At 39.1% G+C, this 288358-nt stretch overlaps 1 protein-coding gene across 8 annotated transcripts; it reads left to right on the top strand.

Moving 5' to 3' along the window:
- Nucleotides 1-144022: 144022 nt before the first annotated feature.
- On the top strand, nt 144023-260227 carry Hivep1 (HIVEP zinc finger 1). Of its 8 annotated transcripts, none has more exons than XM_048348478.1 (9): nt 144023-144076; nt 151110-151262; nt 217185-217238; nt 232359-238327; nt 240461-240594; nt 241262-241437; nt 246060-246161; nt 256744-257240; nt 258537-260226. In XM_048348478.1, exons 2-9 carry the CDS (start codon nt 151223-151225, stop codon nt 259701-259703), a joined length of 8139 nt encoding a protein of 2712 aa, XP_048204435.1. In that variant the 5' UTR covers nt 144023-144076; nt 151110-151222; the 3' UTR covers nt 259704-260226. The 8 variants fall into 8 exon arrangements, with proteins under 8 accessions (XP_048204435.1, XP_048204429.1, XP_048204431.1 ...); XM_048348472.1 differs by lacking the exon at nt 144023-144076 and adding an exon at nt 144336-144447; XM_048348474.1 differs by lacking the exon at nt 144023-144076 and adding an exon at nt 147433-147540.
- The last annotated feature ends 28131 nt before the right edge of the window (nt 260228-288358 follow it).

Raw genomic sequence — 288358 nt, 5'->3', positions numbered from 1 at the left:
TCTCCTGAGGCAGGCCTCTGTGGTGGGCTTGCATATGGCTCTCTTTTCCTTGGACCTGCACATGGTCTTCCCTCTCTGTGGTCTGTGTTCTAATCTCCTCCTCCTGAAAGGGCAGCAGGCCTACTGGATGAGTGTCCATTCTTAGTATTTTCATTACTTTATTACTATGATGCCCATCGCCAAAGTTAGTGATTCAATATTTGAATTTTGGAGGAAATTATTCAAATCATATTGTGCTATATAATTGCTTCTTTTGCTAATTTTACTTGACTCTACATGATAATTCAAGAGACTTGTCTGTGCTTACCTTCCTGAAACTCTCTCTCTTCTCTAGGTTTCTACAACTCTCACATGCTCCAGCTTTGTTTCCTGTTCCTCTGACTTCTTCCTGGAGTTCCTTTGCAAGCGTACTTTCTAAAGAATATTGGCAGTCCTCCAGACTGGGGATCCCTCTGTCCCAATCTCATCCATCAATGTGGCTTCAGCCCTTGGATGCAAACAAAACCCAGGGTGTTTGTCTTCTTTCTTGTAGACCAGAACTATTGACTTGACCTCTCTGAGCATCTGCCCCTACCATGACAAAAACAGAGTGATTTTTTTCCCCTGCTCAGAATGGTTGTTCTACTGAAATATATTTACCCTACAAAATCACCTCTCATTCTGTTGTACCAACACACTCATAGGAGGGAATTTCCAGCGTAATCTCAGATGAACTCTTGGGGCCCTATATAAAGCTGACCCACTTGTGTGGCAGCTCTTGAGATCAAGGTGGCAGGAGAAGAAGGGAAATTCCAACCTTCAGAGTGCATAAAAATAATTTTGAAAAGTAGACTGATAAGTATCTTACCTTGAAAGCATTCTGTGACTGGTGTGGTGACTAAGGACTCAGTGGCTACGGACACACACTGCCAGTGGGAAAGTGGGCGACTTTTTAGTTTGAGCTGAGATGTTTCATTTGCTAGGATTTTATAGTGCTTCAAATTTCACAGGTAATTATACAGTTCCTATTGTCTCAGGCAACAGATGATGGACAGGTCTCAGGACATGTTATTTTTCCTCACTAATGTAAAGACTGTAGTGGAGGCAGCCCTACTCGGTGCAGTCAGAACCACTGTGTGCATCCTCAACATAAGCATTAGCTTGCCAGCTTTAGAAGAGTCCCTACCCTAACCAATTTGCCTTGAAGCAGCCTAACTTCCTCTTTAATTGAACGCTACAGTTCTGGTTGTTGAAGCTGCCTTTCCCAGGCTCCATTGAATGACATGCTTTCCATGTTTGTCTTGAAGTCAACTCGCCTAAGTGATCCTTACCTGAAAGCTTCCAACTGAATTTTGCTCAGGGGCATTTAACTTTCTAATTGTCCTATAATATCCACATGGATGTACAGCTATTCTTTCCTAGACTAACTCAAAATACGGTTGGCTGATCTTTTTTTGTTTCTTTCTTTATTCCTAGCAGCTTTAATTTTACGTAAAAGCAAAACCAAAAAAGTTCCACAACACTTCAGAATCTCCCTTTCCATAGGAAAGAAAGTCAGCTCCAGCCACTCCCTGTGAGGCAGCCCTTCCCACCTTGTCTAAAGACTTAGATAAAGTCCGAGTGTCTGTATGCACATCAGGATTCCTAACCACAAGGTGTAATGGTTACCTTCCAGACACTTTGTACAACTTTTCCCTAAAGACAAAAAAAAAAATCTAACAGAAGAAACAGTTTTACTCTATTTCCTATGAAGTAAAAGAGGAGGTTAATGGTGTTGGACTGAAGTTAACTTACCCCTTGGTCTGTGGCCACTTGGCTGTTTTTCCTGTATAAGGAAGGGGCTCTCAGTGAAGGCAGAAAGTACTTTTAGGGTGGAAGTGAAGACTTCCAGAGAAGAAGAAATGAGAGGGAGATGAAAATTGAGCTCCACTGGTACTAATTTCAGCTGAATTTACCCAAATGGTGGAAACAAAGTTGTGGTGGTGGCAATTCTGACCTTAGAAGGCAGAATCATAATTTAAAAGAAAAGCCATTACCACGTGCTCAACTCCAATTTCCTCTTGGATGGCTAAAAAATGTTAAGTTCCTTTGTAAATATTTCTCAGTGATCAGGGCTGGAATGGAATGGTAAAGAAAGGAAAAAGAGGGTAACTGCTCTTTATATACAGCCAGCCTGTCAACAACTAGCTAGTTTTTATAAACTCCTTGAAGAGCTGGGTGAGGGACAGTTTATGATGTTACCATGGCAGAACTGCCTTTTTTTTTTTTTGACAAAATATTGTGACACTGAAGCAGTTTCACTGTGCTGAATGAGGCGCAGCAGCTGGGATGAGCATGAAGGAATTTAAGACCCTCACTAAATATTTCAGGGAAGAATGCCTCAGCCAAAAGTCCCTGGATTTAATTAGCTGTAACTTGAAAGGGAAGAGTTAATCCAAGGTCATCATGGGGGAAACTGAAGCTTGTGACACATGCAGCCATACAAGAGTTGATTCGAACAATAGAGTGGCTCTGCTTGGTGAAAAAAAAATAGGCACGTAGTTTCTTTAAATCAGTTTGATGGGACATCATTCAATTACTTGATTTCTGTATGTACTTTCTAAGATTCTCTCAATTCAGGCTTTTCTTCTGAAGCATTGAAAGTGATCACCAAATGAGTAAGAAGCAGTCTCCAGTGTTCACACAAAGAAACAATTTGATTAAACTCAATTAAACACAATTGAACTTTGTGTGGTAATGTTTGGTGCCTGTATTTGCCTGTTTACATTACTTCCTGCATTTTGTTGGTTTTTTTCCCCACACATGAGGAAAAAAGAGCGCGTGTGTATGTGTGTGTGTGTGTGAGAGAGAGAGAGAGAGAGAGAGAGAGAGAAAGAGAGAGAAAGAGAGAGAGAGAGAAAGCTTTTTCTTCCCAAAGAATCTGGAACAGGCCTGTTTGTTTGGATAGAGTAAGCCTGAGTTTCTGTCTGGAAGAAGGGACTATGTGGCAGGCACATCGACCCAGCTCTATGACTCATTTATCTGCTCAACAAATATGCTTCTAGCAGCTGCTGTAGGTCAAACATGTTCAATACAAGGTGTTCTCCATAATCAGGAGGACAGAGAGGCCTGCTCTACCCACACAGTCAGCTACCTTAGTATAAACAGTCAGGCGGGACAATTCTTTCTATTCTCGACCTTACCACTAGTCAGAGTCTCTATAGTGCTTTGCAAAGAAATTTCACCCTAGGCACTTTTAATATTTTATGTTTAATAACTACTGATAGTATTAATACCTAACATTAAGTAACACTTTGGGCATAGTTTGACTTTTCTCATTTTCTAGGATTTGAACTAATAGTAAAGCTTCATGCTGACACTTAGAAAGTGAGTATTTATCCATCCTGAGAGACACAAAGGAGAAAATACCTCCTATTCAGCACTAATAGGATAGAGGAAAGAAAAATTACCTAATTTTAGAGAAGTCATACAATAGTTACTCACCAGAGGATCCTAACTAAAGATCAGATGCAAGGGCTCCACAGAAGAATAATGTAGTGTCGTGTGTGTGTGTGTGTGTGTGTGTGTGTGTGTGGTGTTGCAGTACTGGGGCTTGAACTCAGAGCCTCATGGCTCTTGCTTAGCTTTTCCTGCTCAAAAATGGCATTCTACCATTTGAGCCACACATTTACTTTCATCTTTTTTCTTTCTTCTTTTTTTTCTGGTTAATTGAAAATAAGAGTCCCTCAGATTTGTCTCCCTGGGCTGGTTTTGAACCATGATCTTCATATTTCAGCCTCCTGGATCATTAGAATCACAAGCATGAGCCACCAGTGTCTAGCTCTTAAGATGGTTCTTCCTACCCTCAACTTACTGCCCATCAGGTCATCCATGTTTATGCCACCAACTATAGAACTGCCTTCTTTTAAGGCTGAAGAAAATATTATCCCATTGTGTATATATGATATGTTTTTATCCATCATCCACCAATGTATTAATCTATTGTTAAATAGCTGATGTTGCAATTAGAACAGAAGGAAGGAGAGATGAAGAAAAACTGATCAACAGATACAAAGCTACACCTAGACAGGAGGAATGAGTTCTTGTGCTAGTTCTTGTGTAGAGTGATTGCAATGAGGAATATTTAGTTGTACGTTTCAAAATAGCTACAGAAAGGAATTTTAATACTTGTACCAAAAAGAAATGATTCATATTCAAGGTGATAGGTGTGCTATTTTGATTTGATCATTACACTATGTATATATGCTTCAAAGTATCATGGTGTACTCCATAAAGATGTTATAATTATTATGTAAATTCAAAATGAAACTTAAATAACAGTGAAATGAAAATGTAAGCTGTCCTGCAACAATGTTCCCATTTTAGGCATAGACCATGACTACAAGCCAAACCACTCGGAGCCAAGAAATGGTGTCTTTAACAATTTTAATTGTCCTAGGCAATTCTAACCACACTTTTATCTATGGACAGTTTTCACTCCGCTGCAGGCTTATAAGGAATGGTATAAGATTACACCTAAGGCTGAGTGACTATTACAGCCTTCACCAGCTGCCTTTCCAGGGCTGACCATGAGGATTATGGGCCAAACAGCTGAGAAGGAACATCAGCAGATGAAGAAACAAGACTGCAGTTTCTTGACTCTCACTTCAACAGCTCATGCAATTCATCTAGTGACAATCTGCTTGCTGAATGCATTTTTACAGTTGACATTGTACTGAGTGCTAAGGATGCAGTCCTAGAGCGGAAAGGCCTCATCTCGTATAGTTTGGTGATCTAGAATTTCACCAAATTGCCTTTTTACCTACATGGAATTGAGTGAAACTCTCCCTGGTTCCACAGTAGACCTTTTCCATTGTAACGGATGAAAGGACAAAGATATCTACTTTATAGAGGTCAGACATGACTGACAGAAAGAGCAAAGGTGTGCTGGGAACTGGCAGCTCACACCTGTAATTCTAGCTACTCAGGAGGCTGAGATCTGAGGATTGTGGTTCAAAGCCAGCCTGGGCAGAAAAGTATGTGAGACTTTTTATCTCCAATGAACCACCAGCAAACCAGAAGTGAGGCTGTGGTTCAAGTGGTAGAGTACTAGCCTTGAGCTGAAGAGCTCAGGGACAACACCCAGGCCCAGAGTTCAAGCCCCATGAGGGGAAAAGAAAAAAAAAAAGCAAAGATGCCTCCAAGGCAGCAGATCCAGCGTTCTGAATGGGGCAGAAAGCCACAGAGTGTGTGGGAGAAGTTCCCGGGTCTTCTTTTTACTTGGAAGGCCCATGCCACTCCCAGTAGCCATTCAGAGCAGCTCCAGGAGGGAAGCTGATGTGGCAATTATATTTACATTCTAAATCCTTCAGTCAGTAAAAGCCAAACACTACTCAAGAACCAACCCCAGATACTGTGAGTGACTAGTAAGAAACCCTGGTAATGCATATCTGGGTCAGGAAGAAACTTTGGAAGAAGAAGACCAGATGATATGATGTCTTCGTGGTTTAGTGACATATATTTTTCGTGGAAGTTTGGTTGCCTGCCTCCGAAATGGACACATCTCACTGATATTAATTACTCTCATTGACTCGCAAGTACATCTTCCTGGGTATAGGCACTGACCTCAGGTTTAAGGGAGAAAACTGGGATGGGGATGAGAAAGATATGCATAACTAAAATAGTCTTGAACCACCGATATGGCTTCATTGGCCATTAGTTGTGTGTGTGTGTGTGTGTGTGTGTGTGTGTGTGTGTGTTTCTCTTTATCCATTTATTGCTCTGTTGATGGATATCTGGGAGAACAACTTTAAGTCTCTTAGGGTCCTTCATGTGTCTAGCTGAATGTGAAGACCGAGGATAGATGGTCTACAATGTGGTCCTTGCGCTTCCCTCCATATCCAGCATCCTAAGAAGCTTCACACCCATGCATGTGTGACACAAATCCACATGTCAAATTCTTTATTTGTCTCCAATCAGCAAAATGTGCAAATTATCACTTGTCTTCAACCACATAGGGTCTCACTAATGCTTCTCACTAGCTATCAATATTTCCTTTGATTCTGCAACATTGGCTACATTCCCCAGGCTAGCAAGTAGAAATATTTCATCTTCTTGGAGTAATCATTTGATTCAAATATGACCAACCTAAGCCATCCTCCAGAATCTATATGATGTTGGAAGAATGAAAACAATGTTCTTCCCTTCTCCCAAGGAGTAAGAGCTCAGCTACCATGGATTTAACTTTCATTGCCAATATCCAATTTCCACCCTTCATCACAGGAGCACTTGCTTATGATGCTCACACATTCCACTGAATTTATGGTTGCTACGGTAATCCACCATTTCACATGTCTTATTTTTTTTCCTGAGTTGAAGTCTTTCAGAGCAGAAATGAATTATTCCTCTTCCAGGAACAACAGAACCATGGCTGCTAGAGCCTCCATTACTCAGTGAACATTCTTCCCAGAGGTCCCCTGCACTGAACCCATGAGGACAATCCCTTTTCCCATAGCAGAGAAGTTCTGGCTGCAGCAAAATAAAGAATCCTTAGCACAAGGCTTCTTGAGTGGTCCGCACAAGAAACTGTCTCCATAGTTATCTTTATAATGTCTAAATGTCTAAATGTCTTTATAATGTATAAATTGACTATCACGATGAGAATAATGGAGAGTAGAATCTGAGGGAAAAGGTGACAAAGATGATACAAATCTTAATGACTTGATGTACAATGATCAAACCTTATTCTCAGAAGGAGAGTAGTAGTGGTGTGCTCACATTCAAGGCATTTCTGTCTGAGGTTTAGTCCTTTCATCTACAACTACCCATATTGGCAGAAACAGTGCCAGTCAAAAACAATTGAATGGGATACTGACACATTTTTTAAGCCAGCCACAGAATGTCCACTCCTAATCAAGTGATGAAAGAAGAGAGACGTTTCAGTCAATTTTAAAAGGACTGTTTAACTAACTTTTTTTTTTTTTTTGGCCAGTCCTGGGCCTTGGACTCAGGGCCTGAGCACTGTCCCTGGCTTCTTCTCGCTCAAGGCTAGCACTCTGCCACGTGAGCCACAGCGCCGCTTCTGGCCGTTTTTTCTATATATGTGGTGCTGGGGAATCGAACCTAGGGCCTTGTGTATCCGAGGCAGGCACTCTTGCCACTAGGCTATATCCCCAACCCCTGTTTAACTAACTTTTGAAAAATCTATTAAAGCAACAGCTGGAGTTCCCACTTGAATATGAATATTTGTTTGTCACGGTTGTTTTTAATGCCAGTCTCAAGGCTGAATTCATTTATACCACAGTTTTGAATGACTTGAATTTTCTCTAGCTCTGTGTAAGAGAGCCTCTTTACATATGGCTGTGGTATCAGAAATCTGAGCATATGCATATGTGTTTTCCATATGAGTATCCAATGCTTTTCCCAGATCAAATTTCCTCTAGCTTGAAATGATGGATGTTGATCTCTTCTAGGGAAGAGAAAAGTCACTGATTGAAGGACAGAAAAAATGAGACAGACAGGAGAGAGCCATAGCCCCCTACACTGGATAAGAGAGTCATGGTGTGGATGTTGGAGGAATTTTGACTATGAAGCTTGGGAGACTGAAGGTAAAAATGGTCATGGGTACTTCTGGAATATTTCATGTATGCATAGGTTTATTATTCCACTGATGCAAATAGCCTGAAGTGGTAACGAAGATTATTTGCATGCTATTTTATTTTTTTGCATTTTTCCTCCCTTCCAACCAAGGAAAGTTCTTTGAGGTCAGAAACAGCTTAGCAAATGAAGAGGGCTCATGAGAAATAAAATGAACCTGAGCCCAAGAATACCTATGACATTTCTGTGGCTCTAGAGAGAATGGTTGCTAAGAGACATTTCCAAAATCAAGGTCACATTTGAAAGTATAACAAGTTAGGGTCCATATTAGGGCTTTGATGTACAGGTTATTTACAGAAGCCCCAGCTGTTGTTTCAAGAATCTTCTTAATATAACCAACAGGTGGATAACCTGGCTTTGTATCATATCACATCAGAGTTTGTATGAGCTATGCTACTGCCCCTTTCTTTTCTTGCTTAGATAGTGCCACATTTTCCTCTTTGTGAGACCACTTAACTTTTGGAATTCAGATAACTTCATAAAAAAACTAATAGAACAATGCTTTGTACATAGATCTTTAAGAAATGTCTGCTTGTTGATTGGATCAGAAGCCCTCAAAATGTGTGTGTGTGTATGCGTGTGCACATGCGCACACATATATAAAATGGTTCTTGAAGATTATGGTTTTGAAACTTTGTTTTATGTAGATAAATATGAACATCTATTTATCTTTTTCTTTTTATTATTTGTTGACCTTTACTGCAATGTATGTAATCAAAGTACTTGCTGATGTTGTTTCTTAAAAGAACGCAAAACACAACCACACTTTTTTTCTCTCTGAGAGAATGAAGAAGATGAGGATTCCTTTTCTGAAAATCAGTTTTGGTTAAAAATCTGTGTGTCCTGCACATGATTTTTTAAAAGGAGTGGGGCAAAATTAATCTTTTTTTCCCACATTTGGACTGTTCACTGGTTAAGAGGATGGAGCTGGAACTCAATGTTGCTGGTCAGACCATCTTGCACTCCTGTCTGCCATGCTCTCTCTAGAGCAGGAAAACATTGAAAGCAGTTGGCCCAGGCCCCAATCCTACTAAAGGCATTATCAGCTTGGCACAGAGGCTTGTCTCTGGCTTCAACAGCTCTGCTGATGGTTCTAGCATTTGTTTCACAATGATAATATTCAAATCTCAAGAAACACATGAGAACACAAAAACAATGTATGGTGAATAAGCAAGTCCCCTAGCTGATCTTAAGCAGTTTTTGCTGTCTGTCAATTGGTAAACAACAGAAACATGAAAAACTCAGACCTAAAAAAACGAGGATTCCCAACCATGCGCCGGTGGCTCACACCTGTAATCCTAGCTACTCAGGAGGCTGAGATCTGAGGATCATGATTCAAACCCAGTCCAGGCAGAAAAGTCTGTGGGATTCTTATCTCCAATTAACCATCAGATAACTGGAAGTGGCACTGTGGCTCAAGTGATAGAACTCTAGGCTTGAGCTGAGAAGCTCAAGGACAGTGCCCCAGGCCCAGAGTTCAAGCCCATGACCAACAAAGAGAGAGAGAGAGAGAGAGAGAGAGAGAGAGAGAGAGAGAGAGGAAGGAAGGAAGGAAGGAAGGAAGGAAGGAAGGAAGGAAGGAAGGAAGGAAGGAAGGAAGAAAGGAAGGAAGGAAGGAAGGAAGGGATTCCCAGAGGCTAAGGGCAGCAATCTTCCAGCAAAAGACCCCTCATGAAGCAAATGTGATTGATCCGAAGCTATGGTGGTCAAGAGAAACAAGTGTCTTTGAAATATTTACAGCCTAAAAGAAAAGACAAAATCTGGGGTAGACAGCAAGGTAAAGAGGAGGAAGCCTCAGAGGCTGCAGACCAAAAAATCAGAATTCCAATCTTGGCCTGCCTTTTACCAGCCCTTGTTCTTGGCAAACTAATTTATCTGACATGAGTCTCAATTACCTTGTCTGTGAAGTATAGGGTTTGAATCAAATGACTTCTAATGTGCCTTTTAATTTTTGTAGTTTTGTACCTGAGGAAGTTGTCTGTTGGGGTCTTGATAATAAGAAATATTTGCATGCCAAACTGTGTTCATCTGATTTAATATTACCCAACTCTACATCATCCTCTAATACACACGTGCAAACCCCTATAAAGAAATGATCATTTATTTAATAAGAGGTTTGACTCATTACATCATGCTAAAATTGAAGACCCAGAGAAAGGACATTCTTTTATCCTTTGGTCCAGCTAACTATAGTCCCCTCTTTCCACTTCTATAACTATCCATTGCTAACATTCTTATCTTTGTTACAAAAGAAGAATTACAGGCTTCATTTGCAGAACTGTGAATCACCCAATGGTCTATCAGATGTCCACTACACCAACAAGTCTAATATCTTGATTTGGTCAAAACCTATCAAACTACTACAGCCTCCGTAGACTTTTCCTTCAGTGCCCTTCCCACTATACAGCTCTTAATCGTAGGGACTGGGATAAGGGCATACTGGTAGATAAATCACTGTCTCCTTCCCTCAAGTGGGAATCTTCTCCATTTGACTTTGTTTATTCCAAGCACAGACATTTAGTGATTAGCTATTGTCCATCCAGTACAACATTTTGTTCTGTGGTTGGGAATATTACCTAGATTCATAAAATTGGCAAGTGCAGTGGACTTAGAGAATCTGACCCCAATTTGATAAGAATTATAATGATGGCCTGGTTGGTTGAGCACCCAGATTGGTTTTTAGCTCATTCTTCCTTGCCAGTAGTTTGCCAATTGAGGATAGATACTTTCATTCATCTGACCAAAGCCTTTGCAACAGATTCCCAAGAAAGTTATTGGTGCTGCCATGACCAATGGCAATGAAATAGATGCACTGAAAAATCAGATATGCAGAAAAAGTTAACCTATTAGAAATACCCAAGAATTACATTTTTGGAGCTTAGACACATATTTACTCAGTTAGACAGGATTGATTTAAGCATTACATAAAACATTGTGATATAAAAGTTTAAAATTTATAGAGACCATGAACATGATATGATCTCTCTTTTTCTTTCTTTGCCCACAAGAAGAAGCTGAGTCTCAAAAGAGTTGAAATTTTTTCCTGTGAATCATAGTGACCGAATTGAGCCCCGATATAGGACATGGGACTGGAATCCAAGACTGTCTCTTCTTGTGCAACCAAACCTGATACTATAGGTAAAGAAGAAAACTCTCCTGTGTTGTGGTAGCTAAACCTTCACAGGTGCTCACAAGTGGATACTAGGAAATCCCAAGACCTTCCCACAGAATTTCTGGCCATGCTGTCAAAGCCTTTATTAGGTTGATAGTTCTTTGTGTGTATACCAAGGCAGTTTAGACGCTTGTTTGTTTTTGTTGACAATTGCATTTCTAGTTAGGGTACATTGCCTAGGAGATTCAAGGCTCAATATGTATTTGTTGATTTAGTGATCAAAAGATTGAAGAAATTAGGAATGAATGAATGAACAGGAGCCTCAAATTCTTCCCCTGAAGTCAGTGGAATGGGTTAAAATATCATTCCATGCATAAATGCAAAAGGAGGCAGAAGGACCATCAACACAATATTCCAAATTGCTTTGTGCAGAGTAGTGAGGGAAGAAAGCCTTAAAGGGAGATAGAGTGGGGAAGAAGCAGTGGACACCATCATTTAGTGGAAACAAGTGGTTCTCAGTATGAAGCCGGCAGGAGTGGTAACCAAAATAACACCTCATTACTTCTTGCTGTGTCCAAGATGGCCATATTAGCAGTCATCTCCACCTACAAAGGGTTTCTTCATTCCTGACTATAATCATACAGATACAAAAACCCTATGACTAGGCATCCTTTCCAAATATGTATCAAACAGAGCTTTGCGTCACATAGCTTATTATAAGTTTTTATATCTTTGAGGGACTTGGGGCTGATGCTATCTCATTACCATTAAGAAAACTGAAGTAGAGAGCTAGACTGCAGTTGTTCATCCTTATGCTATGACCATAGGGCATTTTTTTCACTTGTTAAGACTAATGCTTCCACTCATGTTTTTCTTCCATTTGTTAAGACTAATACTGAAATTATTTTTTTAAGTTTACTCAAAATGGAGAGACAAAGGATAAAAGGTGAACCAATGCAACAGCAACACTTACAAAACGATATGCTGTAAACCAAATGTACAACTGAGGGGGAAAGGAATTGGGGAGGGGAGAAGGTGGGAACAAAATGAAGGAGGAGGTAAATTTGATAAGAAGTGTAATCACTGCCTTACGTATAAAACTGTAACCCCTCTGCACATCACTTTGACAATAAATTAATCAATCAAAACTTTTATTCAAGGCAAATTTATTAAAATTACTCCAAGTTTATTAACCAGTTATGAATCATAACAATGCCACATATCTATCTTGTTCTTCAATGTTGCTGCACTGTATATAAATACCAATTTCTCTGAGACCGCCCTCTATGAATTCCCCTAGAGGCTGAAAAGAAGAGAAAAAGGAAGAATCACATATGAATTCTTAAAGAATCCCTTGGTGACAATAGCCTCTATTAAGAATGACCTCTATTAAGAAGAACCTTATCACAAAGCAAATTGTTAAGTTTGTGGCTGTTGTCTTGAGATACTTCAAGTTACTCTATTCTGCCTTGACTCGCTTTACTTGCGACAGATGTGTACAGTTGCCATCACTTTATCTAAACAAGCTGTTAGTTTTCATGTGAAGTCCTGTGATGAATTCATCACCATCAATTCCTTTCATCCCTGTCCCCCAAACCATGCAATAGATGAAAGGCATTATAAAAGGTTAAAAGATGGACAGAGTTGGGAACAGCTTTTCCTCGAAGATATTTTTTTTTCCAAGATCAAAATCAAAACCCAACCTTTTAAGGAACAGCTCTGAATTTAATTTCCTTTCCTTTGTTCTCAGTTTTAATTTTCCCCCAAACTCTACTTGAGCTTCCAATGTTCTTCTTTCCCATTTAATGCCAATGATTTGCACTTCTGTCATGCCTTTCATCCAAGGACCCACAAGAGCATCTGAAGTTTCTCTGATGAACTTCAGAGCGGTGCTCTAACAGGTGAATCCTTTGATTACCTTCCTTTCAGAACATATGGCAGGCGTGGACTTTGCAATGATAGCAGTTCCTTCTAGCTTATGTGATTTTACTTCGTGGCTGAACTTGGGAGGATGAACATGTTCTCTGAAAGGACAGGATGGGGTCGCCCTGCTAGAAGAGGTCATGAAGTCTTATGTGCCTACAATGAGACAATCCCTTTCTATGGAAAAATGCATTTGAATTTTGTTCTTGTGCAATAATTCACATGGGACACCTGTTTGGGGAGGTTCAGAATTGCTTAAAACTGGATGAGAATTCGTATCCTTGGTATCTTTGCCAATGTCACTAGGGTTAAAGGAGCTCTGTCACTTTAGAGACAGGGAGTGTCATCAAGGAGTCGATGAATGATTCTTTGATAACACAATCTGATTATTTATTTTGCAAATTTTAAAATAAGATGAAAATGGAGGGAGGGGGGTATGAGGGACAAGGTAACAAACAGTACAAGAAATGTATCCAATGCCTAACGTATGAAACTGTAACCTCTCTGTACATCAGTTTGATAATAAAAACTTGAAAAAAAATAAGATGAAAATAACACTTAAAGTCTATTCAGTAAAGTTCACTTACAGAGAAATTCATGAGACATTTTCTTCCTTTGTTTGTTTGTTTATTTACCTAAAAGACTCTAGTACCAGAAGTTCTAAAATCTAGGTTGATGGTGAGATGGAGAATTGTTCTTTTACCTCATATTTTCATAAATTCATAGAACCATTTTTTGGTGCTGGTCCTGTGGCTTCAACTTAAGGCCTAAGTGCTGTCTTTGAGCTTTTTTACTCAAGGCTAGTGCTCTACCACTTTGAGCTCTATCTCCATTTCTGGCTTTTTGTTGGTTAATTGCAGATAAGAGTCTCAAGGCCTTTCCTGCCATGGCTGGCTTTGAACCTTGATCCTCAGATCTCAGTTTCCTGATTACGTAGGATTTCAGGTGCAAGCAACCAGAGCTTAGGAAGAATTTTTTTTGTTGTTGTTTTTGTTTTTTTTTTGGCCAGTCCTAGGCCGTGAACTCAGGGCCTGAGCACTGTCCCTGGCTTCTTTTTTTGGCTCAAGGCTAGCACTCTGCCACTTGAGCCACAGCGCCACTTCTGGCCATTTTCTGTATATGTGATGCTGAGGAATCGAACCCAGGGCCTCATGTATATGAGGCAAGCACTCTTGCCACTAGGCCATATTCCCAGCCCCAAGAACTTTTTTTTTTTAATTTTTATTTTTTTTTGTCAGTTGTGGGGTTGAATGCAGGGCCTGGGCACTGTCCCTGAGCTCTTCTGCTCAAGGCTAATGCTCTACCACTTTGAGCCACAGCTCCACTTCCAGTTTTTGAGCAATTAATTGGAGACAACAGTCTCATAGGGACTTTTCATCTGGGGCTGACTTTGAACCGGTCCTCAGAACTCAGCCTCCCGAGTAGATAAGATTACAGGCATGAGCCACTGGTGTCGGGCAAGAACCAATTTTTTTGTGACACTCCATAGGAGCATGGTCCCCACCACCTGGTAAGACCTTTGTATTGATAAAGCATTTACGTGTGACTTTTGCTGTTCAGATTAGTGAACATTGACCTGGGGCAGCTACTGAAGGTTTCCATTGCTCTTCCAAGATTAAGATAACTCTGAAGATATTACATGCCAATATGGATGTTGTCAGATGATGTCTCTTATTTTCATTTTTTTGGCAGGTAGGTGTTCTCCTCCCACTTGAGTCATAACCTCAGCTCTTTTGGCTTTATTTTTCACATAGGGTCTCATGCTTTTGCCTGGGCTGGTATTGGACTGAGATCCCCTACCTCCATTTCCCAAGTAGCTGGGATTACAATTGTGTACCACCAGGTCCCAATATATTATGTCTTTTGATAAAAACTAAAATGCTATTATGAGGCAGAGGATGAGTAGTATACATATTTTTGTTCAAAAGGGGAAAATGTACATATTCACATATTTTAGGGAAAAAAAAACATATGTGTGGCAACTCTATCACTTCTGACATCTGTCCCCAAGTATATGGCTATTCCAGAAGGCCAGGGATCATCAGATGAATAGGAAACACGATTTGGGCTCCCTAACTTCCGTCTTCTCTACTACCAAATCATGTGTAACAAGAACATTCTTCGTTAACAATTGGGATGAGAGTGGAGAAGCATAATAGAGATTGTACATTCTTCTGAAATGAACAGCTCTTCATGTGAGAGAAGCAAGCTTGCTTTTCTTCAGTTGTCCTAAGAAGAAAACAAGAAGTGAAAATGCAGTGGCTGAGGTCTGTTCTGCTGAAGCACATAGAAATGATAAGTTCATAGTGTTGATTGGTCCCACAAGAATATACCAGTGACTCAGAGAGAAATATATAGGACCACCCATGTCTTAGTCAGCTTCATATTACTGTAATGAAGTACAGCATACAGAGAGAACACACTTACTGAGCTCATTTTTGAGGCCCAAATCTCTTTAATATGGCTTTGGCAAGGATGGCAGATGTCAGTGGCTGGAGCACATGTGAAACAAATAGTCACATCTCAAACTAGGAAGAGAGAAAGAGATCAATACACTGGGGTCATATAATGACAAAAGGACATTCCACTAGATGACATCTCTCAAATGTCCTTAGCTCCCCATAATACCACCACTCTGAGGACTAAAAGACTTTACATCTGGATCATTGAGAGCACTCAAGTTATATCCAAATCATACCTATTGGAAGATCCCTGGCAACATCCTCTCAGACTCTGTCCTCATGGAACCCTGATGGCAGATTTCCTCCCTTGGTATCCCCAATGCACAACTTTGCCCTAGAATCAATTACTAGACTCCCTTCACAAAGAAGCTTGGCATCTTATCCAAGGGGGCTCGATCTGGTGGGGAATGGGTCCTGGAAGCTATCCTAGTTAGCAGTGTTAGAGCTCTTGTGACAGCACTTGGACTACAAGTGGGCAAAGACCAGAGTCATCTTATGACTCCCCCCAGCTGTTTTTAGCTCAGTGGCTACTGGGAAGAGCCTTGTTAGGCCCAGAGGCTGTGTGCCCTTCTCAGAGCAAAACACTCCTCCCTGTGTTGGAGATGTTATTCTTCTATTTTATTTTGTTGTTCTGTCTTTTTGGATACATTCAGAATTCTTTACATGGAGCAGTTGTGAAGAGAATTGTCTGGAATTTTACAGATCAGAAAGAAGTGACTCAAGATCAGAGATGAGCTAGAAAAACAAATTGGGCATGGTTAGATGACATTTTTAAAAATTAATTAATTATAGATTTACTGGGGGGACTCAGTAAGACGCTACGAAAGTACATATTCATGTTAAGTTATGCAGCATATGGACAAAGCCCCCTGGTGTCATCATGAGGTTTTCCAGAACTCTTGCCAGTCATTGCTTCAACCCTTGAGGAATAAGGAGCTGTAAGATTAAAGGCTCCAAGACTTACAGGTTCTGTAGGCTGAAAGACAAAGTCAAAGCTGTATTAGGACTCAAGGGTCTATCTATTACTGTAGAAGGCCATCTTTAAATGGCACCATAGTTGTACACATCCATGTTATATGTTCAGTGCACCATTGGCTCCTGCAGCTCAAAGTAGAATACTCTAAATTCCTTACTTTATTCCTCGTATCTGCCTTCCTACCTAAGGTAAAACACAATGGAACTTTTGGTTAAAATCCAAAAACATGTTCTAGCTGTGGGCTCTATTCCTAACCAAGGTGTGGCCATCTTAATCCATCTTACCCAAGTCACATCATCCCCTAGGTTATTGATTTTCTTTCCTGTAAATTGAGCAGCAGATATACCCCCAAAGTTTCTTCTAGGTCCATCATTCTGTAGGCCAGTCATTCTACAAAAATGATTCTGTTCCCTCCGCCCCCCCCCCCAAGATATGTAACTGATTAGGTTCTAACTCCTAAATCTCTTGTCCAGATGTAGAAAAAGGATGATGTATATTTGAAATAAGCCATAAAGCTGGAACACAAGCCAGGGACATAAATACATAAGTGATGGCGACACCAGTTTAAATCTCACTCAGCAAAACAGCAGAGCACCTGAGAAATTCTAGACCAATTGCCAATTGATTGCTTTGGGCCCTAAATGATAAAAGTCTTTTGTAAGTTTAAGAATTCTTTACTAGTGATGTGAACTCTATGAAAACTTAAGAAGTAAATAAATTCTTCCATATTCAGTGAGGAAGGTAACATAGGTCAAGTGTCAGAGAGACTTTACAAATCCGAAGGAAAAATACTAAGGTGTCTCAACTGAATGGAATACAAGAGGGGCAAAGAGTTGTCCTTGAATTGAACTTCTTCTTCCTATCCTAACCAATCAATCTTTCCATGGTTAATTGAGCTCATGCTCATCTCTGTGGTCTTTGCCTTGAGTTCTTTATTATGTGTCTCTTAGTTCACTCTTAGACGAAGTGCCTAACTTTCTCTCTTGCATCTTCCAAACTCTTTTTAGAAGATTTCTTTAATCAACTTGATCATGCCATTTTTCTACTTGAAACTAGTCATCATAGCCCACTGTGCAGAGAATTCAGACTCCCAAGAATGGCTTAAAATGGATTTTTTTTGTCCTTATTTCTAGGAACATTCATGTACACGTGGCCCTCCTCTAGCTAGCTAAAACCATTTTAGAAATTTCCACAGGCGCCATCTAAATATCCTGACCTTATGGCTTGACTTCCACTTCTTCCTTTAGGCATTGACTAATTTCTGAAAACTTCCTACATATCCACTCTGAGCTAGGTGTCTCTCTTAGTTCCCACAGAACCCTGGCCACATCACTAAAGAATCGTTTTGCTGCAAATGTAAATTGGATCAAAGTTAGGCCACCTGTAAATAAGTGGAGCGACGCACATATTAATAAGTCATCTTAACCATCTGAAAGGCTGCGGCATGAACATGAGATCTTGCTTAATCTATAGAACTTGGTCCACAGGTAAAATCAGTAAGTGGAAATCACATTTTATTATAAGGAAAGCATTTATAGTGATCACAGCAATGATTAAAGAACCAGTTAATGATAGGTTATTGATTAAATCTTTTGATAAGTGCTATGCCTACATGAACTTATAGTTTTCCACTAGTCATAAATAGATTACAATTAGCCCACGACTTCTCTTACATTTCCCTTTATGTATACTGCTTTGCTATGTAATTTTGAAGAATCTTCCATCTGTTTATTTTTCAACTTTTAGATCTGACCTTGACCATGTGCTTTCCCTATAGTGGGACATCAACAAATGTCACCCAGGGCTTTTTGTACTGAGGTCTTGGGAATCCTGAAACTACCATGAGTTAAGACCAGCTGACTGGAGACTGTTGACCTGTCAGCTTTCCTAGGTCAGCTGACAAGCAGCTAAATACCTATGTAAGGCCATCCTAGACAAGCAAACTTAACCAACTTGTCCACTGACTACAGGCAGATGAGTATGCCCAGGAAAGACCAGGAGAAGTTCTGTTAGACCCAGTCTAAACGGTAAGTTACTAGCTCATCAGTGATTGCTATTTTATTCTACTAAGGTTTGGGACGGTTTCTAACACAGTAAAATGTATTATCTGTAATGTTCTATAGCATAATAGGGTAACTATGGTCAACAACAATTAATCAGGTATATCAATATAGCTTGCAGAAAAGATTTCAAATGTTCCCAACACAAAGGATAAATGTTTGAGATGTTGGATATAACAGTGTGCTGATCATTATATATTATATATATGTATTGAAATACCACAATGTATCCCATAAATATGAACAATTATTTTGCCTGAATTAAAAACTTAAAATATTTTAAACTGCCTGACTAAAGTATATAGGAGGTAAAAAAAATCTTACAGGGGGCTGGGAATATGGCCTAGTGGCAAGAGTGCTTGCCTCCTATACATGAAGCCCTGGGTTTAATTCCCCAGCACCACATATACAGAAAATGGCCAGAAGTGGCGCTGTGGCTCAAGTGGCAGAGTGCTAGCCTTGAGCAAAAAAGAAGCCAGGGACAGTGCTCAGGCCCTGAGTCCAAGCCCCAGGACTGGCAAAAAAAAAAAAAATCTTACAGGTTCTATGTGATGTATTATCATGTCCCCAAATATGTCCCATTTGTTTCCTAGGTGGTGCTTTTTAGTTATCATTGTTGGTGTTATTTCCACTCTTTTCAAGATCAAATCTGCATATTTCTCTTTTCTGACTTAGGATGGAATTTGTGGTAAATCAACATAATGGGTTCAGAAGGGCTGGAAGTCATAGAAAACATGTCAGGATCAGAGAGAATCCTGTTGACCTAAAGAATTTTTAAACAATTTGCAAACATGGATACTGATTATATACTTAACTATCCAAATGCCTACACGAATGTAAGTGATTGCCAAAGACATGAAGAAACAGCATATGCCTTCCCTTGGGTTCCTTTGAGAAATGTTCCCCAGTCACAGCAGAGACCCAGTGAAACTTTTGATTCCCAGGTCTTTGCGTGTGTTATTTTTTTCCCTGATATTAATAACTCCACTTGGCTTCTCACATTTTGGTTTTAAAACATTTTAGCATCCGTTCTTTCAGGTATTTATAGTTAGGATTTCACACTCAGAATATTGGAGGTATGTATAACAGATGCCTTTTAACTGCGGTGGGGGGAGAGGGTGCAGAGTCCATCTTCTATTGGCTGCAGCAGGGCAGGTGGGGGATTGGAGTAGGGGGGGTGGTAGGCGGCAACAGACCCTACAGCAACACCTCCTATTGGAAACCCCACTGGCTCCCTGGTTAATTGTTTGCACAGGCAGCTTCCAGAGAGAGGCTCACACCCAACACTTTATTGCTTCCTTCTGTGCAAGAGCAAGTTTAGGACATATTATTTATTTACTTACTGATTTCTAGAGACACTCTGAGCCTGATTTGAAGATACTGTAAGTATTATGAAAGAAGCCATGTAACCTTTGCTGGGGCTTCTCTTCAAGCTTTCCTTTCAGCTTTCTACTTTCCGAGCAAGGAGAAAGGAAAAGGTCATCCTTTCTCTTTGTAACAGGTTAGACCAGGCAGGGGCCTGGAAATGCTTTCCTTGGATTTTTATTAAACTTTGCACTCCGGCAGCCACACTTTTTAATTTTTTTTAATGTTGGCTTTCTTCTTTTTGTTGCTTCTCATCTGGTTTTCCCCCTCTATTATTATAAAGATGCTTCTTTTGTATCTTCTCCATTTGGTGGGGAAATAAATAAGTATCTTGTCTGTTCCTCTATTTAGAAATGCAGGTCAAACGAGATTTGAAGTTACAGTTGCTAGGTGGATAGGACTAAAAGAGCTCTTGGACTGTGTTCTTTCAGAGAGCTTGGAGTCCTTTCCTGCTTCAGATGTGCACCCCATTGCATGCCAACTGGCAAAGTGATTAATGGATGCCTGGCGCACTTGGCGAGGGTCAGGATGCCAGTGTTACTGCAATACTGAAAAACACTGAGGACAATTTTACCTACCACCTGGTCACACCACAAACCAAATAGGATTTGTTTACCATGGGGTTCCATAATGCTGGTTTCCCAGACAATGTTGTTAAAGAGATAAAGTACATGTACACATGTATGTATGCTAATATATATTTGTATGTGTATAAATAAATATATATTTATTTGTACACTCACACACACACACATACTTCAACCTTCTGTGTCCATGGGTTCTGAATCCATATATTCAACCAACTATAGATTTACTCTTTATGAATAAAACAAAATAATAATTGTGTTTTATTGCTATTCATGAACAATGAAGTGTAGCAGCTACTTACATGGCATTGCAATCTGTATAATGAATAATCCTGAGAGGATCTAAAGTATACAGGAGGATGTGCATAGATTATATACAAATATATGTTGTTTTTCATATAGACTATATATTTGAGCACCTTAGGGTGATGGAACCAACCCAATCCTCTTCTAGATATCATGAGGTAACTGTACATATAGATTTATCTATGTGTGTTTGAGGATCTAACTACCATAAAAAGCTTAGCATAAAATAACACTTTAAACCTACTAACCAGCCATTTTCACACAAAGATTATCTTTCATCTAAAATAATTTTACATTTGGTGATTTCCCCCAACCTCCTCCATCACCACCCTTACCTCAACCTGCCTGTGAAGGAAAGATAGATCAGGGGCAGTGTCCGAGTAATGGGAAATTCCTTTTAAAAGCAACTTAGGCCACATTCCATTACCAATATAGTAACCAGAAGTCAGAAATGTCAGTATTAGGCAACACTCAAAAAGTTCAAATACTTTTTGGAAATGGATGTATTTCAGCCTCCTAGGCAGACTGAGTAATTCCTTCATTCGCCTTCCAAATGCTTGACCCAAGATCAGGGCACAAGTTATGATCATTAAGCAAATTTCTCCAAGCAAAAATGTGCAATAAAATAGGTTTAACATCATCCAAGGCTCAGTGTCTCCTTTTTACAGGCAGAAGTTACTCTCAGCAAAACTCAGACCCAGAGAGAGCCATGAGAGCATCCTGCTGATGGAACCATTTTTACAAACAATTGTTCTATTTTCAAAGTAAGAATATATATTTTTCCAGTCATGTTTAGACATCATATAGCTTAAAGGCATGCACAGGGCAATTAATTGTCATGTTTTTGACCATTAGAAGTAAAGGCCCATCATAAATAATTTGTTAGAGAATATTTCTCGAGCCACACAGAGAATTTTATCTTCTGTATTGCTTTCTGATAGTCTCAAGGGTTCACTGTATTTATATAAAAATTCCTTTCCTCTTTCCAGTGCCTGGAATGTTTATGTTTTAACACTTCATCTTTAAATATCCAATGTGAAAAGTAGAATACATTTCAGAAAACCTGATATATATGTATATGAATATATACACATATGAACAGTTATTCCATTAAAAAAAATACTCTCTCTATTTGTCAAAGTCTGAAGAGATATGTGGTTGTCATGACTAGTATCCAGTGAGCAGAGGCTAGGGACACTTCAAGACACTTCCAAAGTAGAGATAGCCCCACCGCAAAGCCCAAAGCTGGACCAAATAGAACCAAAGCTGAGAGCATCCAGTAAAGAGTGTGTTGGTTATGTATCAAAACATTACAACTGTTGTACATCCACTATTGCTCTTCTGAACAATATACCGGAACTTGTAATCCTTTCACTCTGAGTGTGCACATCCTCCACTTCTGATTAGTCATTGCTGAGCATAAAGTTGGGAGTGAGGCTCTAGCTTAGGGTATTTATGGATGAAGTAGCTCAATATGTTACAGAAAGGTAGTGTTTTCCTTGTTAATGATGACAACTTTCCTGACTGCCTGTGGAGAAAAGAGGCAGGAAACTATGGTCTCAGCCCACACCATGGGAAAAGAATTTGAAGTCTTTTCTTTTAAAAAAAAAAAAAAGTTCAATATTTACTCTAGCACTGATTTGTAACATGACCTTAGGGAACTCCCTGGCTTAAAAACATTATGACTCATAAATTCTTGATGATCTGTGACATATTGAGAGCACATGGGCTCACTTCTATTAGCTTCTTATTCCAATTTGTTCAAGAAAATCTATGATATTATGTGTGTGTCTATACATAGTTTAGTCTACCTTTTTGCCCTTCTCCATTTGAGAGAACTCAATTCAAATTTGATGGACCAAAACCTCCTATTGCTAACTCCAATTGATCATCTCTGCAGTCCTATTGTATCTTCTCACATTTAGGGGACTTGAAAAGAAATGACTTTCCTGGGGCACAGTCAAGGAAAGGGTCATGGGATTGTAACTAGTCAAGCATTTCTTCATTTTTTTGCAGTCCATAGAACTGACAAATACAAATGTATTGACCTATTATTAATCACTACTGTCATAAACACCCCACTTTCAAGCCAGTAACTATTCAAATTTTAAAACAAACTGAAGTGATTGATACACAGCACCAAGCATAATCTTGGGTTGTTGTTGTTTGTTTATTTGTTTGTTTGAAAGAACTGGTGATTGAATTCAAGACTTCCAACTAACTAGATAATCGCTTTACCACGGGAGCCATGCCCCAGTCCTATGGCTTTTAGTTGTTTTTTCAGGTAGGGTCTTACATTATTACCCAGGCTGGTCATGAACCATGATCTTCCTACCTATGCCTCCCAAATAACTGGGACCACAAGCATGCAGTGTCATAACTGGCTGATTTTTGAGAGAACAGGGTCTCACTCACATTTTTCTTTAGGGTAGGCCTGAAGCCATGATCTTTTCATTCCCATCCCTCAAGTAGCTGCAACTATGCAGTCTACCACCATACCTGTCCCTCCAAACATAGACTTAGTTATGGCCTTCTGGTGTATTTTTGTCACAACTACCTTAGCACAATGGAGACAGTAGATAGTGTTTTACATTTGTACCTTACCTGTAATTGGGAATAGTCATTATACTTGACAGAGGTGCTTTGAGTTGAAATGAAGTCTTCATGTGAAAAGTATTAGGGTTAAGCAAGAGCATAGGGGGGAAATGTGTGAAGTGATTAGACATCAGAATTCAAACAAATAAATAGGAAACCTCTTGCCTTGCCAAAAGCAGGGTAATTGTCTTCTGACCAGGATGAAAATCAACATGGTATCAAACTTTCTACGAGCAGCAGTTGATGACAGAAGGAAAGCCCGCAAAGCCTTCAAATTTCTAAGGGAAAATGAATTTAACCCTTGAATTCTGAACCTAGCCAAATAATCTGTGATGCCCTGGGGTGAGAAAGCAACGCCTTGATATGCAATCATTCACAGGTATGCCTATATCCCACCTGCAAGTTATGGCCTGAGGGACTTACTATGGCAATAAAGAGACTAACACAGTACATAAGAAAATCTCCCAACAAAGTAGGATCCAAAGAAGAGATGAACAAGACTGGAAACTAATTGTGAAAGAATCAAACAGATGTTAATTGGATCTTCCCCTTGGAGCAGCAATGACCAGCATAAGAGGACAGATTACACTTTTATGGATGCTTTTATGAATAAGGTTTATATAAGTACAACAGTCACACCCTGTTTTAGAATAACATCTAAGGACAAAGCATGGAAGACTTAATTAATGAGAGGCTGCTAATTAAATTTAAATGCTTCAAACTTTACCAATAAAACATAACATGACTAAACCAAACTGGGAAACAGAGAAAGGGAGGGTGTAGAACTAGTGTATTTAAATGAAAGTCTTAACTTTCCACTCTGGAAGGCAAGTGATCATGTCTAAAATAGATAATTTAAGAGTATAGAACCTAGGACAGATGCTCTTTATAAATAACTTAACATTTCCTGGAGGTATTAGACAATGAGATTTGATAAGACAAATAAATTGGAAGCATAAAATTGGAAAGGAATGGAATAGAATGAGTACTGTTTGTAGATAACACATTTATGCAATTGTAAAACTACAGAGAATCCTCTTAAAAATGATTGCAGGGAGTAAATTAGCTCTACAAATTAGTGGACCATATCAAAAATTGATAGCCTTCATAAAGTATAAAAAATGATACCATTGGCAACAATAGCAAGAGACAAATTACTGAGAAGCTTGCTAATATGTATAACCTTTCTGAGGAATATGAATGAATGAATCATTGCTGGTAAACCAGAGTAAAAACAATAGACTCGACATCAAGAAGATGTCAAGTTCACCTATTACTTTACAAATGTACCATATTTCAAATCAAAATATCTGGTCATCATAAACACTCTTGTAAAGAGGAATAGTTATTCATAATGGAAATTAACATGCACTACAAAAGCACAATAAGTAACGCATTATGGTCAGATGGCATAAACACACATGGAAAAGGAAGACAACTGAGCCCTTAGGCCTTTAGATACATAGGTAGTCTACACCATATCCTGTAGTGGGAAGATGGCAAAGATGCAAATGGACTGACACAGGGTGTGTGTGTGTGTGTGTGTGTGTGTGTGTGTGTGTGTGTGTGTGTGTGTGTGTTTAAGACATGGGGCTTAAACTCAGAGACTGAGCAATGTCCCTGAGCTTTTGTGCTCAAGGCTAGCACTTTACCACTTGAGCCACACAATTTCTGGTGAGGGGGGGGCAGTTCATTGTAGATAAGTCTCCATGAGGCTTTCCCTTCTATATGTAGTATTACAGGTATGAGCCACTGGTGCCCAGCAAAGAGGGATTTTTTTAACTTTTATTTTTCATCATTATTTCAGTCTGACTTTTAAAAAACTTACCACATGCATGTATCATAAGAGCATATAGTCAAGCCAGGTGTCCAAATGTAATTATTAAATATGTAATTTTTTACAGGATCACATCTGTAATCCTAGCTATTTAGGAGGTTGAGATCTGAAGATTGCCGCTCAAAGCCTGCCCAGGTAGTATATATTTAAGTGACTCTGTGTCATGTTTCCATTATTATTTGGGGGGGGGGGGGGCGGGGGAGGATAGTCATGTGGCTTGAACTCAGCGCCTGGGTGCTGTCCTTGAGCATTTTTATTCAAGGCTAGTGCTCTAATACTTTGAACCACAGCACCACTTCTGCTTTTCCAGTGGTTAATTCAAGATGAATCTCACAGGCTTTCCTGTCCAGGCTGGATTTGTACTGCAATCCTCAGATGTCAGCCTCCTAAGTAGCTAGGGTTACAGATTTGAGGCACAGGGGCCTGGCTTTTTTCCATTCTTTATATGCAATCTGTCATGAACAAGTGAAGTTTTTTCGCACTTATTGCCTTGCACTTTTATCTTTTCTCTGAGATGAATTCATTCAGAATCTTCAATTCTGACTATTTTGAGTAGTGCCATGAATGTACTGTGTTGGGGACAAGCAAGTCACCATTAGAAATGAGATCAAAGAGGATCTCCCTGTCCTTCATACAAGCTTCAGAAAGTATTGAGGAAAGTTTTGTTTTGTTTTTTACTTTAAGCTTGGCACCAGTGACCTACATCTGTAATTCTAGCTACTCAGGAGGCTGACATTTGAAGATCGTGCTTTCAAGTCAGCACGGGCAGGAAAGTCAGTGAGATTTTTTTTTATCATCAATTAACTTCAAAAGGCCAGAAGTGGCTCAAAGGGTAGAGCTCCAATCTTGAAAGGAGAAGAGCTAAAGGACAGCACACAGGCCCTGAGTTCAAGCCCAGTATTTGTAACACACACACACACACACACACACACACACACACACACACACTCCACTGAGTAGTAATGAAACTCTATCATGGTATCTTTTATAGGAACTCAGATGCCTTGTCTAACTATGACTCAAAATCTGGATGGCAAAAAAAGAAAGAAAGAAAGATGGATCATTTCTGCCATGTGAAATCAGAAGATTTTTTTCTGGGCATGACATTGTGAGCAAAGTCATAAGACAGATGACAAAGTGGGGAAAGTATTTCTAACTCATTTAACAGAAAAACATCTCATCTCCCAAATGAATAAAGTTCCTAGAGGGTAGTCAGAAAATGGTCAGTGATTTGTAGAGAATTGAGCAAGTGACATTAACAGAAAGTTCCAGAAGAGTGAGACAATATGGGAACATGAAAAGTTGCTGTGCCTTGCTCATCATCAGAGCAATGCAGTTTAAATGATTCTGTAATATCAGGTGTCAATCAAGCCTATTAGCCAAAGTGCTCATGATAAATTGATGAGATGAGAGAGACCCCTGAATTGGGAGTCAGGAAACATTTCACACACCTGTGGATGACACTTAACAACACCTTTCAGAATCAAAATACATTTACTTTATGAGCTACTGGTCCAGTTTTAGTATTTCCCATGTACATAAGCATGTATTTTTTTTTTTTTTTTTTTGGCCGTCCTGGGCTTTGGACTCAGGGCCTGAGCACTGTCCCTGGCTCCTTCCCGCTCAAGGCTAGCACTCTGACACCTGAGCCACAGCGCCCCTTCTGGCCGTTTTCCATATATGTGGTGCTAGGGAATCGAACCAAGAGCCTCATGTGTAGGAGGCAAGCACTCTTGCCACTAGGCCATATTCCCAGCCCATAGCATGTATTTTTGTTACGGAAAAAAATAAAACAATACCAATCAAAACAAAACCTGCTAGGTAAGATACAGCACAGTCACTCAATGGAATACTATACAACTACCAAAAGAAAGAAGAAAACAGAGGAGACACTCTATGACAGAAACATTTCCAGAAAATGTTTTCTCTGTCACACCAATATGCTTACCTTCATATAAAGAAAGACAAAACATTACAAACAAAAAAAGACAAACCGGGCTGGGAATATGGCCTAGTGGCAAGAGCGCTTGCTTCGTATACTTGAAGCCCTGGGCTCAATTCCTCAGCACCACATATATGGGAAACGGCCAGAAGTGGCGCTGTGGCTCAAGTGGCAGATTGCTAGCCTTGAGCAAAAGAAAGCCAGGGACAGTGCTCAGGCCCTGAGTCAAAGCACCAGGACTGGCAAAAAAAAAAAAAAGAAAAAAAAGAAAAGACAAACCAAAGTGACTGTCTATGTACAAGAACCTATGTACAAGAAACTAACATGGACACATATACTTTAAAAAGAGTTGTAACCATAGAATTAGCATGAAATCCAATTCTACTTATTGGTTATACACACAAAAGTACTGAAGTGTCTCAAACAAATGCTTGTATACCAATGTTCACACTCTTCACAGAAGTCAAAAGGTAGACTCAGCACAAATGTTCACCAATGGGTGAATAGATACAAAAACATGGCATATATATATATGGCATATATATATGAAAGCCTATTATTCAGCTGTGTAGAGGAAGAAGATTATGATATATTCTAGAACATAGATCAATCCTACAGACATTATGCTGAATGAAATAAACCACACACAAATGGCTCTACTCATATAGGGATTCTGCAATAGCCAAATTTATGTAGGAGGAAAGTATGAGAGGACTGGTAGCTAAAAGGCATGGGAAAATAGAATGTTATTCTTTCAAGATTTTCAGCCTGGAAAATGAAATGGTTCTGGGGATAGAAAGGGATGCTCCTGAACTGTGTAACTAAAATAGTGAAAATTGTATATACCTCATGTGCTTTTGTTTGTTTGTTTTTATTTCTGTTTTGTTTTGTTTTGAGACAAGTACTCACTGTGTAGCCTGGCTGGTCTGAAACTCATAATCCTCCTGCTCCCCCCTCCTACGTGCAGGGATTACAGACATGCACCACCATGCCTGGCTGTTAAGAATATTTATCACAATAAAGAAGATTGAAGCCAGGTACTAGTGGCTCATGCATGTAATCCCAGCTACTCAGGAGGCTGCGATCTGGGGATTGTGGTTCGAAGCCAGCCCAGGCAGAAAAGTCCATAAGACTTTTATCTCCAACAAATTACTCAGAAAAAGCTGGAACACTTCCTGTTTTCTGATAATTATGACACAATATCTCTTTGGAGTTTTGATTCTGCATTTTTGTAATGAGTGTTGATGTTGAGCATCTTTTATGTGCTTTTAGCACTTGAGTGATAGAGCACTACCCTGGAGCAAAAGAAAATCAGGGACAACACTCAGGCCCTGAGTTCAAGCCCCAGAAACAGCACCAATTAAAAAAAGGGGAGAGTGGCTAAGAATAGGGTAAGGAGTGTAAGTTAGAAATTATCAGACTGAAAGTGACACTCATCAACATATGCCTCTTGAACTACGTAAATCTGTTGCCTAATTTCCAAACAAATGAATAAATCAATAGGAAGCATTTCCTAGCCCACAGAAAGTGAGGAGCCTCTAAATCTGTGAGCAATCTTATACCCAGTAATAGACAATTAACACTTGCCAGGGATGAGGCTAAATAGAAAAAGAAATGGGACCATGACCCACCTGGGTGGTGTGGTTCCTCAGCACAGCCAGTCAGAACACTGAAGATTTACTTCCTGCCCTGTTCCTTCTCCATAGGTAGCAAGGAGGGTTTCTTAGTGCTCTCATTTGGATTGTAGTTTACAGGAACATAGAAATCAGCTTCATGACATTTAATACACACAACCACAACAACACTTTCTGTTTTGCATGTAGTTAGGAAGCCATGTGTAACCCTTCTTTGGAGAAATATCTATTCAGACCATTTGCCCACTTGTGGTGCTGAGCTACAGGCAATCGCTACATATTTCTTTAAAAGGCATATAAGTTGCAAATATGTTCTCTAATCTAAAAGCTCCCTTTTCTGCATATTGATTTGTATGTGTGTGTACATGTGCATGTGGGTGTACAAGTTTGTGTGTGTGTTTGCATATGTATGTTCCTTGGACATAACACCAAAACAATAGACAACAAAATAAAAACTCAAATGGGACTCAAGATAGTGTTTATTTCTGAAGTAGCATTTGTTCAGTTATCAATCTGTCCACATTACCTCTTGAAAAATCTCTCTCACTAAGCTGGACTCTGGTGGCTGATGCCTGCAATCCTAGCTAATCAAGAGTCCAAGAGTTGAGGACCATGGTTTGAAGCCAGCCTTGGCAGAAAAGTCCTGTGTGACTCTTATGTCCAATTAACAGCTCAAAAACTGGAAGTGGTGCTGTAGCTCAAGTGATAGAATTGCTAGGTAGCCTTGAGCACAAAGAGACTCAGAGACAGTTCCAAGTCCCTGAGTTCAAGCCCCACAAACTGACTGAAAAATAAAAGAAAAAGAAAGGAAATCTCTTAATCCTATTCCCTTTTCCCCTCCCCTCTTCTTCTCCCTCTCTTTCCATGTCTCTCAGACTGCCTCTGTCTCTCCATGTCTCTCTCCATCTCTCTCTCTCATACACAAATACCATAAATGCATGCATTCACTCCATTGATGACCATCATCATATCATCTACTACCTTTTCAACAGCTATCCGAGTTACAGCTCCTTTTTTTTCCATTGCTATCCTATGTGAACTTGAGTTCTCTGGATCAGATTTGAAGGTAGGTCCCAAAACATTGCCTTGTCCAGGTGATCCTGGCCTAACCCTTGTGTCCCTTCCAAGCACCCAGAATCACCTTCTCTCATCCAGTGACGCCACACACTCACATTGTCTGAAATGCAACAACTTACATGCATCTCCTCACTTGCAGTACAAAACATTTGCTTATTTTGCTGATATGAACAGACACATTCATTTAATATTGAAATTTATGATGCACTTAGGAGACAACACAGTGAATTTTTGGATCATTTTAAGCTTTTCCTCTTCGAACATTGGCGTCAGCATGTCTTTGTTAGCATTTAAATTAATGTTCAACATTCTATTCAAAAATGAGTTATCTCTTCTGACATTTTCTTAAATTTATCAAACATACCAAAATATGTAACTTCAGCAACAACAAATGTTGCATTCTAGTTCCTGGATCACTGTATTCCTTAGGGATCATAACTGTGATAAAAGTAATAAAGGCTGTACCCCCACTCCTAACTGCTGTAGAAGAAACACAGGATGTACCCCCATTCCACTGGACATAGAAGGAATATAGAATGTCCTCCATACCTATATGCTTGGGAGATTATATAGAAGGAATACAGATGTTGTCAACTCCTAACTCCTATCTGCTAGAGAGGTAGTACAAAATCACCCACAGTTCTATCTGCTAGAAAGATGACACAAGCTGTGCCCCCATTCCCATCTTCTATAGAGGTACTACAAGGTGTACCCCCCTCCTATTTTCTGTAGTTGTAATGCAGAAAGCACCCTCACACCCCTGCCCACACTCCGAGCCCTTTCTCTCAACCCCCCTCTCTTTTTAGTGACTAACTCATATAAGAATTTTCTGGCACCTTCAGTTCCCATTCTCATATTTGTGGAGCCTAGTCATACAAAACAGAAGTTCACATACCAGATGACCAAATATTTAAAATTTAAAACTAAGCTAACAAAAAACTATTAAATATGTACTGACACCTTATGTGTATAATCTGCAATTGCTGATTTATATACTATGTATAATGTATCTGTAAAAAAAAAAAGTCAGGTCTATTTTGGTTGTTTGTTTTTGACAATACTGGAGCTTGAATTGAGAGCTTTCATGATTGCTCAGCTCGTGAGTCATGTCTCTAGTCCTGCTTTTTGCTGGCTAGTTTGGAGATGGAGTCTTGGGGACTTTTCTGCTGAGACTGGCTTCAAAACACAATTGTCCGGGTCTCAAGCTCCTAAGTAGCTAGGATTACAGGCATGAGCCATCATGTCCTGGCTCCAAAATCTGCTAAGCATTTCAAGGACAGTCACATGTACACAGAGAGAAAGTTTGTGTCCAATGCCTACCTTCTCAGCCAAGAATAAGCAAGTTTCGGCTCCCATGAGTCAAATAGCTGATTCATTTAGTGCCAAGGTTTTTATATTTACATTTTTATGTTAACAATTTCATTGTTGAGAATGGCCCCAAGATGAGTGGTAGGGGGTTCTTTAGGATTTCTAGATACAGGAAGACTGTGATGTGCTTAGTGAAGACATAGCACTGTCCAATAAGCTTCATTCAGACATGAGAGCTTCATTGAGACATGAATTATAGTGTGGCTGGCTATAAGTACAATGTCAAAGAATCAATACTATATGTGTTATTTCCATCTTATAGAAATTATGTTCCAGAATCCCCAGTGGGATACAGAACTCCAAATACTACTGGACCTTACACACATTGGTGGGTTTTTTTTTCTATACTAAATGCCAATAATAAGCTTAACTCTTTTCACTTAACGGAAGTACTTTGGGGTTCTCTGTGTCATATGTGTATTACCAGTACCACCAGTTAGTGACTTTAGACCATTGTTAAATAAAATGACTTGAACACAAACACTGCAATATACAGACAGTGGATCTGATGACCAATATAGCTACTAAGTATGTAACAAGTATTATATAAAACACTAGTATACTGGCTAGGAAGATGCGGTGCATTGGATTTTATGACTGCATTCTCCCTCTTCCTTTTACCATTTGTCTATCTCCCTCCCCTTAATCCTACTTCTTCCCTTTCAAGTATCCAATTCCTGGTATTTGTTTTGTTGGACTGTGAGTTAGCCTTTCTAAGGAATTACACAATTTGAATTCTTCCCTGAATCTACCATATTTTGCTTAATGCATTTACATACACTTGAACACTACCTTGAAGTGCTTACTTACATGTTTATAAATTAATGTTAGGTTCCACATATAAGAGAAAACATACATTCTTTGTTTCTCACTTAACAGAATTTTTTTCCAAGTATTGTTATTTCTTTGCAAATGATAAAATGTTATTCTTTCTAATGCAGGAGTTAAATTCTTGCTCCATTCATCCATGGAGGGGCATCTGGGCTGATTTCATACTTAACTATGATTAATAGTTCTGCAATGGACATGGTTGTACAGGTGGCTTTACTGTACCCTAGTTTGTAATCTTTTGGATAAAAGCCCAAGTGCTGGGGCTGGGGATATGGCCTAGTGGCAAGAGAGCTTGCCTCATATACATGAGGCCCTGGGTTCGATTCCCCAGCACCACATATACAGAAAGCAGCCAGAAGTGGTGCTGTGGCTCAAGTGGCAGAGTACTAGCCTTGAGCAAAAAGGAAGCCAGGGACAGTGCTCAGGCCCTGAGTCCAAAGCCCAGGACTGGCCAAAAAAAAAAAAAAAGAAAAGCCCAAGTGCTGGATTGTAAAGTAGTTCAATGTTTAGTTTTTAAAGGAACCTCCTTACTGCTTTCCAGACTGGTTGAACAAGATTGTTTCCTTGACAATGGCCATTGTAAGGGAGGTGAGATGGAATCTCAAGTGTTATTTTGGTGTACACTTATTTCCTTTATGGACATAGATATTGAATGTTTCTTCATTTGTCTGTTGGCCATTTTTACTTGTCTCTATTTAGCTAATTTTCTCATTTATTAATTAAGATGTTATTTAAAGGGTTAGTTTCTTAAGTTGTCTATATTCGAGATAATAAGCCTTTGTCTGATGTATCACTGACAAAGATCTCTCATTATGTAAGCTGTCTTTTTAGTTTGTTAACTGTGTCCTTTGCCATGCAGAACCTTATTAGTTTGTTGCAATTCTGTTTATCATTTTTCCTTTGATTAGTACTGCTTCTGGATTAAGTATTTGCGACAATTGAAAAAGTTTTGTGATTTCCTAAGTACCTCCAGAAACACAAGCTGAAATAATGAGAAAAACAAGAAATTGATGCCAGACAGCACTGAGAAGCAATACTGTATTGTACAAAGTGGGACTGACAAGTTAGTTTAATTTCTCTTTCCTTTCTTCTAAATCATTTTACCACCTCAGTGTTTCCCACACTCAGAGCACTGTTTACCTCTTTTGACAGCATTGATACAGCCCCAAGTCTTCAGAACATTCAAATGCACTGTCTCAAGGCACTGTTTCAAGTTGGCTGTGTTAAGGACCTTGGGTAAAGATGTCAAAAAGCTTTTGCTAGGGGCTTTGGCAGCCCTGAGCACTCACTCAAAGCCTGTGTCTTGTTCTAAGGAAGCACAAGAGCAACACCATTGAGCAGAGAGGCCTACAACCATCTGCTGGCCTGGAGCACATTTAGCTATTGGCTCAATGCAGCTTCTGAGAAGTGTGGTGGCCCTGGGCACCGTACACTGCAGCTAAAGTAACCACCTCATTTAACATAGCCCTGATCCAAATGAAATCTTTTCTCCTGGTCAAAGCTGCATTTCCTGCTTTTACCTTAGTAGGAGACACGTGCTGCTGGGGGTATAAAATTAAGTACGATTGTGAAATGTTTAATATTGTCCATATATTTCCTGGAGGGCATCTCTACACAGATTCCTGCTAAGATAGATACTGGCTAGGATCTTTGCCTTCTTCCAACTTTCCTCTTAATGAAAGCAACACTTCTGTATTATACAAACACCTTTCTTATGCAATCTACTTTGAACCTCCAGTTCACTTATTTTCTAAATGTATCATCTTTTTATGGATGATCTGATTAATAGTAATAAAAACAACAGCAATAAGAAAAGGCACTTCTTTTTTTATTGGCAAAGAGTTTTCTAAAGAGGAGACTGAGGGAAAGAGAAATTAAGGAATCCACTGAAGTATGCTAACAGAAGCAATCTCACTCTAGTCCAAATTCTCACCCTGCTCACTATCTGATACAATCAAAGATTAAGATTTAATGCTTTTTTGTGCCAATATACCTGAGTAGTTTATTTTATAGGAAGAATATAGCTCTTCTTGTAAGTTGGATGGAAATGATATATACAAAGAAAGTGTGTTTCTTATGGGGGAAGGATGCTATCATCCAACATTAAAATGTACTTGTTTTACAGAGGGCCGAAGGAACTTATGCAGGTAAGTGGATCCAGGGTGTTGGGGTCAGCTGCACCTTTAAGGGGCCACAGTTGACCTCAGCCTGTCCCTCCCCTTCCTGTCTTTAACAGGAAGAGAAGGAAGTCTGACATCACTTGAGGGACAGCCCCTTGGGACCAATCAGGGGCCCCTCTCTTGTGCCCGCTTTTGGGGTATATCTGGGAGGCTCCTCATTTGAATAAACAGAAGCCCTAGAGGTTTTTCTCCAGGGGCCCGCACATCCGGGTTGTTCTTGGCGGTTTTGGGGCACCCTGCGACCACATGCCACCGAGGCTACCTGTGGCCATCGCTCCCACGTGAGCGATAATGGACCACCCAGGAAGGGGCGCACAAGCCCCTTCCCCCCCCCCCCAGCGAGGGGAAGTAGAGAGAGAGAGAGGAGGCTACCTGTGGCCATCGCTCCCACGAGAGAGCGATAGAGGACCCAGGAAGGGGCGGAGAAGCCCCTCCCCCCCCCCAAGCAAGGGGAAGTCGAGAGAGAGAGCGAGCCCACACCAGGGAAGCACAGAGAACTGTTAGCAACATGTCATCACTTGTCAAAAATACATAAGGACCCTCAAAATCTCAAGGAATTGCTTGCAATGTCCCCAATGGAGAAGAATCAGTTAAATCACTTTCCCCAAGGTCATCTTGAATGTCAGTGGAAGACCCGGGGCATGGAGCCTGAGCCTGTGGCTCCTCTCCCTGAGTTTCAGGAAGCTAACCACATTGTGACATTTAATTGGTGAGATGTTTTGTTTGTGTTAAGCATTCCCTCTCATGGGGTCAATACCTAAGAAAATCTGATCTGAGGCCAAAGTAAGTACCAGAGTCCCAGATGCAGAAAAAAAAAATAGAGAAATGCAGAGTGTTCCATGAAAGCTGACATCATCTTCCAAAAGTCTTTCTGCCTGGCTCTGCCTACACCCCCAGTGAGAGCTCAGGTTCAATTACATTACCATAGACATTCTTATCATAGCAAGATTCCTAATCTTCAGCCTATTGCCCTCTCATTTGTTGTAATCAAATTCTAGGATACTCTTGAAATTTCCTCAGTGGATTTGTTCATTCCTTATGGAGGTATTATTACACATCTTACACGGCCGAAGGAGTACAATAAACTGATCATCTACGAATAACAAGGAAACTGTCTTTCCCAGAACTCCAAGGGTTAGACCAAGTGCAAAGCAAGAGAATTGTTTTCCTGAAGAATTAAGGTTTGGGGAAGTGTCAGGCATGGTGATGAATTCCTGTGGTTCCAGCTACTTAACAGGAAGTAGAGGGAGGACCATCATGCCTCAATGCCACTTCAGGCAAAGTTAGTCCAAGACTATCTGAAGACACTGAATTTCCCCCTGGTTTCTGTTGCTTTCCTTGCCTGCACCTTGAAGATGATCCTACCAATCCAATTTCTCAAGACTGCTCGTCTCTTCTCCATTCTGGCCAGGGCCTCTCTACCTCTGCAGAGAGAGTCCATCTGGACCATAGAGACCATAGGGAGAAATAGAGACACCAGAAAATGCCAGTCAGGCTCAAGTTAGACTCTGACTTTACTTCTCTTTGTTTTCATACAGGTCATCTGCCAGGTTCCAGACTCCACACGTCCCAGGGACTCGGCCTCTATCCTTTATCATATCCCAAGTAGCCTTTGGGGACCAGACTGTGCCTCCTTTAGTGTGTGAAAACAACCTTTTCCTTGCCTAATTCTGAAAGATCCCCTGAGTCTTATCACCCATCTGATTCCAAATGGACACATGTCACGTGTATGAAGCCCCAGCCTGGGTCACCCCTGACATATCTTGTTTAATTTTATTATAGTAATATTAAGGAAGAACTAGTCTTGCTGGAACATAACTGCAAATTCTCTGGTGGATGCATGGCCATGCCATCCTATCAGCAGCCTGGTGCACAGTGGCCACCTGTCTGTCATCCATTGTGGAGGACCGGCACTAGGTTGTTCCTCCAGAATTCTTCCACAGTCCTTGTAGAGACAGTAATCAATTCACATAATTCAATTTTCTTTGCATTCTTTGCTGGATGCTGAGGTCAGTCTGTAAGTCTCCAGAAAGTAGATGATTCTTTCACTTGACTTGTCAACTAACAATACAATCCTGACAATTTGCTGCTCTAAAGTGATGGAATTAGGTAACAGCTTTATGTTTTCTATCAGCCATGCAACTTGCTTCTCATATTAAACAAGATTCCCAAATTGTTCATTCAGGAATGTTTTCTCCCTCCCTCTCTCCCTCCCCTCATCCCTCCCTCCCTCCCTTCCTTCCTCCCTCCCTCCCTCCCTCCCTCCCTCCCTTCCTTCCTTCCTTCTTTCCTATCTCTCCACAATTTGACTGATATTCATGAGTCAAGAACTAAAAGAAGAGTTCATTATAATACCAGGAAACTGATGTTTGGCTAGGAATAAGTTGACCTCATTCTACTTATTCTAAGGCCAAAAAAATGCTAATTTTACTCTAAAATATAACACAGTTATCTTTTCAAATCATCATAAATAATTGACCTTATATACCTTACATTTTCTGTTATATTCACCTGTTAATTTTATTCACAGACCAACTGAATTTAAAGTTGTATGGCATTTTAATAGATTGCTAGGTACGCACTAAAAGTAACACAATCATGTACATGTATTTATATAGACACGCGTATCCAAATATTTTTACAATCATGTCCACATATCTACACACACGTGAACATGATTGCCTTAATAGTTAGAAAGTAATCAAATGATATCAGTTTATACATATAGAGATGATGATGCATATGTAAATATCTAGTGTTCTTTTGAAGGTCAATACCATGGCCTCAGTAATTAAAGTGAGTCACTTAACAGTAATATGCTATTTGTAAAATGGCTCTGGATTCTGAGAGCACAGCCAAAGTGCACTCATCAGTAATCAGAATTTGGGAGGTGACTTTCTCAAGGTCTTTGCATTGAACTCAGATATATTCTGTGTAACAGAATTTGAGCTTTAGCTTTCCATTCTCAAATTAATTAAGAAGACAAAGAATATAGAAATACATACATGTCATTATTTACATTTATATTTATACATAAAAGTATATGTGTCCAGTGAATTCCAATTTGCTGTTATTACCATTTGTTTTAAAGTTCATTTGTGAGCTAGAGAGCTATATCCAAAATGAGTTTATTGATTCATATAAATGGCACTGCAACTTTCAGCCTAAAGACAATCCTTACATTTTCTCAACTAATTTCTATTCTTTTTTCCTTCAAGGTATGTTTCTATTTCCTGATGTTAATGATATCAAATTGATATGTTTCTCCAAAATCACCTTATTAAGAATCTAAACACCTAGAAAACCTTGGAAATAGACATTCTCTATTAATAGTACTTAGAACAAGCAATTATTTTTAATAATCTAGTAATTGCAATGCTCCTTTATATCAAGTTTTATATTTCATAGAATAAATAAGTACCTGAAAACACTCTTCAAGAAGAAAAGTTAAAAAATAATTTTAGAGAAATATTATATTTTCTGGCAAGCATGCTTATGGGAAATGTCTCTTTTCTTTAATGATTTTTTTGTTTTTTTTATCAAGGTTAAGTGTAATATATTGTATAATGAAAAACACTAGGCCTTATCTCCAGTCTTTCTCACACTCTTAAAGACAATATTTTCATTTCCTGATACTTTTATTCATATTAACTTTTCCCTTTCTACTTTCTTTGTTTGTGAGGCTGAGTGAACCCAGATTCTGGCACATGCTAAGCAAGCATCGTACGCCCGAGTCCCACCCTAGGGCTTTATATTCCTATTTCTAAATAGCAACTCTCTCTGTGACCACTTGAGTTATCAATCTTAGATATTATCTATTGACTTTATGTTACAGTAGATCAGGATTGAGTTCTTGTGCATCACCACTACCTTTCAGTCTTTTTACTTCTAAATAATAAAACAAATGTATGCGTAACCAATATTCAACACTTCATTATTTTGATTCTAGAAATATTGTTTGTTCTGGAGAGAAGATTGTGCTCCCTTTCTCTGTCAATGTATTGGGTTTTTACTGAAGGTGATAATTGCCACACATGCTTTTGTTGAATTTTCTGTGTACCTAAGACAATATAATAACTAGCCTATACTGCAAGTGGGCAAAGACCTAACATTCCATATGATGACACACTGGAGGTCATAAACTCAGAGGGATGGAAATGGTGGAATCATTTAGCTTCATGGGCAGTAATTGTTGGTCCCAGTTATCACATTCCTCGGGTACCCAGGCTCCAAACTGATGTAAATATCCAATAGATCCTTTCCCTTGTCTTTCTACAGGAAGCAATCCCAGGCATACAGAGTTATTTTCTCCTCAGCACAGACTATTAAGTTTTCTCTTTTTAATGGAAGGTAGCACTCTACCATCAGAATCAAATCAGATATTTTAATATGCACACATATGAACTATATGTCAGACTCTATCCTCCATGACAAACAAAATCTGTCTCTTGGTCGGGTATAGTCTCTCTAGTGCCTTCTATTTAATTAGCATTACTACCTATATTAAAAGCTGCTTGTGTAAGACATAATCTTTGTCAAGTGAATAAAGTAGTACCATCAGAGAAATAGCCTTCTGGCTTTTTTACATTTCTGTTAATACAAGGAATCTTTGCAGGTTATTTCCAGAAAAAGATGACAAGTTTATATTACTGGGTGCTGTGGCTCACACCTATAATCTTAGAGATTTGGGAGGCCGGAATGGAGAGTTCATGATTTGAAGTTAGTGTAAGCAAAAGGTTCACAATACCCTCATCTCAATTAACAAAAGCTGGACATTGTGTTATTTTCTTGTCATCCTCACTAAACAGGAAGCCTAAGTAAAAAGATCACAGTCTAGACCCAACATAAATGTAAGACTTCCATTCGAAAAATATGTAAAGTTCAAAGCATAAGGGTAGTGAAACACCTGCCTGGCAAGGAAGGAAGGAAGGAAGGAAGGAAGGAAGGAAGGAAGGAAGGAAGGAAGGAAGGAAGGAAGGAAGGAAGGAAGGAAGGAAGGAAGGAAAGAAGGAGGGAAGGAAGGAAGGAAGGAAGGAAGGAAGGAAGGAAGGAAGGAAGGAAGGAAGGAAGGAAGGACCAAAATTGTATAAAATACTACTTGCAGCCTTGTCATCGCAGCTCACTCCTGTAATTCTGTGGCTGCTCAGATCTGAAGACCATTTCTTCCAGCTTTCAGCATAGGCAGGTTTTGCAGAAGTGGGCACATGACAAGGTAGGGTGGAAGCTACTGGCAACATCTAGCCCAGGCCTTACTCTGTTAAGAAGTAAAGAAGAGCTGTCCCAGCTAGACTGGTTTTCACACTCTGAACAGATACCAAAATCCATGGATACACAATTTTTTTAATATAACATAGTATTTTTATGTAACCTGTGCATACCCTCCTACACACTTTAAATATCTAGACTGGTTATAAATGGTAACTAGATGGCTGCTGTACTATATTGTTGAAAACTATTGACAAGGGGGAATGTCAATACATGTTCAATGCATATGCAATTGTTTATTTTCTTTTTATAGTGTCCACATCTAAATATATAATTTGTAGAGAGATGAATTAAAGCACACTACACATAAACACATTAACCTGGGAAGACAGATCAACGTCTGTAGGCTTTTCCCCTAAATCCTTTCTTGCTCCTTCAAACTCTCACACCCTACCATATTCTTCTCCATACAACTTTCATGGAGTACTATTTCTTCTTCCAACTGATTTTCATTCTCCTGTAGTTTGTTTTGATCAGGTATCCTAGATAATAATTCTTTCCAGAGAAATTGGTTTTCTTTCTCCAGATGTAGATACTGGAGATGTGCAGTTTCCAGTCTCGCAATCATGCCATCAGCCTCATAACTCATTTTCTCTTGTGCCATTTCTATCTCCTTTTGTTTGCACAGACACATTGCATGCATCCCATCTTGTAATATTCTGACACTCTGGTCTTGTGAATGTTGCCTCTGAGAATCATTTTATTTCTCTCAAACCTCATCCAAGTGATTTCTTATAGCCTTCAACTTTACATCACCTGTCCTAACAAGGATTTCATGGTGCTTTCCTATGATTTGTTTATTATACAGTTTTCTTTCTTTAGCTTTTCCTTAATTCTTTTTAGTAAAACAAACCAGTATTTCTTTTTGTCTAGTTTTAAACCACATCTCAAATTCCTCTTTCATTTCTGATTTTTTGTTCTCCATGATTTCCCTTTTTCTGTTTCTGAGAACAACTCCTGTAGACCACTAACCTTATCTCCTCTATTTCTGCTTATTGTGGGCTCTGTGTGTGTGTGTGTGTGTGTGTGTGTGTGTGTGTGTGTGTGTGTGTGTGTGTGTGTGTGTGTAGTTCGAAGGGATCGTTTTAATGTTCTATTAATCCTTCACAGGAATAAACTGTACCCCAGACCTTCAATGGGTTATGGAATCTTTACAATCTGTTTTCAGTTGTTCGGTTAGCAGTAGGAGATTCTCATAACATACATTCACAGTCCTCTGAGGCTGATTCAGTTGACTGAGTCCAGCCGTTGAGGTTATCCACCGCATTTTGATTCTGGCTTTGTTCTTTCCAATAGATATTTTCTTTGTGAGCCTCTAAGGAGCCCTTTCCCTTAAATTCTTTCAGATGCAGGAAGACTTTAAATATTTTAAAGTATATGCACCAAAATAAATTCTCAGTTCTAAGGAACATTTGAAAATTACTTGTTTTTTTCTCTCAGTGTGCATAGGCATCAGTGTGACATCCATTCCTGTATTTGGTGGTCAAAGTCATAAGTGCTCTTAGAAGATTCTAGAAAGGTTATTTCTCAGAAATAATTATCTCGTGGGAGAGAAATCTCACATTAAATCTCTGTAATGCTCTGTACTTCCCTTGGTACAGGTTCATCTCCCTAATGATGGAAGAAACTAGTCACCACAGAAACATGATTTTTGTCAGCATTCATACTATTCCTAGCTGCTCAGTAGATCATGGAAGAACCTCCACTCCCAGTGAAATGACCAACCATTGTCAAGTTTGAGCTGAAACACAAATCGGTTTATCTTTGGGTAATATTAGGAGGTGGCTCTGTTTCTTTGTTTCATTTTTTTTCCTCCTGATCTGAAGTGAAAGGAAAAAGTCAGCCCAGTGCTGGAGAGAGAGCAAATGTAGGTATCTAGCCCTGTCCCCACCTGGGATTTTGTTGTGGTTGTTGTTGATCATGGGGCTTAAACTCTGGTCCTGGAAACTGCCCCTAAGCTCTTTTTGCTCAAGGCTAGATAGAGATCACCTACTTTGAGCCACACCTCACTTCCGGTTTTTGAGTGGTTAACTGGAGAGAAGAGTCTCATTGGGAATTTTTGGACTGGGATGGCTTTGAACCATGATCCTCAGCTTTCAACCTCCTGAGTAGCTAGGATTACAGGTGTGACTACATCGCCCAGCTCATATCAGAGATGTTCAGATTAGCTTTTGTGACAGAAGGTAACAGCTTCTGCAAAATGCATTTGTTTCAACTCACACCACTGAAATCACGGGGCAAGGAATTTCTCTGTTGTCTTGGGTAGTTTTCTGTTTCTTAATGGTAACAGTATTTTTCTTCAAACTCAAGTCTAGGTCACTGAGAAATGTCTTTACTTGGTTGTCTGGATCATTCTGGTTTGCCAGAAAGTTCATTTCTTATCTCATGTCATTTCCAGGCGTCATGATAGAGCAGATGAAGGTTCTCCTCTTTCAACTGGTTGCTGGTTCCTATGGATGGATGGCTTTGTCTGCCCCATGGGCTTTTCCCCCTTTTTCTCTATGGTTTTCTTTTCTTTTTGCTCCCTTTTCCCCTCATTTTTAAACTTTGTCCTCTCCTTTCACCTTTTCTTTTTTTCTTGTGCACCTGTGCTTCTGTTTTCCCTTATCTCCTCTCTCTTTCTTTCTTCCCATTCTTTTGTCCTTCCTTCCTTCCTTCCATTCTTCTTTTTCCATACTTACAAACATATGCCCCAATCATTTGCCCTGGATAGTGTGTGTGTGTGTGTGTGTGTGTGCCAGTACCAGTGTTTGAACTCAGGGTCTTGCACTCTTGCTTGGCTCTTTCACTCACAGCTGGCATTCTACCACTTGAGCTATACCTCCACTTTCAGCTGGTTAAATGGAGATGAGAATCTCATGGACTTTTCTACTCAGGCTGACTTCAAACCCAGCTCTTCAGATCTCAGACTCTTGAATAAGTACAGATAAGAAATACATTCTATGAATTCCTGAGAAAGAGGTTATTTGTAAGAATATATTTGAAAGGAAATATTTGAAAACTGGAGCAAGCTGAAAATTAATATCCAAGAGGGTATCCCCAATCCTGCTTTGCACAACACAGAAATTAACCTAAAGCAGGCATGTCTTGGCGCCTATGCATAGGACTTGTTGTTACCAACTCTGGAAAATACTCTGCTATAATAAATTTATCATACAGAAGAGACCCCACTCTCAAGTGTGAACTTGTTTCCTTAAGATTCTTCTACAAGGGCGAACCAATGCAACAGCAATACTTACTAAACAATATGTTATAAACTAACTATATAACTTAGATGAGGAGGATTGGGGAGGAGGGAAGGTGGGAGGAAAATGAGGAAGGAGGTAACAAGTTTGACAAGAAATGTGCTCATTACCTTATGTATGTAACTGTAGCCCCTCTGTACATCACCTTGACAACTTAAAACAAAAACAAAAACAGAGGAATCGAGTTTAGGGAGATTTGCAAATCCTGAAAGGTCTCAAAAAAAGGAGTAAGCCCTGCAAAAGATTTTGCAGTCCCTGCAGTTTAGAATTAATGTGATTCACAAAGGCAGCCCATAATAGAAACCACTGAACAGAGCTGTCCAGTTCCCCGGGGCTTAGCCTGATTGGGCAAAGCAATTTAACTCTGAAATCCCACCTTGCTATTCAGCAGAAAAATAGAGACACATGCCCTAAGAAATGAGGGGGAACCTAGAGGAAGGACTCTGGTTTTCCTCTGTCTTTCCTAAATGGTTCAGATATTTGGGGGGTTTTAGTACAACCTAATTTCATAAATAGCTGGAAGCTTTGCCCAACCATTACAGAAAGCTGTTCAACTTCCATGTCTCTCTGATTTCAGCAAGATAGACATGGATGTTAGAAGGGATTACTAATGCTAAAAACCTTCCACTCCTGAATCACCCAGAGCTTTCATTTCCTATCTGGAGCCCTGAAACACATCATGATTAGCTCTGAATGGAGTCTCAGACTGCGTCAGAGAATTTTGAGGACATTTCTCTCTGAGCACAGGCAGCTCCGAAAGCAGAGCACCTGCAAATAGGTTAATGAGCCTTGGAATTGTCAGAGTTGTCAAGACCAACTGTTGAGAGTTCCTGTAGAGTTAAGTGGGATGTGAATCCGGCTCTGAGTAAATATTATTACCCATGCACTCCGGTGTTGCAGGGCGCTGGTTTTCCTTTTTATTATTATTACTATTACTACCGTTGTTTTTAACCTTTCAGCTCAACTCTTTGGTGGCAGTGGGGTTGGAAGAGGCTTAGAATGTTATTTAAAGTATCTTTTTTTGTTTTTTACTGGAAAGAGTTCCTCATTTTTATTCCTGGAGTTCTTAGCCTCAGAGTACACTTTGAGAAATTCATTACCTTGGATTCATGTTTATGCACTAGGAAAGCAAGGAAACAAGCAATCAGCTTCTGTTCTCAGAAAAAGACCTGCACCTGAGTAGTTAAGAGTAGTCTCATTTTGGTATTTAGTAACCAGGATACATTGTAAAGGAGAAAAACAGCAGTAACATTCCGTGCTCTAAATGCAGGTCATCGAACACCCAAGCTCTCAACTATGTACTGTTATGATGACCTACGTGGAGAAGATTTTTGGTATATTTTATTATATTTGCTAGCTTTTGACAGAGTGGGTCGTACAGACAGAATGTACAATGTTTCAACTGTATTTCATAGCCATCTTCAAGAACATAACCCCAAGTAAGATCTTGAAACAACACTGTCAGCATCCAGGGACTCCTCTTATTCATTCCTTCTTCCCGTCAGTCCCTTGCATTGGTAAGGGTGGACCACTTTCCTGACTTCTACCACATGGGATTCCTGTGTTTGTTTTAAATACTGTAGAAGTGGAATCACACATTACATTCTCCTTTTGCATCTGGCCTTTTTCAAGTATACAGAGGCTTTAAAAAAATTCACATGTTCTTATTCTAAACTTTCTACATCACTGTCCTGTAGAAAAGGAAATCATTCTTCTCCAACAGCTTGCACTTTCCAAAATGTGTCAAGTAAAGACATCTCCTTTTGAAGGAAATGTATACATGGCTGTTTCGTATGCTTCAGCCTGCCAATAAGCACATCCGGTTTCTAACAGAAGGGGCAAGGAATGTCAAAAGGAGGAAGATGAAATCAGCTTTGCAGTCATAACAAAGAGATAAAGGGAAGCAAGTTGGGATATTTTGCTCTCTGAGCTGAAGCATAAAACTAGTGACAGGCAGAAGGAAGTGAGATCTATTGTTTGGATGCTTATGTCCCAGAATGGAAAATGGGAGCTTACTGTATACTCACAGTGAAGCACTTTCTTTCCACCTTCTATCAGTGTGTTCCCGATAAACAGGCTACTGCAGGTGATCACTTAGCTCCTGTGGTCTATAACTGGTCCCAACCAAAAAAAAAAAAAAGAAAAATGACTTCCTTAGCTGCCTGACAAGTATAATAACCATCACAAACTACTTTTCATGCCTGAACTAAATTAAAACAGTACAACTTCATCACTAATGGTAAAGCAGGGCAAAGGATTTTGAACAGTCAGAGTCATAATTGCAAGGTGCAAACTAATGAAATGTTATTTCTATGTGAAAAAATATTCAGGAGCCAACTTTTCAGCAAATAAATTCTAGGATTGCCCAACCACATGCACATGAACAACACATACAATTGCAGGGTTATTTGAACATGCATCAAGCCTAACAATTGGGTTTCAACTGAATCAGGCATTTGTTAAAAAGAAAGAAAATTACAATCAAATACAGATTATTGCAGTCACAGCCAAAGAAGTTTTCTTCCTCAGTTCCCTGTCAACACAGAGAAGGGGATTTATGCCATTCATTTTTAAAGCAAAGTACATTTTCTTTAATATGGTGAATCCCTCCTAGTCTAAACATTTTTCTTTGCAAAAGGAAAACCCTGCAATTAAATCTTCCTCCTTGGAAAAGAGAGAAGTTCATTGAGCTGAAGAAGCAAGCGCATCCCCCATGGAGAAGACAGCCATGGGAGAGAGGAAATTTGCCTAGTACAAGGACCCACTAATGCATTAAAAACAGGAGGGTGATGGAAGGGAGAAGGGAAAACACAGGTGCTCATCTGAAGTGATCTCATGTGTACTCACATACATTTCAGGTATGTGTGTGCATGTATACACGTGTACACACATACATATATGCTTGTCCCTGAGAAATAGAAAAAGATTGCTGATAGCCAGAATGATTTTTGTTTTAATGGCAAGGAGCAAACTTAATAAGCGTTGCTATTGACAATACTCCTTTTCGTCATGCTTTGCTTTACAAAGAAAAAGACTTTACTGAGAAAAATAATGGATTTATTTAAGAAACAATGAAATGAGCCACTGGATTGAAAAATGGTGTCTGATGTCTCAGAAATGTGATTTTTTTGCCCTGAGAATCTCATTTCCTTAGCATTTAGCAATGGTAGCTATTACACAGTGTCACATTGGACGAAGTCCAGAAGTATGTTTTTCCTGTTGACTGCTGCATTGGTAATAATAATGAGGGGATGCTACATAATAGAATCAGCTCATCAGAATGCAATCAACCTTATAAAAATGCATGTGTGTGCCACCTGCCCCAAATACCCCTCATTATCTTACACCCCCCCCAGCCCCAAATTAGGGAATCATAAGATACTACCAGAATGCTACACTTTTAAAGTATGTTCACATTTTTCCCAATGGACTTTTTTATGGTTATAAGCCACTAGATAAGTATGGTAGCTACTCTACTATAAGGGAGATGGGAGATAATGCAATAATTGAATGTGTCACAGACTTCTAAGATGTCAGTTTAACTGATTTTTGTTGTTGTTGTTGTTTAGGAAAATCATCCCAGTGGCAACTTTAGAGGCCAAATGAGCATTGGGAGGAACAAAACATGAAGAAGATTTAGAGCTATTGCAATGATTCAGGCATGCAAGAATGATAGTCTACCTCTTCAGGCAGCAGTCATGCGGATTGAACTTAAGGTAAGAATTTGCAATGTACTATGGACTATACTAAGTTTCTAATTTAATTAATTAAAATAAAATTGCACTTAACTTTTAAGCAACTAATTTCACCATTGGTGAAACTAATTTTCACCATTGCTGGTGGCTCATGTCTATAATTTACTCAGGTGAAGATCATAGATTGAAGCCAGCACAGACAGAAAACTCTGTGATTCTTATCTCCAATTAATAAGCAAAAAGCTGGACCAGAGGTATGTCTCAAGTGGTAGGATGGCTAGTGAGAATACTAGGCCCTGAATTCAAGTCCTGAGTTCAGTGATAGAACACATTTCCCACAAAATCAGTCACACTGATTCACCAGTCATACCAGTGACAAACCAACTGAACTGTACAGAGTACATTTCTGCATTTGCAGAATCTCCAGTTTGCAACGCCATGTAGGCCTTTGTTCTCTTAAAAATTGATGACTAACTGAAAGTTGAGGACATAAGAAGTTACAGTAATGGAAGTATATGGACTTGAACCATACTGTAAAATGATTAATTTGTGAAAAATGTCTACTGAGCTGTTGGTGAGCCTCATTATCCCCACTTCATATTGGTGTCACTCTGTGATTCTAGTTACATATTATATACTATGAAGTATTTGACATCTACAGATCCAATAATAGCTATGTATAGTTGGAATGGCAAGATTAAGGTTGAAGTACCAGATAATTATGCTATCTCAGTTTCTCTACAAAAGTAGATGTCAAGATGAGATTAGATGTGCATGAGGGCTGGAGGTGCAACTTAGTTGGTAAAGTACTTGTCTACCAAGGGCAAAGTTAAGCTAACACTCCAGTACCCCCCCCCCACACACACACATACTGAGAGTATTATCATAAGAAAAATCTCATTCTCAAGAGCTAAATACAACCGCAATAAAAAAACCTACAAGGATCCAAGTACCAGTGGCGCATACCTGTAATCCTAGCTACTCAGGAGGCTCAGATCTGAAGATTATGGTCAAAGCCAGTCCAAGCATGAAAGTCTGTGAGGTTCATATCTTCAATTAACCACCTGAATACTGAAAATGGAATTGTCAGTCCAAATGGTAGAGTATTAGCCTTTGGCAGAAAAAATCAGGGATAGTGCCCAAGCCCCAAGTTCAAGTCACCCCCCCAAAAAAAAAACAACTACAGATAAAGCAAACACAAAAGTGATGCAAAATATTAATTGAAATAGAAGAGGACATCAAAAACTGGAAAGAAATCCCATATTCAGATATTGGAAAACTAACATTTCTTAAATGATCATTCTCTATGACCCACAGTGATCTGCAGATTCGATGCAATTCCCATCAAACACAGTCCTAAAATGTCCATACAGCCACAAGAAGAGCCAAATAGTCAAAGCAACCATAGATTTCAGATACACAGGCAAGGAAAGCAAAAATTGACAAATGAGATTACATCAAACTAAAAAGTTGTACAGTAGATGAGATGTTCAGCAGAGTGAATAAGCAACTTCACAGATGGTAAAATACATGCAAACCATTCATTTCACATTGGATTTCTTTCACAGTTATATAAGGAATTCAAATAACTCAACAGAACAAAAAATTATCTGATTAAACAATGGCAATGGCCTACATGTAAATTTCTCAAGGGTATAGACAAATTTCCAACAAGCATACAAAAAAATGGTTAACATCACTAATCATCAGAGAACTCCAAATTTAAAACCATAGTGATATTTCATCTTACTAAGTTAGAATTTTTAAGAGCAAAAACTCAAAAGTGACCATTGTTTGCTAGAATGTGAATTAAGGGGAATTTTAATATGCTATAGTGGGTATGTAAACTAGTGTAGCCATTATGGAAAACAATATGGGACTCACACCCAACAAGGAATGGAATTTTCATATGCTCCAGCACTCCCATTACAGAGTATAGATAAAAGCAAGTAAAATCCGTATGCTAAACAGATACCCAAGAGATCCTCATGCTTGCTACAGCAATATTCACAATACTCAACACATGAAATCAACAAGGGGCTCATCACATTACATGAAATCAACAAGAGGCTCATCAATATAAGGATGGATAAGGAAAATGTGGTATATATACAATAGAATGCTATTTGACCATTAAATAAATAATAAAATGAAAGCAGCAGGTATAGAGGATATTACCTTACATTAAAAAAATTCAGGCATAAAACTCCAAGTTCTCACTTATATTCTACAGCTAAAAATGTAATGTTAAAGAAGAAAAGATCAGGCTGGGAATATGGCCTAGTGGCAAGAGTGCTTGCCTCCTACACATGAAGCTCTCGGTTCGATTCCCCAGCACCACATATATGGAAAACGGCCAGAAGGGGCTCTGTGGCTCAGGTGGCAGAGTGCTAGCCTTGAGCAGGAAGAAGCCAGGGACAGTGCTCAGGCCCTGAGTCCAAGGCCCAGGACTGGCCAAAAAAAAAAAAAAGAAGAAGAAGAAGAAGAAGAAAAGATCAGCTATTTTGTTACCAGAGCCTGGGAAAAGTAGGATAGTGAGGGTTTTCAGGCGAAAAACATAAGAAAAAGGATAGTTAACAGGTGCAGATGTGCAGTTGGATAGGAAGATGTCTAATATCCATATCAGAGTAGAGAAACTCTGGTTGACAATGAAGTATTTCAAAATATCCACTACAGGGGACTTTAAATATTCATAACACAGGAACTGGTACAGGTTTCAGGTGATACATGTGCTAATTAATTTGACTCCATCATTTTACATTATATAAATGTAGGACTAGGATGTGGTCCATACAAGCAGCATACTGTGTTCAATAGATGTGTCAATCACTTTCTGATGGCAGATGTTGTTGCAAAATTTCCTGTCTGGTAATTCTACTGATGCTTGATATAGGGATGTTGAGGTTTCTCCTATAATTGTAGATTTGTCTCTGAATTCAACTCTAGGAGTTTTTGTTTTTATATATTTTATAGCTCTGTTATTGGAGGCCTACACATTTGAGGTAATTATCTTTTATTTGGTTAATTTAAACTTTTATTGATAGAAATGTCCTTTTCTTTTTCTGATAATTTTCTTTGATTTACAGTTTGTACTGTAAAACACAATTACAGCCACCCTTCTTTCTTTCGATTAATGTTTGCTTGATAACTATTTTTTCCATCCTTCTCATGTTAACATAATCCTGTCCTTACCTTTGAAATTTCTCTTTTAATTATGTCTTCACTTTTAATGGACACATAGTGACTGTGTATGTTTACAGGATACAGTGTGACATTTCAATACATAAATTACATAAATGAAATACACAAATTATATAAAATAAATTTGTTGGGCCACAAAGCCCCAACAGTTTTTATTGCCTTGACATCTGGTGTACCAGGTCTAACTACCATTTCCCCTTCCCACTCTGCTACTGTGGGTAAGGGTCACAGGCCCATCTTCAGTCCTCCTGATCTAAGACAGCAGCAAGGCCTGCGTATCCCTAAGCATCAAACTTCCCAACTACCTCTGGAGTTATTCAAGCAAGTTAATCAATCACACCCTCACAATGACATATGATTGACTTGATACATTGTATTATTGAGCCAATCCTCCATCACCTTTTAAAACTATTTTTCTTTTTCTTTTGGTACTTTTCATGGGTTTTCATCTCTTACATTCTCTTACATATGTAAAATGTTACATTGATTATGTTCACCTCCACTTCTTTTTTTAAATTTGTTTATTAATTGAACATAAATTTTTTTACAAGGTGTTGTGCAAAAAGGGTACAGTTACATAGTAGGGCAGTGTGTACATTTCTTGTGATATCTTATGTCCTGTTTTTCTATCCCTTGTCTAGGTCAGGTAGACATATATACAATATACAATGTATCAAGAACATATACAATATTCACAGACTTGGTCTCTACTGTCTCTCCCTCTCCCTTTGTTAACAGTCATATATCAGGGGGATCATGCCCCTTTGTTTTCTGTGTTCTAGGCTTGTCTCGCTCAACATTATTTGTTCGAATTCTGACCATTTCCCTGCGAACAACAATATTTCACCATTCCTAATCGCTATGTAGTATTCCATTGTGTATAAGTACCATATTTTTTGGATCCATTCGTCTGTGGAGGGGCATCTAGGTTGTTTCCATATTTTGGCTATTGTGAATTGTGCCACTATAAACATGGAAGTACAAATGTCTTTTTGATATCTTGGGTTTTGCTGCTTAGGATAGATGCCTAGGAGTGGTATGGCTGGGTCATAGGGTAGGTCTATATTGAGCTTTTTGAGAAACCTCCATATTGTTCTCCAAAGTGGTTGTACTAATTTGCACTCCCACCAACAATGAAGAAGGGTTCCTCTTTCCCCATAGCCCCTCCAGCATTTGTTGTTTCCTGAGTTCAGAGTATAGGCCATTCTAACTGGGGTGAGTCCACTTCTTATCAAATATCAGACCATACATTTCCCTGCCCACAGTTGAAGCCAAGCTTGTTTCTACATCCTAGGTTTCTGCAAGTCAGTTTATTCTCTGATGGGGTATGAATGACAACTTTAAAAAACAACAACCCAACAATGTAGTGTAGTTGAAACAGCATGTATTGCTTGTGGTAAATATAAATGTGTATATAAATGTGTATATAATTATGTGTATCACTATCTGTATTTAAATGATACCCAGCTATGTGCATAGGTTAGCATGTTTATGACATTTATGTGATTATAACTGGAAGGGTAATGATAGAATGTTGTTAGATTACAGCCTACATGTGAATATGTGGATACTAAGGAAAAGACCCAAGTCACCAATTAGCACACACATTATTCAAATCAGTTATGAAGAGACTCTCATAGGAATGCCCACACATACACACACACACACACACACACACACACACACACGTACTCACAGAATGTAGAACTCGTTTTAAGCTATCTTTTTTAGCAAGTTTATCAACAACCACATCTACAAAACATGAAAAAAATTATGGTATGCTAAAAAAAAAGATGTCATTTTTTTTTCTTTTCATGTCTCCTTTCTTTAAGATTTTCTTTCTTTTCTTTTCTTTTCTTTTTTTTTTTTTCTTGAGGAGAGGGGATAGGCTCTCCATATGTAGTCCAGATTGGCCTCAAGCTCATGATCCTTTTGTCTCAGTTTCCCAAGTACTGGAATTCTAGCCATGTACCACCACACTTGGCTCACAATGTTCTGTATCCAACAACATGCAGCATGATTGGATTATGATCAATGATCAATGATCATGAATGAGCATGATTGCGTTAATGGGGAAAGACTCATAATCTGGTAGAGATTATCCTATGACCAACCTTTATACTCATATGCCACTGCAGAAGAGGTGACATAAACTCCTCACTCCCTCTACTGCGACTTTTGTAATATCCAAGTGTGGCAAAGAGCATCAGAAATTGTTACCGAAAAATATCACTTTTCATTAATGCTCTTTTTGTTTTTCTTTTTCACATTTTACATTTTATATTTCCCTTTACAACACACACAGAGAAATTTAGCACAAAACACAACCTGTAACTTTTTTTTTTTTTTGGCCAGTCCTGGGGCTTGGACTCAGGGCCTGAGCACTGTCCCTGGCTTCTTTTTGCTCAAGGCTAGCACTCTGCCACTTGAGCCACAGCACCACTTCTGGCCATTTCCTGTATACATGTGGTGCTGGGGAATTGAACCCAGGGCCTCATTGTATAGGAGGCAAGCACTCTTGCCACTAGGCCATATCCCCAGCCCACAACCTGTAACATTTAAGCTAACAACAGGAGAATGGGCTAGGTATAGTCAATAGGTGTATTCATTAATTTGTATAAACATACTATCTCTAGTCTGCATATTTTCCTTTTAGCGTTCTGAAGACAACAGTTATTTTCAACTACTACAATAATGTTTTGATAGCTTAAAAGAAGGAACTGAGAGTGAAAGAATGCATGGCTTATAAAAACATGCTGTATAAAATTGCTGATGGTACAATTAATTGAAGAAGTAGGATAGTGACATCACAGGCGAATGTAAGCCAATCACACCAAAACCACTTGAAGGAACTATATCAAAATATTTTCTTGACATAAACACTAGGGAATTTTCTTCTTTTTCTACTTTTTCTTTAGTTTTATAATTTTTTCAGTGATGAGCTCATTATTATCTAAGTAAATAAAGTTTGTCTTTGAAAAAAATGAAATAAAATTCCCCTTAATTTTTTAAGCTAAAAAGTTACTTTTTTGTTTAAATTTTACTTGAAATAGTTTCTTCTAGGAGAAATGTTGAAACTTGGGGAGAAAAATCAAATTTCTGTCTAAGCCAATATTTTTATACTCTAAGTTCTGTAACTAAAGCAATTTTATATTTAATCCTTTGGTAGAATTGGTTGCCAAGGCACTGAATTACCAGTTTACATAAGACCCAGTTATGACATGATAGAATTAAAAGTGCTGTTTTCTTAAAAGGAAAAGAAAAAAATCCTAATAGAAAAGGCTTATAATTATTGAGAGATAAATGTGGTCATGATGAAGAGCTGTGTTTATACCAAATAAAGCCATGACAATGCACAAAGGAATAATATAAGAGATAAACAGCTCAATCTCGGCAGGCAGATAAACCAGAATTCAAATCCCTCTGCTCTTGACTGTGATGTTTTTTGCTAATGCCTTTATCCAGACATTCCTGCCTCACTTGCAAAGGGCAGCAACTCATGGCTGCCTTGTAAAGATTAAGCAAAGACATATATGGAAATTCTTGAAAGAAAGCAAATATTAACTACTGAGGAAATGCTACTGTGTTCCTTATATAATCAATGCCATTTCCCTCCAAAAAATGGTCAACTTTTTCTTGTCTTATCAGTTAGGAATGCATTTGTCTTTAACTAAGAGAAAACCAGCCTAAAAACGTGTGCCATACACGATGAGTGTTGGAAGTGGTTGATAGCCTTGGCTTATTGTTCATTAGGGCTAAGGATCATGATGTTCTTGCCATTTTTCCTTCCTTATAGCTGGCTTTCATTGTCATTTTTCTTTGACTTATTTAGTCTTTTTGTTCTGTGCCAGTATTGGAGCTTGAACTCAGGACCTAAATGTTTTCTCTTGGCTTTTTTGCAAAAGGCTGACATTTCTCTTGTGCAATTCTGTCAAAGTGAATTTGTGTAGAATGTTGTGTGGTCTGTCAGACCTAGGTTGTATATAGTGTTATTCAAGTCTTCTGTTTCCTTTGAGCTTATGTTTAGTTGTATCCACTATTGAAGGTAGGGTATTACCACATTACCAAAACAAGATACAAATGCAATGCAATCCCCAATCAAATTCCAATGATATCCTTCAGAGAAAAAAATTCTCCTAAAATTCCTATAGAAACAAAGAGTGAATAGCCAAAGCATTCCTTAGTAAAAAGAACAATGCTTGAGGTAGCATAATACCTCACTTCAGAGGATACTGTTGACCCCACAGTAGCCAGCATGTTACTGGCACAGAAACATAAACATAGACAAATGGAATAGGAGATTTAGAAGTAAGCCCATGCAAGCACTGCCATCTTAGTCTTGACAATGAGCCAAAAACATGCACTGTAATACAGCCTATTTAATATGTAGTGCAGGGAAAACTGGATGTCTACATGTAGAAGGCTGAAACTAGAGCCTTACTTCTCACCTATACAAAAATCATCTCAAAAATGGATGTAGGTAAAGCTGAAAATGTGAAAATACTAGAGAAAAACAGAGGGGAAATACCTAAAGGTACAGACTTAGAGATGAATTTCTGAACAAAACTTCAATAGCTCAGGAACTAAAAGCAAGAATTGATAAATGGAATTGTATCAGACTTAACCCTTTCTGCATAGCAAAAGAAACAATCAACAGAGTGATGAGACAGATGACCAAATGGGTGGAAAATCTTTACCAGACGCTCATCTGACAGGAAATTAATAGGTAGCATATATAAAGAACTAAAAAATTGAGCAGCACATCAGTAAATAATCCAGTCAATAACTAGACAATGAATAGATATTATTTCAAAGGAAAAAAATACAACTAGACAATACATACATGAAAATGTTTGACATCAGTAGCCATCAGGGAACCACAAATCAAAACTACCCTGAGATCCCACTTCAACCTAATCTAAATGGTGTAGCCATCAAGAAAACAAACTGAAATAAGGATACTGGATCTAATGGGGGCCATCTTAGTCACGTGGTGGATGATAGGGAATTGTGTAGTTGAACTAGCGCCATGGTGTCTTCATAGTAGAGGCAGGGAAGTTCCACCCCCAGGTAATGAGTGTGCCTGAATTCATAGAGGCAGAGGTGGGTACTTGAACATGTTACTGGACCTATCAGTCCTGTGCTTTGAACTCGTGAGGACTCATAAGTTGCCTGTGACACTGCCCCCTGACGCTGACCCTATTTAGGCCAAGATCAGCTCAAGGACCATTAGGCCATGCCTTGGGCATGTCTCCTGGCTCTCTTCTGGTCATGATGGCATCCCACTTTAGCACTCCATTGGAGTTGATCTGCTTTGTTGATAGTTTTCTGCTCTTTCTTTCCTCTGCTCTTTCAGTTTTCTAACAATATTAAGTGTATTTGAGGGGTTGAGGTCTCTGTGACAAGAGTCCACCTGCAATCACTTCCATTCCAATAAAGATTCCCCATTCAACCTCTCAAAATGGGGGTTCTCTGTTTCTCATGATTGAGTTCAGGTACAATAAAACAACAAATGCTGGTCAGGATGGGGCAAGGCGAGAATCTCTTATCCGCTGTTGATGAAAATGCAATTTAGTCCAGCTACAATAGAAAAAAGAAACATTTAAAAAGGAATTGCCATATGATGCAGTTATACCATTTTGGGACCTATCACCACAAAGAAGAAAATTCGGCTTACTATAGAGATACCTATATACGATGTTTATTATAGAACTATTCACAATACCCAAAATGCGGACTCATGCTAGGTGCCCATTTATGGGTGAATATATAAAGAGAATGTGATAGATAGGTTACCTCCTTACTTCGCTGTTTAGAAGAAGGAAATTATTTTGTTTGCTTAGAAATGGATAGAATGGAAAACCACCATTTTAAATGAAATAAACCAGTCCCACAAAAACAATGGTGTATTTTCTCTCATTAAAAAAAATTATTTTATTGTCAAATTGATGTACAGAGAGGTTACAGTTTCATACGTTTGGCCTTGGGTACATTTCTTGTACTGTTTGTTACCTCCTCCCTCATTTCTCCCTCCCCCTCCCTCTTTCCCTCTCCCCCCATGAGTTGTTCAGTTGGTTTACACCAAATGGTTTTGCAAGTATTGCTTTTGGAGTCGTTTGTCTTTTTATCCTTTGTCTCTCGATTTTGATATTCCCTTTCACTTCCATAGTTCTAATATCAGTATATACAGTATCCAGTGTATTCAGATAAGATACAGTGATAGTGCGAGTACAACCACAGGAAGGGATACAAGAAGCTACAGTTTCACATGGAATGTTGAAAGTAATTACAACAGCGATATAACACTCGTTTCCATAACATTTTCTCTCATTTTTTTTAGGCATAAAAAGGAAAAGGAAACATCTGGATATAAGAAAAACTGGGAAGTATTATTTTTATTCTGTGTGGCTCAGGTTCCACTAAGACAGGAGAGAAAAGCATAGATATGACACATCGGTCTTTAACACAAAAATCTTCTACCCTCAAGTGAAAATAAATTGTATTTTACATTTCTCAACTTTAGAATATTTCTTTTTCCAGTCATCTATTTATTCCCCTTGATAGCTTATTGGATATGACTCTAACTCAGATAAAGTCAATGAATTCCAATGTTGAATTTAAATTCATTTGAATATTCCCATGAATAGTATTGCTTAAGAATCTGAAAGAATTCAAGACTCCATTGTGTCAAACACAAACCACATTAGTTATATTGATATTCTATCATCAAAAAGCTCTAGCATTAAGAGGAAACTACATCAACATATTACAAGAGCCAAAGAAATGCAAAACTAGCCAAACAAAGCAGGAGCTGTACATTTCTGGGAGTTGACAAATATCTATGTAATATAAGCTTAGGGAACCCTATGCTTTTAAGCTTTGCATCCCATGGCATAGCAAGTGTTAAAAGGGACCAGTCATCAACATGATAATTTTTACTAATGTTCAACTATGCTGTTTTTCATACTCAAAATTGGGAAATGGTCTAAGATTCATTCACAAGCAAATATTCACACTTTGATGTAAGCACAATGTACATGTAGGTGCAACAAGAAGGAAAACAAGCTACTGATACTTCCTATGTTGGGAATTCATCACAAAGATATGATTCCAAGGGAAAGAAGCCATCTACAAAATTCTTTGTTTCTTGATTCTATTAACATGTCAAGTTCTAGAAAAGACAAAATTGGTTGATGGTAGGAAAAGGGCAAAATGGGGGTGTGTCTGTGGGTGGGGACAGAGTGTTGCCTAAGAATGGCATGAGAAAACATTCATGAGAGGTGGCCATGTTCTTCTTAACAAACCTTTAAACTAAAAAGAATGATATTATTCTAAAATGGGAACTGTTTGGGGTGGAAGGCAGTGGAATGGGGAAGTCAGAGGAGAGGGTGAAGAGGGATGAATATGTCTAAAGTATTTTTTACACATATGAAAATAGAATAACAAAGGCCACTAAAATTATTTATAGAGGGAGGAGAGGAATTTGAAAGAGTAATACAGAGAGTGAATTTGTTTGCATGTATGGATATGTCATGATGGAATCCCTTTGTGAGATTAATATCCACTAATAAAAAGGAGAGGAAATTAGTTGCCATTATACAGATGTGATTATTTGTTAAAAGTTCAGTGATTGTAAACTGTATGTGTTCAATTGATTATGTTATATTTTACTTTTTGCCAGTACTGGGGCCTGAACTTGGGAACCTGTCCCTGAGCTTCTTTTGCTCAAAGCTAGTGCTCTACCACTTCCAGCTTTTTTCATAGTTAATTGGAGATAAGAGTCTCAAGGACTTTCCTGCCCTCTCTGACTTCCAACCACAATCCTCAAATAGCAGCCTCCTAAGTAGCTAGAATTGTAGGTATGAGCCACTGGCCCCCAACGCTGATTAGAAAGTTATAGCAAAAAATAAACTGTATTCATGAAATCTAGTGAACACTGTGGCTGCTATGGTACTTAGGTAGAGCACATCAATGCCTACTATTTCCTCCTAAATGTTTAAAATGCTGGATGGATCAGAGAACAGAGGATTAGCTGGTAGGTCAATATATGATAAAAAAAAAAAACACCAATTTTAATAGAAGTGTTAACCAAATCTTGGTGATATCTCGATCTATCTATCTACCTATCTATATGTCTTTATAAATCCTTTAATTTTACAATGCATTTGGAAACTTTAGAATATGTTTTCAGAATATGTTGAGTGGCACAGGAATGTAGAGGTAGATTTCAGGAAATAGACAAAATTTTAGCAAAAGTTGTTCTAATTAACCAGGATACTATACATATCTGTATACATATGTTTTAGCTTGAGAAAATTAAAGAAAGGATTCCATAATCAAAACAAAGCATTATGTTACCCGACTGCAGTTCTGGGTGTATTCAATGTTTCACCCTGATGTGATACTTAAGATGATTTGACCTAATAGAATGACAGACTTGTGACTATGATTAAAATTTTTTGTAAATAAGTAGCTTCAGATACTAAGTTCAAATATTACTAAGTTTAATTTAGCATTGGAAAATTTAAAAAGTTGAAAAAAATCTATCCGAAGAACAAGGTTTTTTTTTTATGTTGAAGGAATTGAAATTCATATCCAATGAAACAAAATTCAGTATGTCAATTTCTAAAAGAAATATAAACCATTTATAGCATTAAATAGCTTAACTACACATAAATATAACTATTCCAAACTTTATTTTTATTAAAGTCTTTAAGAATAACTAATAAAACTTACTAGATTTCAGAAGGGAGTAAGATTTGTAAGTTGAATTTAAAGCCAATGGCATGCATTTTTTTAAAGTGCCTCCAAGTTTTTTTTAAAGCTTATTAATAGAAAGAAGATTGTCTGCAAAAATATTTTCCAAGGACAATTTTGGCTCATAGAGATAGGCTGAAGGTAGAGTGCTTGCTTTCCAACAGATTTCTTAGTGTTCATAGATGATAGCCATTCAACTCTCTGTTAGGCCGTCTGTATTTAATAACAAAAATGTTCTAGAACTTTTATGGGCATTTGAACTTTATTCATTTTCCCCCAAGCCTGGAAATGTTCCAAGATCCACTCACAACTGAATGATAAAACTGGAATATGCCAACAATGGTATGTGTATACTTCAATTTTTTAAAAAATCACTGAGGCATACAGTATTATGGTTTAATCTGAAAGGCATTGTGACACATGAAAGAGTCCTCATACAAATTAGTATAAACTAGATTACTTCTGAATACTTAAGTTCTAGAAAAGGTAACCAATATATCACTGCTACTCGATATTATCAAAAGTACTATTTACCCTGGGGGTTACTTAAAAGGTATGTTGTCCATCATACCTCTAACCTCAACTTACTCCAGGATTAAGGTACAATACCTGAACACTGAACTCCTTTTTTCTATACCTTCCCACTTAATTGTGAAATGTAGGTGTCCACATGCAATAACATGCATTGTGAGAAACAAATCTATGATTTTTAGTACTAGATATTCTTTGTTAATCTAACTGAGGACCTTAGCCATTCTTTTAGGACATCATAAAGGCTGAACTGGCCACATCCAAAATACATAGGACAGTACACAAATGCATTCATGCTATTCAATGTACATATGTGAAAATGGAAGCAGTTAAGTTGAGGAGGTGGACGGGGTTTGAAGAAATGAAGGAAAATGGTGAAAAGAGTGACATTTTATCTATGATATTCTTAACAGGGGATCTCAAAAACCCAATTGCTTAATACATAGGACCATACAAAATGAAATGTATCAACCTGAACTCCAAGATATGGAAGCAAAAGGTTCTCATATTCTGTACATAGTTTATTTCTTTTCTTTCACTTCTCTTAGTTTTCTGTACCTTGTGTCCTGTATATAAGATTATTCTATCAGGGGAAGGGAAAAGGACTCACAGAAACAGGTCAAAGGAAAAACAAATGCAACAATGACACACTCACTTGACACTAGGTTGGATATGAACCTTAAAACTCGGGGGTGGGGGGAGGAGTAGGGAGAGGTAAATGGGAGTAAATGAAGGATGGGGTAACTATTTAAAAACAAACGTATTTATTACCTTACTTATGTAACTGTAACCCCTGTTCATCACCTTTTCAATAAAGATAAAAAATAAATAAAACAATTGTCAAGTAGAAAAAAAGAAAGGAAGGAAAGAAAGAAGGAGAGACATTGATCAAGATCTGTTGTAATTATGAATTGGCATGTTGAACTGAAACCCCTTTGGAGAAGTACTTAAAATAATATTATTATTATACTTGGGACAAGAAATGCTTCATCTTCCAGATTTAGAGAGAGGTTGGAAGATTTTTATAGGTAGAATGAAACTCAAAACAATTCATTTGTGGTTCCTAGGCTTTATACACATTACCCAAAGGTCACTTTCTCCAGTAATCGTTAGTGCATCTGCAATTTCACTATGACATGTCACATGGGATCAAGTGGACAATTTTCCACTTAGGGCATCATATTGGGCTCAAGAAAATTTATATTTTGGGATATTTCTAATTTTGTATTTTTGGATTATATTCTATCTATACCAGAAAGTGTTATGTCTTGACCTGAATTATTTTATAAATTAGATAACTAGTGATGCTAGCTTCTTTGTGTTGGCTGCTCAGAGTCCAGAGCCTCAACCATGGTCAGCTAAAAGCTGTGGAGATCTTTTCTGACCATCTTTTATAGCCCTCTCTTTTGACTTGAGTTCCGCAATACATATTTTTGTTTCACACAGTTACTTTTCTTATTTTTATCTTCCAGCATTTTAATGAATTAGTAGGTACATACTGCTACAGGCTCTGTAAGTGTCTCTAAATTCTTCTTGAGAGGATTCCTAGTACTCAATAAGTACCTAATATGTGGAAGTTTCATCAGCTGAACAAAAATTGTAAAACCAAAGAGAAGCAATGCAGAGACAAAAGACAGAGGTCCTGATGGATACTTGAAAACAGGTGCAGAAACCCAATTTTACAAACATATTTTTTACAGACTGAACTATTTGAATTGTCTTCTGGACATAATCTGGAAGATAGGAGAGTAAGAGAGCAGAGAACTTGTGAAAATCCTTCTAATTTCTTTTCCTCAACACAGTAGACATGTCTCATCATCCTGTGCTCATTCCATACTTTAAAATGTATGCAGAGGGCTGGGGATATAGCCTAGTGGCAAGAGTGCCTGCCTCGGATACACGAGGCCCTAGGTTCGATTCCCCAGCACCACATATACAGAAAACGGCCAGAAGCGGCGCTGTGGCTCAAGTGGCAGAGTGCTAGCCTTGAGCGGGAAGAAGCCAGGGACAGTGCTCAGGCCCTGAGTCCAAGGCCCAGGACTGGCAAAAAAAAATAAAAAAAATTGTATGCAGAAATGCCAAGGGGGGCTGGGGTACAGGGATTCTTAGTTGTTGGAACTTTAGTTATTGTAATTCTTGCTAAATTTGAATTCATCCTGTACTTGTTCTAGGAGGTCAAAGCCAAGTTACAGGTCATCAGTCTACAATGCCTTGCTCCAGTTTTCATCCCTGTTGTGCAGGAAACCAATTCTTATGTTAGCGTATGTGTCGTAGTTTCTCTAAGATGCTTCAATATGCTGCAAAATGGAAAAAGTGAATTTTAGCCCACATTACTTCTTGTGGACAGTCAATGCTCTTTCTTGGTCCTACATAGTCTTTGGAAAGTGGATTCCTCTTTGGGAAATCACTGCCTTCCCCACCAGCCCTTGTACTTCTACATGGAGATGAGTCCTCCGCCAGTGCCCTTGATGGAATCTTTCCAGTTGTTATGCCATGTTAGGCCATGTCCCTGGCCGTGTTGGTTGGCCAACACTCAGAGTCAGTAACACACATTTACAATCCCAGTGGGAAAGATAGAAAGCCAACATTCTATCTTTCATTATATTTAACAATATGAGGGTTTAACACAGTTGTTTTTACCATCTGGCGAAAACCTGGCTGTACCAGAGCCTCACACACAGCCTAGCTTAGTGTTAACCTGAAGCAGAAAGAGTTGGGGGGAAAGGGAGGACGAGAGAGGGGAGGGAAGTAGGGAAGTGCTGTGCTCAAACCTGAAGCAAGTAGAGCCTTTCTATCCATAGTTGACACACTTAGTTTTGCTTAGACCAATTTTGAGTTGGTGTTTCTGTTAATTGTGTATTAACTAAAAAGATACAATTACTGTTGTAGTTGTTTTCCACGAACCCACTGACTCATGCCTGATGAGCAAATACCCTACCATTGAGCTACATCCCCAGCCCCTGGAGTTACATTTAATTTTTAATTCCTGCCTGTCATTGATAAACAGAAATAAAGTTTGTATTCTGTTTTTCTAATTGAGTTACATACGATCATACTTATTTGCATTATTTCCTTTGTTTTTGTTTCCTACCTGCTCAGAAATTTGTACTGCTAGTGGCTTTTCTTTCTTTCCTTTTGTTCCCCCTCTATGTACAATTCTTCCCAACAGTGAACTATATTTGAAATCTTCCTGAATGCCTAGGCCCCAGTTTCCAAGATGAGATTTGGAGTCTAGAAGCCATGATTCAGTGTTAGCAATCTGTGGGCCAGCATCACTGTGATCAGATTTGCTTGGGTTGCAAGTTACAAAAGATACCTCCTTCCCCTTGAAAACCAGCCAGTAGGAGCATGGCCTGCTAATGTCATTTTTAATGAACTCCCGAGGAGATTGTGTAGCGTTAAGTTTGAGAACTCTATCCTACATTTATACTGTCAGTGTTAGCATTTCCCTAGCCTCAGGCCCTCAGCTCCCCTCACTAGCCCCCAGATCCACCCATACCTAATGAGCCACTCCTATTCACTACCTACCTACTTCCCCTTTACCCCAAGAGAGAGAAGCTGCGACCTGGATAAGGTGCAGATGCCATGTAGCTCCCTCTCCCATAGGAACTATGGCCCCACTAATAAACCTCCTTATGAACCTTCTTCTCTTGTCTGTGATTATCTCTGCATGGTCCTCTGGGATGCCTGGAACATATCCTTCCAGTTAGCAGTGGCAACATCCCAATAACCTATGTAATAGTTTTGTATCACTGTAAAGAAAGCTATGCTTCCCCTGGTTTCTGGGTAATGTAGAAGCTTTCCAATGTAAAAGTTATATGAGTAATTACACTAATGGGAGTATTTTCACTTGTTGGAGTTGAATGAGATACTGAAGGAATTTCAAAAATACTTTGTGCTTAGTCATTCATCTTGAATGGCTTTCTTTAAATCAAGTTTTCTTAATCTTGGCTTCACATTAACTTCTTAAAACGTTGCTGCCTAGAGCACATTCCAGAAGGATCCATTCAGAATCTCCCTGGATGTGACACTGGCATTAGCACTAGTACTAGTCCAATGGCACTATCTCAACAAAGGCCATCAAGATTATTTTCAAGATTCTAGAGGCACAATTTCTTATGAAGATACAGATCTGAAAATAAGTAACACAACAAGAAAAAGAACCCATCAAACGGAGATTCTAGTCTGTCTCCTTTAAGGAAATTTTCACCACTGTTGCCAAAATATCTCTTTACTCATAGACATTTTCCCAGATATCCTTTTTTGAGACTCTTAAGGCATAATTAATAACTAATTAGCACACTGATTTCCCAAGGCTATCCCAACATCAGAAACAGATGTATATTTTTCATGATTTACTACATTCTCCTTCAGTTACATTCACATAATGGAAATAAGACACATATTTTTAAATTCATCCATTTTAACAGACAAGGCATAGGAAAAGAGCCAGTCAATCCCATATGCAATGCAGAAGGCTGCAGGCATCAGATGGATAAGATTGCTGTCAAGGACCTAATGTCTTTAATGAGCTCAGCAATGTAAAACTACTTGGGCAAAGACATTGCACAGAATGTGCAAGCCGTTCCTTTTCCTTGGTGGCAGAATGTCACAGCATTATAGTTGAGCTGGGGTTTGGTTAATCAATTCAGAATGATTCCTGTTGAACAATTGTCTTCTCTAAGGGAATGCCAGCAAAGCTGTCACTTCCTATCACGTATGAATTATGCTGTATAATGGGTTCGGGTGCTCATATAAATTGACTGTCATAAAATCCTCCTGTGTGATATTTTAGTGAAATCATCTCATTTCAGTGATGAAAACACAAGAGCAGAATGGAGGCAAAATATAAAGGTGACAGCCTCCTCGCTACTAAGGAGAAAAATCAGTGTATGGAGGCTGCTATTGATTTATTGTGCACCCAGCTGGGCAATTAGCAGTCCCTCACCCCCAAATAGTTTGGACAAGAGAATCCATGAGACATTAGAAAAAGACAAGATAGGAAACTGTCACTTGCCCTTTTTGTGAACTGATTACAACCAATTGTGTGTGTGTGTGTGTGTGTGTGTGTGTGTGTGTGTGTGTAATAGCATTGTCATTAAGGCATGATGCTATATGTGTCCTTTCACCCAGTAATTTCCATTTCTGGGAAACTTACTCCAAAGGGAATAATACTACAGGTGTGGAAAAGTTACACGCACACATCTTAATCATAGCAGTGCTTAGATCCACACAAGTTAAAGAGACAAATAGTTAGAGCCAAGTGCTTTGTATACATTTAAGATAAGTACATATTGATATTGTGAAAACATTAAAAAGTGATGATGAATATCTATAAATGTATGGACTTGAAAAAATATCCAACATATTTAATTGACTACAGAGAGTTTACTGAACAGTTATGTCTTTACCCTACATATGTGTAAAATTATATACATGTAGATGCATATACATGTATATATACAGAGAGAGACAGCGAGAGAGAGAGAGAGAGAGAGAAAGTCTCACTGTGTAGCCCAGTCTGTCCTTGAACTTGCAATACTTTTGCCTCCTCTTCTTGCCCAGCTTTTTTCTTTTTGTTTTTGCACTTTTTCCTGTTAATTGAATACTTCTGGGGAACATTTGTCAATTTTACAAAAACAAGAAAGCTATTTATAAAGAAATGAATGTGATAAGAGTATGCATATGCTAATGTGAATGAGGAATTGGAAGGATTTTAGGATTATGCCTCCATTAAGAGATCATAATAATGATGATGATGAACGAATTGCATAATAATCATGTGTGATAGCAAAAACATTAATTTGCAATTTTGAGGGAGTAGAAGTAAGCACTCAACACTGTAGAAACAATAGTAATAAATGAATGTGAAACAGAATTTAAATAAACAAGAACACAGGTATTTGCAAGTAATTGGGAAGAAATTGGGAAAATAACTGGACATCTGAGAGATGCAATGTTAAGGAAACTAGCAGGGCTTCACATCATTATTCAGGGAAATTTATGTTAGCTTAGGAAGACCTTTCTGGGGGAAATGAATGTGAGAGGTGAATTTCAAAGTGTGAGGTAGGCAGCTTCTTGAGGAGGAAGTCAAAGAGAAAATTTCATAGCTCCCAAAGGAAGGAAGAAGAATATATATATTTGCCTCAGGATTTCCCAAGAAGAAATGTGAACTGCTTCTCTGTTCTGTGGTTCCTGCCATAATCTACAGCCTGGCTCTGTCAGACAGTCATACCTGCTTCAAATGATTTGGCAGGTACATTGTGTGGAGATTGCTGTGGAGATCATCCTCAAAAACAATCACATAAGCAGATGCATATGGAAACCTTGCTATGTCTTTCTGAGCAGAAAGAGGTTAGCAGATGCACAACTGAAGCAGGGAAGCAAGGTAGCTGACATGTGTCTGTGGTGTGGAGGCTATTTTAATGACATCACTAGTTCTTGCATGTCCCACCAGTAGAAAGCTGGTGGTGGGTGTGTGTGTGTGTGTGTGTGTGTGTGTGTGTGTGTGTGTGTGTGTGTGTGTGATGTTCATTACAACTCTGGACAAGGGTCAAGGAAACACCTTTTTATCAATATGACTAATGATCCAGGATAAAGATCTGACAACGATCCTCATTGTCAGAGAAGGACTGAGGCAAATAAAGATATTTTGAAATCCAATGATAAGTGTCAGGCAAGGTCTGCCTATAGAACTACAGGGGGAGGTAAATGCAGTCAAGACTGTTTCATAAAAAGAGGTGATGTTTTAACATGTGAAGTAGACCTAATATGTTGATGTCATTTTGTTCAAATGTCAAAAGTTGACGAATCAGTGTAACAACTCAACCCAAGCACAATGTTCGTGTTGGTTTGTATCTGTCTATTTTTATATTGTTATAGTTATGATTATGTGATCTCTGGCATCCCTCATGGTAAAAATAGAAACAGAAAAACAAAACAGTCCCCCCATGAGAGTTGAATCATATCCATTTCATTAACTTCTGCATCTGAATGTGCACACAGAGCAAGGAATGAGTGATAGCAGAGTGAATTGGACCCCAGGCCACTCAGACATGCAAAAAGTGGGAGGAATTAAACAAAAAATGTTTGATAGAAAAAGGACACAAAAGAGGATTCATGTATTTCAGATTATCTGTATGTCTCTCTCTGTCTCACTATCTCTGTCTCTCTGCCTCTGTTTCTGTCTGTCTGTCTCTTTCTTTCTCTCTCTCTCTCTCTCACGCACACACACGCACACACACATTAGCCATTCATACTTGTAGGTTCTAACCTCATGAATTAATCAAATACAGATGGAAATATTTAGAATATTCAGTACAAAAACTGGATCTGTACCAAACATGGATTCATTGTTTTCTTATCATTATTCCCTAAGCAAAATCATTATTCTGTAAGTAACATGATTCTATATTGGTGTTTATGCTGTACTGGATATTATAAGTAATATAGAGATCAATGAATTAGAAAGGACAATTGAACACAACTTTTTATAAGGGACTTGAGCAGGTCCTGGAGAAAATCCCCTGCCCCTATCCCCAATGTTAAGAGATGACTATATAACACCACTCCAAACTTGTTCTTTCTATATTGTTTGCAGGGTTTTTTTTTAATAATAGTTATAGTTTCCCTACAAAAAGCCCTGCAAATTCAGTTAATTAACTTACAGAGTAGAATTCCAAAAGGTTAGAGTGAAAGAGAATATGAAGCCATCAAAAAATTATGTCCTAACTCTTTTGAGTTGTGTGTTTATTATGCATAAGTTTTTTTAAAAAAAAAAAAACAACAACTCCTCTTCCTTTCTCTTGTCTTATTTTTACCCAGGTTTCTATAGAAGTCAATATCTAACAGTTTATATCCTAAATATCAATGATGTAGCTATCCACTTTTTTTCTAAGCTTTACTCCAATAGTTCCAGAAAGTAATGATTCCCATTTTCCTATAGTATAGCTTTATTCCCTGTAAAAGTGTGTGTGTGGCAGAGACAGCTACAGTGGCATTAGCCTGATCATTAGTAACCCTTTCCTTTGTTTTACAGATATTTTTTAAGTGTCTACTCTGTACTGAGTTCTGGCTGTAAGTAGTTGGAGACAAAATTAATTCCCGATAAGGACCAACTCAATCCATTCTAAGCTAGCTTGCTCTCAGGACCAAGATTCACATTTTTGTAAAGAAATTTGCTAAAATATGAAAAACACCACAATTGCTTCAATACAATAAGTGGGTTGTTTTTCTACATTCCCATTACAGAGATTAAAACAATAAAACAAGCAGCTGTCACTAGCATCACATGCATAAATCAGTCATCAGGCTCTGGATGGGAGCCACATCCTTTAACAAAAAGATGGAGCAGAGTAAGCAAACCATCAGGGCACCTTAGTGAAGGGCTGCTAACAGCAGTTGCCAAGGAGAGCTTTGTGGAGGATGTGCCCAGTGAACTGTCTAGTCCCCAGAAGACTATGCAGGAGAGGAAAGGAGAGCAGACATCCCCTGAAATTCCTCACCACAAGCAATGGAGTACCTGAGGGCTGTATGATTTGGAAAAGGGTGAATCATACTAAATTTCTCTCATCTGTCCAGTTTTCACTCACAGCTTCCAAATGATTGAGAATATCATCTCTCAGTGGGGGAGCCTGATTCCAGCCTCCCTGTCCCATGGCACCCAAATCTACTGCTAAAATGCCTCAGCCTCTACCTAGAGCTTTTAAATATACTCTCTCCAATACTTTCAATCATTCGCTTCTAGATGACTTACAACACCTAACACAATGTCCATAGGTGTTGTACTGTATGGTTTGAGGTACAATGATAAGAAAACCAAATGTGTGCATGTTCAACACAGATACAACTGTTTTCCCAAATATTTTCTATCTGTGGTTGGTTGACTCTGCTTATGGGAGTTGTACAAATGCTGAGGGAAGATCATAGAAAGAATATTCATGGTGCAAGTACTCCTGATTAGTGCTGTCTTGGTCTGAGCTTACAAAGAAGTAGACCCTGAGATAAGGCATGGAGGCCAAGAGTTACATTTGGAAAATGATCCCCAGAAACAGGACTAAGGGCGGGGGAAGGGAGGGAGAGAGACAGAAATGATGCAAATCAGCAATTCCCACTCATCCTGTTGCAAGTCAGAGAAGAACACATCCCACACAGCATCCTGCCTCCCCACTGAGGAAGCCAGATGTTTACACCCTGGGGAAAACAGTCTCTACATGTGATGGCCACAAGTACTCCTATCTACAGGCACTCCCATCTATAGTGCTCAGGCCGCCATTGCTCACCAGGACAAGTAGAGCGTACTTCCCTTTGTTCAGACCAAGATTGCTCTATCTACCACGTGTTCTTAAGAATAGAAGGAAAAAGGAAATGATGCTTGGCCCGGCTCAGGGGTCCCCTAGAAGCTTCCACATTGGTACTGTGTGGGCAGAGAGCCTTGCCAGAATTTCTCACTCATCTAGTAATGAGATACCAATTGCAATGGTAAATTTCAATTTGTAAAGAATCTAGATAGACTCATCCATCTTAAAAAAAAAAAAAAAAGAGGTGTGGGAAGTGAGAAGGAGAGAGAGGGGGGAGAGGGAAAAGGAGAGGGAGAGGGAGGTCATGCAGAAAGAATGATGCCACTAAAAAGGAACACTCAAATATTAGATAGCTTTCTTTGACCTTCTAGACCTCTAGCTGCCATCTGAAAGCAACTGAGAGTGGGATCCAAGGGCACACAGCACTGTAGGACCCCAGCTAAGGCCTGCTAGAATTTCTGACCCACAGAATCACAAGAGATAATCAACCCTTGTTGGTTTGCAAAGCTGTTGTACTTTTTTGTTTAGGCAACATTAACATCTAACAGTGTCCAGTCGTAGGTTGAGAATTGCTCCCAAAGGTATTAATTTCCTAGCACTGATGAGCAAAACCAGCTTCACTATTCAGAGAAAGATTCCAACAAAGAAATGAAGGTTCCTTGGCCCTTTGGAGGCCAAACTACTGTTCACAGAAGGGCAAAGACTCTGGGATACAGGTGGCATCCAAAGACCCCAAGCTTTAGCTGCTTTTGCTATCTGAAGCCTTCTAATTATCCAACTGTGATTTGTGTTCCAAGGCAAATTCTTGTTTCCCTAGAGATCAAATGTGGCTTTTCTCAGCACACCTAATCCTTGGAAGCTTTACAAAATCACCCATTTCTTTCCAGAAACAGTGACCGTTTCTTTGCCATCAAAGAAACAATAATTGCTAATTCAGTATAACAGAGTATGTGGTAATGTGCTGCTGCTGCTGCTGCTGCTGCTGCTGCTGCTGGTGGTGGTGTGTGCACATGTGTGCATTGAAAGGACAAGTAGTTGCAAAGAACAGTCTCCTTTTCCCAAGGAGTGGAAAGTCTACAAAGCAGCAGGAGCCAACATCGAAGCAGATCCCATCCAGCAATGTTGAGATAAAATTGCTCAATAGTTTGCTCTCTTCATGGGTAAAAGTAATACTCTGCCTAAGACAGCAAGCTTGCTATTTTCCTTGTTTTTATGTTCGTGGTGATGAGGTCACCCAGAGGACCCAGTCTCTCCCCTTGTTGCCCTGGTAATCAACAGCACATAATTAAAAGCTGGCTGGCAGAGCAATGAATGCAATTCTGTAACCCAAGACCAGTTTGGGTTTTTTTTCCCCCCCTAAGCAAGGCTCATTAGACCACATTAAATTCACAATAGGTTTAAATTCACAAAGTGTACACTGGAATGATCATAAGTACAGGGTTTAATCAGAGAATTCCCTACACACAGAAGAGGCCTGGATTCTGATTTTTTTTTTCAAGATAAGAAGCTCAAGTAGAGATTGGGTCTTAAAGCAAAGGCAAGAAGGGGGGGTGGGGTGTAGATCCTGACAGAGAAGCCTGTATTCTGGGGTCAGTGGCTATGAAGAGGGAAGGTGGGAGGGAGGAGAAAAAAGAGGAGGGGGGAGAGAAGGGAGAAGGCAAAGGAGGACAGAGAAGACACAGCAGGAGGACAAAGCAGGGGGGGAGGGAGGAACAACAGAAGGAAAAAGGAGGGAGGTGGGAAAAGGAAGGAAGAAAGGAGAAAGAAGAAGGGCATGCTAGCTAAAAGAAAAAGGAGGAAGGAAGGGAGAACAAGCAGAGAGAAAGTAGAAGGAATGTGGAAGAAGCAGAGGAAGAAGAGCAGAAGGAGAGGAGAGAAAGAGAGAGAAGGAAAGTAGGGGAGATTAGATAAAAGAGAAAATAAAGGACAATGATAGGGAGAAAAGCTAGGGGAAAGAAGTTGTATAAATTCCCTGTGCCTCAGAACACTGAGTCCCAGGTGGAAGCACCTGGGCAGAAAAGTCTGTGAGACTCTCATCTCCAATTAACCACAAAAGGCTGGGAAGTGGAGCTGTGGCTCATGTAGTAGACCGCTAGCCTTGAGCACAAAAGCTCAGGGACAATGCATAGGCCCAGAATTCAAGCCCCAAAACCAGGAAGGAAAAGAAAGGTACCAGGAATTTACTGAGCTTCTTTCTTCTTTCTCCCTAGCATTTTCTTACAACAACGAGGATAACAGCAAAAGATATGTCTTGGTAACAGAAGCAAATGAACAAATTGTGGTATTTCAGAACTATTCTTTTCTTTTTTTAAACTCACACATATCTCTTGATTTTGGCTGGTTCAGTTAGGTGACAGAAAATAGAAAGCTGACTTAACTTGATCAATACACATGAAGGCCTTCTACCAGTCACCACTGCCGACTGAGTCTCACTGTGTCATTCATTGGCCAATGTCCCTCCACTGAAGATCCTTTTGAAAAAAATGTTTCTGTTTCCTCCCTCTCCTTTCTCTCTCCTTCCCTCAGTCCTCCCTTCTCTTGATTAAACTCACCTCTTTCCTTCCCTTCCTCCTTTTTCCTTCTCTTGTTTCTTCCCCCCTTTTTGTCCTCCCTCTTGTGTCTTCTCTATCCTCCCTTGCCTTTTCCCCCCCTCCTCTCAAAGCTAAGGGTACCATTCATCCTCATGTTGCCTGCTCCACTAATAATAACAACAAACTGTTAATAATAATAAGAGCTAGTATTCAGGGAACCCCACTGTATAGCAGGCAAGGAGCAAAGTACTTGGACAATACCTCCGTGAGGTAGACACCATTATCAACCTCTCCATCCAGGTAAACACATAAATTGTGTAACTAGATCTATGCTAGGGAGATTTGAACCTAGGACTTTATGAAGCCACCTTATTCTCTGCAAACTTGTAGGACAAGCGATCATTGTCTCTTTGAAGGATCACTGGTTGCTGTCTATGTTTGGACCTAGCAGGCCGTAGCATCTGCTCCGGCCATAGGCATCTTCTTTCTCTACTTTGGACAAACACCTTGTGAAGGTTGCCTGAGGGTATTGGGTCTCAGGGCTTCAGAGTATGCTGACAGGCCCCCAAAATCTGAATATAACAGAAGAACTCAGATCCATGTCTTTAAAAGTACAGGGACTTGGTGGGTGTTAGTGGTTCATGCCTATAATCCTAGCTACTCAGTAAACTGAGATCTGAGGATCTCCCTGGTATAGAGCTAGTTACATAAAATATGTTTTTACCTGGATGGAGAGGTTGATAATGGTGTCCTACCTCACGGAGGTGGTGTCCTACCTCACGGAGGTATTGTCCAAGTACTTTGCTCCTTGCCTGCTATACAGTGGGGTTCCCTGAATACTAGCTCGTATTATTATTAACAATTTGTTATTATTATTATTATTAATTAGTGGAGCAGGCAACGAGGATGAATGGTACCTTAGCTTTGAGAGGAGTCGGGAAATTTTCCATGAGCATATCCCTGATGCCTGAAGTCTTATGTGAGAGACCTTCTTTTTATTTCCTGTATGTTGTTCCTTATTTAAAATGCAACGTAGACCATGAACTGGTGACTCATACCTGTAATCCTAGCTACTTAGGAGACTGAGATCTGAGGATTACAGTTTGAAGCCAGGCCAGGCAGGAAAGTCCATGAGACTTTTATCTCCAATAAACTCACAAAAAGCCTGAAGTGGTGATGAGGCTCTAGAGGTAGAGCGTTAGCCCTGAGCAAAGTAAGCTCAGGGACAGCACCCAGGCCCAGAGTTTAATATGTAGAACAGGCCAAAAGAAAAAGAAAAAGAAAAAAAAGCAACCTGGCTCCTCCAGAAGTTTCCTGTACTGCTGAGACACCTCTGGCAATACGTGTGTGATATAAAGACATTCTACCTGGAGCAGAATGGCCCTGTTATGTCAGTGTGAGCATGTGAACTTTTACCCCAATTGACACACACACACACACACACACACACACACACACACACACACACAATCAGTGCATCAGCTTGGTATAATACAGATGTGCTTAACCTGGAAATCCAAAAAGATGAGCTGTCAAGAGCTCTGAGAGGGTTCCTGAAATTAAATACAAAGTTGTTCTGGTATGTTTACATGCTTTAGGGACCAGAAAGCCATCGCTTATGTTTTGGATTATTAAAGAGCACTGTGACCAAAGAGCCTCTACAATGGAGACAGCTACTGTAGTGGGAACCGCTCTCCACGGTGATTTTATTTTATTTTTTTTTAAAGGAGAATGGGTTTGATGAGGGAGGGCCTGGAGAGAGCTCCCAGTGTAATCAGGAGGGGGTCACGTGATGGCACCCTAGGCAGTCATGTAAGTCAACAATGGCCAGAGGTACTGCAGTGACAGTAGGAGACAGCTCAGGCCCCAGAGAGCCAAACCAAGCTGGTGATTCAACACCCCTCTGCACTTTCCTGAAGAGAGCATGCACATGGAAGATTCCAGCAGCCACAGTGAGGCCAGAAAGGTTGTCAGCAGTCAAGGAGCAAGCATGGGGAGGAAAGAAAGTCTCAGTCATGCTGGGATCGCCAGCCTCCAGAGCACTGAGATCCAGGCCCCACTGTCTTTCTGACCTTACACCAGTCCATCTCAGATTGAAGAGAGGACACTAGGGCTCCAATCTTCCAGTTCTAGAAGGAACCTAAGGATTCCTCCGAGTTGTTCAATGAGTTCTTCTCCTTACCTAGAAATTCTTCTTACCTAAAACCTGAAGCCTGTCATTTATCCACTGGGAAATCCCTGGTTCTCAGTTAAATTAAATTCCAAGTGAAGAATAAATAAATGCTTAATATAAATATGTATCAAATATGGCACACTTATCCAGTCCTTCGCTTGCCATTCTTTGACTCAAAGATTTTTTTGACTAGAAACCTGTACCTCAAATTTTGAATCTGGAATCTTTTCCTGGAACAATATGTGGTTCAATCTACTTTTGCAGGGCTGATAGCTCCCAGCTAATCCCACATCCCCAATGGGAGACAACCTATACTCTGTCTTGTGGTGTGTTGCTGAGTTAGAATGTGTGGGAGGCAAAGTGGATTAAGTAAATTTTCAGTTTACAATGTTTCTCATTTACAATGGATTTATCCAGATAAAAACCCCATCATAAGTTAAAGAACACCTGAAATGAAAAACAGTTTCCTGTTTACTTGAAATTCACATTTAACTGTGACTGGTATTTTTTATGCAGAATCTGGCAGCTACATTTGTATACATTAAGTGAGAGAATATAAAATTAGGAGTACCAAATTCCGTATGAATTTAAGATTTGTTAGAATGTTAAAGGACATCACAGTAAGTTATGGGGATTTGGAAAACTTGGAATTGTTTAGGCAATTTGAACAGTCTTCAAGGATGGGAAGTCCGGCAAATGAGGTGTCGACAAGCCTGCCCTTATTAGCATCCCAGCCCATTCAAATCTGCTGGGATTGTGACATCCTGTGTGCAGGCGCCTCTGTTTATTTCCCTGCTTTCACAGAAATCTCTCAAATTACACAGCTGGGTATTTTTTTTTAACTCCATCTCTTTCTTGCTTTTTTCTTGTTAGTGTCTTTTCTCTCCTCTGGGAGTTGGATTCTAAACACTACAATTTCATCTAGAAATAGATCTTATGTCATATTTATAAAATAGTATAAACTTCAGATTAGACTATTTTAGAAATATAATAATACTATATATCTGTATGAGTAATATTGGTCACTTACTTTATTCTTTTCATAAAGTTGGACAAGGGAAACAGTAATAATAATTTTTTCCACATCTTTTCCATCATTTTGGAGTCTCCAAATCTACTTTTCCTTTTGAAAGTGATTAAATGCTGAGATATTGCTTATCCTATGGTTTTCCCTTTTTTGTTGTTTTGCTTTAAATTAGTTGATTTCTTGTGCATTCAATTATTTAAGTGCCTTCTTCTTGTGTTCATTTAGTGTTTGTAAGGTTTTTGTCTTGCAGTTAAATATACAACCACTGATAAAAATGGTTGTCCATAAGTAGGAGGAATAAAGAATGAACATTGCTTCACCAAAGGGCCTTTTCCTGTTGTCTGGAAAAAAAAATAATAATTTTTTCTTTAATGCAAACAATTTTCACTGAAGCCTGCAGATGTACAGAATCATATGCACCTATAAAAATATATACAATGTATTTATGTATTTAATATCCTAGATGCTGCACAGAATTGTCCTAAAAATATCACTAATACCAGAAAAACTACTGGCTGGTAGGAAATCAGTTAAATCACACAAAAAATGGTCTGTCATAATGAAGTGTAAAGTTTTGTGAATAAAATGTATGTATATTTTAAATGTCTCACATGACACATCTGCCAGAGACATTTGTTGATTTTCATTTTGAATTGAAAAGAGTAGAGTCCTCCGGAACTTCCTTAACAAAGACCCAGAAAGGATACAAATCAAAGAAAGGTTGGACAAATGGGACCGCATCAAACTTCAGAGCTTCTGCACGGCAAAGGACATAGCTTGCAAGATAAACAGAAAGCCCATAGACTGGGAGAAGATCTTTACCAGCCATCCAACGGACAAAGGCCTCATCTCTAAAATATATGCAGAATGAAAAGAATTTCCTTCTTCCAAAACAAAACCGCAAAGAACCAATAGCCCCCTCATCAAGTGGGCTAAAGACTTACAAAGAGACTTCTCTGATGAGGAAATGAGAATGGCCAAGAGACATATGAAAAAATGCTCTACATCACTGACCATAAAAGAAATGCAAATCAAAACAACATTGAGATTCCATCTCACCCCAGTAAGAATGTCATATATCAAGAAAACTAACAATAACAATTGTTGGAGGGGATGTGGCCAAAAGGGAACCCTACTTCACTGTTGGTGGGAATGTAAACTGGTTCAGCCACTCTGGCAAGCAGTATGGAGATTCCTCAGAAGGCTAAATATAGAACTCCCCTATGACCCAGCAGCCCACTTTTGGGTATCTATCCAAAAGACCACAAACAAAATCACAGTAATGCCACCAGCACAACAATGTTCATCGCAGCACAATTTGTCATAGCAAGAATCTGGAACCAACCCAGATGCCCCTCAGTAGAAGAATGGATCAGGAAAATGTGGCACATATACACAATGGAATTTTATGCCTCTATCAGAAAGAATGACATTGTCCCATTTGTAAGGAAATGGAAAGACTTGGAAAAAATTATGCTAAGTGAAGTGAGCCAGACCCAAAGAAACATGGACTCTATGGTCTCCCTTATTGGGAATAATTAGTACAGGTTTAGGCAAGTCATAGCAGAGCACCACAAGGCCCAATAGCTATACCCTTATGAACACATACAATGATGCTAAGTGAAATGAGCTCCATGTTATGGAGACAATTGTTATATCACAGTTGTAACTGCTTTCAACATCCCATGTGTATCTGTAGCTTCTATCATTGATGATGTTCTTGTATCACCTTCCTGTGGTTGTACCTACACTATCTCTGTAATCTTATCTGAGTATACTGGAAACCATGTATACTGGTATTGGAACTAGGAAATTGAAAGAGAATACCAAAATTGAGAGACACAGGGTAAAAAAAGACAAAAAACTTCAAAAGCAATATACTTGCAAAACTGTTTGGTGTAAGTGAACTGAACAACACAGGGGGGGAAAGGGAAAGGGGGGAAGGGGGTTATGAGGGACCAGGTAACAAACAGTACAAGTAATGTATCCAATGCCTAACGTATGAAACTGTAACCTCTCTGTACATCAGTTTGATAATAAAATTTGAAAAAAAAAAAAAAAGAGTAGAGTCCTCACTCACAGTCCTAAGATCTCATATATCCCAGGCTGGTCTCCTATGATCTCTTATACCCCAGGTTGGTCTCTGATTCATCATCATCCTACATAAGTCACCCGAGTGCCCATTTATTATTGAATGAAAGTATTTTTGAGCATCGTTACATATGCTTCACATTCTTATGGCATATAATGTTTTTGCCTTTGAAAATCTCTTCCTAATAGAACAGAAATTGACTTAAAATGGAATAGGATTGAAAATAAAAGGATTATAGAAAGGAACATGATTTAAGATAGATAATGCAAGCCACAGGGACTGAAGCAGGATGCTGAACGTGATTAGCCCAAAGTAGGGATGAAATATTAAGACACAAATGAAATCTACTTAGCAATTTCTGAGAAATGGTTTGAAATAATGTGTAACGGATTAATGGATTCACGATAGTAATTGAATAAGCCAGTTCACCATTCTCAATAGACCCGTCTCATAATGATGTAATACTGAACAGCTATTACTTGCTTTGTTCCTCTACACTATTTGAGATGTCATATTAATGTGTGTGTGCATGTGTGCATGCATGTATGTGTGTGTGTGTGCACATGTATATCTGCGTGGTCATGATGGCAGGATTGTTAGTAAATACCACCTTATTATTAAAAATACTTTGGAATATTCATCTTGATTTTTATTGTCTAAAAAAAGTTTTTCCCCAAAATATTTAATAAGAAATAGTAATATAATACTGCTTCACCCTTACATCTGCATTGCTTTCATAAAATCATTTTGGAGTCTCCAAATCTACTTTTCCTTTTGAAAGTGATTAAATGCTGAGACATTGCTTACTATGGCTTTCCCTTTTTTGTTGTTTTGCTTTAAATTAGTTGATTTCTTGTGCATTCAATTATTTAAGTGCCTTCTTCTTGTGTTCATTTAGTGTTTGTAAGGTTTTTGTCTTGCAGTTAAATATACAACTACTGATAAAAATGGTTGTCCATAAGTAGGAGGAATAAAGAATGAACATTGCTTCATCAAAGGGCCTTTTCCTGTTGTCTGACATAGAACTTGGTCAATACTGCCTAGAGTTACTAAAATAAAATAGCTCTCTTCTTTTAGAAATAGTATCTCTTGACTTGCTATGCTGCTAAGAGGTTCTTTTCTTTCTCTGAGAGCATCTGCTCCAAGTTTGTTGTGGTTTAATGTCACTGTATTTTCAAAACTCCTATTAATTACAGTTATTCAACTTTCCATGTAATAGATGCCTGGATGCTCTATTATTCTACAAATTCTACAAGTGTGTACAACAATACATTCTGGAATAATTTAGTGGCAGCAAATACTCTTTCACAGAAAGGCTCAGATGTATATTTAGCTGAAGGCAGAAATTGCAGGAGACATTTTCACAGCTTTTGAAAATATGCAAAGTTTCATTGGAAAGTAACTAGCCAAGCCCACAAAGATGTGTGGCATCTGTAACTATCACAAGAAGGATGTGACATGCAGTATTTGCACACCAAAACTGAACATTACCCTCAACCATAAGATGTACAGTATACATCAGTTTTGACAAAAAGCAATCCTGTTGCTAACTGTTGGGATTGTTTGGTTTTTGAGGGTTTTTTGCTTTGGTTTTTCCAGATTCAATTAAATAAATAAATAGTTTGAGTAATTAATAAATATTTGAACAAATAAAAGCTGTCTAAAGTAGCAGAAATAAGTAACTGAAGAATTTGACAGATTTTGAGGCCATCAGCTTGATCAAATATTCAACCATATTGAAGAAGAGTAACATGGCTGAGCCTTAGATGTGAGCATTTTTAATATGACTTAGTACTGTCAAATTATTCCTAAAGTCATTGTTCTAGTCATACCCAAGTTACTGGGGTCCTCTTCAATATGGTTGAATATTTTGGACAGAATGCATGATTTTATTAGAAAGATAACTACAGCATAACACACACACATATATACATAAATAATAGAGAAGAGGCAATGTCTCTCTTTAGAAAAAGCAAACTAAATAGGTGTGCAACTAACACTTTGCTAAGACTGGAGTTACATCATAGAATGTACACATTGCAATCATGTGATACATTACAATCGTTATCATCATCCATAGTGCCTGTACACTCTAATTTGCTATGTTAGTCATATGGTCAAAGAGACACTTCTGCGATCATTTTGTTCTTAATTTTCAGTGGGTCTTATATAAGGAAATCTCACCCACATCATACATTTATTTGATAAGTAAAATCCATTTTTGGGATACCCCATGCTAGCATTCATCAAAATTTCCCCATTTTCAAAGTGAACCATGTTCTCAGGTAACAGAGTACAGCTCTTATGCCAACTCCTATCCTCCTTATTTTATTCCCATCAAGGGAAGTCTTTTTGAAATAAAATACTGTTATTTAAATTCAGCTCCTGAAGATTATTCAGCACAGAAACATATGCAAAAGAAAACTATTTTCAGGTAGCATCAGTGCACTTCTTATAGAATAGTCATAATAATAGCAGCAAGAACTCTATTGGTAAATTGTGTTCACAAAGAAATATCTTCCAATGAATTTGTTTACAATTTTATTTTTGTTTGTCTTGGTGTGTGTGTGTGTGTGTGTGTGTGTGTGTGTGTGTGTGTGTGTGTGTGTTTTCCAATCCTGGGTCTTGAACCAGGGCCTAGATACTGTACATGAACTCTTTTGCTCAAGGCTAGAGCTCTATCACTTGAGCCACAACTCCATTTCCAGATTTTGGTGGTTAATTGGAGATAAGAATCTATTGGACTTTCCTGTCTGAGCTGGCTTTGAACTATGACCCTCAGATCTCAGCCTCCTGAGTAGCTAGGACAACAAGCATGAACCATTGGTACCCTGGTGCTCATCTTTTTTTTTTTTTTTTTTTTTTTGCCAGTCCTGGGGCTTGGACTCCGGTCCTGAGCACTGTCCCTGGCTTCTTTTTGCTCAAGGCTAGCACTCCACTTCTTGAGCCACAGTGCCAACCCAGGGCTACATGTATGCGAGGCAAGCACTTTACCACTAGGCCATATTCCCAGCCCTCATCTTTTTTAAGAATATATTTTCTGGGATCAAAAGGTTTCAAGACTGGGTTATGAAAATGGTTTAATAGTTCTGTCAGCTTGGAAACATTATTCCTAAAACAAAATGCAGTGTAGTGTTTGTTTGATTTCTTGCTTTTCTTTCTCCCTCTTTCCTGTCTTTCAAAACACTGCAGCAAAAAGGTGTGCTACATGACTCAGAGGGGAGTTTTCTACCTGGAAGCCTCTCCATTGGCTATCCACTGGCTGCACCTGGGCTACCTTCCACTCCACCTTATCTTTAACCCGTCCTTGAGCTCCCTCCCTTCAGGCAAACAGCAGAAGAGGGTAGTGAGGCCTAATCACTTTTGACTCCTGGAAAAGATTTGCTGTGTCCCAACTCTTCACTAAGCTTCCATCAAAGCCTTCCCACCTTCTCTATCAGCTTATCTAAAATTCATTGTACTTGAGTTGTCATTGGAGTAGAAGTAGTCATTCCAAAAGCTGTATCTGATTTCTGATTGCATAAGACTTACCTGTGATGCTTTTTAAGTATTGAAGTTCCCAGTCCCCACCCCTGACCAAAGAAATCCATCCCAGAGGGCTGCAAGGAGCATGAAAGGAGGTAGAAAGGAATTTCTCTAAGAGAAGTTTCCCCACTCCTGCCTCCCCTGCCAAACAGGATCCTTAATGAACTCATCTCCAGGAGGCCACATTCTCCCTGGAGACACCAGGAAGCCAATGTGGAGACAGCACCGGGCACCTATAGCAAGTCAGGCCTGAAGGGAACCCAAGCAAATGGGATGCTGGGAGGTGGGCCAGGTCCTAGAAGGGCTTGCCTAGAGACATAGTGACTGGGGAAAGGAAAGAAGAGGAAAGGGAGGGGAAAGGAGGGACGGGAAGGGGAGGGAAAGGGGAGGAGAGAGGAGGGAGAAGGGAGGGAAGGGGAGGGATGGGGAAGGGCAGGGAAGGGAAGGGCTGAAAAACAAAACAAATACACAAAAGGAAACTTCTAGAACTGTGGGACCTAGAGTTGTGGACTAACAACATTGCCCACCCACGATTTGACCATGTGGCATGGAGATATCCCTAAGCCTTCATTGTGAACACCCAGCGCAGACTGGGCTCAAACCCCAAAGTTCAGACTTAGTGACGTTTGAAGACAAGGGAAACAGAACCAGGGAAAAATGAAACGCCATTAATTAGACAGGACCCAGCAACATTGAGCACGGAAACATGGAGGAGAGTAAGAAGAAAATTATATAAAGTCAAAAGTGAACTACATTCCTACTACAGAGGGTTTAGAGGCAGAACCCTGCATGTTGCACCGGCCTGGAAGAACTGGAAACCAGGAACTAGGGGGGGAAGGCTCTATATCTTTCTTCCATCATTGGGTTGCCATGGAAACTAAAAGGGGACGACATGGCTGTCAGTAAAATGGAAACAGCGATTCAGGGTCTTCAGAAAGAGGAGTGCTCGCTCCAGGAAGACCCTGGGAATCAGAGACAATCCAGTAGTGATAACACCCCCTTCCTCTTCCTCAAGACCCTGGAAAACCAAGACAAGCACCCATGGAAGCAATGCCTGTGATCACCCTGGAGGGGCAGACCCACACAAAGGACATGTGACTGGACAAGATGCCACAGCAGCTGAAATTTTCTACCAAGGGCTATGAAAGAGGGGCCACAGGAGCCAGCACTGGGCTCTGGATTCCCCATCTACCCTTGGCTTGCTCTCAGTCTCCTAGCTCTCTCCCTCACCCCTCTCCTCCTTGCCTGGGAAGCCGGTAGGCAAGACTTCATGTGGTATAAGGCATCTCTCCAATGCTAGTTGGGGATTTGTACCTAAGAGACTTTCCTCAGTTTCCCTGGTGCCTTACTTGTACCTCCAAATAAACCTTGCCTCTGCTCTCGCTTTGCTGCCTCGTAATTCTTTATTTGGTGGAGAGAAAGAACTCAAGACCCCTAGACAATATCAGGGTACTATACAAACACTCAGCCAGAAGTAATCCTAAAGTTTATGGCTTTCATGAATCTTTTCTTTCTTGGCTGTAATATGTGCCAGGCAGTAATGTTTAATGAAAAATGGTTTAAAGCTAGTTGCTTCCGCAGGAGTTGGAGCTGTGAGCATGCACATATGGATGGTTTTAGAGCTTACACTCTTGCATTTCATCAAAGGTCTGAGGGATGTTAGGGAAGATAGTAAACAAAGTAGAATTCAATGTATTAGGATAACTTTTAGTCACCAGAATACTTTCAAATTTCACTTTTTTTAAGTCGCACAAACAAGATTGGACCACTCACGCAGCTCCTACCTAGGTTTTGGAATACATTTATAAGTACTAATCTGTGTGGCAATGAGCATTTTCTATACAATGGACAGCCTGATAACAAGGAGAGGAAAGAGCTCAGTTTAGCTGAATCTTAGCTATTTGCCTTAACCTTCCATTCTCAGTAGTTAGGGCCCATGATATAAGCACATCTAAGCAGAGCTATACAGTCTCTTTCTCACTGGTCTAATGCAGAGAAAGGCACTAATGCTCACTTTTGGAAGCTACAAGATGTTTCCACTACATAAGATCTATTTAATAACTAATTTTCCAAGGCTTTTAGCAGTAGATATTCTGAAAGCCTTATGGCACATCTTCAATACACATTTTTTTCCTCTGCAAATCAATACTTAATGTGCTTGAAATCTTTTTAAGGCATTAGTAGTTTTATTAAAAAAATATATGTGACACTTGTGACCTAATTGGTTAGAACCATTAGTATCTTACTTTATTCCTCTGTTTCCTTTTTAGCCTCAGCTCAAAGACTCTTTCCCATCGCAGATGCTCTCCTCACTGAAGAAAGGCATGTGAGCCACCATCAAGAATGAAGCCTAGGCTGGGAATATAGCCTAGTGGTAGAGTGTTTGCCTAGCAGGCATGAGGCCCTGGGTTCGATTCCTCAGCACCACATATACAGAAAAAAAGCCAAAAGTGGTGCTATGGCTCATGTGGTAGAGTGCTAGCCTTGAGCAAAAAGAAGCCAGGAATAGTGCTTGGGCCCTGAGTTCAAGCTCCATAACTGGCAAAAAAAGAAAAAAGAAAAGAAAAAAAGAATGAAGCCTTTCTAGTTGGTCACAGAGATCCTCTAAGTGATAAACAAAATGTTTGTGAGACACATACCCCCCTTTCACTGACTAAAGCTGGCATGGATCCTGTCATCCCCATAATGTGGGAAGCAAAAATAGAAGGATCACGATCCAGCTTGCCCCTGGCAAAAATGCAAGATCTGATTTGAACAATAATGAAAGCTAGAAGGGTGAGGGTATGACTCAAGTGGTAGAACATCTGCCTTACAAGCCCAAGGCCTTGAGTTCAAACCCCAGTCCTATAAGAAAGAAAGAGAAAAAGAAAGGAGAAAGAAAGAGGAAGAGAAGGAAGAGGAGGGGGAGGAGGAGGGGGAAGAAGAGGAGGAGGAAAAGGAGGCCAAATGTTCCTTTCTGAAGTTACTGGTCCCCGGCAGCTTGAACTAATCAACATGCCAATTTAACATAGTTTGATATGACATGTTCTTAGCTGTTTCAAATGAATTTGCTTATTCACTCAACAAATACCCATCGAATATCTACCCTGATATAAGATGTGTATGTCAGTTTCTTCACAACTAAAAGACATCTTTAGTGTATGTGGCACTCTAGACTTATGATTGCATATGTGCATACACCGTTAGTGTGCAGTTTTCATTTTGTTATTTACTTGCCTTTTTTCAAGTCTATAATTGTCCTCAGCATAAGGGTATTGATTTACTTATCTTTATATTCCTAGATCTCATAGAGAGTAAGTGCACAGTAAATGCTGGAAGAGGGTAGAGTAGATCATACCAATTCCACAATGGAAATGAAACACATTTTAATTAATATGTATATTCTATCAATATAAAATTCAAAATATCAGGAAGGTGTTTCAGATTTAATACTGCACTGTAATATTGATGCAAATTGTGTTGAAATTTTAACTCTGAGATTTTGAAAGCCAAGCTATATGGAAAAGTTGCCAAGATACATGGATACAAGGATTGTGGATTCAGAGATATCAGTCCTGTAGTTTAATATATCTTGGCTACTAATAGCTATTTCATTGTTATTTTAGGCCAATCAAGGAATTTTTCTACAGCAGTTACACATTTTTCTTGGGATAATTAATATTAATTCCATAGACAAAGTACTTTTCAATTTCATCTATGCTATTTATATACAATAAAATGGAAATGCATGAAATAATCATATAAAAATAATTTATCTAATTCAAAATGAACTTTTCTTGGCCTATTTCACTAAAAAAGTGATCAGATTACATATTTCATTGTGTGAAGTTATAGCTTAACATATAAAATCTATCTAAAGTGAGCTAGGTATGGTAGTTCATGTATGTAATCCCAGCCATGGGGAGGTGAAAATAAAGAATACAAATTGGAAGCTATCTAGGCCAAAAGATAGTAAAACCCTGTCTGATAAAATAGGCCACTCATGGTGATGTGTGCCTGTATTCCCAGCTAGGATATAGGCAGAGGTATGAGGATAGGAGATCAAGGTTGGCACTGGACACACACACACACACACACACACACACACACACACACACACACACACCAGTGCATAAGATTCAATCTAAAAAATTTAAATCAAAGAGAAAGAGCTGGAAGTGTGGCTTCAGTGCTAGAGCTCTAGCCTACCAAGCACAAGGCTCTGTACCACCAAAGGAAAGAAATTTCCTTAAGCTACAAATCAAAGAAAGGTTGGACAAATGGGACTGCATCAAACTGCACAGCCTCTGCATGGCAAACGATATAGCTCGCAAGATAAACAGAAAGCCCACAGACTGGGAGAAGATCTTTACCGGCCATTAAACGGACAAAGGCCTCATATCTAAAATATATGCAGAACTAAAAAAATTTCCTTCTTCCAAAACAAAACCGCAAAGAACCAATAGCCCCCTCATCAAGTGGGCTAAAGACTTACAAAGAGACTTCTCTGATGAGGAAATGAGAATGGCCAAGAGACATAGGAAAAAATGCTCTACATCACTGGCCATAAAAGAAATGCAAATCAAAACAACATTGAGATTCCATCTCACCCCAGTAAGAATGTCATATATCAAGAAAACTAACAATAACAATTGTTGGAGGGGATGTGGCCAAAAGGGAACCCTACTTCATTGTTGGTGGGAATGTAAACTGGTTCAGCCACTCTGGCAAGCAGTATGGAGATTCCTCAGAAGGCTAAATATAGAACTCCCCTATGACCCAGCAGCCCTACTTTTGGGTATCAATCCAAAAGACCACAAACAAAATCACAGTAATGCCACCAGCACAACAATGTTCATCGCAGCACAATTTGTCATAGCGAGAATCTGGAACCAACCCAGATACCCCTCAGTAGAAGAATGGATCAGGAAAATGTGGTACATATACACAATGGAATTTTATGCCTCTATCAGAAAGAATGACATTGTCCCATTTGTAAGGAAATGGAAGGACTTGGAAAAAATTATCCTAAGTGAAGTGAGCCAGACCCAAAGAAACATGGACTCTATGGTCTCCCTTATTGGGAATAATTAGTACAGGTTTAGGCAAGTCATAGCAGAGCATCACAAGGCCCAATAGCTATACCCTTATGAACACATAAGATGATGCTAAGTGAAATGAACTCCATGTTATGGAAACAATTGTTATATCACAGTTGTAACTGCCTTCAACGTCCCATCTGTATCTGTAGCTTCTATTATTGATGATGTTCTTGTATCACCTTCCTGTGGTTGTACCTACACTATCTCTGTAATCTTATCTGAGTATATTGGAAACCATGCATACTGGTATTGGAACTAGGAAATTGAAAGGGAATACCAAAATTGAGAGACACAGGGTAAAAAAAGACAAACAACTTCAAAAGCAATATACTTGCAAAAACTGTTTGGTGTAAGTGAACTGAACACCTGGGGGGGGGAGGAAGGGAAAAGGGGAGGAGGGGGGGGGTATGAGGGACAAGGTAACAAAGAGTAGAAGAAATGTATCCAATGCCTAACGTATGAAACTGTAACCTCTCTGTACATCAGTTTGATAATAAAAATTTGAAAAAAGAAGACATTTCCTTAAACTAATACCTAACTTCACCCTTTAAAATTCAAATATACCTAAGAACAAGGTCAAATCACCTGGAATGGCTGAATACGTTGCTCTATAGAGTAAATGTGGGCTTTCCGTAGGAGAAATTCCCTCAGGTGCTGATGTCAAGTAATTGCTAAGTAAGTAGAACCTTTCATGAACATGTAGAGAAGGAAACTACCTAAACATTCCAATGAGCTAAGCACTCTTAATTCTACCCAAGAACAAACAGTAGAGTAGCTTTTCTGATTTCTTTGAATCTCTGTAATCCTTGGTTCCAAAATCATTCCATTTCTGGCTGGTACTACAGACATGACTCCTTGCAAACTTCTGTTTTTGTTTCGTTGTTGTTGTTGTTTTTTAACAAGCAAAAATAAATCTCTTATCCTTACTTAAGAAATGAATGTAAATCCTGCAATTCCAAATGCAATTGACCAATGGTATCATGTGGGCCCATAAATTCCAGCACTGAAAGTGGTGAAAGCTGAATTTGAAAGGAGTTGTTTTGTAATCATGTTTCTGTGTTTGGTCAATGTCAGACAAGCAAAGAAATGTCATCAGCTATTGAGATCCACTTTATTTCTTATTGTCCTCTAATGATATACAGTCTAAAAACTCCATTGTAGTGGCTCAAATAGATCCATATAAGCAAATTGATTTTATCTTTTAAAAGCTTTCTTTCGGTTAAAGCCATGAATTCAGGGGAACTTATGTAAATTTCACATTTAAGTCAGTGTTAGCAATGCACAAGGTAGTAATGTCATGAAGTTCTATTCCTTTTTTCCAGAATATTCTTTTCTTACCTTTATTTGCGCCTTACCCAATGAAGCAAGATAGCTTAATGGTTCAAGTGATTACACCATGCTTTTGAGGTTTTTATGGGGAAAATTGGCGTACATAATTACACTTTGAAGCAAACTGGTTTGACCGTTCTCAAAACAAAACAAAAATCCAAACTCTCACTATTTTTTTTCTAAATGGCTGCACCAGCATGTTTAGAAACAATCAATCAGCAGCCATCACATTTCAGATAAACCTTGGGGCCAAGACGCCAGTGGAGTTGATTGGGAGAAAATAATTGGCTTGTACACAGAGGCAAAAGCAAACCTTTTAAGTGCAGGCAAAGATCACAGAGCCGCCCACCCATTCCTTTGGGCTACACGGTGAAAAGAGGAAGGTGAGATGGGAGAAATAATGTGAGAAAAACCAGATTCAGCCTTCCTGGTCTGTCTCACTGGTATACAGAGAACAAGGGAGCAGAGACGAAAAGAGACAGTCATAAAGGGAAGGTTGCGTCTCAAGGACTGAGAGTTTCCCATGGCAGGGGGGCAGAGAAATGAGAAATCACCTTATCATGACAACCTGTGAAAAGCTTTAGCCCCCTCAGGAATGAGTCATGGTCCCTGGAGAGCATGTGCTGTCTACCCTGGCCAAAGCTTTTTTCCATTGGAGTACTTCTGGTCTCTCTCTTTTTTTGGCTATATTTTCTACAAAGTTAAGGGATCAAGGCTCCACTGAACCCACATTTCATCCAGCTAACAACTAATTAGCTAGGAATAATAGCTAGAATTGTAAAGGACTTTTAAAATTAATTATTAGTTTCTATTTTTACATTTTGGTTCTTTCATTTTCCTTCTACAATGCTTAGATCCAGCAAAGAACCTTACAGACAGATAGATCTCTCTCTGCTTGTTCAATTGAAGTGTGGGTTTAGAAGCTAATTCCTTTACATGTAGAAAGGAGAGATTAATACTAGTGTTTGCAGCCTGGTGCCAAGGTGTGTGCGCTCAGATTTATATTTCTTAACTGGGGTTATTAATCTTTTAAGGCACTAGAAGCCACACAAGGTATTTCCTTGGCAATTGCAAAGGGAACAAAACATCATTTATGATGTTTCACAAAGTCTTGTCCCTGCCATTTATAAATATCATAAGTTTATGAATGCCTGATATGCCTAAGAAATAGTCTTATTATAAGTAATACTCATCTATAAGCCTCCAACCTACTGACTAGGAGAGTATATATATTTTGCTCCAGAAGTAACTGAAATGTTATTCACATAGGATCATTGACAAGCTATCAATATGGTAGAGAGAGGAATAGGAACACTCATAAATATTCTATTTATTTTTTGTTTTTAGTCTCCTTGCAGTAAAACAGAATCATATAACAATGGCAAATTGATGTTAGAGAAAATGAAGTGAGTCACTTGCAGGCAGAGGCATGCAAAGACCTCAAGCAATTCTCTACATGGTTGGCAGAAATGAATGAGAAGATAGGTAATTCAGATTGAACTAGATTTTATTGCGAACAACAGTATCTAATAGAATCTCCAGGAACATAGTAAACATTATGAGAGCAAGAATTAACCTCTACTCTTCCAAAATGATGAGACATGGCAGATATTTGTTATTGCAGCATAACCTAGCCTGTCCTGACTAATAGAGGCAGTAGTAGGAATGGACGTCCATCTTGAGAGCTAAACAAAAATCTGGTTAGACTCTTATACATTCCAACTTTAGTTAATTAAAGATGTAGCATAATTTATCCAAGATTAGCAAAAGTTTTCTGTGAAGTTCAGGTAATGAATATTTTAGGCTTTGTGGGCCTGATAGTCTCTGCCACACATACTCTGCCATTAGAGCTTAAAATATCCCCGGTAATTTATGAGTCAATAATATTCTACTGTGTTTTTATATTCCAGTAATATTATTTATGGAAACAGGTATTGGGCAAAAGTTGATGCATAATTCAATGAATGGCTCACTGACCACTGTAATATAATAACCAGTGTTAGTGTTTAAATACTATTCATAATATTTAAAGCTTGGTTTATTATTTTTTCAGGGCTCTGGTAATAAAGTGTCATTAGCTTAAACCTACAATTTTTTTTTTTTTTTGCCCATTGTGGGGTTTGAACTCAGGGCCTTGGCACTGTCCCTGAGCTTGCTTTCCTCAACTAGTGCTCTACCACTTTGAGCCACAGTTGGTAATTAATTGGAGATAAAAGTCTCATAGACTTTTTTGCCTGGGCTGGCTTCAAACTGCAGTCCTCGGATCTCATATTCCTGAGTAGCTAGGATTACACATAGGAGCCACCAATGTCAGCCTACACTTTAAAAAAAAATTCTCTTACAGTTCTGGAAGCCAGGAGTCCAAACTCATTATTGGTAATTTGTTTCTGAAGGACGCTCAGTTTTCTGCCCTGCCTGGTTTCTCACTATGGTCAGAAGTCCTTGGCATTCTTTGGGTTTCTCAGGTCTCTGTCACCTCTTCACACTACAGTCTTCTCCCTCAATGTCTCCCTTCCCTTTTTACAAAAGGAGCACTTTACCACTAGGGCATAGTCCCAGCCCTCCCTTCCCTTTTTAAAAGGAGGCTAGAAATGCTAGATTCAGGGCCCATATTACTCTAGTAACCACATTGTTACTAAATATACCTGCAATTACCTTATTTCCAAATATCCCATTCTGAAGTGCTGAGGGGGTGGGACTTCAAAACATTTTGGGGGATACACAATTCAACCTGTAACCCTTGGTTCTTTGTTTCCTTTCCCTTCCTTTCTGTTCTGTATTTTTCAGTAATGGGGATTGATCCCAGAGATTCATGCATACTAGGAAAGTGTTTGACATCCCCAGTCCAACCCTTCACTTCTTGAAGAATGCATTTTCCTTGGTAAATTGACAGCAACATGAATTTAATATGAATGCACAGGCCTTGGCTTTACTCAGAGAAGTCACTTCATCAACTCCCTTGACAAGATTGAAAATTTAAGTATTTAATAGATCAGTTAAAAGAAAAACTGCACTCATAATTAAAATAATACAGACAACTTTGTAATGTACATTTACAGTTCGGTACTATTGTTCAGGCTCCCACTTTTTCCTCATCATTGATTGAGGCTTTAGATGAGAAAATTAGATTTGATTAACATACGTTATTTCTTGAGACTGTTACTAAAGCACAGAATTGATGGAAATGATTGTTCCTTAGAGTCTAAATGCAGACATCCATAAGCATTTTTATTGAAGGAAAAGCCATGATTTCCTTGGCAGGTTTTTAGAATCTTAAAGTGTGAAAAAGCAAATGAACAATCAAATAAGGAGTTTAGCTAATACATGCAGAGTTCAGAGGAGGAAATACTAAGGGTGAGTAATGGCCTCCTCGTCTCCCCTAAAAGGAAAAGACACCTGAGCTGGGCCCAAGGATGGGGGTAGATTGGATAACACAATCAGGAAGCATCTGACATGACTAGAGGCAGGAAACTACATATTTGCATGGGAAAGATCCACCTGATTTGAGGCAAGACTAGGGTCACCATTGCAAAGTACATGAAACTGATGAGAGACCTTGAAAGCCAATCTAAGAAGAATTTAGATTACATTCATCAATATCAAGTTTCTGAAAAAAAATAGTATGATTAAAGCTGTTCAGAGTAATAAATAAATCAAATAATTCACTAATCAATGAGGAAGTATCAGAATCAAGAGAAAGGTCAAGGCCCTGAGTTCCAGACCCAGTACCATAGACACATATAACTACATAAGCTAAATATACAGCATATGTATGTATTTGTTATAGACAAGAAGTCTGTAAATTCTCATGGAACAGTGTACCTATTTTAATAGAATTGGAAATATTTTCCAAATGATTTAGCTAGGAACCTAAGGGGACATATGCTTGGTAATTCCTACTAAAATTCTACAGTTGAAGATAAGTTCATGATTGCCCACAGCTCCTCTAAGCAGTAAATATTTAATGAAACCCTCTTGCATCAGGCATTGCGGCATGCAAAACATTACTATTCATATCCATAAAGATTCTTAAATGCATAGCACAAAACCCTTATACTACCTGCATAATACATAATAAATATAACCACATATTCTTGAATTTCAACTAGCATCCTATCAGTCACAATAAAGTAGCTGCTTTATGTAAATAATATTCTTATTGATCAGCTACTTAAGTGGCTCCAATTAATGTAACTTCACCCTTCTTCACTGTACTCACTTCGAGGAGTTGATCACTCTTTAGCTTGTTAGACTTGTGTTGTAGACTCTGTTCTCCTCTGTATACTGAATAATGCACAGGCTAGGTAGGTGCACACTTCCATAAATAACCACATTTACTGAAAAACAATTTAAGGTCCTACATCATTCTAGAAAGAATTCTGGGAGCTCCCACTTACAGTGTTATTTGTACACTCATCTTTATTCAGTTTATTTTCATCTGTCCAATTTTGATCTCAATTTTAAGGGCTCTTGGGTATTTATCATCTAGTCATTTGCTACCAGTGAACTTTTATTCATTCATTGGTTAACTACACAGTCAACAAATATGTCCTATGAGCTATTTATTTATCACAAAACCAGACTGAGTTGAATAAAGCTTAATCTTCTTATTAACAACATCATGGTTTGAATGTGTGTTCCTCTCAACAAACTTAAGCTAGAACCTTACTCCCCAGATGATACTGGAAGCTTTGGGAGGTTTTCAGGTATGAAATAGCTCCCCCTGCCCCATGTATGGGATTAGTGGCCTTATAAAAGAGGCAGGTGGCAAACATCTGTAATCCCAGCATCCCACAGGCTGTGGAAAAAGGTTGATAGCAAATCTGAGACACGCCTGAACTATGCAGACTCTCTCTCAAAAACAAACAAGCAGGCACACAGTCCAAGCTCCCGAGTCTGGGCTGTGGCCCTGGCCGGTCAAGTACTTTTTACTTCCCCAATAAATCCATCTTCTTACTTGGAAAACAAAAGCCAAAAACAAATAAGAAGGAAGCTTCTTATTTTCTCCTTCAGACATATGAAGACATTAAGGATATATAAGAGAGATACACAGTGAGCCATCTATGAGCAGTGGCCTGCCTCAGACACTGAATCTGCCAACACCCACCTTGGTCTTGGACTTTCAGACTCTAGAACTGTGAGTACTACATTTCTACTGTTTATAAACCAACCACCCAATTTAAGCTATCATGTTGTAGCCACCCAAATGGACTAAGACATTAGATAGCAATGACTTTGAGACCATAGGTAGTCGAATCTCTGAAATATTACCTGTGACCTCCACAGTAACAACTCCATGATATGCAAAGAGACAGGAGACAAAATAATGGGTGTTTGGCTGTTGAGTCTTAGCAGAGAGAGGTAAAGGTAGAAAGGAGGTATCTGGTTTAGTTCTTGGTAATGATAGGGATCTAGAAGAAGATCCCCACAGGAAAAGGTGCTAAGTCTTGGGGCTGGAATGAGAAAATAAACAAAGAAATGTTAAGTAATACCTCAAAAACTGTCATCATTCCTGTTAATAGGATAATAATACATCCAGCTGGACCAGCCCCAGGGAGCAAGAGAGAAGGTAGAGCTGCACATGGAAATAAGCTCATTTATTCTGAGTCTCCATATCACTCTAAAAACATCTCAGAGATGAAGTTGTGTCTTTCCTGTAAGCAGGAATTGTGTGATTTCCCACCTAACAAATGGTAAAGCAAATCAACTTTATAAGAAAAAAACATGCAATAGACATATATTATTATCAGCAGGCAAGTCTTTTGTTATAAATTTGTAGGTGAAATATCTGAAACAAACCATGCATGGTGGGGCATGTCTGTAGTTCCAGACCCCAGAGAGACTGAAACAGAAGAGTAAAGCATTTCAAGGTAGCCTGGGCTATACAGCAAGACTCTATCTTAAAAAAAATAGGTCCCGCACACCCCTAGGGAAGCATGATAGAGAAAGAACAAAGTTAGGCTACTTACATTCAGATGAAAATGTTTGATAGCAGACCCTTATTCGTTTTTTGTGAGACCTGGGAATAAAGTACAAGGAAAAGAAATGTTGAAAGAATTTGGAGCTTCATGGTTCCAAAAGCCAACTGGGAGTGGGCCCTGCTGTGAGCTCTCAATTGCCAATGGACAAGTAGTAGCTGGTTCCTAAATATTATAAGCCACACCCAAGACTGAATGCTTATAGAAAGCATTGCTAAGAGAGATGTGTTGGTCATCACAGTATTTCCGTAACAAGAATACCATAGACTGGTGAGCATAGAGGCCATTTGTTTCTTACCATTTTAGAAGCTCAAGATCAAGCATTCTGGCTGAGTGAATTTTGGTGAGGGCTATTTGTCAACTACAAATTGAGTTCTCACATAGCAGAAAAAGAGAAAGCTACCCCTTTTCTTTACTCTTTTTAAAAATCGCCTGTCCTATCATAACAAGGCCCCATATTTAGATCATCATTTAACCTAAACTACCTTAACACAATTGCACTAGCTTTACAACTCCAACATATACCTTGCATTGGAACACAGTTGAGCCTACAAACAGGTGACCTAAGTTTTGTTTCCATACCTAAAGTTGTCATGGTTTTAAAAAAATAGTTCAAGTGTTCAACAGAGTGAATACATGGAAATTTAAATAGTACAAAGACCTAGGTAATTTGAAGGGATGGGTGGAATTGAGATGGGAGAGAATGTTGCAAGGGTTGATGCTGACCAAGATGCGTTGTACTTATAAATTAATATGTTAAACTGAAACTCTTTTGTACAACTACTTAAAAATAAATAAATGTTTCTAAAAAGTTGAAAATAGCGACCAGTATATGAAGGTCTCAGAGATAAATTTTCAGATCAGTGTCCCATTTACCCTAATCCATGTACATCTCAGATCTAAAAATCAAGTTCATATTTGATTCATTGCCTGATGCTGTCTTCTGATTAGATTTTACAGATATTTTTGCTCCAACAATGTTCTTTGATGAACTTTCTATTAGCCCAATTTGTGGATTTGAAGGTAGAACACTGTGACTATGATTGCTCCATACTGTGATATACCCAGCCAAGTCACAGGCACACCAAGGTTTGTCACAGGCATACAGGTATACCATAGCACAAGAATACCCTGCAGTATGAAATAGCTAGATCCCTAGCCGTCTACTGACCCTGCTATAAATACTTGGGTGCAAATATAGCATGCCTAATATGCCAAGACTTTTCAATATGTTTAGGGAATGTATGCACACGTGCCATCTCTTGTTCAGAGTCAAACATTGTTTGACATTTCATTAACCAAGATAGTCTATGGAAAGTCAGTGCTCCTGAGCTATCAAAAAAGCTCCAATTGTCTCACACTTGTGTTGTCTCTTGTGATCAACAGACTAGCATTCCATCACAGAGACTAAGCACCTTCACAGGTCACTAACTTCATAAGGAATTGTGCTATGTCCTGTGGCTCACTCTGCTTGGGAATTAGTAAATGTGCTATTACATATGTGATATAAACTAGGAGCTTACACAATTGCTTTTCCTCAATTATGAAAACCATGATGCTTTATAATTACTCATTCACAAATCATTTCATTGTATTAGGTATAATTAAAAAATTGCACTAAGTAACATTTTAGATAAATTAAACACATTTATATTTTATCATATAAGCTGTTATTGTTATAAACTTACATAGACTAATTATAATTGTAACAATGTTTTATGATTGACTTCTTTAAAAATTATGAAATACAAAGTTCATGAAGCCAATTAAAATTGTGCAAACATTTACTATCTAAAGGGGTATCCCATTACTAAACTGTGTTTCCTTTCTTTTTGTTCTTTGTGCTAGTACTAGGGCTTGAACTCAGGACCTAGGTGCTATTCCTTAGCTTTTTCACTCAACGCTAGTACTCTATCACCTGACCAGCTGAGCCACAGTTCCACTTTTGTGTGTTTGCTGGCTAATGGAAGGTAAGAGTCTCACAAACTTTCCTGCCTGGGCTGGCTTCAAATCATGATCCTCAGATATCTCAGCCTCCTGAAGAGCTGGGATTACAGGCACGATCCACTGGTACCTGGCTTTATTTTGTAATAAACAGTTGTGGTGAAAAAGAATGGGAGCAACAGGTGGATCCACATGTGAACTTCTGCATTATGCCCCGTGCACTCAGCTGTCCAGGTTTTCCCAGACAACTATGGCATTTCCTGACACACTGGACTTGCAGCCTTAACACCAGGGACAGTCCAAGCAAACAGAGACATCTGATCCACAGACTTTCATCCTTCCTCTGCCTACATCTGTGTATTCTAACTGGTAGCCTCTCATGCTGTCCACAATTATCAACATTCCGCACCCATTTTCCAAAACTCCTATATTCTCCTTCTTGCTTAATTTAATGGCCAAGACATAGATGTTTGTAATATCTAAATTCCATTATCAGTCATTTTCTTGGCTCTCAGGAAAAAGCTGGCAAACAGGTTGTGGTCTATCCATCATCCTGAGCTGGAGATGCCTTTTCATTTCCATGCTTGCCCTCCTGTCATGAGAGATGATTGAGTCTCCCAATTCCACCTCTCAGAACCTTTCCTGTGTATAGACATACATGGCAGACCTCACTAAGCCTGTACACTTTGATAACTACTGCTGCTCCAATTCAAGAAGAACTCTGTAGCTTGAATACAATCCCAAATCAAACCAAAACACTGGATTTACATACAGTATTTAAAGATTTAAAAATTCATCTAAATGATAGCGAGTAGTCACTTTTTAGAATACTATTGAAAGAAAGTACTATAGGCAGGGACCATAGGCCTATAAGCTCCTATCTATAGTCCCAGTACTTAGTCCCAGTACTTAGAAGGCTAAAATAAGAGGATTGTGGTTTAGAACCAGCCTGGGGTAGGTAGTGAGGTTCTGACTCAAAAAAAAAAAAAAAGTATACATAAAATTTAACACTATTTAAGATAAATAAACTGAGTCACAAAGAATATATCAGCAAAGTCTCATAGATCTTTGCATTGTTGTTGTTGTTTGTTTGTATCAGTACTAGGCACTTATCATTAAGCTTTTTGTTCTAGGCTGGTATTCTACCACTCGAGCCACAGCTCGATTTCCAAGCTTTTTGCTGGTTAACTAGAGATAAGAGCACCTCAGATTTGTCTTTCCTGGGCCAGCTTGAAATTACAGTCTTCAGGTACCAGACTCCTGAGCAACTAAGATTACAGGCGTTAGCCACTGGTGTCCAGTACTCATATACTTTTTAACCCTATGTGTGTATTCATATTTTGAGAATATTATTTTAAAATATGAAAAATGTTCATAAGTTAGATTTTTCTTGAAATATACTACAATCTTAGTAAAGAAGTAGAACACTCACTTGCCTATGCATCCCTAGAAAGTCACATTCTAGGTCAGTCTTTTTCCTTTTAGGATTGCAAGTGTCATCCCCATTCTCTTGAATATTTTTGGTTGTGTCCCATCAGCTCTTGTTTTTTTGTGAAGGCATATGTTTACCATCAACAAGCAGACTGTTTTTACAAGAGATTTTTTTTGGCCATAACTATTTCTTGTTTCGAATGTTTTAAAAATGAGATAATTAGTACAGTAGTAAAATGCACAAAACCCATTCAAAACAGCATTCTGACATACTCTGAGGACTAGACTCCTCTCACCATGAGGCCCATGGGTGTTAATGTGAATGATGGGAGCAATTTAAACATTCTGAATCCCCGTGAATTTAAAGAGACATTTACTCATCTTAATAGACTTAGAAAGAGAGAGATACATAAAATAAAAATCTATTTGCAAGATTTTTTGTTTGTTCTATTATAAATATATGACTTTGAATTGGTTCTTCCCAAATCCCCACAGTTCTTTTTGGTTGATTTCTCAAAATAAGACTATCTGATTATTTTGGACTCAAGTTCATTTCTTTTATTATAAACATTTTTACTTTCCTAGATTGAAAGAAGGAAAACAAGTCTTCTTGGAAATAATTTTGTCCTTGCTAAGTAAGAAAAAATGGCTCATTAAAATACCAACCATAGAAAATTAGTACTTTTTATAAAAAAATATGTATTGCAGTGGCTTCTGAAATATGAAGATGAAATTTAATGGCTAGGAGTTTCACTTTGTGATTATTAAACAATAATGTTTTGTGAGATGGAAATTTTAATACATAGATCACTTTTTAATCAAATAACTCAGAAGTTATTTTCAGTTCCTTACATCACATAAAACAATGACCTAGTACCCAGATCTCTGATTTTAATGTCCATAAATACGTCAAATCAGGATAAGTATTTGTGACTAACTCATCTCTAGACTGTGGTCTTGATTGTAATCATTCCTGATATTCATCTCCACTTAAACATTTGATTATAGATGACAGGAAGTTAAAATACATCAAGTGTAAATAAATGGAAGGGAAAATTCAGAAGGGCAGATATACAAGTCTGAAACGGAATACAAGTCATTTTTTGAAAAGATTGAGGATACATGAGACCACTGAGGACCTTCTAAGTAAGTCTAACTTCCTCTAGGGTTGGTGAGGCTCTTTTCTCTTGTGAAATAATCAAACCCAACTGGCCAACCTTGCAGAGCTCCTGAAAACCCAAAGCAAAGGCCCAGTTCTCCATTTGCTAGGGACTTTTCATGCCAAGGGAAAGATGAAATCAAATCTGTTAAGATTCTAGGTTAAGCTTTCAAAACTAACAAATTACAATCATAGTACGATAAATACAGCAGTATAGAATAGCTAAACTGTCACTGAAACATGAACTCAACAAGTTGTCATGAATAAGTTAAGTTATTCCTTGAAGTCTAGAAACTTCCCACAGACGTAACAATGACCTGTGGAGTTTAGGTTTTAACTATAGCACTTATCTAATGTGTTCCTGACAAATATTACACCTTGACCAGTACATGTAACATTATTTTGCAAACAAACCAGCTCCATGTTTCAATAATTCCCAGATGTGGAGGCAACTCCATCTCTACCTTGACAATGAAAATGAACTCCCCTCTTCTGCAAGCTACCACTGAGTTACTCAAAGAAAAGAGGATCCTAAGGTATCATGAAGATCCTAAGTCTTCACAGTGGAGAGGAGAGAAAACACAGGAGGAATTTTACAATCAGTTTCAGTATGTAGCATATAACTGTAAATTTTCAGGCTTAAAAGTAAAAGAACTGGGTACTGATGGCTCACACCGGTAATTTTAGCCACTCAGGAGGCCGAGATCTGAGGATGGCATTTCATAGTAGATACATCGAAGGGGCCCTCCAATTACACAGCAAAAAGCTGAAGTAGAGCTGTGGTTCAAGTTGGAGCGTGTCAGCCATGAGTGGAAAAACTAAGCAAGAGCTTGAGGCCCTTAGTTCAAGCTCCAATGCGCGCGCGCGCACACACACACACACACACACACACACACACACACACACACACAAATGGTTTCCCAGAAGGCTTCCTATTGTGTTGTTCTCAATTTAAGAAGTTGCTTTCTCTGTAACTCAACAGGTGTGAAGGATGTTGATATTTATGGTGATAAATGGATGGTATCCATCCTTTGTGCCTGTCTCTTATTATAAATTCTATAAACCTTATTGGCTTCTGAGAAGTTGGTAGCACCCATGGTGGAAGTTAACTTAGGTAACAGAATACCAGAGACTATGTTAATTTCAAGAGGCTATGCTAACATGTCATGAATAGTGTATCTAATTTTTCTGGACTTTAGCCATGCTATATACACAAGTCATGCTGACCAAATGTTTTCCTTTTTTTTTTTCTAGCTATGATGGCTTCACATACATAGAAATAATACAGGAAAAAAAGATGAATTAGTGCTTCTTCTCAGTGGGGACCTATGGTCCATTTTCTGTCCTCTTTAATCCCTCCTGCAAAACACATACTATATTAAAATTTAAAACCCTGAGAGCTGTATTGTTCATCCTCTAGCAATTTGCTTTCTTCCCTTTGTCCCTGTGGTTGTAGAACTGTTTATAAAATGTAAAATAAAGAAGTTATACAAAGAATATTCAAGAGTATTTCTACCTAAAAACCCCCAAGTATTGCTTACAATAGTATTAAGATTGAACAAATAAGCAAATATATTAAAGATAAAAGAATTGAGTAGGCTGGGTGCTGGTGGCTCAAACCTGTAATCCAAGCTACTTAGGAGGCTAAGATCTGAGGATTGAGGTTCAAAGTCAGCCTGCACAGAAAAGTCTGAGAGATTCTTACCTCGAATTAACCACCAGAAAACCAGAAGTGGTGCTGTGGCTCAAAGCAGTAGAGCACTAGAGCTGAAGAGCTCAGGGACAGCACCCAGAACCAGAGTTCAAGCCCCATGATTGACCAAAAAAAAAAAAGATTTGATTTTGTCACTTTTTAGGAAAACAAGGCACAAATAAGGCAAAGAAGGGAAATAGAATGAACTCTGTAGTGTTAGATTGACTCAAGGCATTAACATGAATTAATACTTTTAATATATTACAGGCAGATAGATAAAGTCCTAGAGATATGTGCATGCAAACATCTTTCCTAGCTCTATCTGCCAAGAAGGCCTAAAAAAATTACAACCTAGTAGCAATTAGCAAATCTATAGTCTAGATATTGGATATTGGTTCAAAAATTTAGTGTTCCCTGCTGTGGGAGGAAACATTCAAGATAATCTTACAAAGTCATGTGATGCCAAAAAGAAACACACACACACACACACACACACACACACACACACACACACACACACGATTGTCCAAAATACACAATCCAGGATGTCAGTGGCTCACACCTACAATCCTAGCTAGCTGCTCAGAAGGCTGAAGGCTGAGATCTGAAGAACTCAGTTGAAAGTATAATCAGGCAGGAAATCCTGTGTGACTCTTATTTACAGTTGAACACCAAAGGGCAGAAGTAGAGATGTGGCTCAAGTGGTTGAGTGCTAGCCTTGGGTGAAAAAGCTAAGGGATAGTGCCTAGGATGTGGAGTTATGCCCCACTACTGGCACAAACAAAACAAGAGAAGAAAGGAGGAAGAAAAAAAAAGGAAGGAAGGAAGGGAGGGAGGGAGGGAGGGAGGAAGGAAGGAAGGAAGGAAGAGGAGCCAGTATGGAGGAGGTCCCACCCCATTTTAGCCAAAGCTGGAAAAATTTAGGTGAAAAATGATAGCACTGAATTGTATCCCATTACATGAAATGGGCATCCATACACCCACATTTAGTAAATAAATAAATGGGAAGAAAAATTGCTCTTCTTTGAATCTTCAATTAATAAATGTGAGAGAAGTGACGGATATATAAAGAGACCTTAAGGCAACTGAAAAACAATTTAAGAATTTACCTAAATTAGTGACTAAACCATGATGAGAAACTAAGATGTATGTATGCATAGATTTAAAGTATCTCTGCATCCCAGTTTTATAATGGAGATCTTGAGGGACACCAATTGAATTAAATCATCAAAGGGAACATCAACCTGAGACACCAGTTTCTGACACAGTGTACTGGGAAGGATACAACATCCCTTTGTTCATTCCACAACTGGATGCTGAGCAATTATCAGATGACTCTAAATAAGGAGTAGGCTACAGGGTCCACAGAGTCAAGTTGTGGCTGAAGATGTGGGGTACAGTTTAGAGACAGGAGATCTGTCAAATGTGTACGATTTCCAAAGTTGCATCCCCAGTACTGCACTTACACAGAAAGCATCAAGCACATCAACCATCACAAATTGAAAAAGATTAAGAAGGCATGATAATTAAATCTGCTATGGTTCCAGGTTTGGAGCCTAGTGAAATAAACTGGTGACATTTGGATAAGGTTCATGAAGCAATCAATTATACCATACCATTGTTGATTTATTCTGACCAATAATTATACTATGGTTACATAAGACCCTTATATAAAGAGATGCTGGGTAAAGGAGTATACTGAAGTATTTTTACAGCCCTTTTCTAAAAGCATATAGTTGTAATAATTTACATATTTCATTTATGTATTTATATAAATATGTAAGTGTATAAGAATATATGTATTTAGATGTGTTATACAGCCTGGGCTATATAACAGCCTCCCAAGTTCAGAGATTAAATGTTTGCACCACCACTCCAAATTTATAGATTTTAAATGGTACTTACATTCATTAAGAAATTGTTATTACTAGTTACTGGTGTTGGGAAGATAGTGGTAGTTTTGGTGTGGGAAGGTGGTGTTAGTGTTGCCAAGCACCATGCTAAAAGATATTTAAGGCTGGAATACACATTTCTAGTTTGTTTTTAAAGTAAATCTTAATCACAAATATTAAGACAAGAAATCATATTTTTTAAGAAATAGAGGTCAAATATTGCTATTTATAATGATGGAATGACACTAAAAGTAATAATGAATTAACATATTTCAAATTGTCTATAAATACCATGTCTTTTCAATATAACAAATATCCCACAGAATTGTTTGGGGATTCATAAGTTAGCTCTGAAGTCTACATGGAAAATAACATGTGCACAAGAAACTTAAGAAATTTTAATAATGTATCTTCACAAGCATAATAATGTACTTTAAATCTGTAGTGATTAAAATGGTGTTAGAAAAGTATAAGAAGAGATCAATGGGACATGACAAAGCACCCATATACATTCATACATCTATGAGATTGAACAATATGAAGAACCGATGATATTTTAATCAGGTGCAAACAACCTAAAATAAACCCCATCTCCAGCCTTTGGGTCTCTGATAGCAATTACCAAAGTATTCAATTGCACATTCCTATGAGTGTATTTTTCTTTTTTTTTTTTTTTTTTTTTTTTTCTCAAATTTTTATTTTCAAACTGACGTACAGAGAGGTTACAGTATCATACGTTGGGCGTTGGATACATTTCTTGTACTGTTTGTTGCCTTGTCCCTCATGCCCCCCTCCCTCCCCCCTTCCCTCCCCCCCGCCCAGTTGTTCAGTTCACTTACACCAAACAGTTTTGCAAGTATTGCTTTTGTAGTTATTTCTCTTTTTTTACCCCGTGTCTCTCGAATTTGGTATTCCCTTTGAATTTCCTACTTCCATACCAGTAAACACGGTTTCCAATATACTCAGATAAGATTACAGAGATAGTGTAGGTACAAACATAGGAAGGTGATACAAAACATCATCAATAATAGAAACTACACATACACATAGGACGTTGAAAGTAGTTATAACTGTGATATATCACTTGTTTCCATATCATGGAGTTCATTTCACTTAGCATCATCTTATGTGTTCCTAAGGGTATAGCTATTGGGCCTTGTGATGCTCTGCTATGGCTTGCCTAAACCTGTACTAATTATTCCCAATAAGGGAGGCCATAGAGTCCATGTTTCTTTGGGTCTGGCTCACTTCACTTAGTATAACTTTTTCCAAGTCCTTCCATTTCCTTACAAATGGAACAATGTCGTTCTTTCTGATAGAGGCATAAAATTCCATTGTGTAAATGTACCACATTTTCCTGATCCATTCATCTATGGAGGGGCATCTGGGTTGGTTCCAGCTTCTCGCTATGACAAATTGTGCTGCGATGAACATTGTTGTGCTGGTGGCATTACTGTGATTTTGTTTGTGGTCTTTTGGATAGATACCCAACAGTGGGGCTGCTGGGTCATAGGGGAGTTCTATATTGAGCATTTTCTTTAATAATGACTGCTTCTAACATACAGATTCCAAGAAGGTACAAAGTATGTCTGTCTTGTTCAATAGTATAGTCTCAATGGACAGCCTTCTACCTGGCATGAAATAGACGTTTAATAAGTAACTAGTAAGAAAATCAGTATACTGGGGCCAGAAATATTTTGTGAGAATGGGAAATGTTTTGTAAAATAAAGATTAGTATGCATAATTTATTTGTATGATTAAAGATAGGAATGATGACAGGGCTAGATGCTAAGGCCTTTCGGAAGACTGGCTTCCCAGACAAACAAAATAGTAAGAGTGTGATGCATCTGTCCACAGGCCTGCTCTTTACTCACTGGCTTTAACAACTATTTGTAAATGCACTCATTGGTGTAGCGATGGATCCATAATCAGTAAACTTAGGACAGATTTATTTGTACACTAAAATGTCAACTTAATTTACAATATAAATGTACTAATCAAGTCTGCCTGATTTTAAATCCTTATTCAGCTCAATTGCTCCCTACAAAAGAGGTATAAATAGCTAAGTTATGTCCAACTGGACTTAGACAAATTACTTATATGGCTGAGATATCATTACGTTAAGCCACTGTGGTCTTGTGTCTGGATTTTTAACTACCTCCAGACTGTCCTTGCCTCCTCCCCTTCACAAACCCTTAAAGGACACAGTAGAAAAACTGTTCCCTTAAAACATCTCAACATACCTCTCCTCTCATTCAAGGTCTTCAATAGCTCCGGCTTACACTACAAATAAGTCTAGCCCACAACTTGAGGACCACAAGTTTCTGCATGATAAAGCTGTCCAACCTCTCCAACTTTATCAGGAATCCCCTCATCCTAACACTTTGAATTCCCCAAAGACATTGACACAGTAATCTGTTTTAAGACCAAGAGACCAAATTCAGAAAGAGACAATAGCAAGACCATACTAAAAATAAAAACTCTTCCCTACTGCCTGCAGTAATTGCCTTAGGAAATAAATCCATGTCTGGAGTTAATGACGTAGGAAACCATGTGACTATCTACAAGTCAGACTTAAGAAAGTCGGCTCACTCTCTCTAGCAACTGATCTGATCCAGGAGCCAAATGAGACCTTTCAACAATAGGACAAAAACTTTCTAGGACTTGATTAATAATTGATAGTGGCTCTAATTTTTGTCCCAACTTCCAACTGAGGACAAGCCATTGGAAGCAAAATACAAATGCTAGCCAATCAAAGAGGATGATTTTTCTCCTAGTTGAGATTATCAATCAAGTTAAGAAAAAGTAGACAGTAGTCTGGCTTTGTAGTTAGTATTAGGAATTCATTTAGGTACATTTTGGTTTTAGCATCAAAGGGGTGAAATCAAGCAGAAATTTGTTATAATTTGTCTCTGAATCAGTAAAAACAATAAGCCTGAAGAAAAAGCCATGCAATTGTGTGAGATCAACAGAGGAGTGAGTGCTAATAAAAGAGGGAGACAGTTGAGATTTGAGCCTTGGCTAGTTCAGTAGCAAGAGTTTGGAAGAAGAGTAAGAGCCATCAAATAAGGAGGGGACAGTCAAGAGGGTAGAAAGGCAGGACATTCAAGAGACTGAGATCTGAGGATCACAGTTCCAAGCCAGCCAGGACAGAATAATCTGTGACTCTTATCTCCAATTAACCACCAAAGAGCCAGAAGCAGAGGTGTCACTTGAGTGGTAGAGTACAAAAATAGCCAAATAAGAGTGCAAGGGCCTGAGTTCAAGCCACAGTATACACACACAACAAAAAGAGGGGGGGAAGGAAAAAAATAAGATTGTAGAGCTCTAAGGTCATGCAGTGATGTTTAACTGTTATTTCAGCTACTTGGGTAGGAAAATCACATCATCTGAAAGCAAACTAAAAGTAAAAATGCCAGTGATAGAGCACTTGCCAAGCAAGTGCAAGGATGTGAGTTCAGTCACCAGTACCACCAACAAGAATGTGTAATTTTGTATTGCAAGAGAGGAAAGTTATTGGATGGAGTGGTCCATTGAATATATGCTGGAATATCAAGGCAAACAAGTTCTGAGAAGTTTTCAATGTATTTAGTTAATATAAAGACCTTTGGTGAACTCAATAAAGGAAGTTTGAGTATGGCAGCCTGGATAAGTAGGTTAATATAAAACAACTGGAGGAGTAGACTGGAAAACGGAGAATAGCAATAACTCTTCCAAAGAAATGGAGTAATCAGTGAGAGGAATGGTCAAGGAAAGGCTCTTGTTCAGCAAGAGGAATTGCCTAGATGAGAAAGGAGTGAGGGAGAATTGCTGGAGCTCATCACAACAGACAGTGTAGGAGAGAAGGGTCATTGTACACGAAACCTGAGCAGAGGGCAGCAAGATCTGGAGCACTAAGTGCCACTGAGAGACTGAGGAAGGGCTGGCTAGTTTTATGGGCCAGGACAATCAGAACATGGTGCTGTGTAGCTTCTTAATGTGGCCAAAAATCTGTTCAGTATGTGGTCTTTCCCTTCATGAGGCAAAAAAACCATGTACCTAGGCTTCCCAAACAGACATCCCAATGGCACGTAAAGGACCCAGGACTTCTCTGTGCTTAGCTTCTTACCTGCTCTTCTGTTTTCATGATGCCCAGCTCCTGCACTCTCACATCTTCTCAATTGCTGGGTTTTGTCTTCTGAACCCTTGGAATGTGTGTTTTGATTGTAGTTTTAAGTTGAATTTCAGTCCTCCCCCGCCCTCTGCCTAGGTGTCCCTTCCTGAGATCTTGGCTGTCCTGAGCTGAATGTCTTTTTCTAATTCTAGCTCTTTGGGGCTCAGTCCTTGACACTGGCTTGCATCTGAGGCTAAAATCTAGATGCCAACCAGAGTTCATACCTGAAGACTTTGTATTAACAAAATCTGCTTCCCCGAATAATGTCATGATTGTCTGAGTTCACTTTCTGGTGATTGTAGATGACCAAGGTCCCACTTCCTTGTTGGCTGTTACCTAGGGTCAAACGCAACAACTTGTGGCTGCCTAGATTCCTGAGAATGGCCCCCATGTGCAAGCCAGAGACAGCATATCTATGGAATCTTTGTGTGTATGCTCTCTACTTATGCCAATTTCCTAGCTCTTATTACTCTGGGAGAAAGCCTGTTGCAATTTCAAGAGTGGTCTTATATGATCCAATGATTATTAAGTAAGCTGTCTTAAGGCTGTGTTCTCATCTAGAGTGAAAGTAGACCAATTGGCCCAGATGGGATCAGCAGAAACCAGCCAAGAAATTTCCAGTAAATACATGGCTGGAGAATTTGGGCAAGATCCTATTCCAAAAAGCCTGTCTCAAAGTCATCTGAAGAAAATACAAAATAACATGATTTTTAACTAGAAGAGCTGAGCCTAGTCAATGTACCCTGTCTGGAAACATGTGTTTGTTAGAAAAGTAGATGATCATATACAGATCAAGAACTAATTAGTGTTAATCTAATAACTTTTAACTTAAGTCTGAAAGGTCACCAAACCCAGATACTGGAAGACAAGGGTAAGTTTTCCTGGTTTATATGAATTTCTCTTAAAATTGCCTCACTCTCTTTCTTTCTATACATAAGTTGTTTTCCAGTTCATATCTTGACTTTGGCAGTAGGACTCAGGATCTACATCCCAGAAAAGATATTACATTGGAAATCTCATATATGCCTCAATCAATATGTCTGATAAATGTTTGCTCAGAGAAGTTGATTGATCATCTAGGAAGGACATTACACAATGCACATACATGGTCTTGGTCATATCTTCAAGTCTGGTCCTTCGATTTGCAAGAACTGAAGAGTATAGAAACTAGATTGAGAGGCTCAGGACTAGACCTGGGGAATGGGGACCACACCCATGTACTGCCAGCTCAAAGGACATTTGAAGAACATGTTCTGCCCTTTTCTTTGTCATATTGCTAACTGCAAGCATCCCACACAGAGTACAGGAGGAAGAGCATAAGGGGAGGACAAGAATGGGAAGAACAAAGAAGGAAGGGTAGACCTGGTTAAAAGCACAATATAGTCAAGAAATATCACAGTGAAACATACTGGTTTGTGTTTATAATTATAACAAAAATCCTTAAGAAACAAAAGGTCTAAGAGTGGGACTATTAGCAAATAATGAGCCATGATCCTGTAATTATTTTTTCTAGCCACTCCCGGGTTCTGAAGGATCTTGAAGCTTCTTGTCCCCAAATTGATAGGTAGAATAAACTCCTGAGGCTTCACAGCCCTGCACTATTTTGGTAGTACTGAAATTTATTCTGGTTAATTTCATATAAGCAAGTGCTCCACTATCATACAAGTCATAATGCTAAAGCCAGTGTTCATGTACAATCAAACCATTGAGCCCACTAGATGTTAACCCCTACATTCCACTACTTCTTACCAATGTCTACGACTTGTCTGGGCCATGATGGATAGACATATTCCAAGTTGGGTAGACATTTCTTAGATGTGAACCATGGTGAAAGTAACTTCCAGTTTTGCAATATCTTCAAAGCATTCATCCTAAGAACTTCTCAAAGCACACCCAGGTCTCTGCTTAATGTAACTGAAGTTCTAATCTACACTGTACCAGATTCACCTGCATTCACATTGAACAGTGACCTCATGCTGTCTCTCTGCTGCTTTGCTTGAGTCTTTCTCAAATGCCCAAACAATGTCATCTGGCCCAGCCAGCATACCATGCAGCTGGGACATGCTGAGAATATGACATCCCTGGGGTTATAGAAAGGTGAATAAGGGCCTTAGCTACTCAGGCCCTTTCTTCTTCCTTTGCATTCCTTCCGTACTGCCATCTTCTCTTTTCCCATCTCCTCATTTGTCTGTTCTGAGATGACCCAGGAAAGTGCTTTCCCAAGTCATTCTCTCCAGTCCACCAAGGAACCTAAACTAAGACAGTCAACAAACAGCAAAGTGGAATTCCAACAGCAGCTATTTCTCAGTTTGTTCTTAATAGATTTGTATCCTCAGACCAGATGGCTGTTGAGGAACCAAGGAATACACCAATTTACTAGTGCAGCATTGGATAAGGATGACTGAGCTAATTCACGAAGCACAAAAATACAGGAATTCAAAGGAAACTTGCTAGCCTTATTCCAAGTTTCTTGGTTAAAAGGGAATGGATACTGAATCATTTTACACAACAAACAGCATAAATTCAATTGGAACAGCATTGTACATGCTATTGTGGGCTGCTTAAAGAATAAATGCAAGCTGAGCAGATGTAAAAAGCAAGTCATTTCCTCTGTTTCTGAGGACGCCACCTGTGGGTCTCTGTTTACTCGTGCTAAGCTTTGCCCTCGAGCATGGTAAGTAGTTGTACAATGGGTCTCCATGCATTTCCCATTCATACCACTATTGAGATAAATGAAGCATTCAAGGGAAAATAAAACAGTAAATGCATGTTACACATTGATTTTATGAAAGAAACATTGCACTTCATCCAAAGAGCAATAACCACGTTGAACTCATTATAAAATGATGAAAACACCATTTTGTCACAGTCCTAAGCAGCTGGTTCTAGTCTGAGTGATTAAGTGGAAGTTAATCAATCATAAACAATCAAGCAAAGGCCCGGTTGGACATTTCATCTTAATGAGCAGTAGCCTGCAGTGTACCTATAGAAACATGGCAGACTGACTTCACATAGCCTAAGAGGGAAGCAGCTTTTATATTTTAGAAGGCCTGCCTAGAAACCATGCCAGGCACAGGAAGTTTGGCTCAAGGAACTCTCAAGTGAAAAGCAAGAACACAAACTGAATACCAAACAATAAAGTAATTCCAAAATGAAAATTAGTGCTTTCAATTTCTCAAACAAGTTTGTTTCAAGGGGGAAATGTGAACAAAAGAAGGAAGACAAACACAATTAAAACAGAGGGTAATTCTAAGTGATAAACAAGGTTTTTGAAAAGTCAAAATTGGTTGGAAAATTACCGCCCTATCCTTTGTACCAAGAAATTTTGCTGAATCTCATCTTGTCAGAACAACAATGGAAGAAAAATAGAGATGGGGGAAATGGGAGAAATCAAAGTTGAGATCAAAAAGTCAGATTCTCTTCTCTCCCAAAGAAAGCTTTGAAAAAGGAAAGAGCTAGGAGTTTCTTAAGTTAGTTTGGAATGCTTCTATTGGAGCAAAATCAGAACTACTCATTCTGTTTGTCTACATTCTTATCTGTCTCTAGGTGTGTCCATCTTATCTATTTTTAGAATAAGACATCCTGGAGGATACATCTTATAATTTATTTATGTGTCATACAATAAAATGTGAGGGGAAGAAACGAGAAACAACTCTATGTGTTGCTGTGAGAGCTTACAGGTAATTTGTACCACCTTAAATATAGTGTTCTGTATGGATGGGGATGAGCCTGCTTGAGGACGTGGTTTCTGAAGAGCTATGCAGCTAAAGAACTCTGCAGACTTGGACAGCATCTTGAGGTCTTGAAGACATCAGACCTTCCAGTACAGCCGGAAAGTCCAGCAGAACTTCAGTTGGCACAGTCATTAGGGAAGAAACAAATACACAGACAGAGGATAGACCAATAGACAGATAAATAGGTATAGATCATGTATGTAAGGGTGTGTATATAGATGAATGAATGGATGGATAGATAGATGAATGGATTATACTAGGATAATGGATAAATACTAGGATTATATTGTTTCAGTATTAACTCTTTAATATTGTATCTGTTACTTCAAAGCAACATGAAAATGTTCAGTGCTTACATAGATTGTGCAATTATTATAATTAAACCTTTTTAAGATATAAAAGTATTATTTCAGCTCACAAAACACTTGCTCTGTATTTAGAGTAGTGCATGAAGCCCTGGACATATAAAAATAAGAAGGCTTTTTCACAGAAAGCTTATGCCCTGGTAATATAGAACATTTTTTTTTGTTGCAGAAACCAGTAAAGATAAAAAGATCACTAATAAATCAAGATAAGTGTATCTCTATAGACAGCTATATTATAGAAAAGTTGTAAAAGTATAAGTATCTATATTTTTATTTCAAACACAAACATGCTGGTCTCAAGTTACTCTACATGTACAAGGGGAAAATTAGTCAACTACAAGAGAATATACATGTATATCTCAATTACTTACTTTCTGCTAAAGAGAGGATATTTCTGACCCATCAGAGAATACATTAACTGAATGAAAACCTTAGTCTCATTTTGGAGAATTTTTAATGGCTTATTAGCTTGGAGAATAAAGAGCATTAAAGACATGCCAAAAAAGTCAAGCAGTAGTAGCTCAAACCTGTAATTCTAGCTACTCAGGAGTCTGAGTATATAATAAAATGTATTAGTAAGCTTTTGTGGCTATAACAATTATGTGACATAATCAAACTTTTTTTTAAGACAAGGTTTATTTTTGGCTCAGAGTTTGGAGATTTGGGTGGGTGGTTGAGGGATTTCTTCACTTCTGGGCCTCTGATGATACAACACACTGTGATGTGAGTTCTTGGCCAAGGAAACTGCTTGCTTCATGGCAGTTGGGAGCCAAGGACACAGGAAGGAACCAGGTCTCAAACCTCCTTCAAACTCACCCTCCCAAATGACCTCATTTCTTACCACTAGGCTGCACTTCTTAAAGGTTCTGTCACCTGCCAATAGTGCCCAGTTGAAGACCAAGCGTTGACCCCCACCCCCACCCCTGGGCCTTCGGGAGATAGTGAAGATCCAAACTATTGCCCACAATATGACCTGGAGATTAAAGAAGACACAAGAGGGAAATAATATCTAGAATAAATCCTGGGTTTCTAGTCCAAGGTCCTGTGTGATTGTGGAACCCTTTGCTAAAGTAGGGATCCAAATGGTTTGCAAGGGGAAAGATCTAAGGAAGACAACAGGGAACTCACCATAAGTTGTGATAGATAATGATGAAGGTGACATTGGATATATGGCCCCGGAGTGAGCCTAAACCTGATTTCCAATGTAAGTCATTAGAATGGCATCTGGGTTATTGTTATCTATAGTTCTGTGCAGGTGGTAGTTTACACATTCGGAGTACACAGCAGCTGCTCTAGCTTCTGTGTGTTTGTCAAAGCTTGTCTTCTCCTCTGTGATCAGAGCACCGCCTATTTAGTCTTCTTCCAACCACAGTTGATTTGCTGCCAGAGCTGAAGTAGACACTTACTACTGGATCTGTTTGTGGAGTTGCTTTGAACTTGGTTCTTGATAAATCTTTAATGCTCCTTGACCTCCAAGCTACCAAAACAATAAAATTTGGATCCCTCAACATCAGCATCTACCCCAGTATTTCTCCTCTTAGAGGCCCAGGGACCAGTCCCAGCCACTGGAGGCATGTGTGTTCAACAGACTGAGAGTCATGAGTCACGAGGCTCAGCCATCTTGCCTCCAGAAAGAGTAGAGTAGTTGATTTTGCCAGGCCTTTCTCAACTTCAGTTATTTCACAAGGCCAAAATGTCCAAGGGGCCTCGTTTTGAAAACCATGTTTTTCTTACATGTTAATCCTGAGTTTAGTGTTCTCACAGAAGACAAACACATTCAAATATAAAAGTTAGTTTTTACCTTCATTTCTGCCAAGAAGTTCTTCAAATGATGATTCTCATGCCAAAAATAAATCTGGAAAGAAATTGCAAATAAATTCTATGCTAGCTTCATATTATAAAGAGCTTTGTATGCTTCTATGTGGTATTCAGGAGGCTAGGCTAAGTTTAGAAAGTAAGGATAAACCCTGAAAGATTTCGAAGGAACAGCAATGGGAGTCTTCCTCATTCCCTTGCTCTCTTTCTCGTCTCAACATGAATGAAACTGATTTCGGACACTGCAGCTGGGAATGAGACATCTACAATAATTTACTGAAAGTAGCTCAAGGGAGCCTCTGGTTTCTGCAGAAAAGTCCAGAGAATGAACACTGCAGGTGCCAGTGAGATTAGCCGGAATTCCTTTGCTTTCCCCACATCAGATCATTCCCTGGCTGAACAGTGATTATCCTCTATCTCTGTGTTTCCTGCTGTTGTAGCTACTTGCCCTAAGCCCACCTCCTTCCTAGCTGATAGGTGATTTCTTGTTTCCACTCAGCGCAACTATAGACCATTCGGAAAAATCACCACTTCTCTCCTCTGCATTGAATATCATTTACCAGCCAACTCCAATACAATTTTACCAAACAATATTGTGGTCATCATCTGTGGTTATCATCTCTTCAGGGACACTTGCTCTGTCTATTCCTTGAAACCACCTGAAAGCCTAACCTTTCTTAGATTCAATATGTTTTTGTTGACTAGAATGTAACTGATGGAACTGAAGAAGGATAACTTGATCTGCACTATTTTTTCTTGGACCATTTCAACATCCTGTAGAATGAACTGACAGTTCTCAGCATCTTCAGACCAGAAAGGATGGAAGACAATGAAACAGAACAGAAACATGGCCCTATGTTCTAAACTTCCATATTTGTGCTCCCAGTCTTGTTTTGAAAAATTTGTACTATACTTTTTACCAAATGGTATAGAGCAGAAAAAAAAAATTAAGAAAAGGATCAGGAAAAGGGATGACTCGCATATTACTCAAACACTAAAGCTTATCTGCTCACTACCCAGCTGCGGCCCAGCTTTTCCACCAAAATGTGCCTTTAGTATTTTTGCATGAGTCTCTTTTCACAAAGTTTCTCACACAACTATTGGTGTGGTCTGCCCCTCCCTCTGATGACAGAATGTCATCTCTGTTGTTCAAGCCTCTGGCTTGAGCTGACATAGGGATGCGTGTAGTTAGTGCACATCTCTTTTCCTTTGGTTCCACTTCTATGATGATCTTTTCCTCATGTCCTGAAATGTGTTGCCTAAACCTCCTTTTTGTAACTTTGCCAAGATCAGTTTTCTACTGAGATGTTGGTGAGTGAGTGTGTGTATGTGTGTGTATGTGTGTGTGTATAATTGACTATATTTCAAGCCAAATAGTTGGAAAACAGCATTTCTTATACAAGCTTTATCTTTTTTTTTAATTTTGTGCCTGTACTAGGGCTTGAACTCAGAGCTCAGGCATCCTCCTCTAGATTCGTACTTCAAGGCTGATGTTATACCATTTGAGCTACAGCTCCACTTCTGACTTGTTATTATAAAGGTGATGTACAAAGGGATTGCCATGTCATAAGTCAAGTAATGAGTACATTTCTTTTTTGGACAATGTCAACCCTTCCTTCATTCTTTCCCAGTTTTTCCCTCCCACCAGCTGCCCACAAGTTGTAGCGTTCATTTTCAACATAGTTTCTACTGAATACCACTGCTACATCTGTTTACCCTATGTCCTTCCATTTCTGTGCCCCCACCCCTGCAAAGATGGATAAACAAACAAGACAAAAAAAGAAAATAAAAAAGAAACACCTCTAGTTTCCATTTCCTGGAGTTCATTTTGATAAATATTATTTTATATGATCAGAGGTGCAGCGGCATGGTACATGTGTGTTTGTCCCTTACAAGTATTCTCCTTTGGTCTCACTGTGCTGAGAGTCCTGTACTTCTGACTTGCTGCATGTTAATCAGAGATCTAAATGTCACAGAATGTGTTGACTAGTCTGGCTTCAAAAGGCAATCCTCATATCCCAGCCTCCTGAGTAGCTAGGATGACACACATAAGCCACTAGCACCAGCTCTATGTGTCATTTTCAAACACTGGCTTCAAACACAAGTACAGCAGGATTTCACTTTATATATGCTGCTTGAGACAGAATGCAAATTAGGCATTTTTCAAGTTATTTTAAATTTCAAAGAAAAGTATCTTAGCACTTTTTTTGGTTTTGTCAGTTATGGGATTTGAACTAAGGGCTTGGGCACTGTCCCTGAGCTCTTTGCTTAAGGCTAGCACTCTACCACTTTGAGCCACAATGTCACTTCTAGTTTTCTGGTGGTTCATTAGAAATTCAAGTCTCACAGACTTTCCTGCCCGGGCTGGTTTCAAACCGCGATTCTCAGATATCAGCTTCCTGAGTAGCTAGGATTATAGGAGCGAGCCACCAGCACCCAGGTATCTTGGCATTAAAAAAAAAACCCTCAAGTAATTGTAAATAATTTTCATCCTTTTTGGTACCAAGGGTCTTTGAAAATTCCAAAACATTTCCCACAGACATATGGTGGTGGCCTTCTGTATCTATTGATGAACCAATTAAAGCTTATTTTTTAAATGCATCTGTACTTAAAATATTTGATTTTCTTGCCATTATTCCCTGACTAGTATAGTATAACAACTATTTACACCGTGTTTAGGGAGGTTTAGGTAGTCCAAGTCATGTAGAAATGATATAAGGCCTCAGAGAAGATGTAGGTAGTTCATGTGCAAATATTATGCCATTTACACAAGGGACTTGACAAGCCAAGCATTTTGGTGTCTGTCACCAAGGGACAGTAGTGATCAAACTGGGGAAAGCAACTGTCTATATATGTTTTATTGCTATGTTATCTTCTGAATTATATTATCCATGTTCAATATTACAATGTTGACATGAGTTATTTTTTAATCTATCTGGCAAGATATTTCCCCATGAGTCATTCATTTAACTCGAAAGACACACTAAGAGTTGTAATTGTTCATCATACTTATGCTATTTTACCACATTTTTCTTTACTGTGTTGCTTTATGTTTAAGGAAAAGATTTACCCAGAAGCTTTCAAGCCCCAGACTCCTGACTTACATGAGGTGTTTTCAGTGTTTTGGGAGGAACCTTGGTAATGTGTTACTCTGGTTATGAAAGTTTGAGGCATCACATATATGAATTATACTCCATATATTTCCATTCTCACTTTCTCTCCATTGTACTCAACTTCATGTTAAGTAATATAAAAATTATGGATAAGGAACTAAGGAAAGTTGAGTTCAAGGTACAGTGTGTTTATTTGGATGCATGTATTCAAGTAATTTCCTCTCCTTTCTGAGTATAGCTCAAGTCTGGCTAATCTCTCTCTCTAGATATGCCTTCTGGAATAGTACAATACACAGAGTAAGGAACTTGGCTACAAAAGTAGAAGTAGACGATCTAGTTCTTATCAATGCAGTCCTAACAGAATTCTTCAGATAATGCATTTGTATGAGTCAGCTTTCCACTGTGACAATAAATAACAGAGAAACAAACTGAAAAAGAAGAAAGATCAGGTTGGAGGTTGGAATCAGGGTGTAGCATACCAGCCAGTGAGAAAAAGCAAGCATCAGATAGAGAGGTCAAATCTTGCTCTCAGGAAATAAAAATAAATAAATAAATGAAGAAAGTTTGCTGGAGATAGAGGTCCATAGTACATTGGTGGTTAGAATGTCCAATAATAAAAGTATTTGTAATGTATTTTTATATAATACCAGACATTAAGAAGTAAAATCTAAGAAAAACTTAATGCTACAAGTAGAATTCATTAAAAGAAAGAGATAAACTTTAAGTAAAAGTAGGGAATAAGTACTAGGACCATTCAATTTTCCAGTTAGTGAGGAGGAAGGTGTCATGTTGTCTAATGGGAAGAGAAAATGGCTTTATTCCTTGCTAATTTTTCAGGAAATGCAAACATCAAGGAAGAAAACAATATTTCTGTATTATTAAGCACAGTTTGTTAAAAGAGTCGAGCAAATGCCCAGGGTGTTTTAAGAGTAGATTTTACAGAAGAGAACTTGAAATGCTCCAAGGTCTCCAACTGATACATGAATGGAACTTATTAGAGGCTTCCTCAATTCAACAATGCTAAAAATCTGCGTGCTAGGTTCCATTATTAGCTGTGCAGCAATAGGAAATTTTTTAATCTGTCAATTTTTTATCAAGGATGCATTAGCTTTACAAAAAAAAGTTTCATTATACTATTTGTACACAGACAATGGACCTAGACCAATCTCTCTCCATCTCTCAATCTCTCCCATCCTACTCTCCCTTCTTAAAATAACTCCAACATGTTTCAGTGTTCCAGATCACACGTTCAAATAAGCCATGACCACCACGTTCATCCTTATTCATCCTCACTCATCCTCTCCTTAGCCCTCCAGCTGGTACCCACAGACACCCCAGCCTGTTTCTTAGTCTATCAACTTAGAGAAAGTTCTATAAGCAACCTTGACAGAAAGGATGCTTTGTCTTTTTATTTTTCTCTTTAGGAGAAGGCAACCACATAAACCATGTAGGAAATGTAGAATGTGTTCATAAAAATCTTTATTTGGGGGAGATTTTGTGATGTCTATGGTGTTATAACTGGCTTCATTTTCTATTACAAACAGATACAGTTGTGTCTAAGTTTGCATTCATGTTTTACATTGTATTTAATAACATTTATAAAGTTGATTAAGATTCCACAAAATGTGTGTCCAGTCTCTCCTTCTTAAAGTCTTCTTGACTACAAACATGATTCATTTTTCATATTTGAAACATTTAATTGTATTTATGGTATGAGGTGAAGAAGTGCCTTCTTAGAAGTAGCCTGATTTTTTCATTCTTGTTATTATTTTAAGTAATATAATGAATGTTGTAAATAATTAATATTAGTAATATTATAAATATTATTAACATATATTAAATAATTATATATAATGTGCATAATACTTTATTAAATTATATAGATACTATTTCCCACTGCTGACAAAAATCAAGTGAGAATATATGAAACTCTGGGTTTTTTTCCTATCCTTCTAGGAGTTTTAAATTCTGTTTCACTGGTCTGTTTTTCCCAGTACTACTGTTTTAATTATTGTACTTTAACACCATTAGAGCATATCTCTTCTCACTTTTAGTTTTAAAAATGTTCTAGATCATTACAGTTTATTTTAGTTGAACTTTTTTTTCTTTTTCTTTTTTCTTATTTATTGTCAAAGTGATGTACAGAGAGGTTACAGTTTCATACGTTAGGCCTCAGGTACATTTCTTATGCTGTTTGTTACCTCCTCCCTCATTCCCCCTCCCCCCTCCCCCTTTCCCGCTCCCCCCATGAGTTGTTCAGTTGGTTTACACCAAATGGTTTTGCAAGTATTGCTTTTGGAGTCGTTTGTCTTTTTATCCTTTGTCTCTTGAACTTGATATTCCCTTTCACTTCCCTAGTTCTAATACCAGTATATACAGTGATGCTAAGTGAAATGAACTCCATGTTATGGAAACGACTGTTATATCACTGTTGTAATTACTTTCAACATGCCATGTGAAACCATAGCTTCTATTGATGATGCTCTTGTATCTCCTTCCTGTGGTTGTACCCGCACTATCACTGTATCTTATCTGAGTAGTTGAACTTTCAAGTTACTCTGTTTTCTAGAATTCTGGTTGGTAATTTACAATTAATTTAGAAAGAACTGATATTTTAATACTGGGTTATTTTATCTATAGCATTATTTTTCTGTAATGGTCTGTGACCCTTAAAAAATATTTTTGTATGAGTTTTCTGCATTTCTAATTAAGCATATGGATAGGTAGTTGGTTGTTGGAAAACTACCTTATAATATGTGCATGTGTTTTGTAAATGACCATTAAAGAAAAATTTGATATTCTGTTTTCCTTGAAATATTTTAAACCAATTTAGCTCTTTCCATATATAACTATTAACACCATTTATGATTTTTTGTTTGTTTTTGGTTGTATTTCAGTTTGAACCAGGGTACTGTACATGATCTTCTTGCATGCTTAGCTGGTACTCTATCACTTGAGTCATGCCTTCAGCCCTGTTTTCTGCTGGTTAACCAGAAATGCAATCTCACAGATTTTTCTGTTCTGGCTTTGAACTGGAATCCTCTGTCTCCTGAGCAGCTAAGATTACTAGCTATTGTGAGCTAATGGCAATTCCATGAATGTCAAACTAAACTGTATAACTAATTGATATAATCATGCTTTTAGAATAATTTAGATCTATTACATTGATGAATTTATTTGTACTGAGTCATACTTAATTCCAGAATAAATCCTTCAATGGTAGTAATTCATCGATCCAATAATACTTCTTCGTTGATGATTTTATTTAGAGGTTGTTTTTTTTTTCATCTCCTGTAATCATAAGTGAAATTTAGCTGAAGTTTTCTTTCATTGTGATAATTTTATCAGGTTTTGGTATGGGATTAAAATAAACTGGGAAGATTTCCATGTTTCTTTATATTCTGGGATATTTTAAATTGCAAAAGAAATCTATAATTTCAGAGTCCAAATTACATCCATAAAATCATCTGGCTTTGGCAAATTTTGAGGGGAGATAATTATCATCCTTTCAATTTTATTCAGGGTGAATCTTCTACATATTGAGCCAATTTGGGTTATTTATATATTCCATGCAGACCATATATTTCATCAAATTTCTGTAACTCAGTTGCATGAAGCTATGTAGAGAAATGGCTTTGTTCTTGTATCCCACCAGCTAGGAGTTGCTTGTGTAAGCGTGTGTGTGTGTGTGTGTGTGTGTGTGTGTGTGTGTGTGTTGTGTGCCAGTATTGGGACTTAAACTAATGTCCTGGGCACTGTCTCAGCTTTTTCACTCAATGCTGATGCTCTACCACTTCATACATACCTCTACTTCCAGATTTTTTCTGGTTAATTGGATATTAGAGTCTCACAGTCATTTTTGCCTTGGCTGGCTTCAAATCATGTTCCTTAGATCTCAGCCTAATTACGGTTCTGAGCCACTAGTGTCCCACAAATGTTCATATGTTTTCAATTAGTTTATAAACCACTGGGATTGTATACTGCAAGTTACAATGCAGATGAGTTTATTTTGTGCCCATGTGTTCATAGAAACATAAATTCTACAAGTGACAAATATGTTTTTTCAGCAACAAAATTGTGTAATGGTGGAAACATTGCCAGATACTGATTCTCAAAATTGTATCTCCATAACAGAAGGTTCTTTCAAATACAGTTTCCTATTTCCTTATAAAATGTATAATTTTTATTTCCTAATACAGATTGTACTGATACTATTTTCATTTACTACTGCATTGGAATATTGACAGTTACTCACAAAAAATGGTCAGTAACTGTAGATATTTGTCTCTAAAGGAAATGTCCCTATTCACCGATAGCTTAAATATGTAAGCTCAAATTAGAAGAATTGAAAGCATACCTCAGATTTAAAACTTGGGTGTTCTCTAAGAGGAAATAAAATCTCATATACTTCCTTCTTGTTGTTTTATTTTTCAAGTTATGCTTTGTTTTTATTTGCCACATATATGCGCACAGTGTGATATCTCCGTACAAGCATGTATTGTGTAATGACCCGGTCTGGGTAATTAGCATATACATCACCTCACACATTCATCATTTCTTTGTAGAGAGAACATTCAAAATCCTCTCTTGTAGTAACTCTGAAATGTACAACTCATGGCTAACTACAGTCACCCTGCTGTGTAACAGCACACCAGAACTAATTCCTCCTAAGTGACTGCAGAGGTGTGCCCTTTCCCATGGTCTCCCCATCCTCTTCCCCTCCTTGCCTTTCACTAACTCTTCCTAGCCTGTCCGAATGTCTAAACTATTCACTTCTTCTGTGGTGTCGTGCTTCAGAGACTCCACAAGTGTAAGAATAAAACTATGCAGTATTTCTCTTTCTATGCCCAACTCATTTCACTTAGCACAAAGTCCTCTATGTTCATCCATGTTGCCATAAATGACAAGTATTTTTCTCTTCTAAATGAACAAATAGTATTTTATTGTGTGTGTACATATCTAAAAAGAAAAATATATCTATTCACTCATTTGTTTATGAGCACACAGGTTGATTCTACATTTTGGCTACTTTGAATAGTACTGACGAGCATGAAGTGCAGATAGTTCTTAGGCACTGGATTTTTGTTGTTGTTGTTGTTCTTGAGACATATGCAGGAGTAGCAGTCTTTGAGTTATGCAGTAGTGGAATTTGTAGGATTTTTTTTTTTTTAGGAATTTCCATTCTGGCTGTAGTAATTTATCCTAAACAACACTGCATGTGTGGATATTCCTCCTTGTCTGCATGAGCATTTGAACCCCATAATTTTCACCAAGTTTGTAAATTTTAAGGATTTAATTTACCAAAGTTGGTAAATACATAGTTGATATTTAAAAAAATTAACTTTTATTCTCTATTTGGCAATTTGATTCTACCCATTATTCATTCTTAAAACTATGAATCTTTTATTGATCACTGAGAAATTGTCTCTTTTTCTCCTCAGACTTTAATTTCCATTCCAATTCAGGTCTTCCTCCCCTCAGAATTAATTCTAATATATATTTATTCATGGAACCCTATGTTAATTATCATTTTTCCTACAATAACATATGCATATAAGTTGAAAGTTTAATTTTTAATTACCTGTGAGCATAAGGCTCTTTGGTGTTAATTGCCTCTTGGCTACAACAATCATTGTAATTGTTAGTAGTTCATAATTAGTTACAACAGCATATAACTGTATTACACAATTTCAGAAATAATTATTAAACAAAACTTTTAAATTATTGGAAATAAAGCTCAAGAAAGTGGTCCTATTTTTAATGCTTTCATGGATAATAACTATGTTTGAATGAGATACAGCTCACATTAATTCTACTCATGTATTTCTTGTTCATGTAAATAGAAATAGAATGTTTTATATCCATATTTGTTCATCAGTATACCACTCCTAGATCATGTGCCAAGATGTTAGCCAATGAAAAAATTGGTTTAAATCATCCATCTTTTGACAGATCTCATTTATTTTTCAATTTTGTTTAAAGCGAAAGATTAGTGTGTTTCCTAGTTATTAGAATTCACTCATATTGAGACTTATGAGACTTATGACATTGTTATTTTCATAAACCTTTACTAAGTGTCCAACAAAATTTCATTGACACATAACACAAAGCAACTGTTGCAGAGATGTGATTGTGGTTTGATAATACCATAGCAAGTAATTTAATTCTTCACTCTTACTGGATTGGGAAATGTTTGGTCTCTGGTCTATATATACTTAGTTAAATGCCACTCAGACTAAATTATTTAAAATAATAAAATTTGGGGTCTGGTGGAATTTTCACCTAGCAAATGCAAGGCCCTCAGTTCAAAACTTATTACTTCCAAGTACTTGTGGCTTAAGCCTGTAGTCCCAGCAAGTCAGGAGGCTGAGATCTGAGGATCATGGTTTGAAGCCAGCCTGCATAGACAAAGCCAAGAGATTCTTATCTCTAATTAACCAACAAAAAGCTGGAAGTAAGTAGAGATGTGGTTCAAGTGGTAGATCACCAGCCTGGAGGAAAAAAGCCAAGGCACAGTGTCCAATCCCTGAGCTCAAGCTTCAGTACTGGCACAAAACAAAACAGAAACCAGCACTATCAAATAGTAATAATAACAATAATAACAACAGTAATAATAATGGAACCTTTACAATTCCCTAAAATAAAATGAAGCATTATCATAAGTTTTTTTTTTCCAACAGAGATTCCTTAGTTATCTTTTGGTAAGAATATAGAGAACTTTTTTTTTTTAACTAGTTACCTTCAAATTGAATTAGGTAAAGACGTGTGTGTGTGTGTGTGTGTGTGTGTGTGTTGTTGATTGTGGGGCTTGAGCAAAGGACTTGCACACTCTCCCTGAGCTTTTGCACTCATGGCCTGCTCTCTACCACCTTGAGTCATAGCACCACTTCCGGTTTTCAGCTGGTTAATTGAGGATTAGAGTCTTAAATACTTTCCTACTCAGAATGATTTTGGACAACGATCCTCAAATCTCAGCCTCCTAATTAGGTAGGATTACAGACATGAGCCATGAGTGCCCAGCAGGTAAAAACTTTTTAAAGAGTATGTAAAGCCTTTGTATTTGGATATGATGACTTGGAAAATATAAAGGACTTGATGCTTGCATACAACTTGGACATACAGATGTTCTTCAACTTCTAATGAGATTGCATTCTGATAAACCTGTTTTCATATTTTTTTCCCTGGTTGGCAGAAAAATAAACTAAGGCACATGTGGTCCAGGCTTCAGGTTATTTCTGGTATGTTTCATGTGTCTAATTCTCCAGTCAAAAGTGAAGTTGCAGTGGCATCCAATGACACATTCTTGGATCAGAGGAAGAAGCAAACAGTGGTTTTCAGTCTATACACATGGCACTTCTGCTGCTCACATCTCATTGGCTAAAGCAAGTCAGATGACCAAGTCCAGGAGCCTTGGGGCACAATGAGTATCTTTTCTGTGAATGTGTGAGGGTGCTAGGAGTAAATGCTTCCTCAATCTATTGCACCACATCTGTTGGCTCTTCTAACCAGGGCTGACCTAATGTCATGATGTCCTTGTCTGCCCATTCCAGGTCCAGACTAGAGCAAAACCCCTCCCTCTGACTCTGCTTTTCCTCCACCATGGTGATTAAGTACTTCCATCCAACAGCAATCTGAGTCACACAATACGGTCCTGGGGAAATTACCAAACAAATCTTGCCTGGTGATATAAAGGAGATCTTTTCTAAATGCAGAGAGATGTTGGAATAGTTTCATTCTCAGATAATCGACAGCAGTTTAAAAAATTGGGGTGGTACGAGGGGCATTTACTTGCTAGTCAGGTACTCACTGTCCTTTGGGGCTTTAGTTCTTTTTCAGATAGCACCTTGCTCTTTTTGCCTGGAGCTGGGCTCCAACAGTAATCTTTCGTCTACCTGCCTATGTACAGCTGGGACCACAAATGCACATCACCATGCCTACCTGATTGATTGAGATGGGAGTCTTGCTAACTTATTGTCCTGGTTGACCTTGAACCCTAATCCTCTGGAACTGTACCTCCCCAGCAGCTGAGATTGCAGTCTTGAGCCACTGTGCCCAGCTCCCCACCCCCAAACTTTTTTTTTAAATCTTTGTAAAGCAGGACAATGTCTGTTTTGAAGAGAAAATAAGATAAACAATAGCCTGGATTACACTAGGGAAGAGTAAGGTTTTCTATATGATGATGAGACTTATAATTTCCCAACTTGAAAACGGTATGATGGAAGTATGCATTTAGTAGAATTTATACTTTATAATCTGAATTTTTATCTTTGCTTGACTAGCAAGATATGCTCTTACATGTATCTGGTTAAGTATGGCAAATGTATTTTTTTTTTCACCAGTCCTGGGTCTTGGACTCAGGGCCTGAGCACTGTCCCTGGCTTCTTTTTGCTCAAGTCTAGCACTCTACCACTTGAGCCATAACGCCACTTTGGGCTTTTTCTATATATGTGGTGCTGAGGACTCAAACTCAGGGCTTCATGTATACGAGGCGAGTACTTTACCACTAGGCCATATTCCCAGCCGTATTTTTTTGATATATGATATTTTCAAATTACAGTAGGATACCTGGAGTTGTAGCTCAGTGGTAGAGCATATGCAAGGCCCTGGGTCCAGCTCCAGAAATGTCAAACCAAAAGTACAATGAGTATTTGGACCTTTGGAACTCAAGAAACATTTGGGTGGCAGAGTTGTACTGTTCATACTGGATTCTTCCAACTACTATGGTATCTAGAATCTTTAGAAAGTATCTACCTAAGCTACTTTGAAGATCACTGGTTTAGATAAAGCTTAAATTCTTAGATTGGAAACACCTAGGGAATGAATCAAATAGTCAGTGATAGTAAGATGTTCATGATACCTCCTGATTTCATGTCAGGGAACTATAAAGATTCTATTATTTAAAATAAACCAGGCCAGAGTTAGCAAGGTATTCATAATTGCAGTGTATTGTAAAGATGCTATTGTTTTTAATAATCTCCTCTGGATAATATTTAGCTAAGTGTGTATTGAACACAAATGTCACAGTCAATGAAGGTGAAGAAGAATCATTGTTGCAGAGCTGGGGATATGGCCTAGTGGCAAGAGTGCTTGCCTCGTATACATGAGGCCCTGGGTTCAATTCCCCAGCACCATATATGCAGAAAACGGCCAGAAGTGGCGCTGTGGCTCAAGTGGCAGAGTGCTAGCCTTGAGCAAAAAGAAGCCAGGGATAGTGCTCAGGCCCTGAGTCCAAGCCCCAGGACTGGCCAAAAAAAAAAAGAAGAATCGGTGTTGACCTGTGTCCTCTTCCTTCTTTGCACAGAGGTCACAGGCCTGGCCTGTGAACTGAGTGAGCACTCACTGGGAGACCTTAGCAATAGGAAAGAATATTTTCAATTTTTAAAATACAAAGTTATATGCAATGTTTTATTTATAATTCCACTATGGATAATCCTTTGCTCATTTCAGAGATAATGAAGAGACCATTGTCCTCTAAGCTCTAATTAAGCGTTCTTTGCCATTCCAGATCTTAAGTATTTATATCTTCCATTTTGTTTTCCTTAACTGAATCTGGCGGGTTATTTGTCAAATTTATTGGGCTGTTGTCCCTATTAATTTCCTTACTCTTCTAATATTTACTAATAACATTAATTACTAGTAATCACTTCCTCCTCTTTTTCTTAGGTTTGCTTTATTGTTTTATAGTTTGGGGGGGCTTAGCTTGCTCTTGCACTGAGCTAAATCCCCAGGCCCACTTTATTGTTATATAGCTTTTTGAGTGAAATACTTTTATATCAGAATAATTAGTTTTATTATTTCTAACTTAGTGGTTTGAGAAGCTTTTGAGATGTGTGTGTATGCACATGTGCACACGCATTCATGCATGTGTGCATGCTAGTAGCAAAGTTTAAACTCAGGGCCTTGTATTCTCTAATTTTTTACTCAAGCATGATGCTTTACTACTTGAATCTGACTCTAGCACTTTTGTTGATTAACTCGATATCAGAGTATCTTGGACTTTTCTAATCAAGCTGGCTTTCAACCTCAATCCTGAGATCATAGCCTCCTGAGTAGCTAGGATTACAGTCATGAGCTATCAGCACCCAGCTAAAATGATTGTTTTTGTGGTAAGGTATAAATGTACAGAGGATAAGCAATTATTTTACAAACACACACACACACACAAATACAGTAAAATTGCTAAATCAAGCTAATTAACATACGTACTACCTCACTTATTTTTTTTTCTGGTGGTAATACTTAAGCTCTCTTAGTTGTCACATAACTATATTAACTAGAGTCATCATGTTTTTACAAGTTCTCCAAAACTTGTTCACTGGGTAGCTGAAATTCTCCTTTGTGATCTAAGATGGTTATTTTTTTATCCCTTGAGTATAGCTTTTGTGATAGTGTCTGAATATATGCGTATTTACTGACAACCATAACTGCATATCTGATTTCTTTCTTCGCTCAACTCTTACTTAGACAGGTGTTTTAGTATTTCCAAATGGTTGGATCTAGGGAAGAAGGGGGTTTTTCTTATCACAACTGTAAATCTTTGGCTGTACCTACAGCACTCTGAGAAAAAAAATATATCCATATCTTTTCTGTTTTAAGGATTTCATTCATTTTCTTTCTCAGTGTTTATTTGCTATATCTATTGTCATAAGATCCCTAACTTTCAGGTTTCATTTCTATTTCTTTTTTAGCAAGTCTAGAAATGGTATAATTCAGTAAAATGTTTTATTATCTTTAAGTAATTGTACAAAGGAGTTGCCACTCAACAATGCAGTTCATGAATACAATGTGTCTTGATCAGTTGTCACCCCTTTCAACATCAGAAACAGTACAATTCTGAACTAAGGATGTGAGGATGTGTCTTCTAACCAGTGTGAACTCATGGTGACACAGATAGGAGAAAAGCCCACTTTGACTCACCACTGTCTGGGAAGTGCCCATCCAAGATTAGGCAGACCCATTGTCTGGGGGTGGGGTGGGGCTGGGGTGACTCAGGAATGCATGGTGGATCAAATCCACACCTCTTAGTATACAAAATTGCTAAGGAAGATTGGGGGGGCACAACTCCTGTAAAGGATCTCCTACAGTGACCTAAGGGCCTCCTGCTAAGCCCCATCTTGTCAAAGTCTCATTACTTCCCCTATAGTGCCACCTGGGGTATTCAACATCTTAACAATAGTAGCTATCTTGTGAAGAATTCCACAAGTACTTGGCAGGTGAGGAATCACAAGGAGTCATCACAAGAGCCTCAGCTGATCTTCAAGAAAAGGTGGAATTTGGATAGGAGGGACTCTGATAGGGGCGAGGACATGGAGGCCACTTGTGTGAGTGCCTGCTTGTGTGCAGTGGGGGAGGGGCAAGCCCATGCTCATACTGGGGCTTAAATTCGGGCCTAGGCCCTCTCTCTTAGATTTTTCCACTCAAAGCTAGCACTCTACCACTTGAGCCACAGCTTATTTGGGGCTTTTTGCTGGTTAGTTGGGGACCAGAGTCCCAGACACTTTTCTTACCCATGCTGGTTTTGAACTGCAACCTTCAGCTCTCAGCCTCTTGAGTATCGAGGAATACAGACATAACCCACCACATGCCATGGGGTCTGAGACCACTTTGAAGTGCTGGTGATATTAGCCCAGGCCCTGATTCAGTCAGCAGTCAACACTAGTGGACAAAATGCAGTAAGCTCTCCTTATTTACAGATTTGTTGCAAATCATTTTGGCCAAGAATGGCAAAAAAAAACCAATAAAATGAAGTCAAAAGAAAATTTAAATTTCAGCATGCATCTCTCAATTCCACTGATAGAAGTTCTCAGTCTGTCCTGAATGACCGACTGCTGTGTTTTAAATCTTTGTGTGAGCTGCTGGATGTGTCTCTGCTATTAATGGATTCTGTGAAATAGTCCTCTCCCAAAGCAAATGGTACCCTCCAAAAGCAAGGTCAAATTTACATGATTAGCGAAAATGTGAGGTCTCTTGAAAGGGAGAATGTCTTTCGGAGTTGTACAGCATTGTAGGAAAATCATGCAGGCATCATCTGCAGTGCAGTACTGAACTCTGCATCCTGAGCATGCACAGATGTTCTTTGTAATGGAGTCCCCAAAGGAAGGGGACCACAATGTAATGGGGTCCGAGGGGGGGATCCCCCATCCCTCCAAGAGTCCACCACTCAGAGACAGTCTCAAATAAAAAGATGGATTTATTGGGGAAGTAAAAAGTATACTGACCGGCCAGGGTCGCAGCCCAGACTTGAGAGCTGAAACTGGGACCATAAAAAGCAGGCTGGCCAGCCAGGGCCATAGCCCAGATGCAGGCAAGCCCCGGGCCACCCTTGGGGTCGTGTTATAACGGCAAGCCTGCCACATGCAGGTGGCCAATGAGGTTACAATACTTACAGGGCATGCCAGGTCACGTGCAAGTGGCCAATGGAGTTACAATCTGCCTCATAGCAACTGTTTGAACCAAACTATCATTTTAGTTAGACTTGGTGCACGGATTTGGCAGGGCTCAGTTGATGCAGGTGGATATGCCTACTCATGGGAGGGCACAGGTTTAACCTTGAACGTTCCACTACTCAGGTGGTCAAGCAGTTTACATAATCTTATCACAGTGAAGGGGAACTTCCTTAGATAGGGAGGGGGAGATCTTAGCAAAGATGGAGTCAGCTTCTGCTCTCTTTAGCTAATCTGAGATGGAGTCAATCTGACACCCCTCAACAGCCAATGATGGCACTGGCCAGATATGACCTCCATATTACATTCTTCAATGGAAGTCTCCTTGGCACCACAGAGCCACGAACATCAATGGCCTACAGCCCCACACAGAAGTGGGTAACTAGCTGCATGACATAAGAAAATTCTCCCTGTCTGAATGTCTCTTTCCTCACCTGGGAAATGCATCCATGCATTAAACTCCTTGGTCTCTAAGATGCTCCCTGCCAGCTGTACAATGCTGTAGAACTTGGGGAAAATAGAAAAAATGACTTGTAGGATTAATTTCACTTTTATGTCCTATTGTGAGCGATATCCTTGCTTTATTTAACACCAGGTTCTTGTCTGCAAATGCAATAGCTAATGACAACACAAAAGCTGCAGAAAAATATGGTTTATTTACAACTACATTGTTGACAAGAGCTCTCTGAGCACCCTAGAGAAGAGAAACATACTTTATGCATTAGTACCATGCATAGAAGAAATGTGAAAGATACACTACCTGGAGGACCTGGGGTGTTAGATGTGACTTCAAAATATGAGCTTGATGCTCTAGGAAGATGTGCTTGCAAGGAAAAAATATGAATTAAAGGTAGGAACAGGAGGGGTAATATAAAATAAAATAGATTTAAAAATTATACAAGCTATGGGTTGGGAATTTGGCTTACTGGTAGAGTGATTGCCTAGCATGCATGAAGCCTTGGGTTCGAATCCCTCAGTACCACATAAACAGAAAAAGCCAGAAGTGGTGCTGTGGCACTGTGGCTCAAGTGGTAAAGAGTGCTAGCCATGAGCAAAAGAACCTCAGAGACAGTGCCTAGGACCTTAGTTCAAGCCCCAGGACTGGCAAAAAGAAAAAGGAAAAAGGAAAAAAAAATTACACAAGCAAGATGCCAGTGGTTCAGGCCTGTAATCCTAGCTACTCTGGCCGCTGAGATCTAAGGACCACAGTTCAAAGCCAGTCCAGGCAGGGAAGTCCATACAACTCTTATCTCCAAGTAACCACCAAAAAGCCAGAAGCAGAACTGTTACTCAAGTGGTAGAGTGGTAGCCTTGATCAAAAAAGCTCAAGGACTGTGCCTAGGCCCTAAGTTCAAGCCCCAGGACTGGCATCCCTTCTCCCTCCTCCCCCCTCCCCCCAAAAAAACCCAACAACCAAATGAAACTTTGCGTATAAAAATAAGAGCTATAAAAGAAAGAGGAATGGGAGAAATGACATCTTTGTTGGCATTTGGCTAATGGTTTGGTTATGCTGAAAAAAGGGGAAGTTTGGGGATTATAAGTCATCTTCCTTTTTGCCTGGATAAAAGGAATGTTAGAAAGAAGAATGTTTCTGGATCAGGCACACACAGAGAAAAAAAATTAAGGTGGTCAATCATTGTGGCTTATTCATATAATTGCAGCTACTTATAAAGCAGTGATCAGTAGGATCACAATTTGAAGATAGAGCCTGGGGTGGGAGGGAACTACACCTCCATAGGTGATGACATTCAACATCTATGTGGGAGGCAGAGTAGCAGGATGGGATGTCTGCCATCCTGCAAAAAGCAGAAGACTATCTGAAAAACAAAGCAAAAACAGCTTGTGAGCATGGGTTAAGTAGTAGACTATCTGCCAAGTAAGCCTGCATTACCTTGTTCAAACCCTCATACAAACAAAAAAGGTTTTAAGAAAGAAGTTTTGAAGTTGCACTGAGTTAGAACCAAGGCTATTTCATTTATGATTTAATAATCTGCAGCAATAACACTACACTATAAAACCACTAGTCTCACTAGTCTATAAAGTCACAAAATGCACATCCTGTCATTATTGTTCTGTACAAATAATATTAAATCTTTAGAAGGTCCGTTAAAAGTTAAAATACTTGGGCTTGAACTCAAGGCCTCATGCTTGTTAGACAGGTGTTCTTACCACTAAGTAATATCCCAGCCCTATATTTTAGTGGTTGTTTTTGAGATAGGATCTTGCTTCCTGCTCAGATGCAGGCCTAGATGCCGTCTAGCTGTGTTGGCCTTCATCAACAGAGTAGAGTAACAGATTCACACCACAGTGTCTAGTTCTCCATTTGGAAAGTGGTCTTGAGAATTTTCCTGCCCAATATAACTTCAAACCATGATTTTCCCAATTTCGTCCTCTCAAATAACTAGGATTATAGGTATGAGCCACTGTACCCAGCTTTAAAAGTTGTTTTTTTTTTTGGCCAGTCCTGGGGCTTGGACTCAGGGCCTGAGCACTGTCCCTGGCTTCTTTTTGTTCAAGGCTAGCACTCTGCCACTTGAGCCACAGCGCCACTTCTGGCCATTTTCTGTATACGTGGTGCTGGGGAATTGAACCCAGGGCCTCATGTATACGAGGCAAGCACTCTTGCCACTAGGCCATATCCCCAGCCCTTTAAAAGTATTTTGATGACATTTTAGATACTTCTGAAACTATACCCTCAATATTTAAATTCAAAATGTTTATGATTTATCCAAAGAAAAAATATGACCATCATTATAACTTTCTCGAGAGACCATATCTAGTATATAAAATACCGCCAAAGGCCATGTGTTTATTAAAATAGGGTTTGATGTAATTTTACATGTTTTCTCCCTGTTGTTCTTTTAATAGACTGGCAGGTCTGCTTCCAAAGAATCTCAAGTTTAAAATGATGTCATTTTATATTAAAACACAAGTTCTATGATTTTTCTCCCTCATTACCATAGACCAGTATCCTGAAGAAGAAAAATCTCTAATATCAGACAGGGGAGAAAATCTCCAATGTTTTGAAATTCTATACTGTAAAAGAAAATGGATTAAGGACAATAACCAGTTTAAAAGAAAAGTCTAGGGTTGAATAATTTAGAGTTTCTCTCAGACACAAGCCACAAAGCAGATGTGGGTTTTTTTTTTTGTTTTTTTTTTTTAAAGAAAAGAAAATCAGACACGCAGTCTTCTCTCTTAAAGCATCTTTGCTGTGGCTGGTAGACAAGTGCAGGTAATTACCTCCAGGTGTTTGCCTGCAGGAAGTTGCTGGAATTCCATGCTGATGATAGCAGTTTCCTTAGCAGCAAAATCTAACCTGGGGCAACCTCATAGGCACTGGTGTATTTGAGAATGGCAATGCCAGCTAGCTGAAAGGCCCTTGAGTTGAGGTCTTTAGAATGCCCAGTTTACCAGGACACACAGTAAGTAGAGACACAACAGTGAGTACATTTACAATTAACAAAACTTTAAGAGTTAAATATTTCCCACCCCCCCATCACAAACAAAAAGCTTTGAAAAATGCTAGATATTTTTCTCCCAGAGAAATCATAAATCATAAGCATAATTACACTTTTCCTCATGGAAGGTCATGTTTAGAAATAAGATACTGTAAAACATTAACCCCCATATTTTTTCCCACTGTGAATATAGACTTTAAGACATTTAATTCAAGATGGCTGACTTACCATCAACCTTTAGCTCACTTCTGCCTCTCAAATGACGAGTCTTTTTTTTTTTTAGTTCTAATGCATGAAACAATTATTTTTAAATTTAATTTTATTGTCAAGGTGATGTACAGAGGGGTTACAGTTTCATATGTAAGATAGTGAGTAAATACATTTCTTGTCAAACTTGTTACCCCCTCCCTCATTTTTCTCCCACTTTCCCTCTGCCCCAATTCGTCCTTCCTCAAGTTGTACAGTTCATTTCGAACATATTGTCTTGTGAGTATTGCTGCTGGATTGGTTCACCCTTTGTCCTTTCCCTCACCATTTTGATGTTCCCCTTCCCATCCCCATTTCAGATAAACATATATACAATGCCCAGGGTACCAAAATCAAATATAGTGACAACAGAGGATAAACAAAAGGGAAAAAAGTGAAAGAAAAAAGAAATAACTTCACATAGTACATTAAAAACAACAATAATGATGAAAAACCTCTTGTTTCCATATCATGAAGCTAGTGTAACCATCATCCAAAATCAGACAGGGACTCATGAATGACAGAGAACTATAGACCCATTCCTTTGATGAACATCAATGTAAAACTTCTCAACAAAATTCTGGCCAATCAACTTCAACAAATCATCAAAAAATTACACACTGTGATCAAACAGGATTCATTCCAGGGATGGTTCAACACACACAAGTCAATTAATGTAATTCATCACATCAATAGGAGCAAGGACAAGAGCCACAAGATCATCTCAATAGACACAGAAAAAGCATTTCACAAGGTCCAACATCCATTTATGATGAAAACTCTGGAGAAACTAGGAATCCATGGAACATTCCTCAATATAATAAAGGCTGTATAAAACAAACCTACAGCGAGCATTATACTTAATGGCGAAAAGTTAAAGCCACTTCCTTTAAAATTAGGAGCAAGACAAGGATGTCCATTATCTCCACTACTCTTCAACATAGTACTAGAATTCCTAGCCAGAGCAATAAGGCAAGAGACAAATATAAAGAGGATTCAAATAGGGAAAGATGAAGTAAAACTCTCTCTCTTCGCAGATGACATGATCCTGTATTTAAAGACTCCACTGCCAAGTTCCTCCAGCTGATCCCAAACTGGCAAAGTAGTAGGGTATAAAATCAACCCACAAAAACCAACAGAGCAAGGCTGAAATCAGGAAAGCAGGTTCTTTTGTAATAGCCTCAGAAAACAAACACCTAAAACCTAAGAATTAACTTAACCAAAGAAGTGAAGGATCTCTATGATGAAAACTTTAAAAACTAAAAACTTTAAACTGAAAAAGGAAATTAAAGTTGAGTCTCTTGAAAGGCAAAAATCTCCTAAGACAAACTGAGTAAAAGTGGAGAAAACAGTATCAGAAACTTGTAAGTGAGGCATAGCCTCAAGAACAGCTGACGATTAGCATGATTATTTTCTTTTTTGATAGTGGTACTGCAGGTCTTGTAGTTGCTAGGCAGGTGCTTTCCCCATAACTGGGATAACATGTCTGCACACCAGGCCCTACCATTGGTTGAGATGGAATCTCTTTTTGCAGAAATCTACTCCTTATCTGACATATGTAACTGTAATCCCTCTATACATTACCTTCACAATAACAATAAGGAAATTAAAATTTTTAAAAATAATTTATTTTTGTTGGGCTTGACTCAAACTGTGATTCCCCTGATATTTGTCTCCCAGGTAGCTAGGATTATAGATTTGAGCCACCACATCTGGCTGCTATGGGTATTTTTGAGTAATTCTTGCTTTTTTTCTAGAGTTAGCCTAGACCACAAGCTACCTTTATGCTTCCTGCCATAGCCTAGATGATGGGCATATATCACATCTTGCTTTTGCTATTGAATCGGGTTGCATAAATATTTTTGCCTTGGCTGTCATGGAACCATGATACTACTGATACCAGTACCACATACTGATGAAATTACAGGCCTGTGTCTTTGCTCCTAAGTACTGGTTGAGATGGAGATCTTGCAAACTTTGTCTAGACTGGCTTTGATCCACAATGTTCCTGATTTCTGCTTCCCAACTAGCTAGGACTACAAGCATGATCCATCAGTGACTGGACATTATTGTGAAATTTAAGAACTCTTGGGTAAGGAAAATTTGCTATGAGCTTCTAAAAAAGAATACATTTCACAAGAAGGATCTGTGTTCTGAGTGTCATGAAATTTCATAGTGGCAGTATTGGAAGCTAGAACAGAACAAATTGATAGGCCTAAAGAAATTCTATGGGCAAGTTCTATCCTAGAATTCTACTAATCCTACTACACTATACATGAAACATAAAGACAGAATGAAGATACTCTCAGATTTACAAGGTCTCAAATACTTTTGCTTTCGAGGAACCCTTTCCTAGGAATTCCTTTTGAGAGTATGAGTACTCCTGAAATGAGTAAGCTCAGAAAGAGAACACAAAATATGGGAAATAACAATCATGTCCAGGAAGAAAAAGAAGAGAAGCCAACACCAGAATGTCAGTGAAAGGACTCTGAAAAGAACTCAAAAACTCTGATAGAGCTTAGTAGGGTAGTGCCTGCTGTCATCCCAGCACAGGAGAGGTTGAGGAAGGAAGATTTTGACTTCAAAGCCAGACTGAGCTACAGAGAAAGGCTATGTTTTGGGAGAGAGGGAGAGAGAGAAAGGGGGAGAGAGGAGAAAAAGGAGGAGGAGAAGGAGGGGGGAGGAAGAAGAGGGAGGAGAGGGGGGAGGAAGAGGGAGAGGGGGGGGAGGAAGAGAGGAGGGAGGAGGAGGAGGAAGAAGAGGAGGAAGGAAGAGGAGAGGAGGAAGAAGAGGAGGAGGAGAGGAGGAGGAGAAGGGGAGAGAAAGAAAGATTAAATAAACAAGATTAATACCACATTCAGTAGTATTAGTATATTATATTCAGAACTTGAATATATTGATATCTTAAGTGGAATTTGTAAGTATATATAAAGGCAAGCAAAGACACAACCTGAACAATTACTTTTCCCAAGAAATTGCAAATATGAAAAATACTCCTATATGACTACACAGTTAAAGTGTTCGCTGCATTCAAAATAACACCCACTTCCATGGTCATGTGTTGTCATGCACCTGTAAACACAGGCTGTTGGCCTCATCAGAATGCCTAAAGCCTATACAGTACTGGTAGGAGAATGGGCAAGGTAACCATTTGTGTTGGAAATGAGGGAGTAGCAGTGAAAGACAGCTAAAGCTCCATGTTTCAGACTGAGAAGCCAACAGATAATGCTGAAAATAGAAAGGTCAAAAGTTGTCTGGGAACATGGCCTAGTGACAAGAGTGCTTGCCTCGCATACATGAAGCCCTGGGTTCGATTCCTCAGCACCACATATATAGAAAACGGCCAGAAGTGGCGCTGTGGCTCAAGTGGCAGAGTGCTAGCCTTGAACAAAAAGAAGCCAGGGACAGTGCTCAGGCCCTGAGTCCAAGCCCAGGACTGGCAAAAAAAAAAAAAGGTCAAAAGTTAGAAACTTACATGTGTTACTTTGAGATAAAAATGTAAATATTAAAACATCATTTCCAAAAAGTGAGAAATATTTACATCTAAAGAATAGGAAAAGATGAGAAGAGAGATGCTCAGAGATATGTTTCCAGAGCATTCCTTACCGCCCTCTAAGCCTTTAAACTTTAAATCATATCCAGAGCATAAGAGATATGGAAAGCACAGCTGATGCATGCTAAACTTCTCAGAGGTAACACCATCTAAGCTGAACCCGTGTAGCTGAACCCTAGTTCAACTTAGATACATGTATATGCATTTATAGAAAAATACTGAAGTGTTAAAAAATTTAGAACAAAACAAGGGACTCCCTCTCAGATTCAATAGGGAGTGAAAAGCACAAATATGCATAGTAAACAGACAAGGCAGAGAAAAGTAGTGTGCTCTATCCTGGGGTGAAATGTTATAGAGAAGACAACAATTTTTAAAACATTGTACACAACAGGAAATCAGAATTTATTACTTTCCTTAATAAACACTGAAAAGTTCCCTTTTTACATTAGTTTTAGATTTACAGGACTGAAAGTTCCCATGCTCTTTTCTCCAGGTCCTATTTCCTCCTCTTACACCCACTAGTAGCATTGACATGGCATGTTTTAGCAATTTAGAGACTAACATGGATGCAATGTTATTAGCTAACCTTTACAGTTTACTTCTTTGTATGTTGTACAGTTCTATGGACCCCATGGAGGAAACTACTTACCTTTTTTTAAAAAAAAAAAAAGTTGAGATGTAGCTCAAGTGGTAGAAAAACTTGAATGACAAAGCTAATTGAGAACTCAAGGGCCTGACTTCAAGCTCTGTTACTGATCCACATACACAAAACAATTAGTTCAATCATGCCATCTGGAAAACAGTTTTGATTTTCTGGTATGTATCTGTAATCCTAACTATTTGGGTGGTGTTAGAGATCAATAAGCCTGGATCAAGGTTTGAGGCTAGCCTAGGCAAAAAGTTAGTGAGACATCATCTCATCCAACTGGATGGTATGATACAGCATGTCTGTAATGCTAACTACTCAGAAAGCCAGAAGTTAGGGGAGCACAGTTTGAGTCTGGCTCTTGGAAAAAGCTTAAGAACCAACTTGAAAAGTAAATCAAAAAGGACTGGGACTTCATGGCACAGTGCCTGCCTAGCAAGCACCAGCCCTGAGTTCAAACCACAGTATCACCCAAAACTAGAAATAGCTTTGATTTATTAACTTATAAATTTAGAAACATTGAAATGCAAAAGATTAAATGTTAAACTTTGGATTTGTTATACTGTTTCTAGCCAGGATTCAAAGAAATCATAAAGACTTTTTGGTGTTTTCAAAATTTTCCTATATACAGTCCCTAATCAGCTCAATGTTCCTCAGAAAGTAATATAGGTTGTGTGTGTGTGTGTGTGTGTGTGTGTGTGTGTAAGTGTACTTACTTATGTACTGACACCATGGCTTGTGCTCAGGATCTCATGATCTCACTTATCTTGCTTGCTCACAGCTGGTGCTCTATAATTCGAGCCGTGCCTCCAGTCTGTGTGTTCAAGGCTAGTGCTCTGCTACTTGAGCCACAGCTCCACTTCCGACTTTTTTTTTTTTTTTTTTTTTTGGTAATTTAGTGGAGATGAGTCTCATGGGCTTTTCTGCCTGGACCGGTTGTGTCCATGATCCTCAGAACTCAGCCTCCCTGAGCAGTTAGGATTACCAGCATGAACCAGTAACACCTAGTGATATGAACTTTAAAAAATTATATTTATCAAAATGTAATGAAGTTTGGAGAAACTATCATACAATATTTGTAGACATAAAAAATTATATAATACAGAGAAAGGGACAAATTCACCACAGTGGTTTGTTTAAAAATGGCTAGTTCAGGGCAAATGCAAATACATCAAGGTTGTTATCACAGATCAGAAAGAGCCCAGAATCGGTCATTTAAAATTGGAACTGAAGCTTATACAAGGTTTATCTATGTCAGAAATATGAGGTTTGTGAGATTTTTGTCTCAAACAAAACAAGCACAACTTTGGCATACCCCCTGTGGTCACTGTATGTGATTTTGGTACACTGGATATTGTATATATGCTTATCTGAACTAGGGAAGGGAAAGAAAAATGAGGGAGGGGGTAACAAATAAAAAATGTACTCACTACCCTATTATGTAACTGTACCCCCTCTGTACATCACCTTGTCAATAAAATTTAATTTAAAAAAAGAAATATGAGGTTTCGAATACACCTTTTCAAATAGGTCACAACAAAACAAGAGAGAAAAAATTAAAGGCAGTATAAAAAGATGAGGCCCACGATTCATTATTTTTTACTATCACCCTGAGATTGATTAGAAAATTCCCTAGTGTTTGAAGTAGTCTTTTACCTAGAATGGGCTTTAGTGAGTGAGTCCAATACACTTGCTTTTCAGGTCAGAGCTAAAGTTCAAAGAGGTTTCAACATCACCTTCTCCTATTTCTTATCAATCTCCTGAACTTAGATGCAGCAATCAATAGAATATGATGGTTCATGTTCAACATCTTCAGTTAGCTATTAATTAATTGCTAAGAAAGATATATTGGGAGATGTCTCTTTAAGAATGATCTGAGTTATCTATTCTTGGCACTTGAAAATGGAAAACAGAATCATGGAATAATGAAAATGATAGCACCTGAAGTAAATTCATTGCTACTGTAAATGTGATGTACACAGAGGTCACAGTTACATGAGTCAGGTAATGAGTACATTTCTTTTTGAATAATGTCCCATCCTCCCATTCTCTTGCTTTCTCCCAGTTTCTCCCTCCTCTCCACACCCCCCCCCACAAGTTGCATAGTTGATTTTCAACATAGTGTCTCCTGAGTACAATTGCTACATTTATTCACCTTTTGTCCCACCCTTTTTATGCCACCCCACTCTCCCAAAGACATATAAAGGAACAAACAAGACAAAAGGGAATGAAAACAAAAGCGGCAAAAAACCCCACAAAAAACCTCTTGATTAATTACTACTGTAGTTTGGACTTGGAATTTCCTCACAGTCATACATATTACAAGATTTGGTCCTCAATTTAGAGATATTGGAAGGTGGTAGAACCTTTAAGAGGTGAAGCCTAGTTCTCTCTCTCTCTCTTTCTCTCTCTCTCCCTCTCTCTCTCTCCCTCCTCCTCCTCCTCCTCTTCCTCCTGCTTCTGTTTCTTCCTCATCTTCTACTTCTTCTTCTTCCTCTTTCTCAGCCTCTGTCTCTTTCTCTCTCTCTCCTCTCTCTCCTTCTAGGCTGTCATAAGGCTAGCAGCTTGTTCCATTATGTGTCCTTAACAATGATATTCTGCTTTGCCACAGGCCACACAAAACAACAGAGCCAATCACAGTTGCAAAACTATGAGCCAGAATGAATCTTACTCTTTACAAGCTAATTGTCTCAAGTATTTCTCTCCATTTATGTCTCCTTTAGCATGAATAGCCCACTTTTGATGTTGACCATGAACCATTATTCCAGGGAAATGAGATCTGTGGTCTATTAATTGTTACATCTAGTTTTTATTTTTTTGTAAGGACTATGGGTAAATGGTACCTTTTACCATACACCTTATCTCACACTGTGCTGGAGTTCCTACCAGCCAAGTGACAGTTGGGCTAGCTCCCTACAGTCCATTCTAGAAAGAATCTATGGTTTGTTAGTTCTGCTTCAAAGACTGGCAGTAACAGTAATTGAAGGCTGATCAGCACAAGCACTTCCTATGAGACCAACTTTATATGAGCTTGTGGGATCATTTTATAGCTTGGTCATGGAAAAGGGTTGTTCAGATAGATCTTAGAGAATGGATTGGGTGTGGTGAGCTCATCTTCTATGAGGTACTTAGAAATTTTAAAGGCAGGTTTTTTTTTTGTTGTTGTTGTTTTAAGCACAGTGGTTAGAACAGGAATAAGGAGGGCGGGAAGCACCAGGTTGATGACAGGAGCAGTGTGCTGACCATTTTGTGGAATGAAGGTCTCATTAGAGAGGCATCTGGAAGCTGAGGTTGGCAATGAACATTTGGATCACAGTGAGGTGTGAATCCCAGCGAAGAGAACATGGACTTTGTAGTTAGAGGGAAGTCACTTGGTTTCTTCAGTAAGGGAATTACAGGATCAAAGTGTTACGTTAGGAGATAATTAGGGTGCTGTGACTGATAAAAAGAAGGGAGGCTTGTTTGGACTCTGGCCCTTCCTTACTGAGATGATGTCATGGAGGACAGTTACCTTCTTTCCCCCATACCTGTGGATGCTAATACTGGCAACACTCAAGTTACCACCGCAGTCATCTACTATTGAACCATTTCTATTAAATATAGTAAGGAAGTACTTGCTCCTTGTTCGGTAATCTGAAGACAAGTGAGAAAAAATTAAAGGTATCCCATTAGATCTGTGCCCAGATTTTCAATGTGGGAATGAACAGGTGGTTGGGTTGAGAAAATGGTCAAGAGGGTGTTGGTTATGAGGAAAAAAAAACAAAACAAAGGTTTTAGAGAAATGCTGGAAATGATGTAGTAATTAGGAGATGTTTGTGGCTATATGGAAATATTTCTAATTTTAATTAGTCTGAAGATTTATATTCAAAAAGTCTGGTGTTGGGGACAATAAACTAGAAGAAAGTATATTTTTATTTTACATATAGAAGTTAAAGAACTTCTAAATATTAGCAGAAGCACTCATAAATGTATTGGAGAGGGTAAATTTCCAATTTGCCATCTTCATATGTTTACATATTTAATATAACATATATTTAATTTAATATATAATATAATAGAGTGTGTTCCTGGGTTTAAAAGTAGGAATTCAGGGGCTGGGGATATAGCCTAGTGGCAAGAGTGCCTGCCTTGGATACAAGAGGCCCTAGGTTCGATTCCCCAGCACCACAGATACAGGAAACGGCCAGAAGCGGCGCTGTGGCTCAAGTGGTAGAGTGCTAGCCTTGAGCGGGAAGAAGCCAGGGACAGTGCTCAGGCCCTGAGTCCAAGGCCCAGGACTGGCCAAAAAAAAAAAAAAAAAAAAGTAGGAATTCACTTCAAATCAAGAATAATAAGAAAAAGAAAACAGAGCAGTAGAAAGGTAATATAGTTGCAAGTATGGAAACAAATGTTTGTTTAATAAAAAGGGATGGGCTGGGGAGGTATAGCTTAGTGAATGGTAAAGCTCATGCTTAATATATATGATGTCCTAGATTTGATTTTCAGAAAAAGGAAGGAAGAACAGAAGGAGTAAGATAGGGAGGAAAAGAACAAGGGAAGGAATGTTAAAGACCAAATAAAAGAAAAAAGAAAAGAGAATATAATTAAATGAACTATCACACAGTGGAAGGACAAAGGAAAGGCATTACTTTGTTGTATATATACAGAAGGAGAAACTTCCAGATTACTGTAAAATGTCCCTAGTACTTTACCATCTCACTGTAGGTTGAAATTTTTATTGCAGTAGGAATTTGATCATGGTAAGAAACATATACATTTCTTCCTTTTCCCTCAGAACCTTAAGTTTATCCTAGCAAAATGATCTCTTTGGATTAACTGCTACTTAATGGGGTCAGTACTACATGACCATTTCTCAGTCTTGTCATACACTTGAGATTACTACGAAAAGAAATGACCAAGTCTCATTGAATTTTTAGTAGCAAGAAATTCACACTATTCCACATCTGCTAATATTTCTACACCATCCCACCTTTTCTTGTTTATTTTACTTTTACTTTGGCAGTACTAGGGATAGAACTCAGGGACTTAGGCACGCAAAGCAAGTACTCTACTACCAAGGTACATCTTACCTTCCTTTGACTGCCTATGGGTTTGTGAAAGCAGGCATAGTAAAACATTTCACCATGGTTTGTTATTGAACGGCAGTTTGTCCTTTTGTGATTATGAATCCTGAGCACCTATCATAGAATACCTTATAACTTTATAATGTTATAATAAGTTTATGATATACTTTTTTGTGTAGTAGTGTGTTCAGGACAAGGACGTGTGTGTGTGTGTGTGTGTGTGTATGCATGCACGCATGCATGTGTGTGCCAATCCTGGGACTTAAACTCAGGGCCTGGACGCTGTCTCTGAGCTTTTTTGCTCAAGGCTAGCACTCTACCACTTGAGCCATAGCATAGCTGCAGGTCCAGGTTTTAGCTGGTTAATTGAAGATAAGAGTCTCCTGGGCTTTCCTGCCTGGCTGCTTCCAACCACAATTCTCAGATCTCAGCCTCCTGAGTAGGTAGAATTACAAGCAAATAAAAAATTACAAAGAAATATATTTGGAGATCTTAATAATATATCTCATTGGATTTGAATTTTTTAAAGTTGTATAAATTTAATTGTGTTAAAATGCATACAAAATCATGTGTTGCTCAGAATAGATACCCAAAAGGAATTGTTGTTATTGAGACAGTAGAAAAATATTTTGGAAGAAAATTCATAAGCCAACTAATCCTCCTTGCCCAAATCAAACCTTAAAGAAAATGAAGTTTTTAGAATTATAAAAATAGGAGCAAAGGCTACAGTTGGACAACATCTGATTTACTTTTCTGGAAATCACTGTATTTTGTTCCAAGGAGTGGACTATGGAACTTTGAGAGAACATGGTTACGAAACTGCTGTGTGATCATTGCCCAGGAAGTGGCAGGGACTGTTTTGACTCCCCTGTTACTATGTGAGGGATGGAATTTTGTAACCAGAAGGTTCCACAGCAGTTGGGAATGACAGTTGTATGAGTAGCAAGCCGAAGACAAATGTGTGTGTCCTGTTACTCCTGCTCAGAGCACTACATACTGCAACTGTGCCAAGATTTCTTGCTTGCATCAATATTTTTTATAATTACCAACCCTCATGTGTGTAATCCATTAATAGCAATTAAAGAAAAACTTACAAATAATATCTGCAGTGTCTTTAGGTTAGGCAGCCATCTGGCTGGCTGACATGCAACACACACACATACCACATACGGAGCCTTAGATGCGATATTACAACACTTGTGCCATTTTCAACTACCTCCTCTTGTAGAAATTGAAATAGCTGAATTTTAGAAAGCATTTGAGGCAGATCAAAACTCATTGTGAACTATTATTGTCCTGCTATAAGTTGCAGTTCATTCTAGTTCATTCTTTTGCTCATCTCTTGTGGATTAATACAACATCCATTTCTTTTAGCTTCTGTGAAGTCTACTCATTCTGCTTTTCTCAAGATGGACTGACTTTTCTCTCTTGGGGTCCTTTATAATTGCTATCCATAGATATTTCGCCATAGCCGAAGCCACCTTTAAAAGAGGATGCCATTAAATTCCAAACATAAATTTGTATCAGTAGGCCTTTATGAACTGAAAACAGTATAGTCAGGAGAATTTAAGAGGGGGGTTAGTGGATGTTTCAAGAAGTTATTTTTCTTTGTTTTGTTTTTCCAGAAATAATTCAGCTGAAAAATGTGATTCAATGAGTAGGCATCTGGGGAAAGTTTCTTAGAGCCCAACAACAACATATTTACAGAGACAGAAGCTGGTGAGTTTGGAATCTGGTAAAGTTTGGGGAAACAGAGATGTTAGTGCGAGAAATAAACATTGGGATTCTAACCAATGGGTGTATTCTTTCCAGAGCAGTAAGAGCATTACCACACACCCGCTTGTTTTTCTATTCCTAACTATGAATATGCCTGTTTTTTTTTTTTTTTTCCACCCTCTTTAATTCAGCAACTGGAACAACTCAGCAAGAAAAGGTAAAGAATGTGGGTTGAAGCAGTCAGGATCATTTGGTACAAAACTTTTGTTACAAATCACTTTTCAAAATCCTTACACTGGGGCTGGGGATATAGCCTAGTGGCAAGAGTGCCTGCCTCGGATACACGAGGCTCTAGGTTCGATTCCCCAGCACCACATATACAGAAAACGGCCAGAAGCGGCGCTGTGGCTCAAGTGGCAGAGTGCTAGCCTTGAGCGGGAAGAAGCCAGGGACAGTGCTCAGGCCCTGAGTCCAAGGCCCAGGACTGGCAAAAAAAAAAAAAAAAAAAAAAAAAAAAAAAAAAATCCTTACACTGTCATATTTTTCTTTTTTTAAATGTACACATACATTATCTTTTCTTCCTTTCCACACAAAGAACTGGTAAGCCACAGAACTTCTCTCAAATCTGTCCAAGAATAGCAAGTGTGGTGATACATGGTTGTAATCCCAGCACCTAGGATGCAGAGGCAGGAGGATTGTGAATTCAAGGCCCACCTGTGTATCATGGGAAGATGTCTCAAAAGGCCAGAAACAACAGTGACAGTAAAAACTGGAGCAGAGGAAAAACTTTTTAAATAAAATTATAAGTGAAAATTATTCATAAGCAAAAGGCAATGGCATTGCTGGTGAGAATGAAAGGAGGATTCAAAGGGAAAGGGACCCTTGGGAGGCATAGGAAGAGGTGGAGAGGAATGAATGAGAGCTCTCCAGTTGTGCTCTGCCAATGCAGTCAGTGCAGTCAGACAGTGCACCTGAGCACTCCAACTTCAGCGTTCCAGCCTCTATACCCAGTACATGCATTTTAACTATGTGACATAACTTTAATTCCAAAAGTAAAAAAGATATTGAAAGGAACACAAAATAAAAACAAAGAAGATATTGAAAAGGAAGAGAACTGATAGGTTGACACGAAGGGCTGAGGCAGTTCTGAGGCAGTTCAAAGCCAGACCAAGCAGGAAAGTCTGTGAGACTCTTATCTCTAATTCACCACCAAAAAACCAGGACTAGCTCAAATGATAGAGCACTAACATTGAGTTGAAGAGCTCAGCGACAGCACCCAGGCCCAGAGTTCAAGACCCATCACTGACAAAAAAAAAAAAAAAAAGAAGAAGAGACACACAGAGAGATTCTTCCTCCTCAAACACACCTGGAAACTCATCCAGTGGGTGGACATCTGCAGATCAGGAAGGATAGCCCTAAGTAGAAATTGAATCTGCTGCAAACTTGATCTTGGGCTTCCAACTTTTAGAACTGTGAGGAAATAAATGCATGTACTTTAAGACACCGTGTTATCTTACAACAGTTGGGACTGACTAATAAAGTGTCTTAGACTGTTGTACTTGCTTCCCTAGTTTTAGATCATGGAGAAGGCTGTGCTACTTTTGTAGAATGCTGCTCACTCCATTTCTAGTATGCCTCCATATGTTATAGTATGGACATAGCAAATTAGGAAATGCAAGTATGGGGCTGGAAGCATTGCTCAACAGTAAGAACACCTGCATAGCAAGCATGAGGCCTTGAGTTCAAACAACAGGACAAAGAACAAACAACAATAAAAGTTCTTGAGACTCCATCTTGCCCAATGCTCAATATGGCTAGTGATACGAAAAAATATCAATAGGAGAATTGCAGGCTAGGCTAATAGGAACATAAACTGAGAATTATCCAAAAACTAACCCAACTCCAAAATAAAATCCCCACAAAAATCTGCATATATTGCTTCTATCTTTTCTTCTTTAACAGCTGGTAAACCACATATTAGCCATTACACTGTTATACCAGTCACTAAAGAGGTGCTTTTCAACAAAGTTAGAGACTGGTCTCCTTGTAATTGTGTATCCTATAAGATTAATACTATTGACACTGGCAGAAGTGTGAAATGAAATCATTCTTCTCAAACTCAAATTCACTTGCTCTTCTCCCCTTAAGTATCACACACCATCCTAACAACTCCATTTTCATGACACAATCTGCCAAATTCTCAAAACCTGAAGCTGCAGATTAAAAAATATAAGCAGGTGGCTCATGCCTATAATCCTAGCTATTCAGGAGGCTGAGACTGGAGGATTGTGGCTTGGAGCCAACCTAGGCAAGAAAGTCCATGAGATTTTTATCTCCAAGTAACTACAAAAAAAAAAAAAAAAAAAAAAAAAAAGCTCAAGAACTGTCTCTAGGACCAGCACAAAAGTAAAAACAAAACAAACCAATATACTTCCACTTATCCTCTCTTTCCCACAACTGCTGAAGAGTTAAACAAGTTATTACAATCTGTTAAAAATAATCTTTAAGCTCTAAACATTGAAATCTTCTCTAATCTTCCATCATAAATTTACTATTTACTAGCTTTATGGTTTCTGGCAGATTAATTAGCATTTTGGAAGTGCTGAATAATTTTGGTCTCTGTATTTTGGTGTGTAGGATGGGCTTGTGGTTGAGTTAAAGAAAGTTCATAGAGGAGACCATGCTGGCTATAAAACTCTCAGCAATACTTAATCATGACCAGCAGGCCTGATACGACACTGCAGTTTTTGTACCCAGATTCTATCGCTATCCTAAATCTATCAGCAATAATAACTTTCCTTAAAAAAAAAAAAAAAGACCATTCTCAGTCCAGATGTCTCCAAACCACTACCAACTGTTGGTAATATCGTTGTCTTAATTCCTTCCAAATGAAGAGTTGGCTCTTCTCTGGTTGTGTGGTGCCTGCCTGTTCTGTCTTCAAAGCTCATTTCTAGAGAAACCATCCTTCCCAATAGAAAGGGAGGGGTTCAGGTGGATCTCTCCTATCTGAGTATAATTATTAGTAGCTTGCTTTTCACTTTCAGAAGTGTCCTAATTTGGGTGTTCCTTGTTTCACCTTTGCCTGGACTTCCTACACTGGTCAGAAAAATCACACACAGTTCCCTGTTCTCACCTTCAAGCTATTTTCCTCCTCTGGAATGCTGTTCTGGTACCAGTGCCAAATCCCAAAGAACTTTCCTAAATCCAACTGAGAACTCACCCTTGGACAGAACTCTGAGGATTCACCCAGACTCTTGATAGTCCTGCCCTCCACCAAACCAGAAACGCATAAATAACTCTGTATAACTTTAATTAGCTCTGTTTATAAATTGCTGCTTGCATGTTTCTTCCCCCTCCAGGTATTTTTCCTTGTGTTTATGCTGTCTCCTTTAATTTGTAAACTCCCAGAGACAGGGCCTGACAAAGGCTACTAGTACTGTCATAAAGTGGGTTTAAAGGTAAGGATGTTTTGATTTTGTTGTTGTTGTTGTCAAAGTATCTTTTTTTTTTTTTTTTTTTTTTTTTTTTTTTGTAGGTGCTGGGGCTTGAACTCTGGGCCTGGGCCAGGAAGTCAAGGCTAGCTAGCACTCTACCACTTGAGCCACAGCACTACTTTCTCAAAGTATCTTTTGGTAGTGCTTTGTTAGTGATGGTCCTGAGATTATTAACATAAAAATATATGCAGTCTCCTTTAGCATCGATATTATAAAAATAAAATCAACAGTCAAAGCTTCCCATCATGTGAGTGGAAAGTATGCAGGTGGAAGCAAGGCATTCCAGTTTACCCTCTTCAGAGGTACATTTATGTCTCTTCAAGGCTGCAGGGATTATCCCAGAAGACAAATACTATTTTCTTTCCAGAAATGAGATCTAAAAACAGAACCGAGGCCCAGGAAACATTCAAAACCATCAGATTACCAGTTTGTGTCAGGAGTCCAAGGACAAGGAATCTAATGGAGGAGGCTTCTTTCCAAGCGTTTTACCAAAAATGCACCACAGGACCCAACTCTGCCAGGTTGCTAGGTCGGTGGATCTTTCCTTTTCCGTGCAGGTAACAAAGGGAAGCCCGGGCAAGCATTCACCTCACTGCCGGGGTAGGCCGGGGGGGCGGGGGGGGGGATCCTCACCTTGACCACCTGCTGCCCTGGCTCCCCGGGGCGGACTCCGCGGCCGTCACCACGGGCTCAGAGCCCGCCTGAGGTGTAGACCCACGTAGGCGGTGCACGAGATAACATCAAAGCCCCGGGCAGGGGCCAGAAAGGGGGGGGGGGCAAAGCAGCAAGAGAACGAAGCGCCTCCCCCTAGCATTTCCTCTCACGCCCACTTCCAACCAGGGAGGCTTTGGGTTTCTGCTTTTGTTGTTTTTAAAATTAAAAGTTAAACCCACGAAGCTTTGGATCACACTTTGGTAATGCAGTTCTGGTAAGTTCTCCCCGCCCCCCCCCCCCCGGTTCTTTTGTCTGGCTCCAGGCTTGGGGAGAGCCTAGGCATGGGAGGGGGGACCAGAGTTGGCAGGGCGTTCGGGCAAGGGTTTGTCGTCGGGTCGCCGGGTGGAGGAGGAGGACGACGAGGAGGAGGGGATTCGGCGGTGGACGGGAAAGCCCGGGCGTGCGGCAGGCGGAGGGGAGGGCTGGGCGGTGTGACCCGGCGGCCGGCGGGGAGGAACCTCCGGGATCTCCGCGTGGCGACGGCGGTGGTGCTGGTGGCGCAGCCTGGCCGCTTCCAGGGCCGAGGGCCGGGACCGCGGGGCCGCGCCAGGGGGAGTCCGAGATGGGAAGGCCGGGCCGCCGCGTGGGAACCTGGGTCGGGGACACGGGAGGGGGATAAGGTGTGTGTGTGGAGAGGGGAGGGGGATAAGGTGGGAGGGAGACGCGGCTCGGGGATGGGGTTGCGCGGTCCCCAAACTGCTCAGCGAGAAAGATGCTTGTACAGCACCCCTCGAGCCCCACTTCCTTCAAGGGGTACACCATGGTTGCTCACTGAGCCTGTCTGCGTGGAGAAAAATGGACCCTAGGAGCCCCTCTTGTGCAGTGGTCACCCTCTACCCCATTGTTAGATTTTTGACAGTTCCAACTGCGTTTTATCATCCATGTTAATTCTCTGGCTCGGAAAACCACCTCTCATTCATTTATTTGATAGATTTTGATGACCTGCATTGAATTTGCTACAATGTTTTGTGGCCAAACAAGACAGGGAACATTTTATATTTTTATAACCTCGCTGCATTTCTTTGCATCCTCTTAATCTAGGAAGTCAGAATTGGAGGCAAAGAAAGTGGAGTTAGGAGAATTTACAAACTTGACTGGGAGTGTTCTGTATTGTATCAGTCTCAAATGAAAGTTTCAGGTCGTGCTGTTGGTCCCAAAACACTTTGAACGACAAAACACACCCATTACAATTCAAAAACTGCATGTGTATTTTGTTCAAAAGTTCATCGTTGTGCCCAGCAATCTATTAAAGAAAAAAAATTTACGCAGTTCCTTTTAACGCCCCAGGTGTCAACACAAACCCATTCTCATGGAAGCCTATCCTGACAAATTATTAGCTACAATTTCACATTTAATAGCATACTTAGTTTTTGACTAAATGACCCAGTTGGAGAATTAGCCAACTAGATAGTTAGATGGATAGATGAGTTTTCAACTCTTTGAGTATCCCTTCATTTCCTCAAGGAGACAGTTACCTATTAAAAATATTTTAAAATCGCAGTATTTCATTGTTAAGACTAGCGCAACATGCTAAACATTGTATTTGCAGTTTGATGATCTTACCTCCTTCAGCCAAATATACTTTTTTTGGTACGCAAATTTTTCCCTTTGCATAACATTATTTTTGGCTTTAACTCGCCATTACTGAGTGTTCCATTTTTAATCAACCCCATTCTGGAGCTCTGAGTTTTTCTTAGCTCCATTGAAGCTAAAGGAAGGATTTCCTTAGGGGAATTCGGGGGCCAACCCTCGCTGGAGAGACCACGACGTCTTTATACGAGCCCAAAGAACAGAATCATTCCTGTTTGCACAGATGGTCAGCTGCCTCGGTGGGCGTATGGTCGTTCAGTGCTTCTCTTCCTTAAAAGGGGAAAACGGTTTGGTTTTTAAATCAGTTTTTTTTAAAGCATTAATTTCTTTGTTTTACCTTCTTCCTTCCAAGTTAGAGGTTGGCTCGTTCAACTTCTGCCTGCCTTTTTTTTGTTGTTGTTATATTTAGCCTTAGTGATCCCTAAACTGATAATGTTCTTTCTGGAGTAACCGAAAATCTTCCAGTCCCATCTTAATTCTAGTCAGTAGATTTAGACTCCAAGCTTCCTCCATGGCCTTCTAGGAGCCTCGGGGCAAACTCTGGCAAGTGGTAATTACTTCTACCTCTTTCTCCCCGCCCTAGCTTTCCACAGGCCGAGTCCCAAGCACAGCCCCGACCCCCTTCTCCCGACCCCCAGCAAGCTGTCAGGCGGGCAGGCAGGGGTTAATGGCGCTCCCAGCTCAGGCTCTGGGAAGCACCCGCCGGCTGTGGAGCGGCCTCTGAAATAACCTTGGCTTCCCTCGCTCTTTGAATAGAACATCCGCCACCGAAAAGTGGTTTCAGTTCAGGGTTAGTAATGAGTCCTTTCCACCCTCCAGACACTCCCCCCACCCCCCCCGCTCCGAACGCGTTTTTTTTTTTAAGTTGTTTTTCAGAGTTAATGAGTTTCAAGTTTCACAATGATTTTTTCCCCCCTTTCAATGCGTTGCTGAGGAAACCCCCTTGGGGTCCCCCCCTCCTCCTCCGGGTCTCCCCCTCCCCCCCCGTCGGCCCGGGCGAGGGGCGGGGCTGGGAGACCCCATGACGTCACCGGGCCGGCCCACATCCTGCTTCAGAAAGTAAAGAGACGGTAAAGAGAAACTCCGGCCCCGCCCGGCCCCGCCCCTCTCCGCACGCCAACCGCCCTCAACTGCGCGGCCCGCCGGGCCTCCCCCGGGCGGCCTTACCTGCGGGGCTGGCCCGCCGCTCTCCCCTGGCGCCGTCCCCGGGGGTCGTCGGGACCTGGGGACTGCGGTCTCCCCGCGTCCCTAACCGCCCCTCCCCCTCGGGCCGCGCCACCGCCTCCTTCCGCGTCCCCCCTCCCCGCGGAGCCCGGCGGGGCGGGGCGGGCGGCAGGGGCAGGCGGGGTCCGGGGCAGCCCTGCCCGGGGGACCCGGGGCCTCGGGGCTCCGGGGCCCCGGCGCCCTGCGATTGCAGGGCCGGCCGGGGTCACCTAGCGCAGCCCCTAGCCTGGGCTTTGCGGACGACTCCACACGCCTCTCCGGTGTCCCCCGCCCTCCCGGCCGCCCAGCCCCCGCGTCGGGACGCCCCCTCCCCGCTCCGCGCCCGCGCGTCGCGGCCTCCCCCGCCTCCCGCCCCCGGGGATCCCCTGCCGCCCCGCCCACCCGCGGGAAAGCCTCCGACCTTCGGCCTCCCCCGCCCCCCGCGCCGCCGGCCCGCGCGCCTCCCGCCTGCCCTAAAGACGCTAAACGTGCCTTACTCTGCCCGGGGGGAGAGGTAAAGCCTGTGCCCCCACCGCGCCCGGACCCGGGGTCCGCCCCGCGGCCCCGCCGGGGTGCGCGCCCCGGCCCCCCCGGACGCCCCCTCCCGAGCCGGCGGGGGCCCTCGACCGTGCCTCGGGCCCGGGCGCAGCCGAGCGCCGCCGCCTCCCCCGCCCGGCGCCCGCGGCCCCCGCCCGCGCGCCCCGCTCCCCCCCGCCCCCCGGCCCGCTCCCCTGTTTAATATTTCAGCGCCGGGTGGTGGGAGCGCCAGACTCCGGCCTTTGCTGTGGCTGGTGCCCGGGCGGCGGCGGCGGGGTCGGGGACGGAGCCGGGGACCGGGGAAGCAGCGACTGCTGGAAGAGGTTCTGTCGTGTGTTTGAGGTTGTCAAGTGAAGGAGGGCTGGGTGGGGGGGATCCCCGGCCCCGCCGCGGCGGCGCGGGGGTCGCGGAAATCCCGAGCCGCGGCTGCCGCCATCAGCAGCAGCGCAGCTTCAGGGCCGGCAGCGGCTCCGCTGGGCGTCCTGGCAGCAGGTTCGGCGCGGGCTCCGCGGCGGGGACGCTGCAGCTGGGGAGGGCGGCGCGGTGGAGTGGCTGTGTTGGGGGGGTGGTTGTTAGCGGTGGTAAGGGGGGGCAGGACCACCTCCCCCTCGGCGTGCGGGGGGCGTGCGGGCGCGCGTGTGTGTGCGTGTGTATGTGTGCGTGTGTGCAACCGCCGACCTTGCAGAGGGGATGGCTGCGTGCGGGAGCCACTTGCCACTTCTGGGCGCCCTCGGCGCGCGCGAGCGGCCGGGGCTGCGGTCCTGGGAGCCCAGCAGGTACGCAGGGATCCAGCTTTCCAGCCGCAGATGCCTTTTGCTAGAGGATGGAGGGGTGGCGAGGGAGACCAGGCCTCGGCTTCCCAACCTTCCCGGCTCGGTGGCTTTATTTATTTTCCTCCCTTTTCCTTCTTTGCACTAAGTGCTTATTTACTCCTGACCACCTGGGTAGTTTCTTCCCGGGTTGGGGTGTGCGCCTGCAGCTGGTGGACTGGGGGGCGGTGGGTAGGGGCGCGGGTGGGCTCGGGTTTGCCTTGGGGTCAGGCTGGGGAAGGAGTTGGCTGGCTGGGAAGAGGGGGCGTTGGCGGAGCTGGGGCGAGGAGGAGTCTAGGGCTGCCGCGCTCGCCTCATCTCGTCGTCGTCCTCCTCCTCTCTCTCCACCTCCGGCTTCCCGCATCCACTCCGAGCTCCTTCCCGAGCAGGCACTTCCATTCCCCCCTCCTTCTGGCATGCAAAGCGCTTTGTTCAGTGCAGCGTTGCTGAGGGGTTTTCCCAGGCTCCGCCCTCCACATTCATTCATGTTTTTTTTTTTTTCTTTCCTCCTTGCAACTGTCTTTCCGCTTTTTGATCATGTCCCTGTTTTTGCTCTCCGTAGTATTTATTTCTTCCCCGTAAAGGAACAGTTTATCACTCGTCTTAGTCTACAGTGCTGTTGTCTTTGAAAAATACCCACTTCCTCCCCCACATGGATTTGAACATGGGATGGACAGCCAGGGACAGTGGGTAGGCTGTGAGCGAGGTAGCAGAAAGCTGTTACAGATTGAGAATTTGCATATTTTACATTTAGGCTCAGGATCCGATGGCGATCACATGATTGGATTACAATCGGAGTTCACGCTTTAAAAAACTTCGCAGTATCGCGGCGCCCATTTAATAAAGCTTTAACAAGGAACGGAGCTAAGCATTCCTACGATTTATTTGGCTATCGTGCCTCTGAATTCTCTGTGGAACCTTCCTGAATCCGATAGTACAGGGAGTTGAGGAGGCATATCTTTTATAGCTCGTTTAGTAAGATGCCACCTGGAATAAATAGCCCTGACCATCATAATTCACACTCTTGCTAGTGCAGTTAAAGACTGGGAATGTTTTGTGCTATTCCATCAGAGAAAATATACCAGGGGCAAAGCACAGACGTTAATTGAAGCTCTGATGTTAATTGAAGCTCTTTCCCCTTCTGTTTCTTACTAAAACGGAACCTTTCTCTAAGAATATTGGATACATTCTTGACCACATCGGTTCAGTTAAGGGGAATGAGTATTTCAACATTTTTGTGTGACACGCCAAGTGTTTACATTGTTCAGTTCAGTTTTATAACAACCTTCTGGGGTGGATAATGTTTCTTAGTTTTACAGTTGGGAAATCTGAGCTCCAGGGAGGTTAAGTACCTTGACCTAGGCCACACAGTATGGGGTAAAGCCTAGCCTTGAACCCAGTTTGGTTATACTTATGTCTTGCTGTGCTAGGCCTCCTAGCAAAACAAAAACAAAAGCAAAAAACTGAAAGACATTTTCTCCTCTGAGGCAAACAATAACCCAGTCATGGAGTGCCATATTTCTTAGTTGCTAATCTTAGGTTTCTTAAACTCCAGACTTGGTTTTGTCCCACTTATTGTTAGGATTAAATTAGGGACATTGTAGGAAATACTGGGAGAATAGCAGGTGCTTATTTCTTGTGCAACAACAGATATAACAGCAGTTTTAAATGAAACATTCCTGTCCCCTTCTATTGTGTTTGCTCCATGATTAAACACTGTTTCAGGATTAGTACCCACATCTTGGTAATGGTCTTTGCTTTATCTACTTGGTTTGTAGTAAGCTAAAACTAAAATTCTCGCTCTGGGATCCTTGAGAGAATCTGGTAGAATAAAAGACCAAGGTGGCCACTTTGGGGAAGATAGGTGGTTAGGGTTTAGATTATTATTTTGGCATAGTACATGTTCAGATCACTTTTTAAAAAGGTAGCAGTCAAGGCAGATTGGTTGTGCTGCATTAACAAATAACCCTCAAACATCAGTGGCACTAAATAAACAAGGGCTGATTTTTCTTTCTTTTTTTTGGTTCCTGCAGTGAGATCATGTTGTGTTTGTGGGAGCTGAACTCTGTTGTCAGATTTGATGTTCTAGGTCAGGGCACAGAGTGCATGGGGGCAGGGAGGGGTCTTACTGTGACCCCTGAATGCTGCTGCAGAGAGTGCAGCCCTACTGTGTGTTTTGAAGGGAGGATTGTAGTGATTGCATAGCAGCTTCACTGAGCCAGCTGTGGAACAAGATGGCCAAGACATGATACCCGCCCTTATGAATGGGCAGATGGAGTATGTATGGCAATCCCTTTCTAGTCTTCATCTACCTTGAACTATCCCTGCTAATAATAGTTGAAAACAGTGGCTTTTTTCAGTCTTGTCTGATAAAGGTAAATTGAATTTTTTCCTGTTTTCTTAATGAGAAGGCTCACATACTGGCAAAGTAACCTGTTCTATATTTATCCAAAATTTTTTTTGTCTTTTCTTTTTTGGTACTGGGGATCGAACCCAGGACATTGCACTTGCTAGGCAAGCGCTTTACCACTGAGCTACATCCCAGCCCCTGTTCTATATTTATCTAAACTTAGTAATGTTTTATCGTACCAAAGGTTTTTTTTTTTTTTTTTTTTAATTATTTCCTGAGTTTAGAGTCAGGTTAGGCCGGGCTAAACTCTAAATTTTGAAGTACTTTTTTTTATTTGATTCAAGGTGGTCAAATATGTTTCTTGTTTTATTTTTTTCCTTTTTACAGCACATGGATTAACTGAGTTTATGGAGTTTATTACACTGAGTTTATGGAGCCACCTTTTTGTGACCTGCTCTTGCTACAGTTTCTAAGAAGAAAAAGCTCCTAAGCCCAAGAAGATGCCTCGAACAAAACAGATCCATCCCAGAAATCTACGAGGTAAGACCATATGTTTTCACTAAAAATAAATAAAGCATACAAAAAATCCTTTAATAAACTATGTTTTTGGTGTCAGAAATGGTATGTTTATTAGATACTTACACTGTTTTGCTGGGCACTTAAATGGTTGAGTGTTTGCCTGAAATGAGCAAGGTCTTAGCTTCTGTCCTCAGAACTGCAACAAACATGCTCTTTTCCTTCAGTTCCATTTGCCCTACACAGTTCTTGTCTCTAAGGAGATATAAGTATATGATGAATGAATTAGTTGTATTTGATGAAGTTAGAATTGTTCCATCATTGGATATTGAAAGCTATGAATGAATGTTTCTTAGCAAGAACTTTATTGGGTTGGGATCAAGGAAATCTGAAGTGAATGGTTGATAATCTTTCTCAACTGGATTACCGTGAACTTTATGTGTTTTATTGCTCCTTTTTCCTTCATACCTTAAAAAAAAATTTAGTAGTACTTGAAATTAAACTCATCTCATGCATTTTAAGGAAGCGCTCTACTACTGAACCACATCCCCTCCCCACCCATACTTTTTGTTTTTTGATATTTGTTTATGTGCTGCTCTATAATTTAGATTAATAAGATAAGAAATAGAGTTGTAGTTGACATTTACCTAGAACTTAACTTGTAGAACCTAGAACAGATTTAACTTCCACAAATACACATATGTGTGCACACACATATGTGTGTATACAATGTATATATACATATGTACATATGTGTATAGGTGTACATATAGATGTATGTATACACACAATACACATAGGTTTTATACTAAGACTATTTTATATTAACTGTAAAGAGATATTTTAACATTAGGAAAGCATAATTTAGTTTATTGTATAAAAAGATTTGTATTCTTGAGATACTTTAGTATAAGGAAAGTAAGCATAATTTAGTTTATTGTGTTAAAAGATTTGTATTCTTCTAATGTGTCTTTGCCCACTGGGAATAGCATTTATTTTTTACATTTAACTCATTGTAGATGAGAATGTACCGGTGTTACTAAAAGAACTGTTATCACAAATAATTCTAAGTGGAATAAAGTATTTTATGAAGTATAGTCTGCATCACTTAGCAATAGAGCTACATAATGAGAATGTACTGTTATGGGTCTTCATTGCACAAACATACAGTATCTCTATATAAACCCACATGTGCTAGCCTACCTCATACCTAGGCTGTATGGTCTATCCCTGTGCTGCTAGGCTACAGATCTGCTGTGTGTTACTATGCTAATCACTGGGGGCATTTTTAACACATGACAAGCAAAAGGTAGAGTAAAAATGCAGTTTAAAAGATTAAAAATGGTATACTGTCCAGACAGTGACTGTGAGTGGGAGTTGCAGTGCTATAAGTTGCTCTGGGTAAGTAGATGGAAGAAGTGGGGTGACCGTGAATGCCTGGAGTATTCCTGTGGCACTGATGTAGACTACTCCAGTGTGTAGCACTGCACACTGAGGCTACACTCAATTTATATAGTTTCTTTTTTCTTCAAGAGTAAATTAACCTTAGCTGACTAAGGTTACATTCTTTACTTGGTAAACTAAAACAAAATATAACAACCTTTTTGACTCAGGTTATGCTTAGCTTAAAATGCAACCCCATTATACTGCTATACAGAAGTAGCTTTATTTCCTTATTGTCTAAGTCATTTTCTATTTATAAAAATTGGTTTCCTTGTTAAATTTGTTTTTCTTAAGAATTCAAAACCACACACATTAGCTTTGGCCTTGGAAGGATCAAGAGTTCAGGGTCCATCTTCTGCTTCCATGTCTTCCTTCCGGGGACCTCTGACTGCCTTCCTCTGGAATCTCTTCTGAAGAACCTGCCTCTGCTATTGTATAGTTACTTTTTTCTCCCAGTTTGGGGGTTTGAAGTTAGGGCTTCACTCTTGATATAGATGTTCCACCACTGGGTCACACCTCTAGTCCTGGTTTTTACTGCTTATTTTTAGGATAAACTTTTGTTTCCTGACCAGGCATGTGCCTAGACTTAGGCTTCTCATCATAAGTATACAAGATCAGAAGTACACAATATCATGTCTAGTTTCTCTCTGAAGAGTTGAAACCTCATGTTCTGTCTGGGCTAGGTGGCCTTTGCAGTTTTTCCAGTCTTAGCCTCCCTCATTGCTTGGGGTGACAAGTGTACCCAGCTATGGATTGAGAATGAGTCTCTCGAAGTTTTCTTCCCAAACTAGCCTTGAACCTTGGTCCTCCTGATGTCAGTATCTCAAGTAGCTTGGATTATAGGTGTGAGCCACTGGCATCAAGCTAGTAGTTCATTTTTAAATAAGTACAGGGATTTAGCTCTGAAATAATGATTAAAAACTAGCAGAGTAAATACATAAACCAGTACATACTCATTTATTGTCATTATTAAGCATATTTCATATATTATTGCATGTTCTTTCAGGTTACCTTACTGGCAGTGTAGTATTTGTTTCAGCCAAGATTATCATATTCATGTGAATGGTGCTTTGTACTATAGTGTTATTAGGCGATTAGGAGCTTTGTAGCTTCATTCAATTCTTATTTCTTTTTCATTTATTGTTTTATAAAGGTGATATACAATTTAAAGAGATTTTACACAAGTCAGATAAAAAGTGTGTTTCTTTTGAACAATGTCACCCCTTCTCTCCCTCTCTCCCAGTTTTTCTCTCCCATTGCCACCCACAAGTTGTATAGTTTATTTTCAACATAGTATCTAATGAGTACCACTGCTACATTTGTTCACCCTTTTTCCTCTGTGTTCCCCCATTACCCTCCCAAAGATAGATAAGCAAACAAACAAAAAAAAAGAAAAACAAAAACAGCAACAAAGGAAAAAAAATCTCATTTCCATTTCCTGGATTTTGATAAATATTATTTCATATGGTCAGATGAACATAGCTATTGCACCTATGTGATCCTTTCCTAAGAATATTCTCCCATGGTCTCATTGTATGAATGCCTGGAGACCTGTATAATTTATCATGTCCCAGTGTATTTTTTTTCTTTTATCATTCAGTGTGTTTACTTGTATATTTATAGGTACATTCTAGTTAAAACAAATGAGGGAAACCATACAACCTATGTTTCTTTGGGCCTGGCTTACTTTGCTTAATATAATTTTTTCCTTATGAATGCTACAATATCATTCTTTCTGGTGGATGAATAGAATTCTATTGTGTATATATACCACATTTTCTTGATCCATTTGTCCACTGAGGGGCATCTGAGTTGATTCCATATTGTAGGTGTGGTAAAACAATGCTGCAATGAACATGATAGTGATGGTAGCTTTCATGTGGCCTGTTTTGTATAATGACACCACTATCATATATGTGACCTGTTGCTGCCTGAAAACTAGTTATGCAGTACATGTATGCAATTATTACTATTATTGGAAGAAATACTTGGAGCACAATACAAGGTAAGAAATAATTTACAAATCAAATAGTTGAAAATGTTTCTTGGACAGATAAATCTGGCTAGATGCCATAAAGTGGTATTTGGAAATTTGGTCAGCTTCACAGCCTGCTTGAATCTGGAAGCAGTATTTGTTTCCTACCTAAAAAAGCACTAGAGGGGCTGGGGATATAGCCTAGTGGCAAGAGTGCCTGCCTCGGATACACGAGGCCCTAGGTTCGATTCCCCAGCACCACATATACAGAAAACGGCCAGAAGCGGCGCTGTGGCTCAAGTGGCAGAGTGCTAGCCTTGAGCGGGAAGAAGCCAGGGACAGTGCTTAGGCCCTGAGTCCAAGGCCCAGGACTGGCCAAAAAATAAAAAAAAAAAAAAAAAAAAAGAAGCACTAGAACTCTTAGCGACAGAGGTAAATGCCTTGGGCCCAAATTGCAACTGCTGATTTACTACCAGTGTTTAATGAGGTGGGATTTAGAGAGAGAATATTCAGTGTAGTGTTTCAGAGTCTGATTTTTCAGTCATATCAAAGATGCTTTTCTCCATCACTTAGAATCTGAATTTAATAAAGCAGGGACCTTTACTCTCAGTGTAGCAGGCACTACTTCATTGCTCAAGTGGGCATTTGGATCACTGATCCCTTCTTTTAGGATTTATCATCCAGTGGGAGTACTATGTTCTACTTTTCCCTGTCCGACCCAGATGATGACATTTGCCTATGTATATCAACAGTTGTAGAATCTTGATGGTTTGATTTAGAATTTATCAGCTGTACAATGGTGTGAAACCGATGCACATCTAGTAAACAATTCAGATTTGGACAATTTCCTAGGACAATGATTTTTGATCCTATCCAGTCTTGATCTTGCTAGGAACAAGGAGGAAGTCCCTGCTTCTACTCAGCCCTGTAATCATGAGAGTAACAGCTGACATGCCCCTGTATTGCTGGGTTGCTAAGCTAGGATGGCTATAGGAAGACATCTCTTGCACAAGTAGAGATGAAATGAGGAGAGAGGAACTCACAACCCGACCAGGAGTCCCCACCCAGCTAGGGCGCACTGCTGCTGTCCATGCCATATGATTGCCCAACTTACTGCTTCCCTCTTGGCTTCTTTGGAATACAAGTCTTAAATCTGATATTCCATAGTAAAAGATTAATACCTTAAATAAATCTCAAATTATATGTGTATGATGCTTTCCTGCCATTTTTCACTAAGCTCAGTGTGTTCTCCTGGGTTTCCCCAGAGAAGACTGCAACGTGGTCAGTACCAAGGCCCCAGCTCTAAGATGCGTGGTCTTGGGGAGCTGTCTTACTTGCTGATCACTCATCTGGAGAAGGATCATCCCTCCTACTCTTTTAGTCTTTACTGGGACTCTTAGGTACTGGAGTCAAGGAGATTATAGTCCAGTCCTCTTAAGAGAAAGGGCTTTGTGTGTGTATATGTGTGTGTGTGTGTGTGTGTATGCACGTGTGAGTGCGCAAAACAGTCATTATCATGAATAGGTTTCAAAGCTTTGGACAAAAGGAATGAGGTCTAACCTCATTTTTTTGTATCAAGGCCTAAGGTTTCAAAGCTTCATCTACTTATAAGATTGGAAGTCACAGTGGGAAATACTAAGTATTAGCCTTTTGCAAAACATATTTTGAGATTTAGTGTGGCTTGTTTTTAATTTTTATTGGTTGACTGCATTTGGCTTTGAACACACTTGAAAAAAACCCTTTTCTTCCCCTATGAGCCAACTTTACTGTAACATGAGAGATGGTCCATGGGGGTGATCAGATTATGAATACCACTGGTACCTGCCTCTAAGGACGGTGACACATTACAAGATGGGGTACAGCCTTCCAAGTTTGGCCTGAGAATGTAGTAGTTTGGCTTTTTTTCCTGTCTTGCCATTCCTAGAGCCTAGGAGGCAAATACAGCCTTCTGTGCTTTCTTTCTTTCTGGAAGGTACCTCTTACTCCTCCCCATTATCTTCTCTTGTGTGGAAGGTATCTTTCCTTCAGACTTACCGTTTCTTTTTCTTCCCTTATCTCTTCACCCTCCCTCTGCAAATCTACAGAAGGCCCCCATTGCTTTTTGATGTGTGCCTCATTGCACTTGTATTGCATCCTAATTATTCTTCACAGAGCTCTCATCTTTGCCAACTATAAATATATAAGAATATACTATTTTGGTCATCTATGCTCAATAGAGGAATATTTGAATGTTCACTTTTTAGCAAACTGGAGGGTTTAGATGATTTTTACTCATGAAATTTGTTTATGTTTTTGAAGCTTGAGTAGGAAATGCTGCTTCTGATACTTAGAAGTCTCTGATTAAGAACCTTGTGACAAAACAAAATTTTAATCGACTAAGCAGTTAAACCAAGTGATAATTCTTAACTGAGGTTGAATTTGAAGCTTCACCATGGGACTCATAGAGTTTATGCATTTAGTAGTATTTAATAGGCATGAAGTTGAGTTTGGCTTCATGATAGAACTGACAGGCTGTGTGGTCTTGTGGAACATGGGATGTCAGTTTCCTTGTCTGTAAAGCCCAGATAATGGGTATGGCCAGATAATGCAGCAGCTGCAGGCATTTGTCCCAGTGACTAACAAGGGAAAGCACTCAGGACAAGAGCTGCCACTTCCCCCAAATTCTGCTCTATGTCATACTCTGTTTATACCTGCTTCCTGTATAGAGGGAACCTTTTATTGTGCCTTATGCAGCACAGAAAAAGTAGAATTTGTGCTCATTTATTGGCATCCCCTCTGTATTCTTGTCCTGGATCTGGAAGAGGGAGAGCAGGACAGAAAATAATTTGGGAAGGAAAATCCATGCTGAGTGAGTCACCTTGATTTTTCTGCTGAACTTCATTCAGGCTTTGCCTTCAAAAAATTGTTATTTTTTGACATGTTAAATGAGGTTACAATGAAGATCTGTCTTTTCCATTTAATACTCAGGAAACTGATCGTGAGCTCTTCTGTTTTATTTTTCTGAACTGTTGTAAAATATGTTGACTTCTTAGATCATGAATGATCTAAGTAAAGTGTGCTATTTAAATTCTGAGTGGGTGTCCCGTCTTTGCCCCTGCCAGACTTCCGGATGAGACAAGGGAAACCCAACCTGATTTTCAGGATTTGCTGATTAGGATGAATGTTTTCATTTGCTATCAGTTTATTGGCTTATTCCACTGAGTTTTATTAAGTCTTCTACCATGAATATGTAATCTGTGTACTTGTTCACGTTAGGGAGTATCTTTCTGAGCTTGTAAGAATATGTGCAATTTTGATGAATGCCGTGTGGAGTTCTAGCTCTTTGTACATTTTGTTTCATGTATGAACCTTAGGCCAACCATTCCATGCTGACAGTTTTATGATTTGAGAGGTCAGAAATTTTTGTAGGGAAAACATCCTCATAGCTTGTTTTTAGAAAATTCTATAGAGGACTGTAGTTAAAAGGATATAAATAATAGTTTAAAGAGTAGACTTTTCTGATACAGGTAGAAAAGTCATTGATGTTATAGCTGACATCATTTACGATGTTGGACTAGGATAAAAATTGAGAATAGATTTAAGGTAGCAAGCCACTGTTTTTGTTTTGGTAGACAATTACTTTTCAGCTTATGATGAGAGATTATTTGGTGCTTTTGTAATACTTATTAACATTAACAAAATACATTTTTCTTTTTGAAAGCAAATATAAAATATAATAGTATGATTAACCAGAGTAATGATTTTATTTAGAACATCTTTGTGCAAAACATGCTCTGATGGGGTATAATTTTGTCTTGCTGTAGAATAGGAAAATGAATAATAAGCATAAAATCTCCTATCATATACAAATATTTTTAACCTCCAAAGTTAGAATGTAGTAATTTGTACATATCTGGGCTAGACTTGATCTTGTATTATTTGTAAAATGTTTTATGATATATTAAGTGCCTTTTTATTAATACATAGTTATTTTCAAGCATTTTTGCAGCATTCTTTGGTGGATTAACTAGTGATACTCTTCTGTGTATTAATAGCAATGCTCTTTTACATATTCATAATATGCCAGTTATAAAACATGTCATCATGTTGCATTGCTCATCAAGGAGAAAAAGTTACAACCAAATGTGGTCTTTTCACTCAATATTCAAGTTATTCTTACAAAGTAAATGCTTTACTTTCTAAATGTATCTTTTTTTAGCAACATTATTGTGAAAAGTTTTGAGAAGGTCCTTAGAGGTTTTCTATGATGAATTCACTCTAGAAAGTACTCAAAGATTCTGTGCTGTGCAAAATCTATTAAAAATACAAAACATCACAAAGAAGTTGGGGTACCATCGTACTAGAATTACCATGTAATTAACTTCAAAGTCCCTGAGCATGATATGGAACCATGGTAGTCTTAACAGTGATGTTTTTCTGACTGATACAAATCTAACTTTTATGATGCTTAGTTATTTCTGGGTCTTAATGGTTAAGAGTATGAGTTTAACCAAACATTTTAATTGTTTTGAAGTATACTTGCATTTACTTACTATCCAACTCTTCCAGATTTGCCAGTGTAACAAAAATGAGACCAGCTCATAACTGCTTAATGGTTACACTAGCCAAATAAAAAGTAGGTTAAGCATACAATTAGGGCAGTGTGTGATCTGATAAAAATACATGAAAAGAAAATGAACTAGGCTGACCCATTGGGACCTGGAAGGTGGTTGCCTGGGGCCACCAGTACACCAGGGCAAGCTCTGTGGTAGCCCCATGTGTGTCTCCTGCCTGAGTTACAGTGTGTGTGTGGTGAGAACTTTGGAAGTTATTTAGTTCAGCTTTCTTTATACTTGAGAAATAAAGGTGTTCAGAGGCATGTGTATGTGAATCTCTTTGAGCAGCTTATTTGTATCTTGATGGAGACAATACATGTGGAGTGTTCTTTCCAGCTTGTTTTTGTGTAGAAAAGCTGTTACTCTGTTTAAGAGGAGAGATGATACCACCTTGCCTGCTTTGGTTTTGAACTCAGGCCTTGAGCACTGTTGCTGAGCCTCTTGGTGCTCAAGGCTAGAGCTCTACTACTTGCACTTAGCCACAGCTCTCCTCCTGGCTTTTTGGTGGTTAATTGGTGATGAGTCTCATGTACTTTCTTGCCCAGACTGGCTTTGAACTGCAAACCTCAGATCTCAGCCCCCTGGGTAGCTAGGATTATAGGTGTGAGCCACTGCTGCCTGGCTTTAGGTAGTTTTAATGAATGCTAAGAAGATCTACACTTTCAGGGATCCTTTTATCAGGCTGTACTAAAAGTGCTTTTTACATGTTTGATGGTGAGAATATGGCTGTGATTCCCATTTTGTAGACATGAGCGAAGTTCAGACTGCCTACCCAGGGTCCCACAGCTGCAGGCTCCAGCTCTTGCTTCTTGGCTCCCAACCACTATGTCATGCTCACACTTGCTAGCATTAATAGTTGGGAGCTCTTTCTTGATTAGTGAGACTGTAGATGTTTCCCAGTTAGGAAATGAAGCATGGTAAGAACAGCACACGTGGCTGAGGTTATTGAGCAGGTTAGAATTAGCAGGGTGTTTTTTTTCCCTTTTAAGTCTGATAGTTGAAAATCCATTTCAGAGTTGTGTTTGTATATACCACTCCAAGTTGGATTCACTAGCACAGACTGCCAAGGGAATTTCCAAGCTCTTCGCAAGAAGAGTCTGGTCCATTAAAGATGTTTGCTTACATGATTTGCTTAGTTAGATGCTGTTGAAATGAAGATGTCATGTTTAAAGTGGATGCGAGTATCCATTACATAGGCCCTTGCTATCCATAGGTATGTAGTTCCGTGGAAAACCCCCATTGAAGAAAACACAGGTATGCATAGGATGCACTTGAGTGTTCCTTTTAGTGGCCTCATTCTTTTTACATAGCCTCCCGCTTCCTCCCTCTCCTGACCACCTCACCTTACCCCCCCCCCCCCACTTCCTTTTCGGGGGCGGGGGGGGGCTGGGTGAGCCTAGACCACAATTTTCTTATTTCTACTTACCATGTGATAGGAATGACAAGGTATACAATATCATACCTGGTTATTGGTTGAGATGGATTCACTAACTTTTTGTTCGGGCTGACCTCTAATTGTTATCCTACCAATAATCTGTCTCCTAAGTAGTTGGCTCCTGGGCTGAGAAGTTGTGAGCTGAGTTTTTATAAGGAAAACCATATTGCAAAAAAACCCAAAAAGTACATTGTTTTGATACTGGTAGAATGGGAAAGGGTCATGCAGAAATGGTTGTTGGCCTAGTTTACTCAGAGTGCAATTTTCAATGAACTTTGAAACTTAAAGCATCAGAAGAGAACATATGACTTTTAGGTTTCATGTAGTAGTTTCTGTTTGGAAATGATAAAATTACTAAATTTTTATATTGCTAGGTATATGTAGCATTTAAAGAGAGGCTAGGCACTACATTGCCAGATACTTCAAATTAAAAGATGCATTCTGGATGGTCAGTATAGTTTATTGACATCCAGGAAATATAGTGACAGGTAAAAAGAATTGAGGTAATGTTTCCAATTTTTTTCATTTCAGGAAATAATCATGTATGTAAAAAAGAAAACAAGAGTAATATGTGATAATTTTAGTTTTTTATGAACAGAATGTACAAGTGGCCAGAGCTATTGCCCTACTCATAATTTACCTTTTATTCTAGATAGCTATGATTCTATGACAGGGTTCAGAAAAATAGTCTATTGGCTAAATACAGTCTTCTCCTATTTCTGTAAATAAAATTTTATTGACACATACCTATGCTCATTTTATATGTGGCTATTTCTATGTAACAAGGGTAAAGGTCAGTAGTTAAATATGGCTGACAGCTGAAAATATTTACTCTTCAAACTAGAGACTTGACTTTTATTTATGAACCCTTTTATACTGGGGAATAAATATGAATGCTCATCTTTCTATGGAGGATTGCTGTGGGAAAGAATTATGGGGAAGCCTATAGCTGCTGATTTAGTGTGTTGAGAGTCTGCTGCCTGTCAGGTGTTTTCAGAGACTTCCCTCCTGTGTGGGAGGAAGTCCCCCCACCCCTACAGGAGCAAGGGGTTCTGAAGACTGAGAGAGAACTGTTCCTAACCTCCTGATGCCAACACCATGGTCTCCACCCAAAAGGCCTTGCTTGCTGGTGAGCCAGTTCTTCTAGTGTATTTGTTTTTCTCCTGTGTTGTCTTCATTGGTAATCTATATGTTCAACTTAGTGGTACAAAATACTGAAAGTGTGTATATTCATATTTCCAGCATATATATCAAATACCTTGCAAATGCTTATTTTCCACCAAAGGGTGAAAAGAGGGTTTTCATTTGTCTTTCTCTCTCTCTCTCTTTTGTTTTCCTTAAGTGTTACTTGGGTTTGAACTCAGTAACTAGTGCTTGCTATCACTTAAGCCACTCCTCCAGCCCTTTTTGCTTTCCAGGCCTTTTCAGGCCTTGTCTCACATTTGCTGCCTAGTCTAGCACCTGATTACAATCCCCCTGCTTTTGCCCCCCACGGCTATGATTACAGGCATGTGACCCACCACACCCAATTTGTGTTTTGAGATAGATTCTCACTAACTTGCCTGCTCGGGTCTCAGACCATGATCCTTCTGTCTTCACCGCTGTCTAGAGGATTACAAGTGTGTATCACTATGCCTGGTCCCCAAGCAAGGTTTTCTGAGAAGGGAACTATAAGAGGAAGTTTTCCCCTTGTGACTGGAGAGCTGGGTGTTGAGCATGGGATCAGATCGTCTGAATAATTGCTACTGGCACAACAGTTACTGTCTTTCTGTGGGTTTTGAGGTATTGAGATGGAAGTAGGTAGAGAAAATGATAGTTTTGTGTACGGGTTTTGTTTGCTTCATTTTGCCTAAGTTTAAGCCGGTAGGTTTGAAGATAAGCTCAGATGAGTTTGTGATAACTAGTTGAGTAACTTGCCAAATGGCTTTGGAAAGCCATATGAATTCTCCTCTGACATGTTGAATCATTAGCCTCTTCATTTTGCCAGGGTCAACATGGGGCTAAAAATAAAATGAGAATCACCAATTGAATGCATTCCTTTACTCAGCTACCACTAGAGGCTTGATAGAAGACGCTCTAGTGGTCATCGAGTACAAAGGACTGCATTGCCCACCATTGCTCTGAAGCCCATGTCTGGCTTTGTGAGGCCCGCCTGTCCGTGATGTGGTGGGCATGTTGTCGAGTTCAGCAGCTTGGCCCTGTCCTCTAGAATATTAATAGTTGAGGACATAAAAGACCACAGTGGCACACACATGAATGTTCAGGCAGCTGTGCTAATATTGATTGAGTGAATGTAGAAGTAAGTATTTCACTAACATACATAGCAAAAGGATTACATGAGTTCTTTGGCTTTCTAGACATGGATAGTTTAAGTTCATCTGCTCTGTGTTGATAAAATGAATGCCAGATACTCAGTGAGTTGCATGTTCCTTATCCATGTAGCGCCTGGAGGAGCTAGAGTTTGTATGAGGGATATACTTGGTGTTTGGCTCTTTTGTTCAATACATTTTCCATCTCACAAAGTAGCTACTGATTCACTCATGTTACTGTGTATTCTTATTTCTTCCCAGCTTTATAAGAGAGGAAGAACAGGCAATAAAAGTCACTCAGTGTAAGTGGGCAATTCAGTGATACTTGGTAAATTTACAGAGGTGGCCTGCTTTTACCACAATCTACTTTTAGTTGCCTTGGGCTTGTTTGTAGTGGTCCTTGCTCTCCACCCCAGGTAAGGCAATACTTGGTCTGTTTTCTGACTTTTTATTGCCCTTTCTGGATATTCATTTAATTTTTTTCTCAGTGTATTTGAGACTCATCTATACTGTAGCATGTATACAGATCTTTGTTACTTCTTCTGTATGACTATACCACATTGTCTTTGTCTGTTCATGACTGGATTGTAGTTGGAGTTGGTCAGGGTGAACAATCTTTTTTTTTCCTTTTTCTTGCCAGTCCTGGGCCTTGGACTCAGGGCCTGAGCACTGTCCCTGGCTTCTTTTTGCTCAAGGCTAGCACTCTGCCACTTGAGCCACAGTGCCACTTCTGGCCGTTTTCTGTATATGTGGTGATGGGGAATCGAACCCAGGGCTTCATGTATATGAGGCAAGCTCTCTTGCCACTAGGCCATATTCCCAGCCCCAGTGTGAACAATCTTGATCTGGGCAAATATGTTCAAGTCTGCAGTTGGGTGGAGCATTTGAAATCCCAGTTTTAGATCTACTTAGTTGTTAATGTCTCTTTTATGTGATATTACTGGAGAGAATCCAACTGTCTTAGGTTATTGTTTGCTGTACATTTTCCGACTTTTTTCTTTGAACTCTTTTCCTTCTTAATTTAATGAATCACATTACATCTCTTGTGGATAGTGTACTGTGTATGTGGTTTGTATGCAGTGGTGTTTAGGTAGTCCTTCCATCATATTCATATAATTGTTACATTCATACCTGCCATTTTTCTATTTTCTAGTTCCATCAGCCTTTTTTTCTTCTACCTCATGTATTACCTTATTTTATTGTAAATTCTGATGTTTTAAAATTTGTTTAAATATTCTTTTGAATAATTTTCTACATGTGTGCTCTAGACCAGTAATAATTGAACTTGAGACAGAAAGCTTATTTCAGATCACCATCATCATTATCATTTGTGATGGAATCTCGCCCTGTGGTCCAGGTTGTCCTGTCAGCCTTCTAAGTCCTGAGATTACAGATAGGTATCACAGTGCCTGGCTCATTCCCTGGCTTTATGTCATATTATTTATATTTGATTCCTGTGTATTATAAAGCCAGTTATGCTTTATATGTTTTATATTTGTTCCTCAGATGGAAAAATTTCCATCTAGTTATCTGAAGTATACTGATTCTGGTTTCAGCTCAGAGATGATTTTTGAAGTCCTCCATTAGATCTTTTATTTCCATATGATTCTTTTAAAAAATGATTTATCTTTTTTGAGATTTATAAGTTCTGTTCCCCACTCCCTCCAGCTCCCCCCCCCCCCCCCGTGCTGGACATTGAACCTAGGGCTTCTTCATACATGTTAGACACTTCCTGTCTAAGGAGTTTCATCCTCTTGCCTTTTTGTTTTTATTTTGTTTTTGAGATAGTGTCTTATTAACTTTGCCCTGGCTGGCCTCAAACTTGGTGATCCTCCCAAGTTTAGCCTCCCTAGTAGCTGGAATTATTGGTATGTATCGCCACACCTGATTTTTTTTTATAATAATTCTTTTTTTTTTCAAATTTTTATTATCAAACTGATGTACAGAGAGGTTACAGTTTCATACGTTAGGCATTGGATACATTTCTTGTACTGTTTGTTGCCTTGTCCCTCATGCCCTCCTATAATAATTCTTTAATCATGTTTTTAACTATTAAATACAGTGTCCTGGACACTTTCATCATCTGTTGTTTTCTTTCTGAGCACAAGTCATCCTTTCTTCATATCTTCAATTTTTTGTTGGATATTTGAACATTTTAGAGAACAGATTATAGCCATTTGCGAGTCTTGCTTTCTTGTGCATTTATTTTTGTTTAGTAACTTGTCTGGGCCAGATCTGTGAGGGCTGTTGTTCCCATTGTATGGCTCTTCATGTCTCAGGTCAAGTTTGTTTTTTGTGTACTTTAGTTTTTTACTTTAAAGCCTGGTTTCCCATAGGTTATTGTACAGTTTTGTGTTCAAGCAAAGCTGAGTCTGTAAAAATGTTACTACTCTCTTCTGATTGGTCTATGTGTAGGCAGTAAGCACTTTCACATCCCAGATATCTATTCCAGCTTTTCCTTCATTGACCATACTCCCTGTCTAGTGGCTGGCCTGGCAGTAGCAGTGAACTTGCTGGTTTGCCAGCCTGCCCTTCTCATTTGGACCATAGCAATGTCTGAGCTGGAGACTCATGCTCTGCTGGCCTTAACTAAAGTCCTGTACTTTCCAGAAAGGGATTTCTCTCAGTATGTGAATGCCTTGAGTGCAGACAGTGGTTGTTTTTGGCAATTTTGTCTGGCTTCAGCATTGTTCTAAGGAAAGGACTTGTGACCTCCTCATGTTGAATTCCCCTCACTGTCCCTAACTGTAAGAACATCAGCTTGCCTAGGGCATTAAAGCACATGAAATTTCAGAAAATCTGTATGCCATATAAAAGCTATAAGTAATGCAAAAGACACAAAGAGGTAATTCAATATAAGTGTGAATATAATCACTCAATAAGTTTGTGGTCTGGTAGGGATAGAGCTTAGGTAAATTTTTACCTCCAACTCTTTTTCTTTCTTGTTTTAACATAGTTTTGTTTGTTAAGTTTCTCCTTTATAAAATACTTTTGATATTTTGTATAGTAATTGAAATATGTGTTTTCTCAGCTTGTAGTTTGGTGAATAGGCTTTCCTGATAGCCCAACATTCCCGCTATTTTGTGGTAAATTCCTCTCTAGAGTCTAAATTTCCTGTGTCAGTGATGATGGAAGTTGATACTGATGCATTATGGTGAATAAACACATATATGGTTGCCTGGAGGAAGAATCTGTGTGGGAGAGTGAGTGTGATCAGGCCATATTTGGAAGGAAGAAACCAGAGCCTCAAAGAGAGATTATCAGAGTTTACAGAGAAGTGTCCTGGGGTCTTGCTGGACCACAGCCTGATCTGCTCAGCTGCATACTCTTTCTCATCTAAGTGAGTTAATATGGAGGAAGTGGTAACATTGGTTGTGTAGAGTCTTCTGTCTTCTTTACTTTAGAGAAGGACATGATTAAATTGACATGCTGGAATTCTCTTAAGACTCATATCTTCCTTTCTTTTTATTTTCTGTTTATCTCTTGTAGTGTACTTTTCCCCAGAATATTTTACAATTTTTTAATGAAATTGTTAAGATTAAGTTTCTAGACATTGGCTACTAGAAGTCTTTAATTTTCTTCTAAAGAATATGTTTGTTGCTGATAGTGTGTCAATCTGTCGTAATGCACGAACATAAAGTACTTGGTATAAAGTACTAGGTATAAATTTCACACTGTGGGATGTGGACATTGAGCTCACTAATCTTAAAGTGTAATCAGGAAGTCTCTGGTTGTGGGTGGAATGTCATAAGGGTGTCAGTGGAATGGCTGTGGTGTCCTGCCTGGATGAGCTGTGATTTAGCATCCAGTCTATATATGATGCAATCAATGTTATGTTAGGTAAATGACAGACTTCATGAACATTGACAGGTCTTTTAACACCTGAATTTGTTTTAGAGGTCAGTATGGAGTTGTGATATGTATGTTATGTCTGGATCTTGTATTTCCATTAAACACTGATATAAAAGTGTCTTTTGAGACAGATTTATAACAATGATGATTTTTATTTCATTAAAACTCCAACTTTAACTGTAATACTTTTGGCAATGAAATTACTGTCTATGAAAGAATGTTAAAGTAATTGTACTAAATAAGGCAGAAGCTTTGACTTCTTTTTTGTAATTCTTTGTAGCTCTGATTTTTTTTCTTGTATACTCAGCAGATATTTGATAAATAGCCCTGTAAGACACTGTGCTTGTGCCTGACAAGTGCTGTGAAGGATACCAGAGTGAGTGACTGGCATATATCTACACCTCAGTGGCCCTTCCATCCACTGGGACAGATAAGATGAGTCCATAGTGGCTGCAACATGTTCAAATGATAAGTGCCTAGAGTGACTAAACCTGCTAGGAGAGACTGGAGAGGAGGTGATATGTTCAGTTTCTACTGGACCTCCTTCTCAAGCCCAAGAAATATTTGTACTTCCTATGTCTACAATGAATGAGTTCTCTAAATCCCACTTCATTATTTCCCCTCATTGTGGCTGTCAGAAAAACAAGAGTTCAGAGGGTGAGAGGTTTAGTTAAGGCACTTACCTTGGATGAGTGGGATAGCTTCTGAACTTTGGAGTTGGACCAGGCTGCAGGAGGCTGCATGTGGCATCTAATTTGATCTGATGTTGGAACATCCACAAGTACAAGATGGCAGTGAAAATATAATGGATAAAATGACATGATAATCTGGCCTGACAGCAGGTTAGATTTCAGAGAAATAACATTTGTGTGAACCAAGTGTTTAGTACCAAATGTATGAATTGCTACTGACACCTCATGGATGTGGGTATTATTATTTTTGGTTACAGAAAGTATGTATGTATATGCATCTAGCATACATACAGATTAGTGTTTACACATAGATCTAAGTTTGGCTAAAGTTGATGTGTGAGTTTAATCTGTGAAAGTGACAGCTCTTCATTATATTCCCAAATTACTCAATAGGTGTCCTGATTCACTGTATGCTTTTGTGACAGGCCTTCCTGTACAGGAAAATAAGGATGCATTTTAACAAGCATTAAAAAGCATTTATTTTTTCCCCAAACTTACATGTACTACTGTTTTGGGAAGAAACTACAATCATCCTTTTCTGTTTTCAGTGAGATAAGAATAGTTCAAAGAGGTCAAGACTTGCTGATAGGTGATTCTAGATAAATGGAATTTCAATGAAAAATTATATATTGTACCTTTTGCTTTTCACATGTCCCATTCTCTGAGCCTGAACAAAATATCACCATAGTTGGTGGTTTTTATAATCTTTTCAAAATGAATCTTAAATTCTAATATTTGCAATATTAGAATGATTTTTACTCCCTTAAAGCATGGCCATGCAGAAAGGTAAGACATAGCAAGGAGGAAATACAGAAAAACATCTTACAGCTTTGGAGAGGTGGCATTCTTAGGTTTGGAGAATTAGAACTCAGTAATAAGTAGCATGCCAGATATAAAAGAGAGCAATTTCAGAACTGGCAGATAAAGCTAATAATAAAAAGGTAGCTTATTGTTAATATGTCATAAAAGTTAATAGGTAAATAGGCAAAGGAAAAATTTAAAGTGATACATTAATATGGACAAGTATTCTCTAATAAAATGTAAAAATGAGATTTTTTTTTTTTTGCCAGTCCTGGGGCTTGGACTCAGGGCCTGAGCACTGTCCCTGGCTTCTTTTTGCTCAAGGCTAGCACTCTACCACTTGAGCCACAGCACCACTTCTGGCTTTTTTTTTTTTCTATATATGTGGTGCAGAGGAATTGAACCCAGGGCTTCATGTATGTGAGGCTAGTACTCTACCGCTAGGCCATATTCCCAGCTCCAGAATGAGATATTTTTAATCAATGATTTTTATATTTTCAAGAAATAACCAGGGCTGCTGAGGTTGTCCGGAACCAGTGTGCTACTGTGTTAATGTTATTATTAACAGCAAAAGAGTAGAAGTGCCTTAAATGACCCTTAATCTAGAATAGCAAATCTATGTGTCAGTAGACATAAACAGTGAAGTTCTGAAATAATTTGGCAACCTGAAAATTGGTTGTAAAAATATGTACATAATTATATGGTCTTTCTGGAAATCCTTTTGGTAGGGTAGCAGCAGTATAGGATTATAAATTACTTCAGACATTGAACCTTTCCCTTTGACTCGCGTTCTTCACACCATCAGTCACTGCTGAAGGCTGGGTTGTATAGCTCCTCTGGTGACCTCACAGGGACACAGGGATGGGTTGGATAAGCACACAGAGCCACCAGTGCACGTGGAAAAGTGGCTTTCCAGAAGAGAGTGTGAGACAGGTGACTCGAGAATTAATAGGAGTTGGCCAGAATGGATAGGGTGATGTGCAACACAAGAATGACCAGTGTGTTTTGGAGAACTTACCTATTTGCAAGGTAAGTTTAAGTGAGGCGGTAGAGGAGGCAGGGTGTTTTTAGAGATTGGATCTGGGGTGAGGTGGGGGCATGTAGATGGAAGAGTACTACCTCATCACTTCTGAGGGTTTTCCCTCTTGAAGAGTACTATGTGTGTGATTGATCTTGATAGTTCCCATTCTCATAGTTATTGAGCACTTTTTGTTGTCTGGGTATTTACTAAACATGAAGTAAAGGGAAAATAATTAAGTATTTGTGTCTGCTTGTTTGTGTATTTGCTATTGTGGGCATTCATATACTGATCAGTGATCATTGCCCTGAGCCTGTGCAGTGAATTAGTGGCAAAAATTAGATTTTTCTGACTCCTGACCCATGAAACCATTCCTTGTTGCAATTTATTGCTGAGCTGAAGATGATGCTAGATACAAACATGCATGTTAGGCTAATGTAGTTGTATTTGATTGAAAACCAAGCTTCATTGGCTATTATAGGAAAAAATTGTGTGTGAAATGGATAGTAGCAAATGATTGCTTTTGTCTTTTGTTGAATATTCATCAACATGAAGAGTGAAGTGTAAGTGATAAGCTCTACTGCTTATTGATTTTCTTCTAAAAACATCCTGTGTAGGTGAAATTAAGGAACATGATATATCAATTAGGTATCAATATCATGCATATTCACTGTCATTTTAATGTTTAGTTCTGTAGATGTCCTTTGTGTGGAAGGCAGTAATATTTAGCTTTTCTATTGGGTCTTATTTAATGCTTTCATAAAGAAGCACAGGTAACACTATTTCCTACATTTAAAAAATATTTGAGGGCTATATTTTAGTATAACAACTTTATCTCTTTAGCTTGTGAATTTTAAGCATTTAAAGGAAAGGGTTGTACAGATTTTAGTAGTCTGCAAAGGCATACATACATCACAAACTCCTCTCATCTCCCAGGTCCCAGGAAGGGACAAGTAAGAACTTTAGAAATGACCACATAATTTTGAACATCTGCTCCATCTCTGATTAGCTCTTTGGAAAAGGTTTGCTTCTGAGTGTCATTCTCTGTATTATAACATGAATGCAGTGCCTCTGCCACACATTGGTGATGAAGAATAAAGTTGACATTCTATGTCATGTATCTGGCAGAGTAACTGGTGTTCACTAGAAGCAAGCATAAGTTCTTGGGGAAATTATCTACTACTTCTTAGTCTTTGTATTTATCTAAAGTTGGAGGTAAACTAGTAAGATTTATTTTTCTACACTAGTGTTTGAACTCAGGGCCTCATATTTGCTAGTCAGGCATTCTACGGGTTGAGCCATGCTCCCAGCTCTGTTTGTTTTCCTTATTTATCTAATATGATCTTCTTTGGACTTGTGCCTAGAAGGGACCAACAAAGCAAGATTTTGCTTATGCTCTGGACTATAATCCTCCTACTTATACATCCATGTAGTTGGGATGACTACAACTAGCTTTATTTGTTGAAACGGGCTGGTGCTAACCTTACTTGGGCCTGGAACTGCAACCTGCTGATCTCTGCAAGATCCTGAACAGCTGGGGTAATAGATTTGTCTTTTTCTGCTAAAACTAAGCCCCAAATCTATAGCAATTTAAAATTCAGACTCCTTTTTCTAGTTACTTGGTCAGCTAAGCTACAGAAGGTTGATATATGTTTCCTCATCTAGCCCCAAAGGGAAGGAGGTAAAGAAGCCTTTTTTTTTTTTTTAAACTGTTTAATGACATGCATGATAGAGTATAGGTGGAATCTTTTCCCAAAATTCTTGAGACCAGAAGTGTTTCAGATTTCAGGTTTTCTGATTTTGAATGCTGGCATAGACTTTATCTGCTGAGTATCCCTAACCTGATACCCAGTATTATTGGCCTATCCTTAGTTCTATGCCACCTGACCTTTTCTCCCTAGTTTCTTTCATTAATGTTTGCCAGTCACTTTCATTGGAAACCATTCAGTTTATGAAGGATCTGAATTACAATAAAAACAATTTGCCTAATTATTTCAGAAGCCACCCAGAGCCATGTGGAAACTGTCTTGGTAAGCAAGGTTCCCTTTAGGTTTAGAGTGTAGGAATGTTGCTCCAGTTCTAATAAAAGTGTATCTTGTGATTAGTAACACTCATTCATTATCTTCACTTCCAGCAGCTCCTTAACCTTATTTGTCCTATTGGTGCCAAGTTGGTTAGAAGGTCATTGAATTGGTTTTGTGGATAAAAGGACCAGGATGTCCTGGCAGAGGCTTTGATAAAATAGTAGTGTACAGCTAGGGGTCTCCATAGCAGAGAATAAATGTTGAATCATTATCTCAAGAAGGAATTCACTGGTGGGTGTCAGGTTGCTGGCATAATTTCCTCCACAGGTGGGGATCTTGTTTAAAGACAGCAGCCAGGAACCAGGGGAAGCTGTGCAGCCAGCTAATGCAAGGTCACTGCCTCAGAGCAGCCTGGATCCTGGATGGCGCCTAGACAGGGAACATGAGAACTTCCTGAGAGCCTGCAGTGCATACCTACCCTGACCATTAACTGGCCAGAGGGTCAGCGGGGCAGTGATGGGGTCTTCCTACCTCAGGACTAGCATAGCAGTGGATGCCACAGCTACAGTGCGCGAGTTCTAATTCTTAGCTGCCCATGCTAGTCCTGTGGTAGAAAGACCCTATCATTGCCCCTGCTGACCCTCTGCCCAAAGATGGATGAATGTTTATGCTGATAGGCTTTCTGTATTGGAATGTGTGTCTGCATGAGGGATGTGTGTGTGTGTGTGTGTGTGTGAGAGAGAGAGAGAGAGAGAGAGAGAGAGAGAGAGATTGTGTGTGTTTGCATTTGTGTGCCTGACTTTTAGAGAGGTAGAGCTGCTACCTTTCACCAGAGTCCTAAAAAGGCATTTGATCCAAAGAGAATTAAGCAACACTCCATAATAAAGAGACTTTCTATGTTTGCGGCTTTGCTTTTCCACCAGGTGGTGCAAATCTTTTATAATATTCACAGTCATGAAACCCTCTATAAAGATAAGAAAAAAATTAAAATCCATTCATTTTCCTTCTTTGAAGAGTTTAATTCTACCATATTACAACAAAGGGTTCTTGATCTGATTGTTGATTTCTGTGTTGAATAAAGAAAATATATGAATTCCTATGTCATTTAAAATATTAACTATGTAGATCTAAATTATACATTGTTTTTTCATGGGATTTTGTTTTGTATCTTTGTAGAAACTATAACCACTGTGGAATATGGGAATATATTCAGTATACTAGTATTTTATGCTACTAATGGGGCTAGAAGCACTCAATTTTGTCACTTTTCTCAGTGCAGAGAACTTGTATGATTTGGATTTTTGAGGAAGAGAGGCATGTCATCCTCCTAAATGTCTGGGGATGTGGCCTTGGGGACCAGGGTTCTGTGATCAGGTAACAGGAAGGAAGGCAGCTGGTAGCCAGCCCTCTGAATGGATTCTTCAAACTGTGTTCAGTAGTCACAGCTTAGGGGAGGGCCTTGTGGGTGAAGTGTGTTTTATGACCAGGAAAAAGACCATAAACATGTTTGAGAATAGTGCTGGAAACCTGCAAGACTTTTGTTTTGGACATAACATTTGAGAATATTGGGGAAAGTACACCTATTGAATTTGTTAATTGTTATCAACCACTGGTGAGACAACTTAAAAGATGTATTACTTAAATGAATTTTTCACAACTCACAGGTAGTTTTGCAATCAACCTTGACTGTTTAAAAGACCATCTATACCAATGGCTAGTTATAACAAACAGTTAAAATAGTACAGGTCAAGGGCTGGGAATATGGCCTAGTGGTAGAGTTCTTGTCTCACATACATGAAGCCCTGGGTTCGATTCCTCAGCACCACATATATAGAAAAAGCCAGACGTGGTGTTATGGTTCAAGTGGTAGAGTGCTAGCCTTGAGCAAAAAGAAGCCAGGGACAGTGCTCAGGCCCTGAGTTCAGGCCCCAGGACTGGGAAGAAACAAACAAACAACCCTCCCCAAAAACATAGTCTCAAAGGTCTCCCTTTATGTCTAGGGTTTTGAGAACTTATTAACAAAGATCTTTTTGGGATATTACTTGTAACTTTGCTCTTTAGTTTGTTCTATCTCCTAATGCTTCTGAGGCTTTTTCTTTTTTTTTTTTTCAAATTTTTATTATCAAACTGATGTACAGAGAGGTTACAGTTTCATACATTAGGCATTGGATACATTACTTGTACTGTTTGTTACCTCGTCCCTCATACCCCCCTCCCCTTTCCCCCATGAGGTGTTCCATTCACTTAGACCAAACAGTTTTGCAAGTATTGCTTTTGTAGTTGTTTTTCTTTTTTTACCCTGAGTCTCTCAATTTTGGTATTCCCTTTCAATTTCCTAGTTCTAATACCAGTATACATGGTTTCCAATATACTGAGATGATGTTACAGAGAAAGTGTAGGTACAACCACACGAAGGTGATACAAGAACATCATCTATAATAGATGCTACAGATACACATGGTACGTTGAAAGTAATTACAACTGTGATATAACAATCATTTCCATAACATGGAGTTCATTTCACTTAGCATCATCTTATGTGTTCATAAGGGTATAGCTTTGGGGCTGGGGATATGGCCTAGTGGCAAGAATGCTTGCCTTCTGAGGCTTTTTCATTTCTGTTTAAAGAAATAAAAGCAACTGCTAATTTAAATTACATTTCTAACTAGTGAGAAGAACTAAGTGCAAAGGAATGGAACTCTGTCAGGTGGGGTTGATCTTTAGAAAGCCACAGCCTTGGCAGTGAGTTAAGGTACTTCTCACCCACCAGGAACCATTTTTCTGCTCAGGAATAGTTTTTGCTCTGCTGTGGTTCTGACAATTTCTTCATCTGTGGCTGGCTATAGTAAAGTGAATGGCTCTGCCCTACTTTCACTGCTTACAAAATGTATTTGTGTGAGGGCTGGAAATTAAATATACTTTCCAGTTGTACCTTGCTGGAATTTTCTGAGTCAGTGATCAATTTCCCCCCAAACCTGGGGCTGTTCTGAACAGTTTCCTTTGGGGAGGCATTTTCTTGGGCTAGAGATTAGACAGAAATGAGTTAATTCCTTCATTTTCACCTCTATTTCCATTGTGCCTTCTTTGGACTTGTGCCTAGAAGGGAAAAACAAAGCAGGATTGTGTTTTCCCGTTTTGTCACAAAGCTGGTATTTTATTGAACAAATCTTGTAAGCAGTAGAAAGGCTATCCTGTGACTTGCATCAGTCTGTGTAGAATATTATCTAACACATTTCTGTGTCATTTACCTAAGAAACAACTGTAGGTGAAAACATAGGAAAGGTGGAAAGTATTAGCAGAACAGGGACCTGGATCTCTGTGTGCTGACTGGGGAGAGTTTTGAGGGGACAGCCTCCACAGGGAGAAAGGGAACTTTTACTTTATTTGGAGAAAGGTTTTGATGATGGACCAGGGATCTGCAAGTTGGACAGTCTGTCTGTCATCCCTCCCTCCTCTCCCTGCCAGCTGTTAACAAATTACTCTATCTCCTCCTGACTCAATTTTTAGAGAGAGAATGTGTGTGAAGGTTGCTAATGTTTGTTTTGCTGAAAGGATAGGCTACTATATATATCTATATGTGTGTATATGTATATATATATTTGTATTGCCTTGAGCTTCCCTCATATTAAGAATTTATGTTGAGTTAGGCATGACAATATAGGCCTGTAATCCTAGCACTTGGGAGGCTGAGGTGGCAGGATCGAATTTAAGGCCAGCCTGAGCTACACAGAACCTTGTAAGCAAGGTGTGATGTAGAGCTCCTTACAGATTTATCTACACATATTACTTATAGATTAGCATCTATAATACAGATTTACCTATTTTTTCAATTATTTCATTGACAGAAATTACTGTTTTTTCTTTATCTGCCATTACAAGCCACCACAGTGAACATCCTTAGTATGTAACTTACTTATTAATATTTTATAGAATAGACTCTCCAAATTATTACTTACTATGAGTCAAAGCTCTCCTGTCAATTTAGTAGACTTGGTTTCCTTCCTTGCTTCATTCTTTCCTTCCTTCTTTCTTCTTTTCTCCTTTCCTTTTCCTTCTTCCTTTCCTTCCCCATTTCCTCTTCCTTCCTTCTCCTTCTCCCCCTCCCCCCTCCCTCTTTCCTCCCTCTCTTCCTTCTGCCCTCCCCCTTCCTCCCTCCCTCCGTGCCCTCCCTCCCTCCCTCCCTCCCTCCCTCCCTCCATCTCTTCCTCCCTCTCTTCCTCCCTTCTTTCCTTCCTCCTCCTTCCTCCTTTCCCCCTCTCTCCTTTCTCTCCTGGTGCTGGGATTTGAATCCAGGGCCTCAGGCTCATTTGCCTTCCTAGTTCAGCTGGCATTCTACCATGTGAGCCACAACTTCAACCTTGCATTTTGCTGGTTATTTTGGAGAAGTCTCATGGACTTTTCTGCCCAAACCATGACCCTCTGGGTCTTAGCCTCCTGAGTAGCTAGGATTACAGGCATGAGACTCACTTGTACCTAGCAGAGTTAGTTTTCCTGTGAAATGTTAATAGCACCACTTCACCCCCTCCCACCTGACACGTGAGGCTCCTATGTGTTGCCTGTACTTCCTACCCTTGGTTCACTTCCTCTTGGGGCTTGTCCTGGTTTTACCAGTTTGTAGGAGTGCTTTTTCTTTGTGGTATTAATGATTTCCCCAGTCTATGTATTAATTTCATTTAAGGTGCAAGTTATCATATGGAATATGAAAACTTCTATAGAGTTGAGATTGTCACTGTTTCTCTTGCCCTAAGCCACAGTTAATCTAGGTATTTTTCTTAAGATTGTATGAATATTTTCATTAGATGTAAATTTAGGCTATTAAAGAGCTTTCAAAAGTCTGTTCATTTTTGAAGTTGTTTCTTAGGCTGGTATATCATAGTTTAGCTTTCTGGGCTACATAAAATGGTTTGCATCATCATTAATGCCTTAAATTTACTAAAGTTGGGATCTACAGTTCAATAAAATGAATATAAGGAAGCTGAAACATACTTTGTCAGGGAGTGGATACCAGCATATGCAGAGAGATGGAAAGAGGAAAGGTGTGCAAATAACAGCTATAATATTCAGTGTACAACTGTGAAAATGGAGCTGAGTTTGGGAGAGATGGGGGAGAATGATGGAAGGGGTGACATTGATCAAGATACATTGTACTCATAAACTGGCAAGGTGAATTGAAACCCCTTTGAATAGTTAGAGACCATACAAAATTCTTTAAAAATACTATGATTGGTATTTTTTGCATTTAGATTTTAAATCCATTTGTACTTATTTTTGTATATATTGTTAGATATGTTCTGTATTTCCTCCCTAAAATAAAGCCAGTTGGCCAGTATTGTTTACTAAATGAACCATACTTTTTTTTTTTTTCTTTTTTTTTTTTTTTTTTTGGCCAGTCCTGGGCCTTGGACTCAGGGCCTGAGCACTGTCCCTGGCTTCCTTTTTGCTCAAGGCTAGCACTCTGCCACTTGAGCCACAGTGCCACTTCTGGCCGTTTTCTGTATATGTGGTGCTGGGGAATCGAACCCAGGGCCTCATGTATACGAGGCAAGCTCTCTCGCCACTAGGCCATATCCCCAGCCCCCATACTTTTTTTTTGAACCATACTTTTATATGATTGCCATATAGTAACTTTCTGTATATATTTGACTCCCAACTGATTCATTAATATATTTATTCTTATGCTAATGTATCTTGTCAAGTGTAGCTTTTTAGTGAGAGTTAAATCCCAAAAGGATAGGGTTAGCTTTATCATCCACCTAATATCTCTAAATATTCTACTGTTTGATTCCAAAGTCTATTTTTCCCTTACTTTTTTTGAACTTAAAATAACCAACGAATTGGGTAGATGTTTTGTATGATATTTGTATGTAAATATTTGTGTGATAGTCACGATTTCATGTGACAGTATTTCCCATTTTTCTGGGCTGATTTAGTCTCCTCTGATGTCAGCATCAAGCACCGAGGTTGTCATTGAACAAGTGCTGATCAGCACTGCTTTGAAGGGGTGCGAATAGAAGTTGGAAAGTTTGTATTGAGAAACTGGCCTGGACTTCCTGGGATTCCTGTCTCTAGATGCCAGTGTACTGCAGTCACTAGTATCAGGTTCCCATGGGGGCTTTGCTTCAGAGTAGTCTGAGGGCTGCTAGAAGGGCTTGGGCTATTGAAGGGTGGGGGAGCATGTGAGCAAATACAAGCCACCCCAGTCTTCATTTTTGCTTATATTTGGAGTTTTCCAGAAAAGATAAATAAGGCATTTTCTCTATGTCCCAAACATTTATGATGCATCTTGTGACAGCCCTGGCCCCATTGAGACCCTCATGTTAGGACTGTGGATGCAGCCAAGGGAAGTGGGTTTCTGACTTTCTGAGTGAGAAGTTTAATTGGGTTTCCTTCCCCAGAACAGTGTGAGAGGCTATGATTACTATTTTACTACATGAGGTGGAAATTTTATGGACTTTTATGGATGGTCAAGATATTGACCAAATATATCATTTTGTCTTAAGGGAAAATACATTCTGGTTTCTAAACTGTAAGCCTTTTAGTTGAACTTGTAAAATAACAGAGCTTTAATTAGGGATGCAGGAGCCACCCAGGAGCACCTTAGGGAGCCTCGATGCCACCCACCCCAGCACTCTGAGTTTTCCTTATGCTCATCCTTACCTCTGTGGGTCTGATGAACCCAGTGCTTGCTATGCGGTGCTGTGTAGCTACTTGCTCTGCTCCCCTATTTCTTGTTTCCTTCCCAAAAGACTGGTAGCCCTGTGGCCCTGTACGTATTTTGGAGTCTTTACTGTGATCCTTGCCTGTAATTTCTCTGCAGCATTTAGCTTAGTTCACTTCAGGTTTGTGTGTATTTCCACATTTTAGGGCTTCTATGTCTATTTAGATAAGCTGTTGAAAACACTAGTGAGATCATGAGGTGACGAAACTGTGGATCTTGGCTTTCTCTGAGCACATTCAGCTCTGTTCCTGATTCTAGTCATGTGGGTGTGTCTGGTCAGAAGCTGGCCTTGGAGGAAGCCTCCATCATCAACCTCACAAAGACAGGAGGCACCTGGGCTCTCCTGGGTGTGCCCCAGGTTGCTGTGTGGATGAAGAGGGCGGGCACTTTGCTCTATGATAAGCACTTGCTCTCATGGGTTAAATTATCCTGAAAAGAAGGTGGGCTTTATGTTTACATGTCAATTGTATGTATAGTACATTTCTTGACTTGGGCACAGTTGTAAAGGTACTATCAGAGTGGTGGCTCAGGGCCACCATGTTTCTAACTGTAGAACTCAGTGTGAGTGGTATTACTCAGGATTGTGCAGGGGGTGAGGCCTAGCTTACAGCCAGCCCATTCATTTCTCCAGCAGTTTTGTGTTGAGGTAATGCCTCATAATGATGTGTACCTACCTATACATGGCAAGAGAATGGTCTTTAGTGACGATTATCTTGGAGGATATATTAGCATGGTTGTACCACATAAACACCTTTTATAACAAATCTCAACCCTAATTTATTAACAAAACTACATGATAAATTCACTGGTACAGTGCCTATTAAAATGCCCAATATCTCAACCATAATAGTGCAGACAAGGCATACAAAGAATGAATATACCTAAATCCTGGAAAACCAATCTTGATAATTGCTTTTCAGATGTACATGTTTGAAATCAAGCAGCTAATTTGTACTTTTAATACTTGAAATTTCTTTTTACAAGTGAATGGGATTTTCAAAAACATCTTTTGTGAAATACCAAGGAAAAAGTGAAATATGTCTCTAATAGTTATTAGGAGAAATGGCCTATATTTATTTCACATTTCAGGATTTGCCGTAATTTTTTTGTTCATCTAATGGTCCAAAAAGCATTATGTAGCTTGTTGTTACTTTTATTGTCCCCATTTTAGAAAGAGGAAAACTGAGGCATACAGGACTAAGTAGTAAGTCACCATTAGAGTAGTAACTGGAGCTGGGATTCTGGTCCTGTGCTCTCCAAAGCTTAGATTTCATTTTTTCTATGCCACATTGGATATTATTTATTTCTTGCACAAATACTTGTAGCAATAATCTATAAATAAAACACAGGAATACAATTCTGAAGCCTAAAGATATAAGTCTTGTAAAACTTAATTTTAGGAATGTGTTAGTGGCTAACAACCTTTGTACAGTGAAGAATCCGGATGCTGAAAGGCTGTTCAGTTTTAGACAATTGAGGGCCCTATGCCAAAGCTATTGTTAATCATCAGGAAGTTATACAGTTGCCTAGCAGGTGCAATAGTAATTTTGGAATGCATTCTTGGGAACATGGAAGAAACCGGTCTAACTGCTCATCTGCTCAATGGACAGAACTGGGTGGCTGTTACGGGTGCTGCCGGGTAATCCTGGCACTGGGGACATAGGTTCACACAGACACTAGAGCAGAGCAGTTACTTAAGAGCAGGACTTTAGCTACAAACACATCTCACTGTGCTTTTGGGTAGGGTTGGCTGGAGAAGATGATACTCCCTTTTGTTTGCACCCTTCAGTGTTTAGTAGTTCCACACAGGCCACCATTTTGCTCTCCATGCTCCTCCTCCTAAGAAGATGAAAATCCACTGGATGTTGTGAGAACTCACCCCAGCCAAGGAAGTGCCCAGTTTTGAATTCATGTCATGTATCCATTCAAAGCAGTGACCCTCTTGCTTTTCACACCTGAAGAGGGAGCCAGGTTACCATTCTAGGTGAAGATGGACACCCTCCAAGTCTCTGCATGAACTGTGTGCTTAGTTCTTTGCCTTTTCAATATCTGGCACCCTCTTTCTCTACCACCTTTTTTATTTTTTTTATCCACAGGCATTTCCAGCCTTTTCCAGGCTTCTTGTTATTTCTCTGTCCCTTTTGGCAAGTCCTGTGGGTGCCATGAGGTCTAGTAGTAAGAGCAGGTAGGCTTCCTCAGGGCAGACTATAGGAAGAACTCTCAGTGTTTTCCATGTCATAGCATATTCTTGGGTCTTGACAGCTAATATTTTAGATGAAGGAAGGAAACTTTACTTCAATAAGGAATTAATGACTATATGTTTTTGTTCTTTTGAGAAAAGATGGCTTGCTCTCTCCAAAATTTATTGGCCTTCCAACTAAAAATGCCCACGGTAGAATATTACCTTGAAAAAAAGAGTAATCTAAGATGCTCCTTTGCTGGCTGTGGTGGCACATGCCTGTTCCCAGATACTCAAGAGATGGATGTGGGAGGACTGGGATCTCAGGCTGGTCCAGGACTGGAAACATGGTTTAAGTGGTAGAGCACTTGCTCTACATACATTTACATACACATGAAGTCAGTTTGTGTGTGTGTGTGTGTGTGGTGTATGCACTTGCACACTCTGGTACTGGGGCTTGAGCTTAGGGCCTTTAAGCTCTTGATTACTTTTTTGCTGAAGCATTCTGCCACTTGCACTATTCCTCTGTTTCTGGCTTTCTGCTGGTTAATAGGAGCCTCACAGATTTTTCCACCCATGCTGACCTCAAACTATGACCCTCAAATCTCATCCTCCTGAGAAGCTAGGATTACGGGAGTGAGCCACTAGTGCTGAGCTAAGTCAATGTATTGTTAATTCTGGCTGGTTATAGTCTTTCTTTGCAAAGCCACTATAACCATCCTATATGGAGTACTTATCTTCAAAAGTTCCTTTCCAATGTTTTTGAAGAACTCTGGGAATTAAAAACAGACACTTTTTTTTCTTTCTTTTTCTTTTTTTTACATTGGTGTTTGTGGGAGGAGTCCTCAGTGTTTTGTGAAGTTGATCTGCAGATATGACAAACATTTTCTTCCTAGGTACCAGATTGGATCTAAGCACAGTGGTTGAAGATGCCCTTTCTGCTTAGGAATATCTTTATTATTTACCTACCACTAAGCTGCTCAGTTCAAGCCAAATTTAAGCCTCCCTGTGTTGATTGTGCTATTCATTGAGCACAGTGGCTGCTTAATGCATTTTAATGCAAATGTTAGTCAAGGGAAAGGTAAAGGTAGCTTTGTACCTTACATGATGAGATTTGGATTGCTGAGTCTTTCTGGGTATGGAGGAGTAAGCAGAAGTGAGATTATAGCTAACACTGAGTGAGTGTGTGCCGTGTTGGGGGCTGGATCTCTCAACCCATTTAGTAACCATAGTTTGACTCTGAGGTTTGAAAAACAGGGCTGAAATCTCTATTTGAAAGAGTGAGATGAATGATGTTTATAATGGCTGGACTTTCTTATGTTCAAGGTAGAAGGTCATATGGCCATGCATCCCTTGTTGTGGGCTACCAAATCCCCCTAAGGCATTCTTTTTGTGCCCACTTTTCCTTCTTGCAGTCTCTTAGAGTGGTCAGCATGGTTGGGGAGCTCCTCAGCCCTGGGAGGGTGGTAGGGCTGGGTTTCTGTGGTTGTGGCATGTGTGAGGCTTTGCCGGAGTAGGAGACCAAGGTGCCCATTGTTCTGCCTAAATAGATTACTTCTGGTTAAATAACTTATGTTGAAAATTTTAACAAGGGCTGTTACATTGCTAACTGTACCCAGTCCTCTGCTCAGGAAACAACACAAATAGCAGAGGAGATATTTTGTTGTTGTCAGTCTGCTCATGTACCAAATGATCTTTATGTGCTGATTTACAAATAATTCCAAGTTATTTAAAGACAAATTAAGTTTATGAATTTCCATAAGCTTATGCTTTACATTTGAAGAGTTTAATTAAATAAGCTTCCCTTTTCTAGTAAGTTAAACTTTGGATTTCAATACTTTTTATTGTGTAACAGTGGAATATTTCATTTGTGAAAATTTCCTTCCTGTTTAGAGAAGGTTTGATGAGTTGGTATATAATAATAAAATGAGGATGGAAAATCATAAGGCTCTCCCTGTACTAGTGGCTTGTACTTGGGGCGTACTGGGCGTATGTGGCTCTGTAGGGCTGTAGGTCAGTAGGAGCTTGGACACTGTCCCTGTTGTTCCTGAGAGGACTATATCTCCAGTCTGAGCAGCTTGGCCTAAGCTTCTTGAAACAGTCCATACATGAACATAATTGTCACCCCCAAGCAAACAGGAATCTGTCTAGTGACACAATAGAACAGCTTCTTACTAGGAACCTGGGATTGATCTTGGCATCACAACTTTCCCATTTACTCTCTCTGTGCCAGGTGTTAAACCTTGACATTCTTAAGCAAGGAGAGCTGTCATGCCCACCTCACGTGGTTATTCTAAGGCTTAAATGCTGCCATTCCTGAAAACAGGCTATTGAGCAGACTCAGTCCCTGATCCCATCTCCTGCAGTCAGGAGATGCTTTCTATGTGTGTAGGATAGCTGACTCTTTGAGTAGTTGAGCTCTGCTTATTGGGCCCTACTGGTCAGCATCACCACAGATGACATCCATTCTGGTTGGCTCATCCAAACAGGCTGTGTTCTCTTCTGTTTTAAGTCTTCATTCCCCTGTTTATGCAGTGAAATGTGCATTTGCTCTGGTCTGGGCTCATTGAAATAGCTTGTCAGAAAAGGCAGAAACACTGACAAATGGGTTGTGGGAACCAGGCTGGGCCAAACTATGTTCGATGCTCTGGTTTGCCACTGTTTCATGGCCATTCAGTTCACTATGCACCACCCCCCTCCTCTAGCACACACACACACACACACACACACACACACACACACACACACACAAATGCACAAAAAGTGCACAGGTATATTTAAAATAAAAGTCAGGATAACACCTAAATTAGGATCCAACCCCAATGTCACCTTTGTCTCAGGAGAATTTTGTTCTTAGTGACTTTGGGATGATAGAATTACTTGGTTTGTATTAACCCATGGTCCAAACAGCACTTTCAGAACATCAACAACTATACTACTATCAAGATTTGTCCATAGTTGCTTTGTCCTGTTTCCCAGTAGACATAATTGTATTGTTGTGTTTTCATACTTTAATGTCATTTTCCTCTCTTTATGTGGTTATATCATAACTTAATTACATAATGAAATTGATTAGTTACATTTTACTTTCAGTTTTTAAGGATTTTTTAAATTTTAAATCTTGCAATCATCTAAGGTGTTTATAGGACTACATACAGTTTGAAGCCAGCCCAGGCAGAACAGTCTAAAAGACTTCCTCTACAAAATAACCCCGAAAATACTGGAATAGAGGTGTGGCTCAAGTTTGTAAGAACACAAGCTGAGCAAATAGGAGGCCTTGAATTTAAACCCAAAACTGCCCCCCCCCAAAAAAAATCCAAACTTCTCTTTCTGGCCTCTTCCCTTCATTAAATATTCACTCACAAATATTATGGGTTGCCTTTTAATGTCAGTCTTTACTGTGTGTGTATTATTTTGTGTGTGTGTGTGTGTGTGTGTGTGTGGTTTGTAGGTAAAATGCAACATTTAGAGCATGGATAGGGAGGGAGAAGATGGTGGAAGGAACTATATGGATGGTCATGTATAACATTACTTTTTTTAAATGGACTAAAGTTTTGTTAGTGCTTTTCGTTGTTGTTGTTGTTGGTTTTAGGGCTTGAACTCAGGGCCTGGGTGCTGTTCCTGAGCCTGTTTGTGCTCAAGGCTAGTGCTCTACCACTTGAGCCACAGCCCACTTCCGGTTGTTGAGTGGTTAATTGGAGATAACAGTCTCAGGGGGACTTTTCTGTCTATCTTCGAACTGTGATCCTCAGATCTCAGCTCAGTCTTCTGAGTAGCTAGGACAGGCATGAGCCACTGACATCCAGCTTGTTAATGTTTTTACCTTCATAAACTCATATTGATCAGTCCCTTTTTCAAAAGTTAACTTCTTTTTCTGCACATATACTTGCCTGTAATTTTATTTCAGCAGTCTTGAGAGAGGAGCTCTGTGGCTCTCTGACAAACTTTTTTTCACATAAACTTGCCAGATGAGTTCTAGGAGGAACTGGTGTCTCTGGTTTCAGAATGAGTTTGAACCCTCTGTGGGGGACTTTCCAGATGAGAGATGGATGTCATGTGTGTGGTTAGTCAATGCACATTCTGGGGGCCACAACAGCTGCTACTGGCTGCTGACACATGACCCTGGTGGAAAGCAGTGTTTGGAAACTCAGGACTGCCATTTGTGCAGAGCTGTGGATGAACAAAAAATGTCTTGCTGTGTTGCTGAAACTCAGGTGTCCATGCTGATGATCAACGTGTAGGAGTTCTCTTACCTAGTTTACCTTTACCTAACAAGACACATGTCTCTGTAATAAAATGAAGCTTCCTGCTCACACTCATGGAGGGCAAATCAATGTTTAAAGGGCCACCCAGGGATGGCTTTGTGTAATCAAGTACAATGTCACATTTGCTGGTCCAGAACCTTAAACATCATTACTAAACATGACTAAAAATAAAAGTTGATGCTCAGAGGATATTACCTATTGCGCCTGAAGGATCTCTAATTAATGTCCAATCCTCATGTGAGATAAAAATAATTTGCCTAGGTAGAAGTTTGTATTTATGAAGGATACTAGTGTACATTGAATATAACCTCCGTGTCTGATAAATTATATCAGTACTGCAGGCATTAAAGCCATCCTGGCAGCCTGGTGCTTCTGTGTGTGTGTGTGTGTGTGTGTGTGTGTGTGTGTGTGTGTGTGTGTGTGTGTGTGTGTGTGTGTGTGTGTGTGTGTGTGTTGTGATAAAAAGCTGAAATGTGAGTTCATTGCTTGCCTGGTATGCAGGTAGCAAGTGATGACATTAGAAAATGATCCTTCATTCTTCTGAAAGCAAAGGCCTGCCTTTTCCAGTGTGGTTTGAACTTGCTTTTCTTGTCCTGAAATACATCCCAGAGGATTCATTTCAGCACACTGAGACTAGGAAACTTGTAAACTAGGACTTACAATCACTATAATAATTATTCCTGGGCTGTAACATATATATTGAGGTAGCTTTGAAATGCTACCCCCTGGAAAACTTGTGCTCAGGAAGAAATTTCTTGGTGTAGAGGTAGAGATTCCCATCACCACAGTTTTATTTTCATTGTTGGAAAAGATGGGTAGTTGGACTATGTGCCTTTTTAATCCACGATTTTAATTTTCTCTCATTTCAGAAGACTTTCGATATAGCTGTGTTTATCCACATTTCTTTTGGGGGGGAGATCTAAACTGACATGTTTCCATATGGTATGATATCTTCAGGATTATGGTATATCATTATAAGTATATTTTATATGCTAGTGTTACATATGTAGGATTGCTCTGTGGCTTGTCTAGTCAGATTTTCCTTGTTCTTTAAAAATTGAGATATCCTCACCACCAATTTTAAAGCTTAAAAGAAGAGTTGAGTTTTCTTGTAGTTAGAAGATAAAGTTTACCAAAGGTAAAAATAAGAGCAACAGTATAGAAATTGTTAAGAACTGTGGAAGAAAGATTATCATAAGAAAATAATAGTATTTACAGATTAAATGTTAAGATACAATAGGAAAACAAAAAGAGGTACCTCCAATTCTTATAAGGCAGGAGAGCAATAGAATATTCTAAGGTCCTGTATGTTGGGATGGTGAGTTCTCAGACTCCACCACACCAGATCAGGGCCAAATCTGTTCCATGTCTTGACCAAAAGTGGGGTAATGTTGTAGATGAGACTTGTGGATATTTGGAGGGAGAAGAACACATCCGTTTTCCTTTTCTTCTTCCCCAAAGAAATGATAGTCACAGTTCTGTTATATTGAGGCATTCAGTTCTTTTTCAGATCAAACTTAGTTCAGATGAGCACCTTGGTCTTAGGTGGTATTGGGGTTTGAGCTAAAGGCCTTGTGCTTGCTAGGCAGATGCTCCACCATGTGAGCTGTGCTCCATTCTTAGGTTGAGCAGCTTGATGCATCATCCTTGTTCCATTTTTAAGGATATTATTTTTCCAGGTTGGGTTCTCAGAAGTAGGATCACAGAAAGGAAATGTCCATTTCCATTGTTATCCATGTGGAAATATGCCTTTAGCTTGTTAGTACCAGCAAAGTGGACCATCCTGCCTTTCTCAGTTTCCTAGTCTAGAGTCTACTCCACTTGAAGGCTGACAGCTTTCAGAGCTCTCAGCAATGTATAACCAATATCTACTCCACACTTGCTTCATTTGTTAATTGTGTTGCCAGTCTGAAGTATTTAGGAGTGTTATACTTAGTTTGCTCACTCACTTGAGGTTTGCATAACTGGATTAATATCAAGGTTTATGCTGTAGGAAGAAGAGTATATGGTATTCTCTTCCTCCATAGATACATTTATAGGGAAACATATTACTTGTTAATATATGTTCACTGCAGAAAAATTAGAAGATCCACTCACAAAAATATAGTTACTCAGTTATTTCATGGAGAGATGAATACTGCTAGCAATGTGATACATCATTTAAATAGAGTCATGTGGATGACTTACACATATGTGAGTACATGAGTGTCAAAATCTCACCACATGTTGCTACAGCATCTTTCCTGTGGTGCTTTGGGATAATAGTGTCTCGGTTAGTGTTTCACAGGATCACTGATTCCATGCAGATACCATTTTGAGATGATGACATTATTTTGTATCACATGACTTGGTCATAACTAACATGTTCTGCTCTATATGTAGTTTCCGTCTTAGCTCATGATTGCTGTGGTGTCTGTGGCTCTTCTCACTTTTCTAGTCAACATGGATACTTTGATGAGCTAGCTTTAAAAAAAAGTCATAAAATGCCACGCTTCTTTTTCATTTAGAGTCTGAGCATTTGGGGCAGGGATGGGGCTTTAGGTGAATGTACACGTGAAGTTGCGGGTTCAATCTCCAGCATCAGGACACTGCAAAAATGACCCAAGCATTTGCTCTGAGAACTGAATTCAAAATTGTTATATTCCATTTTTATGCTTATAGCGCTGGAATTTTATTTGCTGCATTTTAAATATTTAGGATGCTTTTCTTACTAGCCACAGTTTGAACTTTCATGTACTCCTTTGGGAAACGAAGACTGTCTCCCTGCTCTGGCAGTGTAGAGATTCCTTCCCTTATAGTGCACGCTGCCTAGTGGGGAAGAAAAACATTCTGTAATTACATATAGTTCTCCTGAAATTAGACTTGAAATGAACACTACAGTCCAGAAGTTCCAGTGTACCTGAGAAGTATCTAAGTGTATACTTGAGAAGTCTAAACTGGAAAGAAAATTGTTTAATGAAGATAATTTGCATTCATTTCATTGTCTTTGGCAGCTTCTATATAAAATAGAAAATTGAGCCCTTTATCTGAGGAGTTACCACAGAAGACACAATGTAGACAAATTTATGATTTTCTTTTGCCAAATATAATGTGGGAGACAAATAATCATACTAATCCTTTGGGTTGGACATTTCATTTCTGACCTGGAATTTCTTTGAGTTAGCAAATTTTAGGGTATGAATTTGAATTTCTGTCAGCCCCTTGGATTTGAAGCAGGAGATTTTCTTGCCATGGTTAGAAAGTCTTTCCCTTCTCACAAAGCAAGCTATACAAAATAGCAAACTGGTGTTCACCAGCTTAGTTCATAAAATCCCCAAACAGGCATCCTGCAGAACCTGTGCTGTTTATACAGCGAGTCAAGTGAGGGATGTGGATAGTCGTGAATCGGTGGGCTGTTGTTGGCACCTTTTGTTGTGCATTTGATTGCTCAGCATTTTTGCACAAATCATATATTAAGAAAGCAGGAGTCAGCTGTTCTGGAGGTCCAGAACAGATTTAACCTTTGTCTGGTACAAAGGAAGGAGTAAAAGCAGAGATCAAAATGGGTTAGTTAATGTCAAATTAGAAGTGAGGGATCCATAGTAAAATAGGCTGAAATGCTTTCAGAATTTACGTGTAGGTGAAAGAAATCGATAACTGCTGCCAAATAATTGGGAAATTTGAGAAGAATTGAAGGTGAAGGAAATAGCTTAAATTTGACTTAATATTCTGTCTTACGGCTTCAATTGACAGAGTGTGAGGATCATAAACAAAGGAAAAGTGTGATTTGGGGTTAATTCTAGCTACCCAGGAAGTAGAGATCAGGAAGATAGGCATTCAAGGCCAGCCCACAGGAAAAGCTTGTTAGACCCCATCTCATGACCAGTGCCCTGCACTCATCACCCAGCTTTGTGGAAAAGATTATGGTCCAGGCTGGCTTTGGTAGAATGTGAGACTGGGGGAAGAATAATAAAAACTAAAGGGCTTGGAAGCATTGCCCAGTGTCTGCCCGGCAAGTGCAAGGCTCTGAGTTAAAACCTCTGAACTAACAAAAGAAACAAAACCAGAGAAGCAAAACAATACCCCTGATTCCTTCACCTAAATTCCTAGTTCTGAACGTGTCTCTTTATATACACACTTTCTGTTTCTGTTGTTTTGTTTTGTCATACATTTGAAAGTATATTAAAGCTGTCAATTTTTGTAAGTAGACTTTATGTATGACCACTTTATTAAATATTCTTACCAATTCAGTTGGTTTTCTTAGATTTGTCTAATTAGATGATCATATCAGCTGGAAAGAAAGTGATTTTCCTTTTTATCTTAAAAGTGATATCATACTTTTTTCATTTTTCCTTATTTTAATGCATTGTGAAGTACAGGTTGATTATTCCTTACAAAAAGAGTATTTTGGATTTTGGAATATTTGCATGTATGTAATGAGATATCTTGGGAATAGTACCCAAGTCTAACTATGAAATTTACTTATATAGATAGCTTTTATACATGACTTGAAGGTAATTTCATTTAACATTTTAGTTTCATGATATGAGATTTTCCCCTTGTAGCATCATGAAAAAGAAATTAGATTATTGTGGATTTATTATTTTGAGGTCAGGGAATGCTCAGCCTTTGATGTCATTGATAAAATACTGACATGAATGAGGATGAATTCTTAGAATTCAGTTAAATATAATGACTGCACTTCTTGTGGATTTTCTTTACATATTTTTGAAAATTGTGTTTTAATCATGATTTTCTGACTATTCTCATAAGAATGTGTTGTGAATTTGTATCAGTGTTTTCCTTTGATAGGTCTGTGTTGAATTGTAGAAATACCTTTCCTGATTTCAAACTATTCTTACATTCTACAGATGGATTCAACTTGATGATATTTTTGTATATATTTTTGTTGCAGCTGTATTTTAAGTAGATTCATGAACATAGATGCTATTATGATAATTAAATACAGATGCATTTAGAAATAATGCTTTTACATATTTTCCTTATCCCAAGTCTAGATACTTTCAGCAGAGTTTCTCTCACCTGTGGGACTCTAGAATTCTTTGTTTAAAGAGGTCCTACACTTGCTATGGTTGACTGTTCATCATCTAGAGATGTAAAACACAGGTTTCCTCCTGGACCTCACCCTCTTTCTACTGCTTTGTCTTGCATCTGTTCTGTGGTCTGGAAGATGATCTTGATGTCCATCTGCAGGTCCCACAATCTCACATAGGAGGTTCTTAAAGAGGTTATCTTAGGTCTCCTTTGGACTTCTGTTGCTGAGACTCACAAAGATGACAGTTATGGTAAGATCTTATAAGATAACTGGTTGTGGAGCTTCTGTCTGTACTGACATGCTCTGGAATGAGGCAGCATGCTAGAGATCTAGTGTGCGCAGGACTCACTACTATGCTTTCCTCTCAAGCATTTGACATTATGACTTTTTAAAATAGATTAGAGTGATGGGCAGAAAATGTGATGATGTTTTTTTTTTGAAAATGAGAATAGAGTTGCTGTTTCTTTATAACCTTTCGTATTGATCAATAATCATGATATAGTGATTACAAAATAAGATAAATATTAAGTTTGAAGGTCATAAATCCTTAAAACTAGAATACTGAATCGTCACATCTTTTTAGTGTCATGGGAAGAATTTAGGCAGTCACACTGATCAGATAACTGTTACATTTGTTTTAAACATGCTTCTTTATCTTCAGGACATATGGATGTGGTCCTTTCTGTCTACATTTGTAGAGGCTAGAAGACATTGTGTGGTTTCTAGAAAGGAAGCCATTTTAAGTTTTAAAATGTTCCTGCAATGTAGAAGATTTTCATCTGTGAGAATGAGCCAGTCTTGATTTTTGCCATTGGTTTCGAAAAAATGTGTAAAATATACCTCTACTGTACTTAAATTCAGTACTTTATTGTGATTATGAAAGTCTAACCTGGGGCTGGGAATGTGGCTTAGTGGTAGTGTGCTTGCCTAGCATGCATGAAGCCCGGAGTTTTATTCCTCAGTACCACATACACAGAAAAAGCTGGAAGTGGAGCTGTGACTCAAGTGGTAGAGTGGTAGCATTGAGCAAAAGAAGCTCAGGGATAGTTCCCAGGCCCTGAGTTCAAGCCTTAGGACTGGCAAAACAAAACAAAACAAAAGGTTGTTCTGCATATCAATGTAGTACTTAATGGTAACATTAAGTTTGCTAGGAAACAGCATCTACTGGTCTTTTGTTTAGAGAAACAGAAATAGTCAAAGAAGGTTAAAGAAAGCAGTTGAGATTCAGTCCCATTTTAGGTCCACTCTCAAGTTGCCTAACTTAACTCATAAATAAAATTCTAGAATTATTGGTCTTGTAGTTGAAAGACACCTGGAGAACATTTGTTAAAAACATTGTGTCATTTCTAATGAAGCGGACATTGTTCTAGACGTTGGACTTGTAAAAATGAATTAAGTAGCATTGAAAATAGTTCAAGGCTCTGAGTTCCATTACCAGTACCACAGACACACACATTCACTCATGCACACATGTACTCACACATGCATGCAAACATACATACATACACATACAGAGAGGGAGGGAGGATAAAATATAGCTCTTGTTCTTAATGTCTAGCCTGTAAGATAGAATCTGCACAAATACTTCACCTGTAGATAATGAGTTCTGGGATGGAGCCCATGCTTGATATCCCATGCTTGATAAATGTGTGCCCTCAGACTGGACGGGTATACCCAGCCGTGGGATGATGGTGGTTATATTACCAGGACTACGCTCCTAGCATCAACGCAAGCCACATGGTTGACTTGTTAGCTTTGGGAAGGGAAGATTTTATCTAGTGTGTATGCAGGTTTGCATGTATTTAGTAGCTTTGTCTATACAATTGGTGGCTAGTTGATTTACACAGACATTCCTGTTTTGTTGTCTCACATTTTGGGAGAGTGATGTGAGGCAGGGTTTTCCATTAAACCTTTAGAAGCAAAATCAGTTAATTTGAGTAATTTTTTTTATTTATTTTTTATTTTTTATTTTTGGCCAGTCCTGGGCCTTGGACTCAGGGCCTGAGCACTGTCCCTGGCTTCTTCCCGCTCAAGGCTAGCACTCTGCCACTTGAGCCACAGCGCCGCTTCTGGCCGTTTTCTGTATATGTGGTGCTGGGGAATCGAACCTAGGGCCTCTTGTGTCCGAGGCAGGCACTCTTGCCACTAGGCTATATCCCCAGCCCCTAATTTGAGTAATTTAACATGTCTTATTAAATTATTTTTAAGTAGTTGCCCAAAGGGATTTCAACTCAAGGTATCAGTTTGTGTATCTTATCAATGTTTAATCTAATCCCATTGTCTAAAATCCTCCACTCTGACCATGGACCTAAGAGTCAAGGCTTGGATCCTTTTATAGTGCTTATCCGTCTGTTCTCCTGACCACTTTTGACAAGTTCCTAGGAGAGCCCCTTGATACCTTTGAACCTCCTCTCTCCCTCTGCCTTTCCTACTGTGCTGTGTCCAGCTGCCAAGCTGCCCTGCTGTGGACTGACTCCTCTGAGCACAGGGCTGGGCTGGGCTGCTTGTGGCACAATTCGCACAAAATTAGTGCCATTCTTGAGTGGCCCTCTGTGAAAACGCCTTGTGTCTGGCTCTCCATAACATCTGGACAACTAGTACATTGGCAGATACTTTTAGTGAATGTTTGGTAAATAATTAAAGCTGCACTTTTCTTTTTTAAAATTTATAAATGGTTATTATAAAGGTGATATACAGAGGGGTTACAGTTGTGTAAGTCAGGTAAAGAGTACATTTCTTTTTGAACAATGTCACCTCTTTCCTTGCTCTCTCCCAGTTTTTCCCTCCCATTCCCAACCTACAAGTTGTACAGTTCATTTTCAGCATAGTGTCCAGTGAGTAGCATTGTAACGCTTCCCTTTTCATGGGGCAATAAAGAAAGTATGCATGCACCTTTGCATTTTGTAAAATTTACTGAATATTCTTTTGTATTGTCTTCCAAGTTAACTTAATGGTTTTGGATTCTTTTTTATTTTCTCTTAGGAGAATATGTCTGAAGGGGATATTTATATTATTCAGTGGTCACTAATGAGCACTTTTCCACACAATTGCTATTGGAATTCTTATTAGACATACAGATTTTGGTATTTTGGTGCACTATCTGGATTGCAACATGTTTTAGAATGACATTTATATGCCTATAAATTATTGATAGTCATGATTTTATAGAAGGGGATCATGTCACCTCGTCTCTGTAACCAAACGAAGAGAACACTTGCATTGTATTGGCTTCTTTAAATATCTTTCTAGTAATTACAGAATGAATCTACTAACATTGAAGGAAGGTTTATCTGTTTAGTTTTGGATTCACATAGGATTGATTATTGAGTGGATTAATGACTATTTGGTTCAAAGAGCAAAAATTTTTTTTTAAAAACTTGACTTTTCTAAACAAATAGGTATCTAAAAAGGAAACAATATATACTTGGTACTGATTATTTCTTGGTAATTGTAATGGATTCTCTCCTCCCCTTCCCTTCCTCCCTCCTTCTCTCTCCTCCTCCCCCTCTCTCCATCTCTCACACCAGATTACAGAATAGCTAATATCTTAAAGGACTCTTCTCTAGATTCAAAGGGGGCTTGCTGAGGCACTGGGTTGGTAAATGAAACTCATCGACAAATTGTAATCATCTTTGGATCCTCAGTCAGGTTATGTAAGTGGTCACACAGATGGATTTTTAACTCGGATTTTCCTAAGTAGCTTTCCCAGCCATTAACCTGTAGGGAAGATGTTCTCCCGGGCAGAAGAAAGAATGCACTACTGTTACTTTAAGAAGGGAATTAAGTAGGGAGGGAAAGCAGGCTGTTGTGACTGCTGACATTTGTGGCCTCCTTTCATTTGCGTAAGAGGTGGACTGGCTTCTCTGTGGCTGCGGTTGCCATGGAGAGGGAGTGGGGGAGGACTCCAGGACCACAGCCTGAAAGCCAGGCCGAGGCAGCACAGATAATGGGGGATGGCTGACCTGCCATGGCTGGTAACGTGACTGTGCACATACCCGTGGGTGTGACGGATATGTTTGTGCAAGTGCCTGTGGATTCTCTATGTGAAGTGAAAGGATTGTAGTGTTGTATGCGTTCACTTTTGCTGTGGTTTTCTACACTCAAATCCATTAAACCTATGTACACCCTGGGTATAAACATCGAACTACAAAGGCATGTTTGTGTTGAGAATGATCAACTAGCAAGGCAAATAAATTGGGATGGGAATAATATATTCCAAAAAGTCTAATGTGGCAGGTTAAACTGTAACTAGAAGCGAATGGGTTACTAACTGAAATAATTAGTATGTGGGTGTTGCACAGCATGATAGCAGCTAGTACCAGAATACATGAAACAATGAAAGTTGTAAGGTTTTGTTTCTGCATAATGTAGAAGCAAATCAGTTGTGTGTTTCTAGATAAATCAGCTTGTATTTTAAGTGGTGAATTTTGAGAATTCTAATCATTGCTGTTAATAATTCTGTCAGACATACTTTTTCATCAAATAGAAAATGTTAATGGCATGAGTTTGTGATCTGATCATTTTATGGCTTTTGGTGGACTCAGTGTCAAATTGAATACAATGATTACATTAGTTTCATTTTTTTATTTTGTTGTGGATGTTATCATGATTAATGTTTTTGTTTGAAAACAAATGTGGTAATTTTAAACTGAGCTATTGATAAGAAAAATATTTCCCATAAAAGTACCTTTCTTTGGAGGGAAATATTAAATATTTATCAAATGTAAAGGAATTCATTTGACTTGTCAGTTTTCTAAAGGCATCTAAATGAGAGCTGAATATTACTATCTTTTATAGTAAGAGTCAGCAGTGATGTAGGTAGAAAACTACATTGTAAGGTGGCTACAGACATGACTACCTGAATCATGTCTAGATCTATATCTATATTATTTTGTGCCAATACTAGGGCTTAAACTGAGGTTATTGTGTTCTTGGTCAGTGTTTTTACTTTTTCTATGATCTGTCCCTTGAGCCACATCTCTACTTCCACCTTTTTTTCTGGTTAATTGGATAAGAATCCTGGGTTTGTCTGTCTAGTTTTGAACTGCAATCTTCAGATCTCAGCCTTTTGAATAGCTAGATGTGAATAGATTATAGACCTGAGCCACCAGTGCCCAGATGGCATACTCTTATTTTAAGAATGATAACTAATTTTATCATCTGACCCATGAAGCAGTGCCAAACCAAGTATTTAAAAAATAAAAATGAGAGTCCTGGTGTGGTGGCACACAGCTGTAACACTGGCACTCAGAAAGTTGAGAGTATGATGTATTCAGGGCCAGCTTAGACCACCTAGTAGGATGCTGTCTCAAAACAAATAAACTCTCAGAGAGAAAAGAGAGTCACACACAAGAAAAGACAATGTAGGGCCTAATCAAAACCACAAGGAATATAGGACAAATAGTACAAAAATAAACACCACATTATATGTGATCAGTCTTGTGCAAAGTCTCGGAAGTCGAGAAACTTGATTTTCTGGAATTATTGGCAGACATTTCTGAGAGTTGGGATTCAAGCTTCCTCATGGAAAACTGGCGAGACCTATATAACTATGGAGCCTGGGTAACAGAATGGCTGTGATAGATACTGCTCATGGGCTTGATGATTTTAGTGGGTAAGGCAGACATGAAATGAGCAACTTGGTATGTCTGGACTAACTACAAGAGGAGGTGGGGTGCTGTGTTGCATGCTGCTGTGGACAATAAGCTAGAGCAAGGAGCAGGTTCAAGGACATATGATAGCGAAGGTCATACTTGGAAGATGAGCACTTGCTAGGTGAGGCAGGAGGCCTCTGATGGACATGGAGTCTACAGAGACCTGCAAGGTCACAGCTGCAAGCAGTCTGCCTGGGTCCAATCCTTGTGCCATTCTTTGATTAGCAATTTAGACAATTATTCACCTAATCATTCAGGAAAAAAGGTTCCACATTTTGGGTGCCAGTTTGCCCCTCTGGAAAATGAAGCATCCATCCTTCTGTTTAGGTGGTCTTTTTTGTTTTGTTTTGGCAATCAAAGGACTTAGTATATATATGAAGTCCTAAGAAGAGGCCCATGGAGGATAAGCTCATAGGCGTTAGCTGATGTTGATGGGTGATGTGTGCTGAAGCCATCGATGGAAGGCAGTGTTGCTCATTGAAGATGGATTTTTCAAGGGGAGGGATAATGATGGCGATGCTGCTGCTGCTGCTGCTGCTATTGATGATAATGATCGTTGCTGCCCATCTATTCCTTCTTTCTCCCTTCTCCTCCCTCATATTCCTCTTCTTCCTTTTGTGTATTTAGTTATGATTGTTTGATTTGGGCAGGGCTAGGCATCAAACTCAGACTCCTGCATGGCAGGCAAGTGCTACATATCGAACCAGGAAAGAGGAGAAATCCTCCCCAACTCCCCTATTCCCAAATAAGGTCTTTACTATGGAGGCAGTCTAGCCTTGACTTGGTGTCAAGAAGAGTGGTTCTAAAGTATTTTAACAGGTAGTCTGTGCTGTTGTGCATGGATGAAGTCACTTTGCTGGGTATTTAACTCACATCTTAGGGACTTCAGGCAATAGTGAATGGTGATTGCATCATGACTATCCTGTTCTCTACAATATTTCATCCGTAAAGAGTGGCTAGCCCGCCTTCCCCACTAGTTATATTTACTGTGTTTTCCTCATGAGTTGCCTAACTGGATTTTTGTGGTGCATTTAGTTTCTAAAGCAAATAACAGCAGCTGATGCATGATCATTTTTCTGATGAAAGCCATTTGTGGGTTGACTAGTTCATACGGATCAATATGTAGGAAAGCACAATTATTTTTCTTTCTATTTTTTATGAAAATAAAATATCTTGTTTCCACTTCCTGGAGTTCATTTTGATAAACATTGTTTTATGTGATCAGAGGCACAGAGTAAAGGTACAGTTTTAATTACTTCGTTTGTAGCCAGGAACCTTCAGTGCTAAGTTTGGTCTAATCCTTCCTTTTGTGAGTGATATGAAAGCTGATCATCATATCACTTCCTTCTCAAAGTATGTGACTTTTTCAGTGTTTGACTTAGGGAAATTTAGACATAATTTTGTGCTTTTCAAATTTTATCACAATAACAAATATTTGTTTCAAGCCACTGAAATTTACTAAGACATCAGTGTTATCTCTGTGTGTAATTATGTAAAGATACATAAAGATAACAGTGAGGACAAGTAGAGGATGTTTGCATGTATATCATGTGTGGGTGGTATAAAATGTATAAAATACCTACACATGCACATACACACATGTGCAGTCGATTATCTGAGATACTGGCTTTGATGAATAATGTTAGTAGACCCCAAGGAATTTAATTTAAATAAAACAGCCTGGCATAAGTGGCTCAAGCCTGTAATCCTAGCTACACAGGAGGCTGAGATAGGAGGAAACCCTCATCTCTAATTAATAGCCAGAACATCTGAAGTGGAGCTGTGGCTTAAAGTGGTAGAGTACTAGCCTTCAGCAAAAAAGCTCAGGAACAGTGCCCAGACTTAAAGCCCCATGACTAGCACAAAAAGAGTGTGGATATATATCATATATAAATGTACATATATAAAATATAGAATATGCATATATGTATATACATATACATTATATAATTATTGTATTTTAATCTTTGATTTGCTATGATATTTTGTAAGTATTAGTACTTTAGAATTAATTTGGGGAATTTATTTCTGACTGTGTTAACCTGCAATAAAAATCTGACTTTTAAATTAATGATTATTAATGTGAGCCATTAATATTATGGATTATACAGTTGACCATCTTTAAGCTTCTGCTTGAACTTCTTCTTTTTCCCTCATTTTCTATATTAATTGAAGTAAATCACTTAATGTCTTTGTAGTTGAAATTTTAGTATAGAAAATTAGTAACTGAAAATAATTATGTACTTAATCTATTTATACTTACGACTGTGAAACAGTCATTTTAAAGATCTTTTTTCTCTTTTGTCAGTGTATATTAATTTATAGAGATTTTGAGTAGAAGTTTAGTCATATTGATTTATGATTTGGAAAAGATAATGACTTAAATATTGTAGGCAATGTTACACTTTTTGAGCTTGATATTTTTTTGAGTATGCTTTTCTTGTAGTTATGGAATTTTGATTCTTCATTGTTTTTGAGTGGCTTTACCTATGTAGATTCATTAGGATTCACTGCACTTGTCAGCTCACAATCCAGCTTCATGTTTAGCACAGTGGTGAGCATCACCTGCATTGTCTCTATTGTGGGCTCACTGCTCACAGTAACTTGGGGGAAAGTGGAAGCTGCTGTGTGCTGTGGGTGCTTGCAATTCTAGTGGGCCCTAACTCAGACTCAAAGATCTATAAATTATTAGTATGTTTCAGTTTGAGTCTAATGCCTCACATAAAAGTCATTTCAGTAGATGATGAGTAAAACCTGAACCTGATCTGTTGTTTTCACCTTATTTTTCTCTCTCTACCACCTACTTGTAATGTTTCATATCCTCTTAATGTCTCATTCTTGTTGGTGAGGGGTTACCCTTGGAAGAAACGAAAATTGAGATGAAATGAGATGGAAAAACTATAGTTGTCTCTCTCCTTTCTTCCCTCCTTTCTTCCCTCCCTCCTTCTCTCCCTTTCTCCTTTTCCTCCCCTTCCCCCTTTTCCTCTTCTGGGAGCTCACACATGCTAGACAAGGCCATCTGCATTTGAACTCCACCTCCTACCTTGAAAACAGATCTTTCTGTGACCCCAGAATGTTTTATCTAAGATTTTATCCAAATTACATGATATTAAACAAACAGTACAAGTAATGTATCCAATGCCTGATGTATGAAACTGTAACCTCTCTGTACATCAGTTTGATAATAAAAATTTGAAAAAAAAGGAGTAAAGAAGCGTATTTGTGGTTGTTGATGTTTATTATGTTATCAATGCTATTTAGTAAAGTTCAAATGCCTTTAATTTGAAGGGAAGAAATAGACATTAAATAATTTGGAAGCAGAAGAATTTGAGAGCATGTTTATTCATATATGTACACGCATGCAATATGCTTTTCAGGCATACATGTCAGCATGTATATTCTTTTGTTATTTGATTATGCATATGTATACAAGCAAAATTCAGAGAGATATCTTCTCTCATATGAGTAATTCTTGTGCTTAGTTTTTAAAAAATCATGCCTACTCACACGAGCCGGTGCACTCTGCACAGTGCACCGGTTTTCACATGCTTCCTGTACTAAGTTCAGAGGAAGAGAACCAACTAAGAACTTCCCAAAAAGCACTTAAAACCACACAAAGGACTTGCAAGAGTTTTGAAAGCTTTTCATAACTGAAAATTTGCAGTTTTTAATGTGTACTAGAAAATGGATGGGGAACACACTGTCAGTTGTTATATCTGTTTGTATTGGTTCAAAATAATCATTTCAGATTGGCACTGGTAGCTCATGTTTGTAATGTCTGCTACTTGGTTTGTAGTGATCTAGAGTATTCCATTTTAAGGCCAGACTAGGCAAAAAATTAGTGGAACCCAATGTCAACAAACATGTTTGGCATCCCAGATTCATAGGAGACTTAGAAAAGTCATAGTTCAGTCTAGTCTAGGCATGAATGTAACCCTTAACCACAAAATAACTGAAGCAAATAAGAGTTGGGGGCCATGAGCTAGAGCAAAACAACAACTACCTAACAAACTGAGTACTGAGTTCAAATCCCAGAACTACCAAAATATTAATGAAAATAAGTTATAATAAAGATATTATTCCAATCTAAATTTTAAGACTTAAGTGAAATACTTTAATGGTACTCAATTTCAGAGTACAATTACTGTTGCTGCGGTTCCTAAAGCTGTGAAGTTAAGTGACAAATCATGGGAGTGTGGACACATGTATGTATGTGTGTGTTCATGTGCATCTATGTGTGAATGTATATAGCTTATTTGGGGGAGACTATGGATTTTTTTTAAATAGAGATATTTTGAAGTTATATTTTCAGCTTTTTAAAATTCACCAGTACTGATTTTAATTGAAAAAAGTAATCAGTATAGAAGTGGATGGAGATGTTCTAATTTAAAAACAGAAAGTACAGTATAAATAATTTTGCCATTTTTAGCAATTATGTGTTTGCATGTGTGTGCTTACCAGTGTATGAACAATACACATAAATGAGAAAGCTAAATGAGGACTGATGTGGCAATGGGATAGCAGTGGTTCATTTGGGTAGAAGTGGCATTTTCTTCCTCTACTGAAGTAAAATGTCACAAAGTTAAATTAATTTAAAAGAAGATGCAGTAGAAAAAGCCAAGTGAGATCTATCTTCCCCCCAAGTTATACCCCGAGGTGATTGTGAACCCCAGCAGCAGTGACTGCTGTACAGTATTGTGTTCACGCCCATGTACACACTCACTTATTTTTATGCTTTTACACAAATGGAAACATACTATATACATCTTTCTGAGTTTTGCTTTTTGCTCCTTGTTGCTTGTTATTAAAAAATATCTTTAAGTAGTGATACAGGGAAGGTACCATCTAACAAAGTAGTTTATGAATACAGCGAATCTTTTAAAAAATATTTTCCCCTTTATTGTCTAAGTGAAGAACAGAGGAGTTACAGTTTCATATGAAAGGCAGTGAGTATATTTCTTATGCATTGTCACCCCCCCCAACATTCTCAACCTTCTTCCACTCACCGCTTCTCTTACTTTTCTTAATTTTGTGATATAACCATGAGTTCTTGACTGCATTCTCCTTCCCTTCCCCCCTTCATTTGTCTACCCCTCTCTCTCCCCTTGTTGTTTTTTAACTTAGTACCTTGGAAATCTTTCCAATATGGGAATTCATAAAGGCAGCTTGTGACCTACCACTATGCCTGTGACCTGAAAAGGAATTGAGAACACTAGATATCATATTCCTAGAAATTATTTTGTTTTGTTTTTCTTATGCTTCAATGTCAGTGTGTACAAACCTGACTCCTAGTGGTAGTTCAGAAAAGCTTTCATTTCCTCCTGGCTCCTTGGGCTTTCAGGACAGTGGCCTTTCCTGGCTGCCCACCATGTTCTGGCCTTGAGACCCTGCCCCACTCATTCCTTACCTGGTGTGCCAGTCCCTCTTATCCTAAGACTAGTAATATGAGAATAACACCTTGGCAGTCTTTGGTGTTTTACATTTGAGATTGGACTCCTTTTTTTCTTTTTTTAAAACTTTAGATTATAGAAGTTTTGAAGACAGACTTGTGTAATAAGCTCTCACTTATGTGTCGGCTGTGTTTAGTAATGAGTGGTGATAGCAAGTCTGATTGAATCTACTCTTCCTGGTCACTTTTGCTCTCCTACTGATGTAAAACTAAACTCCGGTATATCATTGCAGCTTTCCTTACCTAAGCTCTGAAAGGTAAAATGTATTGTTCATACAGTCATAGTTCCTCCTAAGTAATTCCTTGATGTGTCCAAACAGCCCACCAGCATTTCAGTGTCTGGTAGTCTCCAAATCCAAATAAGTTCTATGAATTTTATTAAATGTGTTTTTCATTTTTTTCTTGTTTCTCTGAAAATTATTTGTTAAAGAAACTGGATTGTTTGACCTAGAGTTTCTTTACTTTTTTTTTTTTTTAGTTTACTGAATCATTTTTTTAAATTCAATTTTATGGTCAAGGTGATGTACAGAAGGGTTACAGTTACATATGTAAGATAGTGAGTACATTTCTTGTCATATTTGTTGAGTTTCTTAGGGGTTTCTTTTTTTTTTTCTTTGCAAGGTTTAATACATACATGTGTTTTATTATAATATTTTAGCTGGTTGCTTTCGTTTCTAGGAATTCTTTATATTTGTTGCCCAACATATCTTTGCTATGGCTTTGACTTCTAGAGTTACTAGTTAAACATAGGTTTGTAGAGTCAAATATATGATGCTTGTTGAGATGGAAATTCACCAGAAAAAAAAAATTCAAAATCAGATAAAACAGTCTGGAAGATGTTGTCTTTGTTTCTGTTTCTGTAACAGAATACCACAGACTTGGTGATTTATAAAGAACAGTAGTTTATTTCTGACAGTTGGGGAAAGCCTAGATCAGATTCTGGCCAGCACCTGGTGTGGGTCTTCTTAGTGCACATTAACATAGCACACAGGAAGATTGATAGGCGAGAGCCTTCTGTCTTCATAAGGCACAGAAGTCTTTTCCCTTTCCATTACCTAGAGATAGGAATATTTGTGTGCTAGTAATCTGAGATCATGGACCATGATGTAGTACTATTTGGGTAAAGGGGCTAGTTCCTGCCTTTCTGCAATATTTCCCCCATAGATAATCACTCCTATGCAAAGGATTGCAGGAAGAGAGGAAGAGACCGAGGAAAAGGCATACCTAGTATTAACCCTAGACTTTATCCCTGTGGCAAAAGGGCAGGAAAAGAAAACACTCCTACAAGGCCCCTTTGTGGTGAACTAGTCAGCTCCTGACCTAAACACCTCCCCAATCAGGCTGCACCTCCCAGCCCTTTTGACTTGGAGATTAAATAGCCAACAAGTGAATTTTAGATGAGACAAAAGTACTCAACAGACTGTATTGGGTCTGTTAAATTGGTGGTACTGGCTCAAGGAGGAAAAATCTTCACTTGGTTTTTAGATTGTAGTGAAATGCCCAGTGTTACATGGAGAAAAGCCTTTTCAGAATTTCTGTATGGTGAGCATGGCAGAGTTGGAGTTGAGATTTTGCACAGCAGTGAATCATGCTGAGTGAACTAGGGGGCTTGACCTCGAAGGACCTTAAACCACAACACCCAGTGTGAGGTGGAGCTAGGTGACTTGGGGCTTCCCTCCTAGGTGAGTTAGGTACCCATGTTCTCAGGCCCAATTACAAATGAATCATGAAACAAATTTCAGCTTCATTTGAGTGTTACCAAGGTGCTCAGACGTTGGTAATAATTCCTTCTATTTAATTAGATTTCCAGGCAGGCTCTAGAATACTAAGGCATTTACCTTTCTTGTAACTGGTAATGTAAAGTTGACTGTTAAATCATTCCTGGTAATGTTTCATTGTGTCAGACAGAGGGACAGCATGCTGGTTGTGACGGCTCAGAACATTAAGTGGGTGTGCTTGCAGCAGGGCATTGGGGAGGTGATGGTCATCTATTTATGCTGCTTTACTAGCAATAGATGGGAAAGTGAGAGCTTTCTGAAAGAAGGGGTTTCATCAGGGAACATGCCAGAGCTGGGAGGAGAGGCCATTGTGTACCAGTGTTGAGAAACCCAGTGTCCAGTAGCTGGGATGGGTCTGCTGGGATTGTAGAAGAGAACTGAAATACCCGAGTATTACTTACTTTATACCAACAGTATATTCTTTTAGAGTTCTAGAAGAAATATCCTCACTTACTTCCTTCTCCAGGCCTTTATGTCTCTGAAGCCTTCTTTTTAACAACTCTTGTCATTTCCAATCTTCATCCTCTCCTTTTTCACTTCTTGGAAATACAAATGGTTGTATCATAATAATGTAAGGTCACAGAATATGATCCAGTACTAATTTGATAAAGGGGCTGTAGCCTCCTTGGTGTTATACTCTTCCCACAGAGAATCACTGATTCTGAAAAGGATCAAGGAAGAAGAGGATATTGTTTTGATGAAAAGCTGAGGAAGAGGCAGACATGTGTCAGATGAATAGGGAGGCAGTAGTAAGTATTAGCTCTTAGCTTAGTCCCTACTACGCAGTACAGCATGTCTCTTGCCCTGGAAAAAGGATGCTCTAGGAAGCATTGATTTGACTGAAAGCACAGTTGCTTTAAAGCTTAAGAAAGAGTAAGAAAATCACCTAGTTCAGTGTTCCTCTACTGTCTGCTTCTGTCTCTCGGATTTCTCTCCAAGATGCCCAGCATCAGAAAAGCAAGCTTGTTGTGAATTATGCCTTGTTCGAACAAAACTAAATCCCTGAAGTCTCTAAATATGATTTCCCCAGTCCATAGTATGTTTACCATGGTTGGTGGTAGGCTGTGAACACATCCCTGTTTCTGGGGTGAGTAAGGGGACTCAGGGGGAAGGGAAGAGGCTGTTCCAAGGAGAACAAGAGGCCTCCGACATGCAGCAGCTGCTGCTCATGTAGTCAGAGCTCACTTCCCTTTCTAGATTTTTAGCCCTTAGGTGAATGCAAGGCTTTATATGTACTTTTTTATTTTTCTTTTGGAAAATACAAGGACCTCTTTAAATTTACATAGGAAAAATGAATGCATTGGGTGGGTATTTCCTGACAAATGTGGAGAGCTTGGCCAGCATGTGATATTTTTCGTCTCTGAGATCCACACTTCCTGGGTCTTTCCCAACCATCTGTACATCTGCCTTCTTACCCCTGAATTCTTAGGGTGGGAAATATATATGGTCTATATGTCTATGTCTATATGTACTCAGGTTTGCCGGACCCACATGAGTGTATGTGTGTGCGTGTGCATGCGTGTGTGTGTGTGTACATGTGCAAGTGTGGGGTCCACACATGTGAAGGAACCTATCACTGGCCTAATAACCCGAGTCCGGTGCACCTCGGCACTTAGCAGCTTGGGGTAAGTAAGGATGCTCTGTCTTCATATTCCTTTCCCTCCCACCACAGTTACCGTGACTACCTCCTTCATTTACTTCTTCAAGAATGAGAAGAAAAAAACCCAATGCTTTCATCCTCTAATGATCATGTCTCACCCACGCTGACCAAAATATCTTGTGATTTTTACAAAATGTGTTAGAAACATGTATTGCAAAGCTTGCTGGTATCCAGCATCCTTACACAATAGTTGATGAAGTTAATGAGTCTGCATTTTTTTAGACATTGGGGTTTGGGCCGGAAAATTACTTTGTAGTTTAGGACTACCATTAGTAATTATTATTATTACTTCGTCATATAATACTAGGAACAAATTAGTTTTGTGTGTTAGAAGTATAATTCACTTGGATATCCTCGGCCTGGAGTACACGCTGAACTTCTTTATCCTCCTGAGCATCCGCTGATGGCAACAGAAACCTCAATAAGGTGGGTGAATGCTGCCACTGCCTGGGCACCTCATAAATCATCCCTTCCTAGAACCCACTGATAAGACCTTTTGCTTAGTTTCCTCAATTTTGAATCTTAACTTGATAATACTTCTCAGGTAATTGCTTCTCAGGGCTGGCTGCATGTTGCAATCACCCAGGGAACTTTAAAAAGTATAGATTTAATTAGTACCAGGTATAGCCCAGTATCAAGATTTCTGCAGGACTCTTAATATTAAATGACTCAACTCTGCAGCAAGTGTGGGTTCTGCTGTTTGAGGGGCTGCTTAAAAGGCATCAGAGCAGGAGGTGGGACAGCAGTGCTGCAAGTCAGCCTGGGCCGAGGACTTTCGCAGCTATCTAGAAAAAGAGTGTTTTGTCTGGGCCCAACCCGTGGCCTCAGAAATGGTGTAAAGTTTGGAAAAGACTTGGGAAAGTTGCTTTGATTTCCTTCCTTCCTTCCTTCCTTCCTTCCTTCCTTCCTTCCTTCCTTCCTTCCTTCCTTCCTTCCTTCCTTCCTTCCCTCCCTCCCTCCCTCCCACCCTCCCTTCCTCCCTCCCTTCCTCCCTCCCTTCCTCCCTTCCTTTACTAAAGTTTCTTGCCACACATGACTATAATCCCAGTACTTTGAAGGCTGAGATAGAAGGAGCACAAATCCAAGACCAGCCTGAGCTACGTAATGAGACCTGTCTCAAACACAAATAATGTCCTCCACTGTTCTCAGCTGTACTGATCAAATCTGGCATGTGAAGCCAGGTAATTGCGTGTGCATGTTCTCTCTCTCTCTCCTTCCCTCTCTCTCTCTCTCTCTTCCTGTCTCTCTCTATAATTATTAGCTATATTATTAAGAACCAAGACATTTTTATAGCTTTAGGTGGTTCGGTGTAACAGGTTCTTTGTGTGTTTCTGTGTACCCTATTATTTTCCTGATCAGTTTTGGTATCAGGATAGTCTTGGGGAAACAGTGTGCTTAGTTGATTCACAATTTTAAAAGCATAACGGAGTTCATATTTACTTTTCTCTTGGAACTGGTTCAAGTTTTTCCACAGTGGAAACACACTTTGTGAAAAGTATAGAGGAATAGGTTTTCAAAGTGCAGGGCATACAAGTGCAGCAAGAGGCAGCATTTCGGGTGATAAAACTCTAGTGTGTTTTGTTCTTAATCGTTTTTCTGTTCCTGGACTCCTGGACTCCTTACCAGATATGGATAGGCATGTTTCATGTCTAGTTAACCTATGTTTTTACCCATCCTACCTCTAGCCACTCTGGGGACTTTTATTTTTTAAAAGGAACATACATGAACAATATCAGGGGACTTCATATATATATACAGTACACTTAGAATAGTTCACTTCCATCATACTCTTGTGCCCTCTGGCTCCTCTGTGTTTGCTGTGGTTCATTATGTTGTCTCTCTCTCTCTCTCTCTCTCTCTCTCTCTCTCTCTCTCTCTCTCTCTCTCTCTCTGTGTGTGTGTGTGTGTGTGTGTGTGTTCAGACTTAGTTCTCCTTGCCCTTCAGTATCCTTTTCTCCTTTCTCCTTCCTGTTGATTCCTCTTTTACATTCATCAGTTATCTTCTTCATTAGCAGCAGCAGCAGCAGCAGCAGCAGCAGCAGCAGCAGCAGCAGCAGCAGCAGCAGCAGCATCTTAGATCTAGATTGTCCAAATGAGTGAATATGGGTTGTTTGACTTTTCTAAGTTGACTTACCTTGCTCAGCATGATGATCTTCATTTCCTTTTTTCCTGCCAATGACAAATTTTAACTTTTCTTTATATCTGAGTAATATTCTGTGGTACATATGGACCAAACCTCTTTATCCAGTCATTGGTTATTGAGCTCTGCAGCAGATTCCAGAATTTGGCTTCTATGAACAGAACTGCAGTAAATGTAAGTATGCAGGTGTCTCTCCTGTTGATTGATTTAGACTACTTCAGATATATGACAAAAGGTTGTATGACAGGATTATAAAATAGGCCCACTTTTAATTATTTGAGGAATCTCCATATTGATTTCCACAGTGGGTATACAGTACTAGGTTGCATTTACATTACAGTATCTAAGGGTTCATTTTTTCCTGCATCCTTTCCAACATTTATTGTTTGTTCCTTGGTGATTGCCATTCTGACAGGAGTGAGATAGATTTTTAGTGTAGTTTTGATTTGCATTTCCTTATGGCCAAGGATGTTGAGCATTTGTTTATGCATCTGCTAGCCATTTGTATTTCTTCTTCTGAGAACTATCTATTCAACTTATCTAACCTACTTACTAGATTTTTTTTGTTCTTTTACTATTATTTTTTGAGCTCTTTGTATATCCTTGTTATTAATCCTCTGTCTGTTGAATACCTAGGAAGATTTTTCTACCATTCTGTGGTTGTCCTTTGTTTCTGTTGTTTTGATGTATAGAAAAAGAGGCTTTTCATCAGAATGTAGTCCCACTTATCAATCGTTGCTCTTATTTCTTATGCAACTAGTCTTATTCAGAAAATAATTACCTATGTCTCTTTTCCAGGATTTTCTGCATGTTTTCCCACAGTAGCTTCCAAGTTTCACATTTTACATTAATATCTTTTATTCATGTGGAATTGATTTTTGTTCAGTGAGAGAAAGGTCTAGTTTGAACCTTCTGCATGTAGATGGCAAGTGTCTCTGGCATTTATTAAACAGGTTGTTGTTCCTCTGATATGTGTTTTTTGGCTCTTTCATCAAAACTTAGATGTCTGTAGTTTTATGGGTTTATTTCTGGATTTTCTTGTCAATTCTATTGGTCTTTATGACTGTTTTGTGTCAGTTACATGCTGTTTTTGTTGCTGTGGGCCTGTAGTATATTCTGAAGTCTGATTTTGTGAAACCTCCACTATTGCTCTATTTTTACTATTCATAGTATTTCATGCTTTCATATGAATTTTATGATTAACATTCCTATTTATACAATAAATGACATCAGGATTTTGAATCTGTAAATGCTTTTAATAGTGTAGTCATTTTCATGATATTAATTCAGCTGATTCATGAATACGATAGGCGTTTTCTTACTTTTTTTATTCTCTTCAATTTCTTTCTTCAAGTCTTAAAATTTTCATTGTAGTTTTTTATACCTGGACTTTTTTTTTAGGAGGCTATTGTGAATGAAAATTTGCCCCAGTTTTCCTTTTCAACCTATTTATTGTTATGCACAAAAGCTACCTATTTATGTATGATGATTTTTATGTCCTATTTACTATAAGTCTTTATCAGCTCTAGGAGTTTTGGTGGAATTTTTGGGGTCCTTTAAGTACAGTATCATGTCAGATACAAATCAGGAAAATTTGATTTATTTCCTTATTGGACTACTTTGTATTTCTTTCTCTTATTGTTCTGGCTAAGGATTAAAATATTATATTGATAGAGTGGACACTCTGGTCTTGTTTCTGGTTTTTTTTCATTTTGTATGATGTTTACTATAGGTTTGTGGTATATAGCTACAAAGTTCAAAGACATTCCTTCTATTCAGATTTTTTTTTAATGGTGCAGAGGACTCAACTCAGGGCCTTGCCACTTGCTAGGCAAGTACTCTTTAAATTTCTAATCTCTCTCAGAGCTTTTATTTTCAGGATGTTGGATTTTGTTAAAGGTCTTTTCTATATTGAGACAAGCATGTTATTCTTTTTTGCCTGTGATTCTTGTTTATCTATAATATATTTATTGATTTATGTATGTTGAAATGTACTTGCATCCTTGGAATGAGACCATTACAAGGGTATGGATAATCTTAGTAATGTGTTCTTGAATTTAGATTATAAGTGTTTTCTTGAGAATATTTTTGTCTGTGTTCATCAAAAAGTTGATTTGTAATTTTATTTGTGTTTTTTCTTTTTTGGTGGTTTAGACTGGGTGAAATATGGGCATTATAGAATGAATCTGGTAGCAGGCCTTTTCTTTCTATTTCATAGAAAAGTTTCTTTAAAGGTCTGGTAGAAAATGACAGTAAATCCATCAGATTCTGGACTTCTCTTTGTTGGGAGACTATATTACAACTTCAGTCTTACTGCTTGTTAATGAGATCATTGTGTTGTTTAAGTAGACTAAAACCTTTGGTTCAGCTTTTTAGGTCAAACGAATCTATAAATTTATCCATATTTAGATTTCCAAGCTTGTTAGAATATAGGTTTTCATGGTCCTCTGTATTTCTTTTTTCTTAATTTTTTTATTGTAAGGGTGATGTCAGAGTGGTTACAGTTACGTAAAGTAATTTAATGCGTATTTCTTGTTGAACATTGTTACCTCCTCTCTTGTTTTCTTCCACTTTCCCACTCCTTGATTCCTCTTCCCCTATGTCTCTGTATTTCTTTGATATTTTTTGCTAAATCTCTTTTTTACCCCTGATTTTATGAATTAGGGGGTCTCTTCCCTCTATCTTCTGGTCAGTGTGCATAATTATTTATCTTTTCAAAGAACTTACTTCTAAAATTGATTCTTTGTGTTAAAAATAATCTCCATTTCATTAATTTCAGCCCTAATCTTCATATTTCTTTTTCCTATTAATTTGACTTATTCTTGTTTTTTAAGGACATCAAGATGTATCATTAATCTATTTAATTGACATCTCTGTTTTGTTAAATGTAGGTGCTCATAGCTATAAACTTCTCTCGGCACAGCCTTCATTGTATTTCCAAATTCTGGTAGGTTTTATTTTTATTTTCAATAGATTCCATGAAGTTCTGGGTTTCCTCATTTATTTCTTTAATAACTAGCCCCCCACATGCAGTGGTTGCTCAATCCACAGAGACCATGGTTGTCCTTGCAACATGTGTTGTTCGATATTGGAACATTGTGGTTCTCTCTTTTTTTTTTAATTTTGTTTGTTTGTTTTCTCTAGTCATTCCTTTTTTTAAGCTTCTGTACATGTTCCTTCAGTGTTGGGGCTATCTATGCACCTGTGACTCATGCCTGTAATACTAGTTACTCAGGAGGCTGTGATCTGAGGATCATAGTTCAAAGCCAGCCCAGGCAGAAAAATCTGTGAGACTTTTATCTCAATTTAGCCACCAAAATAGCCCAAAGTGGAGCTATGTCTCTAGCCTTGAGCAAAAATAATTTGGGGACAGTGTCCAGACTCTTTGAGTTTAATCCCAGTACAGATACACAGAAGAAGGAAAAGGAGAAGGAGAAGGAGAAGGAGAAGGAGAAGGAGAAGGAGGGAGGGAGGGAGGGAGGGAGGGAGGGAGGGAGGGAGGGAGGGAGGAAGGAAGGAAGGATAGAGGGGAGGGAAGAGAGAGGGGAGGGAGGAGGGAGGGAGTGGAGGGGAGAGGAGGATGTTGAGCTATCTCCCACCCAGCCACTTACTTATAGCTGGAATATATGTGAATCATCAAAACCACTGGTTAAAGCTTTGACATTTTATCTGGGACGCCATTCTTGGAGTGTCTGATTCAGTATGTCTTCTAGAACTCTGTGGTATATGGTTCTATAATAATAATAATGGTTCTATATAATATTCAGGGCATATTATAATTTAACTACTTCATATAGCTATACAATCAACAAATATTCATTATATCCCAAGTACAATTCATTATTTAGTGTTGTTTTTTAATCACCAAACACTTGATAAATATCATTTGTTCCTCTGCTTTCATAGTTCCAGAATTGGCTTCTATAGGATGAATTTCTCTTTTAAAGGATAAGAGGTGATTTTTAAAGATCTCGTGGTAAAAGTACTTCACAGAAAAATGAGATTGTTACTTTGTCCAACTCTGACATGGTTTGAATTGTCAGTTAGGTAAGAAACTAGCTTTCTACACAGACCTACTATCTCTGGTTTATGACCCCAAATCCTTTGAGTTCCTAACAGACTTTTTCCTGATTCTTTGCCTTTCCCTTACCTGAATTTGCCCCATCCATAGTTAAAGTCACACACTCACCACAGTGAAGTTTTGCTGGTAGGCATCTCCGTGGTCTAGCATCTTTCATCTTTTGTATACCTGTGGTTGCCACACAGCAGCTAATCCATATATTCTGAATTGAAAGAACCATATGTTACAGGCTAAATCTTCTTTTTCAGAAACATTCAGGAAATATTTGCAACACTGCGAGTTGGACATTGCTATTCTGAAATCTGAAATGCTCTTAAATTGGAAACTTTTCAACATTTCATACCATGCAACAGTTTGGATTTCTGGATTAATCCTATTGGGTCTTATGTATGTAATCTGAAATTTGAAATTTAGGATCTATAGCTACTATTTTCTTTAAAAGTAATTGAGCATATTGGCAGCATGAGTTTCTGTTTAAGTATATTAAGATATTGATCATTATAAGTCTAAATGGTAAAGTAAAAATATTTATGTACTTTTCTCAGGTATCCCTGTGTATTTTTAAAGGCCTGTAGGCATGTGCATATTTGTGTACATACATGTGTATGTCTGTCTCTGCACATAGCACATGTTTATCTTTATGGCACAATATATTGAGAATTAATTTTTTTGGTCAGTTATGGGGCTTGAACTCAGGGCCTGAATGCTGTCTCTGAGCTTTTTTTGCCCAAGGCTAACACTCTACTACTTTGAGCTACAGTGCTACTTCCAGTTTTCTGGTGGTTAACTGACAAGAGTCTCATGGATTTTCCTGCTCAAGCTGGCTTCAAACCATGATCCTCAAATCTCAGCCTCCTCAGTAGCTAGAATGACAGCTGTGAGCCACCAGCCATCACCACCCAGTTAATGCTTTCTTTTTTTTTTTTGGCCAGTCCTGGGCCTTGGACTCAGGGCCTGAGCACTGTCCCTGGCTTCTTCCCGCTCAAGGCTAGCACTCCGCCACCTGAGCCACAGCGCCGCTTCTGGCCGTTTTCTGTATATGTGGTGCTGGGGAATCGAACCTAGGGCCTCATGTATCCGAGGCAGGCACTCTTGCCACTAGGCTATATCCCCAGCCCCAATGCTTTCTTTTTTTAACACAATGAACCTTAAGGTTATTTCATGAAGACGTATTTAGAAAATATTTTCCAATGGTAAATGATACTGTATTGTTTGAAAGTATCTAATTACTTCTTCAACAAGTCTCCTAATGTTTTACAGGTAAAATTTCCCCAGGTCATTGCTAACAAAGGTACTAGAATGAATACTGCAGCAGCATCTCCTGTGTTATACTGCTAGGAGTGGAGGGTCTAGAGATCTAAGTCTCTGTGCTCACTATTGAATAAGATACAATGTAATGAGGACAGCAGGCAGGCAGAGGCACTGCAGAACATCAGCAAGGCACACTGCTCTGGACAAGAGAAAAGGCCTGGGGAGTGACCAGGGCAGATTCTCTGAAGCAGTGGGTGAGAAGACCATCATGGCATTGGTTTGTGTCTTTGTTTCAGGATACTTCTTCATAATGCTTCTTTACTATAATGAAGAATAACTTGTCCTAGTCAGTATTAAGTGCTTTTGTTTTTAGATAGATTTGATTTAATCAAGTATATTTTAGATGTTATTTAACTACCTCTCTACTCTCTCCTGTCTTACTGTTACAGTTGTTCTAAGTGAAGTAAGGCCAGACCCAAATAAAAATAGGTTGCATGATTTCCCTCATTTGTAAGAACTAGAATGTGTCTATGATATCCTTAACAGGGGATCTCAATAACCCAATTGCTTAGTACATAGGACCATATGCAGTGAAGCATATCAACATGAATTCCAATAATAAGGAAAAAAGGTATATAGCTTTGTTTTTTCTTTGGTTTCTCTTAGTTTCCTGAAAACAAACAGTTGTTTTTAGATAGATGTGATTTAATCAAGCATAGTTTGGATGTTATTTATTACCTTTCTCCCCTCTTCTGTCTTACTGTTAGTAAATGCTTTTGCATATTGAACATCCCTAATCCAAATACCCCAAATCATAAAGACTCCAAAATCTGAAACTTTCTGAGCGCAGCTATGATGCTGCAGGTGTAAAATTCCACACTTGATCTCATGGGATGGGCCTTATGCAGCTCAGGTGTACTAAAAATACTGCAAAAAAAATGACTTTTAGGCTATGTGTAAAGTGTGTGTAGAGCATCAATAAAGACTGTATTTACACTTAGGTGAGAACTTTAAGATATGCTATTACATTTATGCAAAATCTGAAAATATCCGAAATGAAAAACTTACAGTTTTAGGCATTTTTAGAGTAAGAGATATTCAACCTGAAACTTGCTTCTGAATATTGAAATATGCTTTCATTCTTAAGACACTACTGGGTTATTTTTTATGAATATATAAATTCACTTCCTAATATAAATGGTTAAATCCATATTCACACAACACTTGTCTGTAGTGTTAGTTTGCTGCACTTCTGGTCAGATTTTGGTACCAACTAACAATAAAGTAATTCAGAACACTTTCTGTGTTTACTGTACAGCAGTTTAAAAATGCTTGATTCTTTAAAACTTGAAAGATTCTGATAGTAAAACTAAGCCTAGAACCTTAAAAAGGCCTATTGTAACTCTGTGCAATTTTCTGCATATCATTTATAATTATCCTGTTCAGGATGTTCTCTTTTGGGATCAGTTTAAGTAATTATGTGTTTTTCTAGAAGTTTTACTCATTCATTATAGTTTTCAGATGTTCTAGCCCAAGTTGAGCTTTTGGCTTTTTACCTTATTTCAGGCAGTGATTTTACGTCCAAACTACTGCTAGTCTATACTCATTTCCAACATTAACCCATGATGTCATCTATAAAGATGAAGGTAGTCTCAGGGGTATTAGAAATACAGAACTTGATGGTTCAAATTGGCTGCTTATAAAGGTAGGTTTACTTGGTTGATTTAGTAGACTTGGAATTCTCTTCATAAAGAAGAAAATTCATAAATGCTTACTAGCACTGTATCTGTTTTTCGACTATGTCATTGTCATATTTGGTGCCATTGAAATAGCTCTGGCAGATATAAGTGAGAGAAAGGAGGTGCACTGTCATATAATGTGGGGGAAGTAGGTGTTAGGCTTTATTCATTAGTAAAAATAGTACTCACATATGGAGGTTGTTTTCTCAATCAGATGGCACCTCTTTCAGAAAACAAGGATGCCTTTTCAGTTTATTAGGATCTACTTGGTAACATTTTATTAATTTGTGTTGTACGATGAGTGAGGTGATGCATATGGGTGCCAGACCCAAGGCTGTAGTGTTTAGCAGAGCGGTGAGAGAGAGCATAAGCTGGCAGAATAGAAGTGGACATACATAAATCTTATGTAAACCAAACCTCTCATTCATTTCAGAGTAGGCAGTTTTGTGTTATCTCAGATCATGTGGTGAGGAGCGTATTTGGGGGAATTTGTAGAACCTTAAGTCTTCTTGCCCTCTGTTCACTCCCTGCCCCATGAAAACAAGTCTTCCATGGAAGGGTGTTATTGCTGTGATCTGTGACCTTCAGGGAAAGGGCTGTTAGAAAGGGTGTGTTCAGAGTTGCTCCTCATGCCAGGAGCTTCAACCTGCAGGTTCAGTCTTGAAGTGGGCCCTGAAATTAACCTTGTTGATAAGGGCCATCAAGTTTCATTTTTAATAGAGAAAGAGACAGGACAAGAAATGTATCCAGTGCCTAACGTATGAAACTGTAACCTATCTGTACATCACTTTGACAATAAATAAGAAAAAAAATAAATAAAAAATAGAGAAAGGTACAAAGTAGCGTAGGTGAGTTTGTTTCTGAGCTGACTTACACACTGAATGCTCATATTTGTATGTATGGAGTGAAAGTGAAGATGTGTGTCTAGCCCAGGATTATAGTGGAAAAAAATCTCAATACATACTGCCTCAAATATCAGTACATTGTTTTGTATGCACACATTAAGAGCATATAAAATTGACCACTTTCTCTGAAATTTTGGAGACTGTTTTAAAAACACATTATATTTGCCAGGAGAATTATAAAACACAGGTTAACTATAAACAGGACTTGAATAGAAGCAAACACTCTTTATAATGGCTATGATAAGCTCTCTAATTGGTGGTTGTGTTCACCTACTGAACTGGAGCTTCAGGTAAAAGCATTTGAATAGATGCTTATTACACGCAAATGCAAGAGATGTTCAAAACCGTTTGTCACATTTATATATTGTTATAATCAAGACCATGGTAATATAACTGAAAAATTTTTAAAGAGAGTCTGTTATTTTGTTGTCAAATGGAAACCGAGGCCATTTTTTCTACATTTTTAAATTCTTTATTGTAAAGGTTACGTTCAGAAGGGTTACTGTCATATAAGTCAGATAAAGAGTACATACTTTTTAGAACATTGTCACTCCTTCCCAAGCTCTTTCTCTCAGCTTTCCCCTCCTGTCCCCACCCACAAGTTCTGTAGTTCATTTTCAATGTTGGATCTAGTGAGTGTCACTGCTGCATTTTTTCACCCATTACATCACCATTTCTGAGCTTTCCCCCTTCCCCTCCCAAAGACAGGTAAAGGAGCAACCTAGGAACAAATGAGGCAAAAGGAAAAGAAAAACTGCAACAAAGAATAAAAACCTCTTGTTTCTGTTTCCTGGGGTTCATTTGGATAAATATTATTTTGTATGATCAGATGCACATAGCTATTTCTTTTATAATGGCTACAGATTGTGGCCAACTTTAGCATAATGATTACAGCATTGATTCCTTAGGTATTTGTTAAATCCTAAGCTTTTGTTGCTTTGAATCACAATTGATACTATTAATACAAAGCTGCTTTTATTACTACTGTAAATATATATTATGTATATTTATTATTTATGACTAAGTTCAGATGTACTGTTAGGAATAACAGTGGTTGATAATAAAACTACTTTTAGAGTGTTTCTCAAGGACTGTATATTTAAATCACATGATTTATTTACAGTTTGAATATCTACAGTGTACTTAGTGTATTTTATTTTTTAAAGAGGTGGCCTATTACTTATATTCATGTAGCTTCCTTTCATGCCTTAGCGCTTTCTTTCTTCGAAAGAAAATTCCTGCTGAGTGCTGGGGTCATTTCTGCATTCTTTGCACTGGTTTCTAATTTTATTTATTTTTAAACTTGTACATAAAATTACATGTTTACTGGTCAGTGTGATGTTTCAGTAAAGGTATATCTTAGGCAACATTTAAATCAGGTTAAAGCAGTCTACTCTAACAGTCACGGGTTTTAATGGTAAAAACTCAAATCATTGTATGGATTCCTTTCTTAGGCCCTGTATATGCTAATCACACACTATACCATCATTTTGTTTTATGTCCCTAGGCTCCAGCTTTGGCATTTCTTGGGAGTTTGAAAGGCCCATGATGGGGGTGTTGCCTTAGATTAATTTAGAGTAGGATGCTTCATTGGGACTTGATCTTCTCTGGCCAGCGGTAGTAAGTTTAGTACTGTACTTGGGACAATTTCTGGGATTAAGTGGCGAGTACTGGAAGGCAGAGGCTAATAGTGTACATAACCGAGGAAACATCTGAACAATGCTTGCATTGGACTTCTGACATATAATGTTATCTAAAATGTTATATGCACCAAAATGTTATTTGTTCAGTGTAGTACCAAGTAGTGCCCTGGGGATTTTTCTACTTTCCATCATTATAATAAATGCTCAATGCAATTTATTAAAGCTAAATTGATTAGTATTGTCACATATACACATATAATATATATCCATAAAATTATATGTATGTCATAAATTTATGTGTATGTGTATGTGTGTATGTTTGAGATATTGTCTCATAAATACTATGGTCTACACTCTCACTTCAAAGATGCTCTGTGCTGTTGCCAAGGGACAGGCCTCATTTCCACCGTGCTACCCTGCAGCTCATCATTTCCTGTGTTTTTCCATCTATTTCTATCTTCCAAGGTTGCCTGACATCTTAGTATTAGTTTATTAGTTTCTGTTACTAGTGAAATGCCTCAGATGGGTACTTCTCGAAGGAAGGAAGCTTATTTAACTATAGTTTTTTAGGCCAATAGTCCAGTAGTACAGTGCTGGCTCTGGTGAGTGTCCTTAGGCTGCATTACCACATGGTGGATGATATCACAGGACATGGTCCTGTGAAAGAGAGAGATCACATGCCTGTAAAATTGAGAAGCAGACAGCTGTTCTTTTATAACACCTCTATTGCAGGCATGAGCTCAAATCCTATGAGAATGACTTTAATTCTAACTTCTAGGGATAGTGTCCCCAATGAGCAGAGGATTCCATTAGTTCCCCCTTTTCCTAGCTTTTGCTAGTGTCCTTCCTTTGCTAGTGGCTTACTTTTGTTGAGCCTTGTGTGACACTCTCATGTGGCATATCTAAACCATGGCGCCTTAATCTTGTTGCTAATGTAGGAAGTGTTAGTTATATTTCTAAAAAGTTCTCTGAGTATTTCATTTGTAAGAAAAATAGTGCTTTAGATATTCTTTGGAGACACAGAATATTTATAGCTGTAGTTGTGAATTTAAAGTATAATTATTTGCATTATGGAAACATTAGTTCTTGTAGCTAAGACATTGGTCCTTGTAGCTAAGAAGTTATTAAAATTATCAATTTAAAGGGGAATACATCCTTATTTTAACTGTTTACACACATTTGTCCCATGAATGTTCATTCAATGAGCGCTTATTATTATATATCTGTCACTTCTTATAAAGGAGTTGTTTTACTACATTATTTGTACTGACTCGTTGATTTATATATTTTCTCTTTTTTTCTCAGACAAAATTGAAGAAGCACAAAAAGAACTTAATGGGGCAGAAGTTTCTAAAAAAGGTGAGTGAAAATCAACTCCAGTATGGATTTTGTTCTTGATAGAGGTAACCCTATCCATAGCTCATACTTGTGGCCTAACATAATCAATGTAAGCATATCACACAATTTGAAATTGGTAATTCCTAATTTACCTTAGACTAAAGGATACCTACATTTTAGCTACAAAGCATACTGATAGGCTCACATGATGCTAATAGGAGTGGGAAAACCAGCACAGCTCTGTGAAGTCCTTCCTGGTGGTCTGCCTTGTATCAGTCCAGTGTGGTACGGAAAATGTAGATGTTGCGTCACAAATGTGTGCCCTCAGAGGGTAACAGTGTTTTCTGTAATGAACAAAATCTACAACAATCAGAACAATACCAAGCAGAAGAATTGCTGAATAAATTACAGTAAATCCATGTTAGGGGATATCATGCAATTTTAATAAAAATGGTCATAATTTCAGTTGGTGGTGATGACTTATTGTTAATTAATAAAATGAACTTAATAATGTAACATGTAAAATATTGTCCTGTTTTCTTTGTTAAGACAAATTAAGGGCTGGGAATGTGGCTTAGTAGTAGAGTGCTTGCCTAGCATGCACAAAGCCCTGGGTTCGATTCCCTAGCACCACATACACAGAAAACGGCCAGAAGGGGCGCTGTGGCTCAAGTGGCAGAGTGCTAGCCTTGAGCAAAAAGAAGCCGAGGACAGGGCTTTGGCCCTGAGTTCAGGCCCCAGGACTGGGGGGGGGGGTGGGGGGAAGACAAATTAAGCTAGGTATATAGCCACACTTGTGTGTGGATGTCTACGTGTTCATTATGCGTACATGGGACTGCGCAGAGCTTGAGAGGATTTAAATGCTGATATGTTTATATGATTGGGAGCAAAGCATTTGTGTTGCTCATTAATTTCACAATGACTATGTATTTTGAAAAAATTTAACACACAATAGGCAAAATTTAGATGCTGACCAGCATAAGAGGGGGCAGGCAGTGGATAGTGGCATGGTGTCTATGAGTGAGTAAAATCATTTCTGTGCTTTTAACTTGGTAGAGAAGAAAAGTTCTCATTTTTCATGATCTACTTACTTTTCATTGTTACATCTTGTATTTATAGTGAACATTTAATGGTAATTTCACTAAAACTCTAATGAAGAAGCTTTTTCAGAATTTCTTTTTCTAGATAGGTTATCATGTTTAGGGAAAATAAATTCTTGCTACACCAGTGCTCACTGGCTGGCTGGACTCCAGGATTGCTGGGAGTTGGTGTTCATATTTGTGCAATGATGCACGGTAGAGAGCCTTGAAGTGTCTTCCCACCCGCTTCCTATGGAATCTGACCCTTCAGGAACATTGCTTCAGAACAGCAGTACTAGGGAAGGCAGAGGTGTCACCATACTGTCCCATGGTGAAGCTGCCTGAGAGCATTCTCTCGCCACTTGTCCCTGCTGCCATTGTCTTGAGGCTTGAAGACGCTGGGGCTGGAGAGCCCTTGCTTTCTACACTTCCATTGTCGCAGCTCTTTTCACGTCTAGTAAGGTTTAGAGCTGCTTCAAGCAGCAGAATAAATGTAGCTTGTCTCTTTTCTTTCTTTCTTACTCCAATGGCAGAAAGTTTTCACAAAAGTGAACAAAATGCCTGATAGGAAGGAGGAAATGGAACAAAGCTTCTAGAGAAAGACCTTGGGTAATGAGCTTCAACATAATTGAGTGGGCTCCAGTTGGCAAGCTGCTTGAGCTCAGACCCAGGGTGAATACCAAGTGAGCATTGTTCTGAGCCTGTCACTGTAGTGAATTAATGTTTGGCTTTCGTGTTTAACACAGAAGCTCTGAACAAGTTAAAAATAAACCAGTTTTTCTTCCAGGTATAAGTAAGGAATAATATCAATTCCTCTTTCTCAACACAAGGAAAAAGTCTTTGAATAAAAGAAGTATTGAGATTTCTGAAATTTTTTCTTAACCAAGTGACCTATTTTTCTTAAAGGCAACTCATTTCCTCCATGTAAGAATGCATATATAATGAAAATGCAGGATCATTTGTTGTTTTTGAAGCATGATGAGTCATTCATTACAGCTCATGTTTCTGTTCCTTGCATTCTTTGAGAATGTTCTTTACCATGTAAGTATGAGTGAATCTGTGTTTTGGGCTTAATGCTGCAAATGATTATAAGGCTTTGTCTGCATTGGAGATTTTGTGGTCCTTAATTTAGTAGAGGCTCTTTCTCCTCATTTCTTTTTTGTAGTTATTAGGACAAGTAACTACTTTGTCCTCAGAAGTATCTACCATATCAGTAGGCTCTTAAAAAAGTAAAGCACTTGTTGATTGAGAGATTGAACGACATGTTTTCCCTATTTGTTAACAGAAGAAGGATAAATTTGCTTAGCATAATAGACTAGCATTGAAATTGACTTTGCCAATCATATAAAATACGATAAAGAAGTGTACTGAGTTATATTAATACACATTTTAACCGCTTTCTCTGCTTATGAATGAAAATCAGACAAATTTAATTTGATTTATTTTAATCACTTCGGGGTTAGATTTCAGCATGCATGTTCACATAATTCTCCACAGTTCTATTGTGCTCTCCTTTAAAGTGCTGTCTACTTATTCATAACAGTCTCTATGCTTGACACCATTTTTAAAATTATTGAGCAAGATTTAACTAAATTAGTAATTGTCATAGACATGGTGATAGAAGATGAATAAAATAAACTGAGATCAACTAAGAGACCTACAGGTGTTTGAGTACGCTTCAGTTTTGTTTGTTTAAATATACCATATAATTTTGACATTTAAATTACTACATAGAATGCATTAACTTATAAAGCATAAAAATAACATCATCTTGGATGCCAGCATCCAATTTAAATGATGGGCATTGCCAATGCTATTCTACCCAGCAACTGATAATTTCAGTTTCTTCGTAACATTTGCCTCAGAACAGGCATTAACTGTCCTCAGTTGCAGTGTGTTAAAGCTAATTATGCTGCATAATAACTATGCCTGAGCAAAGTGGGGTTCTTTGTTGTTGTTTGTTTTGTTTTTGTCTGAGTTTTGAAAATGGAAAGATGTCCTATATAGTCTTCACTAGGGATTCCCACTCAGCCTTGTTCCTGAGATTCCTCCTGCCATCAAAATTACTTCTTCCCATTGTGGAGTGTGTAATGAGTGGATTCTCCTTTTGTTCTTTACTTAATTATATATTAAGAGGTTTATTTAATGTTAGTGTTGCACAGTATAAACTGTGTAATATAAACTATAACTGCATATGGTAATGCAAATCTGCAAGTTACTAATATTCTGGAGGACTTTTTTCTATTTCTAGTTTTTAGTTTCTAGATTTTAGAATCAGTCTTAACTTTGTACATTAGGGGGGCACACTGACCAACTTCACAGTTTTTAGGTTTCCTTTCCATAAAGAAATAGTTTTGTAAAATTTTTATTGTCACCATGATGTGCAGAGGGGTTACAGTTACATATGTAAGGTAGTGAGTGCATTTCTTGTCAAACTTGTTACCTCCTCCCTTATTTTTCTCCCACCCTCCCTCCTCCCAACCCCTGAATTGTACAGTTGGTTTACTATATATTGTCTTATGTCTTGTAAGTATTGCTGTTGCATTGGTTCACCTTTTACTCTTTGTCTCACCATTTTAAGAAATAGTTTTGATGACCATGTTTTCCTTAGTGTGTTATAAATTTCTCTATATAGACCATTTGTGTATTTTGCTGGGTTTGTTTCTTCAAACTGTATTCATTTATTAATTTTTAGCTATTTCATTGAGTTTTTTTTCTCCCTGGTGCTAGGGTAAAAGTCCATGTCTGTAAATCATTGATATTTATTTCTTTGTAAAAATTGCTTCTGAGCTCTTGTTGGCAAATAAGAGTAAAGTGTAATTTTGTAGATTTATTTTTTTGAAAGTTTTAGCAAGGATTTGTTTTTGTATAACAGTTAGTGCAAAGAGAAACAGAAAAAGAGAAATATTCCCTGTTCTTTCCAGTAGCTCACACCTGTTATCCTAGCTACTCAGGAGGCTGAGATATGAGAATCTTGGTTCAAAGCCAGCCCCAGGCAGATAAACCCAAGAGATTCTAATCTCCAATGAACCAGCCAAAAGTGTAAACTGGAGGCATGGATCCAGTGGTAGAGCTACAGCCTTGAAAAAAACTAAGCAAGAGGCCCTGAGTTACAGCTTTAGTACACGCACATATTGTGCATGTACATGCACATGCTCTCAAAATGCTAAAAAGTCTTAACTGTAGCTTTTAAACTTTTTTTTTGGGGGGGAGGGGGTTTGAACTCTGGGCCTAGGCACTGTCCCTGAGCTCTTCAGCTCAAGGCTAGTGCTCTACCACTTGAGCCACAGCCCCACTTCTGGTTTTCTGGTGGTGAATTGGAGATAATTGAAAAGTCTCACAGACTTTCCTGCCCAGGCTGGCTTTGAATCATGATCCTCAGATCTCAGCCTCCTGAGTAGCTAGGATAATCTAAACTGATCTTTTATCTAACCATTCAGCTGAATTCTTAAGTGTTTTGACCATTTGTCCACTGGCATTTTCTTATCATATCAGTTGGTAATTAAAAACTTAGTTCCTTGCTTTTGAAATCATAGCTTCTTTTATTTTGATTGCCTAACTTGGCGGTAATAAAATAATCCATTTTGCCTCGTTCTTGATTTTAAAGAAAATACTTCTAATATTCACTATTAAAATGTGCACTGAATTTTTTTGTGGGAAGAGGTCAGTATATTTTTTAACTCTGAGGCTGTTTCAAACTTGAATTTGTTAATATAAAGAATATGGGAGTAGATACTTTAGGTTCACACCTTTCATCTTAGTCTTTGCTACTCAGGAGACAGATCTGAGATCTAGGTTTGAAACCAGCCCAGGTGGACAAATCCAAGAAACTCTTACCTTTAATCAACAAAAGATTGGAAATGGAGGTGACTCAAGTGGTAGAATACCAGCCTTAATCAAAAAAGTCAAGGAAGAGGGTCCTGAATTTAGATAGTCAGGGAGAAAGAATGAACGAATGAACAGAGGAAGGGAAGGAGGGAGGGAGGGAAGAAAAGAAAAGAAAAAGACTTTTAAAAAATCAGTAGTTTTTTTATTTCAATTTAATGTTTAAACTTACTTGGAATGACTTAATGATACCAATTTGTTCATTTGTTTAGTTTTGCCAACACATTGCTAGATTTGATTTGTTTAAAATATTTTATTGAAGAGTTTTATGTTCATGCTCAGACATCTATAATTTTATTTTTATTTTTTAATAAATTCCTCTGTCCATTTAAAGTTACATTGATTTAGTAAAATAACTTGAGGACTATATTTTCTGCTTGGCATGTTGGTGCTTGTTTTGGGATGGAGTGAGGCCTTTACAGACTACTCTTACAGCATGTTCTGATTTTTAGGAGGAGGTGGAGCGTATTTAGTGATACGTGTGAATCGTCACACTTCACACCTTTCTCTTTCTTGTTTTGGCAGAGATCTGTATTGTTTTATCTATATGTTTTTATCTGTATGTTTTATCTATGTTTTACCTGCCTTTGTTTTATTTTTTATTGTCATTGTAAGGAGATGTGCAGGGCATTACAGTTCCACAGCTCAGGCAATGAGTACATTTCTTTTTGGCAGTGTCACCTTTTCCAATGTTGCCTCCCAGTTTTTCCCTTCTGCCCCGCCCCTCCCCACCTTCCCCAGGTTGTACAGTTCATTTTCAACATAGTGTCTAATGAGTATCACTGCTGCATTTGTTCTACTCTATTAACTGTCTACTCTATTAACTGAGCATATTTTTATATGCTCCTATATCCTTTATTGTTTTATAATCATTTGTTTTGTTATGTTTTTAATGCCTTGTTTCCTTTGGGCTTACTTTGTTATTCAAATTTTTAAATGAAAAATGGACTCATGTAAATCTTGGTTCTTTTCTATTGGAACCACTTAAAACTCTTGATTTTTTTAATCAAAGTATTGTTTTAGGTATATCATATGCAATTTTATGTTTGCTTTTGAATCTGTAGGTTCACAGGCTACTTTCAGTTTTGAATATTTGTGTCTATTGTTTATCTCTTTACTTCTGAGATTCCAACGGTGCTTCCCATTTTGTCTTGAAAATTTACTGCAGTTTGGGATCCTTTTGTCCCATTACTCCCTTTTGCCTTGTTTCTTCTGACTTACCCTTTAATTCACTATCTTTTTAAGTTATTCTAATTTGAACTTAGATTTGTGCAGTGAGTTCTGAGTTTTATTATAATTTGTTTTTTTCAGTAGTGAGGGTTTTAGTCAAGGCCTTCCACTCTCCTAGTGTTCTACAACTTGAACTACATCTCTAGCCTGGCCTCTCCTGGTTATGTTAGAGTCTTGTGGACTTTCTGGCTGGGTTGCCATTGAATCTTCTAGAACTCAGCTTCCTGAGTAGCTAGGATTTCAGGTGTGAACCACTGGTGCCTGGCTTTGTATTTTTGAAATTCTGTAATTCACATTTGGTTCATCATATTATATTTCTTTTTATACTTGTACTTCTCCTTTGGTATTTTTAGAACTCTTGTCATTGAGTAAGATGAGCACATTAATTTTAAAGTCTTGGTATATTCCCACATATATGGTTATGATATTCTCTGTGTTAAATTTCTTTCTCAGATGACTGGATATCTTTCGATATTTGTTGTACATTTTATTTCAAAAGACTATAGAAGTGTTTTGAAGCCTAAATTTAAATCTTCACTCAGAGAAGATTTTCATTTTCCTCTGCCAGTCTTTTAGAACTAGCAATTTAAGATCATCTCAGTCATGTTTGTGACTCGTGATTCTTCAAGTCCCGTGTAATTGTGTTGCCGTTCATGCCAAGCCTGATGTGCACAGTGCAGATGTGGAGGGTTTCACGTCGATTGATGCTCCCCGTGCCCTCGGCTCTGCCGTTGGTTCCCCTAGTTCCTGTAGTTATCAGCCTACTCCGGCCTGCTCTCACCTCTGAGCACAGGGAAACCTTCCCTGCACAGCAGGAGCCCAAAGACTTTTCTCACCTTTTTGGATTTTTTGCCCACTTGTCATTAACTTTTCAATGTTCCAATACCTATAAGCTGATAATAATTATATTTGGTTAGCTAATACGTTGTCCTCTGAGGAAGTCTGGGTTAATTATTTAATTCTCCATTACCAAAAATCCTAGAAAAAGTAGTTTTCTTCCTTCCTTTCTCTCTCTCTCTCTTTTTTCTTTTTTTGAGATAAAGTCTTGCTGTGTAGCCCACATGGCCCAGAGCTCTCAATCTTCTTTTTTAAAAAAATAATCACTTATTTATTGTAAAAGTGATGTACAGAGAGGTTACAATTTCATACAGAAGGCAGTGGGTACATTTATTATACAGTTTGTTACCTCCTCCCTCATTCTCCCCCTTTTCTCTCTCCCCTCATGAGTTGTTCAGTTGGTTTACACCAAATGGTTTTGTAAGTATTGCTTTTGGAGTTGTTTGTCTTTTTATCCTTTGTCTCTTGATTTTGATATTCCTTTTCCCTTTGCTGACTTTGAATTGTGATCCTCAGATCTCACCTTCCTAAGCTGTATTTATTTTTTCACAAACTACATATACACACACATACATACTCACACTCACTTGTGTTCTGATAGCTTTTCTTTTTTGTTTGCTTGTTTTGATTTGGAAGTGTGTTTCTAGCTCAAGCAGAATGAGCTAAGTGCTGATCCAGTTTTCCAGTTCTTTCTTACGTTGAATCTTTGGAGTTATATTGGTATGTGATATTTGTTTATATTGTACTTTTTAAACTCATCTCATGTATGAAACCTGAATCACATATTTAAATAAACTGAGGTCCTTTCTCCTACATTTTGAGATATTGAACTTTTTTATATACTAAGTCATTATTAGTTTTAATTATAACTGTTGATCTGAATATTTGAGAAAATACTGTTTTAGGCACTTAATATATTTTCATAAAGTTTCCTTTAGATATTTTTTAGACTTTCATTGATTTAGAATGGTTATTCTCCCAAATGAAAATCTTGAGTAATGTCAAAATTCTTAAAAAGCAAAATTGTTATTGGTTGAAATTTTATAGAATGTGGGAACTTGAGAAGAATTTAGTTGACATTTTCCAAGTTCTTTCCAGAAGCACCATGTTTCTTCATTTCTGTAAGCCTTCTTTCTTTCTTTCTTTATTTTTTGCCAGTCCTGGGGCTTGGACTCAGGGCCTGAGCACTGTCCCTGGCTTCTTTTTGCTCAAGGCTAGCACTCTGCCACTTGAGCCACAGCGCCACTTCTGGCCATTTTCTGTATATGTGGTGCTGGGGAATCGAACCCAGGGCCTCATGTATATGAGGCAGGCACTCTTGCCACTAGGCCATAACCCCAGCCCCGTAGCCTCCTTTATTTTTAAACATACTAAAAACATTTTCAGTTTTCTTCATGTTTTTAATCTTTTGTACTAACATTATTACTAGGAATTTTTGTTTCTATTTCTGTGACAAATGTTTTCATTTTGCTTTTTAATTACTTTCCTGTAATGGAAAAGATGTGCTGAACTCTTGTTAGGTGTTAGATTTTCAGTGATTTCTTTTGATCTCTCCAGGAGACCCATAATGAGAAACAAATGCTGGTTCCTTCTTGCCATTATTTGTGCTTCGTTTTTTTAAATTCCATAACCATACTGGACTAATGGCCTAGAGAAATGATACTAAAAAGCAGTAGTTCCTACAGGAGTCATCTTGTCCCTGACATCAGAGATTTTACTAGTGTTTGGAGTGTTGCATGTAATGGTTTTCTACTTGGCTAATTTTGTTTTGTTTTTTCTAATTTTCTTTGTGCCTTCCTCTTTGAACTTTGACGATTTCAAATTCTATTGTTTAATTTAGCAATGTTTGGGGATTTTCAAGATGCCTTCAGCTATGTATTCCTTCTTTAACCTTGTGGTCAGAGGACATTCTTAATTTGTTCTTCTCTCTCTGTTGAGCAGCATATTTGGCCTAGTAGCTTCTGGTATTAGTTTTCATTGAATGTACTTTGCTATTTCATATTTATTTTATTTTAAATGCTGTGGACTGAACCTAAGGCCTAGTGGCCTGGTGCATTTACTCTACCATTGAGCATCACAATTTAAACCAACAGTTCTTTCTGTTTTGTTCTATGGATCAGAATCCTGGTCTCACTGAACTATGATCAAGGTACAGTAGAATTGCATGTCTCTCTGCAGGCCCTAGGGAGGAATTTGTTTCCTTGTTATTTCATTTAGGTCAATGATTATGTAACTTTGGTTACAGTTCCTCCTGTTGTTAATTGTCAGCTGGGACCATTCTTGGTCCAGAGGCTATCTACAGACCTTTGAATTGTGGCTACTTTCCCCCACTTTAATTTTAATTTTTATTTGTTAATTGATTGAATGGCTGATTGGTTGATGCTGGGGATTGAACTCATGCCCAGTTCTACATCACCATGACAAAATACCTGAAATAAAGAATGTAAAAGTGAATTTAATTCTCCTTTCCATTTCAGAGGTTTCAGTCCATGGCTCCATTGCTATGGCCTGCTGTGAGCCAAAACATCATGGTCATGGTCATGGTCATGGTCATGGTCATGAGAGCACATGGCAGAAGAGGATGTTCACAGCCAAGGACAAGCTAGATTCCTTTTCAGTGTATGGCCCCAGTAGCCTACTCCAACTAGGTCTCACCTTCACATCACCATAATGCCATCAAATTATGAACCATCAGTAGGTTTTAAACCATTGATACATATGGTCCAATCACTTCCCAGAGCTCACCTCTCCACCTTGCTGTGTTGGGCTGTGCCTTCAACATAGGAGTTTCAAGAGACCTTTCCTATGCACACTATGCCATATGCTCTGTCACTGAGCAATGCTTCCCAGGCTCCTAGCTAGCTTTAAAGCCAGCAGTGGTGGGCTGAGTTTCCCCCTTCCAATCTCTCTCCTGCTCTTTCTGTTGTTTGGTATCTATAACTTCAGCTAGAGAGAGTCTCCACTTTTAGGAGACTCTACGATAAGACATGTAAGGGGCCTGGGATCTTCTTATTCACCTTACCACAGCCTGCAAAGTCCCTGTTCCAGGAAGGAGACCTGTTCAGAGGTGTGGATGTTTTGTACCAGTTTGCCTTCTATACTACCTTTCATACCATTCAGCTTTACACTGTGATATTTTGAAGTGACAAAATATTTTTAATTTTTTTAGAATTTTCTTCTATTATTGCTCTTTTCAGAGTTCATGTGTATGTGTGTAGAACCAAATTAAAGTTTTTACATTTCAGTACATATCTGCTTTGATGAATAGTCTCAGTATTTCTTTTCTGAAAAAGTTTTGTTTTTATTTATTTTATTTTTGCAGGGGGAGTCCTAGTAATTGACCTTTAATTTCTCTGAAGGCTAAATTATTTCTTAATGTATAATTCTGAGTTGATAGGGCCCTCCCTCCTTCAGTAGAGTAAAAATGGAGTAGGGGAGAGGGTTTCCTCTCTATCAGTAGGGTACAAATGGAGTATAGGGGTAGGGTAGAATTGTACTTTTGCCCTGTTAAGATCTTCTAATTATAAGTCAGGAGAGATGGTATAAATTGAGTGTGGTTTCTTGTTTTGCCTAACTGCCTAATTGCAGATTCTTCTGCTTTGTACTGAAGGCCGAGAGGCACCTGCTTCTAGAATATATTTCCAGCAATATCTCCTATTCCATTAATATATGCATAGCAAGGCTCACTTAGTGTTTTCTGTGCATGTCTTGTGCATTTGTTCTGTACACCTTATTCATGACCTTTTAAATTTTTTTATCTTTAAGTAGTTATATAAAGTGATTCTAATTCAGCATGCCAGTTTATAAGTATAGTGCATCTTGATTAATGTTACTTAACCCTTTAATCAGTCTATCTTTTGGGCCTTTGTACTTCTTTCACTTTGCTTACTCCTCCTTCCCTTTGTCTGACGTGACTTTGACTACTGGACCTCACAGTATAGTGCTCAGAGATAAATGTCCTTGTCATCCCTGTCACCACAAACCCAGTGACCTCTTGCTTTCATCCTGTGCATCTGGATGCAGGATTTCACACGAGTGGCCACATCTTCCTCTTTAAATTTCCCCAAACTGTGAATTCATGGGACCTCATTATCACAGGTTTTATTGGATTTTTTTTCAGTTCCTTATTTGTTCCCATGTCTATCTCACCCTTAAATGCAATTACCCAGACTTCTGATATCAGAATTCTTTTCTCTCCTTAGTATACATATTCTCTTTGGCTGATCATTTATTTACTTTTATAAAATAGTTCTCACTGTGTCTTCCCAGAACTGTAGCTATCATCAAGTCTCGAACTCTATAGGGAAAGAAAAGAATATGCATGTACACTTCATGTATCATAATTTTAGATTGCTAGATAATCTTGGTAACTTTTAAATCATTCTATAATGGCATGGTAAGTGGCTATTGCATAATTAGCTTAACCATTTTTCCTGTTGGAGTTACTTGTCTTGGACTTCCAGCTACAATTTACAGTTATACATGTTGGTTGAGTTTGACATTTGGTGGCATGGAAAGGGAAGGGACATTTTTCCTAGTTCAGAGCTGCCCCATGAAGAGAGGGAGACTCAGCACAATCAGACCTTTCACATACTTCCTTGTTTTGAAGCAGCCCACTGTCACTACCCAAGTTCTGGGCAGCTTATTAACTGGCACAAATGGCTTGGAAAGCCTCCTAAATGCCCCCCCTCCCCTCCCTCTACTACTTGTTATTGGTTGGCTCCCTGACCCAACCAGCTCTCTCTAGAGGGGTGGTGGTTCTTGTGTCCCTAAGGCCCAGAAAAAGGCTAAGGGTTTTCACACTGTTATGGATCTGTGTAAGTATGGAGGAGAGAATGGCCATCTATCAAAGCAGGCTTTTAAACACACTGTGAATCTGTAGTTCTCCATACCTACTACCTACCTAGGACAATCTCTTCCTGTCTTCGGTAGCAGCTCAGGTTTTCTCCAGAGAAATTTACTTAGCTTCTAGCATTAATTCTCTAGAAGTCATCCTGGGAGCCAGCTGCTTGTTTCATTCTAAATTCTTATGTTACTCTTCTCTTAAAAATATGCTTATTTTACAGGAGCCTAAGGCACAGACAATCTGGTCAAATTAATTCCTGTTTTCCCAACCTAGTGTATCCAACAATGTGGTCTCTGTGGTCTAAGCTCCCCAGCCTATTTCTCCCTCCTAACAGAGGGAGACTCTGGCTGTTTGTGAAGCCCAGTGAATCTGTGATTGTGATGGGAACAACACTATTTCTGGTCCCTTTCCTAGGTGTGATCTCTGCTAAATGCCTGGTTTTCAGCCATTTCCAATAGCACACTGGTGAGTTAGAGAGCATAATTTGCATCTATTACCTGACTCCTGTTTTAAAATCTTCCCCATTCTTCCTATTTTGAAGATGCATTCTCCTCATCTGAGATAAGAAGGTTCTATTTCATTCTGAATGTGTGCTAATCTTAATACAAAGTTAGTAGGGGGTAAGACAAAGAAATAAGGAAACACTATTTCTGAAATGATAGGGTAGTAAGTAGAGCTCAGAGTCCTGATAGTGTGGTCTTACCCTTAGCAAAGAGAGTGAACCATGATAAGCCGAGAAGAACCAACATACTCCTAGGAGAGTGAACACAGCTCATAAACAGCTTGAGAAAGTTCTCATTTGGATACTACCATCACTTTTCTTCCTGATCCAAGTCAGAAGAAGAGCCTTGAGAGCTTGAAAGATAGACCAAGAACTCGGCCTTCAGGAAGATACTGCCTCAGAAGCAAGTGTTTTCAAGCACTGAACTTAATGCCATCACAAATTTACTTTTTAAATAAAGATCTCCAGCTTCATTTGAGACAATAAAATGAGATGAAATAGGAAATGGGAAAGTAAGGGAATAAGAACAAAACAACCTCAGTCCAAACAAATAAATTTAAAATAGTACAGACTCAATGACCTAAAAATTTAATTACTGGAATAGGGAAAGGCTTTAGAAATTATAAGAAAACAAAAGGAAAAACAAAACATATACACATAGAGGGGAAAGCAAAAGAAACAGACAAAAGCATCTTAAATCAACTTTCCTAAAGAGAAAGAAACCTATGTTAAAGAAAAAAAAACACTTTGAAAACATAAAAGTTTTCTCAAGCTAAGTTGCTAGAAAGCATGGCAGCATTTTGAAGGGGAAGAATAGTGCCTCTTATAAGGAAATAGGGAATTAGAGTGAGCTTAGTAATTCTATTACTTCTCTTCAACTTTTGCTTTTTTTCTTTCTTGAGAAAGGGTCTTGGCATATAACCTGGGAACTTAAAATATTTCTGACACAGCTTCCCAAATACTGGGGTTGCCAGTGTGTGCCCCCATGCCCAGATTTTATTTTAAGTACAAAGTTAAATTTTATTCTTTTTGTTTAAAACATTTAAAACATTGCTAGCTGTTCTACATATAGGTTAAGTTTTTACTTTTTCTTTGGACTGTAAGGCACAATTTCGAAATCTGAAAACATTTATCTAAAAATAGAAGGTTATTCAAAAAGTATGTTAATCAATAAAAACCATCCATCCAGTTCAGGTAGGACTGTGTTTGAACAGGTTCTGCATGGCATTGGCCCACCCATGCCTATGGAAAGGTTTGTAGCCATTGGTGTAGCACTTCAATGAGCTGCCCTTCCAGTGGGTTTCTCATCTTTGTAGTTACTTCACAGGGTAGTGTTTTTTCACTTTAGGACAACCCACCAGCCAGCTTTTGTGAAGTAAATGGGGAAATTATTCATTTTCAGTAGTAATAATCATTTCTCATTTTTTCCTGGTTGCATTAATGAGAGGCATAAAGCACATCCTAAGGAGAGAAAGCCACTGGGGAAATGTTATTTCATTAAACAGTGGACTGAAGAAAAAAAGATTTGTTCAACATCATTTTTAAAGACTTAACAGTACTGATCCCTGTTCCTGTTGTTTTCAGCTGAAATATGTTGGTCCTGAAGTTCCCTCCCTCCCTGCACATGTACATACATGCATGCACCTTTCTATATTTTTGGTTCTGATGAGTAATTGTATCTACCATAGAACAGTATATTTTCTTAGTTAAATATGAGAGCAAATAAGTGGATTTTACAACATGATTTGGATGGTTTTATGCACATTTTTATCCTTAATAAATGCAAAGTCGTTATTATAGTGTAGACATTTTGGCCTACTATGAATTTCAAATAGGAACACCAGCTATTTGAAAATAATGAAGAATTAAAGTATTTGATTTTTCTACAAATAAATATAGATGGTTAGATACATTTTGTTTATATACCCAAGGATTCAACAAATGAAAATTAAATGATGACAAGTAAGTAATTATTGCTCAGAATATAACACTGACAAGATTGTGGTTAGCTGATGTCCATGATTCAATTAAATGCTAATTTATTTCCAGCACAGTTAAGAATGTTATTAAGACAAAGGAACCATGTCAGTGTATATTTTTGTTCAATTTAAATAGTGCTTTTTTATGTTGTTTGTAACTAAGAGGCATTTCAGCCTTATTATTTTTTTTTAATGTTGTGGGTAAGAAACTACAAAGTGGATTATTTGAATTTTGGAATTCTCTGCTCCTTGTTATACTTGCTGTGATATAGTACTTCATGATTCTCACAACCAAAGTATCATGAGTCTCCTGGGAATATTCACTCTAAAAATTACTCCATAAGAAGTCCCTTTTTTTTCATAAGAATGTCAACATTGCATATTTAAACTCAGTGAGGAGTTGATGTTAAAGATTCTTAATGTACTAGACAACCACTCAGCAGGAAAAGGTTAAATCTCTTTCTTTATTGGTTGCCTTTTGACTGAAAAAAGTACAAGGGGAGGCTGCTCAGTTGTGCTAGGTCTGGGTCCATGACCTGGTATCCTCTAGAAAGGAAGATGGTGTTCTAGAAAGAACTCTGCATGAATGTTTGGATAGATTTTGATCGTGTGCCTTGAAAAATCACTGTAATTTCGACTATAGTTTTATTAAAAATAGAACTTTACTAATATTGCCATATTTAACTGTGGTAGAATCCTCAAAACAGTTTTCTTAATTCATTCTTCTAAAGAATTGTTTTGTGTGTAATTTTATCAATGGGATTCTTTTTCTTTTTCCAACAGAAATTCTAGAGGCTGGTGTTAAAGTAGCTTCAGAATCCTTTAAAGGTGTGAAACGGAAAAAGATTGTCACTGAGAATCACCTGAAGAAAATACCAAAATCACCCCTAAGAAATCCTCTTCAGGCCAAACATAAACAGAACCCAGAGGGCTCTTCTTTTGCTGTTCCTCAGAGTGCTTCAGAGTCACACAGGAGGCATGGCTATATTCCTGCAAAAACTGGGAAGCAGTTTGCCAAACAGAATGGAGAAACACCTGGGATAACTGCCGAGGCCTCCAAATTGGAAGACTCTGTCCCCCCGAGAAAGCCCTTGTTTCTGCAGCACCATTCAGAGCTGCGGAGATGGAGGTCAGAGGGCTCCGACCCCGCTGGGCTCAGTGTCCTTCATGACAACCAGGACTCGCCTGGGAAACCCAGGACTGACAACAGTGAATGTACCCCTCCTCATGGAAGTACCACACCTCCCTCACCTCCCTTGTATACAAACACCGCCTTTGATGTCTTACTGAAAGCAATGGAGCCAGAACTGAGTACCTTGTCGCAAAAGGGCTCATCTTGTGCAATTAAGACAGAAAAACTGAGACCAAATAAAACTGTACGATCCCCTTCTAAGTTAAAAAACACATCTGTGGACACCCCAACTCAGCCTGCAGAAGACTCAGTGGAAGAATCACAGAGATCACTTTGTACCTCATCCACTGTACATGTGGCTGCTGCCCAGAAGAATGAGCAAGCATCAGTTCAGCCTGTTTCCCATTCATATAATCCACACGAGCACTTGGTTTCCAAGCCTAACCAACACAATCAACAGCTTCCAGGCCATGTGGGCTTCACAGCATCGCTTGCAAATCTTAGCACTCAAGAGATCGCCAAACTTGAACAGGTTTATGAGACAGCAATGACGTCCACCACAGGTCTCACTTCACCTTCCAACAGAACTCAGGTTACTCCTCCAAACCAGCAAGTGGATTCAGCTTCAACTTTGTCAATAAGTCCAGCCAATTCCACACAGTCTCCCCCCATGCCAATAAGTAATTCAGCTCACGTTGCCTCTGTTGTCAATCAAAGTGTAGAACAAATGTGCAATCTTCTTCTGAGAGATCAGAAGCCAAAAAAACAAGGAAAATATATCTGTGAGTATTGCAATAGAGCTTGTGCAAAGCCTAGTGTGCTTTTAAAGCATATTCGCTCCCACACCGGAGAGCGGCCCTACCCTTGTGTGACTTGTGGATTTTCATTTAAGACTAAAAGTAATCTGTATAAGCACAAAAAATCCCATGCACATACTATCAAACTGGGTCTTGTCTTACAAACAGATGCTGGTGGATTGTTCTTGTCCCAAGAATCTCCCAAAGCACTTAGTGTGCACTCAGATGCAGAAGAGAGTGGGGAAAGTGAAGAGGAGGGCCCTGCTGATGGGAGACTGAATGACCCTGGCACTGCGGAGCTACAGCCTGGGCAAATAATGAAGAAGACATCAAATTCTGAAGCTCTATCTAAGCCAGGTTCCATTTCAGGCAATCCAGATTGTGTAGCAGGTGACTTTTTACCACAGGACAGATCTTCAGAATCACAAGTCCTGACAGAGTTACCAAAAGTTGTGGTGCATCCTGTCAGTGTGTCCCCATTAAGAACTGACAGTCCCAAGGTGATCAGTCCCAAGCCTGAACTTCCTAGTGCTCAGAGACAGCTGGACCTCCAGGTCACAAGCATATTGACACACCCAGCCAGTGTGTCCTCCCTAGAGACTAAGGAGAAATCTCATCAGAAAGGTGACCCAAGTCCACCAGAAGGGAAACAAGACTGCCACGGGGGGACGGTCCATGCCCAGCTCCAAAGACAGCAGGCGACAGATTACTCCCAAGAGCCGCAAGGAAAACTCCTGAGTCCTCGGAGTTTAGGAAGTACAGATTCTGGCTACTTTTCACGATCAGAAAGTGCTGATCAAGCAGTGAGTCCACCAACTCCTTTTGCCAGAACCTTCCCCCCCACAGAACCAGACTCAACTAAGAATAACGGACCCCCTGCCCCTCGAATCAATGCACCAGCACCCCCTGCTTTACCACCAGGGGAGAAGCCATTGTTCTTAGCAGGCCAGATGCCCCCACCCTTGGCAACTAAAACCTTGGAGGAGAGGATCTCAAAGCTTATCTCTGACAATGAAGCCTTGGTAGATGATAAACAGCTGGACAGTGTAAAGCCTAGGAGAACTTCTCTCTCCAGACGAGGAAGCATCGATTCCCCTAAATCATACATATTTAAAGATTCATTCCAGTTTGACCTAAAACCAATGGGGCGGAGGACAAGTTCAAGCTCTGATATACCTAAGTCCCCATTCACCCCCACCGAGAAGTCCAAACAAGTGTTCCTCCTGTCAGTCCCTTCCCTTGACTGCCTACCGATTACAAGAAGTAACTCCATGCCCACCACGGGATATTCAGCAGTACCTGCAAATATAATTCCTCCCCCTCACCCAATAAGAGGAAGCCAGTCATTTGATGACAAAATTGGCGCTTTCTATGATGATGTCTTTGTATCTGGACCCAACACATCAGTGCCCCCAAGTGGTCATCCCCGTCCGCTGGTCAGGCAGGCGGCAGTAGAAGACTCTTCAGCCAATGAGAATCATGTTCTTGGCCCTGGTCAGTCCTTGGACGACGGCTGTCAAGGCTGCCCCACTGCCAGCGAGCCCACAGTGGTGCGGAGCAAGGCTGCAGCCCCTGGCTCTCACCTGGAAAAAAAGAAATCTCATCAAGGGCGAGGGACCATGTTTGAGTGTGAAACCTGTAGAAACAGGTACCGGAAACTGGAGAATTTTGAAAATCATAAGAAATTTTACTGTTCAGAATTACACGGGCCCAAAACCAAGGTGACTGTGAGAGAGCCCGAGCAAAGCCCTGTGCCCAGTGGGCCACAGCCCCAGGTTCTGCACTACAGAGTTGCTGGCTCGACAGGTGTGTGGGAGCAGACACCCCAGATAAGGAAAAGGAGGAAAATGAAAAGTGTTGGGGATGATGAGGAGCTCCAGGCAAATGAAAGTGGAACTTCTCCGAAGAGCTCCGAAGCCCCTCAGCCTCAGAATGCCTTGGGCCCCACCCCTGGCCTGTCTAAACATGTAGCTGCCATGACAGGAGAGCAACACAGGAGCATACAGCTGCATACCTCCCACGCTCAGCTTATGGCCCAGGGCCTGGAGCAGACCATAGACCCAAAGCTCTCTACCATCACAGAGCAGCCAATGGCATCAGCTGCCCCGGACATGGTGGAGGTGAAGAGACAAGGAACCGGCATCTCCGTCATCCAGCACACGAACTCCCTGAGCAGACCCAACTCCTTTGACAAGCCTGAGCCATTTGAAACTGGCTCCACAGTTCCTTTCCAGGAGCTGAGCAGGGCTGGGAAGCCTGGCTCTCTGAAAGTAAGGGGGATCCCCCCAGAAGAACCTCACCCTTCTCGAGACACATCACATCCTCACCAGCTCGCTTCATCAAACACACTCAGGGGAGAGCTGCAGGAAAACTCCAGAAAGATTGCAAGTGAGCGACATGTGTTGGGACAGCCCTCAAGACTTGTCCGTCAACACAATATCCAGGTCCCAGAAATCCTGGTCACCGAAGAGCCAGATCGGGACCTGGACACTCAGTGTCACGATGACGAGAAATCTGAGAAGTTCAGTTGGCCTCAGCGCAGTGAAACCTTGTCCAAGTTGCCAACAGAGAAACTGCCACCCAAGAAGAAAAGGCTCCGTCTGGCCGAGATGGAGCATTCTTCCACTGAGTCAAGTTTCGACTCTACTCTGTCCCGGAGTCTAAGCAGGGAGAGCAGCCTGTCACACGCTTCAAGTTTCTCAACCTCCTTAGACATAGAGGATGCTTCTAAAACGGAGGCTGCCCCCAAAATCGATTTTCCAAATAAAGCCGAGTTTCTTTTGATTCCACCTGGCTCAAATACACTGAACGTCCCTGGAAGTCACCGGGAAATGAGGCGGGCTGCGTCTGAGCAGATCAATTGTATGCCAACGCTGATGGAGGTCTCTGATTTCAGAAGTAAGTCATTCGACTGTGGGAGCATTACCCCACCCAGCACAACACTGCTTGTTGAGCCACAGTTGTCCACATCCCCTTCCATGGCAGGGGTCACTGGACATGTGCCTCTTTTAGAAAGAAGGCGGGGCCCACTGATCCGGCAGATATCTTTAAACATTGCACCAGATAGTCATCTTTCTCCTGTAAACCTATCGTCCTTCCCAAATCTCACTCTTCCCAGTGTGAATGCAGTGCCTTTTCAGGGTCTGCAGCTCCCTAACACATCTTCAGCTGAGCCCCCTACTAATACTCTGCACTCCCAGACTCAAGCTAAGGATCTGCCAGCTCACACATTAAATCCGAACTCTACTACCATCTTTCCACTTCAACAGCTTTTTGGTATCAGTGTACTAAATCAGACCCATGTACCCCTTAGCCAGCAAAACATACAGTTACCTCCACAACTGTTTGCAAAAGAGGACAAAACAAACGCACATCCCACCATACACCTGTCTTCTGCAAGCAAGGACTGCTTTGCTCCTAAGTACCAGCTTCAGTGTCAGGCTTTCACTTCGGGCCAGGCTTGTTCTTCTAATCCCGTACATCCTTTGCCTAATCAAGTTCTTCCCGATGTAGCTGCAGCAGATCAGGGCACGACTTCCGTCACATTACCAACCAAGCTGGTAGATCCCATATCTAAGTCAGGCCCATTGCCAGTCCTGGAGCTTGGGCCACCAGGCAGTCAGATGCAGAAGGTGCCGTCATCTTTCATGCTGCCTGTACATCTGCAGAGTCACATCCCTACGTACTGTTTTGCCACCCTTACATCTCTGCCACAAATCCTAGTGACGCAAGATCTGTCCAACACATCAGTTTGCCAGACAAACCAAAGTATCGTGCCAATCAGTGAAGAACTGAATTCCATGCCAGAATCACAAAAGGATCACCAGAACGCTTTGCCAAATCCAGAGAAAGAACTTGTTTGCAAAAACGTTTTCTCAGAAATCAGCCAACAGTCTTCTCTCTCAGAATCCTCGCCCCTAACTCAGAAAATGTCTGTTGGTAGACTTTCTCCCCAACCAGAATCTTCAGCCTCAAGCAAAAGGATGCTCTCTCCAGCAAACAGTTTAGATATTGCCATGGAAAAGCACCAGAAGCGGGCTAAAGATGAAAATGGAGCTGTTTGTGCCACAGATATTATTTCCTCAGAGCCACTGAGTTCAAGAATAAACGAGGGCAATAAACCGAAGAAACCAGTGTTGGTGAGACAACTTTGCACTACTGACCCCCTTGAAGGAATGATATCAGAACAGGATGGTTTTTCTCAGTCTGAAAGTAGTACTGAGTCTGTTAGTTTGACTGAGATCTTTCCAGCAGATAATTTGTCATCAGGACATGCCAAGATTGTAATCAGAGAATCCACCAATGAATTGCAAGAATTTGAAAACATCAAATCATCCACATTATTAAGTCTTCCAGATCAGAATTCTTCTGTTCCTCTAGAAAACACTCACCACATTTCTCCTTTGAAATCTATAGATTGTAATCAAGAGGGGGTACCTTCAGGGGTTACAAATCAAGGGAATAAGGTGAGCAATCCAGGGCAAAAAGAACTACCCATGACCACTCTCCCCTTGCCTAGCAGAGCGGACACCCAGCAGCTCCCCCTCCCCAGCCTGAAGACTGCGACCAGCTTCACCTGGTGTTATCTGCTGAGACAGAAGGCACTGCCTTTGCCCCAGAAGGACCAAAAAACATCAGCCTATACTGACTGGACAGTAAGCTCCAATAACCCAAACCCACTTGGTTTGCCCACAAAAGTTGCTCTTTCTCTCCTTCATTCAAAACAGAAGACTGGAAAATCACTGTATTGTCAGGCAATAACCACCCATCCCAAATCAGATTTATTGGTCTATTCAAGCAAGTGGAAAAACAACTTAAGCAAGGTACTTGAAATATAATTTGTTTCTAAATGTGGTTTGTGCAAATTAATTTAAATATGTCTTGATACCTTTAAACATTTTGCCTTCGAAGTACTTCAGTCTGAATAACAAATTGTGTGTAAGTTATTGGGAAGGCAGGGCATGTATTTACTCCCAAGAGGGAGTTCTATAGAATAAGAATCTGAATTCCTTGCAGGGAATCATCTATTCCCTCTGGAAATATTTTGGAAATGTTAACCTAGTCTGAGCACCATTTGCTTGTTTTCCTCTACTGACCATAGTCTCTATTCAATGAGACCAATAATCAAAATTTGTGTTGCTCTTTCTCCTCTCTTAAGATGTTGTTAAATGAGAGGCGATTGTGGTTCTGCTTCATCCCTGATAGTACAAGGACATAGAGGTGTGGCTAAGAGGAGATCGTATATTTACAGTGAGCTACAAACAGAGAGCCAGTCACATTGGCCTGTGCCCACTGATTGCTCTGCCTTTGCCATGCTCATCTCAGCTTTTCCAGAGGATCTCTGCAGACGTTAGAAATACAGAAAAGTTGATTTGGTAAAGATGTATAGTGTAATTTAAGGTCATGAAAGCATAATTATAGGTAATTTGAGAAATTTACCTTACTATAATTATTGGCTTATAAAGTGAGAAAACCCATTTCATTCATTGATTTAAGATAAATAGGTAGAGGTATTGTGTTGGACTCCGAACATCCAGAAGTACAGAGTGAGTCTTGGACTTTTGTAGGCTTAAGACAATCTCTAACGTTAAATGGTAGGTAGTCATTGTGGATCCAGGAAGATAGTCGAAAGGTGGTGATACGTTAGCTGAGTCTCAAAATGATAATAATAATGTGATTTTCTTTCTAGCAAGCTATATATATTGGGGGGGGGGGTCAGTCATGGGGTTTGAACTCAGGGCCAGGTCACTGTCTCTTGAGCCCTTTGCTCAAGGCTAGTGCTCTACCACTTTGACCCACAACCCCACTTCCAGTTTTCTGGTGGTTAGTCAGAAATAAAAGTCTCACAGACTCTTCCTGTCTTGGGCTGGTTTCAAACTGTGATCCACTGATCTCAGCCTCCTGAATAGCTAGTATTACAAATGTGAGCCACTAACCCCTAGCCAATAATATTTTTAATTGAATAGACAACTAAATGACAGGAAAGTGGGAAGAATCTTGGGTCATATAAAGTACTACCAGGAGTTTGCAATGGTCAGATGGTTTTCTAAGTTTAAAACACTCTGACATTTTGAAGTTGGAAGCCTCAGTAAGCCCCCAAACCCATGCATGTTGAAGGAAGTCACAGTCAGACATTTGGGGGATTTATGTTTGAAGTACTGTGACTCCCTCCTCAATCAGAATCTTAAATGAAGTCTAATCATGGCAATGTAATTTGTACCATGATTCTTTCAGGCTGGGGATGGAATTCAGTGGTACAGCTTGTGTTTGTGTTCCACATGTCTGAGATCCTGGGTTCAATAGCCAACACACACACACACACACACACACACACACACACACACACACGTACAGGTGTGCTGTTCATAAATATCTTGAAAGAGATGTATGGAAATGCATACCTATATTTGAGTCTCTAAAGAGTTCCTTCAGTGTGTTGGTATAATGAAAGTGCTCAGAGAGATACTTTGATGATAAGGAAAGCCTACATGGGAAACAGAAAGAAATTGTTGGCAAGGAAGAAGGAGAGAAAGTGGTGCCAGACAAAACATGGAAGTAAAGATTTCAGGAGTTTCAGATAGAGAGGTCAAATGAACATGAAGACTAAGGAGTGTCATCATGGAGCTCGTTAGTCTTCATATTCATGGGTTCTTTTCCATCTCCAGATCATATTCTCTTAGGAAATATATTTGAACTGTAGCAAAAGTAAGTGTAAGAAAGAATATGTAAGTCCATTAAGGAAATGGTCTGCCAAGGCAGGAGTTTTATTTGAGGTGTCAGGGATGATGGTGGTAGGAGATAAAGCAAAGGATGTTTGAATCTGTTATTTCTCTGGGATGCATTTCATTAAATTAACTACCTTCTCTGCAGTCTGCCATGTTTTAATTTCCAGTAAAGCATCAGCATATTTGTGTTTTCAGTTTTATTAAATTAGTTTTCTTTTTTTTCCCTTTCAGAGAGCATTAGGTAATCAAAAGTCCACAATAGTTGAATTCAGCAATAAAGATGCCTCTGAAATTAACAGTGAGCAAGATAAAGAAAATTCCTTAATCAAAAGTGAACCAAGAAGAATTAAAATATTTGATGGAGGGCAAGTACAAATTTTATTCTTAAATGTACATTTAAACTTATCTTTTAAATGTACATTTGCTTTCCTGTGAATGAAGACTTACCAGTGCCAATTTTATGTCATTGTTCCAAAGTCTCTCAACTTACTACAGAAATCTTTATGGCAAAGTAATTGTTAGTATTATGTTAAATTATTCCATTTTAATGGGAAAAAATGATGACTAGGAAACTTTGTAGAGTCTGAAAGGCAGCTATGAGCCAAATTTTCAGAGTGAGCCCTGGGTTATGATAAGGAGTAGGTCGGGAAAAAATTGTTCTATAAAAGATGCATTTATTGCCTGTTTGACGTCCTTTTGCATTTCTGAGAAAAACAAATTGTGAAAGCCAATTACAGTTATGGTGAAGTTCAGAAATTTCAATACTTAAAATTGTTGAGAATGAACTTATAATGAAGTGTCTTAGAACAAAGAAAGTTTTAAATGAAACATCCTATTGAATAATTTGATTAGAATTAACTGCTGGAACATTAAGTGCCAATATGGAAAAGTGGTTTATTCTATTATTTCTGTGTGCGTAAAGTTTTTGTAGATTGGGTATAAAAGTTGTGTGTTATTTCTTTCAGTTCAATTTTATTATTTTCTCAAAGGCATATTATCCAATATTCTTACTCATTTTTATCTTTCAATTAGTTATAAATCAAATGAAGAATATGTGTACGTTCGAGGCAGGGGAAGAGGAAAGTACATTTGTGAAGAATGTGGAATACGTTGTAAGAAGCCTAGTATGTTAAAGAAACACATCCGAACCCACACAGATGTTCGCCCGTACCACTGCACTTACTGTAACTTCTCCTTTAAGACAAAAGGTATGCGATACACAGGGGTGTGCTCCTTTTTATGTGCGTTTACACGGGGAGAGACTGCATATTCACTGACTGCATATTCCTGTCATTGTTCTACCTTTATTTCTTTATATGTTTCTAGACCTTTGAGGGAAAGTAGTTAATTATACATTGTTAGAATATATATTAAGTGTAACATTCAAAAAGGAGCAACTGTACCCTTTTTTATATTTTACTTCCCAAAATACATTTGTTTTTTTTGTTTTTTTTTTTTTGGCCAGTCCTGGGCCTTGGACTCAGGGCCTGAGCACTGTCCCTGGCTTCTTCCCGCTCAAGGCTAGCACTCTGCCACTTGAGCCACAGCGCCGCTTCTGGCCGTTTTCTGTATATGTGGTGCTGGGGAATCGAACCTAGGGCCTCGTGTATCCGAGGCAGGCACTCTTGCCACTAGGCTATATCCCCAGCCCCCAAAATACATTTGTATAGCATGATGACTAACACATTTTCAAAAATATTTACTTTGTGGTTGAAAAAGAAAGAGAAGTTTTCATGACCACATTATAGTTTATTTGGGTTCTAAAAGATTAATGAAAGATTAAGAATAATCATCATAGTAAACTTTTATAATCACACTCATATCTTACCTATTTTTATCTGTTTTTTAATCCATCTGTTTTTATCATGCATTTTTCTACCCAGAGTGTTGAATTTCAGCTTTAAAAAACGAATAACCTTTCTACTACTTAATGTTTAAAAGATGTCTGAACTAGTCATTAAAATTATATTTAGCATCCTGTCTGTGTTCTTTATGTTTTTATTGAAATCATAAACCTTTATTATAAATTTTACCCTGCACAAGTTTCTTGCCGTACATAATGAATGTTACTGTTGAGTGTTTACCTTCTCTATTAGACTCCCTTTCATGAATCATTATGTAGCAGTTTAGGATTTCTGAAGATTTAATTCTGTATGCTATGCATGTGTTTCTTTTTAACAAAGCAGTAGAATCATGGAAATACCTGTCTAAAAATGTAATGTCTATTAAAAAAAGAATAATTTTTATGAAAACTATTGGTATTCTTTCTGAGTTACCACTTGCTTTTTTCCTTTGTATTAGTTTTCTTCAATCTTATTTTTTTTAATTGACTCGCTCTTTAGCAAAATTTGCCATATTTTTGGCTATACCTTAGCATTTAAGAAAGTTCTAATGAAACAAATATCTTCAAACTTCCTCTCTTCAAATGTTAATGATACCTGAGACAAAAATGATAGGACATTTTCTTCAGATAGCTTTGAATGTTTCTGAAAACTTTTAAGAAATCAAGGGAATTAGAATAATCACTCTGTAATTCTTTGATATTGAAGTAAATAAAGAATGAGTTTCATGGTGACTTCCCTAGTTGTGAAGGCAGCCTCTGGCAGTAGCTAAAACCCCATTTACTGATTTTTTTTCATGGGTTTTGATACTGTGATTTAAGAAGCATGTGTTAATTTACAGTATCAGACCCGGAGCACGTTTTAAGGGTTAACATTAATAATCAAAGATTACTTAGTACAGAATGATGCTGCCACATACAAGGTGATCAAGGTACAGTATTAAAGGAGTACTTCTCACTCAACAAGGAAATGGAATGGTGTTTTAGAAATTATATTCATAAAACAAGGACAAGCAAGGAAAGAGAAGCTACAAGTAGAAAACCAAATGAAAGTTCAGAGGTGTTTTGTTTTGTTCTGGCAGGGAAAGATATTGAGTCCCCAAGTTTTAACTTCAGTGAAATAAAGAATGTCATGCAAAATGTTAGAAGGATGTTTAAGTGATAGTCAGTGCATGAAGGGGCATTGTGAGTCGTTTTCATGACCTGCATTTCTTTAGTATGCTGGAGCTATGAACTCCAACAACATTTTTGTTTTGCCAGCTAAACCATTAGGTATTACATGATAAATACTTATTTATGTAAGGCTACCTAGTCAAGAATCTGGTGAATAAAATATCTTAAATTCATTATTGCCCTTTTCTTAGCATCAAGGATCTCTCTCTCTCTCTCTCTCTCTCTCTCTCTCTCTCTCTCTCTCTCTCTCTCTCTCTCTCTCTCTCTCTCTCTCTTATTAGAGTTTGCTTCCTTTCTGAAATCTTCCTTCTGTCAGTCTGGTAAAAGTAGATCCCAGAGTGCCTTTTAAAGGTAGCCAAATAATATAATCTGTTTTTTTTTAGTTGGTTGGAAGATATTGCCCAGCTATCATTCTGTTATCTGTCTAGTCTGTTTCTTATTGATGTTTTGTAATCAACAAAGGAAATAGCAGAGTCATAGCATACTACATAAATATATGTGCAAAGAGCATGGTGCTATCAAAAGAGTAATTTCTACTATGGGATTTTGATGCTTCTGAAGGCAATGCTTATGGATCTGTAATCATTTGTACTATTTATTTCACCAGTACATTTTCAAAATAATTTTAATTTAGTTTTACGATACTGCTTTAAAGATTAGAAAATTAAAAAATATGCAGCGAACTTTCATCTTTGCATGATTGAGTCATATATAGATAGAGTGTAACTACATATCTATGACTACATATATGTCTTACACATATATATGACTACATATATATAACTAGATATATATGTAGTATGAGAAATACACACATACACACACATAAATATAGTATGGGAATTCAGAAAGAAGGATTCCATGCTTTCCAAGGATTTAGATATTTTAATATATCTATCAGGAAAATTGTCTATTGATCAGTGCATTAATACATAAGTCTATAATATTGATAGAGGATTTTTGTACTTTAAAATTATTTTCATATTAAAATTAAATTTTTATTTTTTAGGAAGTTGATGAATAAGAGCTCAAATTATGAGAAAGGTTGCTTATTCGAGACTTAAATGCTTAAATTTTCCTAATTACAATTACACATTAACTTCTTAAAAATGGATAACCTGTTATGGCTGTCTATAAAACAAAAGCATTTTGAAAGAGAAGTATTAGTGGACCTTTTCATTTGTTTTATAATACTATTACACTGAAAACATTTTGACTTACAATTGGGAATCTCAGCTACATTAGGGTGGCTAAGCCATTTTTATCACTTTGTAATATGAAAACCTTGAAGACCTTACAGAGAAGTGTAGAGATTGTAATTAACATTCATGTGCCTTATCATCTTTGGTAACTTGACATCTGCTTTATATCTCATTTTAAAGTATCTTTAATGTTACATTCTAGGCATTTACAGTAAGCCAGATGATACCTCCTGAATAACAGAAGTTATTCCTGAATAACAGAGTTTTGAGGGTATTAGAGATTCATGCAACTTTTTAACTTGAACTATAAAACTCAGCTTTGAGATGCTATGGGTTCTAAAAACATATGATCTAGAATTAGTCTTAGAAGCATGGCCAGTTTCACAGGCTTGGTGCATTTTTCAAGAAATTGTACCATGATAAATGTTTGCTTGGGCTACTCTAAGCCCCCTTTTTTCACCTATGCCTCAGATGTTTTTAGATCTTTTAAAGGCTCTTCTCAAATACTAATTCGTGTCGCTCAGCAAACTCAGTATTTAGATTTAGGTAGAAAATGCCCTGATTGGCAGTGTGTTTGTGTATGACACTATATACTCGAGAAGCATAATATCCTTTCGGGAATCTGAGCCCTCCCCTCCAGTCATGGTTGCTTGGTGCTAGTGTGCCATGGGGGTGCCTGGGCAACCTGGTGATAGCACATAGAGATCCATCCAACAGCTGCCAGAGGAAACATCTCTACTGATACTACTATTAAACATCTAGTCAATATGTGAAGTGAAAACTAATTTGGGAAATTCTTTTTCCCGTTACACATACAAACAGTAGTGTTAATATAGTTTGTCATAGTTGAACTCAGTTTATAAATTCCAAGACACCAAAGGAAAGAAAAGTGATCAGCTACCATGAAAAGCAGATGTTTAGAAAGTTTTAATGCCTATAAGGAAATTAAGGGCCAGTTTATGCCTACATACCAGGGATGGTTTTGTTTTGTCAGTTGATGCTTTTGAGACATTGTAGTCTCACTATATATACTTAGTGTTCTCTTGTTCATTGACCTTAGGCCAGGGGAAAAATAAACTAACAGCTTAAGAGAAAAACTATGCCAATGCATGCAAACAAACAAAAACGAATGTTTCTGAAACGAGTGAAACTGTTAAGGCACCAGGATAAAGCAACTGGATACCACTGTAAGGTTTTTCTACAGTGCAGGTCCCTTAGGATTCTCTGCAAAATAATCTTGCTGAAGATGAGCTTACAATTAAAACTAAAAACTGTGCAAGGAAGTAAACTACTATAAGGGAAAGCCAGCAGACAGAGAATTCACATCCCAGGAACTATAGATCATAGTGTAGTCTGACAGAGACTACATGTTCAGTGTGTGTAGCTTACGAATAAGGAATGGTGAAAGTAGGCCAGATACAAAATTAGACACCATCAAATTTGTAAAAGATTAAATTTGTAAGAGCAGATTTGTAAAAGGTCACTATTTCTAACAAACAGCAGGGTTATTGCAACTGATAGATACCAGTATTTTTTTTTAAGCTAGATGTTTGTCTTTGGAATTGATTGTTGAAAAAATGCTATCTAAGCTTTATGGACATTCTTCTCCCTTAAGGAAATCTGACAAAACACATGAAATCCAAGGCACATAGCAAGAAATGTGTGGATTTAGGCGTCTCAGTGGCTTTAATAGATGAACAGGACACAGAAGAATCAGGTAAGGCTTTGTACCAGATTTTTCATAAATGTTGTTTTACAACTAATGGGTTTTTGCATCCATACACTCTGTTCACACTGGCACTGCTTAATTCCTATTTCCATTATGTCTTATCTATATGGAAATAAACTCCCCATCAGTTTTCCCATCTCAGTTTTTTTCTTCCCTCACTTTAGCTGTCCACATGGTTGTTAATCTTTCTGAAGCATGTGTCTCAGCACATTGCACCTCTGATCAAAAGTTTTCATCGGTTCCCATTGCCTCCAAAATCCTTGCTGCTGACCTGCTTCTTCATGCTTTCCATCCCTCACTCTAACCCAACCTCATGCTTGAATTTCCAGGTGTGTGAATGACATGGGTCTCCTTCACATCCTCTCCTTTACCTGCCCTCGTTTCCCCGAGTGTGCCTCCCAGTCTGACCTGGTCACAGTCCCTCCACCACCTCTGTGAAGCCTCCTCTGATTTTCCCTTCCCACAGTCCTTGAGGGAAGCATTTTCCACCATCAAGACTTCTATAGTACTTTAATGTTTCTTCTCTGAAAGACTTCAACCTCTATTTTAGTACAGAGCCTTGAATCTCACATGTCCAATGAGATATGCGGAATAGGATGTGCTTGCTGTCAGAAACATTTATTATTTTGGAAAAGTTAACTAGCCGAACTTTCTCTTTTTTGTAAACAGTGTTAACAACTGTAAGTATTTATCTCTGATAAATGTGGAGGTGAAATAAATATGGTCATCTGATCTGACTAATCAGAAAGCTGAAATATCCTTTAAGCCAAATATTAATCAACAGTCAACAAAAGAGAACGAATTTTACTTTTTTTTTAACCTGTCCTGGGGCTTGAACTCAGGGCCTGGGCTCTGTCCCTGAGCCTCTCTGTGCTCAAGGTTAGTACTCTACCACTTGAGCCACAGTGCCATGAATCTGAGCTAGTCTCAGGTTTTAATGTTGAATATGCTACTTCTGGCTTTTTGTATTTATGTGGTACTAAGAAGTCGAACCCAGGTCATCATACATGCTAGACAAGCACTCTACCACTAAGTAACATTCCCAGCCTACGAGAAAGAATTTTTATTATAAGAGAAAACAAAAGTATCCTGCTCTTTATGAAAATACTCTAAACACTTCTTAGCTACCTTTTTTACTTAATTTGTATTAACTTGCTATGCAGAAGATATCCAAAAGAAAGTGATGAGGACACTGTGGAAAATATAAGTTGAAGTGTCAACTTGCCAGTAACACAGTAAATGAATCCACCTGAATTGATTTTTCAGCAAGGAAGAAAAGTAACTCATTAGTTAGGGAGTAAGAGCAAGTCAGATGTAAGAAGCCGGATAAAATATGTAAGACTTTTAGCACTGACCAAAAAAGGTACAAAGAAAAGGTTACTATAGGAAACTGTGAAATGTGAAACAGGTGCTATTACAAAGTATATTTAATGTTTTACTTCTTCAGAATGGTCTTAAGAACATTGACTAGCATGTGTAGAATACTCAGTACTGCTAATATAAAGTAGTACTTCATCCTAAATTTGCACAGAAGCAAATATAGTTTTCATTAACTAGCATGCATTACTTTGATTGACAGCTTACTGGTGTGCACGAGTGTGTGAGCATGCACAAACACACCCACACATCCATTCAGGTTTGTGTTTTTGGTATCATTCAAAAAGCAGTTCAGGCTGATCTGAGGTTCTCAGTCTTAATGGATAGCTTGGTTCCAGATGAGGGTTAGATATTCTGATAAAACACGTCTCTTATAACTGGTTGTATTTTGTTATTGGTTTTTTTTTTCAGTTTAATTTTTAAGTTACTGTATTCATGGGAACTGTAATCTGTTTCTTCCAGGTTTTAATTGAATAGTAAAGTGTAACATCCAAGTGCTAAATCTTGACTAAGTGCTATGTCATAAGAGACTTAAAATTTTTCATTGCTATGCCAACAAAACTTATTCCTCTTCTTGCTTTATTATAGGCTTGCAGTGTAGGTGTAAATATAGTAAGCTGTGCTTTTAGACAAATGCTGGTGTTCTTTTATTCTCTTTTGTGCTTTAGAAAATACTTTGAAGACTTCTTTACATACAAGAAGAGTATAGAGGATTTCAGGGCATATATTCCTGTCTTCATACCACAGTTGATGGTTATAAATGTTTTGTCATATTGGCTTCAAGTCCTTGTCAAAAACTCAATACATTACACACACACACACACACACACACACACACACACACACACACACAGAGTCAGTAAAAAGTTCTGCATTCTCTATAGTTCCTTTTCCCAGCCATGCTTCTACCCCTCAGAGGCACTTAGGGTTTCCCCTTCACTTCATGTCATTTAAACGTGTGTCTGTGAACGTTATGTTATTTTGTTTTGTTTGTATTTAAAGTTTGCATAAGGAGAACCACTTAGTATGTAGATATGTAGAAAATTAATTTCACTTTTTAATTTTATGTTCTTTTTCTAGAAGTGGTTTGCTGCTTGCCACTTCTTTAGTATATTGTCAGAATTTAAGTGTTAGCCAATTTGACGGGTGATAATTAGCTTTATCTGTACTTCTATAGCTTCTTTCTTTCAAAAGGACTTTCACTCCATTAAATTGTTAATAGAGGTGGGATTAAACATAGGTGTTAGCAGAACGTAAATGGTCCACATTTGGGGAATGGGGAGCCCAGACAACCTGTAGAATGATGCTGTGTGTGGAATCCAGTTGTGTGTTTGGAGGGTATGATGTGCCTGGAGGGTATGCTGTTTTTATGCTTATTGGTAGCTTGAATATGTCTTTTTCTGACTCCACTATCACCATAGCCTCAACACATAAACCCAGGATGTAGTTTCCCATCTTTTTTGGTCTGTGCTCATCCCCATGTTATGTCTTCCAGTCTTGAGAGACTGAACTCCACCTACATACAGATGTCCCCGCTCCCCTGGCCACTCCAGGCTGCCTGCTCATCATCTCTGCTTGACTCTCTAAAACTGACTTTCAGGGCTGACATGCCCTGCATGCTTCACCTCTTACCTCATATACTTCTCCCAGTGTTCTCCAAACTACCAACTGCTTGGCCCAAGATCTTAATGCCCATGTTTTTCTTATTTTACCTCTAATGTATCAGTGAAACATCAGGCCTACTATTTTTAACCCTTGCCACTCTGCCCCAGGCAGAGCTCCCATCATCTCTAATTTATTTGTTCTTAGTAGCTGCTGACTGGATTCCCTGGGTCCAGCCCTGACCCATTGATACTGTTTCCAACACAGCAGCCACAATAGTAGTTTAATGGTTCTGTCAGTCCTTTGCTTCCACCTCACTGTACTTTGCTGTCTCTCAAGCACTTGAGCACCACACCCCAGCCCTCCCCACCCCCTCACCCTCTCCCACCATCTCATCTTCCCACCACCATCACTTCTCTCCCCTCTCCCCCGCTCACTCAGCCACCCTGCAGGCCCCACCCTGCTTCCTACAATTTGTAAACCACTTTCAGCCATAGGACTCATAGCTTGTGCCTCCAGCTCTGCTCAGCAGCCTCCTTCTCGGGGAAGCCAGCCTGAACCACCTGCCAGTATAGTGAAGAAGCAAGCACTCTGCTCTCTTACTGCCAACATTACTCATGCCCCTTATTCTGATTGATGTACTCTGATTACATAGGTTTACATCCCCTCTATTGTGTGTATGTCACTTATTTATCTTCTTTTTCAAACAAGTAGAACATAAATTGTATAAAGATGGCTTTTTGTGGCTGCTCATTACTTTTAGGGTTGTGTCTAGCAGATAATCAGTATGAACAGTTGATGGAATCAATGCAAGGAAAAATTCTGTATAAGATTTAAGGAAATAATTTAGTACTAGTGTTCTTAGAAACTGATTTCCCATTGGATGGTAGCTACAATACACTAACACTTTTCCTTATAAGTAGTGTTTATGTTATAGGCCACAGTCATCATAGATATTACCATGATGATGTTTGTTCCTTAATTTGTTGTTTATTGGCCAGTAGGTCAGAAGACGAGAAGATGGCTTGCATATCCCATTTTCTCATCTCTGATGATAATCTCTCCAGATTGATTGAAGACTTTTCTATATTTAGTAATTCCAGAAAAGAAAAGTTTATTCTCTTTCTGAATGATTCACTTGTTTCTCTAACACATGGACAAGTTTGGGGTCTGTGCACACTTTTATTCCAGATGATTTTATTTTTCTCAAATGTTCCAGAACCATGGAGACAAGAGATAATCTTCATATTCAGCCCTGGAACTTTGATTCTTCAGATTCTTTTCTTGTTGCTACTATTTTATTTCGTAGTGGGAATTTACACTTCAAAAAATAGCTCATATAAACATGATTTCATTAAGTGGACAATCTCATAGTAATGATTATCTAAAGTAACTGGATTTCCAGTTATATTTCCATACAAGGCACCCGAGATGCCACAAGCTCTCATTCCCCACCAGGTGGAGTTTAGCCATTTGAGTGTGATGTCTTATACACTTTTCTCTTCTGACACCCAGTCTTGCAGGTATCTGTATAAATGTATAAAGATTCATTTGGAAATCTTCTCTTTATCTATTAAATTAAGGTTCTTTTTTCCCTTTACAATTAATTCTGTTCTTGCCCAACATTGCTATCTTACAAACTCTCCTCACACAATAGACTGTGGTGAAAGGTAATACCTTGATTTTAATGTCTCTGTCTCTGGATTCACTTTTAAATCTTGCTCTGTTAACTCCATATGGCTGTCATTAAGATAGCAGTGAATATTTTAGTGTTTCCTTTTACTATCTATTTTATATCCTGAAGAAAAATTGGGAATTGTTAGCTATATTTTAAGAGTATATGAAGTCCTGATTTAAAAAAAATGTGAAGATGAATATTTTTAAGTGCTATGGTTTTGAGTTTTGAAGTACACTTCTTCTGGTAGAATTAAACAGGGGCCCAAAGGTGGTCAGTGAGCAGTGGTTTTAAATGCTGCTTCCCCGATACTGGCGTTTCTCCTCCTTCCTGCCCAGGCTGTGGCAGTTGCTTTCCCACGGGATCCTCTTGGTTACCTCATAGCTTTCTAAAGACATCCACTTCTCTCTAAGTGTATTCATATTTCATTATTTCTTGATAACTGTCTTGTTTGTTTCACACCAAGGTTTTCTTCAGTTTTCTCTTCACTTTCTCTTTTTCCAGCATTACCTTCCATATTCGCTTTTTCTAAGGATCTTAAATCTGTTCAGTCTTCTGCCAACGGCACTGCCCACTGGGTCATCCACCAGCTTAAAGTACATGTGCCCAGTTGATGAAGGGAGATTCACTACAGGTGGATGTGGGCATGGAGATGCGGGCTGGAGACACGTCCCTCCTGCTTCCCTTGGCAAAGGTGGCTCTGTGGCTACCTGCCATCCTCTAGCAGATGAATTCTTGTTCTTACTGTCAGTGGAGTAAAGCTGGGGACATTGGGAGACATTTATTTTTAAGTCTCACAGAGAGAATTACTAATTTTTGGAAGCCAGCCATTGAAATTTGGACATTTGGTATTAACAAGTTTCCACTTAGTATAAAATTAGCAGCTCAGGCTGTAATTATAGTATGTGCTCCTGAAAAGTGAAATCCTTCCAGCTCTACTGTGTCTTTCCTTGTATTTCTGCCATACAAAATTATAGAGCCTCGGGAATTTTGTCCTTGTGTTCTCAGGGTTTTAGGGAATCCATTTTAGCTTTTACCCTTTGTGTCAGAAATCACATAGCTAGCTATTCTCACTTCATCCTTTGACGTACAGAATGATTTCATCAGGAGGATTCTGGGCTTCAATGCAAAGAATGTGAATGTGAACTTTTAACTCTAAACCAAGACATGGTTTAGCCATTTAATAAGGTGAATGGCAATGAGAACAGCATTTGTTTTGCTGGTTTGATTTGGTTTTGTGAAAGGGTCTCACGCTGTATTCTAGGCTAGCTGAAGGCTCTATATTCTCCTGTTTTATTATCCTAAGTGCTGGAATTACAAGTGTGCACTACTGCATCAAGTTCAAAATATCATGCTTGCTGGACTTTAAGGGCCATAATGACTATATATGAAAAGATGATGTTTATATCATAAGTTTAAAACATGCATCCTGTTTACTCTAAAAATAAATTAAGTAAATTTTATAAAAATTGAAATGAAACCCATGGGTTATGCCATCACTGGGGTTCCTAGAGAAAACATTTCTTACACCTTTTAAGAGAAATTTCCTGTATAATATGAAACTGCATATTGGCCGTACAGTTTATACTTACAGCAGTTGCTGGGAACATTGATGAGAAACACAGGACAGTCTAGTTTATTGCCTAAACATTAATTTCTGGACTGCTGAGCTCTTAAAGTGTCACATAAGCAAGACTGTAATGCTTGATTTAAAACAGTAGTGCTCAGGTTGCCGTAGTTTATTTGCCTTCAAAGTATAATTTCCGAACGTGAGAAAAAGTAAAAGCAGACCAGCCGTAACAGTAACAGCAGAGGCCTGTTGGGCGCCTGTGAGAGAGAGCCTCAGGCTGCCTTGCAACAGCTTGGTGAGGCTGGTGGTCCGGGCCCTCCTCCTGGACTCTGTGGCTCCTGCTCCTCCAGCAGGTGTCACTGTCTGGCAGCCATGGGAGGGCAGGCTGCAGCCCATCCCGCCCATCTTAGCATCACTTGACATGATTGCAGAAGACTTCTTTTTCCCTCATGAATTGAAGTTCATTAAAGAAGGAACTTTTTGTGTTGATATAAAGTTGTTTTGAGTATTGGGAACATTTTAGTTAGAATGAGCAGGATGTGTCTAAGGAAGACCTGAATTAAATGGAACTTTGATGGGTCATTCATTTACAAATTTAAGTAAAAAGGAATTTATGTTGTGGTTGTACAGTCTGTGATGGCTGTGGGGAGGTATTCGACATGTCACAAAAGAGCCATTGCAGCCAGGCACTGGTGTCTCAGGCCTGGAATCATAACTGCTTAGGGGCTGAAAACGGGAGAATCAATGGTTTGAGGCCAACCTGGGCAGAAAAGTTCTCAGGAGTCGTTCTCATCCCATAGCTGGGCACAAGTGGGGTGTGCATGCCTGTCATCCTAAGCTACTTGGGAAGATGGCATTCGGGGGATCATTGGTCCAGGCCTCCTAGGTAGAAAAGCCTGGGAGACTCCATCTCAAGGGAAGAAGCTGGGTGTGATGGTGTGTGCTCTTAAAAGATGTAAGAAATATTTTCTTTAAGAATCTCAACTAGAATAGGAAGCCTAAATGTGAGTATCATAGCCACCATACAGCAGGTGAGACTTTATTCAAAAGATAAGCAGTGAAAAGCAGGGCCAAAGTGTTGCTCAGCACTAGAGTGCCCCAAAGTCCTGAGTTCAAACCCCAGTATTGCCAGGACAAGAACGGCTGCAGTATGTTAGGAAGAAGTCAGTATATCCTACTGAAATAATCCATAAAAACTTAGATTCTAATCCTACAGGTTTCCTAACTTTCTTGTAGAATGTAGGTCTTGATATCACTTCTGTTACAAGGCAATCATTTGGTTTAAATGTGAAAATAGAGTAGTCAGTGAAGATTTTCTATGAAGGGCCAGATGTGCTGTTTGTCATTGTCACTAAACTTTGTCACTGTGACACAGTAGACATGTATGTTATGCATCCTGTCATTTTCTTTTTCTCAGAGCATCAGCCCACTTTGGGAAGTAGGTCAAGAGCCGGCACTCCTTTGTAGGTTTCCAAACTTGAGCAGTTGTCCCTTCAGGAACATCTGGCACAGTGCATTCAGGGGGAGACTCCATTATCTTCTTGTCCCCTAGAGGGAGACCTGCCAAAGAATCGCAGTCCTTCCCTCCAGCTCCCCAGGTTCTGTCCACAAGAAAACCCAGGAAAGCCACCTGGGGCTGCTGCTAATCCTGACCTGCTATTTGGGGACCAAGGCGAAATCAGATTAGTGAAGCTACAAAGTTGAAGAATTGAAGAGTCTTCCTCTTCAACTTCTTTATATAAACTGAAATAAAGATCATTTCTTGAAAGTAGTTATACATGTGTAAATTTTTAACTATTATAACTCCTAAACTTGAATAGATTGAGAAAATACAGGATATTATATTAAGTTCAGTTTTTCATTTGCATTCTTCTTGGGGATTGCTTTTTGTATATCCTGCTGGTAATGAGATAATTACATGAAGCCTTTAATGTCTGTACCTATAAACACTAAGCACATGCATATTTATAACAAGCTCACTTAATGACTGTAATTCATTGTTGACCTTTCTGATCATTCTGTAGTTAGATTTTTCTAAACATAACTGAATGTGAAATATTTAGTGTAGACTAATGTGGGTTTAAATCTCAGCTCTGACACTTGTGAGTTGGGGGCTCAACCCTTAAAAAATAATTAACTGCATTTTGAATAACTTGTTCTATTCTGAACAAGTCAGCTTCTTAATGAGCCCCTGTTCCGGCTGTGGTCTGATGGTGCTGGTTCTCTGCTGGGTGGATGCCAGCAAGTAGAGCAGAACCATCTTGCCATGAATGCACTTGAACCCAAATACAGAAATTGATATAAGAACAGTTAGGTGGTAAAAATGTAAAATGTGGATCTAGGTTAGACAGATGGAGTCATCTCCTATGGTTCTAACTTAACCAGTAGAAGGGTTGGAATTCATTCAGAGAGTTGCTAGTTTCTAATAAACACTAGTAAGAATGATTCTCAGAGAAATCTTACTTGAAGATCATGCGGAGGTGAATACTCACAAGTGTATGAGAGAATACATTTTATTTACTCAGCAGAGGAAAATCAAGACACTGGGAGACAGGTTTTTAATTGGATTTTTCAAAAGATCATTTTTATGACAGAAAAATTGCTGGACCTAAAACAGAGACTTTCTGAGAACTCTGCCCAGCTGTCCCTGTGCTAGCTTCTCACACAGCCTTAGGTCCTGAGTCAACACTGAGCCTGTAACCTTATCCAGCCAGTCACTCCTGTTGTTCAGCTGCCCACAGCGGTGTCACCCTGTGCCCTTCTCTGTCCCTATCGCACACTGACCCCCTCTCTGTCCTGGGTCCCACACTGTGCCCTTTTCTGTCCAGGATCCCATATTGCCCTCTCTTCCCAACATCCCACGCTGCACCCCTCTCTATCTCTAACCCACTCTCTGTCTTGGATTCCACACTGTTCCCCTCTCTGTCAAGGGTCCCTTACAGTCTAGTTTCCACATCCCCTCTGGCTCCTGAGCTCAGCTCCTCAGCCTTCTCTTTTATGACTTTGTCCAAAACTGTTGATTGGTTGTTTGAGGCTCTGCTGTGTATCATGTCAGGAGCACATGACCTCACCACGTATGCATATGCTTCAGAGCAGCTCCCAGGGTGCTGCTCTGTAAACTTAGTATTTTCTCCTTGTACATATGAGGTATTTTTTGTGGCAATACTTTGAGATCCTACAAATATCCTGTTTACATATTGATGCTCTTGTATGATAAGTATACCCATTTATTAATTGCAGTTTTCTGTTAGAAAAAGTTAGCTTTTCTCCATGCATTCCTTGGTTCATGTAATCATTCATCCAGGATGTCTGTGTATTCTCAGGACGTGTTTTATTCCTCAAATTCATTCTTTTTTTGGCCAGTCCTGGGCCTTGGACTCAGGGCCTGAGCACCTTCCCTGGCTTCTTCCCGCTCAAGGCTAGCACTCTGCCACCTGAGCCACAGCGCCCCTTCTGGCCGTTTTCCATATATGTGGTGCTGGGGGATTGAACCGAGAGCCTCACGTGTAGGAGGCAAGCACTCTTGCCAGTAGGCCATATTCCCAGCCCTTATTCCTCAAATTCAAATCCAATATTGTTGTGATTGGTTGTCTCACATAGCTCTGACATTGAACTTGGACACACAGAAAGTTCATTGAAGAACATACCTGACTTTCTAAAGTTCCTTAGCTTTCTAAGAAAAGGATTATCTAATTTTGCAATATTTCCAGTAAATGGTAAAAATTTTAAACCAAGTCATCCCATATGAGTGAAAAATGTGAAACTATTGCTGGGACCATTTTAAATATTCTTGATAAGCCCAATTAATATTGACTTGTAATGTCTGTCATCGTGCAATAGGTCAAATCATATCTAGAAAAACTTGATGGGAAAGTTTTATTACTCCTATCCTAAAGGAAAATGAAAGAGAAAATACTTAAATAGCAGAAGAATATTGCTACTCAGAGAACAATGGAAACATCTACAAAATGATACAAATTTAAAGGGAATTATTTTGCAATTAAATCAAATGGCAATTTTTGTTCAACTAAAAGAATATACAAAATAAAAGCAGCTGAATTAATTGTATGAATTTCTGACCTACTTGCCCTATTTTCAGTTTCTCAGCTATAACATGGGGGTTTTCCCTTGCCATTTTCTTTCTCTTTCCCATCCTCTGCTGTGCATGTTCCTCATCACCAACCTCCTCCTGGGCAGTGCCCCTCATAAGCCTTCAGTTTCTCTCCCTGAGTTCCTGGTGGCTCTGTGTAGCTCCCGTCTTACATTCCTCACAATGTTGCCTAGCTTCTGAAATATAAGACATTGTAGAAATATTGAATCACAACACCTCTTCATTATTTTATCAGATGAGAAACAGAGATTCGGTTACGAGCGCTCTGGATGTGATCTTGAAGATTCTGACGGCCCGGATGAGGATGATAATGATAATGAGGATGATGATGAAGACAGCCAGGCAGAATCGGTCCTGTCTGCCACACCCTCCGTCACAGCCAGCCCGCAGCATGTCCCCTCTAGGAGTGGCCTTCAGGATGCCGTGGGTGTAGAGGAGGACCTCAGGATCACAGACTGCTTCTCCGGGGCTCACACAGACCCGATGGATGTTCTGCCTAGAGCATTGCTCACCAAGATGACTGTGCTGAGCACAGTGCAGTCGGAGCACAGCAGGAAGACAAACTTGCCAACAAAGGCCAGGCAGCAGGCTGCCAAAGAGGAGGAGGAGATGCTTCCTTCCGGAGATGCTTCCAGGTCCCCCAAAACCCCCAGCCATCAGATGTTCGTGGACTACCCCGAATATGAAGTTGTGAGCAGCTCCGTGACCGGAAAGGCTGTCGCTTCAACACAGGTAGATGGTTGCTTGTGGTTCTTTTCTCCTTTTATCTGTGGCACCTAATGGTTTTAAAAACTTACACACCTGCCCAATTCGTTTATGGTCAAACCAGCTTATGCTATGTTGTTACTACTGCTATTAGCCAAAAAAATCTCTTATGTCTGTCGGAACCTTGTTAAGTGTCTGAACAGGAATTCACGTTTTATAAATCTGGAAACTTAACAAATGACCCTTGAAAAGTAAACCTACTTATAATTTTCTTTTTGACAAAAACAAACCTCACATATACGTGTGCCGGTTTTCAGACACACATTCTGGTACTTACTTATCCCAAAGTTTATACTGAATTGTACTTCCGCTGGTGTTGACATGGTGGGTTGGCAATACAACATGCAAATGTGAAAGTTTTATGCTTGCCCTCATCAGCCAATCAGCTTCCAGTTCTCATGACAGAGTTAATGTGACCCCAGAATGTTTGAGGAAGTTCACATTGCTTGGATGGTCAAATTGCAGTGACAACTTGGGAAGCCACCCACCAGGACCTATCGGGGGCCAGCCACAGGCTGTGGGGAGGCTCAGGGAGTGTGCACTGCATGGCCTGCTTCCTGGCTTTCCCCCAACCAGCAAGGAATTCTGGGAGGAGTGCATTCTTCTCCTTCCTCATCAGTGTGTGTTGAGCAGTGTCACAGGACTTTTCTAAATTGGAAAGATTTTTGTTTGTTAGATAACATTGAAAAAAAAAAAAAGAAAAGGAAGTGGGGTGCCGGTGTCTTATGCCTGTAACCCAAGCTACTCAGAAGGCTGATATCTGAGGATCGCAGTTCAAAGCCAGCCTGAGCAGGAAAGTCCATGAGGCTCTTAATGCCAATAAACTACTTAGAAAAAGCTGGAAGTTGTGCTGGGACTCACATGGTAGAGTGCTAGGCTTGAACAAAAAGCTCAGGGACAGCCCTAAGACTGGCAAGAGGAAAAGAAAAGAATTGTATATAAGCTTTAATTTCTGCATTCTAGATTAAATTAGTATAATTTAGGTAAATTCTATAAGTGTTTTAGTATAAAGTGTGATGATGATGTCTAGGAAAGTTCCATACAAGACGTGTTCCTCTTATTTGTACTGGAAATGGAAGAAATTTAACAATTCAATAGACTTTCATTTTCCAATTGGAAATGTATCTCTATATCAAACAGTTGCTGCAAATTACATGTGCGAAGTTTCCCTCATTTGGAAGAAGAGCCTGGGCAGTAACAATTTACCTCCGTGGTTTGGGATGCTCTTCCACTCTAGGCTCATTTTCCCCTCTTGTCTTTTAGGACGTGCCATTGGTAAGACTTTCTCCTGCCACAGCTGAGCTCAGTCCTCAGCCAGCAGCCAGCATTGCCTCTCCTGCCTCACCCCATCCCGATGCTCAAGACCAGAAGCCTCAAACAGCCCTTCCCCCACCTCCAGGCTTGCCTTCTCCCCAGACGCACTTGTTCAGCCACCTCCCATTACATTCCCAGCAGCAGTCGAGGACTCCGTACAACATGGTTCCCGTGGGGGGCATCCACGTGGTTCCTGCGGGCCTCACATACTCCACCTTTGTACCCATTCAGGCTGGGCCAATGCAGCTCACCATCCCTGCTGTCAGCGTCATTCACAGGACCACAGGCACTCCCGGGGATACCATCACAGAAGTGGCCGGTACTACAAATCCTGCGGGAGTAACTGAATTAAGCAATGTTGTGCCATGTTTTCCCATTGGCCAAATCCGTGTGCCAGGCCTTCAGAACCTAGCAACCTCCGCCCTGCAGTCCCTCACCTCACTGAGCATGGAAACCGTCAATATTGTAGGTCTAGCCAACACCAACATCACCCCGCAGGTCCACTCCCCAGGACTCGCTCTCAACGCCGTGGGACTGCAGGTGTTGACTGCGAACCCCTCTTCCCAAAGCAATCCTGCGCCTCCTGCACACATTCCTGGGCTCCAGATCCTGAACATAGCCTTGCCAGCCTTGATTCCCTCAGTCGGCCAGGTTACTGTGGATGCCCAGGGAGCTTCTGAAGTACCAGCTGCCCACAGCAAAGCGAGCGAGATGCAGCCCAAGCAGACACCTGCTGCCAGTTTAAACCAGGTCAGCAGGACTGAGTCTCCTCAAGGGTCGTCTGAAGTCCTGCCAGAAAATGCAAAAAAAGTACTGGGTCCATTGGCCCCTGCAAGTGACCAAGCAAGGCTCGATAGCGCAAATAAAACAGACTCTGAGAGGGCCGCCCTGGGGAACCACACGAAGCCCATGCCTGAGCTTACATGCTTGCCTGTGCCAGGGGCACTGCAGAAGGCTCGTGGGAAAGCCTTGGCGAAGCCGCCACTGGGCCCACACACTCTCTCCCCAGACAGTCAGGTTCACAGGGCCCCCGCCCCGCCCAACAGGCCGCACACCGTGCACTTCAGTGATGTGAGCAGTGATGAAGACGAGGACAGGCTTGTGATCGCAACCTAGTGGTTTATTTTTTATCATTTTTTAAAAAAATAACACTTAAAGGTTTCTTTGAAAACCCTCTTTTCCTTAAAGCACATTTTTCTGACATGAACTCATGACTAATCTTTGTGCAATCATGAACTTTTGACCAATAATTGTTTTGTGTCAGCTCCAGCCGTTTTTTTTGTATATGTTGTATAGACAATTGTGCCTTTTAGGAGTTTTACGTTTAGACACTGTACAGATTGTTGAATATCTATATGCATAAAATGTTATATATGTATATGAAAACCAGGTAGTTATTTGTGTTTAGTAAGAAGAACCAGTCAAATAAATCAAATGATTAAATTATATGTTGCACTGTTAAATATAAATTTTTATGGCCGTGGGGCAGTTTCTGTGTATAAATTAGTATGTAAACCCCATATTTATTGTATTCACGTTAGTCTTTGCAAATGGATCTGTCCTCCTTGTGTAAGACAGTAACTTTACACTTCAGACAGATTTTCTGTGTAATGAAATGTTTCAGTAAAATATTGTTTACTGACTTTACCTGTGCTTGAGTTGTGCTGTCATTTTATCATTTTGCTCTCTGTAGACCAGCAGTCTACCTTTAGAAAATAAGCACAAGTTGTGTGCCTTCCATAGCCCTTCACTTTGAGGGACAGGGAATATAGTGATCTCTCCAACCTGTGGACGATGACGGCAGCTCAGCAACTCAGAGACCAGTTTTTCTTAGCTGTGAAAAAGAAGTTTGTAACTATTTATCTGGTAGGTGATTGGATATTTCAGAATACTTTGTATAAGTATGTACAACAGACAGTTGAAATGAGCAAAATTCCTAAATGTGGATATAAAAGTTCTTGATAAACATAAACTAAGGACAATGTGGTCTTGAGAGCTTGTTGTGATTGACTCATAGAACTCTAGGCTGTGCCTTAACTACTGGAACTCTTGCTTTCCAGCCTTACCTGTTTCACATAAAGCTCTATGCAGCTCTAAATGCCAGAGAACCAAGATTCAGACTTAAATGATAGGATTACAGCCTGGGAAGTTTACTGTCACTCTTTCAGAAAAGTGGCAGGGAGTAAGGTACAAGAATGTCTACCCTCTCTATTTTCATTATTGCCCAAGGATTACAGCTGCTAGGTTTGTGAGAACCATCTTCTAGTTTGGAATTTGAATAGCATACCATTCTTACAATGTGGTCATAGTTCTAAAGGCCTGCTTCCAACATTTGGCCCTGGATTAAATATTCTGAGATGTTTAGATGTTTCCTTAAAAGTTTCATAATTCTCTAAAGATAACCTTGATTGTCTTGTGTATCTTCAACATTTCAAGATCTACTACATTGTGTATGCAGCATTAGTGTTAGTGATTTTTTTTTTTTTTTGGCCAGTCCTAGGGCTTGGACTCAGGCCTGAGTACTCTCCCTGGCTTCTTTTTGCTCAAGGTTGGCATTGGGCCACAGCGCCACTTCTGGCCTTTTTCTGTATATGTGGTGCTGGGGAATTGAACCCAGGGCTTCATGTGTACAAGACAAGCACTTTTGCCACTAGGCCATATTCCCAGCCCCAGTGTTAGGGATTTTTATGATTTAGTGTGGCTTTTCAAGTATTTTCCTAGTACAGAGTCATTGACTAGAATGGTTCAATTTAAGATTTTCCAACCTCATAGTGGGAGGAAGTGATATGCAGTACAAAGAAACTGTATTTAGGGTTTGGACCTTTTCCCAGGCTGGTGTTAGGCTGGGCAGCAATGGCAAGGGCTGCAGTGCCCAGCAGCCCTACATTGCCTAGGGAAAACTACTCACAGGACAGGATGCTGTGTCGGCTAAACGAGGATGCTTGAAAGATTGGGTACTCTTCAGTGCATTTTTTACTTACCAATATTTTCAACCTATAATGGTTTATCAGGATGCAATTTCACATAAGTGAAGGATCTGTATGGTTAGATGAGAAACACAACAAAAGTCTTAGTCTTTATATTTTAAAGTTAACTGTGTACCCAAAACACATAGGAAATAGAGTTTCTCCAGTCGTTTTTCCCAAGGTGCACTGTCTACTTAACTTTCCCAAGGGAAAATGATTTGCAAATAATGTAATTTAGAGAGCTTCATTTTTTTGCTTCATGCAAGTCCCAGTTATCTACAGAATTAAGGTGCAATGGCATAGCAAATCTCTTTGGTAGATAAATTATTGACAGAACTGGAGGGGAAAGTCATAATGGGTGGCTGGGGATTATAGCCCAGCAGAAGAGTGCTTGCATAGCACGCGTGGGACTCTGGGTTGAAACCACCCTGCAAATAACAACAACAACAACATGATGTTAAGCAATTTCAATATCTTCTCATATGAATGTGCCCCAAACAGAAGTGTTGGGGGGAAAAATAGCTAAAGAGCTGAAGGTCATTTCTCTAATTAATTTTCAGAAATGAGCATATCTGTTAAGAACGTTTATTAGAAGTTAACATAAACCAAGAGCATTCAAGTAACACGTTTTTATTTCTGAAACTTAGACCACTGTGGTAATTACTTCTTTCAGAGGATAATTAACAGATGATACTTAATGTAGAGATTTCAGTTCTCATCTTATTGTTTTTTTCATAATACAACCATGATTTTCCTGTCACAGAAACAGTATAAATAACACTTTTATCATTAATCCTTGACCTAAACTTTAAATGATGGCTCTTAATAAGGATTATGGTGTATGATCATTACTCTGACTGGAAGACCGTCAAGTCATATCTTTCTTGATGTGTGCTCAGATCACACCATAGATTCAGTCCACTAGGTTGGTTTGTTTTTTTGGGGGGGTGGGGGGGTGGGTCCTCCTTTTAGTTTTACATTTTGAGAATGAGTTTAAGCAACACCAAAAAAATTGACTTTCATTAATTTTGTTATAAAGTCATTTGTAAATTCTAAGTTTGCTGCATCTTAGTATGGGAATCTTACTTCAATGTCCCATGACCCAAGAGTGTTATTTACTATTCAAAGACAGTTATCAGATTATATATTTACAATATTATAGTGACAATAATTTCCTAATGTCATAAAATAGAGAAAATACATTTAGAACTAGAATAGCAAAATCTAAAATCATGAAACACTGTACATAAAAGTCTTGATTTTTAGTCTTTGTACATGAGCTCTTGATACAAACCTTGCACACACATAGTTCTGTGCTAGATACTTTAAACACATCTGCTTTTGACTGCTTCCTGAGGCTTGGGCCCTCTCACATCTCCAAAACTGAGTAATGATGTGAGTCCCAACCTACTCTTAATACCATGCAAGAGGCAAAGGAAATTAGAAGCAAAGGGGCATACCAGTGTTTAAGTCAGTCCACATAAACTAGAGAACTTTAATAGTAATCAGTATATACCTTTAGAAATCATAGACTATAGACATGAGAGTTAAATTTTTTGGCTTGCATAATAAAGGAACATCTTCCATATGTCAGGGATTGTATTTAGAAGAAAATGTAAGATTTGAGAAAAACACACAATGCCTAGCTGTAGAACAGTCATGAAGTCTAAGGCAAGTAGAGGACAGAAGAGGATGCAATCAGACATAGGGTAAATGTGTTAGCACCTATGCAGGAAGCACTTGGAGATTGCAAGTATAATACAGGTAAAATGCAATCTGCCCTCCAGGAGCTTCCATTCTTCTGGGGGAGTATCTTGTGAAATAAAATAGGAAGGACCAAGTCCTACCTGAGTCTGTGCTTCAAAGAGAATGTGACATTTAAGTTTCACTTTCAAAGGATTTTATTGAGCCAAGACAAAAGATGGAAAGAACATTATATACAGGAGGAATATGGAGGGAGTCTGCCATAAGGTTATAAACATGCCATTTATATTCTCTTCACAGCAGGAAGGACTCTCCAGGTTATAGGCCTTCATGTTACAGAGGTTATAAACCTTGTCTTGAAGGTGTGAAGCTGTCATGAGGATTGTGTGACACAGCAGCATTGCAAATAAGCCATGGTTTAGGAAACTAAAAAGAGGGTGGAGACCAAGGGAAGAAAAAAGAGCATGCTTAGATTTCATCTGTTAAAGCCATGATCCCATTCTGGGATGCAAGACTGATTTAAACGTGGTTTTGCCCTCCAAATGACATGCCTCCTTTCTACTAATTTATAGTAGAAACAGGACTGTAAGGAAGACCTGAAAGCCACACAAAGGAGGTTAGGAAGCAACGTAAGTTATTTCTTTTCTTCCTTCTTTCCCTCCATCCCTCCCCCTCTCCCTCCCTCCCTCCCTCCCATCCTTTCTCTTCTCTCTCTTTCTTTCTTCTTTCTACTTTTTTCATTGTATTGTGCTGGTACTGGGGTTTGAACTCAGGGCTTCACACTGTCTGTTCCTTAGCTTTATCACCCCAGGTTAGCACTAAACTGCTTTAGCCACACCTCCACTTCTGACAGTTTTGCTGGTTAATTGCAGATAAGAATCTCACAAATCTGCCTGTCAGGGCTGCCTTTGTGACCCTCAGATCTCAGTCTCCTGAATATTAAAGATTTGCAGGCTAGAGCCAACAGTACTGAACACATTACTCTTTTTGTTGTTGTTGTTGTTTTGGTGCTGATCCTAGTGCTGTCCCTGAGCTATTTTTGCTCAAAGCTAGAGTGCTCTACTATTTAAGCCACAGTTCTACTTCCGCCTTTTTTTGCTAGCTAATTGGATGGGGTGGGGAGGGGTGGAGGAGTGTGTGTGTGGAAGAGCTAAGTTCTGAGGCAGAGGTTTAAAACTCTGTCTGTTTTTCCTACTGTACTTGCTACCTCCTGGTGATGAACTACAATGCTTGGTTTGAATTACATTCATTTTTAGGTAAAAGTCTACTTAGTATTCAGAAAATATTCCCTCCTGAAATGAGTATGTCCGGTGCCATGGATATTTGTGTAGATAATAAGTTTTATAACCTTTTTCTATGCACTTTCTCAGACTTGATATAATAGGGGCCATAAAAATATTCAGTGAAAAGAAACAATTTAATTTAAATTGCAGGAGATAAAATGGTACTTTAAAGTGGCAATTCTAATCGAACATAAAACATGAATTTCCAAGTGCATTACGTTTCAATAATTAATGATCCTAAAAAATGTCTTTGTTATATGTCATGATTATAAAAGTTAAATTGCCTGTTGATATAGATTCATAGTATCTTTGGTTTAGACATAGTTTGATCACAACATATAATAATAATGACCTTCAGTTTGACCTCTTCACAAATACTTCCAAAAAGAAATGGAGCAATTTTCGATTGCTTTGGACAGACAGGTTAATGACTTAAATGAATTTCTCCTATGAGAGGAGCTATTATAGCACTACACTGCTTTTATATGTGTGGATTTGACTATAATGAAAAGGAAGTGAGGGTATTTATAATTTCTATTTGCAAAACAGTAAGGTAAAATATTTGATCTGTTTAGCAAAGGATTCCATATCTCAGTTGTAAATTAATAGTGGGGCTACTCTGACCTTTCCCTTTATTCATCCTCTAATTCTCTTAATTTACATTCTTAAAACAGGGAAGGGAATAATTACATATCTTTTGTGTTTTCCCATATGATAGATTCTAAATTTTATGAAGTTCAGTAAATCATGTTTTATGTTGTTGTTTTTGCCTCAGACAAGACATCTTTATTCACTTTCAGTTGGTTAAAAGACAGATGTTTAGTTATTTACTGAGGAATGTTACCAAGTGGGACCTAAGGAAACCAGGATAGGTGAAAGACACCAGGCTTTACATTCCTAGAGGGCAGTCATGAGAAGCAAAGCCAGCTTTGAGACCAGTCAATTAGCCAGGCATGCTTGGTTTTCTTTGCTAACAGTAAAGCTCATTTTTGCCCCAGGGGGTCAAATGTTAAGACAGGTTTTAAGTTAGTATTTGTACCCTTTGATACTTTTGGATTTAGATATTTTGGAGTCCCTTTGTCTGTTAGACAACAAGGTACAGTTCCATAGTTTTGAAAGTATTTTGCAATTTTATGCATTCTGCTTGTGCATAAGCACGCATGTGCAATCATAATAATGATTGCTTGGAAAAGTGTATCCAATCTTCAATAAAAGTATTTTAGCTATCTGTTGAAATAATTTGCATCATTTCATGGTCTACAAAGGTTGGAAACTTTTTGATTAATTTGGATTACAATTTGAATGACAGGATAAATTTCAATAGAATAAACTATGAAGGTATATATATGTATATATATACATATATATATACATACACATATACGATAAAAAAATTCTGACTTACATTACTAACGTCCTGTTTTCATTAATGGCATAATAATAGGTTTTACTTGGTCTCAGCCTCTGTTGGAAATCGTGTGAAATAGTCAGTGCCTGGCACAGGAGCCCTCTTTGATGCTTAAGCAGCCTGGTGCCTCAGGTCAGAGCTCTGAAGTTTCTTAAATAGCGATAAAGATCAGACCCACTACCAGGACCCCAGGGACCTTGCCTGGAAAAAAAATGTTCTGTTTGTTTTGTTTTGTAACTAAACAAATTCCTCCACCTCTTTGTTGTCATTTTTCTAAATCCTTCAAAAAAAAAAAAAGAGAAAGAAGGATTTGAAAGATACATCAGACTGAGGCATGGGACATTTCGACTCTAAGTCAGTCCTGTATTCTTTACAATTTCAGCTGAAATAGATGGAATATTTCCATGACAGATGCACTCTTGTTTCCCAGAGTCACGTAAGCTTCAGTTGGCATTGTGTTTCTTCGCTATTTAAGTAACTACCTCGTCCACAAGGAGCAAACATGCTGAATGTGTGGATACATGGTTTGCAATGTGACATAAATATTTGCAAATGAAGGATTTGAAAAGCCTGTACATTTCATGAATCCAGTGAAGCATTAGGAGCCTCAGCCATCTGATGGCCGTGATGTGAATCCATTTCAGCTCAGTCTCTGCTCAAGGTTTATCTCAGTGACTGAAGATGGCATTACTAACCCTCGTGTTATCTTACAAGCTTATGACTGCATAGATGATGGACAGGAATAATGCATTTACACAGAAAGATCTCAAGGTATATAATCAATGTGTTGCAATGACAGTGTTAGGTATAGTGTGATGATATTCTCTGCTGTACTGGCTTGTTGAATAAAACATAATTTCCGATCCTTTTAAATACTGAATAGGGAATTAAATAATATAGCACTTAAGAATAGATCACTTAAATTCAAATCCCAGGTAGATGAATGATTAGCTCATTGTCTAAATGTGTATTTTCTGGCCCTTGAGATTTCTCATCAGTTAGTCAGGACAAAGTGAGTCGACCTCCCCGGGCTTTAGAGAAGACTAAAACAGATGGGAAACAAATCCTAGCTCAACAAATGTTAACAGGAATTATGAGTTTAGTGATGATTTTAATATTTTACAATGGAAAACCTACAAATGTTTTTTTCAACAAAGACAAGGTATTTGCCACATGTCAGATCACACTCATCTTTTTCTGTGACTGTGTTAAAAATGTATACTCTGTTTTTAAATGATGTCCTGGGGTTTTTGTTGTTGTTGTCATTTTGTTTTGTTTTGTTAGTGCTGGTCCTAGGGCTTGAATTCAGAACCTGAGTGCTGTCGCTGAGCTTTTTTGCTCAAGTAGCATGCTACCACTTGAACCACATTTCCACGTCCAGTTATTTTTTTTGTGTGTGTGTGTGTCATTAATTGGAGTCTCCAGGATTTTCCTGTCTGATCTGACTTCTAACTGTAATCCATAGGTCTCAGCCTCCTGAGTAGTTAAAGATTACAGATGTGAGCCACTGCCCCCGACTTAAATGCTGTAGTATTTTATTGTGTTTTAAATGTTCTAGGAGTGGGCTTGAAAGAGTGGGCTTGGCTTATGTGAACTACTCTGCCTAAAAGTTCCAGAATGAAGGATTCCCACATGTCTGCAGCTGACAGAGTAAGAGTTCCCAGTTGGTGGTAAAGTGTCATTTTTTTTAAAAAAAGGCATACATTTCCCAGGATTTTCTGTGATGGATTTTGTTCTTGGAAGAACCTACTTCCCTCTCACATTGCCCAGGCCTGCCCAGTAAGCATCTTTAGGTTCCTTATTCCCCAAAGGCTCGGGGGGGGGGGAGGGGTGGTGGTGACAAACACTGTATTTCTGGATAAGTTAGAATTGACACTCCTTACCATCTGGAAATTTCAGGTTACTCTCAACTGGGAGAGAAGATTAAATTGCTCAGCAAGAATTATACAGAATTGGTTAGTTAAAAGAGAATATAGTTTTAATCTAGGTAATTGTATTTTGTCAAGGTGTGTATGTGTGTGTGTGCGCACGTGTGTATGTATGCACGCGTGCGTGCGTATGTGCACACCAGTACTGGATCTTGCACTCAGGGCCTGGGTGCTCTGGCTTAGTGTTTTCACTCAATGCTCGTACTCTACTGCTTAAGCCACACCTCCACTTCTGGCTTTTTGGTGGTTAACTGTATATAAAAGACCCACAGACTTTTGTTCCTGGGCTAGCTTTGAACCACAATTCACAGATATCAGCCTCCTGAATAGCTAGGATTACAGGCATAAGATACCCAGCACCTGGCTCTTCGTGTGTTTTTATGAATCAAAATTTTAAGTGTAAAAGGAAAACTCAAGCTAACATCTTCCATTTTTTGCTTAGTAAAGGAAGAATGTGAGAGTCAAAGAAAATAAATACTTTCCATGCCCATCCTTTAGAAAAGATATGGAAGGCAAAGAGTCATCGACAGTGGTTCACAGTTCCGGTTCTGGAATTATTCCCTTCCTTCCCCTAGGCCAGCTTTCCAAACTGGAGGAAATCACTGAAACACATTTACCTCAATTTCATCATCTACTTCTGTGTAATATCAAAAACAATAATCTGAATCATTTTCAAAGTAGAGATTCTAAACTTTTTCTACAATATATTTTATTATCTTTAAGTAGTTGCATAACCATTCAACAAAGCAGTTTACAAATACAATGCATCTTACTCAATGTCACCTCTTTCGTCCTCCTCTATTTCTCCCAACCCCACCCTGTCCCTCATTGCTTAGTTTTGTAAGCCATACATTAAATTTTATGAGTGCCTCCTCCCCACCCCCTTTCTTCTCTTCATTCAACTATTAATTCAGGGAATTCAGCAAAATTTTATTTAAGTCTAGAAGCTCTACTGGCACATATTTATGAGGTCCAAATAACTACTTTTAGCAAAATATAGCAATAATTGTCATTAAAAAGATTATCTAGGGCTGGGGATATGGCCTAGTGGCAAGAGTGCCTGCCTCATATACATGAGGCCCTGGGTTCGATTCCCCAGCACCACATATACAGAAAATGGCCAGAAGTGGCGCTGTGGCTCAAGTGGCAGAGTGCTAGCCTTGAGCAAAAAGAAGCCAGGGACAGTGCTCAGGCCCTGAGTCCAAGCCCCAGGACTGGCCAAAAAAAAAAAAAAAAAAAAAAAAAAAGATTATCTATGTATATCTTTTCTATCTTTTGTAATGAACAATTTTTCAAATCACCCAAGCCATGCTTAAGTTGAACTAAAAGGCATTGTTTGTTGTATCTCTTGCATATAAGGAACTTGAGAATTAAAAAAGAATTTTAAAAATAGTATAATAATCCCAAATATAGAGAAAGGAAAGAAGCAGCTTATTGTTTAGTGGGGCTGGAGTTTGAACAGAGGACTTCATGCTTGCTCATCAGATACTTTGGTACTTGACAGTTACATCCGTAAGGTACTGAGTACATTTCTGTTTAATGACTGTTAGCCCCTCCCTCATTTTATCCCTCCAAACTCTCCTACCCCCAAAATTATAAAGTTCATTTCCAACATAGTGTCAAGTGAGTATCAATGTTGCATTAGCCCATCCTTTGTCCTGCTGTTTCTGTGATTCCCTTCCCCTTCCATAGATTGAATAAAGTTATATACAAGATGCAGGTACAGAAAAATAAAACAAAAGAAAAAGAAATAACCACATACAGGACATAATAAGAACCCTTGTTTCCAATTCTTGGAGTTCATGCTGATATGCTTCATTGTATATGGTCCTATGCACGTAGCAAATGGGTTATTGAGATCCCTGTTAACAATACCATAGACATATTTTAGTTCTTACAAATGAGGGAAATCATGCAACCTACTTTTCTTTGGGTTTGGCTTACTTTGCTTAATATAATTTTTTCTAGGTCTTTCCATTTCCTTAAGAATGGGGCAATGCCATTCTTTCTGATGGAAACATAGACCTCAATTGGATACAACTTTTAACATAAGAGTTTTGATTTGTTTAAAGTATGGTGGTATCTTTGAATTTGTTAGTCTGCTGGTAGAGATGCTTCTTGTTGAACTTTTGTTTGTGTGTTTACAAACGTAAATTTTAATTTCTGCATTTTACTAGCATTAAGTAATAGTACAGTTGTATATTTGCACAATAGAGTTTTTGTTTTCAACCACATTTGTTTTTTTTCTTTCACCAGGCTCATCATGGAGGTGAAGATATTCATTTTAAATTAAAATAGATTCAGATGTTTTCCTAGCATATACATTTGTAGAGATTCATAAACTGGAATTTTCATTGATTGAAAATAGAGTCCTTCATTCAGTAATTATAAGCATTCAATATTTTAGAGGGAAAATGCTATCTGTTTATGCAAAGTTTTAATCATCACCTAGAGATACATTCTAATTGTAAGCTTCTTCAAAAATACTATTGTTTTAAAATTTCTTAATAAGCAATTATAAATAGATGTTTTGATATGAAAACTGAGACCAATATCTAGTGTTTCCTGTATTTCATTAAATACCATATAATTTTCTTTCATCAAAATCTTCACACAAATACTGAAATACCATAGAGCCATCCCCTGGGCTTAAGTCTAAATGAGAAAAGTCTAAAAAGTTATTTTCTTCAAGATTACTCTAGATCTAATTCTTCAATATTAGGAATTGACCTGAGATTAATATTAAAAAACACCAACATAGCTGGTGCTGATGTCTCAGGCCTGTAATCTTAGCTACTCAGGAAGCTGAGCTCTGAGGATTAAGGTTCAAAGCCAGCTTGTACAGGACAGTACAGGAGTCTTATCTCCAATAAACCAGAAAAAGAAGGAAGGAAGGAAGGAAGGAAGGAAAAAAAAGAGAGAAAGCCAGCCAGCCAGAAGTGGAGCTATGTCTCAAATGGTAGAGGGTTAGCTTTGAGCAAAGAAGCTCATAGAAAATGTCCACGCCCTGAATTTAAGGCCTAGAACTGGCACCAATAAAAAGCAACATGAAAACAAGCAAAATTAACATAAACCTATCTTTGTTTCCACCTGCAGGAAAATGTCTTCTACAAATCATGTTCAATACTGAGCAGACTCAAAAGACTATTTCAAGTATAGGTATGAATGACACTTGATTTCATTGGGCTAGACAGAGCTATGTAGCAAGCACAAAGCACGGCAGCTTAGCCAAGTTCCTAGGCCATCAAAGTCAAGGTAAAAGCTGATGCTCTGAACATGCAATGACATTATCATTGTATGCTTAGCTTGACCTCTGATCCTTATCCAATATGATATTATAGAGAAGAACTGATACCTCAGTTCAGAGAAGTGTTTGGGGATTCCCAAGAGACTCTTGGGCCAACGGAAACATACTCCATTGCCAAACCAATGACATAAATTCTCTGGGTTAAAACATGAGTATTATCTTAAGTGCTGTTGTGCTGATGAATGTGTGTACCAACATGTGAGCTCTTATCTTGTCACAGTGTAAACCTGCTGCTTCTCACATCATAAAACATGAAGCTAACATCTGATTAATTTTTTCTTTGATATCAATAAGGCATATTGTGGTAGAAGCAAGTAATGCTACTTTTTATATGATGAAAAGGATGAGCACTGCTATCTCTCCTACCTACTCAAGAGGCCTGAGGTTTGCGGATCTCAGTGGTTCAAAACTAGCCCAGGTAGGAAAGTCTGTGGGACTCTTATCTCTAGTTAACCACCAAAAAAAGCAGAAATGGAACTGTGGTTCAAGTGGAATACCAGCCTTGAGTGAAGCAAAGGCTCAGTGACCAGTCCCTCAGTTCAAGCCCCAGTAATGATAATGAAAGGAATAAAGTTATAATCAGAGAAAAATATTTTGCCACCCCCCAAAAAAGATAAAGCCCTGATTTTCTGGACATTTAAGTGCATTTATTGTGTGGCTAATTCTTCCAAATAAGTTCCTAAGGTTTGGAAGTTACACAAGTCCTGACATTGTGCCCAGTTTCTAGTACCTATGTACTAACAAAAAACAAAACAAAACAAACAAACAAAAAACTCAAAGATATAAGCTGAGGGAACTCAATTGAAGATGTTGATTAAAGCAGATATCAAGAAATCAGATATAGGAACTTGTCCTGTGGAGAAGTGAAAGAAAACAATTCACACATATCAGTGCCTTTGTTTTCTTAAAAGAAACATTTCCCCTTTATTCAAAGAAACAGAAAAGTAAGAGCAAATATAAAAGGTATATGGCAAATCTCACTCAGAAATTGCTTCTTTACTGCATGCTGAGGGATAGGTGACAAACCCAGAAGCTCAGCCTGCATACTGATCATAAAGCTAGCAGGACAACTGCTAAATAGGAGGTGCTGGTCATGTGACCCAGGAAGAGAGAAATCAGACTTCACAGATTTCAAATAAAGTTTACACTTTAGTTCAGGAATAAAGAAAATACCAGCTTCTTCAGCAAAGAATGATGATAGGACATTGGCTTGACTCTCCCCACGAGGTACATTATGTGGGTTCTTCTGGAACTCTACCATTCACTTTTTTTTTTTTTTTTTTTGCTGGTTCTGGGCCTGAACTCAAGGCCTAGGCACTTTCCCTGAATTTTTATGCTCAAGGAAAGCTCTCTACCACCGAAGCCACGGCTCCATTTCTGGCTTTTAACTGGAGATAAAAGTCTCTTGGATTCTCCTGTCCAGGATGGCTTTGAACCAGGACCCTTAGAACCAGGACCCTCAGGGCAAACCTCCTGAGTAGCTATGATAACAGGGATGAGCCACCGGCACTAGTCTTGATTCACTGTTTTTTGGTGTGTTACCTCTGATCAGTCACTTCTTCCTTCCAAAGCAATAACATATACCATCCTTGCCACTGTGAGGAAGAAACGAAGAAGCTCAATGTAATTACATTATGGAATCTACAGCGCTCTGGCTGGATACCCAGGTGATGTCTGGGTCAATATCAGGATTTCTTTGAGGTTACTTATGGTATGGTACTGTATGCATATTTATTTCAGAATGGGGGGAATGGCTTAGCGGGTGACCCTCCCAGTGACTCAAAAAGGACATGTAACTTTGCCACTGAAGAAAAATCCTGATTATTTAAGGTGTAGCACAAAAAAATACCAAAGACCATTCTGTAGGACAAAATTGTTCATGGGAGACTGGATGTGACCAAGAGGCTTAAAGGAGAAGATGAAAAAGAAAGATGACAAAGAAAATGTACTCTCAACTAAAATGGCCAGGAAAAGCAATTCCTCCCAAACAAGAAAATGTTGAGGCAAAATGAAATAAAAGAAAATGGAGGAGCATGCCAGCTCTGATGTAATCCTCTCAAAAGGCAGGAAAACACAAGAAGAAATGAATTCATCAATAGGAGTAAAAAAAAAAAAAAGAAAGCTGCTGTTTTTACTAGACTTGGTATCCTCTGCAGAGTTAGTCAGAAACATTATTAAGCACTCTGAGAGGCTCGTGCATATGTATACCACAGACAGAGACGAGACAAAGAGACTTAGGCCTACTTTTCTCCTGCGCAAACTCTGGTTTCAACATGCTCTTGTGTTTGTTAAATATTATGTCAAATGCCTGCATCTCAAATTACATCACGACGTTCCTGAAATCTTCTGCAGTCTTTCATATTAAAAAATAAAAACAACCTTATTTTAATGATGAATTTATTGGATAGCTCAGTTTTAATCACCTAATTTAATCTTGCCCTTCTTGTACCAGAATCCAGATATCTTAGCTCCTAATCTTTTTGTCATATTTCATGTTTTATCAAATTCATATGATATAATCATTTAGTTGTTGGATACAGATAGATAGAAATCAAAACTATATCTTAATAATGTTAATCCTTAAAATTAGAGACAGAAAACAAGGGATGGCATTTATGCTTCTTTTTGTCCATATAAGGAGAATATGATGTTTAATGAAATTAAAATGAAAGGATTTCAAGCCAGGTGCTGGTGGCTCACACATGTAACTCAGGAGGCTGAGACCTGAGTGAGGGTTGTGGGTCAATGTCATCGTGGGCAGAAAAGTTGGTGAAAGTCTCTGTCCAATTAAATACCAGAAATCCATAAGGGGAGGTGTGGCTCAAATGGTAGTGAGCCAGCCTTGAGTGAAAAAGCTAAGCAAGAGCTCAAGGCCCTGAGTTCAAACCCCAGTCCTAAAAAGAAAAAAAAAAACACAAAACTTCAGATTACCTTAGGGAAGTGCAATGACAGGGATCCCAGACAAAATCATATTACAAATATGCATGCACTTATGGATAGAAAGGTAGATGCGTGGACAGATGGATGATTTGTGGGAAGTAAATGGCATGTGTCAGATTTCAAAGCAATCTTTATTACCTACTTGTAATTATAGTATCATTACAATAAATACAGTCTCGAACTTCATTCTGCTATTCCAGAATCATACACAAGAATAGAGTACTACAATCTGTATTCATTGTCACCCTTTCATGTGGCATTCACAAACAATTCCATTTTGGTAGAAGATACTTCCATTTTAATTTTGTTAAGATCAGGATAATTAGACTATCGATGCTTTCACCCACTTTTCCCTATATTAGCCTCTATGTCCCCTATAGTAGCCTTTTCAGTTTGAGCCTCAGCCTTTTCAGGCAACCATCACTACAGGTTGAATTATTTTGGAGTGTTTTCTGTTTCTATAATGCAGTTAGAAGAGGAAAAAACATCACTTCCTATCTAGGAGTTTAAATCATATTTTTTTTTAAAAAAAGAATGTATGTGTTTGAATATTTAATTGCTTAGGAATGGGCTCAGCTAGAAAGTGGTATTATTTTATCACAACATAAAAAAATCACCCTGAGGGAAGTTGTTATCTATTTAAAAAATGAAAAAGCAAAGGAGGTCTTGAAATATTCTTATGAAATTTCAGGCTGAAATTTAATGCACATATATAAATAATGTTATTATATATGTGCAATATACATATATTTTGTATATGTAAATATATATTACAGAATATATTACAGAGTAAAATTTCTAAAATGAACATTTTACTATTAAAAAAGAGAGATCCATATTAAAAGGAGGGACTTGTAGTTGTGGCGATAACTAAGTAACATTTGTTGGATTTAACTGTTCCACATTGGACACCAGACATTGTGAACACACCCCTGCCATCCTGAAGAGAAGGAGCTACAGGCAGATAGCCACAGATAGCTACCTTGGCCTACTACCCGGAGCATTTTCCAAACTGAGTTGGCAGCAAGTTAGGCCAGTCTGAGAGCAGTGGTCAGAATGGAGGAGACAGATCTCAGGGTTCTGGGCTTCAAAGCTATTTAATATATTCCATGCAGAAGTATATACAAAGCAGAAAGAGCTGGCTGGACAATCTGCTCTCACAGTCATTGTCATAATTCATTTATATAACCATATATGTTATATAAACACAATTCATTGTTACAATTCTTAGCAGAGAGACTCTACAGAGGCTCTGGAAGTTGCACCACTGTAGGTTCTAGAGCACTGGGAGGTTATGGAGCTCTGAGCTCCAGAGTTCAGTATACAAATGCTCAGTTGAAATTATAGAACATAACATAAACATAAACACATTGTAAAATGAGCAATAGATTTGGGAGGACACTTAAAATCACATGTATATGTGAAGGGCTAAGAAGCCTGTGAATTTTAACTCCATGTCAATATATTCAAGAGGGAAAGTGAATTAATCATACCCACTACGGATTCACTTCGAGTGGCTGTCCCAAGAAATCAGACAACACCAGGTGTTGACAAGGATGTGGAAGAACTGAAATCTCCATTCATGATGCTGGGAGAAAAAAATGATTGAGAGACTTTGGGAAACATTTTGCCAGTGTCTCAAAATCGTAGATACGTACTTACTCAATTTAGCACATCCAATTCTAGAAATCTACCCAAGATAATTAAAAACATTTACATAAACAAAGATATGTACTTGAATGTTATTTTTCATAGCACAAACAAATAACAATCTAATATCTAAAAACTGCAGATTGGACTGATAAAGTGAGTATATCTCACAAGGAAATTTTATATTTAGCAATTAAAGGAATGGAAATGGCTACAAAATATATTATGCTAAAATATGGTAAATGAAAGAAGATACAAAAGGTTATTTCATTTATTTACAATGTCTAGAAAAGACCAATTTATAGTAAGAAAGTAGTCCCCAAATTCCCTGGAGGGAAATAAACACTAGAATCAATTATAACAGCACAAAGAACTATTTTTTGGAGTGATGGACATCTTAAACAAATTGGGGGTGATATTGATAAAGTCCCATACATACTATGAATTTGCCAAAGTTTATAGAATTTATAGAAATAACTTTTCAAAGTAGTTAAGTACACAGGGGATAAAAATATTTGAAGTCACAGTTTTTAGACAATGAAGGTGTACTAACCATAAAGTACTATTACTGAATAACTCCTAAAATCAAACTAACGTGTCAGGGAATTAACTACCTACAGGAATAAAGCTCAACACTATCTGAAGGAGGACAAAATCCAGATTCTCAAAAGCCTGGTAACTCTAATTTGCAACATCAGATAAAGAGTTACTACGTGTGCAAATAAACAAGATGTAACTAATTACCAAGATAAAATAGTCAAACAAAAGAAACAGACCTGAGATAATCCAGATGATGGAATAATAAAATTATACTTGCTAAGAGTTTTTATTTAAAAAACAAAACAAAACACATAAAACAACTTTGGGAGTCTGTGCTAGTGGCTCATGACTGTAATCCTAGCTACTCAGGAAGCTTAGATTTAAAGATTGAGGTTCAAAGCCAGACCTGGCCAAAATAAGTTTGTAAGATTCTTGTCTGGAATTAACCACCAAATAACCAAACAACAACAACAACAACAACAACAACAACACACACATACACACACACACAAAACAGAAGTGGAGCTAACACTCAAATTGGTAGAGTGCTAGCCTTGAGCCAACAAACAAAGGGACAATGTCCAAGTCCTGACATTAAGCCCTAGCACCAGCACCAAAAACCAAACAACCAAAAACCAACCCAAACCAAAACAGCAAACTCTGAAAGACACATTCAAACCACAGCTGCCCTTCTGAATATGTCCTTGCTTTTTGCCAGCAATTCTCTTCTCCCAACGACATTGACATATCCTATTCCCTGTTCTCTTAATGGTGGCACCTACCTGATTTCTTTGTTTTAATGTATCACAAACAAAAACTTTTTATTTCTGTGTTATTTATATAGTATATTTCCTCCTTGCTACTTGAGAGTATAAACCTGAGTTACCAGTTCTATTTTATTCTCTGGTCAACATCTACTATAGTACCTAACATCCCAACTGCATTGGAATGCAAACATCCCTTAAAGAAATTAATCTATCTAGAACCCCAAAGTTATATAACAAGTTTGCAGAATAAATGTCTTACTGATTGGTATATAAGTATAACAACATGGCCCATAACTTAAAGATTTTGAGCTACCAGAATGCCCCAGATTTTCTTCTGTTTTTATGCAGATCTTCCTTGCATAACTCATACACTCACTTATGTTAGCAATGAAAATTAGAAAAACTAACTCGGGGGAAAACACACACAGAAAAACTAAAATAGTCGGTTTCTAAAATTCACAAGAGATGTAATTTTCAGAACATCATTTCCTATAGCAAATAGACTGAGTAACTGGTGACCAAATACATGCAAAACTCTGGTTTAGGAGCAATGTTACTTCATCAACATTGGTTTGTTGAAACATCTTTCACTGTGAAGCAACCTAAGGGGGAACCAATAAAATACATATACAAGTGGATAGCCAACATCCTTTAATATAGATCAACATATAATGTATCAATAGAGCTCCATTTTACTAATAGTACCAATGCAAAATTGTTGTATGAGTCCCGATTTTGTTGCTTAAACAAAATACCCAAGGCTAGGTAGTTCATAAAGTAAAGAGGTTTATTTGACACACATTTCTAGTAGCTGGAAGATCAAATAGCAGCTCTTAGCCTCCTGCCAAGGAACCTTGTGGCTGCATGATAAATAGCAGAGAAGACAAAGGGAACTGGTGATGTACAGAAAGGTCTGAGTGTAGGAGGTGACATTACTTCATCCTCTACTGTGAAAATGAATTCCCCCCAGGAGAGCAGCATTAGCCCCTTTTTAATGTTCCATTGATCTAATTTCCACCAGGTCTCGGTTGCACTGGGCACTGAGTCAATCTATGAAGAAGTCCTCACTCCATGCCATACCACAGCCATGGAACAAGTGCCTTGCATATTTGGCATTGCTTCCCTAAGGATCTTCTCATGGATGAACATTCCATTACCACTGTAGAGTGATTTTAGGTCCTTGCTTTTGGAAAATAAGAAAACATAAAACCTGGAAAACTTAAGAAGTCTTTTCCTTCGTCCTCCATTTTGTAAATGGGTAACAGGCTATCAAGCCTGACAAATGTGCTCAGGTGGTACTAACATCTAGAGATGAGACTAGATCAAGGTCCTTGCTTTTCATTTTTTAAGTTTTTGTTTTAAGATGTTATGCTCAATTGGAAGCATAGCCAAACAGATATTGAATTTTGTTTCACAAATTTATCTATTTATTTTGAGCGCAATGCTGGAGTTGAAACCCCTGGTGTCCCTCAGTTTTGATGAATGCTCTGCCACTTTGTTTCACCTCAAAGCTAATATTCTTCCTGGTCACTAGACAATGGCTGACTATGCTTCTACAACACCTTCATGCTATATAAGGGATTTAAAAAACATTAAAGCTAAGCTGGCCACCAGTGGTTCATGCCTGTAACCCTAGCTACTCAGGGGGCTGAGAGAGCTGAGGATTGAGTTTCAAATTCAGTTGGGGCAGGACAGTCCACGAGCTTTTTATTGACTTTCAGTTGACTGCAATTAAAAGTGCCCCCCCCCATAAAAAAGGCCAGAAGTGAAGCTCAAGTGGTAGGGTATTAGCCTTAAAAAAGATCAGGGACAGCACCTAAGCCATGAGTTCAAGCCCCAAGACCAGTACACAAAACTAAAGCTACTTATGTTTTTTTAAAAATTGCATCATTTTTGTAAACAAATTACAACATCATTTCTTAAAACACCAGATATGATACAATTGAAAAGATCATAGGTATCTCATCACCCAAATATAATAATTTTCATTTTTGGATTCTTTTTCAGTAGCTTTCTTTGATTTTCCTGCTTCATTGAAGTATGTGCTTGTGTGTGTGTGTGTGTGTGTGTGTGTGTGTTTGTGTGTGTGTACACATGCACACGTGCTCATACATGTGCAGACTTTCCATTATTGCAACAAAATCCTTGCGATTATCAGTTTACAAAAATGAAACATTTAGCCAGATACTGAGGACTCACAATTGTAATCATAGCCATGCAGGAGTCTGAGATATCAATTATTGCCTGGCAGTGCACTCCATAAGATTCCATATCCAACTAATCAGCAAATCAAATTGGAACTCAGGCATGAACTTTGGTAGAGCACCAACTTTGACTAAACAGCTGAAGAAGAGCTCAAGGCTCTAAAACTGGAAAATTTAAAAGATGAACAAACTTGTTTTGATTCACAGGTTGAGAGAGTTCAGTCTGTGGGGTTGACTTCTTGCTTTGGGGCTGGTGATGAGGCAGTACACCATGGTGTGGAATGTGTAGTGGAACTGCTTACTTGATTTTCTCTCCTTAGGCTCTGTCTCTTAGATTCCACTACCTCAAATACCTCTAAGCTGAGAAGTAAGCCTCATGTGGGCCTTTGGGGTATTTATCACCCAAATTCCATATGCTTTCCACTTAATACACCATTCTTATATTTTTGATATTGCTGATTTTTCTCATATTAAACAAGTAGAATATGTATTCTATTTAGAATGAGAACACACATCTTCAGCATTTCTAACTCCTATTGTCAAAGCATTATTTTTCAAAATTTGTGATGATATCACTAACCATATGTGAAATACAGCTCTCAAACTTTTACTTTGTTTGGGTGCTGTCACTGTAAGAGATTTGCTAACTTACTAGACTAAGAAAATTCCCAACTGTCACTTCATTTTGCATTTATCTGTTGGTAAGATCAAATATCTCCAATTTGTTTGTTTGCTGGCTATCTCTTGAGGCTAGATTAATCTACTGTGATTTTCTGTGATAAGCAATTTCACCAGAGATGAAAAGCAATGGGAAGTAGAGGTGCTTATTGACCCCCTACTAAGGTCTGAGTACTTCAAGTGATATTGCCAGGCACATTAGCATAAATGCAGGAAGAAGAGAAGAAGCAAAATCTCCAGGCCTGAGCTCTTATTAAGGAAAAATCTACTATAAACTGGCTCAGGTAAGCTGCTGGTAAGTGGTATGGCTATGGAACTCTTGACCTGAGGCTGAAGTGAACCAAATATGTCTACCCATTCTCACAAATACTTGTAAAGAATTCATGGGTGTGGGCCAAGACTTTCACAATTTTGTAGCCGTTGACCCTTAAATTATTTCAGTAGCCACCAACCCTAGTCCTTTATCTCATTACTTTGGGCTTTCTCATTGTATCCTTCTGACTGATGGTAAGTTACACTGGCATGGGTTTGCATTAGTTGTCGGCATGACCATCTTGCTCCAGATCTTCCTCCCTTATTACCCCCATTTACCAGCCAGTTCAGAGGAGGAGGAAGAAGAGGAACCTTCTCCCTACCAATCTTAGAATCCCTTTCCCAGATTCCCCCAGATGAGCTGCCTTGTGCTTGTAGTTTATCTCAAATGGCACATATTTATTTCATTTAATTAAGATTTATTTAGCTGACAAGAAAATCACTATTGCATTTAAGATTTATGTAATGCCTCTTCTATGCTGAGCTCATAATGAGAGATTTTTAAAAAATGTATGAACATATTGTTTGTGCTGGGTAATGTCAATTTCAGAAGGATGGAGAAGGTGAGCAGATCACTTTCAGGCTAGTGAATCTAAAAGTACTCATCTGAGGCAATGACAGGACCAGGAAAGAGTAGTAAAGTCACTCCTGAAGAGAAGTGAGTCTAGAGTCTAGAAGAATAAACAGATAATTGTGGAAATGAACAGGGACATGGGAATTCTAAGCAGCAGTGCCCAGGGTATAAAGGCAAAGAAGGCTGATGGCAGGAGGCCTTGAACTGCTGAGCAAAGTATGAAGGAGAAAGGAAGCAAGAGGAGGAGTGGGAGGATAGATTGAGTTGGGTCATAAAGGAGTGTGAGCTCTCTTCTGAAAGCTGTGGGGAGCCAAGGAGGGATCTAAAGGGAGCAAGGTGAGGTAGGATGGGGTCTGATTTGCATGATTACTTCTGATAACCATGGAGGAGTAAGATGGCAATGAAAAGACATGAGAAGGATGACTAATGGTGTAGGTAGTGATATAAGCACAAGGAGGTTGTGTCTGGAAGGGGCTTCTAAAAGGAGAGCTATTTAGAAGTGAAATGGAAGGATTTTATGTCTACTTAGATACTGAAGGAGAAACAGGGAGGAGGTGCTTAAGGCCATTGAGTTTTTGGCTTGGGTACTCAAATAGACTGGTGCCATATACTGAGACTACCAAGAAGGATCATTACTAGAGGGATGGTGTTGGCTCCTGTACTCGCAATGGTGAGAAAAATGCTTGGGTCACTCATAGTTGTCTGGAAGGACTTAGAGCCCTAGAGGAAGAAGCCGGGCCAGAGATCATAACCTCTGTGGAAGTCACCAGTATGGATCTCCTAGCTGAAACCCAAGGTTTTGGTGAAGTCACCTTAGTCTTCAAAGGATTTCTGCAAATTTCACCTGGAATCCATTTACCAGAACTATCACATGAACAATGACACAAACTCTCCCAGGAGAGGATAAGCTATGGTCCAGTGTGTTCCTCCCATGCAAGAGAACCCTGTGTCATTTGAGACAGAGGGTAAGGGTTCTATGAAGATTTAGGTGTTCTTTTAGCTTGTAGGTACTAACCAAACCCAATGGTTACTTTTGGAAAGGCAATACAGCATAGAAAGATCATGGGCTAGATTCTGTATCACAGAGACTTGGATTGGAATTTCTTTTGACCTTCAGTTCACTCACCTGTGAGAAGGGGCTAAAAATACCTCTTCTTGGTGGTATTAGATTATGTGAGACAAAGCGTAGTGCTGGGTGCCCTGTACACCTAGGGTAGAAATCAGTGAATATTTGCTCTTTCCTAGCTTTAGAGATGCACACTTAATAGCAACCACTCAAAAATCATTTTTTGTAAAACCCAAAGGAAGCCATGCAAATACATTTCTGTTTTTTTTCATCGTAAAGACTGCCACTCACTTTCTTTTCTTTTCTTTCCTTTTTTGATGCTGGTCCTGGGGCTTGAACAGAGGATCTGGGTGCTGTGCCTGAGCTCTGCTGCTCATAGCTAACAGTCTACCACTTGAGTCGTATCTTCACTTTCAGCTTTTTGGGGGTATAATTGGAGGTAAGAATCTCATGGACTTTCTTGCCTCAGTTGGCTTCAAACCTCATTTCTCTGATGTCAGCCTTATGAGTACCTAGGATTATAGGCTTGAGCTACGATCGGCCAGCGTGTCACTCTATTTTGAAATAAATATTCCAGTCTTTACATATGATGAGACAGTCGAACAAACTGAGTCAGAGTATTTGGGGGAAAACATAAACACCACAGACTGGACACATGTGCTCTCCTGATGGATTTTCCAGTATAAGGCCAACCTTTGAGGACCTAACGCCAAGTTTGACCTGCGTCACCCCATTCCCACTAAGCTGGGTGCTAGTCTGCTGATGGGCCACATAAACCTATTCTTCCTTCAGTAAACAGAGTGTAGACATGACAGACAAAGTTGAAGCTGAGAATGATTTTGTCACAGTTTAACTGTGTCTCCCAAGGATTCCTGTATTGGAATTGAATTCCCACTTTGAGGGATGAAGAAGGTGAAAACAATCTGACTAGAATATTGAGAGGTGTGGTCTTGGGAGACTGATGATTAGGATTAGATAAAGCTATTCGTTTGGAGCTACCATGAGTGCATCCTAGTAGCCATATAATAAATGCCTGGTACTACCTCAGCCTCTATCAGCAAGACCATTCTCATTAGATGAAATCCCTCAACCTTGAGTGAAATCTGGAAGCATGAGCCAAAAACAAAACTCTTTGCTCTAGTATTCTCTATTCTCCTACTATCCTACTTTTTGTTATATATATGTAAATATTTTGTTATAGTAATGAAACAGAGATGAATACAAATCCTAAATCCAATTTTGGAGTCTATGATTGGAATGAGAAACAAGAGAAGAGGAATGCTATGAGACTGAAGGTCAAGACGCCAGGAGAATTAAATGAGACCACAGGAATTATGTATGGGGGATGGCAAAATGTGAGAAAGTCTAGAGAGCCATTATCTAAGGTAATTCTTGCTATGCATCCAGCGTCCATTTCCACTGGGCATGGCAGACCCATTTAAAGGGATGCACAGCTGTGCTTCCCAAGCTGTGCTCTATTAAGCCTCCCCCAAGCCAAAGAGAATAAACAGGGAGCTCTAAACAATCTGCTTCATAACTAAAATATATTTGAAGTGTTTTACTTCAAATTTTCAGTACATGCTTGGATTCTATTTTATATTATTATTATTTAATGACTTTTTGTTGTTTATGTGGTATTGAGGAATCGAACCCAGGCCAGGCCCTCATGCAAGCTAGGCAAGCCACAATCCCAGGCACTATACTATTATTATTGTTTTTAATAATTCTTCAGAAAACCATCATATAACATGAACCCTCTAGAAAAAAATGTTTTGTGTTCACTCATAACCTTTTGTAATTCTTTGGCTACAACTTTACCTAGTTCAGGCTTAACCTAGCTTGGAAGGTCTGAGCCCAGAGATTTGTGATTCAATTAGTTGATATTCTAGGGAGGGATATAGAAGTCTAACAGATCAATAAACTGTGGTTCACGGATAGAAGCCTTCTCTTATTGTTGCATCAGTCAAGGCATTTTCTAGCATATATTTTTTCAGCAGCTTATTTCTGTTGGTTTAACATCAAACATTCTGACCATACATATAAAGTATAGACTGTTGTACCAAAAAAATAGCAAGATGAATCAATTAGGAATTCACACACATCGTTTCAATTTTCACCAAAGACTTGGGGGGAAATATCAAATAAACTTCTCTAATAATCTATTTTTGATTATTCTCTTTTGACCTTAATATTGTACTTGAAGTTATATTCCACTCACTTTTATTCTTATTAGGGTTATTTGAAAAGAAAGCTTAGATGGAGAGTTCTTAAAAATCATACTTATAAGCTTACTGTAAAACTATATTTCTAGTTGCTCATACAAATATGTTTTTGGTAAAGATTTCATAGGTTGGTTAGCTGTCTATGTATGGGCTTTCTCAGGATGCCACACAGGATAAATTTTGATTGATTTGCAAGATGAAAGGAAATGGGAAGAAATGCAAATCTAACTGTGTCCTCTCACAAGAATCGTTCTCTGTGCATTTAAGAAATTTATTTTTATAACTTAGTGATTGGGAAAGATATGCCACTGAATCTATGTTTCATACCTTCCCAAGAGTAAAGAAATGCTTTAGAAGCCACTTTGGGGGACAAATTTTTATTGTGTACTCCCCATCACAGGGTCTGTTTTTGAGATATATATTTTCTTTCATGATTTGAAGAGTACATGTCTAATTTTCTTTTTATGAGTCCAGTAAAGCAAATGATTGGTTGTTTTAGTTAGTGTAAGTGCTTTTTTATCTTCTTGATACTGGATTTAGGCCATCTTGGATCATGCTTTCTCTTCCAGAACTTCCAGGTCTGCAGAACATGTTGCAGATAAATTTGCAGTGGGTACATAAAGGAATAGGTGTAAATCTAGAAAATGCAAATGCATTTTAATATACAATTTTAAAACACAACCCAAAAAATAGGGGGACTACCACCTACATCTAATAGTATGTATGTTGGCTTCTTTCTTGTCTTTGCATGACGCTTTCTCTATGGCATGAAGTTAAGTCAAGGTCAGAAAAGTTACAGTCACTAGGGACTTACTGGAAATCAGAGTTCTTCCTCCTTTAACTTCTGGAAATGTAAATAATCATGGGCATGCCTTTTCAAGTCTCCATAGTGAGCAGAAATCGAGAGAATGCACTTGGGAACCATGCCCAAAGAGATTCAAGCTGCATTCCCCAATCCTGAATGCAGGTTAGTGTCAGCCATTACTCATGTCAATGTGTGTCATTACTCTGTGCCTAACCCCACACTCAGTCACCCAAGAAGTCTCTCCCTTTTGCTCTGGAGATGATGAGAGAAAGAAGCCCATGAACCATTTTCACCAAGAAGAATATTTTGGCAGTTGAGAATAACCTTGTCTAGCTGTGTTATTTCATGGTCTCTGCCAGAAAGGACTTGTGGCAATTTCAGATGATAAGGACATTCACAACAGAATGCTGTGACACCATTTCCCATTAACGCCAGCTGTGATCTCTGATGGGTGACCAGAAGCAGCAATTTTTATTGTCATGGGCATCCTACCTGAGGTTGGCCCATTTTTTCCTTTTAAATATTTGGAATTGTCATCCCAACATGCACTTGCTAGGGATGCATTTGCCTCTGCTGGCCTTTCAATGTGGTCATTTGTTATTACAGAGGTGACAACAGCACCCAGAGTTGCTGGTGAGCGGTGAGCTATTGTTTTTCCTTTGCTGAGAACAGCAGGAAGAGACAGAAAAGCCCTTCAGGAAATAATTGATTTGTGCTTTTGCAAGGCAATGAGAAAATGAATTGGCATCAATCTGAGAAGCTTCTCTGAGTCACTGAGGATAGAAAATGTCTCTGAAGGTCACTCTTGTCTAAAAGTTTCATTCTGGTTCTTGGTGCAACTGTGGCTTAAAATGCAAAGTTCAGGGGTTCAGAGAAAATCCTTTCCCCTTTCAGAAAAAAAAGAGTGGAAAACTGAGGAATTCAGGAGACCTTTCCATGCAGACAACATGCTGACAGACTCAGCTGAGGCCTCTTTGTCATCTGGCTACTAGTCAGAGAGCTCCACACAGGCCCACCTCGATTTGTGCTGCCAGTAATTTGGCACATTGTCTAGCACATAATAAATGTTTGAACTTCCTTGTAACTTTTCTTATGCTTTGCAACCCTTTACCTTCTGTCTTACTCTGTTTTCTGATGTTATAGCTAAATGCCTGAGGCTGGGAACCTTTTAAGAATTTTATTGAGTGGAGTTTTGCAGGCAGACAGCCCAGTGTTAGGCCACTTTATCTGGTCAGCCTCTGGTGAGGGCCTTCTAGGGGCCTTCATAGCATGGTGGAGAAATGGGAAAGGAAAAAACCATGTGAAGAAGAAGTGAAGCATGTGGCATGCCATGCTTTATGATAACTCACTCTCTCAGCAACTAAGCCATTTGCAGGAGATCTAGCCCACTCCTAGGTGATAGATATTAGTCCTTTCCATGGGGGATATCCTGTATCATTAATCAGCTCCCTCTAGCTCTTACTGTGTGTGTGTGTGTGTGTGTGTGTGTGTGTGTGTGTGTGTTTGAGAGAGAGGAAGAGAGAAACAGAGAGAGAGAGTTGCTATTGTAGCCTAAACTTAAGGCCTAGGCACTATTCCTTAGCTCTTTCCACCCAAGGCAGGTGCTCTACCACTTGAGCCATAGCTCTACTCTGGCTTTTAGGTGGTTATTTGGATGTATGAGTGTCAAAAACTTTCCTTACTGTGGTGGCTTTGAACCATGATTCCTCTGATTTCAGCCTTTTGAATAGCTAAGATTCTAGACATGAGTGTCAGGCTACTTCATACTTCTTAAAGATGTCACATTCTCAGTGCTAGTACATTGAGAACCATGGTTTGAGCACGTGAGCTTTGGAGGGACAAACCACATCGAAGTCAGTCTTCTTTTGTTCTCTAACTTTTATCTGCTTTTCTTAATTATCACCCACTGAATGTTTCTTGTAAAACCAAGATCTCAGCTCAAGTATGACTTGGAAAGCCTAATGTGAATTTCTGTATCATGTATCCTTCTAGATGATGATGATGATGATGATGATAATGATGATGATGATGGTGATAATGATGATGATATCCTTCCTTGGAGGTGATTTTGTTCACAGCCCATTTTTCTGTGTTACTTTTAAAGAGATCTGGCTTCTACATCTAAAATATCATATTCAATATTGATAGACAGATGACCCATAGACCACAAACCAACTTGTAGTCCCATAATTAGTTAATTTATCTATCCACTTGCAAAGATTTATTGATTACCTGCCATGTAAAATAAGCTCTAGGATTAAAAGTGAATAAACAGGCAACAACTCAAGAAGCTCCTGGGTCTGAGTTCTGACTTATAATGTTCATGAATTTCATGGAACTTCTAGTGGGAAGCCCTGTGCACAGAAAGACTAAACACCCATGACAGCAGATGGCCATGAGTGAGACGAAAACTAATGAAATGATGTGGGGTACAACAGCAGGAGCAGTGGGTGCCCTTTAAACAAAGAAGTGGAGTAGGGCCAATGGAAACCAGGAGAAAGCATGGCAACCAAAGGGAACTGAATGTGTAAAACCCCTGAGGCAGAGAGTGCCTGCAAGGTCTAGAACTATAGTCTGCCTGATGCAGAGTGATGGGGGACATGATAGGAAATGAGGCCACAGAGCTGCCTCTGTGGAAGAGTCACAGCTTCCACAGTCTCCTAAATCCATGCTCAATTTCTCACACTCACATGGAATTAGTCTGTTCCTGGTGTAGGGGACTGGGCTCTACATAGCTTCTGTGCTGCCCAAACCCCTTAGCCACGGGGTAGATGGGAAGGTGCCACACATCATTTACAATTACAGGTGATTGTGAAGGTGAATGATTACCCACATCTCAAGGTGTGCTAATTTCCTCCTATAATTAACCTGTCACCACCTGCTACTAAACCTAGGGGGTTGCCAACGTTGATCAAGTAAAATGTGAGGAAATTGGATCTTATGGGGAAAATGTCACATCAAAGTATCAGAAGTATTTGAAAAAAAATCTGTTCAGATTCTGCTGCTTAAATCAGACAAATCATCCTTGACGAGCTGAGATTGCAGGCACCTGGAGAGGTTGGTAAAGCACCTCATTCTAATTGTCTGTTGTGTACTTATATTTCAATTCCAGACCTTAATTCTGGCAAGTGATTTCCAGAATGGGTGGCAATGTGCTGGCGGATGCTGGGACCTTGTCAGAAGCTGCATCTTGACTCTGTTCCAAAAGTTTGTGCAGTGTGCTGGCGTATCAGTGCTCAATAAATGTTATTTTCATGCTCACACTTAACATTTCCCCTCAATCTTGACTTCTGCCCCTGAGATTTTTTTAAGTTCCTTATGTTAACAATGGACTAAGGGCCTACTTACCCCTGAATCCATGCAGGCTGCATTTGAAGCATTTAGAAGCTGTTGGAAGTAATACCTTGAAGGCTGATA

Source organism: Perognathus longimembris, chromosome 6, assembly GCF_023159225.1.
Source record: "Perognathus longimembris pacificus isolate PPM17 chromosome 6, ASM2315922v1, whole genome shotgun sequence".
Classification (NCBI taxonomy): Eukaryota; Metazoa; Chordata; class Mammalia; order Rodentia; family Heteromyidae; genus Perognathus; species Perognathus longimembris.
Note: the sequence above shows the minus strand (reverse complement) of the source record. Positions and strands in the feature narration are given on the sequence as shown.

What these genes read in the sequence shown, in the direction of transcription:
- Hivep1 (XM_048348470.1), top strand. Translation starts at nt 193,547, where the DNA reads ATGGCTGGTAACGTGACTGTGCACATACCCGTGGGTGTGACGGATATG. An exon ending in AGTGCCTGTGGATTCTCTAT is followed by an intron (nt 193,623 to 217,184) that starts GTGAAGTGAAAG and finishes TTTTTTTCTCAG; the next exon opens with ACAAAATTGAAGAAGCACAA. An exon ending in ATTAAAATATTTGATGGAGG is followed by an intron (nt 240,595 to 241,261) that starts GCAAGTACAAAT and finishes TCTTTCAATTAG; the next exon opens with TTATAAATCAAATGAAGAAT.